Source organism: Tamandua tetradactyla, chromosome 9 (genome assembly GCF_023851605.1).
Source record: "Tamandua tetradactyla isolate mTamTet1 chromosome 9, mTamTet1.pri, whole genome shotgun sequence".
Taxonomy (NCBI): domain Eukaryota; kingdom Metazoa; phylum Chordata; class Mammalia; order Pilosa; family Myrmecophagidae; genus Tamandua; species Tamandua tetradactyla.
Window position 1 is genome coordinate 103,870,733 of NC_135335.1, and position 243,264 is coordinate 104,113,996.

At 36.9% G+C, this 243,264-nt stretch overlaps 1 protein-coding gene, 1 non-coding gene and 5 pseudogenes across 7 annotated transcripts; 2 read left to right on the top strand and 5 right to left on the bottom strand.

Moving 5' to 3' along the window:
• The first annotated feature begins 4,541 nt into the window (after positions 1-4,541).
• On the top strand, positions 4,542-5,163 carry LOC143646254 (protein tyrosine phosphatase type IVA 1-like; annotated as a pseudogene).
• A 34,949-nt stretch (positions 5,164-40,112) lies between these two features.
• Positions 40,113-165,840, top strand: GPBP1 (GC-rich promoter binding protein 1). 6 transcript variants are annotated; one of them, XM_077117200.1, is made up of 14 exons: positions 40,269-40,535; positions 40,910-40,990; positions 41,774-42,736; positions 90,421-90,540; positions 136,883-137,006; positions 137,143-137,366; positions 140,356-140,422; positions 141,460-141,519; positions 154,105-154,286; positions 154,912-155,052; positions 156,219-156,386; positions 157,828-158,015; positions 163,260-163,362; positions 165,346-165,840. In XM_077117200.1, exons 4-14 carry the CDS (start codon positions 90,478-90,480, stop codon positions 165,502-165,504), a joined length of 1,479 nt encoding a protein of 492 aa, XP_076973315.1. In that variant the 5' UTR covers positions 40,269-40,535; positions 40,910-40,990; positions 41,774-42,736; positions 90,421-90,477; the 3' UTR covers positions 165,505-165,840. The 6 variants fall into 6 exon arrangements, with proteins under 6 accessions (XP_076973314.1, XP_076973316.1, XP_076973315.1 ...); XM_077117199.1 differs by lacking the exons at positions 40,269-40,535; positions 40,910-40,990 and adding an exon at positions 40,113-40,244; XM_077117201.1 differs by lacking the exons at positions 40,269-40,535; positions 40,910-40,990 and adding an exon at positions 40,130-40,240.
• Positions 69,750-69,856, bottom strand: LOC143647449 (U6 spliceosomal RNA). The gene has a single exon (XR_013158077.1). It is a non-coding gene; the product is annotated as a U6 spliceosomal RNA (small nuclear RNA).
• On the bottom strand, positions 77,034-77,952 carry LOC143647334 (ferritin light chain pseudogene; annotated as a pseudogene).
• Positions 144,219-152,472, bottom strand: LOC143646379 (cyclic AMP-dependent transcription factor ATF-1 pseudogene; annotated as a pseudogene).
• A 22,831-nt stretch (positions 165,841-188,671) lies between the features above and the next one.
• On the bottom strand, positions 188,672-191,709 carry LOC143645775 (importin subunit alpha-1 pseudogene; annotated as a pseudogene).
• A 15,916-nt stretch (positions 191,710-207,625) lies between these two features.
• LOC143645776 (protein MAK16 homolog pseudogene) lies at positions 207,626-220,436 on the bottom strand (annotated as a pseudogene).
• Between the last annotated feature and the right edge of the window lie 22,828 nt (positions 220,437-243,264).

Below are 243,264 nucleotides of genomic sequence, written 5' to 3' on the forward strand. Positions count from 1 at the left end.
CATTATGTTGAGTTAAATAAGTGAGGCACAAAAGGACAAATCTTGAATGACCTTACCGTTATGAACTAATTGTAATAAACAAACTCAAAGAGTCAGAATCTAGAATATGGTTCCCAGGAGATAAATTGGGGTTAGGGAATGGTGAGTTGATGCCTAACTTGTATTGCATTTCTATATAGGTTGATGGTTAACGTGTGGAAATGGATGATCATGATGGTAGCATACTATTGTGAGTGAATTATAGAGATGAAGGTGGTTAAAAGGGTAAACTTTAGGATTTATTCATTACTATAATAAAAAGTAAAAGATAAAACATAGGAGTGCACAACACAGTGAACCCTATCGCAGACGATGGCCTATAGTTAGTGAATATAAGAATATTGTTTCATGAATTATAACAAATGTACAATACTAATATAAAGCATTAATGGTGTACTATACAGAAAAATACACAAAATATAAATTATGGGTCATCGATAATAGAACAATTTTACCAATTATAACAAATGTAGCTATTGTTAAAAAACAGTACAAATATTATAAAAATGCTATCATAAATTGTAAGAAATATTCCACATGAATGCAAGGGGTTGGGAATGGACTGGTGTATGGGAAGCCTGGATTTCCCAAGATTTATAATTGCTTATAAACCCAAAAATTCTCGAATTTTCTATATAGAAAATTTCTATATAGAAATGCAATACAAGTTAGGCATCAACTCACCATTCCCTAACCCCCCCAAAAAAGATTAGGTTTAAGCTTCATTTAGGGTTAGTGTTAGGGATATTCTTAAGATTAATTAATAAATGTTTTTAGGTTTAGATTAGGGTTAAGTTTTTGTTTGGCTTTTAAAAAGGTAAATTTAATAAGTTGCAAGAAACATGGAGTTTCTTTCCTGATAGTTTTCTCTCCTCATTTCAGAAGGCTTCCCTGAGGACATTTTCTCTCTGCTCCAAAAGTCTCTGGCTGTGTGAGCTCTGTTAGTTCTGGTGCTCCTAAAGCTTTTTCCAAATGGCTCCCTCTTAAAGGACTCCACCTTGAATGGGTGGAGACACATCTCCATGGAAACTATCTAATCAAAAGTTACCACCCACAATTGGGTGGGTCACATCTCCATGGACACAATCAGAAAGATCCCACTTAGCAATATTGAATGAGAATTAAAAGATATGGCTTTTCTCGGGTACATAATAGCTTCAAACCGGCACATCAACCTATACCAAAAACATTAGTGATTCCTTGTAATGTCATCAGCCTTTTTTATGAGTAAAAAGCATTAGGGTTAAGTTTTGAAGTTGGTGTTGGAATAGGATTGGGGTGAGGTTTAGGCTTATTTTTATCATTAAGATGAGGGATAGTGTTAGGTTTTGGTTAGGGTTGGTAGAATAAGGAAGGGTTAGCATTTGTGCTGGTTTGAAACTGTTGTGTACCCTAGAAAAGCCAAGCTATGTTCTTTAACCCTCATTCAATATTGCTATGTTATCTTTATTGTTTCCATGAAGATATGACCCACCCAAGTGTGGGTGGTACCTTTTGATTAAGTGATTTCCATGGTGTGTCTCCACCCATTCAAGGTGGGGTTGTGTAATAGAGTTCTTTACAATGGGACCAATTTGGAAAAAGCTTCAGAGCCCACACAGCCAGAGACATTTGGAGATGCAGAAGGAAAACACCCCCAGAGAATCCTTATGAAATGAAAAGCCAGAAGACAAAGTTAGCAGATGTCACCACGTGCCTTTTCAGCTGACAGAGGTGTTTCAGATGCATTAACCTTTCTTAAGTGAAGGTAACTTCTTGTTGGTGTCTGAATTTTTAAATTTTCATGGCCTTAGAAATGTAAACTTGCAATTTAATAAATTCCCTTTTAAAAAGCCGTTCTGTTTCTAGTATATTGCATTTTGGCAGCCTCAACAAACTAAAACAGCATTAAAGCTAGGTTTATGTATCAGGTTTGTTAAACATCACTATAGTACTAGGATTAAGATTAGGGTTAAGGTTACATTTGGGTTATGTCTAGAAATAGGTTTATAGACATAGGTTTATAATGACTAGGTTTATAGCTATATTAGGGTTAATTTTTGGACTAAAGTGATAGGGTTAGGGTTAAGATTAAGTTTGGGGTAGTGTTATGGTTAGGATTGGTTTATTGTTCAAGTTAGGGATAGGTTCAGGGGCCAAGTTTAGGTATAAAGTTAGATTTAAGGTTATGGTTAGGGTTGATTTAAAGTTAGTTTAAGGGATTGACTTAAGGGTACATGTAGGGAGAAAGTTTAGGTAAATTTTAAATTTAGGGTTTCCATTTTGGGTTAGGTTTACACTTGAATTAGGTCTTGAGGTTCAGGTTGTGCTAGGATTTAGTTTTGGGTTTAGGTTTAGTGTTGAAATTAGTTTGAGAGTTAGAATTAGAATCGGATTGGGGTTGGTTAGTTTAACTTGTGTTTAGCCTTTGGATTATGATTATGTATTATTTTAAGATTAAAGGTAGTTGTAGAATTAGGATTAAGAATAAGGCTAGAGTTAGTGTCATGGCCACAGTTAGGCTTAGATTTAGGTTTAGTTTTTTTTTTTAATTCATGTGTATACACATAAAAAATACATACAGACATACATGCGTACATTAAAAATTCTCAAACCCATCATCTCAGTAATTGTATTTCTAGGACATATCTAAGAAAATAAAGAATTATGTACAAAATTCATATGTAAGAATGCTCATCACAGTATTAACACTAATTAGGCAAAATTTGAAAACCTAATACGTCCATTGATATGGAATCAATTATTTAAATAAATCATGAAACAACTCTACTATGGGATGGTGCAATGGCTAAGTTCACAAGTCTATTTGGCAAGTCCTTCTGCTGGTTGTTTGGTCTGGTAAGCACTGGCCTACTTGTTACTGTGATGATATTTCATGGATTTAAATCATCAATAAATTGATTGCATCAATGGCTAAGTACAACTACAATCAACTGAGGAAATCGCCTTTGACCCTGAGAGAAGTCTTATCTAAACAGTTGAAGGTCTTAAAAGGAGAAGTGATGATCTCAGCAGTCAGAAGGGAAATTTTCCATCTCTGTTTCAGCCAGCCAGCTTCTCTTGGGGAATTCATCAAAAAATTTCACTGGAGTTCCCAACTTGTGGCCCACTCAACAGAATTTAGACTTGCCCAACTGCACAGTCACGTGAGCCAATTCCTCCTTAAAAATTTCATTTTGTATATATATACACACACACATATATATCATATTATATATATATCACATTACATATATCTCCTGTCAGTTCTGTTTCCCTAGAGAATCCTGACTAATAGAGATACCATGCAGCTGTTACAAATAATAATGCAGATCTCCAAACACTGGCCTAAAAAGATGGTAATAGTTGCTAAGTAATAAAAAAAAAGATTGAAATTATTAGAATATAATCCCAATTTTATAAGATATTATCCATCTATATCAGGGTTTCTCAGTCTCAACACTATTGATATTTGGGGGCAAATAATTCTTTGCTGTGCTGAACATTGTAGGACGTTTAGCAGCATCCCTAGTTTCTATTCACCAGCATCCACCCCATCAGGACAACCGAAAATGCCGCCAGGTATTGCTAAATGACCCCTGGGCAGCGAAATTGCCTGGATTGAGGCCACTAATCTAGATGGTTATGTTTGTTCAGAAAAAAAATCGCTGACTTAGATAACTCTCTAAGCAATTTCTCAGATTCCAGACTCAAGGTTTTTTCAATTCAACCTCCAATTTGGTTCCAGAACATTTTAATTAAATACAAATCTCATCATGACTCTCACATTTAAATAAACCAATGAATCTTTCTCTCCTACAGGCCAAAAAAAAAAAAAAAAGTAAAACCACTTAGAGGCCTCGGCGCTCGTATTGGCTCCCTCGGCTGCGAGCCGGCTCCGCGACGCGCTCTCCGCGGAGCTGCTCACTGCAAGGTAGAGCCTGGTGCCCCCGCCGCCGCCGGCTCTACCGCCGCCCCCTGTCCTGCAGCCGCGGCCGCCGCCGCCGCAGCCTGTTTCGCCGCTGCCTCGGGACCGGCTGTATGATTAGGCCACGCTCTTCGATGAGCAAACATATTCCTTTCTGTGGTGTTCTTGGTCACACATTTATGGAGCTGCTGACGGGCAGTGGAGATTACTGCCAGGCACAGCACGACCTCTGTGCTGACAATTGAACTGTAGAAACTCATTACTACTCCACCAAGAAACCTCCCTAAGAGTGGTTAGTTAACCTGGACACAGAAGTGTTGAATTGAAATCTGCAGAGCATTTTACAAGAGTTCTGATCTGGATGGGGTTAACCTCAGTGCACTACTTTATATTGTCTCAGTATTACTGGATTGAAGAATCGCTGCTTCTTGTTAGCAGGTCCATTTCATTTCCCATTACTCGCAACTGCAGACTCAAAGCACTGAGAATTTCAAGTGGAGTGTATTGAAGTAGACTTCCGTTTCTTTACATCATTTCTGTATTCAATTTTTAAAATTCTTTCATAGCCCTATTGAGTGTTTTTAACTAAATTAGCATGGCTTGAATGAATCACCCAGCTCCTGTGGAAGTCACATACAAGAACATGAGATCTCTTGTTACACACAGTCCGGTCAATGCAACCTTAAGCAAATTTGTAGAGGAACTTCGAAGTATGGCATTAGCACAACAGTGAGAGTATGTGAAGCAACTTATGACACTGCTCTTGTGGAGAAAGAGGGCATCCATGTTCTTTTCTTTGTTGTTGACTTGGGCAGGCACCGGGAATCGAACACGGGTCCTCAGGCATGGCGCAAGCATTCTTGCCTGCTGAGCCACCGTGGCCTGCCCTGCACCCATCTTCTTCATTGGCCTTTTGATGATAATGGTGCATCATTGTTGATGATTGGTTAAGTCTTGCAAAAATTAAGCTTTGTGAAGAACCTGGTGGCTGCATTGCTGTTCATTGTGTTGCAGGTCTTGGGAGAGCTCCAGTGCTTGTTGCCCTAGCATTGATTGAAGGTGGAATGATATACGAAGATGCAGTACAATTCATAAGACAAAAGTGGCATGGAGCCTTTAACAGCAAGCAACTTCTGTGTTTGGAGAAGTATCCTCCTAAAATGTGGCTGCTCTTCAAAGACTCCAATAGTCACAGAAACAACTGTTACATTCAATAAAACTGGGGTGCCTGATGCCATTGCCTTGGAAGTGGAACTTGAGAGTAGAAGGACCTAATTTGTCATACGTATTAGCCAACATGTTGGTGAATAAGTCCAGTGAAGCTTCCATAGGAGTATTGAAAAGCAGTTTTACCATGCTACAAGTTTGACAGAATTGTCAAACCTAGCCTCTGTGTTTAAGTTACAATCAGCTTGTTTGGACACCTAGCAAAAGATTTCTTGCTGGTCAGCATTTAAAATGGGCTTATCATTTGTAACAGTTGACCTTTCCTGAAATCATGCAGTATTGAGTTATAAATCCTCTTTAAAATCTTATCAATATATAAGAAATTTAGAGAGATTAGGTGCCAAAATATGCAGCACAATACTTGTATATTTTCAGTATCATTCAGAATTAAAAATCCCAGGAACCACGAACTCTCTAGACCTTATCTGGTTTATTCCTTCAGTCATTCAAACATTGAAAGTAGGTCTGTTTGGTTATCTGCCTGGTCACTTTATGTTTATATCTTCCACATTCATACCAGCATACATCAGGTTTGCACAGCTGTTGAATTTTGTTAGATTTTTACCAAGTCTCACGGTGATTATTTAATGTTTATAACTCATTTTGTGGTGTTAGGGAAAACCTCCATTTTGAAAATCGACATTGTACAGAAGCACAGGTCTTTAATGTCTCCAGACAAAAAAGCCTTACAGTTAATTTAATGTTTGCACTTTAGGGTTCAATTTAACCAGGAGGGCCTGACAAATAAATGGGAGGGGGCTATTAAATATTTTTAGTAAAGTGTTGCTTTTGTCTTGGGCAGAACATGTAGAACATGTTCTTTAATCTAGTAAATATTTTTTTAAAGGTAGAGATGCTTTGTGAGGGTAGCTACATTAATTCTTAATCATAATTTCTGAAATTCTTGTAATTTTTTCCTGTAACTATTGAAAGTTTTTTACCAACTATTTTTGTTTGAAGTGTGATTTTTTTTCTTTTTTCCCCAACCTCTCTTGCAAAACAAAAAGTAGGTTTCTGCTGATTCAGCAGACATCTAATATTTTATATGCCTTTTGAGATGTGTAACTTAATATTTGGATACTTGATAATTTGTTTTATTATGTAACTGATAAATGGTGATGTGTATTAATGTTAGCTCAACCATATATTAATATTGTCTGGGAATGTGTGGCTATAGTTCTGTGGGAGAAATAATTTGTCAGTGTTGTAAAAACTTAGTGCAAAAGCTTAAACATCTGAATAAATAATGAAATGCAAAAGAAAAAAAACCACTTAGAATTGCATAAATACCCATTAAGATCAAGACATCACCCACTCTGTTTTATCTTCCTATCTTTTTTTTTAATCGCCATCCATGTTATAAGCTATTATTGATTATGTCTCTCTTCCATTTTTTGTTTCCTTATCTCTTGACTCAGCCTTTCATTGCTCCCCTCTCTCTTAAATCTTTCCATTGTGTCTTTTGGGAGCCTTAGTTTTGTGGGTCATAACTAAGGGAGGACTCAACAATGTAACTTTTGTGGGCCAATGATCAACCATCAAAATCAGAATAAGGTTGTCTCAGAAGATTTCAACATGGATAGATGATTTGAAGTCCCCCCTTCCCTGATTTCCTAACACTAAATAAACCCCCACCCCCAATAGATGCAAAAAAAAGAAGAGGATGATGAAATTGACTGAACAATAAGTTAATACTTGAATATAGGGTTTATTAGGAAACTTAGCTGAGTTTTATTTCTTGTCCACTTGATTTTGCGGTCTAAGATTCGTTGCCTATTACATGTTCCAAACTAAACTCATGATTTCCAACTTCTACCTAATTTGCTTCTCTACTTTGGTTTCCTAACTCAAGGAATATTACCAGCACACACCCAAATGCCCAAATTAGAAATCAGGGTGCTTTATTTTTTCCTCTCTACTTTAAATTTTTATTTAATCATAGCATTCTCTGGATTCTACATCCTTCCCTTAAATCTGTTCATATCGCCCCATCCCTCCCTACATATTCCTTTATTCATCCATTCAATTCCTCATGATGCCTACAGTCCAATGGATGAGGCTGATACCAAAAAAATAACCATATTAATAATTGTTTAAGTTATAATTATGGTCAGTGCTTTAAAGCAGAGTCCAAGAGGACCTAGGAAGTCAGGAAAGGCTGCATAAGAAAGCACATTTAGTCTGAGATTTGAAAGCTGTAAGAGTTGGAGCAGAAAGTGAGAGAAACATCTTGTTTGATGTCCCTTCATCTGGGAGAATTGTGGTATGTAAGAGAAACTGAAAGGTGGTCTCTGATGCCATAATCTTTCATCGGGTTTCTGCAACAGCCTCTTAGCTTCTTTCTCTTCCTGGAGTCTCATTTTCCTAATCTCTTCTCCAGAGAGTCACCAGAAGTCTCTTTCTAAAGCATGAAAACAATCATATCTCTCTTCTTCTTAAAATAAGACTCTCAAAAGACTTCAGTGTAGAAATCCAATCTTCCAAGCACTGTGTTGAGGCCCTGGTAATGTGACCTCTGCGTTGCTCTTCAGCCCTCTCATGGTTTCCAACAGCCTAGGTGGTGGCAATCGCTTCTCTTTGCATATTTGGAAATGCCTTCTGCTGGCTTATTTTCATCTGTACACCTCTGGTTGTGCAACAGCTTCTTACTGGAAGCTGAAGGCCCTGCCCCTCTTTTCCGTCTGGAATCCTGTTCAACTTGTTGGACTCAGCTCTTAAGCCTTCTTAGAAAGTGATCTCATTGCACTCTGTGCATACGTCTAATGTAGTACTTGGCCCAAAGTCTTGAAATTCATTCACTCAGCATATACTTTTTGAGTGGCTACTATTTGCTAGGCACTGGAGGATGCAACAGTGAACAAAACAGTCATTACATCAGTCTTATTCCTCAAGATATAAAAATCTAGAGGACTGAAATATATCTTAATCATTTCTGTGTCCTCAACAAATAGCACTGCTCCCAATATAAAATAAATCTGATTTGAACTGAGCTAGGACAAGCTCAGGTCTGTCTAACTCCAAATCCCATGCTTTTCTCAATACTATGTGGAATCCAGGTTTATCCGAATCTATTAAAATAAAAATAGTAAGACTGTTACAGAAAATGGCAGCCTGGGACATTATCTAGTTAGGACCTGGTTCATAGTAGGTATTCAATAATCAACAATTTTGCAAGTTTCTTCTGTTAAACTACCGTCCCTGACTCAGTGATGCACCCACTGGTATATTACCATAATTTTTCCACTTCTTCCTCTCCTTTTCCACACATACATTGCATAAATTTAGAAATATATATTACCACCTTGTTTATAAAAGGAAAGATTAGATACAATCTAATGGTCATTCATAAGGCTCTGGTTAAATGAGATAAGGTAAATCCTTAAAGGACTATTACATAATTCTTAAAAAGAATGTTAGTGCTGAATTTACTGATATAGAAAGATCCACGTTATATTGCTAAATTGAAAAGCAAATAGCAGAATGTTACGTATAGGGTCATCTGATTTTGTTAAAAATATATGTGTGTGTGAGTGTTACATGTGTGCATGGAAAAAATCTAGAAGAATCACAACATAATTTAACTCTGGAGGTATCAGACTTTACTTCTAATTTATGCACCTCTCTGTATTGTTTGAATTTTTATAACAAGCTTATATTACTTTCATAATTAAAAGGAAGATAGAAGTGAAAATATAATAAAAATGCTCTCATAACCTAAACTGTTCTCATATTAATTCCTATGACTCTTAACAGAGGCCAGTTAGTGTGTGTGCACAGCTCCTACTCTCAGTAAAGTGGAAGTGATCATTCTAACTATGTAATTTAAAACATCAATATTTGGTACTACAAGGAGATATCTTAAGTTTTACTTTGGTGGCTGATTTCCTTTGACTGGCCTCTGATCACGCTATTGCCATTTAGCGTCTGTCTGTATTCTTTTACGTTCGTTAAACAATTGGATTCAATGTTATGAAAAGTATTAATTCATTCAGGTAGTTTGGCTGGGAGAGTTGCACTGAGATGCTACTGATTTAACAAAATTCCTAAAGTACATGATGGTTTCCTTTCCTAAAATAGGTAGCAGAGTCAAAAATAGAGGCCATTACCCAAAAATGAACTTGAAAACCTAAGAGAATAATTAGTAGGACAATTTTATCAGGTGGCTTTGACCTTCCTCTTTCCACGACAAATGCAGCACTCCTGGAGATCCCGGCATTTCCATGGACATGAGTTTTTCCTCCAGTTTTTAAGCTCCCATCAATAAATTCAATAGTCGGGGCGGGGGCAGGGGGGGGAGTATTATATTTGCGACTGGATAATCTGCAGTCTCCAAGACTAAATATCTAAACAATTGCTGAAAGTTTGGTTTAATAAAGTTTGCTTCACTATTTTGTCTTATGCATATTTTATGGGTTATTCCATGTTTCTGTAGTATAGATGGTCCAGAAAAGTTGGTTAATAAAGTTTCTTGGTCAACTTAACCTAAAGTTCATACCTTGCTTTCCATAGCAGAAGAATATGGACCTGAAGACAATCAGGGTAAAATTTCCTCGGCATCTCCGCGCTGTGGGAGCGTGGGGAACTCCAGCTTCACCCCTCCATGGTTCTGGCCCGCTGGCGGGTGGGTGGGTTGGAAGAGTGAGTTACCCCACCAGCCGACCCCCGAGAACCGGTGGCCCGGAATGCTGGTGGGCTTACAACTAACATACGCAATTTAAAGGACCTCGGTGGCCGCGGCAGCGAGAGACAGGAGGATTGGACTGCTCGGATTTGGCCGCCGTGCAGCCGCCACCTCCCACCCCCGGTACTCCGCACCCTCCCGGACACAACTATTTACGCACTCACAGTATTTCTAAGCAGTATCCGACCTGCTTATTGTACATAGTCTGGGGGTAGAAAAGTGACTCAGCTCTGGACTTAATTTCTCCTGGTGTCACCCAGTCTTTAGCAGGGTGGGGGTGGGCAATTACACCTCCGAAGCTGCTTTCCATTTCCAGAAATAAGATACAACACATGGAAATACCCTACAAATAATTTAAAATGCAACGAAATAATATACCCTTATCTACAACAATTGAGATGTTTACACACTTTCTGTAGTTTTTACATCATAAATACCAAGCTGAAAGAGAATGTGTTGGGGAGTCACATGCTCGTGGAAACAATAAAAAATTGTAGCTGATAATTTCGATCCTGCTAATGGTGTTCACCCATACTTGCTAGTGAAGATGAAGGAACAAGAGGTGGAAGTGCCAATTAGGGAAACTGAGCCACCCATAATGGAGCGTGGAGAAATATCTGCCAGCCCACATATTTATTAAATTTAAGAAACAAAATTCTCCAGCAGTTTCTTTTATGCACAGTTTGAAACTCATCAAAAGGGAGAAATGCTTGGTAAATTTAAATTCATAATCAAGGATTAAATTGAGCAAACTTTAAGGGGATTAGGAACCTTTCTACTTTGAAGACAGGAAAAGAGTTAAAAAATGGTATCCATCTTTATCATGTTAAAAAAAACTAATATAAAATGTTTTAAATTAAGAAATTAAAAGTATTAATCTTCAGAATGGAATATGCACAAGAAATTATGTTTATAATAATTTATAATAAACTTTTAAATTTGGAGAATTTTATAATACATAAAGTAAAAATGGATGTAAAGCCATATATAATACACAACATAATATTTATACATTGTGTATCCTGGCTACTAGACCTTTATCTGATATATCACTACCAAATATTGTCTCCCATTGTGTGGGGTGTCTTTTTACTCTCTCTCTTTTTTTTTTTTTATGTAATGTTTATTCATAAAATAGTCTACCTTTTAAGTTGGTAGTTTTAACCATACCAAATATTACTATCAAAGAAAGCAAAAAATCAGCATTTTTACTGCTGGAGCTTTCTTTTTCATTCAGAGTTGTTTTGTATTTTATCTTTGTTAGAGTGGTAATCGCCACAGCAAACTCGTACTATTCCTCTCACCAGATAAGTAATAGTCAAATGCTTGGCCATAATTTTCTTCCCTGTAGATTGGCAGGAATATTATGTCTAGCTCTTGCATTTTACTATAGCTCTCCAGAATGAATTTTTGAGAAAAACAAAACCTAATATATACCAAAGCAATGTGGTTTTTTTTATTAATTAAAAAAAAGAAAAGAAATTAACACAACATTTAGAAATCATTCCATTCTACATATGCACTCAGTAATTCTTAGTATCATCACATAGGTGTATGATCATCATTTCTTAGTACATTTGCATCGATTTAGGAAAAGAACTAGCTAAACAGCAGAAAAAGATATAGAATGTTAATATAGAGAAGAAAATTAAAATAATAATAATAATAAAATATATATATATATAAAGGAAAAAGAAAAAAACAAAAACAAAAGATACAAACAAACAAACAAAAAATTATAGTTCAGGTGCAGCTTCATTCAGTGTTTTAACATAGTTACATTACAATTAGGTATTATTGTGCTGTCCATTTTTGAGTTTTTGTATCTAGTCCTGTTGCACAATCTGTATCCCTTCAGCTCCAATTACCCATTATCTTACCCTGTTTCTAACTCCTGCTGGTCTCTGTTACCAATGATATATTCCAAGCTGATTCTCGAATGTCGGTTCACATCAGTGGGACCATACAGTATTTGTCCTTTAGTTTTTGGCTAGACTCACTCAACATAATGTTCTCTAGGTCCATCCATGTTATTACATGCTTTATAAGTTTAGTCTGTCTTAAAGCTGCATAATATTCCACCGTAGGTATATGCCACAGTTTGTTTAGCCACTCGTCTGTTGATGGACATTTTGGCTGTTTCCATCTCTTTGCAATTGTAGATAATGCTGCTATAAACACTGGTGTGCAGATGTCCATCTGTGTCTTTGCCCTTAAGTCCTTTGAGTAGATACCTAGCAGTGGTATTGCTGGGTCGTAATCCATTCTGCCAGTCTATGTCTTTTGATTGGGGAATTCAGTCCATTACCTTTTAGTGTTATTACTGTTTGGATAATATTTTCCTCTACAATGTTGGCTTTTGTATTATATATATCATATCTGATTTTCCTTCTTTCTACACTTTACTCCATACCTCTCTCTTTTGTCTTTTCATATCTGACTCTAGTGCTCCCTTTAGTATTTCTTGCAGAGCTGGTCTCTTGGTCACAAATTCTCTCAGTGACTTTTTGTCTATAAATGTTTTAATTTCTCCTTCATTTTTGAAGGACAATTTTGCTGGATATAGAAGTCTTGGTTGGCAGTTTTTCTCTTTTAGTAATTTAAATATATCATCCCACTGTCTTCTAGCTTCCATGGTTTCTGCTGAGAAATCTACACATAGTCTTATTGGGTTTCCCTTGTATGTGACAGATTGCTTTTCTCTTGCTGCTTTCAAGATCCTCTCTTTCTCTTTGACCTCTGACATTCTAACTAGTAAGTGTCTTGGAGAACGCCTATTTGGGTCTATTCTCTTTGGGGTGCGCTGCACTTCTTGGATCTGCAAATTTAGGTCTTTCATAAGAGTTGGGAAATTTTCAGTGATAATTTCTTCCATTAGTTTTTCTCCTCCTTTTCCCTTCTCTTCTCCTTCTGGGACACCCACAACACGTATATTTGGGCGCTTCATATTGTCATTCAGTTCCCTGATCCCCTGCTCAAGTTTTTCCATTCTTTTCCCTATAGTTTCTGTTTCTTTTTGGAATTCAGATGTTCCATCCTCCAGTTCACTAATTGTAGCTTCTGTCTCTTTAGATCTACCATTGTAGGTATCCATTGTTTTTTCCATCTTTTCTACTTTGTCCTTCACTCCCACAAGTTCTGTGATTTGTTTTTTCAGATTTTCTATTTCTTCTTTTTGTTCTGCCCATGTCTTCTTCATGTCCTCCCTCAATTTATTGATTTGGTTTTTGAAGAGTTTTTCCATTTCTGTTCGTATATTCAGCATTAGTTGTCTCAGCTCCTGTATCTCATTTGAACTATTGGTTTGTTTCTTTGACTGGGCCATATCTTCAATTTTACGAGCGTGATCCGTTATTTTCTGCTGGTGTCTGGGCATTTGATCAGATTTCCCTGGGTGTGGGACCCAACTGGTTGAAAGGTTTTTCTGTGTAATCTCTGGGCTCTGTTTTTCTTTTCCTGCCCAGTAGGTGGCGCTCGTGGCGCTTGTCTGTCTGCAGGTCCCACCAGTAAAATATGCTGTGGCTCCTTTAACTTGCCAATCCGAATCTCGCAGTCGTCCTGGGAAACCGCACGTGGAGGGGGGGTCACCGGCCACCGCGGCTTGGGGGAGTGCCGGTCCAAATTGCCCAGCTGGCCCGAGACACCAAGCATGGTGGGAGGGCCCCGCTATCCAACGTTCCCAGTCGGACCGGGAAGCCACGTGTGTGGAAGGGACCCCAGTCGCCAGCCGCCCCGGCCGGGAAAACACGCGCCCCTCGGGTATCTCACCGCAGCAGATTCTCCCTGCCCATTCAGCCGTCCAGAATGGGGTATGCTGTCTTTTTGGTCTCTGTCGTGGCTCCGGGAGCTGTTTCGTATTGTTTCTGTTTCTTTAGTTGCTGTTCTGGAGGAGGAACTAAGACCCGCGCGTCTTACTAAGCCGCCATCTTCTCCGGAAGTCCTCTTTTTACTCTCTTGATGAAGTTCTTTGATTCACAAAAGTGTTTAATTTTGAGGAGTTCCCATTTATCTATTTCTTTCTTCAATGTTCATGCTTTGGGTGTAAGGTCTAGGAAACTACCTCCTATTATAAGATTTATAAGATATTTCCCTACATTTTCTTCTAAAAATTTGTCATCATAGATCTAATGTTTAGGTCTTTGATCCATGTTGAGCTAATTTTTGTATAGGCTGTGAGATATGGATCCTCTTTCATTCTTTTGCATGTGGATATCCAGTTCTCTAGGCACCATTTATTGAAGAGACTGTTCTGTCCCAGGTGAGTTGGCTTGACTGCCTTATCAAAGATCAATTGTCCATAGATGAGAGGGCCTATATCTGAATACTCTATTTGATTCCATTGATCAGTATATCTACGTGATAGCTTTTTTTATGTGAAAATAACTTTCATTAAAAATATTTAACCAAAGCTATAGGCAGAGCCCCCAGTCTTGGGGTTTGTTCATATGAAACTTAACCCAGCAAAGGATAGGTCAGTCTACTTAAAATTTAGGCCTAAGAGTCACCCCCAAGAGAGCCTCTTTTGTTGCTCAGATGTGGCCCCTCTCTCCAGCCAACACAATGAGCAGTCTCACCACCCTACCCCTCTCTACATGGGACGTGACTCCCAGGGGTGTGGACCTTCCTGACGATGTGGGACAGAGATCTTGGAATGAACGGAGACTCAGCATCAAGGGATTGAGAAAAACCCTAGAATGAGCTGAGACTTAGCATCAAGGGATTGAGAAAACCTTCTCGACCAAAAGGGGGAAGAGGGAAATGAGACAAAGTGTCAATGGCTGAGAGATTCCAAACAGAATACAGAGGTTATCCTGGAGGTTATTCTTATGCATCAAGTAGATATCATCTTATTATTCAAGATGTAATGGAGAAGCTGGAGGGAACTGCATGAAAATGTAGAGCTGTGTTCCAGTAGCCATGTTTCTTGAGGATGATTGAATAATGATACAGCTGTCACAATGTGACTGTGTGATTGTGAAATAATAGGGGGAACAAATGCTAAAATAAATTTAGTTTAAGTGCTAGTGATCAATGAAAGCAAGGGGTAAGGGGTATGGTAGGTATAATCTTTTTTTTTTCTTTCCTGTGTTCGTTTTATTTCTTTTTCTATTGTCTTTTTATTTCTTTTTCTGAATTAATGCAAATGTTCTAAGAAATGATGAATATGCAACTAAGTGATGATATTGTGAATTACTGATTATGTATGTTGTTTTATTTTGTTGCTTTATTTTTTTAATTAATAAATAAATTAAAAAAAATATTTAGGGCAGTGCAATGGTGACTCAGTGGCAGAATTCTCCTCTGCTATGCTGGAGACCCAGGTTCGATTCCCAGTGCCTGCCCATGCAAAAATGTTTAAATTCCCTCAAAATCATTAATAAAATAACGTACAGTCCAAATTTTCAAATGGGCAATAGTCTTGAATAGATCCTATATAGAAGACACATGAATGAAAGGTGACCAATATCATTAGTCACATGGGAAATGTAAATTAAAATCCTTTGAGATATCCTTCCTATCTAACATAACGGCTTAAACTTAGAAAAATTGTCAACAACAAATGTTGGAAGAATATAGAACAATTGGAACTCTTATACACTGCTTATGAGAGTCTAAAGTGGCACAACTACTTTGAAAATCTGCCTAGCAATTTATCATAAAGTTAAACATAGCCCTGCCCTCTGATCCAGCAACCCTACTTCTGGTTATTTACCAAGATTACTGAAAACTTATGTCTGCAAAAAGACTTAGCAAGGATATTCACAAAAGACAAAAATTAGAAACAAACAAGTACCCATGAAGAAGTGGATGGATAAACAAATTGTAATATATTCATACAGAGGAATGCTAGGTTAGCATTAAAGAGGAATGAAGAGCTCATACAAGCAAAAGAAGAAAGACAGATGAGAGTAAATACCTCATGATTTCATTTACATGAAATTCTAGAACAGAGCAATCAATCTGTGATGATAGAAATCTTTTTTATTTAATTTTTTATTAATTAAAAAAATTACAAGAAAGAAACACAAATATTCTTAATATATGCTCATTCTGTTCTATGTATATAATCAGTAATTCACAATATCATCACATAGTTGCATATTCATCATCATAATCATTTCTTAGAACATTTGCATCAATTCAGAAAAAGAAATAAAAAGACAACAGAAAAATAAAATGAAAACAGAAAAAAAAATTATACATACCATACACCATACCCCTCCCTTTCATTGATCACTAGCATTTCAAACTAAATTTAACATTTGTTCCCCCTATTATTTATTTTTATTCCATACGTTCTACTCGTCTGTCGACAAGGTAGATAAAAGGAGCATCAGACGCAAGGTTTTCACAATCACACAGTCACATTGTGAAAGCTGTATCATTATACAATGTGATGATAGAAATCTTAACAGTAGTTGCCTTGTAGGGGAGGAGTGTTGAATGGGAAGTGGCACAAGAAATTTTCTGAGGTCCTGGAAATGTTCTCTATCTTGATTGCCATGGTGGATTCACTGGTGTATAAAATTATCAAAACTCTTTTAATTGTTCAAATAAAATTTCTGCATTTTATATGTTATTATACCTTTAATTAAAGAGTATTTTTAAAAAACTATCATTTCCTCACTGATTTGAGATGCTGCCTTCATCATATAGTACTTTTCCTGATATAGTACAGTCTATTTCTGGGTTTATTAAATTTTGTTCCATTAATCTTTCTGCTTACTAGTGACCAATAACCAAATGTTTTAATTATAAAAGCAGTATAATATATTCTAATAGCTTGTAAAAGTAAACCCTACCCCCACCATTGCTTTCCTTTTTTAAGGGTCTTTCTAAATATTTTTGCTACTCTGTTCTGCCAAATAAACTTTATTATCAATTATCTAGCTCCAGGGGGAAAAAGTAAATGGCATTTTTTTTACTGAAAATGCATTAAATTTATTAATTAATTTAGGAAGAACTGCCATCTTTATGAAGTTGAATTTTTCATCCAACAATTTGGTATGTCTTTCAAGTTTTTCAAACCCACTGTTTTGATTTCAGAATTATTTTGTAGTTTCCTCTTTGGACATCAGCTATTATTTTTATGCTTTGGTATCTGGGATATGTGCATGTGTGGGTGTGTTTATACTGTAATAAATGGGGTCTTCTTCTCTTCTTCTCCATCATATTTTTTTTGTTTTTGTTTTTGCTTTAAGGCCTTGTTTAAGATTTTTGCATTGCCATTTTTCTGTGAGAACGGTTTGATCTGTGCTTTCCTTTTTTTGATGTAGTCTTTGTTAGGGTGGGGGATTAAAAAATATTATATGTGCTTTCCAAAATGAAATGCTCTAAAATAGTTTAAATAACAATTGAATTATCTGATCCTTAAAGGTTATGCAGAATTCTTCAGTGAAACCATTTGGCTTTGTTTGCTTGTTTTTGTTGAACCCTTTAATCTTTTCTGTCTTCTACAGTAATAGGTTTGTTTAGACTAATTCATATGTTTTTTAACTTTTTTATTTTTATTGTGAAATATAACATATATACAAAATAAATTTCAAAGCACATCGCAACAAATAGTTATAGAACAGATTTAAGAGTTTGGTATGGGTTACAGATCTACAATTTCAAGTTTTTCCTTCTAGTTGCTCCAAGAAACTGGAGACTGAAAGGAAATATCAATAAAATGATTCAGCAGTCATACTCATTTGTTAAATCCTATCTTCTCTTTTATAATTCCTCCTTCTCCTTAGATCCTTCTCCCAGTCTTTCAGGATATTTGGGCTATGCCCATTAAAAGGGGTGTCAACAACAATAGGATAGGGGAATGAAACTAGTTGATGCTCTTGGAAAACCCAGCCCCTCTGTGTTTCAGGACTTATCTGGCCTAGGAACCCATCTGGAGGTTGTAGGTTTCTGGAAAGTAATCTCAGTGCATGAAACTTTTGTAGAATCTCAGATCCCTAGGTAGTCTTTAGGGTTCACAGGAGTGGTTTAGGTTGGGGTTGGCAAACCATGGTAAATAGCAATACCTAGCTGAAGCTTACATAAGAGTAACCTCCAGAATAGTTTCTTGACACTCTCAGCCACTGTTACCTTATCTTGTTACAATTCTTTCCCCCTTTTTGGTCAGGAAGGCATTGTTGATCCTATGGTGCCAAGATCAGGCTCATCCCTGGTAGTCTTATCTCATATTGCAAGAGTGACTTTCACCCCTGCATATTATGTTCCACGTACGGGAAGGGTGATGATTTTACTTGCAGAGGTCTTAGAGATAGACCACATCTAAGCAACAAAAGAAGTTTTCTGGAAGTAACTCTTAGGCATAACTATAGGTAGGTTTAGCTTCTCTGCTACAGAAATAAGTCTCACAAGAGCAAGTCTCAAGATCAAGGGCTGGCCTATTGACTTGGGAGTCCCTAGTGTTTGAGACAGTATCAGGAGATTTCCCAGTGGTAAAACTTGATAATTCCATATTTTTTCTCCTGTCACTCAGGGGACTTTGCCAATACTTTTTAATGATCTGCTCAACATAATCTAGGATGTATCCAGGTATTACATTAAGCTATACAGAATTACAAGCCCTCACCCCACTTCTGGGCTCCATGTGTTTAAGTTGTTTTAATGAGCTACCCAGACAAGTTGAGTTAGATTATGTGCTACAGAAAATTTAGGTTTTGGACAAAATAAACCTCTCTTTCTTTGGTTTCATATTGTAGGTGAAGCTCTAAAATAAAGAACATGTCATCCTTACCGTTGTATTCTAGTTTACCTTAATCCCAACCTGATCAGCTTCGTTCTTATCCCTAATTGAAGTCTGATATCTTTTTCAGTTTAACAGTTGTTGTATGTGTCAGTGCTGATTTTCAGAGCTGCAGAACTCCAATTTTGGGTCTTAGTTATCACGTAGGTACCTAAAGTTCCAGGGAAATACCAGGTTATACATATTTAGCACAGCATCTCAAAATCTAGAAATAACAATTACAGCTCCAGACTAAATATGACTGCTATAAGAGTTTATAATTTAGGTTCTAATTTTCTCATAAGTATTTTCTAAAGAAGATCATACAGTATTTGTTCTTTTGTTTCTGGCTTACTTTGTCTCATATAATGTCCTCCAGGTTCATTCACCTCGTTGCATACCTCACGACTTTGTCTCTTTCTGTAGGTGCAAAATATTCAACCATATGTATATACCTCAGTTCGCTATTCAATTTCTCAATGTATCTTTTTGGCACCTCCGTCCAGGGACATCATGTATAAGGTCCAAAGTCAAGATTCCATGGCTCACATTATCCTCACTTAATTGTACAATCATCAACACTCTAAATTTTAGACAATTTTAATTGCTCCCAAGAGAAAAATAACTGACAAACAAACCCTCACCAAACAGAAAATCCAAACCTCCCCTTAACTCTAGTCCTTCCCCTCCCAATTATTTATCCCTGGTATTGCCATAGTACTGTTGTTGTCTTCCTGTTAAATATAGACCATAGCGTTCTATAGTAGTTTTCCCTCTATACCCCTCTATTATTTACTCTTTGTACAAGATTCATACCTTTGAAATAGTTCATGCAAGAACGTGTTTATATTTGTAGTGTTAATCAGTGGGATACATGGCTCTATAAACCCCTTTCTATCATGTTCACCTTTAATATGGCAATATTACTTATAGACCCACTAATGAACTGCCCTCACTTCTAGCAATTCCCTTAGATTTAAGTTCAATCTCATTAGCTAACCATTCACCCATACTAACTTCTGTGTATCTCCAGGCCCCCTATATTCTATAATAATAGCCTCGAGCTTATCTTTACCAAGGTCATACTAGCAAAATCATACAGTATCCATCCTTCTGTGTCTGGCTTATTTCACTCAGCATTATGTCCTCACAATTCATCCATGTTGCCAAAATACTTCAGGACCTCATTTTGTCTCACTGCTGCATAATATTCCATCACATGTATATACCACCCCTCATTCATCCACTCATCTGTTGATATGCACTTGAATTATTTCCATACCTTGGCAATCACGAATAATGCTGCTATGAACATTGGTGTGCAAGTGTCTTTGTGTCACTGCTTTCATGTCTTCTGGGTATATACCAAACCGGGTCATAGGGAAACTCAGTAGTTAGCTTTTCATAGTGGCTGTACCACTATACATTCCTACCAGCAGTGAATAAGTGTTCAGTTTTCTACATCCTTTCCAAAATTTGTAGTTTCTTGTTTTTCTAATAGCAATCATTCTTATAGGTGTGAGGTAATATTTCATTGTAGTCTTGATCTGCATTTCTCTTATAGCTAATGAGAATGAGCATCTCTTTATATGCTTTTTAGCCATCTATATTTGCTCTTTGGAAAAACATCTGTTCATATCTTTAGCTCATTTTATAATTGGGTTATTTGTTCTTTTGTTGTTGAGTTGTATGATTTCTTTATGTATACAGGATATCCAACCTTTATCGGATATGTGATTTCCAAATATTTTCTCCCATTGAGTTAGCTGCTTCTTAATCTTTTTGACAAAGTCTTTTGAGATGCAGAAGCATTTGATTTTGAGGAGCTCCCATTTAGTATTTTTCTTTCATTGCTTGTGTTTTGGGTGTAAAGTTTAGGAAGCTACCTCCTAGTATAGGTCTGAAGATGCTTCCTTATATTTTCTTCCAGGAGTTTTATGGCACTGGCTCTTTTATTTAGGTCTTTGATCCACTTTGAGTTCATTTTTGTATATGATGTAAGGTAAGGGTTTTCTTTCATTCTTTTGGCTATTGATAACCAATTCTTCCATACCTATATGTTGAAAAGACTATTCTGCCCCAGCTCAGTGGATTTGGGAACCCTGTCAAAGACCAGTTGACCATAGATGGTGATCTATTTCTGCACTCTTGATTTGATTCTGTTGTTCAATACTCCCATCTTTGTGTGAGTTTCAAGCTGTTTTGACCACTTGGTTTTATAATAAGCTTTAAAATCAGGAAATGCTAGTTTCCCCCCACTTTGTTCTTTATTTTTAGGATTTTTTTTTTAGCTATTTGAGGTCTCTTTTTCTTTCAAATGAATTTGGTAACTAGCTTTCTTTTTTTTTTTTTAATTTTTTTATTAATCAAAAAAAAGAAAAGAAATTAACACAACATTTAGAAATCATTCCATTCTACACATGCACTCAGTAATTCTTAGTATCATCACATAGATGTATGATCATCATTTCTTAGTACATTTGCATCGATTTAGGAAAAGAACTAGCAAAACAGCAGAAAAAGATATAGAATGTTAATATAGAGAAGAGAATTAAAATAATAATACTAATAATATATATATATATATATATATATAAAGGAAAAAGAAAAAAACAAAAAAACAAAAGATACAAACACACAAACAAACAAACAAAAAACCATATTTCAGGTGCAGCTTCATTCAGTGTTCCAACCTAGTTACATTACACTTAGGTATTATTGTGCTGTCCATTTTTGAGTTTTTGTATCTAGTCCTGTTGCACAGTCTGTATCCCTTCAGCTCCAATTACCCATTATCTTACCCTGTTTCTAACTCCTGCTGGTCTCTGTTACCAATGATATATTCCAAGCTGATTCTCGAATGTCGGTTCACATCAGTGGGACCTTACAGTATTTGTCCTTTAGTTTTTGGCTAGACTCACTCAGCATAATGTTCTCTAGGTCCATCTATGTTATTACATGCTTCATAAGTTTAGTCTGTCTTAAAGCTGCATAATATTCCATCGTAGGTATACACCACAGTTTGTTTAGCCACTCGTCTGTTGATGGGCATTTTGGCTGTTTCCATCTCTTTGAAATTGTAGATAATGCTGCTATAAACACTGATGTGCAAATGTCCGTCTGTGTCTTTGCCCTTAAGTCCTTTGAGTAGATACCTAGCAGTGGTATTGCTGGGTCGTAATCCATTCTGCCATTCTATGTCTTTTGATTGGGAAATTCAGTCCATTAACTTTTAGTGTTATTACTGTTTGGATAATATTTTCCTCTACCATTTTGGCTTTTGTATTATATATATCATATCTGATTTTCCTTCTTTCTACACTTTACTCCATACCTCTCTCTTCTGTCTTTTCGTATCTGACTCTAGTGCTCCCTTTAGTATTTCTTGCAGAGCTGGTCTCTTGGTCACAAATTCTCTCAGTGACTTTTTGTCTATAAATGTTTTAATTTCTCCTTCATTTTTGAAGGACAATTTTGCTGGATATAGGAGTCTTGGTTGGCAGTTTTTCTCTTTTAGTGATTTAAATATATCATCCCACTGTCTTCTAGCTTCCATGGTTTCTGCTGAGAAATCTACACATAGTCTTATTGGGTTTCCCTTGTATGTGACAGATTGTTTTTCTCTTGCTGCTTTCAAGATCCTCTCTTTCTCTTTGACCTCTGACATTGTAACTAGTAAATGTCTTGGAGAACGCCTATTTGGGTCTATTCTCTTTGGGGTGCGCTGCACTTCTTGGATCTGTATATTTAGGTCTTTCATAAGAGTTGGGAAATTTTCAGTGATAATTTCTTCCATTAGTTTTTCTCCTCCTTTTCCCTTCTCTTCTCCTTCTGGGACACCCACAACACGTATATTTGTGCGCTTCATATTGTCATTCAGTTCCCTGATTCCCTGCTCAAGTTTTTCCATTCTTTTCCCTATAGTTTCTGTTTCTTTTTGGAATTCAGTTGTTCCATCCTCCAGTTCACTAATTGTAGCTTCTGTCTCTTTAGATCTACCATTGTAGTTATCCATTGTTTTTTCCATTTTTTCTTCTTTGTCCTTCACTCCCACAAGTTCTGTGATTTGTTTTTTCAGATTTTCTATTTCTTCTTTTTGTTCAGCCCATATCTTCTTCATGTCCTCCCTCAATTTATTGATTTGGTTTTTGAAGAATTTTTCCATTTCTGTTCGTATATTCAGCATTAGTTGTCTCAGCTCCTGTATCTCATTTGAACTATTGGTTTGTTCCTTTGATTGGGCCATATCTTCAATTTTCCGAGCGTCATCCATTATTTTCTGCTGGTGTCTGGGCATTTGATCAGATCTCCCTGGGTGTGGGACCCAGCTGGTTGAAAGGTTTTTCTGTGGAATCTCTGGGCTCTGTTTTTCTTTTCCTGCCCAGTAGGTGGCGCTCGTGGCGGTCGTCTGTCTGCGGGGCAGTCGGCCCGGGAAACCGCGCGTGGAGGCGGGGGTAGCTGGCTGCCGTGGCTTGGGAAAGTGCCGGTCCTAATTGCCCAGCTGGCCCGAGACGCCAAGCGTGACGGGAGGGCCCCGCTATCCAACGTTCCCAGTCAGACCGGGGAGCCACGTGCGTGGAGGGGACCCCAGACGCCAGCCACCCCAACCGGGAAAACGTGCACCCCTCGGGTATCTCACAGCAGCGGATTCTCCCTACCCGTTCAGCCGTTCCAGAATGGGGTACGCTGTCTTTTTTGGTCTCTGTCGTGACTCCGGGAGCTGTTTCGTATTGTTTCTGTTTCTTTAGTTGCTTTTCTGGAGGAGGAACTAAGACCCACGCGTCTTACTAAGCCGCCATCTTCTCCGGAAGTCCGGTAACTAGCTTTCTAAATCTTCAAAGTAGGTTGTGGGAATTTTGATTGATATTGCATTGAATCTGTAGATAAATTTCAGTAGAATTGACATCCTAACTACATTTAACTTTCTTAATCCACAAGCAAAGACTGTTTTTCTACCTATTTAAATCATCTTTGATTTCTTTCAGCAGCATATAGTTTTTTGTGTACAGGTTCTTTACATCCCTGGTCAAGTTTATTCCTAGATACCTGACTCTTTTAGTTGCTATTTTGAATGGAGTTTTTTCCTTAATTGTCTCCTCAGTTAGGTCATTGCTTGTGTGTGGAAACGTTACTGATTTTTGGACATTAATTTGTATCCTGACACTTTGCTGAATGTGTTTATTAGCTCAAGAAGCTTTGCCATAGATGTCTCAGGATTTTTCAAGTATAATATCATGTCATCTGCAAATAATGAAAGTTTTACTTCTTCTTTCTTATTTGGATGCTTTTTATTTCTTTTTCCTGTCTGATTGCTCTAGCTAGACCTTCTAGTACAATGTTGAGTAACAGTGGTGACAAAGAGCATCCTTGTCTCATTCCTGATCTTAGGGGGAAGGCTTTCAGTCTCTCACCATTGAGTATGATGCTTGCTATGGTGTTTCATATATGCCCTTTATCATACTGAGGAAGATTCCTTCAATTCATACCTTTTGAAGTGTTTGCATCAGAAAAGAATGCTAAAATTTGTTAAATGCTTTTTCAGCATCAGTTGAGATGATCATGCAATCTTTCCTTTTTGATTTGTTAATGTGCTGTATTACATTGTTTGATTTTCTTGTGCTGGACCACCCTTGCATTCCTGGTGAAACCCCACTTGGTCATGGTGTATCATTCTTTTAATGTGGTGTTGGATTTGATTTGCTAATAATTTTTGCATCTATATTCATTAGGGAAATTGGCCTATGGTTTTCCTTTCTTGTAGCATCTTTACCTCATTTTTGGCATTAAAGTGATGTTAGTTTCATGAGTTAGGTAGTGTTCCTTTTTGGAAGAGTCTGAACAGGATTTGTGTTAGTTCTTTTTAGAATGTTTGATGAAATTTCCCTGTGAAGCCACAGGCCTGGGCTTTTCTTTGTAGGAATATTTTTTATGCTGATTGAATCTCTTTAATTGTGATTGGTTTGTTGAGATCCTCCATTTCTTTTTTGTTAATTTCTTTTTATTTTTTTAAATACCAAAAAAAAACACCAAACAAATGCAAACATTTCTATTTTGATCATTCCGTTCTACATATATAATCAGTAATTCACAATATCATCACATAGTTGCATATTCATCATCATGATCATTTCTTGGAACATTTGCATCTATTCAGAAAAAGAAATAAAAAGACAAAAGAAAAAAATTTATGCATACCCCTTACTCCTCCCTGTCATTGATCACTAGCATTTCAAACTAAACTTATTTTAATATTTGTTCCCCCTATTATTTATTTTTATTCCATATGTTCTACTCATCTATTGACAAGGTAGATAAAAGAAGCATCAGACACAAGGTTTTCACAATCACACAGTCACACTGTGAAAGCTATATCATTATACAATCATCTTCAACAAACATGGCTACTGGAACACAGCTCTACATTTTCAGGCAGTTCCCTCCAGCCTCTCCATTACATCTTGAATAACAAGGTGATAATCTACTTAATGCGTAAAAATAACCTCCAGGATAACCTCTGGACTCTGTTTGGAATCTCTCAGCTGTTGACACTTTGCCTCATTTCACTCCTCCCCCTTTTGGTTGAGAAGGTTTTCTCAATCCCTTGATGCTGAGTCTCAGCTCATTCTAGGGAGATCTTCCATTTCATCTTGAATCAGTGTAAGTTGTTTGTGTGTTTCTAGGAATTTGTCCATTTCATCTAAGTTGACTAATTTGTTGGTGTTCAGTTTTCATAGTATCCTCTATGATTTTAAAAATTTCTTCAGGGTTTGTGGTAATGACCCCCCCTCTCAGTTTTTATTTTGTTTACATGCATCCTCTACTTTTTTCAGCTTGTCAGCCAAGCTAGGGGACCATTGATTTTACTGATTTTCTCAAAGAACCAACTTTTGGTTTTACTGATTCTTTTCTATTTTTTTTTTTTTTTTTGTTGTTGTTGTTGTTCTCCAAGTAATTTAATTCTGCTTAAATCTTTGTTATTTCTCTTCTTCTATTTGCTTTGGAGTTAGTTTTCTCTGATTCTTCCAGGCGAGCAGTTAAGTCCTCAATTTTTGCTCTTTCTGCTTTCTTAACATAGGCATTTAGGGCAATAAATTTCCCTCTCAGCACTGCCTTTATTGCATTCCATAAGTTGTGCTCTGTTGTATTTAATTCAAAGTCATCTCCAAATGTTTACCAATTTATCTCGCTATTTCTCCCTTGACTCACTGATTGTTTGAGAGTGTGTTGATTCTTTGTCTGGTTGTTCTATCTATAGATAAGAGTGGTATATTGAAGTCTCCCGCTATTATTTTTGAAATGTCAATTGCTCCTTTCAGTTTTGCCAATGTTTGCCTCAAGTACTTTGGAGCTCCCTGATTGGAAGCATAAACATTTATGATTGTTATTTATACTTGGTGAATTATACCTTTTATTAATATGTAGTGTCCTTCTTTGTCTCTTATGATGACTTTACATTTAAAGTGTGTTTTGTCTGATACTAGTATAGCTACCCCTGCTTTCTTTTGGTCACAGCTTACATGGAAAATCTGTTTCCACATTTTCACTTTCAATGTATTTGTATCCTTGGATCTAAGATGAGTCTCTTATAAGCAGCATATAGCATATTGCTTAATTCATTCTGTCAATCTGTATCTTTTAATTGGTGAGTTTAGTCTCTTAACATTTAAATTATTACTGTAAAGGCATTTATTGAATGAATGGGTAACCATCTTATGCTTTAGCTTTTATTTGTCAGATTTGTATATTCTTTTACTCTCTTTCTCTCTCTTTCTCTCTCTCTTTGGGAGGGGGGGGTGCATGGTCCAGGAATCAAACCCTGGTCTCCCACAAGGAAGGTGAGCATTCTGCCACTGAACCACTAGTTCACCCTCCCTCTTTCTCTTTTTATCCTTTAAGTTACACTTACTGGTACTCTTCAGTTCTGTTCCTTTCTCCAGACTCCCTCTCCTGTCTTTATTACAGCTGACAGAATTCCCTTTAGTCTTTCTTGTAGGGCCAGTTTTTCGTTGAAAAATTCTCGCAGACTTTGTCTATCTGTGAACACTTTTTATCTCTCCTTCAGTTTTGAAGGACACTTTGGCTGGATATAGAATTTCTTGGCTGGAAATCTTTCTCTTTCAGGATCTCAAACGTATCACACCACTGCCTTTTCGCCTCCAAGGTACCTGTTAGGTAGACCTAACTCAGTCTTATGTGGTTTCCCTTGTATGTGGTAAGTGCTTTTCTCTTGCACTTTCAGGATTTTCTGCTTCTTTCAACATTTGACAGACTGATTAATATGTGTCCTGGAATAGAGTTATTTGAGTTTATTCTATTTGGGGGTTGTTTGATTTGCATGTAAGTCTTTTTTTTTTTTTTTTTTTAACATGGGCAGGCACCGGGAATCGAACCCGGGTCCTCTGGCATGGCAGGCAAGCATTCTTGCCTGCTGAGCCACCGTGGCCCACACGCATATAAGTCTTTTATAGGGGTTGGGAAGTTTTCCCCCATAATCTCCTCAACTAATCTTCCTAGCCTTTTACTCTTTTCTCCTTCTGGAACACCAATGATTCTTATATTTGTGTGCTTCATGTTGTTCATCATTTTTCTGAGATCCAATTCAAATTCTCCCATACTTTTTGTCATTGTCCTTTTGTGCATTCAAATTCATTGTCCTGTCCTCTAGTTTGCTTATTCTTTCTAATGCCTCTTCAAATCTTCTGTTGTGTGTCCCTAGTATATTTGTCATTTGGTCTACAGTCTCTTTCATCTCTGTAATATGTTATTTTTCTACTTATTCTTTCAAATTTTTCTTTATGCTCTTCTTGATATCCTTTATGTCATTAGCCAACCAATTTAATTTATTTAGGAGAGTTGTATCAATATACTTGATAAGCTGTTCCAACATCCTCTAGTGTTTTAATTTGGTCATTTGGCTGGCCTATAGTTGCCTGCATCTTCATATGCTTTGTGATTTTCTGTTGGCTTTCAGGCATTTGATTATCTTAATAGGGTTATTTTGGAAGTTGTCTTCCCCCAGTCATCTAAGGTTTTGTATCTGTTTGGATTTGCATTGAAGGTCTTCTTTTGCACTTGGTTTGTCAGTAATTCTCCACAAAACCAAGACCTGGACCTCATGTAGGGGGTGCAACTCTACTGGAGGATCTTTCTGAGGCTTGATAGAGAGGCAGTTTGCCAGACTGCACTCTCTGTTTGTTCCCAGCAGATCCTCTTTCCCTCACACCTGCCTCTCCCAGATTGTGGCAGCTGGGTGAGCTGGATGAAGACCCAGAACAATTCCAGCCAGGTATGCTGTTCCCAGTGGGCACTGAAAGCCTCCAACCCTGCGGCTGGGGGGTGGGCAGTGAGAACCTCAGCAGAGATTCTGCTTGTGCATCTGATGGGGCTGGTGGCCCTCAGGTTCCCACTTGGAATGATCTTGGGTTGTGGAACTTAGTGTGCCAGCTACCTTGTCCACAGACCACCTGGAAATGCCTGTCAGCTAGGCATGGCATGGAGATCAGGGATGTGGGGTGATGCAGGGTGTAGCATGCATTGCCGGGCATGGGGGCAGGGCATGGAGCATGGGGTGAGGTGCGGAGGGAGGGAGTGGTATAGGGCAGGACAGAGGGCTAGGTGCATTGTGGTGATGTTGGAAGGGTGCAATGTGCAGATGTGGGGTGCAGTGTGAGGGGCTCAGGGGCAGGGTGTGGCATGGGGTTGTGTGCGGGGCATGTAGAGTGGGGCTAGGGACATGGTGTGGCACGTGGTGGGTCATGGGGAGGTGGGATATGTGTGCAGGTGTGCAGGTCACAAGAAGGTAAGGTGCAAGGTGCATGGGGGCAGGGCACAGGGTGTGGGGGGAGAGACATGAAGTGCATGGGGTGCAGATGCATGGGAGGGTGGAGCACAGTGGTCAGGGGGGTCAGGGCATGTGTGTGCAGGTGTGTGTGGGGTGGGGGTGTGCATGTGCTGGGTGTGTGTGGGCAGGGTGTAGGTGCAAAGGGCATGGGGGTCCATGCATGGGTGCACAAGGGTCTGGGCATGGGCACACATGGTGTAGGTTTGTGGATGCACATGGCACACAGGGGTCGGGTTGCAGAGGTTGTGGCACAGGTGGGCATGTGAGTATGGGGTGGATTTGTGATGTGGGTGCAGCATTGCTTGTTTCCTTGTTCCTGCGTCCTTGTCCATACCCTACTGATGGCTTTCAGGTTACCAAGGTTTCTCCAGGTTGAGGAACTGATGGGGCTGCCATCCCAAGCTAGCTACTGGAGCAGGCACTTTCCACGGTGCAGCTTCTTGCCCTCAGTGGAGTCCTGATGGAACTCACTCACCTGCTTCTTTGTGTTCCAATTCTTCAGCTTTTTCATCAAGGACCTCCCTATATAGTGTAGAAGACCCTCTCAGGTCACTCACACCTTGAAACTGCTGGCCCTAGCACTTTTCTGTCACTTCTCCAGTTATTCCTTAGAGCAGAGTTGAACTCAGCCTATCCTGTCCCACTTCTTCCTAGAAGTCTAGTCTGACGGCTTTTTTGGTGGATTCTTTAGGACTTCCTATTTATAAGATCATGCCCCTGGGAATAGAGATAGATTTACTTCAACCTTTCCATTGTGTATGCCTTTTATTTCATCTTCTAACCTAGTTGCTCTGGCTAGAACTTCCAGTACAGTGTTAAATAGAAGTGGCAAAAAAGGGCATCCTTGTGTTGTTCTTTGTCTTAAGGAAAAAACTTGTATTTCGCCATTAACTATGGTGTCAACTGAAGTTTTTCATAGAAGTTCCCTTCTATTCTTAGTTTTTTGGGAGCTTTTATTATGAAAGGGGGTTCGATTTAATCAAATGTTTTGCATCAGTTGAGATGATCATGTGTTTTTCCCCCCTTCATCCTATTAATGTGCTGTATAACATTTGGTTGATTTCATACATTGACCCACCATGGCATTTCTGGGAAAAATCCCATTTCTAGTATACTGCTGGATTCCATTGGCTAATGTTGCTCAACAACTTTTCCATCTGTACTTATAACAGCTTTTGGTCTATACTTTTCTATTTTTATGACGTCTTTTTATGTCTTTGGTATCAGGGTAATGTTGGCCTCATAGAATGAGTCAGGAAATATTTCCTCCTATTTATTTTTTAGATGAATTTGAGAAATATTGTTAATTCCTCTTTAAATATTTGGCAGAATTCACTACTGAAGACAACTGGTCCTGGGATTTTTTGTTTTGGAGAGGTTTAGATTCAATCTCTTTACTTGCTATAGGCCTGTTCAAATTTTTTATTTCTCCTTGGTTTAGTTTTGGTAACGTGTGTTTCTAGGAATTTGTCCATTTCATCTAGGTTATCTAATTTGTTCATATATGATTGTTCATAGAATTCTCTAATAATCCTTTTCATTTCTTCAAAGTTAATAATAATATTCCCTTTATTTCTAAATCTGAGATACTGAGCTGTTGTATATCATCTGCTCATTCCCTGAGACTTTGGGTGCTTCTATAACACCTGAGACTCAGAGTTAGCGGTCCGAAGCTATGAAAGTCAGCACTACTCGGTACAGGGACTGATTAAAAAGTTGAAAAGAGATCAGACTTCTACTAGAGATATGAATGAAACTGATCTGGATAAGGCTGGGGTAGATCAGAATATAGGGTAAAAGATAATATCCGTATTTAAAAATTTCAACTTCTGTGTGAGACCAAAGGGAGAGATGTCTACTTGATGCAAAATTTATGTTTTGGGTAGCACATTACCTAATTTAACTTCTATGGTCAGTTTAGTTGAACACCATAAGTACATGGAATGTTGAATAGGGTGTGAGATCTCATTGGTTTGTACAGGTTAGTGTGATGCCCCAGTATAGTCCAGAGTAATTTGGGCAGTGAACAGAGAAGTACTGGCAAAATCCTCTTAGGGAACTGGGGAGAAAGGAGCAAATATTCAACTTTTCCCGTTTGGAGAATTTCTGATATTCTCAAAAGCAGTTGGTATAACCAAATCAATAGGCTTAACCCTTGATCTTGGGGGTTTTCCCCTATGAAACTTACTCCTGCAAAGGATAGGCTAAGCCTACTTATAATTCAGCCTAAGCGTAACACCTGTAGAACATCTTTTGTTGCTGTGATGTGGTCTCTCTCTCTCTAAGCCAATTTGGCAGGTGAACTCACTGTCCTCCCCCCAGTGTGGGATATGAATCCCAGGAGTGTAACTCTCCCTGACAATGTGTGACAGAACTCCTGGGATGAGCTGGAACTTGGCATCAAGCGATTGAGAAAGCCTTCTTGACCAAAAGGGGGAAGAGAGAAACGAGACAAAATAAAGTTTCAGTGGCTAAAACATTTCAAAGAGAGGCAAGAGGTTATCCTGGAGGTTATTCTTATGCATTATATAGATAGCCCTTTGCAGTTTATGGTGCATTAGAGTGGCTGGAGGGAAGTACCTGATGTTAAGCTGTGTCCCAATAGCCTTGACTCTTGAAGACAACTGTATAATGATATAACTTTTACAATGTGACTGTGTGATTGTGAAAACCTTCTGTCTGATGCTCCTCTTCTCCAGGTATGGACAGATGTGTAAAAAAATGTGCATAAAAAACAAATAAATAATAGGGGCAACAAGAGATAAAATAAATTGGGTAGATTGAAATACTAGAGGTCAATGAGAGGGAGGGGTATGTGGTACGTGATGTATGAGCTTTTCCTTTTTATTTCTTTTTCTGGAGTGATTTAAATATGTTCTAAAAATGATCATGGTGATGAATACACAACTATGTGATGACATTGTGAGCCACTGATTGAACACAATGCATGGACTGTTTGTGTGTGAGAATTTGTCAATAAAAATATTTTTAAAAATAGTCACGTCCCTACTTTCATTCTTCATTTCAGTAATTTAGCCTCCTCTCTCTCTCTTTTTAATTCTTAATTGAGAGTCTAGCTAAAGGATTGTCAAAATAAAAGTTTTTTTTTTTTCAAAGACTCAACTTTTGGTTTCACTGATTCTATTGTTTTTCTATTCTCTATTTTGTTTCTCTCTGCTCTAATCTTAACATTTCCTCCCTTTTGCCTGTTTTAGGTTTAGTTCGCTCTTATTTTCCAGTTCATTAAGGCATACACAATATAACTTTCCCAGTAAGCAATGTTTTTCACTGTCTCCCATAAGTTTTGGGATGTTTGTTTTGCCTTAATTCATTCCAAACTGTTTTCTAATTTCACTTGCGATTTTTTTTCTTTGACCTATTTGTTGTTTGACTGTGTTCCTTAATTTCTGCATATTTGTGAATTTTCCGTATTTACTTTTGTTACTGATTTGTAATTTCATTCCATTGTAGTTGGAGAAGACAATTTGTTTGATTTCAAACTTTTAAAGCTTATTGAGACTTATTTTGTGGCCTAAGATTACGTTTTATTCCGCAGAATATGCCATGTACACTTCAGAAGAATGTGCATTTTGTTGTTTTGGGGTGGAATGTTCTATAAGTATTTGCTAGGTCTCACTGGTGTGTAATGTTGTTCATGTCTTCTATTTCTGCATTTATCCTTTGTTTAGTTCTATCCATTATTGTTGAACTAGTTCTCCCTTCAATTCTGTCATTTTTCCTTCGTATGTTTTGGGGCTCTGTTATTAGGTATATGTTTGTAATTGCTATATCTTCTTAATGGATTGACTCTTCCACCATTATACAATGTCTTTTGTCTATTGTAACAATATTTGTCTTAAGGTCATATTTCCTTTTGTTATTGATTTGTAATTTCAAATCCTTTCTACCTCTGTCTTCTTGATGATGTTATTTTCACAAATTACATTTGTATACCTATTTGTTCATCAACATAGATTCACAATTACTGTTTTTGTAGTTGTCTCATTTAATATATAAAAAAAAGAGGAGCTACAGAACAAAATTACATTAATACTTTCATATTTACCTATGTAGTTACCTTTACCAGTGCTATTTATTTCTTCATGTGGATTCAAGTTACTGACTAGTGTTCTTTTATTTCAGCTGAAGTACTCCTTTCAGCATTTATTTTCGGGCAGGCTTACTAGCCACAAACACTGTGAGTTTTTTGTGATCTTGAAATGCCTTAATTTCTCCTTCATTTTTCTTTTTTGCATGGGCAGGTGCCAGGAATCGAACCTGGGTCTCCGGAACCACAGGTGAGAATTCTGCCACTGAGCCACCGTCGCACCGCCCTCTCTCCTTCATTTTTGAAGGACAGTATTGCAGGTATAGAATTTTTGTTTGACAGTGTTTTTCTTTCTCTCTTTTTTTTGTAGCACTTGGAATGTGTCATCTCACTGCGCTCTGCCCTCCACAGTTTCTAATTTCTGCTTTCAATAGTCTCTTTGGTGCTTGATTATAATGGGCATTGCTGTGTACCTCTTTGAGTTTGTTCTAATATGAGATCATTGAGCTTCTTGGATGTGTAGATTCATGCCTTTCATCAAATTTGGAAATTGTCAGTGATAATTTCTTCAAATATTCTTTTTGCCTTTTTTCTCTTTCCTCTTTGTGTGACTCCCATAACATGTTTGTTAGCACACTAGATGGCATTCTACAGGTTTCTTAGGTTATGTTCATTTTCTCCATTCTTTTTTCTGTTCTTCAGGTTGGGTAATCTCAATTGAGTTGTCTTTAAGTGTGCTGCAGCTGACTCCTTCTACCAAAATTTTCATTTTGGCTATCGTACATTTTACCTTAAGAATTTCTATTTTGTTCCTTTAAAATTTTCTAATTTTTAATTAATGTTCTCTACTTTGTGAGACATTATGCTCCAATTTTCCTTTCCATCTATGTTCATGGTTTACTTTGGCTTTTTTTTTTAAATTGTGAAATATAACATATATACAAAAGAGCAATACATTTCCAAGTACATTTTAACAAGTAGTTATAGAACAGATTTTAAAGTTTGGTATGGGTTACAGTTCCACGATTTTTCATTTTTTCTTCTAGCTGCTCCAAGACACTGGAGACCAACAGAAATATCAAAATAATGATTCAGCAGTCAAACTCATTTGTTAAATCCTATCTCCTCTATGATATTCCTCCACCTCTTTACGACACATATACATAAAAGCAATAAATTTCAAAGTACATCGCAACAATTAGTTGTAGGACAGATTTCATAGTTTAGTATGGGTTACAATCCCACAATTTTAGCTTTTTATTTTATTTTTAGCTGCTATAAGGTATGGGAAGCTAAAAGAAATATCAGTATAATGATTCAGCACTTATAATCATTTGTTAAACCTGACCTTCTCTGTATAATTCCACCGTCACCTTTGATATTTCTCCCACTCTTTAGGGGTATTTGGGCTATACCCATTCTGACTTTTTCATGTTGGAAGAGATGGTTGATAACATGGGATAGGGGGATAGAAATAGTTGATGTTCTGGAATGGCTGTCCCCTCTGCTTTTCTTTCTTTCTTTTTTCTTTTTTTTTTTTTTTACCATATACCATATTTAAAATTATTGATTTAAATAGTCTTTGTTTAGTATGTTTAATATCTGCATCACCTTAGGGACAGTTTTGATTAATTTTTTTTCCTGGTATGTTCCTTATTTATTTGCATGCCACATAATTTTGACTTTTAACAGGACATTTGGAATATTAAAAAGTGAATAGTATACACATAATATATATGTGTAATGTTCTACACATATGTAATAGTCTACACACATATATATGTGTAGAATTATTCTACATATTCTGGAAATCAGATTCTACCGCCTCTTCAGAGTTCATGCTGATACCTGTTGTAGTTGTTGTTTAGTGACTTCTTTGAACTAATTTTGTAAAGTCTGGGTTCATGTAGTAAGAATCTTTTAAGGTCTCTGTTTTTCAGCTTAGCAGTCAGCAGTGATTCGACAGAACATTCCTTAAACAAACAAACAAACCATCAAAACCCAAAATAAAAAATTCCCAGTCCTTGAAGTTGAGTTTTGTATGTGTGTTGGGGAACACCTTCAGCACTCAGCCAGGCAGTTTACAACTGTGCCTTAGCCTTTACCTCGTGCCCGTACAGGGCCTGAAGGTCAGGCAGAGGTGAAAGTTTAGGACCTTCTCAGGTCATCTCTGAGCATGCTCACAGCCCAGGGCATTTACATGACCTGGTAGATTCCCAGGAATTTGTAGGAGCTTTTCAAAGCCCTTATTACCCAAGGAATCACATTCCCCATTTTGGTTTGCCCAGTGTTTGCCCCAACAATTATCCCTGCCTCAGGCAGCTGTGACTGACACAATTGCCTTTAAATGTTCTTGCCAGATACTCTCCAGCAGGTCCTTGCGCTAGTTCCTTAGCTCTGGGAGAGTTACAAGGTAGACAAACTAAAGGCAAGCCCTTTGAAGGGGTCCTATAGCCACCAGACAGGTCAAAATAACCACAATCCTTTGAGAATAACCTCCAGTACTAGAAATCTATATAGGAAATGCACACTGTCATCTTCAAGGCCACCGCTGATCAGGGGATGGTGTGGGGATAGTGCCATGGTAACTTAAAAGGACCAAAAACTATCTTGCTGAGATTCAGTTGCTGTTTTTTCTCATTTGCATTCGCTCGGTTGCTGAAAACATTTGATTAGTTTCCAGAGTTCTGATAAAGTTGGTTCTGACAGCTTTTTTTTTTTCATGTTGCTGCTGGAGCTGCTTCTGCTGCTGCTGCTGCTGCTGCTCCTTCTTCTTTCCCTCGGCTTTTCTTTTTTAGGCTATAGACCCTGTTTTCAAGTAAGTTACACTCTAATGCCAGATTTAGAATGTAAATAAAAATGGGCTTTCCACAGGTCCTTTCTTGGTTGTTCTCTGAAATCAAACCTCAGAGAAACACAGTTTGAAATTAACATAAAAATTATTAGGCATTCAGTACAATATTGTGAATACAGTAGAATAAAACTAAAGCCCAGTTTAGCTATCCTACTTAAAACAGACTCTATGATATGATATTAAAAGAGATCCTTTCAACACACAGGGAACTTATTTAGAGAAGGAGAAAAAAAGCACCGAGGTGAATGTGAAAACAAAAGAAAGCAAAACAAATAAAACCAGATTCCAGTATTGGCTTTACCATTTCTGTGATGTTGGACACTGATCACAGCAATTCCTTTGAAAATGGAGTTAATATTCAGCTTGTTCACTTCACAGGGATGATGTAAGCAGCAGTTGATATAATGCATGTAAAAGCCTTGTAAAGCATTATATTACTAATAGTCTCTCATGGGAAAGTGTTTTTGTGGATGGCAGGACTGGGGTGGGGAGCTGTGGAACGTGTGGTTGTCCTGCAAACATTTCTCTCCTAAATGCTTTCATTTGCACTAACGATTCCTTCATCTAGGTAGTATTTATGGAGTGCCTACTCTGCCCCATATTGTGCCAAGTGTTGGGAATACAGCAGTAGAACAAAACAGGCATGGACTCTCCTCTTAGGAAATTAATAGAGGAGCACGATCTATTAAATGGATCAGTATAAATTTGTGATACATGTCAGGAAGAAGAAGCGTAAAATATTCCCACATATACCAAGGAGAAAGCCTCTGTGAGCGTGGTTTTCTGTAAGCAAGATATTTTCATCTCAATTTAGATTGTCTGAGGATGATCAGAGTGCCATAAGCAGGACCACGATGGGCAGCGAACAGAAAAAAAGAGGGAATCTCTGGGCCCTGGCAGCACATCAGAGACTGGTCATGTTGGGCTGGTACATGGGAACAGACAATGAACGGGTTCTGGAAGCTTTAGTCATCTAGTCAGTCATTTATTTAGGACCGATTTTGGGGCTGAGCATTAGTTTAGGGGCAGGTGATGAACACAAGTGTCCCTGACCAGGGTCTCACCATCATTGAAAAGGGGGACACAAAGGAGAACAAACAGATAAAACGACGATAAAAGTGAGGCTAAATCTACACTGAGAGTGCAGAGAAGTAAGTTCTTAGCTTTACCTGATGGAGTGTTATTTGAATAGGGTCACAGGGATAAGAAATAAGAATTTGCAAAGTAGGCAGAGAGGAAGGGAAAAGCAATCTCGTTAAAGGGAACAATATTTTACAGTATGTTGAAAAACAAGGGAAATTCTGAGGACTGCAGGTAGTAAATGGCTAAAACAATGATGTGGAAATGCCATTCATGTAACAGACATTACTGGAGAATTTACAATGTGCCTGATATTGTACTAGTTGCTACTGATAAACATGAATAGGACACAGTCACTGCTTTCAAGGATTTTTGAGCCCAGTGTTAGAGTCAGGTAAGAAAATCAGTGATAACAGTTCAGTGTAAAAGTGTAGAACTCTAGGGTGATAAGGAAGGCTTTGGAAAATTTTTCAGGATCAAGGTAGAGGATGAAATGAATATATAATTAATCTTCCAGGTAAGCACAAGGTTGCACAATGGGAAAAGAGGGAAAGGACCCTGGATTCAATTTTGAAGGATTCAATAACGCTTCCTGTATGAATATTTTATTCTGCTTCTCAATTGTCATATAATTTTAGACAATTAAGTTTAAATAATAAGCAATTACAAAGTGGCATATTTAGATAGTACAGCACTATATAAAGTAAAAAGTCCTGGATTGATGAATATTAAAGTTATTCCTAGGCTTTGTTTGTCTATTCTTACACAAATACACATGCTTTTAAAAATTAACACAAAGGTGATCATGTTATACATATTGTTCCATCCCACACTTGAACAAAACGTAGTGAATGTCTTTCCATGTCAGTATAAATTGGTCTACTTTACTTTTTTTAATCAGCTACGTAGTATTCTATTAAATGAATGTGCCTTAATTTAACTAGTCCTCAGTTTGTGGATATTTAGGATTTCCAATTTTCACTACTATAAATAAGGTGGAAATGAATACCTTTGTACATCATTGCGGTTTGTACATCATTGGTTAATATAACTTTAGGGCAAATTAATCTCTTTGTGGCTGATACCTATTAAATTGTTGAGAGAATTAAGCAAACAAAATTATTTAAAATTCCTAGCATAGAGCTTGGTTAAAGGAATGTTTTCTCCCCTAAACTATTATAATATGTTCATTAACTCAATTAAGATAATATATTATGTGATAAGTCCTTTGCTGTGTGACAAGTATTTAGAGTTCACTATTCGAATAAAGAAAAATAATGGGAAGTATTACTGGTTGGAGGTAGGTCCTTGTATTTTTTTAAAGAGCTTCTTTTTATGATTAAAAAAGTAACATATGCCCTCAACAAAAAAAGTCAGAAAATATGGGACAGTATAAAAAATAAATTCATCATTTTGCCATCTAGAAATAAACATTGTTGACATTTTTGGGTCTATCCCATCAGACGTTGTCCTTTGAACATACTTTATGTTTGACAATAAGAGGGTATAAAGATATATCTTTACTTTTCTTGATGGTTTGTTGTGAACAACCTTTCTTGTAACCATCTTTTAACAAAAAGGTACATCCTCATTTTTAACTGCTTCATATTCCATTTTATGGATACACTAAAATTTGGTCTCTTTAATCATAGGCATTTACTTCCCAATTTTTTAGTTGTTATAAACAATTTACCAATGAATATCTCTGTTTGTAAATTGTTGGACACCTTTCCTATCATACTGTTAAAATAAATTCCAAGATGTAAACTTGTTGGGCAAAGGATATCTTTTTTAAAGACTTAAAAAAAAATGAAAGTCAAACTGTCTTCCAGAAAGGCCATGCAGATTTTCATTCCTGACATGATTACTGCAAATGCTAGTTCCTTGTATTTTCAACTAAATTAGGTTTTATTCTTTTTAATCTTTGCCAATCTGCTAGGTGAAAAGCACTAGCTAATTACTCGCTTTTCTTGTTTATTTCTTGTGAGGCAGAGCATCTTTCAAAATAATTACTGAATATATAAATTCAGTATATAAACATATATCTTGGGAGAGGGACAAAGATACACACTATGTTGTTCATGTCCTTTGGCTTTCTAGAAAGAACTTTTGATATATTTACTATGTAAATCAAACTGTTAGATATTGAGGATAGTACCTGCATATACACTTAAATATCAACCTTTGTCTATACATAACTATTTCTTCATTTCCCTACTCCTTTTTCAATCTTATAGTGTCTTTCTTGCCACAGGGAAATCACAGATACAATTTCTCATTTTAACACCATGCTTAGAAATCGATGCAAAAGCAAATAGCCTCTGAATAAATTAGTTCTACGGACGCACTGTGGTTTGGTGGAAATTCTGTGAATTAAGACCCAAACTGTCTTGAATTTGAGTCTGATACACCAAGTTGTGGCGCCCAATTCCATGTTGCATAACCTTAGGCACCTTACTTAACCAGAACCAATTTAATCATCTGCAAAATGAAAATAACCACCACCCGTCAGAGGTTGATACAAGGATTAAAGTGCCTGGTGCAGACAAGGCATCTAGGAAGTGTTAATTCCCTCTCCTTGGCACCCAGCGAAGCATAAATTGCCAAGCCTGTCCATCTCCCCGGTGAAAGCTAAAATAAAAGGTTGGGAGGTGTACTTTTTGGTGAGTTTACATTCAAACATTCTCTCAGGGAGCCTTTAAAAGCAGTCCATTAAACTACAAACGCCGTAATACATATAAAAGGACCATAAAGTTTGTGTTATGAAGCCCTTGTGGCTTGGTGGAAGGCGAAGAGCCAAATAAGTTTTATTTTCTGGATTTTCTCTCATTAAGATACCCTCCTCTCCACTTTGCCTCTAAGAATACGTGGTTATTTTCTTCTTTCCGGAAGGCTAATCGCACAAGTTTCAAATTGAGCTTTCAGTATAAGGTGAAAAGCCTTCATAATCAGCCAAACAACGGTGAATACCATAAAACTCACTAAATAAATACCAGATGAACTACGTGGGGCACTGATATCTCTGTTGAAATAATTTACCTGCTGTAGACATAATCGAAAGAAAAACGGTAATTAGCATGATTATATTTCGAACGATTTTCATCCTTGCAGAATCCTGGCTTAGTTCCCAGCGAATCTCGTTTCATCTGCCCCCGACTTCCCATAAATATTAATTCTGTTGGACACAATCTCGTATCTGCACAGGATGGTATATCTACTGTTCCCAGGCGCGCAATTCGTCCTGCGCCAGAACTGCCGGAGTCCGGCCATACGGCCACGCAGGGCTGTATTTAAGCGAACATGTGATCTCGGATTCCGCCCAGACCCCAGGGCGGTCCCTAGCGAGTGGCGCGCGCCTCAGCGTCTTCCTCCGCTGGAAGGCGACGGAGCCACGGCGCGCGCCTCGCGCTCCAGCCAGCGAGTCCTCCTCCCGGCACCTCGCACTCGAGCCAGCAAGTCTTCGCCCCTTCCACCTCCCCACCACCTCAGCTCCGAAGCGGCCCCGGGCGGGTGGGGAGTGGGGGGCGGGGCTCCTCAGGGAACGGCGGGGAATTCCCCTTTCCACCGAACCTTCCCGATTGTTCACCGTCTGCACGTCAGCAGCAGGGGGTAATCCCCGTCTCCAGCTGCTCCTGACGTCACCTCGCAGAGCCACCGCCCCCCGCGCGCCCTTGCCTGTGGGACCGCCTAGAAGCCTCGCCCCCAAGAAACCACGCCCACTTCCCCTCCCCCTAGCCGACCGACGTAGAGGGTGGAGCCTCTTTGGCCGGGGCGTGAGCGGTTGCTTGGGCCAGAAGGTTCTCTCGTGAAGGCGCTCCTCCTGCTGCCCCGCCCAGTAGGTTCGTTCGCACCGCTTCTTCCACACCCTTTCTCCTTCCTCCTCCTCCTCGTCCCGCCTCTCTCCCCTCCTCCCCAACCTCTCTAGTTCCTTCTCCGCCTCGCCACCTTCTACGATCTCGCGAGACTTAGCCCAGAACATTGCGGATCGGGTCGGCGCCATTTTGGGACTGAGGCTGGTTGTGGGGGAGGGAAAAGCGGCAAAAGGGGATTATTCAAAGTACCGAAAACCTCCTCCCGGGATCGAGAGCAGCGTCACCCCCAGGCCGGGGGCACCTGTGGTGGGGCAGAAGGTAACACCGTCTACAGAGCTCCGCGCTAGAGTTCGGGGAAAGAAGGGGGTACCGTGTCGGCGTTGGGGTTTGAGGGGTCGGGAGCGGCGTTGGCGGCGCGAGGTGTGAGTCTTCCCGAGTACGCGGGGAGGGGGGAGGAGTGGGGGAGGAGCGGGCGGCAAGGAGAGACGCGGGAGGCGCGGGGAGAGCCCCCCCCAAGGTATTGATTCAGCCCCAGTGGGGCGGAGGTGACGGTTGTGGAGAGGGGGTGGGTGGTTTAGTCTTGGTGGCTGGGGGCGGGGGGTGTTTGGCGGGGACAGGGGAACGGGTTGGACACCCTCCGTCCTGGGTCTTCTGTCCGCGGGCCTGTCGCACACGCCTGCCTTCTTTTGCAGTCCTACCCCTCTCCGAGGGCTGAGCGAGGCGAGGCTGAATTGTGGCCTTCGGTTTCTTCAGCAGCGCGCCTTCTCTCCCAGGTCGGTGGCACTTCCCGTGGACTGGGCGAGTGTTACCTTATCTCTAAGTCCTGTGCAGCGAGGAGGACTTTTTTTTTTTTTGATGAGAGAGTCATTCTTTCCGTGGTTTTTGAGAAGGACTCGATACCTTTCATCCTCTCAATGTTGTAAGAAACCTGTTTTCTTAATTCAAGAAAATGGGAACCTACACCTTTATTCCATTGCTGCCCTCAGAAGCGGGGAATTCTCAACCTCTGGGGAATTTTAAAACACTCTTGCCTCAATTCTCATGTAGCTTTCTACCTTCAGAGGGGAAAATATACCTCTTTCAGGCATTGCAATTTGAAGGGAGTGTCTTTGTCTTTAGAACTCTCATTCCCTAAATTTACATTTACCAGTGGTCGGTGGCAACACACCTGTCTATCCTTTTTCCTTTGGTACGTTGAATAGGTGCCAGAGAAGATTTTTTTTGGGTTGTGTGCCACTTCCATAGTTTTAATATTTACTCAAAAAGTATAAGAAGATTTGCTTATGTAATCCCCAAATATTACATATCCGCACCTGCTTCCCAGCTCAAATCAACACTTGTCCTACATAACAACATCACCCACTTTCCCTGTACTCCGAAAGTAGACTTTTATTGGTGCTAGCTGAGGCAAAACCCTTTTCCAGGTTCCGGTAGTCATATACAGCAGCGAATTTCTTTCCAGAGATGACTATACGGTGCGGATTGATAATCCAATTTTTATAATTCCAAATAAAAATCAGCGTGTAATTAAAAAAATTTTTTTATAACTTTTACAGGTGATCGAATTTCTCAGATGTGAAGATCATCTAGGTTTTGTTAAAGGCCTGGATGGTTGAAGTGGCCATTTTGGAATTACAATGGTTTTGGATAATTTTGCTCCAGAAGTTTGTTAAAATTGGCAAGGATCATCTCTGAAGTGAATCGATAATAGTGAACAATTCTACTTAAAAAGAGACTCAGACATTTCTTCAGTATTCTGGTTCAAACGGATTATATAACTGGTTAAAGTATTTCAGCTGGTGGAATTTTTCCAACTCCCCCTCTTCCCATTCCCTGTTGGTGTTCTTCACCCAAAACTGTAAGATATGTTTGATCTGTATATTGAGTAGTTTCAGCAGTTTCAAATTGCTGTTTAAATATTGCTGAATGTTCATGACAGTTTTTTATTACATTTGCTAAAAGTTTTAGGAATTTTTGATCTCAAACCTTTTCCTATTGCAATGGGACAGTTTTTCTAAATGAAGACAGTGAAAGAGTAGAGTTTTTTTCCTTTTATCTTTTATTTACGTGGAAATTTAAAATGTTGCCGTTTCCCAGCAGCGTGGTAGTATTGAGATAGCTATGTGTCTCCCTGTATATGCTGAAGTTTAGGAATGCTTTTCAGATGTGAAATTTTCTTTTTGTTTTTGCTTTTTGGCTCATAAATTGGATATTTCATCTGGAGTTGGATAAGTACAACAGTGACAACTACATGGAATAATAAAGAAGACAGGCTTCAGAAGACTTATAAATCTTAAATTCAAGGAATTTGGCTAATTCTGGAGATAGCCATATGAAAACTTTAAAACTGAAGTATGGGTAGCTGACTTGAAGTAACTCTATGTCAAATAGTTTTAGGTTAAGATTCTTCAAAGAACTTGGATATTATTACAGAGGATACAAAATAAAAAAACAAACTGGAAAACATAAAGATTACAGGAAAAGAACTAACACCTTCCTGTGCAGTCCTGTTGGAATTTGTAAGTATTATTTGGTGAGCAAATCAAATGTTCATCTGTAAACTTGTTGAGAGCCAAGTTTTGTGCTGTTATACTTGGAAGCCTTTCAGCTTCCTGGATTGTCTGAAAACAACTATTAACAGCCATTGAGTAAATTAAAATGCAGAAAAAAAGATGTAAGAATATTTCAGATTTAGACACGCCAAAATTATACATTTTTCTGATCTTGAAGTGAAAAACTAAGTTCATGTAACAACTTAGTTGTTGTTGGAGTTGGATAAGTACAACAGTATCTTAACCTTTATGGGCTAATAGATCAGTAGAAAAGTAGTAAAAATCAAACATGTTTGATTTACCTTGATAGCCAGGTTTACATTTTAAACATCAGACCTTATCAGTTTAGTTTTCCAGTTTTGAGTTACATAGTGTAAGACAGCTTACAGTATAGATCTTAATGTTTACTCTTTCATGAAGTACCTTGTTTTAAGACAGAACCTTTCTTAACGTTTTAATCATTTATAGAAATTAAGTTTTTGCAGAAATTGGTTGAAATAGTTTTGTTTTTCAAATTATTGCTAAAGGTTTTAATTCGAAAAGGAAAAAAAATATTACCAGAAACAGAAAGGAGAACTAAACAAGCGTCATTAATTACCTTTAAAATAACCTAAGAAGAAAATGAGTATACATTTTTACTTCTAGGAAGGTTTAAATTTAAAAAGTGGATTTTCTAATAGAAATTCTTTAGACAAATGGGAGAATTTTTTTAATATTAGAGTTTTTCAGGATTGGATGGTATTTTTAGTTACCATTTGTTAACATATTTATTCAGTGAATCATAGGCATTCAGTGAGTGTTTTGATATTAGACTCATTAAAATTTATTTTGTAAGCTAATTGATATTAGTGAATGCATTAATATAGCTAAAATTAATCTGAGCTTAAGTTCATTTAATTACGATTCTGAGATAAAAGAATGTAGTTTTTGAATGCTTTACCATGATTGCCTAATAACTTGTCAGTTGCTCTTTTATTTCGAAACAACTTTTTTTGCTGAGCTGTTCGATCCTGTTGGCTCACTTAGATGAAAACAGGTAGTTAGGAGTCTAAAAGAATGTAGGTATTCAGGTGTTCATATACAGAATTTATATGATCTAAAATTGAGGTCAAATAATCTGTCAGGGTAGGTTATGTGCTTTTGCTTTGAGAGCTGTATGTCTTATTTCTGAGTTTCTACTTTGATTTATGTAAAAACGTGGTGAGAACATTCTCCCTCACTTGGGAGAGAGCTGTATTTTGATGTATTCCTCTATTTAGTGGCTTTTCAAGTTTCTTGTTTAAGAATATGCATCTTAATTGTGACTAAGAAATGGAATTGGGAATGAATGACTTCTATTCATAGAAAATAACCATGGAACATTTATTATTTCTGATTGTTTTTTCTTTAAATTGCTCCTATTGATGTTATCCCAGGCAGTAGAATCAAGGTAAAGATTATTCCAGAGATGGGGTATTTTTTTCTTTTTTTTTAAAATTCTTCATCATGATCATTTCTTAGAACGAGACCAGGGTATTTAACAATTAATTTTAATCCTTGAATTACAATACAATTGCAATACAGGAATCACATTGTAAGGACAGACATACCTGAACGTTTTGATAAATATTTTCAATATTTTTATTTTCTGGGGACTGAAATATATAGTACTGCTAGTTAATCGTGGGAGCATTGCTTTTTTTTCCACTTAAGTACCCCTTTTTTGTTCTCTCTAACTCCCCTGCTTACATTTTTTTCTTTTAATCTCCCACACCCAAACTATAGGTCTAAAAATAATGATCATAATAACTAACAATTATAGGTGATGATTGTCATGTGTTTTGCTGTGTACTTAATATGGTATATCTTAATTATTACAGTAACTATTAATAAGTACTATTAAGTTTACACTGGAATAGGTGAGAAAATGAACACTTATAAGAGGCTAAACTTGGATAAAGTTACTTGGTTAGTTTGTACTGGAGTCTCGACCAACCCTATAAGCATCCTGACTCCAGATCCCAATACTTGTACTGCCTTCTTGTGGATTTTACTTCACTAAACTCATACTATTTGAGCACTATTCGTTGTATTTTTTCTTTTCATATATACTGCTTCTCTTTAGTTAATATTGATTACTAACTACTAGTAGAACTTGAAGACAAGCAAAAAGAGAAAAGAGACACTACTGTTTTGCTATTAGTAAACTATTAGGGTGATAATCTTGGTTGATAATTGAAAACAAATGTGGTTTTGGGTTATATTTGGATCTCATTCATCCATAGCCTCTTTGCACAGTTAAAGTTTTGTTTTACTCTTTCTCTGTTTTTGAAGTGAAAATAGCATGTGAATTTTTATGCTTAAGGCTGCTGAAGCTATAAAATTGTGGAAAGGAGAAATAATAGATACACAGCAGACATGAACAGAAAAATAAAATGCAATTTGGGAGAGTTATGGGAAAAAGGAATAAGGATGGGAACCTATAGTCTGAAGGTAAAACAGGCATGTGAAGATGTAGAACTTAAACCCTGACCAAATTATCTAATTCTTTGACCCATCAACTTTTCTCTTTCATTTTTAATTCAAATATTTAGGTAAGTACTTAGAACCAGGTAAGGTAGTGATGTAGAAAAATATTAATGGCTGAAAGTTAGAAAGGAAAGTTTTTGTTAGGATATGGAATATCTAGAAAAGGACCTGTATGACCTTGTATGTTCACCTAAGCTCTTTTAGCCCTAGTTTCTTCACTAAACTGATTAAGAAATAATGTATGTGAAGGTTCTTTGTTAATTGTGAGGTGAGATATAAATGTAAAGTAAACTATTTCTTTTACCTCTTGTTTCTGTTGACATTACCTGAAAATTGTAGCTTTGATTTCTCGTGTTTACGATACTACAGCTTGGACTCCCCATTTTCAGTTTTATTTACTATCCTAGTTTGGGTCTTTTCTACTAATGTACCTCTCTGCCTAAGATGTGCTCTTGATTTTCTTTCTTCAACAGCCCTTAGAGTACTGTATTTGGCATATTTAGGGGAGAACAGGTTGGAAAGAGTCATATTCTTCTCTACCTCCCCTTTTTTTTTAAAAAACCCGATTCATTTTTTTTTTAGGAGGAGTTGTAGGTTTACAGAAAAATCATGCATAAAATAAGGGTTCCCATATACCACCCTATTATTAACAGTAGTTTGGTACATTTGTTACAGCTGATGAAAGAACATTTTGTAATTATACTGTTTACTCCATGGTTTACATTAGGGTTCATGTTTGTGTTGTACAGTCCTACCTATTTTAATCATTTTTAAGTGTACAATTCAGTGGCATTAATTACATTCACAATGTAATTCACTATCAAGACTTTTCCGTCACCCCAAATGAAAACCCTTTTCCCATTAAACACTCCCCATTCCTGCCTCCCTCTGCCTGGTAATCTCTACTTTACTTGCTGTCTCTATGAATTTGCCTATTGTAGATATTTTATATAAGTGGAATAATATAATATTTGTCCTTTTGTGTCTGTTTTCTTTCACTTACACGATGTTTTTGAGGTTTATCCATGATGTAACATGTATCAGAACTTCATTTCTTTTTATGGCTGATTGGTATTGCATTGCATGTTGTCTTAGTTTTCCAAGCTGCTTATGACAGATCCCAAAGGGTTCTCTGCCTCCCCTTTAAAAAAAATTTTTATGACATTCTTAACATGATTTTTTTGGGGCGTACCAGGAGGGGTCTGGGAATCTGTGGTTTCTTCGAATTCTTTGGAATGAGTGGTTAAGTAGTTTTCAACTGTACCCTGCTAGAAACAAAATTTTAAGAATTATTGCTAAATGTTTTGTGGTTGGGTCTCTTCTCTTTTTTCAATTTTACTTGCTTGTTTTTCCTACTATTGTCAGCTGCCCCACTCATCGGAATAGCTACAGGCTTTTGCCCTGGATCCTTCCAGTATTTACTAGGTTCTGTTTCTTTTTATACGAGATATCCCACTTGGTTTTTTGTTTTTAAATAATCTGTTCATAGCTTGGTACAGTGTTTCTGGGCTTATGTTTTCAGATTTTATACTTTTTAAAACCATATTTTTAAAAAACGTTATTCATACATTTTCTTTTTCCTTTTTTTAAGGAAGTGTAAGAGTTTTAAACACCTATTTAAATATGTTATGTTTCTGTTGAAACAGAGTTTGAAGATACTTTTTAAAAAATTTTTAAACTGAAAAATTGTCAGAAATAATCGTCTTTACCAGATATGTACACAAGTTACAAAAGAAACAACTTTGCTTTAATTTTTGCTATACATAATATACATCCTTTTTTTTTTGAAACAATATTTATTATGCACAATTTCTGTGAGTCAGAAATTTGAAAGCGGCATAGCTGAGTGGTTCTGGCTTCTTTGCGGGGGCAGGGGGGGTCTTTCATAAAGTTTCAGTGACTATGTTGGCCAGAGCTCGGCATTTACCTGAATGCTTTTACTGAGATTGGAGAATCTGCTTCCAAAGATGGCATTCTTAGGACTGGCAGGTTGATGCTGACCAGTGAGGCCCAGTTCCTCACTACTTGTCTTTAGTACTGTAGTATCTTTATAACTTGGAGGCTGCATTTTCCCAGAGCGAGTTAACAGACAGCAGAGTGGAAGCACAGTGCCTTTTATGACTTAGTCTCAGAAATCACTTCTGCCACATTATATTCATTAGAAGCAAATCACTAAGTGTAGCCCACAATTGGAGTGGAAAGTGGAAGTGGGAATTTAAACTTTGCCTCTTATCGTTGGTGGACCATAATAGGAGTTGATCCTTCACTATCAGTAGTTGTCCACATAATTAGCTAACTTCTTCACATGACGTGAGGTTGGGCTATAGTAAGTATAGGAAGGAAAGAGCAGTCTAAATTTTTAGAGACCTAGATGCTTTAAACCTTTTCTACCTTTGTATTTTTTAACTACTGTATGAGATGTGAAGGTAAAGATTTTTTCCTTCTAATTTTTTCCCTTCTGGTGTAATGAGTAGATTCTAGTAATGAATAGCTATCTATGCTTATCACGTACCTGGTAGTGTTTTTAAATCTTTTAAGCATACTGACCCAATTAATTCTCTTAGACACTCTTAAGGAAGATCCTGTTGTCCTTATTTTACAATGAGAAAATGAAAGTATGGTTTTTAAGCAGCTTGCCGAGGTCATACAACCAGTAATTAGTATTTCTGAACCCATACATTTGTATCCAGAACCTGCACTTCTAACCATATGGAACATAGTTACAGTTTTTGAAGTGATAAAATTTGAGTGTCTTAGTGTTTCAGCTGCTAAAACAAATACACCATATCTAGGTGGGCCTAACAATAGGAATTTATTGGTTCATGATTTCAGAGGCTAGAAGACTTGACTTCCTCCTAGGGTTGGTATTTTCTGGCTGGCTGTTATCATGGGGTTCCTTGGATTTTTATCAGGTGGCAGTGTACTTGGTGGTGGTTTCTCCTTTCTCTTCTGGGTTCTGTTGAAGTCCAGCTTCTATATACTTCCTGTGGCTTCTTTCTTGTTTAATTTCCTTTGCTTATAAAGGACTTCAGCCATATGGGATTAAGGCCCACCCATATTCAGTTTGAGCATACTTAACTGAAACATCTTCGAAAATCCTTTTTGCAAATGGTCTCACACCCACATTGGACCTGAGCATGCTCCAGTCATAATTACAGTATTGAGAAGAGTAAAATACGTTCTGCTTCAGAAATTTAGAAGGTATTTATTTTCTTTTCTGCTTGACTAGCATAAGTTTTAATTTTGTTAATGTATGTGATACCACAGTGACTTGATTATAATATACTCTTCACATGATTTGTTCTCATTGAAGAATATTTTCCTTTTGTATCACACACTTCATAACTAATATTTGTATAGTGTTTTAGTTTATGAAGTGTTTTCCCTAATTACTAATTGTGAAATAAGTGCTATTTTCATTTCATTGTTTAAAAAGAGATAGTTTGCCCAAGATATTTAGAAAGTGGCAGAACCAGAATTTGAATTCTTTTAATTTATATTCATCTGTTACAGGTAACTTTCTTAGTGGTCTGCGTAGTGTTTTTATCCTAGAGCAGTGCTGTCCAGTAGAACTTGCTGAAATGATGGAAATGTTCTGTGTCTATACTGTACAGTATAGTAGTCATTAACCATAGATATGTATAATTTTTTCTTTGGCATGGGCAGACTCCAGAAATCTAACCATATGCTCTTATTGAGCATTTGAAATGTGATGTGGTTTGTGCAAAGGAGGACCTGAAATTTTAATTTTATTTATTTTAAATTTAAGTAATAGTATGTGACTACTGGCTGCCATATCTCATAGTATAGCTGTAGAGCAATGGTATAGAATCCAGTCTAGAAATCAGATCCTTACACCTTTTGTGGCAAGTATTTTTTATAGTCCCTTTTATTATTCTGAAATAAAATATTACCCAAGCACACAGTAAGATCAGCATATAATGCACAATTAAAATACAAAAGTAAATAAGAGAGATTGATCATAAACTAAAGTAGTGCAATATGTAGTGCTACAAATATGACCAGTCTAGAAGTCACATACTCCCCATACGTTTTAAAACATTCTTACACATCATTGGCCCCTCTTAAAGGCACAAAACAGCAAAATAATGTTATTGAGTATTTTTTTCTCTTAAGGAAGACAAATGCTGGAAGACTGAATAATAACGCAGTAATAGAGTATGTTCTTTTTTTTAATCTTAATATTTATTGTCAGTATAGTTGAATGGGTAGTTAGCCGACATAAGTAAATCCATCCTGTGGTTTAGTGACATGACATCCTGTGGTTTAGTGAAAAAAAGGAGATGATTGTCATTTTCCATCTACCATAAATTGAAGATGAAAATTAACATGCATATATATTAGTCAAATTGATCTTGAGTAGAGGAAAATTGTAAGATTAATTTACAGATTAATTTATAAATCCTCAGGCTAGAAAATGTAAGTGTAGGGTCAAAGTAATATACCCACTGTTAATCCAAAGTTTTTATATTAAAATTTAACATTTTAAAAGTTGGCCTTATAAAACAAATAGCTGCTTGCTAATTTTAAGAAATTGCGTATGAATCCATTTTTAGGTTAGGTTTATTGAAATAGAATTTACATGCAGTAAAATTCATTCTAAGTGTACAGTTTAGAAGATTTTTGGCAAATGCATAGTTATGTGAACCCATCACAATCAAAATATAGTAGACTGGCACCCCAAAAAGTTTCTTCTCTTTGTTATTCTTCCCTCACCCCTACCCCCTGGCAACCACAAATCTATTTCCAGTCTTTTACTATTGTGCTTTTTAGAATGTCATATAAATGTAATCATACAGTATGCCGCTTTTGTTTCTGGCTTCTTTTTTTTCTTCTTTTTTTTGCAGCATTAAAAAAAGTTTTGTTGATAAATATTCACATATGTAATTATCCAAGGTGTACAGTCACACAGTATCGTCATGTAGCTGTGCATTTATGATCACAATCGACTTTTTTTCTTCTTTGTGAAAAATAAAATATATACAAAACAATGAATTTCAAAGCATATTGCAACAATTAGTTATAGAACAGATTTCAGAGTTTGGTATGAGTTACAGTTCCATAATTTTAGTTTAAGACTAAAAGAAATATCAATATGATTTAGTAATCGTAACTCATTTGTTAAGCCCTACCTTCTCTGTATAACTCCACCATCACCTTTGATCTTTCTCCCACTCTGTAAGGGTATTGGGCTATGCCCATTCTAATTTTTTCATGTTGGTGGAAGAGACTGTCGATAATATGGGAGAGGGGGTTGAAACTAGTTGATATTTTGGAGAGGCTGGCCCCTCTGCATTTCAAGACTTTTCTGATCCAGGGACCCATCTGGAGGTTGTAGGTTTTGAAAAGTTACCCAGTCCGTGGAACCTTTGTAGAATCTTATATAGTGCCCTAGGTGTTCTTTGGGATTGGCTGGAATGGTTTTGATTAGGGTTTATCAACTTTTGGTGGGTAGCAATGTCTAACTGAAGCTTGCATAAGAGTGACCTCCAGAATAGCCTCTCGACTCTATTTGATCTCTCTCAGCCACTGATACCTTATTTGTCACACTTCTTTTCCTTCTTTTGGTCAGGATGGCATTGTTAATCCCACGGTGGCAGTGCCAGGCTCATCCCTGGGAGTCATCTCCCATGCCGTCAGGGAGAAGTTCACCCCTTGATGTTATATCCCATGTAGCAGGGGAGAGTAGTGGTTTACTCGCGGAGTTGGGTATAGAGAGAGAGAGAGGCCACAACTGAGCACAGAAGAAGTCCTCCAGAAGTAACTCTAACCTGTAGGTAGGCTAAGTTTCTCCACTACATACATAAGCTTAGCAAGAGCAGGCCTCAAGATCAAGGGCTTAGCATATTAATTTGGGTGTTCCTAATGTTGGACACAGTATCAGGGGTTTCCCCGTTGGTAAAGTTTAATAGTTCAGTATTTTTCTCCCATCCTCACGGGACTTTGCCAGTATTTTTTGAGTATCTGCTTAAAATACTCTGGAAAGTATCCAAGCATTACATTAAGCTATCCAGAATTAAAGGCCTTCATTCTTATTCTGGACTCCCTGTGTTTGGATTGTTTAAATGATCTATCCAGACAGGTTGAGTTAGATTATGTGCTACAGAAAATTTAGGTTCTGGACAAAATAAACCTTTCTTCCTGTGGTCTCAAAGAGTAGACGAGGATCTTAAGTGTCTTCCTTACCCTTTTATTCTGAACTACCTTAATTCTGACCTGATTGGCTTTGTTCTTATCTCTAAATACCAAGTTACACATGTATGAAACAGCCCCTCAAAGTCCAGGAATAATGGTTACCACTCTGGACTAAATGTGACTGCTCTATGAGTTTACAATCTAGACCCGTTTTCTTCTAAGTATTTTCTAAATGATACCATACAGTATTCGCTCTTTTGTTTCTGGCTTATTTTTCCTCACCAAATGTCCCACAGGTTCGTTCACAATATTGCCTACCTCAAAAATTGGCTTCTTTTTGTAGCCGCACAATATTTGAGCATATGTGTATACCATTGTTCTCCAATCTACTTCTCAGTCAGTGCATGTTTCAGTGTTTCTGGCTTTTATGCATTTTGTTGCATGTATTGTGTTTCATCCTTTTTAATCACTAAGAGCTAAGAGTTATTATACCACAGACATTTGTATTGTTTTCAGTTTTTGGCTATTGTAAGCAAAAGTAAGAATGTTTGCACACAGGACTTGATATTGACACATTTTCATTTTTCTTTAAGTATCCCTAGGAGTGGGATTGCTGGATTATAGGACTTGTGTGTATTTAGCTCTGTTAAAAATCTGCCAAACTGTTTTCCAAAGTGCCTGTACCATTTATCATACCCACCAGCAATGTGAGTTCCAGTTCTCTGTTCTTTTCACCACTTGTTGTTGTCAGTCTTAAATTTTCCAGTTCTCTGTTCTTTTCACCACTTGTTGTCAGTCTTAAATTTTAACCATTCCAGTGGGTGTATGGTTTGAATTTTAATTGTAGTTTTAATTTGCATTTCCCTAATAATTATGTAAAACAAATTTCCGTATGCTTAATTAATAATCCATCAGTGTATCTTTGAAGTGTCTGTTCAAATCTTTTGCTTGCTTAAAAAAAAAAAGGTTAGCTTATCAAGCTGTAAGACTTCTTTATGTATTTTGGCTACAAGTGTGTAAGGAAACTTTTTGTGAACAGCTTCTCCCAGACTGTGAGTTGTCTTCATTTACTAAATAGTGTCTTTTGAAGAGTGGACTTTTTTTTTTTATAGTTTTGAAGTAAGATGTATGAATTTGTGTCCTTTCTAGGAAAACTTTGCAACTTATGATAATGGAATTGTCTCCTGTTTCCTTCTGTAAATTTTGTAGTTTTAATTAGTATATTTTAGCTCCATGATTCGTTTTGATTTTTTTTTTTTTTTGATACGGTGTGAGGAAAAGGTTGAGGCTTGATTTTTTTTTTTTTGGGGGGGGGTATATGATTGTCCAATTGTCCAAGTATAGTTTGTTGAACAGGCTTTGTTTCCTGTTGAATCATCTTGATACTTTGGTTGAAAATCAGTTGACTATATATATATGTGGAATGACTTCTGGACTCTGTTCATTGTTATAGTTATGCTGATTTCTCTATGTCCTTAAATACAAATAACATTTGCCTTTTTCTTTTTATTTTAATTTAAAATTTGATTGATTGCCGATGTTTTCTAAAATCCTTTATAGGAAATTTGGAGTACGAGGGAAAATTGTTTCTGTAGGCATGTAAAATAAGATCTGTTGCAAAATAATGCAACTTGAATTCATATAGCAATCTTCTTTTAGATAGCTTGAGATGTTAGCTATAATCTAATTTACAATTGAGTGAACTTGGAAAATAAATGACAACATTTCTATACTGGAAATGAAAAATAACCATAAAAGTAACAATTACTATAATATGTGATCAGTGGATCTGGGATTCTTTGGAGTGTCAATCATGAGCAAATGTTTTTTTTTTTTAAATTTATTTATTAATTAAAAAATTAAGAAACCAAATAAAACATCAATGTATATAATCAGTAATTCACAATATCATCACTTAGTTTCATATTCATCATTTCTTAGAACATTTGTATTAATTCAGAAAAAGAAATAAAAAGACAATAGAAAAAGAAATAAAATGAACACAGGAAAGAAAAAAAAAATTATACCTACCATACCCCTTACCCCTCGCTTTCATTGATCACTAGCATTTCAAACTAAATTTATTTTAGCATTTGTTCCCCCTATTATTTATTCTTATTTCATATGTTCTACTCCTTTGTTGACAAGGTAGATAAAAGGAGCATCAGACACAAGGTTTTCACAATCACACAGTCACATTGTGACAGCTATATCATTATTCAATCATCCTCAAGAAACATGGCTACTGGAACACAGCTCTACATTTTCAGGCAGTTCCCTCCAGTCTCTCCATTACATCTTGAATAACAAGGTGATATTTACTTGATGCGTAAGAATAACCTCCAGGACAACCTCTCGACTCTGGAATCTCTCAGCCGTTGATGCTTTGTCTTATTTTCCTCTTCCTCCTTTTGGTCGAGAAGGTTTTCTCAATCCCTTGATGCTAAGTCTCAGAGGCTCATTCTAGGGTTTTTCTCAGTCCCTTGATGCTGACTGAGTCTCAGCTTATTCCAGGATCTCTGTCCCGCGTTGCCTAGAAGGTCCGTACCCATAGGAGTCATGTCCCACATAGAGAGGGGTAGGGTGGTGAGACTGCTCGTCGTGTTGGCTGTAGAGAGAGGCCACATCTGAGCAACAAAAGAGGCTCTCTTGGGGGTGACTCTTAGGCCTAAATTTTAAGTAGACTTGACCCCTATCCTTTGTTGGGTTAAATTTCATATGAACAAACCCCAAGACTGGTGATGAGCAAATATTTTGAGTGTTTACTATGGCCTACACTAACATGGGTGCTGGGCATGTAGTAGAAATTAAGGCAGAAATTTAAGATTCTTGCGCTCATGGAGCTTGTCTCTTCTGAAGTTTTGTGGATACAGTATAAAAAGAGACTTTGAATTTGAATTGTGGTTTCATCCCATCTCATAAGTAGAAGCTATTTGATGCTGACCAACCTTTATAAAACTTTTCTGCTCCATCAAACAGTGATTCTTTTCCTGCCTCACAAGATTACCTTAAGAATGTAAAATACAATGTAATTATTGTATAATTTAAGTAATGAATGCTAAGTGCTTTGAAATTGTAAAATGACATTATTAGTAGCATTATTACGGCTGGGTCACATAGATGGTTGTGATTGAGAATCGTGATTAACTAGGAGGAGAGATTGTGGTTTGGGGAACATAGGTAAATGTAAATTGAAGGGACAGACTGAGCCGAAAGCAGGTTTATTTAAATTGGAGTTTATGACACACTTAAAATAATTGAAACATGTTCATTAGATATTTTTGAGATAATTAATACTTGTGCAATAATCTCTTAGGGTACCATGGGTTTAAATGGCATCTGTGTGCAAAAGATCTCAAATGATTTTCAGTCCAGGTTTTGTGCCCACATCCTACGCTTATATCATAACTGCTGCCTCCTCCACTCAGCTGTCAAATTTAACATTAAAATTGAACTCTTGATCATTTTCTAGCCTGTTTTTTAAATATCTCAATTGAATGGCTCCACTGTGCCCAACTTGTTCAAAATCTAGGTATTATTTTTGCTCCTATTCCTTCATACAGTCCATTAGCAAAATTTACTTTCTCTACTCCCCACACACATATCTATCTATAAAACTATATATACTTTTTTTATACAAATAATAACATGATACCCACCACCTTTCTCTATAGCCTTTTTTACTTAATGAAATGTCTTATTAATACATCTAAAGTTACCTCATTCTTTTAGCTGCAGAATAGATTGATTTAACTGGTTCTCTATTGATGTACATTAGGTTAATTCTTTTTTTTTTGGCTGTCATGAAGAATGCTCGTGAATATCCTTGTAAGTGAATGCAGTTTCTGTAAGTGGAATTTCTAAGTATGATTTTAGATATGCCAAATTGCTCTATTATGCCAAGTGACTCTCTGTAGATAGTGTACTAGCTTACACTTGCTACACTAGTGGGATATCAAATTTTGGGATATCAAAATTCCTTTGGCATTTGATCTTTTTTGAAAATGAAGAATTTCCAATAAGAGTCTTTTTTGTGAACATTGTTTATATGTTTACCAGTTTTTCTATTGGGTTATTTTTGTTTCTAATGATTTGTTAGGAGCATTTTATGTATGAAGGAGTCAGCCCTTTATCTGTGTTATAGTGATGAGTATTTTTCCCCCAGTTGTTTCTTTTGATGTTGATCGTGGTAAGTTTTGTTATCTGGAATGGTTTCATTTTTATGTTTTCTATGCATATACTTGAAAACAATACTTCTTTTTCATAGCTGGGTTTTGTATCATACTTAGAAAGGCCTTTGTTCCCCTTACTGATGTCATAAGCTATTCCCCCACTTTTTCCGTAGTGATTTTGCTTTTAGTTTTCCTTCTTTAAATCCTTATCCATTTGATTATTTTGAGTGAGCTTCAGAGTAGGAAAGTTTTCTCAATTTTTCTCACAATAGTAAATTTTAGCATGTGTTTGGGAATGTGAACATGGACTTTCTTTTTTCTTCCACAGGTGTGTGTTTCTATTCATGTGCTAATACTAAGGTGCTTTAATCACTATAGCTTTTAAAACTGAGTCCTATAAGCTCAAAGGGTGTTAAACAGTCTTTAATCTGAGGAATTCAGGAAATTGTATTCTTAATATTTAATTTGGAATGGTGCAATGGTGTTTCAGTGGCAGAATTCTCGCCTGCCATGCCAGAGACCTGGGATCGACTCCTGGAGCCTGCCCATATAAAGAAAAATTAATTAATTTTTAATTCTAACACTTAAGAAACTTGATAGCCTTGGATATGCAGGTATCAGTCACATTGTTTTGTTGTAAGAAGTTAGGAAACTCATTTTCTAAAAAGAAAAAAGAAGTATATTCTATATCAGAATATAGATGAAAAGTCTAGAATAAGACCTTAGGCACAACACCGTCTTTATGACAAGGTTTTTCTTTTTTAATAAAATGGGGATTAAAATACCTTTTCCTTTTTATGAGGGATTAACTGAGATATGTGAAGTATTATGATACCTGCACATAGATGTTAATTTGGTATTCCCTTTCTCTTCTACACGATGTTTCCTCTTGTCAGTAATTTCCGTTTCTACCTCTTTCAACTAGTATGCAAATGTTTTTCCTTTTCTTTGGTAATAAATGTATTAATGTGGAGTTCAATACAAAGTAATAAATTATAGAATAAATTTGATGTCAGATTCATAGTAGAGCAGTTTAGTTGGGTATTTAACATTTTAGTAGTTTGAGGATAAGTGTGATTATCATCAGTGCATCTTTGTTTTCTACATGTAATCGCCACTCCTGGTTTAGGAGGAATAAGCCTTTTCTTTTCATTATTGTTTTTTCCTATAGGAACATAGGAAGTACTAGTATAAGCGTTCTTGTGGAGAATATTGTTTAATGTGCTGGTTTGGAGTTGAGGCTCCATAAGTATTTTGAATGACATGAATTATGTCATTAAAAAAAATACCAGAAATGTTAATGGGAAGCCTTGCATTTAATGGAATAGTATACACACATGGCCTGAGTCTTTTGATAGGTAATTTGTGAGACTGGTTGAAAATTTTTAAAGGATGATCATTATTGTCACATTGAATTCAAGTCTGAATGCTTGGTAGTTGATGTAGAATTTAAGAATGAAACAAATCTTAATGCATGTTTTGTCTTATAATACAGAATAAATTCGTATTGATACTTCCAATTCAAATTCAGGACTACAGGTTTTTTTTTCATTAATTAAAAAAATTAACAAACAAAATAAGATATCATTCCATTCTACATATATAATCAGTAATTCTTAATATCATCACATAGTTGCATATTCATCATTTCTTAGAATATTTGCATCGATTTAGAAAAAGAAATAAAAAGACAACCAAAAAAGAAATAAAACAATAAGAGAAAAAAAAGTTATACATACCATACCCCTTACCCCTTGCTTTCATTTACCACTAGCATTTCAAACTAAATTTATTTTAACATTTGTTCCCCCTATTATTTATTTTTATTCCATATGTTCTACTCTTTTGTTGATATGGTAGATAAAAGTAGCATCAGACACAAGGTTTTCACATTCACAGAGTCACATTGTGAAAGCTCTATCATTGTTCAGTCATCATCAAGAAACATGGCTACTGGAACACAGTTCTACATTTTCAGGCAGTTCCCTCTAGCCTCCTCCACTACATCTTGAACAACAAGGTGATATCTACTTAATGCATAAGAATAACCTCCAGGATAACCTCTCGACTCTGTTTGGAATCTCTCAGCCATTGACACTTAGTCTCATTTCACTCTTCCCCCTTTTGGTCGAGAAGGTTCTCTCAATCCCTTGATGTTAATTCTCAGCTCATTCTAGGGTTTTTCTCAGTCCCTTGATGCTAAGTGTCAACTCATTCCAGGATCTCTGTCCCACGTTGCCAGGAAGATTCACACCCCTGGGAATCATGTCCCACGCAAAGAGGGGGAGGGTGGTGAGACTACTTGTCATGTTGGCTGGAGGGAGAGGCCACATCTGAGCAACAAAAGAGCCTCTCTTGGGGGTGACTCTTAGGCCTAAATTTTAAGTAGACTTGACGTATCCTTTGTTGGGTTAAGTTTCATATGAACAAACCCCAAGACTGGGGGCTCAGCCTATAGCTTTGGTTGTCCACACTGCTTGTGAGAATATCAAGAATTCGACTTGGGGAAGTTGAATTTCTCCCCGCTCTGACCATTTCCTGAAGGGGGCTTGCAAATACTTTTCCACTCACTGATCAAATCACTCTGGGATTCAGTGGCATCACTCTGGACAAACCAACAAAGTCGCGTGTCCTACCAGAGATTCCAAGTACTTATGACATTCAATCAAACTATCTACATAAGTTATATTAGGAAATGTAGAGGCTCCATTTATATTATTACTTTCATAGAATATGCTTTATCCTGTCTTTCCTTTTTTTTTACTGTGAGCAATATTGAAATTAGCTTGGAGCACCTCTGCCTTCTGCTTTTTCTTCTCCTGTTACAGAACCTCAGATTTGAAGAAATATCCTTTTCTTGAGTTAATAAGTGTAAAACAGTAATCAAGTTTATTCTGTTTTACTTGTATTCTTCCAGTTTCCCTCAACATTTTGTTTTTAAATAATTTCAAATCAAAGCAAAGTTACAAGAATATTATGACTATCAACTCCTTATCCCTCCCAAAGATTGACTGTTACTACATTTTTCATAGTTCCTCAACCTCTCTCTCTCAGACACACACTCCACACCCAAACGTACATATTCATATTTGAATATACTTTTTTTTTGCATGTGGATATCTGATTGTTCCAGCACCATTGGTTATAAAGGCTCTATTTTCTCCATTGAATTACTTTAGTACTTTTGTTAGAAATTATTTGATATACATATATATATGTATGTGGGTCGCTTTCATTCTCAGCTGTATTCTGGTCTTTTGAGTTATATGTCGATCCTTATATCAGTATCACACTGAATTACTGTAGACTTTACAGGAAGTCTTGACACCCTTTGGAATTTGTTTTCTTCTAGTTTCTTAATGCAAAAGCTTAGAACATTTAGGCACAACTAAATCAAATTAAATCAAAGCATTTGATCCTTTACATTTCCTTTTACGCCCTTCTTTAGTTGCATCCCACAAATTTTGACTTGTGTCAGAGTATTTTCTTAATCCATTTTGATTCCTGTGACCCCACAGTTTATTTGGTAGTGTTGCTAAATTTTAAAAAATTTGAGTTTTATGTATTTCTCTTAGAAATTTTTAGTTCTTTTGTGGCCGCTGAAGAAACGTATGATTTAATTATGAATATGTTTTTGTTTAAATATTTTTATTGACACATCTTCACACACATTCCATAAATGGTGCACAATCAGTGGCTCACAATATAATCACAGTTGTGTATTCATCACCATTATCATTTTTTAGAACATTTACATCACACCAGAAAAAGAAATAAAAAGAAAAAAGAGAAAATTCATGCATCCCTTACCTCTCCCTCTCATTGACTACTAGTATTTCCATCTACTCTATTTATTTTACCCCTTTTATCCCCCCTATTATTTATTTTTTATCCACTTTTAAAAGTCATCTGTCTATACTGTGGATAAAAGGAGCATCAGACACAGAGTTCTCAGAATCACACAGTTACATTGTAAAAGTTATATCATTATACAATCATCTTCAAGAATCAAGGCTACTGGGGCGGGCCGCGGTGGCTCAGCGGGCAAAGTGCTTGCCTGCTATGCCGGAGGACCTCGGTTCGATTCCCGGCCCCAGCCCATGTAACGAAAACGGAGAAACAAAATACAATAAAACAAGAAAATGTTTAAAAGATGTTTCCCTTTCTTCCTCTCTTCCTTCCTTCTATCCTTCCTTCCTTCTCTCTGTCTTTCCTTTAAAAAGAAAAAAAAAAAAAAAAAAAAAAAAAAAAAAAAAAAAGAATCAAGGCTACTGGAACATAGCAGTTTCAGGTACTTCCCTTGAGCCATTCTAGTATACCATAAACTCAAAAGGGGTATCTGTATAATGCATAAGAATAACCTCTAGGATAACCTTTTAATTCTGTTTGAAATGTCTCAGCCACTGAAACTTTATTTTATCTCATTTCTCTCCTCCCTCTTTTGGTCAAGAAGGCTTTCTCCTTCCCTCGATGCCACGTCCCAGCTCATCTGGGAGTTCTGTCCCATGTTGCCAGGGAGAGTTGCATCCCTGGAAGTCATGTCCCGTGTCGGGGGGAAAGGGCAGGGAATTCACCTGCTGAGTTGGCTTAGAGAGAGAAGCCACATCTGAACAACGAAAGAGGTTCTCTCTAGGTGACTCTTAGGCCTAAATTTTAAGTAAGTGTTGCCTATCCTTTTCAGGAATAAATAGAAATGTATTCTAAAAAATGTATTGACTTGTTTCATGATTCAGAATGTGTTTTAAGTAAATGCTTCATATACACTTATAAGGAATCTGTAGTCTCTTGTTTTTGTGGGAAGGGTTCTATCAATGCTGGTTAGGTTAATTTGATTGAAAATCTTTTTTTTTTTATTTTTTATTTTTTAAATTTTTTTATTAATTAAAAAAATTACAAGAAACAAACATTCCCAACACATACACTCAGCAATTCACAATATCATCACATAGTTGCATATTCATCATCATGATCATTTACCAGAACATTAGCATCAATTCAGAAAAAGAGATAAAAAGACAACAGAAAAATATAAACAGAAAAAAAAAATTTTACAGGCCATACCCCTTACTGATCCCTTTCATTGATCACTAGCATTTCAAACTAAATCTGTTTTAACATTTGTTCCCCCTATTATTTATTTTTATTCCATATGTTCCTCTCGTCTTTTGACAAGGTAGATAAAGGAGCATCAGACACAAGGCTTTCACAATCACACAGTCACATTGTGAAAGCTGTATCATTATACAATCATCATCAAGAAACATGGCTACTGGAACACAGCTCTGCATTTTCAGGCAGTTCCCTCCAGCCTCCATTACATCTTGGATAACAAGATGATATCTACTTAATGCAGGAGAATAACCTCCAGGATAACCTCTAGACTCTGTTTGGAATCTCTCAGCCATTGACACTTTGTCTCATTTCACTCTTCCCCCTTTTTGTCGAGAAGGTTTTCTCAATCCCTTGATGCTGGGTCTCAGCTCATTCTAGAGTTTTTCTCAATGCCTTGATGCTGAATCTCAGCTCATTCTGGGATTTCTGTCCCGCGCTGCCAGGAAGATCCACACCCCTGGTAGTCATGTCCCACGTAGACAGGGGGAGGGTGGTGAGTCTGCTTGCTGTGTTGGCTGGAGAGAGAGGCCACATCTGAGCAACAAAAGAGGTTCTCTTAGGGGTGACTCTGAGGCTTAATTTTAAGTAGGCTTGACCTATCCCCTGTGAGGTTAAGTTTCATATGAACAAGCCCCAAGACTGGAGGCTCAGCCTATAGCTTTGGTTGTCCACACTGCTTGTGAGAATATCAAGAATTCAACTTGGGGAAGTTGAGTTTTCCCCCGTTCTCACCATTCCCCAAAGGGGACTTTGCAAATACTTTTCCACTCACTGATCAAGTCACTCTGGGATTCATCAGGACATCACCTGGACAAACCAACAAAATCTCATGTCCTATACAAAGTTCCATGTACCTAAGGTGTTCAATCAACTATCTAGATAAGTTATATTAGGAGATGCACTAGTCAAAGTATAGATTTGTACCAAATAAACATTTTTTGCTTTAGTCTCACACATTAGTTGAAATTTTAAAATATTAATTACCATCTATTTTCAGCACACTGCAGGAATGACATTCTTTTGTTCTTCCTCATGCAAAAACATTTTTTAAATGTGTACATTTAGTCAGTATCATTATATACTCTAGGCATTCCTAGATTACACCATCTCAATCTTTATCATCTTTGTGATTTCATTTATGCCCCAGCCCTCCTCCCTCTATCATTCTCATATGCAGCTTCATTCAGTGTTTTAACATAATTGTATTACAGTTAGGTAATACTGTGCTGTCCATTTCTGAGTTTTTATATTCAGTCCTGTTGTGCAATCTGTATCCCTTCAACTCCAGTTACCCAGTATCTTACCCTATTTCTATCTCCTGATGGTCTCTGTTACCAAGGAAATATTCCAAGTTTATTCACTAATGTCAGTTCATATCAGTGAGACCATACAGTATTTGTCCTTTTTTTTCTGGCTAATCACACTCAGCATAATGTCCTTAAGGTCCATTCATGTTGTTACATACTTCATAACTTTATTCTATCTTACAGCTGCATAATATTCCATCTTATGTAAATGTCACAGTTTGTTTAGCCAACTCTCTGTTGATGGACATTTTGGCTGTTTCCATCTCTTGGTAATTGTTAATAATGCTGCTATAAACATTGGTGTGTAAATGTCCATTTGTGTCCTTGACCTCATGTCCTTTGAGTAGAGACAGCATATAGATGGGTCCTGTTTTTTAATCCATTGTGCCAGACTATGTCTTTTGATTGGAGAGTTTAATCCATTAACATTCAGTGTTATTACTGCATGGGTAGTACTTTCTTCTACTATTTTGCCTTCTGGATTTTATATGTCATATCTAATTTTCCTTCTTTTTACCTTTACTCATAGTCTTCCTTTCTACACTCTTCTCCACACCTCTCTCTTCTGTCTTATCTGTCTCTAGTGCTCCCTCTAGCTGGTCTCTTGATCACAAATTCTCTCAGTGATTTTTTGTCTGAAAATGTTTTAATTTCTCCCTCATTTTTTTTTATTAATTAAATAAAAAAAAGAAATTAACACAACATTTAGAAATCATTCCATTTCTCCCTCATTTTTGAAGGACAGTTTTGCTGGATATAGAATTCTTGGTTGGCAGTTTTTCTCTTTTAGTAATTTAAATATATTATCCCACTGTCTTCTCACCTTCATGGTTTCTGCTGAAATATCTGCGCATAGTCTTATTGGGCTTCCCTTGTATGTAATGGATTGCTTTTCTCTTGCTGCTTTCAAGATCCTCTCTTTCTCTTTGACCTCTGACATTCTGATTATTAAATGTCTTGGAGTATGTCTATTTGGATCTGTTCTCTTTGGGGTACCCGGCACTTCTTGGATGTGTAATTTTAAGTCTTTCATAAGAGTTGGGAAATTTTTGGTGATAATTTCCTCCATTAGTTTTTCTCCTCCCTTTCCCTTCTCTTCTCTTTCTGGGACACCCACAACACGTATATTCGTGCGCTTCATATTGTCTTTCAATTCCCTGAGTCCCTGCTCATATTTTTCCATTTTTTTCCCTATAGTTTCTGTTTCTTGTCGGATTTCAGATGTTCCGTCCTCCAGTTTTGAAATCCTATGTTGTGTCTTTCGAAATCTACCGTTGTAGGTTTCCATTGTTTTTTCATCTCTTTTACTGTGTCTTTTATTCCCGTAAGTTCTGTGATTTGTTTTTTCAGACTTTCAGTTTCTTCTTTTTGTTCTTTCCTTGCCTTCTTTATATCCTCCCTCAATTCATTGATTTGGTTTTTGATGAGGTTTTCCATGTCTGCTCCTACATTTTGAATGAATTGTTTCAGCTCCTGTATGTCATTTGAATTGTTGGTTTGTTCCTTTGACTTGGCCGTATCTTCAATTTCCTAGTATGATTTGTTATTTTTTTTGCTGGCGTCTAGGCATATAATTACCTTAATTAGTTTATTCTGGAGATTGCTTTGACTTCTTTCATCTAGGGTTTTCTTGCTGGATGAATTTGTTGTCTATCTGTTCTTTGACATTCCGTTCAGCTTTATCTGGACCTTTAGCTTAAGTTTTGTTTAACAGAGGAGAATTTTTCAGTTCTTGTTTTCTTGTTTCTTGCCCTGCTTGTGTGGTGCCTTCCCCACACACACACACTTAGGAGGGTCTACTTAGATATTATAGACCGCAGCCAGATTTTCCCAGACCAAACTGGCCTCCTGTTAGGAGGAAAGAGTCACCTGCATCGGTTTTCCCTGAGGGTGGGACCCAGCAGTTGAAAGACTTTCCTGTGAAGTCTCTGGATTCTGTTTTTCTTATCCTGCCCAGTATGTGGCATTGTCTGCCTGCAGGTCCCACCAGCATAAGATGATGTGGTACCTTTAACTTTGGCAGACTCTTCTTGCTGGGGGCGTGGTGGAGACAGAGGAGAGGTTGTAGGCTGGTTTTAATGGCTTCAAATTACCAAGCCCTGGTGTCTGAATTCCTTGATGGAGGGATTCCACCTGGCTGGGGCTTCACCCCTCCCCTAGGGAAGGCACAAGCTCCAGATCAGCCCCCAAAAGAGCTCACTTCTGCCTATGCCTGGGGCAGTTGCAGCCTGAAAAGTCCTGCCGCTGTATCCAGAGGCAGTCAAGCCTTTGTAGATACACAGCCACAAAAACCTCTGTTTCCTTCTTTTTTTCCCCCCTTTTTCTGTCAGTCCTGCCCCCTTGGTGCCAGGGCAAAAATGAGCAACCTCCGCTTTGATCAGGTTCACCTAATCTGGGGGCCTATTTTTAGTAGTCAGAATTTGTTAATTAGTTCCACAATTGGCGTTTGATTGTGCCCAGTCCCTGCTGCTGATGAAGTCCTTTGCTTTCCCCTCTGGGAAGCGGCCTGTGGGGGAGGGGTACTGGCCACCGCAGCTCTGGGAACTCACGGTTCTGGGGGGTGCTCGCAGCAGGTCCAGCTGGTCCAGACTGGGGTACGCTGTGTGTCTGGTCACTATCGTGGCTCTGAGAGCTGTTCTGTACTGTTTCTGGTTATTTAGTAGTTGTTCTGGAGGACGTACTAAAATGCGCATGTTTTTAATCGCCATGTTGACCCAGAAGTCCTGGTTGAAAATCTTGTTCAGATTTTCTGTATCCTTATTTTGTGTCTGCTTATCTTAGCAGTTAATGAGAGTGTTACTTATTTTTCCTTTTAGTTTTAGTGTCATGAAATTAGGAGTTTTACAGATTTAGGATTCTTTTGTTGTTTTTTTTTAATGTCTCCCTATATTTATATAGTTCTATATCTATACATAGACACAGACGTAGGATCATTTCTTTTTGATGAATTGACCTCTTTATTGTTATGAAATGTCTCATTATTTTTGATAGTATTCCTTGCTTTGAAGTGTGTTTTGTTACATGTTAATATAGCTACTTCAGCTTTCTTTTGATTAGTGTTTATATGGCTTATCTTTTTTTCCATCTTCTAGTTTTAACCTTTTGAATACATTTGTTTAAGGTAGGTTTTTTGGTAGACAGTGTGTATGTGCCTTTTGTTTTTTTTCAAAAATCTGATTGTCTCTGCCTTTTAATTGAAGTGTTTTGACTAGATTTAATTTAAACTGAATATTGGGGATTAAAATCTGCCATCTTGCCATTTTCTTTTTGTTTTGTATGACTGTATGATCTCATTTATATGCAATATGTATAATAAGCAAACTCCTTGAAGACAAATAGATTACAGGTTACCAGTGGCCATGGTGGTGGGGAGAGAGTAGTGAATGGTGGCAGAGGGGGAGTTATTGCTTAATGGGTGCATATTTTCTGTTTGAGGTGATGAAAAAGTTGAGTTATAGATGTTAGTGATTGTAGCACAATATTGTGAATAGAACTAATGCCACTGAATTGTATAATTTAAAGTGGTTTAAATGAGAAATTTTGAATTGTATATTTGGTACTACCAGAAAAACTATAAAAAAAAGGTTAAATTGAAAAAAAAGTTCTACAGAAATTTTCTCTCTTCCCAAGAAGTAACTAATGTGAGAGAAAGGAGATGTAACTGAGAAATTAGGATTTTGACAAATGACTGTGACTACTGCCTCATTATACAGATATTTCCTTTTAGTGTCTAGTATTTTAGAATAGTCAGAAAGAAATACCTGAAGCTACTGAACTATAATCATTAGCCCCACTCCCTGATAATTATATAACTACATTGAAAAAAAATTCATTTGCACATGTTTATATGGATCTACTTATGGATATTTTGTTCTGTTCCACTGATACATGTATTTATCTCTGACAGTACTACACTGTCTTAGTTAACCTGCTTCTATTGTAAGTTTTAAAATTGGGTACAGTGGTCAATAAGAGAGAGGGACAAGGGGCATGGAATGGGATGTCTGGGGTTTTCTTCTTTCTTTTTATCTCCCCTTCTGGAGCAATGCCAATGTCCCAAAAATGATTGTGGTGATGAACAACACACAATCATGCGACAGTGTTGTGAGCCATTGATTGTATACTCCAGATGGACTGTATCGTGTGTGAATAAAGCTCAATAAAATTAGAGTTATGAAAAAAAGAGATAAATAGTAGTACCAATTTCTTGAGCATCTTTGGAGAGAATTTATAGGCATAAACAAGTCTCTATTTGTGTATTCCCCACATAATTGGTAGCACATCCTACATATAGAATCTAACTCTTCGGGAGACTTCCTGAAAGCATCCTCTCTCTCCATCTTTAAGGCAGTTATTCAGTCCGTTGTTGAAAAGTGAAGATACTTTATAGAATGTCACTCAGTTTTGCTTGCCCGGTGTTTCTTTATGATTCAGTTAAGCATGCACGCTTTTGGCAGTAATACCACAGAAAAGATAGTATGTCTTAGATGCTTCGTATCAGGAGGGACTTCATGTCTGTCTGTGTTATTCTTGGTTAAGCATATTTCGAGAACTCGGTTAAGGTGGAGTCTGTCAAATTTCTCCTATACAAATTTACCAGTTTTATGTATTTATTTTTTTGGTGCATGGTCCGGGAATTGAACCATGTCTCCCTCATGAAAGGCGAGCATTCTACCACTGAACCACCCCATGTACCCCATCAGTTTTCTTTTTGTGATTAATAAGTAATTCATGGGTAGATTCTTTGAGACAGTACATATCTTGTTCTTCATAAAACATTACTTTGAAAGGGTTTACATATATTGATGATTTTTACCTGAATCACTTAGTACTGTGATGATTAAAAATGATACCTATTAGTTTACCCCCTTTTTTTTTTTTTTGCATAGGCAGGTACAAGGAATTGAACCTGGGTCTCTGGCATGGCATGTGAGAACTCTGCCTGCTGAGCCATCGTGACCCGCCCCCTATTAGTTTTCTTTTCACTGTCCTCAAACTCTCCTGAACTTTAGATATCCAGGTTGGGTGAGTAGCGCTATGGAGTGCCACTTGGACCTGTCTCTGCCTCCTGAAGTTTCCAGAATGCTGAGTTGCAGTCTCAGAGGAAGCGTACATTTCCAGGAAGAGTGACGAAAATTTGGGGCTCATTTGATGGTATCATAAACTGAACTTGTTTCAATGCCCCCTCTTTTTGGCTCCAGAGAAATAAAACGGTTGCTAGTGAGGTCATATTTTGTGTAGCTTCTATGTCTTGGACTCTCTTATCTCAGAGATCTTGTGCTTTGTCTTGTATTTGTTCTAAGGTCTCAGCAGATTCTCTCTTTTTTTAACATGGACAGGCACCGGGAATTGAACCCGGGACCTCTGACATCACAGGTAAGGATTCCTGCCTGCTGAGCCACCGTGGCCCACCCCAGATTCTCTTTTTCTCTGGACTTGTAATCTAGAATCTTTAGTCTTGAAACCAAATTTGGACTCAACTCTGAAACTCCAGTTTCTTTAGGAAGTCATTCTTTGGAACCAGTCCCAGGGTAAGGAATTTTCTTGAATGCCCCGATGAGGTTGCATAATTGGGAAAAGGTATAGAAGGTATGGCACTGTCTGGCAGTGCAGATGGTGAATCTGCAGGGAGATCGTGCCTGTGGGCTTGGCTTGATTCTAAGGTCTGCTCACATTCTCTTCTCTGCAATGAGTGTCTTGCTTTTTGATTCAGAAACCAAATCTGGATTCTAGACTCTTTTAATTTCAGTGTTAATTTCTAAAAGAAGTTTTTGTTTGGTAGCATAACCCTGGTAGGGTTTTTGGTTGGAAGCGTCAGTGAGGATTTTCAACTGGTCTGCTGTGAATTTGGTGCTACTGCGCCTTTGATGTGTAGTGATGATGGTGTTTGCAGAGTATTTCTGAGCCATGTTGAAAGAGATTCCTGGTGTTGCAGATGTGATATGTGACTAGGAGTCTTGTTTTCTATTTGTATTATTCTCTTAGTTCCTTTTTTGTTTGTTTTTGCTTTTTAAAAATTAATTGAATGCTTATTTAAGGTAAATCCATTTATCTCCATTATTGGCCCTATTACTTCTTTGTTTTCTTCTTATTAGTTTCTCTAGGGACAAATCTAGGGAAGATGAACAACATACATCTCTAACATTGTCATAGTCTCTCTCCACATAATACTTTAAATAATATAGTGCATCACATATAATATGAACTTATCAACAGTGTACTTTGATTTCCCTGTTCCTGGCTTTTTTCTTTTGTTGTCATATATTTGACATCTGTATATTTTAGCTACCTCATGATATTTTACTTTTTTTTAATCATTAACTATCTTTTAAAGATACTCTAAATATGAGTAAAAAACAGTTTCTACATTTACTTATGTATTGCTCTTCATATAGATTCAAATTACTATCTGGTATAATTTTCTTGTTGCCTGAGGAACTTCCTTTATATAGTACTGTTCTGCTGGTGGTGAATTCTTTTCAGCGTCTGTATTTCTGAAAAAGGTTTTATTAAATATTTTTATTGACAGATCTTCACACACCATACAGTTCACACACCATACAGTCCAAACATGGCGTACAACCATTGTCTCACTTTATCATCACATAGTTGTGTACTCATCACCATGATCATTTTTAAAACATTTGCATCACTCCAGAAAAAGAAATAAAAAGAAGAAAAACCCTCATACATTCCATACCCCTTATCCCACCCTCTCACTGACCACTAGTATTTCAATCTACCCAATTTATTTTACCCCGTATCCCCCTTATTATTTTTTTTATCTATATAAAGGATAATACTAAAGGTAGTACTAAGAGATGTGCTAGAGAATCTTCTGTATTCCAGGAAAATTCTTCTTTACCTCCATCATATAGTTGCAGTCCTATTTCCCCTTGATAATCAGGGTCAATCACCCCAGCCAGGACAGTACCCTCATTCCTTACCTGATAATTCAGAGGCATAAGAAGCCCAAAGTGGCCAGGTGGTAGTCTTAACTTCCAGTTCAGTGGAATCATTGTTGTGTCTGGTAGGTACATCCCTTCTTTTGAAACTAAGCATGTAGACCAACAGAGCTTAAAGGTTGGAGGGACAAGAAGCAAACATTTTTCTAGTGGATCACTAGGGGTGATAGTGAGTGATGCCACTCCCATTTCTACCCCTTGATTCCTGGACCTGTCAATCCTGCCTATGGGAGAAACAGCACCATAGAGTGGACTCTGATTCAGGGCATACACAGTGTCCTGCAGAACATTACCTGAGCTCTGCAATGAATTGCCACCTAGTTGGTGCCATGATTGGGTTTACTCGCTAATCATTTTCTTCTGCACTGTATAATTTGCAGTTAATCCTATCTAGTATAATTTTCATTTCAGATACTGTATATTTTATCTCTAGAAGTTTCACTTGGATCTTTTATGTATTTCATTTTTCTCCTTACGCTCATGTTTTCCCTATCTTGAAAATATGTAAAATTTTTAATAGGGTTTTTTTTTTTAATATTTTTATTGCGGTATGTTCACACACCATATAGTCCATTCAAAGTATGCAATTAGTGACTCACAGTGCCATCACATAGTTGTATATTCATCACCATGATCATTTTCAGAACATTTGCATCATTCCAGAAAAAGAATAAAAAGAAAAAACCCATATGACCCATTCCCCATACCCTTCCCTTTCATTGACCACTAGTATTTCACTGTCCCCCAGTTTTGTTTTTTTTTTAATATGGAACACTTCATGAATTTGCATTTCATCTTTGCGCAGGGGTAGTGCTAATCTTCTCCGTATTGTTCCAATTTTAGTATATGTGCTGCTGAAGCAAACACTTGCCCAATTTTTTTTTTAACCCCTTATCCCCTTCCACCTATTATTTATTTTTTGTCCTGATTTTTTTTACACATTTGTCCATATCCTGAATAAAGGAAGTGTCGGCCATAAGGTTTCCACAATCATGTGGTCACATTGTAAAAGCTATGCAGTTACACAGTTGTCTTCAGGAATCAAGACCACTGGAACACAGTGTGACAGTTTCAGGTACTTCCCTCCAGCCACTCCAGTACACCATAAACTAAAAAGAGATGTCTATATAATGCATAAGAATAACCTCCAGAATAACCTGTCAGCTCTGAAATCACTCAGCCACTTAAACTTTATTTTGTCTCACTTTTCTCTTCCCCCTTTTGGTCAGGAAGCCTTTCTCAGTCACACAATGTTGGATCCTGGCTCATCCTCAAAAGTCATGTCTCACATTGCCAGGGTGACTTACACCCCTGGGAATCATGTCCCACGTGGGGGGGGGGGGGTGGCGGCAGTAAGTTCACCTGTTGAGTTGGCTTAGAGAGAGAGGCCATGTCTGAGCAACCGAAGATGTTATTTGAAGGTGACTCTTAGACATAATTATAAGTAGACATAGTTTTTCCTTTGCAGGATTATGTGTCATAGGGACAAGCTCCAAGATCAAAGGCTCAGCCTATTAAATCTTGGCCTCACTGCGTGTAAGAATATCAGGAATTCCCCAAATGGGGAAGTTGAATATTTCCTTCTTTCTCCCCAGTCCCCCAAGAGGACTTTGCAAATACATCTTTATTCTCTGCTCAGTTTAATCTGGAATGTATTGGGGCATCACACTAACTATATAGTCCAACAAGATCTCATACCCTATTCAAGATTTCATGTAATTACGGTGTTCTTAGAAACTAATTGTACAAGTGAAGTTAGGTTATGTGCTACCAAAAATAGAAATTTTGCATGGAATAAACATCTCTTCTCTTGGCCTCACATAGAAGCTGAAGTTTTAAAATATGAACCGTATCATCTTGTTACCCTGTATTCTGATTTACCTTAGTCCTTTCCATATCAGCTTCTAAATAGGTTTTTTAGTATTTCCATGTGCTAATTCCATTGTATTTATTATTTTTGTTATAATGTAACCTGACCTTGTCATGGGTTGTGTTTTCATGTTCCCCACCCCCCCCTTTTGTAGCATACCTGATAATATTTGACTGGGTGCTGACGATTTTAATTTCCTTTTGTTGAGTGTTAGATTTTGTGGTTTGGCTTTGTTTGGGGAACCAATTAAGTTTTGTGGAGTCAGTTGGAATCTTTGTAGTAAAAGTTCAATATTGGGAAAACCCTGTTATGTTAAAACTGAATTGGCACATAGACTTCAACTTCTGCTATGATAACAGGGGACCAGATTTGCTTTCTCACCTTAAACATCTAACATACAGACGAAATATGTCAGGCATTGGATAGAAGGAGGAAGTGAATCTTGTGAGTGTGCCTGTTCACTGGCTGAAGAGAATCTAATAGGTTACTAGACTGCAGGAGGGTGTGTTTATATGTGTGTGAATTTTTGTGTGTGTGTGTGTGTGTGTGTGTGTGTGGACAGGCTCCGGATATTGAACCCAGGCTTCCGGCATGGCAGGCAAGAGTTCTGCCACTGAATTCTGCCCTGTGTGTGTGAATTTGAACAGCCTTGGTGGTCTTGCTAAAAGTTGAGAACATATAGTTCAAAATTAAGAAGTGAAAAACAGGCAGAATTTGTGGAACAAAATGCTAGTGAAAAAAGTTGACTAGAAAGTTCAGGAGGGCCCATTTAAGTCTGTGAGTGGTTTATATATGGGTGTAAATGGATTTACCAAGGTCAGGAATAGAATCACCAAAAAGGAATAGGTGAAATAATTTCTAAACTTCTCAGTAGGGCCAGGGAAAAGTTCATGGTTCCACCAGCCAGTGTGCAAAGACCTCCTCATACATGGAGTCTGGCTTAGTTGCATCTTCAAAAGGATTTTTCCTGCAGTAGTGAAGCAGAAATTAGCCCTAGACTACAAAATATCCTGGAGCCATCCTAACAAAGATTTTTGTAAGTGTGGTAGAGGAGAGGTAGTTTCAATATTTTAATTTGTGTATCTCTTGTTAAAATTAGGGCCAAGCATTTTTTCCTATGTTTGAGTCATTTTTATTTCTTTGGTGAATTGCCTATTTATTTTGTTGATTAAAAAAGAAAAAAATTGGTCTTTTTCTTTCCCCTTGGCTATTAGGGACTACCTGCCTAAAAGTATGTTTATCTGCCTCACGCTTGGCTGATATTTTGGGTATTTAATTCAAGATCCAAAACAATTTTCCTAAGAACTTTGATTTTTTTTTACATTGTGTTGGAGTATGAGATGCTTAGAAAGCTTGATGCAATCTAATTTTTCTTTCATTTGTAGGCATAAGCTCTTTTTTTCTCTCTCTAGAAATTCTTGTATTCTTGGGATTCTGAAAATTTCATTGATTTTGCTGGATAATTCTTGAATTATGTTTGTTTTCTTTGTGTTCATGATTTATAGTAGTCTCTCATGTTACTTCCTACATTCAAATGTTGATGATTATTAGTTTATATTTAAGAATGAGGCAGTAAAAAGCTGTTTGGGTTGGGTTGAGCAGTGCTTACTGAATGTTAGATGTAGCTTTTTATTGTGTGCTTGAAGAGAGTAGGTCATTATGTTGTAGGATCCTGAAAAGCAAAGTATCTTTGTAGTGCCGTTGCCCATGTTAGCTCCTTATTTATCTTTTTGAGAGAAATCCCCCCCCAAGTTGTAGATATTTTTTATGCATGTGTGTTTGTTTACATTCACACAGACTATTTTACATGCAGATTTTCAGTTACTTTGTCCCTTTTTTCAATCCTGTGTCCTGTTCTGCCCTCTTTTGTATCTGCGGTACCCTCAGTTTCATAGTCCTAAATCATTTCAGTGTTTGACAGAGCATATCAACTTCCTTTTTGGCTCTAGGCTGCTTTTGTCTTGTTTCATCAGTTGGTGTACCTCCATTTACTTCATTCCAAAAATGTCATGAAATGGCCCTTGGCCCCCTTCTTTGCATTGTCAGAGTTTTATTCTTTTATTGTTTTACTTTTAATTTAGGAGACTGTGTTTTAGAGCAGTTTATAAGTTTACTGAAACATTGAAGAGAAGTTCCAGAAATTTCCCATATTCCCCCCTCAATCCACCAACTTCCCTCTATTTTTAACATCTTGTATTAGTGCAGTACATTTATTTCAATTGGTGAGTTAATATTGAGACATTATTATTAAAGACCATAGTTTATATTGAGGCTAACTCTGTGTTTCCCAGTTATATGGTTTTTTGACAAATGCTTAATGTCATGTATTAGTCTTCACAGCATCATAGAAGATAAGTTTCATTGTCATACAGATTTCCTGTGCTCCACTTATTCAACGCTCCTTCCCCCTGCATCCCTGGAAATAACCAATCTTCTTCCTGTCTCTAAAGTTTTGCTTTTCCAGAATGTCATAGAGTTGGAATTATAGAAATGGTAGTTTTTTGAAATTGACTTCTTTTACTTTGCAGTATGAACTTAAGTTTCACCATTTTTTATGTGTGTAGGTGGCTTGATTGTTTATATTATTGCTAAATAATATTCCATTGTATAGATACACCAATTTGTTTATCCAGTTCACATATTGAAGGGGATCTTTTTTGTTACTTTGAAGTTTTGCTAATTATGAGTAAGCCTCTAAAGGTTCTTGCCTGTTTTTTTGTGGATATAAATTCTCAACTCAGGTAAATACTTAGGAAAGTGATTGCTGGATTTTACAGTAAGCTTGTGTTTAGCTTTGTAAGAAGCTTCTGCACTGTCTTCCAAAGTGATGCCATTTTGTATTTCCACTATCATTGAATGATAGTTCCTATTGCTGTACATCCTCACCAGAATTTGCTGTTGTCAGTGTTTTGGATTTTAGTGATTCTAATAGATATATAATGATATTATACATCTTATTGTTTTAATTTGCAGTTCCCTAATGACATGATATTGAACATCTTTTCATATGCTTATTTGCCACCTGGGTATCTTCTTTGGTGAGGTGTTTGTTCCAACCCTTTGACCACTTTTTAATTGGGTGGTCTATCTTATGTTAAATTTTTAAGAATTTGTATGTTTCGGAGACAAGTCTGTTATCAGATATGCATTTTACATATATTTTTTCACAGTCTTTGGTTTTCCCTTTCCTTGTTTTTAACTTTAAAAAGTATATATTTTTATTGCAAACAACAAACATACAAACAATCTATACATAGTGTACAGTCAGTGACTCACAATATCATCACATAAGTTGTGTATTCACTACCATGATCATTTTTTGAACATTTGCATCTCTCCAGTAAAAGAAACCAAAAGGAAAAATCTCATACATGCCATACCTTACCTCTCATACATTACCCCTCCATCTCATTGAACACTGGTATTTCAGTCTGTTCAATTTATTTTAACCTTTGTTCCCCCTTTTGTTTTTTATGCACATTTTTTACTCATCTGTCCATACCATTGATAAAAGGAGCATCAGACACAAGGTTTTCACAATCACAGTCACATTGTAAAATTGATATCATTATACAATCATCTTCAAGAAACATGACTACTGGAACACATTCCTACAGTTTCAGTACTTCCCTCTATCTACTCTAATACACCATAAACTAAAAAAGTGGCTATTTATATAATGTGTAAGAATAACCTCCAGGATAACCACTTGACTCTGTTTGAAATCTCTTAGTCACTGACACTTTATTTTGTCTCATTTCTCTTTTTCCCCTTTTGGTTGAGAAGGTTTTCTCAGTCCCTTGATGCCTAGACTTACTAGATTTTCCTTTCAACTGTTTCAAGCATTTCCTTCTAGTTACTCAAATGTGCTAAAACCTGAAAAGGAATAGCTATATAATGCATAAGAATATCCTCCAGAAAGATCTCTTGTCTCTGTTTGAATTCTCTTAGCCACTGAAACTTAATTTTGTTTTGTTTTTCTTCCCCCTTTTCGTGGAGTCTTTCTCAATCCCAAGATGCCAGGGCCAGGTTCATCCCTGACAATGTCCCATGTTGAAGGAGGGCAGTGAGTTCACTGGCAGAGTTGGCTTAGAGAGAGAGAGTCCACATTTGAGCAACAAAAGAGATTCTCTGGAGGTGGCGGGTGTGTGTGTGTATGTGTGTGTGTGTGTGTGTGTGTGTGTGACTCTTAGGCATAATCAAAGTAGGCTTGGCTTCTCCTCTGCAGAAATAAGTTTCATAAGGGCAGGTCCCAAGATGAAAGGACTGGCCCATCAAATTGACAGTCCCAATGCTTGCAAGGATATTAGATCTTCCCCATGTGGGGAAATTTTATATTTCCACCTTTTCCCCCAGTCCCTCTTGGGCACTTTTGAGTACTTCTTAATCTTCTGCTCCTGTTGCTCTGGGATGTATCAGGGTATCACACTGACCTGTATCTCACTATCTATTCAAGGTTCCTTGTAATTATGATGTTTGAATAAGCTGACCATGGTTAAATTAGGTAGTGTGCTACCAAAAATAAAAATTTTGTACCAAAGAATTCTTCCTTTGGTCTCACACAGAAATTGAAGTTTTAAAATGGTAATGTCCTTTACTCTTTTTAGTTTGATTTACTGTAGTCCTACCTAGATCAGCATCATTTGTATCTCTAATTGAAATCTCTTATCTTTTTCAGCTTTTATAAACAGTGTTGTATGGGGTAATGCTGACTTGCATAGTTGCAAAACTCTCGCTCTGAGTGTCAGGTGTCACATAGATACCTGAAATTTCAGGGAATGACCAGGTTGTACACAAAGAACTCAGCATCTCAGAATTTGGGAATAATGGTTACAACTCAGGAATGGATATGAGTGCTGTAAGAGCTTTCAGTCTGGAAATGGCTTTCACCTGATAACCTGTGCGCTCCGATTCATTCTCAGAGTTTGCTTATTGTAGTTAGTCCTTATTAGCGAGGCCTATAATCTTTTTGTTGTTGTTGTTTTCCTGCTTTATTTCCCTCAACATACTGTCCTTTAGTTTCATGGCTCACAGCTTTGTTCCTCCTTGTAGCTGCTCAGTTCCATTATATGTATGTAGCACAGTTTGTTTGCCTTTCTGTTTATCAGTTGCTGTACCCTGTGGCCACCTCCATCCATTGCAAATTGTGAATACTGCCACTATAAACACCAGTGTAAAAATGTCCATTCGTGTCCCTGCTTTCAGTTTTTCTAAGTATATGCCTAATAACGGTTGCAGGATCATATGGCAACTATATACTTAGCCTCTTGTGGAACTACCATACTGCCCTCCAGAGGGATTGCACTATTCTACTTCCCTACCAACAGTGAATAGAAACATCTCTCTGTCTACATTTTGTCCAGCATTTGTATCTTTCTGTTCATTTTTAAACAGTTTTATTCACACACCGTTCTAAACAGTCTATGGTTCCTGGTATAATCACATAGTTATGTATTCACCACCACAATCTATATGAGAACATTTCTATTTCTTCTACAAAGAAAGAAGAGAGGAAAAAAAAGAGTAAAAAATAGAAAAGAATAAAAAGGAGAAATCACCAGGAATCCCACATACCCCTTCCTAATATCCCCTTATTGATATTTAGCTGTGGTATATTCCATCTCCATGGAAACAATCTAATCAAAACAATAGGTTTACCCCTGTAAGATTGGATTGGGGTGAAAGAACATGGCTTTTCTGGGGTACACAGCTGTTTCAAACCAGCACAAGTTTCATTATTGTGGTTGGAAAAGACAACTTGAATGATTTCACTGAAAATTGAGCTTACTTTGTGACTTAACATAATCTGCCCTGTAGAATGCTCATTTGTGGTGGACTGTTCTATATATGTCTGTTAGATACAGTTGATTTGTAGTATTCTGGTCTTCTGTTTACTTGCTGATTATCAATCTTGTTCTGGTTATTCAAAATGTGGTATGTTGTAGAAGTATTTCTCCTTTCAGTTCTGTCGATCTGTACTTCATATAAATATATAGTTGTTTTATTTTAACAGATTAACCCTTTTATCAGCAAATAGTGAGTGTCCTTTGTTTTTTGTCTTAAAGTCTTAAAGTCTCTTTTGTCTGATAGTGGTATAGCCATTCCAGATCTCTTTTGGTTTCTGTTCGCATGGAATATCTGTTTTTCTATCTTTTCATTTTCAACCTATTTGTGTTTTTTTTTTTTTGCTGCAAAAAGCTTTATTGTTCACACTTAGTTCAAGGCTTGTTAGAGGGTGGCAGGGCAGCTGGTTAAAGAGAACCTCCTGGCTGGAGGGAGGGGCTCAGGCAGAAGCCTGGATGCCAGGGGAATGCAGAGGGGCGCCCCATAAAGGCCTCTGGGCTCTGGAGGCTCCTAGTCGTCATGCTTGAGGGTGAGCCTTTCAAAGAGATACTCGCCCAGCCCGGCCTGCGGGCTGGCCAGCCTGCGGAGGTTGGTCAGGTGGTCGCCCATCTTCTTGATGAGTTTCACCTCCTCATCTAGAAAATGGTTCTCCAGAAAGTCACAGAGATGAGGGTCTGAGTTGGCAGAACCCAGGGCATGCAGTTCCAAAAGGGCCTGGTTTAGGCTCTTCTCGAGAACCAGGGCAGCTTCCATGGCATCCAGGGTCGTGCCCCACTCATCTTGGGACGGCTTTTGCACGTCCTGGAAAAGCGCGTGGCCGCCGCGCTGGTTTTGCATCTTCAAAAGATGCTCGGCCCCCTCGCGCTTTTCCTTAGCCAACTCGCGGAAGAAGTGGTCCACGCCCTTCAGGGCCACATCGTCACGGTCAAAATAGAAGCCCAGAGAGAGGTAGGTGTAGGAGGCCCACAGATACCGGTTGACCAGGCGGTTTACAGAGGCCTCCACATCGGCGGTATAATTCTGGCGGATCTGGGAGCTCATGGTTGGTCGACAATGAGGAGCTAACCACAAAAAACCTGTTAGCTGGTCCCGGAGGCAGGGGCTGGCCCAGAAGTTGGTCCCAGAGGTTGCAGTGGGAGAGGCAGTTGAAGGGTGGTCGAGGCCAGAAAGGTGGGGGGGGAGAGAGTCCCCGGGTCTGTTCCGTTCAAACACTGTTGAAGCAAGAGACAGATCCGCGGGACCGCCAGGTGTGCTGTCTATTTGTGTTTTTTAATCTAAAGTGAGTCCCTTTTAGACAGCTGGTTTATGTTTTATTTAAATCCATTCTGCCAGTCTCTGCTTTTTACCTGCGGGGTTTAATTCATTTACATTTAAAGTAATTATTGATATGTAAGGATTTACTTTTGCCATTTGTTTTATATATGGCATAAAGTTTCTGTTACTCATTTCCTCCATTACTGCCATCTTGTATTTAATTGATTTTGCGTGTGTGTGTGTGCACGCCATTTTGAGTCTAGCCTCCTTTTTCTGAATATTTTGATATTTTTTTAGTGATTACCTTGGGTGTTACAATTAATTCCTTAAAATTCTAACAGTCTATTTTGAATTAATACCACCTGACCTTTAAAAAAGAAAGTCTCTGCTCCTGTATAGCTCTATCTCTCCCCCTTTTGATGATATCACAAATTACATCTTATACATTATGTTCATTAATAAAGATTTATAGCTATTATTTTATGCATTTGTCTTCTAATTGTATGAACAAAGAAGAGATGTTACAAACTCAAAACACAAGAATACTGTTTTTGTTATTTACTTGGGTTACCTTTACCCCAGTGTTGTTTATTTTTTCAAATACCCTTGGTTTACACCTTCTTATGGCTTCAGGTTATCATGTTATGTAATTTTATTTCAGCTTCAGTGACTTTAGAAAAGGTTTCTTAGCCACAAACTCTGTTTTTATTTTTTTCTTTTTCTAGGATTACGTTCTCCTTCATTTGCTTTTTTTACATTGCAGTTTTATTGAGATTATTCATATACTGTACAGTCCATCCATGGTATGCAGTCAGTGGCTCACAGTATCATCAGATAGTTGTTGCATTCATCACCATGATCAATTTTAGGACATTTTTATTACTCTAGAAAAAGAAATAGAACTAAAAAAAAACCAAAAACAAAAAATGAAATTATCCCGTACCCCATTATTAACCCCTAGTATTGGTGTGGTATATTTGTTACTGTTGATTAAATAAATATTAGGATATTACTGTTCACTGTTGTCCATAGTTTGTAATAGGTAATTTTTTTTCCATATGCACTTGTATTAACTCCTTATAATAGTATCATACAAACTTGTTTTAGTGCATGAAAGAACTTTTTTATATTTTTGCAGTTTATCACAGCCATCATCTGCCACAAGATTCACTATGTTATGCATTCACATATTTTAACCTCCACCTTGCCTTCTGGTGACATGCATGGACTCTAAACTTCCCCTTGCTACCACTTTGGCCCACGATTAAGAACTGTTTGTTATGTTCACAGTAATGTGCTACCATCACCTCTGTCCATTTCCAGACATTTATAAGTTTGACCAGATTAAACATTCTGCACATACTGAACAGCTGTCTTCAGCTTCATTTTGTGTTCTGGTAACCTCTATTCTAGATTTTATATCTACGACTTTACATATTAATATTAATTCATATTAGTGAGATCATACAGTATTTGTCCTTTTTTTGTGTCTTATTTCACTTAACAGTGTTCTCAAGGTTCTTATATGTTGTTGCATGCTTCAGGACTTCATTCCTTCTAACTGCTGAATAATATCCCATCATACGTATATACCACATTTTGTTTATCCATTCATCTGTTGATGTACACTTGGGCTGTCTGTATCTTTTGGCAGTTGTGAATAGTGCCACTATGAACATCAGTGTGCACATGTCTCAGTATGCAAGTATTGTATCCCTGCTTTCAGATCATCTGATGATATATTGAGTAGCAAGATTGTTGGATTGTAAGGCAACACTATACTTAGCTTCCTGAGAAACCACCAAACCACCCTCCACAGCGGCTGTTCCACTTTACATTCCCACCAGCAGTCAGTAATCGTTTGTATTTCTCCACATCCTCTCCAACACTTGTAGTTTCCTGTTTGTTTAAAAACGGCCATTCTAGTGGAAATAAAATGATATCTCACTGTGGTGCCCCCCTCCTCCCAGAGTCCATGCTTTTTTTTTTAATAGCACCATTTAAAAATTTTAATTCATGTCATCATGAAATTTGCCCTTTTAAAATGTATAATTCATGGCTTTTGTTATGTTCACAGTTATGCAACTATCACTATTATCCAATTCCATAATGTTTTTTGTCCCCCCCCCCCAAAGTAATCCCATCTCCGTTAGCAGTTCACATTCATCCCTTCCAGCAGCTCCGGGCGACCGCTAATCTACTATCTCACTTTATGGATATAGCTATTCTGCATAGTCATATTAATGGCCTTTTGTGCCTTCTTTCACTCAGCATAATTTCAGGGTTCATCCATGTTGCATCATGTATTGATACATTTGAGTTTCCATTTTCTGGCCATTATAAATAACGCTATTATGAGCATTTGTATAAAAAGTTTTGAGCGTATATGTTTTCATTTGTCTTGGGGCTGTTTCTAGGAGTAGAATTGCTGGGTTGCATGATAACACTATGTGTAACTTTTTGAGGAATTGCCAAATTTTTTCTCCGCAGCCACTCCATTTTACATTCCCATCAGCCATATCTAAGAATTCCAACTCTTCCACATTCTTGCCAACACCTGTTATATTCTTTTCTTTAATTGCTTTTTTATTGTTGTTGTTGACTTGTAAGAGGTCTCTATATATTCTTGATTGCAGAGCTTCATCAGAATTTTAAATGCTTTCTTTTCTCTTTCTTGATAATGTCCTTTGATTCACAAAAGGTTTTATTTTTGATGAAATTCAATTTATTCTATTTTTTCTGTTGCTGCTTTTGGTGTCATACCTAAAACCATAGCAAAATCTGAAGCCATGGAGATTTGCTTCCTTGTTTTCTTCAGAGTTTCATAGTTTTAACTCTTATGTTTAGATCTTTGACCTTTTTTTTTTGGAATGGGCAGGCTCCAGGAATTGAACCTGGGTTTCTGGCATGGCGTGTGAGAATTCTGCCACTGTGCTACCGTTGTACCACCCAATCTTTGATCCATTTTGAGTTAACTTTTGCATATGGTGTGAGGTAGGAATCCACTGCTGTTATTTTGAATTTGATACCCAATTTTTGCAGTACCGTTTGTTAAAGAGACTATTCTGTCCCCATTTAATGGTCTTTGTTGCCTTGATGAAAATGGATTAACCATAGATGTAAGGGTTTATCACTGGACTCTGAACTATTAATCTGTATGTCTATCCTTAGATCAGTTACATGCTATTTTTTTATTACTGTAGCTTTGTAAAAAGTATTGAAATTGGGATGTGTGCGTTTTCTGACTTTATTCTTTTTCAACCTTGTGTTGGCTAGTCTAGGTCCCTAACAATTCTGTATGAATTTTAGCATCAGTTTTTCTGTTGCTGCGTAACTAAATAAATAAAGCCCAATGGGATTTTGATAGGGATTGCATTGAATCTGTAGATTGCTATGGGGAGTTGTTCTGGTTTGAAGCTGTTATGTACCTCAGAAAAGCCATTTTCCTTCAATCCTGATCCAGTCTTGTGGGGCCAGACCTATTGTTTAGACTGGAACCTTTGATTAAATTGTTCCCATGGGGATTGACCTACTCAGATGTGGGTGTGAGCTTTTTTACGAGATGGAAATGTGACTCCACCCATTCGTTTTTGGTCTTGATTAGTTTACTGGAGTCCTTTAAAAGGGATACATTCTGGAGAATACATAGTTGCTTCAGAGCCGACTGTCCAGGTGCAAACATTTGGAGGTACAGAAAATGCAGACTCCAGCAGATGTCACTCACTGTGGTTTTGACTTGTATTTCCCTGACAGCTGGCGAAGCTGAGCATCTTTTCATTTTTTTTTAGCAATTTGTATTTCCTCTTTGAAAGAATGTTTTTTCATGTCTGTTTTGGTTAGCTAAATGTTGCTGGAATGCAATATACCAGAAATAGAATGACTTTTACAAAGGGAATTTATTTAAGTTACCAGCTTACAGTTCTAACGCCATATAAATGTCCAAATTAAGGCATCCAAAGGGATAACCTTGAGTCAGGAAAGGCTGATGTCTCTCACATGGGAAGGCATGTGGCTGGTGTCTGTCCATCCTTCTTCCTGGTTTCATTGCTTCCGGCTTCTGACGGCAGAGGTTTCCTCTCTAAGTGTGTGGGCCTTCACTTAGCTCCTTTGAGACACAGCTCTGAGTTCTGGCATTCTTAGGAAAGGCACATGGCGATGTCTCCTGGTCTCTGCATCTCCACACATCTGTGTCTAGGCATTTGCTCACTCTTTTGGCACCCTAAGCATCTCCAAATGTCTGCGTCTCTGTCAGCTCTGAAGCATATGTTCTCCAAGATTCTCTGTTGCTTCTGAGCATTCTCCAAAGTATTTCTTTTTTCCTTTTCTTTTGTTTTTACATGGATAGGCACCGGAAATCAAACCCAGGTCCTCTGGCATTACAGGCAAGCATTCTTGCCTGCTGAGCCACTATGGCCTGCCCAGTATTTCTTTTTTTTAAAGGACTCCAGGAAACTAATCAAGACCCACCTGGAATTGGGCAGAGTCACAATTCCATCTACTCAAGCGTTATACCCACATCTCCATGGAAACAATCCAATCAAAATTTCCACCTCCCACCACCCACAATATTGAATCAGGATTAAAAGAAACATGGCTGCCCCAAGATTGGATGACATGTCTTTGCCCACTTTGACTGCTAAGAAACATTATTTCTGTTGAGAACATTACGTTTTATGAATTTTTGTGAAAATATAGAAAAGTACCTGAGAAAATGGAATTTCCTATACAATTTTTTTGTTTTTTGATATTTTACATCTGTGAACATGTATTGTGCTTGCTTTGCCCTTTTATTTTTTATTTATGTAAATTATATATTTACATACTATGTAATCATCCAAAGTGTACAGTGATTCCCAATATCATACAGCTGTGAATTTATCATCATAGTTGACTTTTTCTCTTCTTTTTGAAAAGTAACATGCAAAAAGCAATAAATTTTAAAGTATATTCTGAGTTTCAAACCCTTATCAGATATGTGGTTTCTGAATTTTTTTTCCCATTGGGTCAGGCCTTTTCATTCTTTTGGCAAAGTCCTTTGAAGAACAGAAGTGTTCAGTTTCTGTTTATCTGTGAATATTTTAAACTCTTCCTCATTTTTGAAGGGTTAGCTTTGCTGGATTGAGAATTCTCGACTGGCAGTTTTTCACTTTCAGTATCTGTGCTGGTTTGAAACTGTTATATACCCCAGAAAAGCCATGTTCTTTAATCTTTACTCAATATTGTTGGGTGGGATCTTTTTGTTTCCATGAAGATGTGATTCCACCCATTCAAGGTAGGGTTGCTTACTGGTGTCCTTTAAAAGGGAACCATTTTGGAAAAAGCTTCAGAGCAGGCACAGAGAGAAACTTTTGGAGATGCAGAAGGAAAATGCACCCAGAAAAGCCATTTTGAGAGAGAAAGCTAGCAGATATCGCTATATGCCTTCCTAGCTGACAGAGAAACCCCTGAAGGTCACTGGCCTTCAAAAAGGTACCTTTCCCTGGGTATCTTAGTTTGCACATTTTTTGGTAATCTTAGAAGGGTAACTTGCAACTCAATAATTTCCCTTTTTAAAAGCCTTTTTCCATTTCTGGTACATTGCATTCCGGCAGTATTTAACAAACTAAAACATGTCTTAAAAATATGGTACCATTTCCTTCTTGCCTCCATGGTGTCTGAAGAGAAATCAGCATTTAGTTTCATTTGGCTTCCTTTGTATGTGGTGAATTGCTTTTCTCTTGCTGTTTTGATAATTTTTTCCTATTCTTTTTCCTTTAACAGTCTGATTAGTATGTTTCTTGGAATGGTTCTGTTCATATTTATTCTGTTTTGAGTCTGTTGAGCTTCTTGAATTTACATATTTATATCTTTTATAAGAGTTGGGAAATTTTTAGCCATTATTTCCTTGATTATTCTTCCTGGCCCTTTTGCCGCTTCTCTTCTCCTTCTGGAATACACATAATACCTCTATTTGTATGCTTTACGCTGTCAGTCATTTCCTTGAGACCCTGCTCAAATATTTCTATTTTTTCTCTTATTCTTACTCTTTTTTTCCCCCAAATTTGGTTGCTCTGTCCTAGCTGCCTGACCTTTTCTTCTGCCTCTTCAAATCTGCTGTTGTACATCTCTAGTATATTTTTAATTTCAAGTGCAGTTTTTCATTTCCATAATGTTTATTTTTATGTACATTCTATCGAATTACTTATGCTTTCTTAGTGTCTTCTTAATATACTTTTCCCCTATGCATATTTTTCCTCATTTCTTTTCATTGATGCTACATTTTTTTAAACATCTTTGATTAGTTATTCTAGATCCTGTGTCTTATTCGACTTTCTGATTTGTTTCTCTGACTGGGCCATTTTTTCTGGTGACTTTTTGCTTTTATCTGGTCTTCTCATGATCTTGATGGATCTGTTCTGAAGGTTGGCTTCACTCTTTTACCTAGGATTTAGCTGTTGCTTGGGTTTTTATTAGGGCACTGCTTTGACAATTGGGTCGTCAGGATTTCCTAAAGAAAACAGTACTGGTTACTGGTGCAGGGGGTGTAGACCAGTTCTGATGGGCCTGGAATAGGTTCTCCAGAGGCTCTAAAAAGCCCTGCTTCTATCCCCTACACTTTCCAACCTACCCACCAGATGGCTCTCTTTGTTAGCAAGTTAGTTCTCAGAAGCTGTGTAACTCATGGTGCCTCTCAGCATTTGACTGGGCAAAGATGAAACTGGGAATCTCACTTCTGTGGTCAGTGTCTGCTTCAGTGTTGGGTATGGGTATTGAAGTGTTGTCCCATGTCCCTTGGGTCTCCGCATAGTTGATCTGGACAGTTTCTACCTAGCTACTTGTTGATTTTGGGAAATTAATAGGTCCTGCCCATTCCCTCTAATTTGTCATTTTGGAATCTTCTCCTTGATGCTTTTTTGTATAACACACTCCCCAGCAGCTTGAGTTCTGCCATGAGTATTGAAATGTCCTCCCGTGTCCCCCAGGTCTCCACACAGGTGATTTGGACAGTTTTCTTGGTTTGACTTTTTCTTTCTGCTTTTTAAATGTTTAAAATTGGGTACTCCTTGTATGTGATGAGTTGCTTTTGTGGGTGGGAACCTGGGCTGAGGTCTTCAAGATTATTCCTGAGCTGGGAAGGAGGGTAAGGCACTGGTACATAAAATCTCTGCAGAATTTTCCTCTTTTTTATTTTATTTATTTATTCATTTATTTTCTTGCATGAGCAGGCACTGGGAACCAAACCTAGGTCTCCAGCATGGTAGGCAAGAACTCTTCCTGTTGAGCCACTGTGGCCCGCCCTCCTCTTGTTTTTAAGTTGCCTTTTTCTTGATTCTGTTTGTTAACTTGTTTTCTAAACTTTCATCTGTTTTTCAGATTCTGACAGTGTTTGCTCAGTTTCTTGGTGTTTCTCTAGAGGACTAGACCCTTGGAAATACGTATCTGTTCCACCTTTTCTCTTATGTCTGTCATGTTTTTTTTTTGTTAGTTAATTTTAATGATCAATTACCACAAATTTGGCCTTTGGGAATCTTTTTCCCCTACATTATTTGGATAGTATTTTACTTTTTGGTATAAGAAGATAATCCAGGCTTATTCTGTTGTCTTCTTTCTCCAGTTCTGGAATAGATTATTTCTCCAAGAAGCAAGTTTCTTTTATTGAGAAATGGTTTTTGGAAGCCAAGTTGTTAAGATGTTCATTGCTACTGAGGTGGTCACTGTTCTCAGGCCCTCTTGTTAGCAAGACTGGGGAGAATATATGTATAGATGTACATATATATTATATACATATTCAGGCCTTGATGCGTAATATGCTTAATATATGAGCTTAATTCATGTTACCATAATACAGTGCTGTGAAATGAACAGGGTTCGTTTTAGTTTTCTCCCTTTCAATTATTAGTAGCTCTCTTCTTTGACATATGAAACATGGCTTTTGTTACTCTGATAATATTTAACTTATTTCATTAATTCCCATATATATAGCTAGTCTCCCGTTGCTGCCACTGCCCCCATGGGGACATTCCCCCTCTCCATACTTCAGATTCTGAATCTCCTTTTTCACCCCATGTGGATTCCCTCTTTACTCTTCTTGGGCTCTGTGTTCCATACAGTCTGTGCCTCTGTTTGGAAGCCTTCCTCATCCTGGTTTGGCTCTGACATCCTGTGTTGGATGGCAAGAATGTGGATTCTTGCTTATCTTTACTCTGGCACTAACCACCTAGGTCCTGTGGCGCCTTTCCTCTGTGTCAAATAAGAACTTTAGGCCTGAATTGGAAAGAGAAAGAGAAACACCCACTATTTGACTAAAAACTATTGCTCTATTTAACTAGGCTTACATGGTTATTGTTCCACAACTTTTACCATAAAATGAACCAAGGATGAATTTGAATAGTTGTCATTTCTGGTTCTTGCCACCTTAATGAAGGAATGTTAGTTGTTTTACTAAGTGGTTGAAATGTTTAACCCAATTTAAGAGTGATGTGTAGATAGCTAGTTGTCAGTAAAGATTAGCTTTTTGTGGCATTGTTAACAGTTTTCAGGCTGAATTTGCAAATTGAGAAGTAGTATACCAATTTGAATGAGAATAAATTGAGATCGATACAAATTTGCCAAGATCATCCACCCTAATAGCTGACTAAGCAAAGATTTGAATCCAGGACGGTTTGAGAAATCAGTGTTCTTTCTTTAACTCTGTACTCTGCCTCTGTAGGTAGAATGCATTAGTTATTGGTTGATTTGGGATTTTTTTTAATTCTTTTTTTTCTTAATGGGCTTTTTGATTTCTAAAGTTATCTGAAATATAAATTATTTGTAAGTTATCTGAAATATAAACTACTGTAAAGACAGTGTTCATTCTGATGAAATAATTTTGAGTTTTCTTTGAAAACCTGACAGTAATTCGTTGGGTTCATCTGTGAAATATTTCAGGAAATAGGTGATGACCCATTTATTTATATACTTTTTGTTAAAGTACTACTTTTCAGTATGAACAATAATATTTAGGAATTGATATTTTTAATTAGTTACCTGTTTTTGAAGTTGGACATAGTATACTTCAAAGCGTACAGTTGTCAAGTGAGGGTTTTTTCAGAACTACTTTTCTTGTGGGGAAATATTCAAACTTTAGGCTTAGATCCATGAACACATTGCAGATTGGGTGATGGAAGAAATTAGGATTGTTTTTATACTAGTAGTACTTAAAAATCTTAAATTCTTTATGTCCACAGATGCCCTTCAAAGTTGGAGTCTGGTAGAAGATTCCTGTAATCCTGGCCACTGGGGACTGCTGATTTGCTAGTTTTTGTAGAAGTTTCCTGTGTGCAGCAGTTGACATATATATATATGCACACATACACACACACATACATACATACATACATACATACATATATATATATATATATATATAGGAAATATATAAACATTTTTAGTTAGTGCCTTTCAAATGGAAAAGGAAGATGGAATGTAAATCAGATAGGACCAAAACATAGTTGGTTAAGATACTAATTAAACTTGTTTTGTCAGTTTACTTTAACAACCATGGGTAGATGAAATCTTGAATAGCCATGAGATTTTTGTTGGTTTGTCTAGGTCAGTGTGATACTCTGATATATCCTGGAGTAATTTGGGCGGTGACTTAAGAAGTATTTGTAAAGTCTGCTTGGGAAACTGGGGAGAAAGGGAGTATTCAATTTCCCCATTTGGAGAAATTTCTGATATTCTTGCAAACAGTGAAGGCAACCAGATCAATGGGCCAAGCCCTTGATCTTGGAGTTCAGCCCTGTGAAACTTATTTCTGCAAAGGATAGGCTAAGCCTACTTAAAATTAGGCCTAAGAGTCACCCCCAGAGAACCTCTTTTGTTGCTCAGATGTGGCCTCTCTCTCTAAGCCAGCTTGGCAGGTGAACTCAATGCCCTCCCCACTATGTGGGACGTGACTCCCGAGGGGTGTAAATCTCCCTGGTAACGTGGGACAGAACTCCTGGGATGAACTGGGACCTGGCATCATGGGATTGAGATCAAAAGGGGAAAGAGAGAAATGAGACAAAATAAAGTTTCAGTGGCTGAGAGATTTCAAACAGAGTTGCTAGGTTATCCTAGAGGTTATTTTTACTCATTATATATATATATATATATATCTTTTTAGTTTATGGTGTATTGGAGTGGCTGGAGGGAGGTACCTGAAACGGTTGAGCTGTATTCTAGTAGCTTTGATTCTTCAAGATGACTGTATAAAGATAGAACTTTTAGAATGTGATTGTGTGATTGTGAAAATCTTGTGTCTGATGCTCCTTTTATCCAGGGTGTGGACAGGTGAGTAAAAAAATATGGATTAAAAATGAATAAGTAATGGGGAGATAGGGGGTAAAATAAATTGGGTAGATGGGGTCAATGAGAGTGTGGGGTAAGGGATATGGGATGTATGAGTTTTTTCTTTATGTTTCTTTTTCTGGAGTGATGCAAATGTTTTAAAAAATGATCATGGTGATGAATATACAACTATGTGATTGTGCGCCATTCATTGTAGACCATATTTGGACTTTGTGTAAAGATTTGTCGATAAAAATATTTAAGAATAAGTAAAATAAGGAAAAAAACCCTAGTTGGTTAAAATAAATGAGTAGGATAGAGTTTTTGAAACTTTAATTTGCCTTACACACTTGCTCTATAAGTGCCATAATATTAACTAGTATTGCTGTCTTTTTTTAGAATGTGAATTATTTTTTGCAATTAGCTATTTATATTGTATATAGATTTAGCTTAAAAATTCATAAAGACATGACAGAAACGAGTAGGTGATTTTAGTGGTTTGCTTTCAAGGGATGACTTTTAGTGACTTTTCATTTAACCATTGTTTTGAACTTTTTGTAGGTAATTTTTCACTTAACCATTTCTTTGCATGAGACTGTAAAAATAAGCTTTTAAATTATTACTTTAAATTATCTTAAGTTTTCTTGCAAGTTTTATAGAACACCCTTGCTAAAAAACAATTTTTTATTCCCACTGAGTTGTCATTGGCACTATAATTTTATGTGTTCTTAATAAAAAGTTGTTGGAAAAGTACGAATCACAGAAATACTGTTTAATGTTCATCTTCATGTCAGAAGAGATAATGTAAAAAAATCCTTTACAAACTCAGACAGACCCAGGTTCAATTCCTGGTGCCTGCCCATGCAAAAAAAAAGAAAATGAGGCCAGTTTCCCAGTTGACCTTTATTTATATGAATTTGCTGTGTTTAGGTTGGGCTATTGGCGTCAAACTTATATCGAGGCAATTGAAATAAGCATCCCCCCAAATTAAATTTAGAATGCTTAAGAATAATAGTTTCTAAAATATTTAAGATAAGACCACACATTGTGATTATTATAATTTTAAAAAGTCCCGTTATAGGAATTTTCAAACATACTTGTTAGTACAGAGAATCGTATTATAAACCTCCAAGTACTGACATAAAGCTTTGACATTTACAGACATAGGAAGAACCTTGATTCATCTACCACCCCCATCCAGCATTCTCTGGTTTATTTTGAAACAAAACCTGGATGTATCAGTTCAGTTGTAAAAACTTCCATATGTGTCTTTCTTTTAAAATATGACCACTATCACATGTATAGTAATTAGTAATTCCTTAATGTCATTTAATATCTGGTTCATATTTAAATTTCCTTGTTTTTTTCATAATTTTCTACATAGTTTGTTCAAGTAAGGATTCATATAAGGTCCACACATTGTATTTTGACTTACTTGTCTAAGCCATTTATTTGTTGAAGAATTCAGATCGTTTGACCTGTAGAACATCCCAGCCAGGATTTGGATTTGGCAGATACCTTCCTCACATGTCCTTTATCTTGTCTCTCTAACTTACTTGTATTTCTTGCAAATTGGTTGTTAGAACAGATTACAGATTTGATTGTGGGGTGGGTGGTTATATCATTCTGTTTGCTTCCTATTGCATCACATAGGGAGATGCTTTATGTTTGGCCTGCTTGTAATAAGGCCATTGTAATTTTTGAAAATAAGTGTTATTGAAACATAGTAAATTTATTCATAGTAAAAGTCACCAGTTGCTGTAAGTATACAATTTGATGTGTTTTGACAAATATGTACAGTTGTACAACCATCATTACAATCAAAATAATAGAACATTTCATTATCCCTAAAGGTCCCTCCTGACCCCCCCCCCCCATCATTCCCATTACTCCACCCCCTGGCAATCTCTGACTTGCTTTCTGTCACTACAGTTTTCCTTTTTTAAAATTTCACTATGGGGCGGGCCATGGTGGCTCAGCAGGTAAGAATGCTTGCTTGCCAAGCCCTAGGACCTGGGTTCGATTCCCGGTGCCTGCCCATGTAAAAAAAAAAAAGAATTTCACTATGTATGGAATCTTACAGTAGTAACATTATTGTAATCTAAGGGAGAAGCATAAGAAGGTAATTTTGGCTAGAGTTGCAGGTCTAATTCCTTCCATTTTTGTATGACAGGGACTTGCCATGAGGTGTTGAAGCCTTGTTTCACTGAGTTGGAGAGACTGGACCTAAATGGCGCAGCATGACTTTGCTCCAGCCTGGCTTAATTTTCCTACTCCACCATCATCAACAAAGGTACTGTTTTCTGCATCTCTCTCTTTTTTGGCTTACTGTCTACCTCTCTTTCTCATGTTCTGTGCAAATGTAGTTAAAACACAGAGGCTTAATACCTTTTCAGAGCAATACTTTTGTATTATCCTCTTATGTCAAATGTAATTGTTGTTATTACTAAGTCGTTTTTTAGTGTGCCATGAGCATACCATTTACTTTCAACATTGTATTTTGTTGTAATCAAAGTTCCAAAAATTTTAGTTTAAGCCAATTATATACTTTGAACATTGCTTTTGCATCTTTCTTATCTACCTTTTTTGGTGTTACCCTTCTCACAGGTCACTTTTGCTTATATAAAAGCTTTTTCTTAAATCTAGTTAAAATTGAAGACAATGAATAAAATTTTTATAAACTTTAAAATTTTCATTTTGACTTGCCTTACACGTCCTTGTTTCACATTCTACACACATACAAAAGCCCCAGTTATGTTACTTTAGGACAAAACTGTACTCTTAAACAGGCTTACTGAATTTTAGTTAGCATTGACCATGACAAACAAAATTCACTTTATAAATTTTCTACAACTTTCTCGATTTATTTAAATTTTCTCTTATATGTTTCTGATTTTCATTCTGTGAAAGCCAGTTATTCTACTTCAGGACAAAACTACATCTCTCTTTTTTTAAATAACAAAACAGACCTTGTATACTTTGCGTATTTGCATATTTTAAGTTATTAAGAAGATTTTTGGAACTGTCTTGAAACAACTTACAAAGTATAGTTATTTTTTTAAAAAAGTTTGTCAGTAATAACAATTTCGTTAAACAACGACTTATAGTTTTCACCACCTTAAAGATATAATAGATATAATGCTAGCTTATTTTGTCAGTAAACGTGCATAAATTTACAGAGAACATACCCAAATAGAATAAAATTGCATTGGTTTGGTTGAAAAGTCATCATAAAAACATAGGAATAGGACTAGATTTTTTTTTTCTTTTTTAAAAATCTTTTTATTTTGTTTAGGCTCACATACAAGTTGCAAAAACTGTACAGTGTTCCTGTGTACCCAGAATTTGATCACACGTAAAAATTTGTATATCCACCACCACGATCAGGATATAGAACTGTTTCATCATCCCCAAAGATCCCTTGTGTTTTCCCTTTAGTCGTAACTCACTATCCCCACCACTAGCCCCTGGCAGTGACTTACCTGTACTCCATCACTATAATTGCATCATTTTGAGAATGTAATATAAATGGAACCATACCATATGTAATCAATTTTTTTTTAACTTTTTTTATTGTAAAACATAAGATATATACAGAGCAAAGAAATAAAAAAGCCATAGTTTTCAAAGCACCCTTCAAAAAGTGGTTACAGGATAGAACTATCTAACTTAACTTGTATGGTTAGTTTGTTCAAACACCATAAATACATGGAACCTTGAATAGGAAGTGAGACCTTATTGGTTTAAGCAGGTTAGTGTGATGCCTCAATACACTCCAGAATAATTTGGGTAGAAAATAAAAAAGAATTTGCAAAACCCCTGTGCCAGTAAAGCATTACATACCCCAGAAAAGGCATGTTTTAATCCTGATTCAATATTGTAGGTGAAAACTTTTGATTAGATTATCTCCACAGAGACGTGGAAGCATCAACATCCATGATTGTTATATATTCTTGGTGAATTGACTGACTCTTTAATTAGTATGTAGCGTCCTTCTTTGTGTCTTATAATGTCTTTGCACTTAACTCTATTTTGTCCAGTATTAGTACAGGTACCGCTGGTTTCTTTTGGTTACAGCTTGCATAGAAAATCTTCCTTCATCCTTTCACTTTCAATCTATTTGATTCCTTATGTCTAAGATAAGTCTCCTGTAAGCAGTATATAGCTGGATTATGTTTCTTAATCCATTTTGCTGATCTGTATCTTTTAATGGTGTTGATCCCTTTAACATTCAAATTTATTACTGAAAAGGCGTTTCTTGATTCTACCATCTTATCTTTTTAATTTTATTTGTTAGATCTATATATTCTTTTCCTTCCTTCTTTTTGTGTTCTTTAAATCACCTTTAGTTGTATTCTTCATTTCTGTGCCCTCCTCCAACCTCCCTCTCCTGTCTTTTTTTTTCAGCCGGTAGAACTCCTTTTAGTATTTCTTGTAGGGCTGGTCTCTTGTTGACAAATTCTTTCAGGACTTCATTGTCTATGAAAACTTTAATCTCTCCCTCAGTTTTGATGAACAATTTGGTTGGGTACAGAGTTCTTGGCTGGAAGTCTTTCTCTTTGAGGATCTTGAATATGTCATACCACTGCCTTCTCACCCCCAGAGTGCTAGTTACGTAGTCTCAACTCAATCTTATTTGGTTTCCCTTGTATGTAGTAGATTGTTCTCTTGCCCTTTCAGAATTTTCTGCTTCACTTCAACATTTGACAGAATGATTAGTATGTGCCTTAGGGAAGGCCTATTTGGATTTATTTTGTTTGAAGTTCGTTGGGCTTCTTTGACTTTTGTATTTATGTCCTTTATGAAGGTTGGGAAGTTTCCCCCCATTATATCCTCAAGTACTCTTCCTAGCCCTTTACTCTTATCTTCTGGGACACCAGTGGTTTATATATTTGTATGCTTTGTTTTGTCTATCATTTTCCTGAGTTCCAATTCAGTTTATTCCTTTTTTTTTTTTTTTTTTTTGCCCTTTGCTCTTTTGAGTCTGCAGAGTCAATTATCTTGTCCTCCTCCTGTATATTACTTATTCTTTCTTCTCTCTCTTCAGATCTGGTGTTGTATGCTTCTAGTATGTTTTTAATTTGGTCAGCAGAGTCTTTAATCTCTGTGGTATCCACTATTTTTCTATTTATTCCTTTAAATTCTTCTTTGTGCTCTTCTACTGTCTTCTTGATCTCCTTTATGTGATTTGCCATCCCATTTTATTAAGTAGAGTTGTATGAACATCTTTGATTAGTTGTTCCAACATCTGTCTTTGGTGTTTTAATTTGGTCATTAGGCAGGGCTATATCTGTCTGCATTGTGATATGTTTCGTGTTCTGCTGCCTTCATGGCATGCAAATATCTTGATTGATTTACATTGGGAGTTGAATTCTTTTAGTAGTCTAAGGCCTTGTTTTTGTGGGATGGTTGTACAGCAGGGAGCAGGGCATGGGGTGGGGCACTCCATGCAGTGATTTGTTTCAGGGCATGTTGGCGCAGATTGGGGATATTACACAGATGCTTCTGAATGTGGGTGCGCCAGGGAGAATGTAGCTGTTCAACATAACCCTGGTGTATGCTGGTCTAAGGCACGGGGCCCTTTGTGTGCATGCGTAGAATTGTGGCAGGCAGCCATTACGCCTTTGTGAATTAGCGGGAGATGTGACCTGGCTGCGCAGCTTGGCACTTTCTCAGAGCTGGAAAGTGAGGCTGAAGGCCATGTGCATGCGCAGTTTTAGGACTGCTATAAAGTTCAGTTACCAGAGCTTAATGACATGATTGCGGGCCCGTGTGAATGCGTGGACGTGGGAGTGCTCTTACTGGGTGTAGATCAGGGGTTGCGGAGTGAGGCTGTGTGACACTGTGGGCGGGGGGCCAGGGGTAGCCTAGGTATGGAGGTTAGTGCCCACAGCTTTTATGCCCTGATAACAGCCTGCAGGGAACAGGGAGTGGGAGATAGTGCTCAGGAGGGGTGCAGGAGAGGTGGGTTGGGCTGCACTTGGGATGTGGGTGTGGTGCGCATACGTGCACTGGGTGCTGGTGGGGTCAGGGCACCTGGAGCATGGGAAATGGAAGCAGGTGACGAGGAGGCCTAGGGGTTCGGGTGCGTGGGTGTGGGGTGAGTCCCCCGTTATGGGGCTGCTCTGGTGAGGGTATCGTGTCCAGGAAACACAACCTGGCTTACTTCCTAGCCCTGGGCTCCTGTCTGTGCACTTCTGCGTGCTCTGTGCTTCCACGCCAGGCCCCAGCTTTCTGTCTATAATTCCTCGGCCTCTGCAAACCAGGCTGCCCTATGTGATGCAGAAGGCTCTCCCAGGTCAGCCACACTCCCAAATTGCCGACTTAAAGACGCACTTGTCCCTGTTTAACTGTTCCATGGAGCAGGACTGATCTCAGGTTACTTTATTCGGCCCTCTTCCCGGAAGTCCTCACTTTTCTTTTTAAGGTGGAGGTTTTTGAAATTTTTCCATTTAAACAAAAAACTTTCATTGCACATAAATAAGACTTTCAGTGCCACATTATTAAAATTTGGGAAATGATGTGAGCATCCCAATGTTGTTATGTATTAGGCCTTACTAACATAACATGTTTTCCTTACAAGAGAACTAAGTAGAAGAGTGTTTTCAAGTGTATTTACAAATATCCAGGACTGATGCAAGTTGTTGAAACTGTTAGCAAGTTTCAAAATGTGCTAAGAGGGCTGTTTTCCAGAGAGAGTACTAGGACTGGGGTTTTGAGCCTAGAATACATGCTACCAAACAAATAGTAGTCTAATAGTTTGAATGCACAACAAGAAGACACCATTATTATTTTCTTCTTGTTAAATGAATGTCATGGCATCACAATATTTTTGGTCAGTTACTGTATTAGCAAGGAGAAATGTGGATAGGCTTTTCTCTCCTAGACCATAAGCCCTGTCAAAGCAGTGATCGGTTCTAATTTTGTTTTCTATAGCATTTTGTACTCTAATACGTTTGTTGAGTAGAAAGGACCACACAGAGTTCATTAGGATATCTCTCTACTTAAAATTACTCTAAAGAAAGTCATAAGTGGCCCTCTTTTAGGTATCACTGTGGAAGAAAGAAAAACATTGCCAGTTAAGTTAAACTATGTCAATTTCAGAAGCAATTCTGGTTTTAGAAAAGATAAAATGTATAAAACTGTCCACATTATAATTAGATTAGTGGCAAAGGAATTAAGCAGGGACTTGATAATCTTATTAATCAAGGTGTACTGTTTTGAGGTATTCCCCTAGGACTTCCTTTGGAGTAAGAGTATAGGCAGTTCTTAAAATACAGTTTATTAAAGTGGTGCTTATGGAAACAATTTCATAATTTGAAAATTTACCCTCTAACAAGCACTTGTTGTCAGGCCATAATAACTTTATCCTAAAATATGTTGAAAAATCTGCATGGAATCAACAGTTCTTAGACAATAGAATTTTAGATATAGAAAATTGCTCTTAATGAGTTTCTAAACTTACCTTCTTATTTTGCAGTTGGAGTTTCTGGAAGGTTAACTGATTAGGTTTTCATATAGCTAATTAATGTGAGTCTAGATTAAAATCTAGCATATATCTCCTATTTGTACTCTTTCCGTAGGACACATTTTAGAATACTGTAAAATGACTAAGCATTCCATTTAATAGATTCCAAGTTGTTAGGGAATGACGACTGTAATGATTACTACTGAAATTACTTCTTAGTTACTCTCTCCCCCTTTTCCCCTCACGTAGGTGTCTGGAATTTGCCCCCTTGTTTCTTTTCCAACTGCTCCCATTTATCCTTTTAATAGGTTCATTTTTTTCTAGGCCTACCTCATCACCTTGTTGAATTTGTGTTTCCTGCCTCTCTCCCTTTATTTCCTTTTTCTTTTTTTGTTAATTTCCTCTGAAATAAATACAAAGCTTGTTTTCATTTTTAGAGAATTTCACTGCTAAATTAAAGTAGGTAATAAAAATTACCAGCATCTGCAAAATTGGTTACAGAACATTAAAAAAATGTAAGTGATTCTTGTCTTCTAAGTACTAACTTGAGGTTAAAATAGACATTTGTTGTGTACATGGTGAAATCCTTACTACTTTCTGGAACCTGACTTTTGACAGTATCACCAATGATGGTGATACTGATTTTTACTCTGAGAGTTAGAATTGCCTAGTTAGAGAAATCTAAATTATTTTCAAGAAGCTATCAGTTTCGACTCTTAACTAGCAGTATTTGAAAATTAACCAGTGTTTAGGTCAAGTTTTGAGAAAACAGTTTTCACACACCTAGCTTTATACTTTTTAGTGATGCCTTTTTATATCTTCTTTCTTAGCCTTTCACCTCTCAAGGTCACTATTCAAATTGTAATTTGTAGTCTTCTTCTCTGGCAGAGCCTTTTGTTTGTCATTATCGTTGCCCGCTGTTTAATCTTGTCCTGAATAAATGGAACAGACATTAATTACTGTTGGGTTCTCTGAACTTGTTGCAAGTTCTGTTTGTTTGAAAGGATGATGTGAGGAGTTGAAGGATAAAAATATTTCAGAACTGCATTTTAGTAGTTTTCTGAGGTGTGTAGAGTTTTAGCTCCATCATGTGGTAAAATTTTAAACTGCATGTTGTTGATTTTGTGCTAGGGGCTTAAGGCAGGGGCTTTTGAATTGTTTTGATTGTAACACAGAGGAAGAAGTAAATTTTACACATATACTTCTGGTGCCCCTATTTTTTATGTGCTCTTTTTGTAAATTCACTAAAAATGCTGGTTTTGACCAATTAATTTGATTTTTGTGACTCACCATTACTTTTGTTTGTTTGTCTGTTTGTTTGTTTGTGTCTTTTTTTACCATTACTTTTTATTTGAAAAGTAAAATTTTTATTATTGAAGGACTATTGAATTGAAATGTTTGTAGATACTGAAAAGTTTAGATAGTTAAGAGTATCCCCTTTATTTAGAACCTTTTCCTTTTCATCATTTTGCCCACGATAAAATAATCCCTATAAATACGCTGATGTATCACTTGTTTTTCTTTTCGTTGTAGTCATTGTTTAAAGAAAGAAAATCCAAAGAGTGAGAAATTAACAGGGTAGATGAATGGTAGAAAATGGAAACAGTAGGAGAATTTTATTCTTTATAAACAAAACAAACAAAAAAACCCTGCTGTGTACTTCTACAGCAAATGCATTTTCGTTTTCAAAATCAATAAAGTTAGTTTTATGGTTGGGTAGCTACATTGTAGTAATAGTGCTTTATTGATGATTCTTTTATGGCAACTTAAAAAAAAGATTAATATTCTATCAAAACTGCCCTTGGACAGTGTAGTGTCAGCTTGCGTTGAAAAATGTGTGCTCTTTATACTTAAGGCTAAGCCAATCAGAAGATTCAATCATACTGGTAGTTGAGTTCATTGGAACTTTTTGTTGATTCATGTGGGCTTTCTGTTAATTAACTGTTTTAGGTAGTTGAGTAATCAGAGAGAAAAAATTGGTCTAATTTCTTAAACTATTTTTCATAACAACCTAGAAAAGGATTTACAGTGCTCGAAAAGGAAACAGATGGATGGAGACAGTCTGACTTTTTTTTTCTCATTCTAATAGCTAATGTTTCTGGAGTCACTTCTATATATCAGTTACAGTCTAAAGCTCTTTCTAAGAAGCCTTACAAAAATCTTATGGTAGATACACTTTTTTTTTTTTCATTTTAAAGATTGAGGGAACTGAGGTTGAAAGATATTAAGTAACTGAAATTGAGATAGAACCTATTCATGGCTGGCTTTTAAAACTGATTAGCTGAATACTTTTCTTGATTAAGGGCAGGCTAATTTTCAAAAGTGAAATGCCAGAATAAACTTACACGATTTTTTTTGTGTGTGTGGTGACGTGTATGACACAAACTTTTCATTTTAAATATGTGTACAATTTATTAGTCAGTTACATTCGTAGCATTGTGCTACCATCACCACCATCCATTACCAAAACTTTTCCATTGCCCAAACAGAAACTTTGTACCCATTTATTAGTCAGAAGGAGAGACACCTAACAAGATTTCTCTAATATAGGTATTGGGGTCATCAGCAAAAGCACTTCTCTCACAGGCTCTGAGGAGAGAACACATTTTACTGACATAGAGAAGAGACAGCAAGGTCGTAGTGGGCATAGGTTCCCCATAGCCGGTGGATCTCAATTCATGGCCAATGCATGAAGGGATTCTATGCACAGCACCTCCCTCTTGTGTCCATGTGCTGCTGCAGCGGAGGAACCCTGTTTCCTCCCTGACAGAGACAGATACACCATCAGGGCCGTAAGCTGGATGTTGTGAAACACGCCTACCAGAGTCAGACTGTCTCTGCTGAATGTTTACATGTGACTTGGGATAATAGGGGAAAGAATGTACAGGCAGTTTCCTTATCTACTAAGGGGATTGTGTTTTATGTTGCCACGTCTGGTCCTGAGCACAGGGATGTATTTGTAAGTCCCGGGGAAAGATGACAGGCCTCACCAGGACTGCTCCCCCACCCGCATCACAACATTAAACATTAGCTCCCCATTTACTTCATATTTTAGCATCTGTTGGAACGCATTCCTTTTCACAGATAGGTTATATTCTGCCTTATGTATTATTTATTGTGAGCAGTGCTGCTATGAACATTGGTGTAAAACCAGGATGTTTTTATCCTGTTCGGATGAACAAATGAAGTTGCCTTTTTTTTTCTTTTTATTCAAGGATGGCATTTCTAGTACTTTTCAGTGTCAGTATAATAGGATATTACCTCTTTTTAATGGCTACTTAATCTTTCATTGAGTGGATCTATGTGGATTATTTAGTTACCTATTTATGGACTAAGCTGCAGAAGTATCTGGGCATCTTTTGAATATATATTTATAGGATAAAATTCCCAAGAATTCTGTTAGATCAAAGTTTTTGTACATTTTGGTATATAAGGTTTAGTTACTTGCCAAAATGTTCCAATTCACAATCCCATAAAATGTTCAGTTTTTGCAATACTGGATGTTTTTGTATGTATTTTTTAAAATCTTTGTAAAATTAGATGAAAAATGGAACTTCATTGTTTTTATTTGCATTAATTAAGACTTACTTGTTATAAACTGCTCTTTTTTTTTAGGAACTGTTTACCTCTGTAATTATTGCTTAGTGATTTGTAGTAGTTCTTTTCGTATTTAGAGAGTTGTTTGCCATGGTATTGCAAATATTTTCCTCCAACTTATTGTGCAGTTCTTTAAGAGAAAACTGTAGATTTTACTGAAATAGTCAAATGTACGAAGAAATGTAGGGAATGATAAACACACCACCCAACATAGTCACATCTTAACATTTTGCCATTATGCTTTGTATCTCTTGGAAATAAAATATTTGACACTGAAGTGTACTGAGGCCCATAGTTTACTATTTCACATGTCCTGCGTGTCCCTTTTCCTGTCTTCATTTTTCTCCCAGAGATATTCTCCATGCATATTCTTATGTTATTACTATATATGTGAATATCAAATAGTATTGTTTATATGTTTTAAAATTTATATAAATGATTATAATAACATAAATGTACCTGCATGTTATATCTGAGGGTTTTTTCCCAGATAGTTATCTGTAGATTTAGTGTAATTATCTTAAACTCTGAACAGTATTTCATTTTGTGCCTATATATCACATTTTATTAGTCCATTTAAGTTTAGGTTGCTTATAACTTTTGGCTAGAAATGAGAGTACTGCATTAAATATTTTTGTAATGTCTCCTTGTACACATATTCAAGAAGTTTTCTAGGCCAGTGCTTCTCAAACTTAAATGGATATGAAATAACCTAGGATTTTTGTTAAAATGCAAATTGAGTAGATTTCAGGTAGGGTCCCAGATTATGCATTTTTAATTAATTTCGGTATGATGCAGGGTGGTCTGTGGACCGCTTTTCTCTTTTCTTTTTTTTTTTTGTGTGTGTGTTAAATAGCAAGGCTCTAAGCTAGAAGTAAAATTGCTGGGAGTCTATGAGACATTGACACATTCGTCTCCCATGTGGTTATATACTAACATTTATACTCTTGTATGGTGTGTATAACTTAGTCTCTTTTTACTTTTGGCAAAACCTTGTCAGAATGTCAGAATTAATCTTTTTTTTCCCCAGTCTTAGGTTGAGAAACGTGTTTTCACTGAGTCTTGAGTATTATTGGATTTACATTTCTATGAATTGCTTGTTCATGTCCTTTGTTTAGTTTTTATTTTGGGTTGCTTGTCTTTTAATGGTTTTCAAGATATCACAAATTCATGCATATACACACACATGTACATTTTGGTACATGCATATATTTAAGTCTTCTTTAATGTCTTTAAATAAAGATAATTTTTTTCAAAGTCTGCATGTATTTTATTAGATGTATTCAAGTATCTGAATAGTACTTGTTTCTGTTTTAAATGCTGTTTTTAAAAATAGTCTTATTAATTTTTTGTTGCAGGTGTATTGTATCTCAAGTTAGTTTTGTATCTAGCAACTTGAATTCTTATTAGCTCTGTTTGTAATGTCTGAAATTTTTTTTTGTATGGACAGTCATATTCAAATAATATCAGTCTCATTCTTTGTATTTCTTATTCATATTCACTTTGCTGTCCACATGTCAGAGTTTGTGAAAGCTCTGGAATTTTGTCCCTCTTGCAAGCTAACAAACTAGTCTATTATGGTTTCATGGATGCTGGTGAGGACATGAGATTCCTCAGTCAAACAAAGACAAAGAACTTAACCACTTTTTGGCACGTACAGAGGCATGATGTCACTGTTCTTAATGTCCCCCAAGGCCTTTGGGGGTGTGATATGGAGGGGCCCAGGTAGATGATATTGGTGTGTGGAAGGAGTTACAACACAAACACAACCCAGGGAAACAGCTTGGGCAGAGAATGGTTAGAGCCCTCAGTTCATGTCATACCCAGCAAAAATGTCCAGAGACTATTGGGATCCATTGCAGCCTGCCTCTCCCAGCAGCTAGAATTCATAGTGTTTTGGTAAATAGAATTGGTAGTTGTAAACATACTTGGCTTTAAAGTGAATGCCCTTGATGTTTTGCCGTTAGTTTTTAGAGTATTTTGGTAGATACTCGTATGAGATTAAAGTCCCTCCTCATCCTAATTTGCTTTTTTTTTTTAACCATGAGGGGATATGGGATTTTATCAAATTCTTTTTCCATAGAATATGTGGACATGATTGTGTTTTATTTTTCTTTAATTCAGAAAATACTTGAGGGACAACTGTTCAAGGTGTTAGATACAAAACAGATGCAGATGTATTCTTTAAAGCGTATATACTTCAGTGGACTTTAATCCATTAACATGAATAAATTATTAAATTTTAAATTTATCCTTCCATTCCTTGGATAAATGTTGGCTTTGTCAAATTGTGTTTGGTTTGCTAATGCTTTTTTAGAATTTTTACATCCAATATCAGTGAGTGGTTTTTGAATTTTCTTTTTCATACTGTCCTTATCTGGTTTTGTGTACCAAGTTTGCCGGCTTAATAAAGTTATTTGGGAAATAATCTGTTCTTCCTATGTCATGTACCAAATTATAATTGACTGAGATTATCTGTTTTTGAAATGTTTGATAGAATTCTTCTGTAAGATAGTCTTGATCAGTTTATTTGGAGAAAATGCAGGTTTTTGGTGTCTAATACAGTAATCACTTGCCATATGTGCATGTTTAAGTTGAGTTACTTTAAGAAAGAACTTGCTTCTTCAGTCATACAAGCTCTTATTTCAAATGCTTAATAGCGACTGGTATCTCAAAAGCTGTATTGGATAGAGCAAGTTTCCACCGTGGCAGAAATTTCTGTTGGAGTGTCCTAATGTCAATTTTCTTCAATATTTTGTGAGTTGAATTAGGTGTCCTGTTTCTTCACTCATTTTTTTTCCTTAAGAAAAACTTAATAGCTTTTTGTGAGTTTAGAAACAGACACAAACATATATGCAAAATATTCTTTTGTTGATTAAAAAAAAATGTCTCTGCTATACTTCAGTTGTTTCTTTTATTATTCCTAATGTATACTTCTGTGAACTCTTGGTTTAACATGTCTTTCCAGTTTTGATCATTTTGTTAATTTTTTCAAAGGACCAGGTTTTGTATTTCTTATCCTCCTCAGTTATATCTTACTTTCTTTTAGATTAATTTCTATTCTAATTTTTTTCCTTTTGCTTTTTATAGTGTACTATTTTTAACCTGGTATTTTAAGCTTTTTAATTATTGGGCTTTTATAATGTAGAAAATTTATATAGTGATATAAAATTCACTATCCAAGTTTTAGATTTTTATGTAAATATACCAGTTATCTATCATACAGAATTTAGATGAGTTATGAGACATTGCTCATTTCAGGGTTGTATAAGGCAGTTTACTACCTGTTGTATTGTAATTCTTAATAATTTCACTTCTCAGTTGAAATTTTGGTTTTGTCAGGAATTTATTTTGGTATAAATTAATTTTACTTTTGAATGGGAGTCAGTTAATAATAATGGTGATAACATACACTAAATTATATAGTGAGGTGTTCATTGCAGTGTACCAGGCACTGTGCTAAGTTTGCCACATGGCTACCTTATTAAATCCTTCAGCAGCTCTGAAGAGAAACCTATAGGTACTTACATAAAAATAGGAAAAACTGAGTATTACAAAGATTTAATCACTTGTGAAAAGCTGTTCTGTTAGCCACTTGTGGTGTCAGGACTTTGAACTTTGATAATCTGATTCCAAATCCTTCTCTCTTTAACCATGACAACTTTACAATCTCAACACTTAGTGATCATTTCCTCCCCTCCACCCTATTTGAATGCCAGAAATCCAGATAGCACTGAAAAGGGAGTATTTCATAATTCATTTCGCATTAGGAGTTGACATGAACTATTGTGAGATTGTGTGCAGTGTCCTTTTTTTTTTACTTTTTAAATACCCCGCCTGGTGTTGAATGTTAATGTTTCATTGTAAAAAGGTACATGTTTAATTATGAGGTGTTTTACCATAGTACCTTTCTAAAATCTGTAAAATTTTGAAATTCAAGCATATATGGTCTGAAGGGTTTCCGGTAAAGAATTCTGGACCTATACTCAATTTCTAGCTATATTTACGTCTGATTTTTTGAGCTCTTATACTTTTTTATTTTTTTACTTCTTTGTCTGAGCTAACAGTGATATGATTGTTATGATTTTTTTTGGTATTGAGTATGACTTGAGCCCACTTTACTCTATTTTTCACATTTAAAAAAAATAACCCTCCCCATATTTGTATTTCTAGATGAACTTCAGTTTACGTTATCAAATTGAGAGGGTGGTAACTTTTTTTTGTATTTTGATGGGGCCACATTGACTTTGTAGTTAAATTTAGGGGCAAATTGATATCTTTATGTAATGACATCAAGCTTTCTGTATAGTAGTAGGATTCAAATTTTCAAAACTTGTCAAGAGTTGTAAAGTTTTTTTATGTTTTGCTTCTGCTCGTTAGTTGATACATCAGTTTTATCTTTGTTGCCGTTATGAAAAGCAGCCTTTTTTCCATAATATTCTTGAACTGGTTACTTTTAGTATATGGCAGAGTTTTTGAGGAAACCTTTTTTAAAATATAAACAGTTCTAATAAGGTATTATTTAATTTACCTATTGTAAGTGTAGAGTTTGATTTTTAGTAAAATTTGTACCATAGTTGAACAACTGTAATCCGGTTTAAGAACAACATGTCACTACAATATGAAAGAAATTGAGAAGAAAAAGGTAATGTTTTATATATATATGTATAGTGTTATGTATATATGAATATATATCACACATACATAGTCTTGTATATTTATACACATAATTCACTATTTCTGATGTACTTCATTTCTTCCTGTGTATTTGTGTTTACCTTCTGGCATTACTTCCTTTCAGCCTAAAGGTCTTCCTTTGGTATTTCTTATGGGGCAGGTCTAACTTGTGGCTATTGTTCATCTAGAACTGCTTTTACTTTGCTTTCACTTTTTTTTTTTCTGCATGGGCAGAGAATTGAACCCTGGTCTCTGGCACGGCAGGTGAGGACTCTGCCGCTGAGCCGACATTGCCCACGCTGTTTTCAGTTTTGAGGAGTTTTTCTTCTTCTTCTGAATATAGAATTCTTGTTAAAGATTTTTTCTTTCAGCATTTTGAATTTGTAGTTCCATTTCCTTTTGGCCTGTGTGTTTCTGATGAAGAAATTAGCCATTAATCATATTCTCCAACACATGCTGAGTCATTTTTCTCTTGCTCCTTTCAGGATTTTTCATTTTGTCTTTGGCTTTTAACAGTTTGACTATTGTGTTACTAATTGTGGATCTCTCTGTGCTTATCTTGCTTGAGATTCATTTAACTTACCTGTAGATGAATGTTTTTCATCAAATTTAGGATGTTTGGGGCCATTATTTCTTTATCCTTTCTTCCCCCTACTTTCCTTCTCCTTTGACAACTCCCATTGCATATATGATGGTACTCTTGCATTGTCCCCCAGGGTTGCTTTTGAATTGATTGATCATGAAATTATAGGCAGAAGCTTGAGATATATATATATGGATGAGTGTTCAGAAGAATGGAGAGCTATTGACCATCTGTGTTCCTGAAAATCATGGATACCTAGTGTGCATTTACATGAACCTTAGCTGTATAATATCTGAAATTTATTGGTTACTTTTGTCATTGAGGTCTAAGGGTGAGAAATAGTAATGCTTTAATTATGCAGGTTAATGCCTAGGGCGTAGAATTCTTATTATTTTCCCTCTTAAAGAACTAACAACCTCATTATCCCAATCCTTTTCAATTTTGTCCAAAGATGTGTGGTAATGGAAAAATGAGCCTGCTTTAGTAATTTAATTATCCATGTATCTGTCTATCCATCATTGATCTATCTATCTGTCTGTCTGTCTGTCTATCTATCTATTTTTTGTGTGGTCAGGCTCCAGGAGTCAAACTCAGGTCTCCAGCATTGCAGGTGAGTGTTCTGCCACTGAGCCACTGTTGCACCGCCCTAATTAACTTTTTTTTAATTAATAAAACAAGCAATGCATTTAGAACCACCAAAAATGGATATCTTAGTAAGCTTAGCCAGAGGCATATTTAAATAAAGTATCCATATAATCATTGTAAATCTTGTGATTGCACTGCAAGTTTCATAAACCAATTTAAAATTAAGGAAAAAAAAATTGGCAAATTCACATAGCAAAGTTTTTAAATTCTAAATATTAAACACTAACTTAGATACCATTTGATCAGCTGTCAAAACTGTGAATGTTCTCAAAATATTAAGTATACTTCCGGAGAAGATGGCAGCTTAGTAAGACGTGCGGGTCTTAGTTCCTCCTCCAGAAAAGCAACTAAAGAAACAGAAACAATACGAAACAGCTCCCGGAGTCACGACAGAGACCAAAAAAGACAGCGTACCCCATTCTGGAACGGCTGAACGGGTAGGGAGAATCCACTGCTGTGAGATACCCGAGGGGTGCACGTTTTCCCGGCTGGGGTGGCTGGCGTCTGGGGTCCCCTCCACGCACGTGGCTCCCCGGTCTGACTGGGAACATTGGATAGCGGGGCCCTCCCATCACGCTTGGCATCTCGGGCCAGCTGGGCAATTTGGACCAGCACTCCCCCAAGCCACGGCCAGCGACCCCCGCCTCCACGCGCGGTTTCCCTGGCCGACTGCCCCGCAGACAAACGACCGCCACGAGCGCCACCTACTGGGCAGGAAAAGAAAAACAGAGCCCAGAGATTCCACAGAAAAACCTTTCAACCAGCTGGGTCCCACACCCAGGGAGATCTGATCAAATGCCCAGACACCAGCAGAAAATAATGGATGACGCTCGGAAAATTGAAGATATGGCCCAATCAAAGGAACAAACCAATAGTTCAAATGAGATACAGGAGCTGAGACAACTAATGCTGAATATACGAACAGAAATGGAAAAACTCTTCAAAAACCAAATCAATAAATTGAGGGAGGACATGAAGAAGATATGGGCTGAACAAAAAGAAGAAATAGAAAATCTGAAAAAACAAATCACAGAACTTATGGGAGTGAAGGACAAAGAAGAAAAAATGGAAAAAACAATGGATACCTACAATGGTAGATCTAAAGAGACAGAAGCTACAATTAGTGAACTGGAGGATGGAACAACTGAATTCCAAAAAGAAACAGAAACTATAGGGAAAAGAATGGAAAAACTTGAGCAGGGAATCAGGGAACTGAATGACAATATGAAGCGCACAAATATACGTGTTGTGGGTGTCCCAGAAGGAGAAGAGAAGGGAAAAGGAGGAGAAAAACTAATGGAAGAAATTATCACTGAAAATTTCCCAACTCTTATGAAAGACCTAAATATACAGATCCAAGAAGTGCAGCGCACCCCAAAGAGAATAGACCCAAATAGGCGTTCTCCAAGACATTTACTAGTTAGAATGTCAGAGGTCAAAGAGAAAGAGAGGATCTTGAAAACAGCAAGAGAAAAACAATCTGTCACATACAAGGGAAACCCAATAAGACTATGTGTAGATTTCTCAGCAGAAACCATGGAAGCTAGAAGACAGTGGGATGATATATTTAAATTACTAAAAGAGAAAAACTGCCAACCAAGACTCCTATATCCAGCAAAATTGTCCTTCAAAAATGAAGGAGAAATTAAAACATTTATAGACAAAAAGTCACTGAGAGAATTTGTGACCAAGAGACCAGCTCTGCAAGAAATACTAAAGGGAGCACTAGAGTCAGATCAGAAGAGAGAGGTATGGAGTAAAGTGTAGAAAGAAGGAAAATCAGATATGATATATATAATACAAAAGCCAAAATGGTAGAGGAAAATATTATCCAAACAGTAATAACACTTAAAGTTAATGGACTGAATTTCCCAATCAAAAGACATAGAATGGCAGAATGGATTACGACCCAGCAATACCACTGCTAGGTATCTACTCAAAGGACTTAAGGGCAAAGACACAGACGGACATTTGCACACCAGTGTTTATAGCAGCATTATCTACAACTTCAAAGAGATGGAAACAGCCAAAATGCCCATCAACAGACGAGTGGCTAAACAAACTGTGGCGTATACCTACGATGGAATATTATGCAGCTTTAAGACAGACTAAACTTATGAAGCATGTAATAACATGGATGGACCTAGAGAACATTATGCTGAGTGAGTCTAGCCAAAAACTAAAGGACAAATACTGTATGGTCCCACTGATGTGAACCGACATTCGAGAATCAGCTTGGACTATATCATTGGTAACAGAGACCAGCAGGAGTTAGAAACAGGGTAAGATAATGGGTAATTGGAGCTGAAGGGATACAGACCGTGCAACAGGACTAGATACAAAAACTCAAAAATGGACAGCACAATAATACCTAAGTGTAATGTAACTAGGTTGGAACACTGAATGAAGCTGCACCTGAAATATGGTTTTTTGTTTGTTTGTTTGTGTGTTTGTATCTTTTGTTTTTGTTTTTTTCTTTTTCCTTTTTATATATATATATATTAGTAGTATTATTATTTTTATTCTCTTCTCTATATTAACATTCTATATCTTTTTCTGCTGTTTTGCTAGTTCTTTTCCTAAATCGATGCAAATGTACTAAGAAATGATGATCATACATCTATGTGATGATACTAAGAATTACTGAGTGCATGTGTAGAATGGAATGATTTCTAAATGTTGTGTTAATTTCTTTTCTTTTTTTTGATTAATAAAAAAATTAAAATAAATAAATAAAGTCTCAATGAGATGAAGAGGTAAAGAGTATGGTATGTATGAATTTTTTCTTCTTTCTTTTTAGCTCATTTTCTGGAGTGATGTAAATGTTCTAAAAAATGATCATGGTGATGAATATACTCCTATGTGATGGTATCATGAGCCATTGATTGTATACCATGTATGGAATATTTGCATGTTAAAAATGTTCATAGGTTGTTTTGACTTGTCAATTAAAAAAATAAATAAAAATTTAAAAAAAAAAATTAAGTATAAAGTTGTTACAGATATCTGCATTGCTAAAGTAATGACCTATGTTACCAAGTATTTTCCTGATTTCAGGAAAATTTGAATATGCAGATATTTTTACAATTAATATATGGAAATTCTAACCACCCAAAATGGATATCTTAGTTTATCTATAGGCATATTTAAAAAATAATTTCTAAATAATCATCGTAAAGCCTATTTGTACAATATGTTTCATAAACCAATTTAAAATTAAAGCAAGGAAGGAAAAAATCTATGCAGATACCAGAGTTTCTTAAATTCTAAATATTAAACACTGTCATAAATACCATTTGATAAACTGTCAAAACCATGTGCGTTCTTAAAATATCAAGTGAAAAGTTATTACAGATATTAACCTTGCTATAGTAGTGAACTGTGTTACTAAATATTTTTAAATTTTTTATTTCAGGAATTTACTTTATCTAATATTATTGTAATTGCCCACAGTTTTTTTAAAACCATTTTTTGTTGTTGTAAAATATAACTTATTATACAAAGAGAAGAAAGGAGAAAAGTAATAATTTTCAAGGCGCACTTCAAAGCAGCTACAGAACAGTTCCCAGAGTTTGTCATGGGTTACCATGCCCTCATCTCAGATTTTTCTTTCTAGCTGCTCCGAAACACTGGCGGTTTTATCAAGAGTTGTGGTAATGGAATCATACAGTATCTGTCCTTTTTCTGACTTATTTCACTCAGCATTATGTCCTCAAAGTTCATCCATGTTGTCATATGTTTCAGGACATCATTTTATCTAAATACTGCTTATATTAAGTGTAGGCCACCTTTTGTTTATCCACTCGTCTGTTGATGGGCATCTGGATTTTTTCCATCTCTTAGCAATTGTAAATAATGCTGCTGTGAACATCATTGTGTAGATGTCAGTTCATGTCACTGCCCTCAACTCTTGTGGGTATATACCGAGTATTGGTATTGCCGGGTCATAGGGCAACTCAATATTTAGTTTTCTGAGGAATCACCAAACTGATTTCCAAGACAGCTGAACCATTTTACATTCCCACCAACAGCAAATAAGTGTTCCAATTTCTCCCCATCCTCTTCAGTATTAATAGTTTCCTATTTGTTTTATAGCTCCCATTCTTACAGATGTGAGACGATATTTCATTGTCGTCTTAATTTGCATTTCCCTTATAGCCAGTAAAGATGAGCAGCTCTTCATGTGCTTTTTAGCCATCTGTATTTCCTCTTCCCAAAAATGCCTGTTCATTTCTTCCACCCATTTTATAATTGGGTTGTTTGTTCTTTTGTTGTTGAGCTGTATAATTTCTTTATTTACATGAGATATCAGGCCTTTATCCGATACGTAGTTTCCGAATGCTTCTCCCATTGAGTTGGCTGCCTCTTCACCTTTTTTTTTTTTTGTATGCTGTAGTGCAGGGGTCACATTTCATTCTTTTTCCATTTGAGTATTCCCTTATTGTAGCACCATTTGCTGAATATTTGTTTGGTTTGTTTGCTTGCTTGTTTGGAAAGTGCATGGGCTCAGAATCGAACCCGGGTCTCTTGCATGGCAGGTGAGAATTCTACCACTGAACTACCCTTAAACCACCACCCCACACACACACCTTTTTAACAAAGTCCTTTAAGGCACAGGAGCTCTTGATCTTAAGGAGTCTGTTCTTTCACAGCTTGTACTTTAGGTGCAAAGTTTGAGAAGTTCCCTCCTATTATTAAATCTTGAAATGCTTCCCTACATTTCCTTCTAGAAGTTTTATGGTACTGGCTCTTATGTTTAGGTTTTTGATCCATTTTGAATTAATTTTTGGATAGGGTGTAAGGTAGGGGTCCTCTTTCATTCTTTTGGCTATTGAAATCCAGTTCTCCCATGCCCAATTATTGGAAAACTATTCTGTCCCAGTTCATTGGAATTGGGGGCCTTATTGAAGATCAAATGCCCATAAATTTGGTGGTCAATCTCTGTACTCTTGATTCGATTCCACTGGTCAGTCCTGTCTTTGTGCCAGTCCCATGCTGTTTTGACCACTGTGGCTTTATAGTAAGCTTTAAAGTCAGGAAACGATAGACCTCTGTTCTAGTTTGCTAGCTGCCAGAGTGCAACATACCAGAAATGAAATGGCCCCTAAAAGGGGAAATCTAATGAGTTGTTAGTTTACAGCTCTAAGGCTGAGAAAATGTCCCAACCAAAATAAGTCTATAGAAATGTCCAATTTAAGGCATCCAGGGAAAGACATCTTGGTTCAAGAAGGCTGACAAGGTTCAACGCTACTCTCTCAGCTGGAAGGGCACATGGCGAACATGGCAGCATCTGCTGGTTTTCACATGGCTCTACCAAAACGGACTCTCTCCAGAATGTTTCCTCTTTTAAAGGATTCCAGTAAGCAACTCCACCTTCAGTGGGTGGAGACACACCTCCGTGGAAATCATCTAATCAAAAGTTACCACCCACAGTTGGGTGGGTCACCTCTCCATGGAAACAATCAAAATGCTGCCACCTAGCAATATTGAATGAGGATCAAAGGACATGGCTTTTCTGGGGTCCACCACAGATACAGACCGACACAACCTCCTAGTTTGCTCTTCCTTTTTAGCATATTTTTAGCTATTTGAGGTCTCTTTCTCGTCCATATTTGATAACCAGTTTTTCCAAATCTGCCTATCCATGAGCATGGAATATCTTTCCATCTGTTTAGGTCATTTTTATTTCTTTAAGCAATTTTTTGTAATTTTGTGTATATGTCCTTGACATCCCTGATTAGGCTTATTCCTAGATACCTAATTCTTCTGGTTGCTATGCTGAATGGAAGTTTTTCCTTAGGTGTCACCTCAGATAGGTTATTGCTTGTGTATAGAAACATTACTGATTTTTGTACATTAATTTTGTATCCTGCCACTTTGCTAAATCTGTTTATTAGCTCAGGTAGTTTTGCTGTAGATTTCTCAGGGTTTTCTAAGTCTAGGATCATGTCAATGCAAATATGACATGCAAATATTTAAGTTTTACTTCTTTTTGTATTTGGATGCCTTTTATTTCTTTCTCCTGTCTGCTCTAGCTAGTACTTCTAATGCAGTGTTAAATAATAGTGATTACAGTGGGCATCCTTGTCTCATCCCTGATCTCAAGGGGAAAGTTTTCAGTTTCTCACCATTAAGTATGATTCTAGCTGTGAGTTTTTCGTATGTGTCCCTTATGATATTGAGAAAGTTTCTTTCAATTCCTAACTTCTGAAGTGTTTTTATCAGGAAAGAAAGCTGGGTTTTCTCAAATGCTTTTTCAGCATCAATCGATATGATCATGTGATTTTTCCCTTTCGATTTGTTAATGTGCTGTATAATGTATTTGTTATGTTGAACCACCCTTGCATTCCTCTTATGTATCCCACTTCATCATGATGTATAATTCTTTTAATGTGACATCGGGCATGATTTGCTAGTATTTTGTTAAGAATTTTCACGTCTGTGTTCATTAGGGAGATTGGTCTGTAATTTTCTTTTCTTGTATCATCTTTATCCTATTTTGGTATTAGAGTGATGTTAGCTTCAGAAAATGAGTTAAGTAGCATTCCTTTATTTTCAACATTTTGGAGGAGTTTGAGTAGGATTGGTGTCAGTTCTTTTTGAAATGTTTGGTAAAATTCTCCTGTGTAGCCATCTGGTCCTGGGCTTTTTTTGGTGGGAAGAGTTTTGATGACTGATTGGATCTCTTTGTTTGTAATTGGCATGTTGAGATTTTCTGTTTCTTCTTGAGTCAGTATAGGTAATTCGTTGTGTTTCTAGGAATCTGTCCATTTCATCTGAGTTGTCTAGTTTGTTGGCATATAGTTCAAAATATTCTCTGACAATTTTTAAAATTTCTCCATGGTGTGTAGTAACAATGCCCCTCTCATTCCTCATTTTGTTTATTTGTGTCCTCTTTCTTAGTCTGGCTAGAGAAACATCATATTTATTTTTCTCAAAAAAAAAAAAACAAAAAAAAACATGCAACTTTTCACTTTGTTGATTCTTTCTATTCTTTTATTGTTCTCCAGTTGGTTTATTTCTGCTTTAGTCTATTAAAATTTTCTCTTCTTTTATTTGCTTTGGGATTAGTTAGCTACTCTTTCTCTAAATTCATCAAGTTTTGCATGTTCTTTTTTTTTTAATATCGGCATTTAGGACAAGTTTCCCCCTTAGTACTACCTTTGCTGCATCCCATAAGTTTTGATATGTTGTATTCTTCATATTATTATTCATCTCCTGTTCTAGTTTGCTAGCTGCCAAAATGCAATATACCAGAAATGGAACGGCTTTTAAAAAGGGGAATTTAATAAGTTGCTAGTTTACAGTTCTAAGGCTGAGAAAATGTCCCAATTAAAACAAGTCTATAGAAATGTCACATCAAAGGCATCTATCCAGGGAAAGATACCTTAGTTCAAGAACGCTGATGATGTTCAGGGTTTTTCTCTCTTAAGTGAGAAGGCACATGGTAAACACAGGGCTTCTCTCTCAGGTGGAAGAGCACATGGCGAACACGTCATCTGCTAGCTTTCTCTCCTGGCTTCCAGTTTCATGAAGCTCCCTGGGAGGCGTTTTCCTTCTTCATCTCCAAAGGTGACTGGTTGGTGGACTCTCTGCTTCGTGCTACTGCAGCATTCTCTGCTCTCTCTGAATCTCTTATTGTCCAAAATGTTTTCCTCTTTTATAGGACTTAAGAAACTAGTCAAGACCCACCCGAATGGGTGGAGACATGTCGTCACCTAATCAAGTTTAACAACCACTCTTGATTATATCACATATCCAGGGAGATGATCTGATTACAGTTTCAAACATACAGTACTGAATAGGGATTATTCTGTCTTTATGAAACGGGATTTAGATGAAAACATGGCTTTTCTAGGGGACATAAATCCTTTCAAACCAGCAAATCTCCAGATATTTACCAATTTCTTTAGTAATTTCTTCATTGACCCACTAATAATTTAAGAGGGTGTTGTTTAATCTCCATATACTTGTGAAAGATCTGGTTCTTTGGTGATTAATTAATTTCTGACTTTATTGTGATCAGAGAAAGTGCTTTGAATAATTTCAGTCTTACTAAGTTTATAGAGAATCAGTTTATGTCCCAGTATATGACCTATCCTGGAGAATGTTCCATGTGTGCTAAAGAAGAATGTGTATCTTAGTGTTTTGGGAAGTAATGATCAATATATGTCTATTAGTTCGAATTCATTTATCTTATTGTTTAGGTTTTCTGTTTCCTTATTGATCCTCTGTGTGGTTGTTCTATCTGTAGTGGAGAGTGGTGTATTGAAGTCTCCCACTATTACTGTTGATATGTCTATAGCTCCCTTCAATTTTTCTAATATGTGACTCATGTGCTTTTGTACTCATTGATTGGGAACTTAGACATTTATGCTTATTTCTTCCTGGTGAATTGTCCCTTTTACTAATATATACTGTCCTTTGTCTCTTATGATGTCTTTACATTTAAAGTCTATTTTGTCTGCTATTAGTATAACTACTACTCCTTTCTTTTGGTTACAGCTTGCATAGAAGATCTTTTTCCGTCTTTTCACTTCCATTCTAACTGTGTCCTTGAGTTTAAGATGCATCTCTTCTAAACAGCATATAGATGGATTATGTTTTTTTTTTTTTTTTTAGAATGACATAACTTTATTGTCTTACAGTTCTAGAGACTAGAAGTCTGAAACCAAGGTATTGGCAGGGTCATTCTCCCACTGAAACCGATAGGGGAAGTTCCTTCCTGTGACTTGTAGCTTCTGGTGTTTGCCAACAATCCCTGGAGTTCCTTGGCTTGTGGATGCAGAACTCCAACTCTGCCTCCATCTTTACATGGCCTTCTCCTGTGTGTCACCATATTCACATGATGTTCTCTCTGTGCCCACCAATCAAGGCTCTCCTACAGCCCCTGCCATGGGTCCCAGCAGATAAGGCAAAGGGAGGAGCAGCAGCAGCCTGTAGTTCAGATTCACAAAGGCTCTTGGTATACCATGACCCGCAGCACCCAGCACATACTCTCCCCATCACCAAGACACCCAAAACAAAGGTCAGCTCAGTGGAAGGGGTAGTAAAGGGAGGAGCTGAAGAAGAGATTAGCGAGGTTGTCAGCTAAAACCACTCCTGCAAAAGTGGAAATGAAGCCAAAAAAAGGCAGTAGGAAAGGATAAATCTTCAGATCAAAAAATACAACCAAAAGGAAAAGAAGGAATAAAGGAAAAATAGGTAGAAGTAGCTAAACAAGAAACTAAAGAAGATTTACCTGCCAGAAATGGAGAAACTAAAAATGGGGAGAGTCCAGCCTCTGATGAAGTGGGAAAGAAAGAAGCCAGGTCTGATCAATATCATATACCATGTTTTATCACTGGTCCCTGATTCTCCCTTTTTATAGAAAGATTATGTTTTTTGATCCATTTTGTCAGTCTTTATCTTTTAATTGGTAAGTTTAGTCTAGTAACATTCAAAATAATTATTGTAAAAGCAATTCTTGACTCTGTCATCTTGACCTTTAGTTTTTGTTTGTCAGATCTGTATATTTTCCTTCTCTCTCTCTTTTCCTTTAAATTATCTTTACTCATATTCTTCAGTTCTGTGCCCTTCTTCAGACCTCCCTCTCCTGTATTTTTTTATCAGCTGACAGAGCTCCCTTTAGTATTTCTTGTAGGGCTAGTCTCTTGTTGACTAGTTCACTCCATCTTTCTTTGTGTTTGAAGATTTAAACTCTCCCTCAGTTTTGAAGGATAACTTGGCTGGTTAACTTGGTTAAAACCTTTCTTGTTCAGGATCTTAAAACTATACCACTGCCTACGTGCTTCCATGGTGCCTGTTGAGGCAGGCTAGTCTGAAGTCAGTCTTATGTGTTTTCTCTTATTTGTAGTAGATTGTCTTTCTCGTGCTGCTTTCAGGACTTTCTGTTTCTCTTCAGCACTTGACAGTCTGATTATTATGTGTCTTGGAGTGGAGCTGTTTGGTTTTATTCTGTTTGGCATTTGCTGGGCCTCTGATTTGCATGCTCATTTCTTTTATAAGGGTTGGTAAGTTTTCTCCAATTATATCTTCAACTTACTTTCCCAACCCTTTTCTCTTCTCCTTCTGGGACACGAATAATTCTTATATTTGGTTACCTCTTGTCCATTATTTCCCTAAGATCCAATTGCATTTTTTCCATCTTTCTTGCCATTTGTTCTTTTGTGCAGTCTAGTTCTATTGTTCTATCTTCTAGCTCACTTATTCTTCCTCCTTCTTCTTTGAATCTGCTATTGTTTGTCTCCAGTATATTTTTACTTGGTCTACTGTCTCTTTAATTTCTATGAGAGCTGCCATTTTTCTATTTAACCTCATGAATTATTCTTTATTTTAGTGTCTTCCTGATACCCTTTATTTCTTTATAAATATCCTTGAGTAGTTCCATATTTTGTGTCTCCTCTGGAATTTTGTTTTGATCGTCTAGCTGGACCATTTCTGCTTGAATTTTCATATGCTTTGTGATTTTCTGTTGTGTTTGGGCATTTGATTGTCTTGATATGGTTATTTTGCAAGTTGGTTTCCTTCATTCTTCTGAAGTTTTGTATTTACTTAGTTTTTGTTGAATGTTTCCTTTTGCACTTTGTTGGTTATTTTCCACTAAATCAAGGTCCAAACCTTATGTAGGGGATACAGTGCAACTTAAGGGTCTATTAGAAGCAAGACTGGGGTGCACAGGTACTCCAGTGGCAGAATGGTTGCCCAACACACAGGAGACCCAGGCTCAACTCCCATCCGCATCTGACCAGCATATGGCATGCTTGATTTCCTCCTCCCTAAGCCCTGCCCCTCCTGGCTGGAGCTACTCGAGGTTGGCATTATCAGCAGGGGGGCTGCTCCACCAGGGCTGCTAGCCAACAGGTCTCTGCTGGGGGTTGTGGGGAGCCAACCAGTGTGTGGAGGACCTGCCAGACAGTGTGGCAGTGGGCTGGCTTTTCCCACACTTGATTGGGTGATCACTGCCCCCCTGAAGCCCACCCTGCGGTGGACAATTACTGACCTCTGGGCTCCCTCAGAGACGCTGTCCACCGCCAGTAATTTGATTTTTAAAGAGTCTCTCATTAGATGTCCAAGTCATACTAAAAAGTGGGATGTTGTGTTTCCTGGGATCCAGACAATAGAAAAAAAGTTTACATTTTTTTTTTTTTTAACTTCTTTTTCCTCTCTCAGTTTCTCCTAACAGCGTGAAAGGAAGCAGAAGGATATTTTTGTTATAATTCCTAATTATCTTTCAACTTTCATCTCCTACTCTGTAGTATTTACCTAGAAATCAATGTGTTCTTCCATTTTGGAGACCTGTTAATTTGTCAGTGATATGTCAGGTTGAAACTGGGTGATAAGTATATTGGAGGACTTGGCAGAATTGGGAGAATATGGTCATGTGGCCTTCCAAAGTAATTTGCCAAGGAGTTAAATTACATAGAACAAGAGTATTGTTTGGTAGTCTGAAGGCTGCACATCGTCCACTAACCACTTCACTTTTGCAAGTATAAGTTTCTTTTACATGATTCATTTTCATGGCTAGCTATGAGAAAAGTTAATGAATAGCCAGTTTTTATTTTTAATAGCTTAGAAGCTTTATAACTAGGTCAAACTGTATAATTTGTCAAAACCATTTTGCTTGTGAGAGTGAAAGCTAATACTATAATTTTATAAATATAATGTAATTTAACTGGGACAGTTAGGATGTATGAATGTGTGTTCTACTGACTTAAAACTTTTTCCAGTTTGGGGTTTATGTAAATAGCAAGAAATTCTGGTTGACAGCTCATGAACATTTTAAATATAAATACCATTCTAATTATGATTTTTTTGTCTTAGAAACCATATTTATATTATTCAGATAATTACTTTTCATTTTTAGTTATTTTTTGTAAACAAACATTTATTTATCCAGCATTTAAGTATTTGGGGACTATACTAGTTACTAGTATGAAGGTTTGCCTAATGAAAAAAAGCTACACAGTCTCTGCCTTCTAAGAAATAAAAAATTAATGGGGAAGTCAGCAAAGTAGGCTCACCCTTGTGTATGTATATTATGTATTTGGGTGGGAAGGACAGCTAACTAAGAGATTTGAAGCATTTATTGCTTAGAAACTCTCAAACTTGGTGGGCATAAACTTAAGAAATTGGAGGACAATTTAAGATCTATCAAAATGGAAAATATCCTTTGGTTTTACTTTTAGAAATTTATTCTACGGGTAAACTTAAAGGTACAAAGATAAGGATGTTTACTGCAGCTTTGTTTGTAATACTGAAAAAGTAGATTAGTCTGCCTATTTATAGGGAGCAATTACAGTCCAACAATAGAATACTTTCTCTTAAAAATGAAGCTAATTTTTTAAGTGTGATAATAGAGCAAAATTCATGATTTTTACGTTTTAGGATTTTTTTAATTGTGAAATATATAGAGAAAAAAGCAATGAATTTCCAAGTGCATTTTTTTTTTGGCTTTTAAAAGGAGAATTTAGTAAGTTGCTAGTTTACAGTTCTAAGGCCATAGAAATGTCCAAAAGTAAGTCTAAAGAAATGTCTGATCTAAGGCATCCATGGAAAAATACCTTGGTTCAAGAAGTCCGATGAATTTCAGGGTTTCTCTCTCTACTGGAAAGGCACGTGGGGAATAGGGCGACATCTGCTGACTTCCTCTCCAGACCTCTTGCTTCATGAATCTCCCTGGGAGGCCTACTCCTTCTAAATCTCCGAAGGTCACTGGCTGGTGGACTCTGGTTTTCTCATCATTCTGTTATGATTCTGTCTCTCCTCATTCTCAAAAGGAACTCTGTCCAAATATCTCCTCTTTTATAGGATTCCAGTAAACTGGTCAAGGCCCATGTAAAATGGGTGGAGACATGTATCCATCTAATCGAATTTGATACCCAGAATTGATTGACCCATGTCGCTGTGGAAATAACCTAATCAAGTCTCCAAACTATAGTACTGAATAGGAATTAGAAGAAACTGTTGCTCTCACAAGATTGATTAGAATTAAAACATGGCTTTTCTAGGATACATAGAACCTATGTCTTGGAACCCTTTACAATCTTAAAAGTTATTTAGAACTCCGAAGAACTTTTGTTTCTGAAGGTTATATCACTTACTATACTTAAATTAAAACCGATAAGTTTTAAAAATATTTACTGATACATTTTTACCCATTACATGATAACATTAATAATTTTATTAGACCATAACTATTTTCCAACAATAATTGTTAGTGAGTGAGTGACATTGTTTTACAGTTTTTGCAGATCTCTTGTCTGAGAACAGCTGGATTTTCACATCTGCTTCTGCGTTCAATGTATTGCCATATGTTCTAGTTTAAGCATATGAAGAAGATTCAATTTAGTTGAAAGAGGTATCACGTCAGCACTAAATAGAAAACTGTGGCTATTTCAGCTTGCAAGTCAAACAGTTGCATGAATGCTTATCCTGGAGATGAGCATTTACTTAAAAGTGCTTTATATGTACTAATTTTGTCACACAGAGTACTAGAAAGTACTCAAGGGTCAAAATTTAATTTTTTCATCTTCATTGACATTCGTAGGTAAAACTGACTTTTAAAAACTGTTGATATGTGGTGATGAAGAGCACAATGAGTACTAGTATAGCTTTGTGGCACAGCCTTGATTCCTGCTAAGGCATCATCAGTTTCACTGACCATTGCTTTTTTCACCATCAGTGCAAAGGTCAACACAGTAAAAAATAAATAAATAAATTAATTAATTAATTAAAAATAAAATTTAAAAATCTAAGTATTACTATGAAAGTTTTTACCTCATGGACCCACAAAACTGTCTCAGGGACCCAAGGTGTCTGCAGTCCACACTTTGAGAACTGCTGCTCTGAACCTGTTTTCTGTTTCTCATCTTAAAATATGGGTAATAAGAACAGTGTTTTACAGTTGCTATGAGAATAAACAGTATCTGAGAAACCACCTGCATGAAAAGTTCCATAAATGCTCTGCCAAATTTACCTAATATTTATTTGCTTAATAAAGAAGCAAATTTATTTTTTAATTTTGGTTAAAATTAAAGATACATATTATATGCATCTTTACATGTAGATCCAACGTTACTCATGTAATGTGTATCTTAAGGATTTTGCCTACTTATTTACATTTAGTGTTTTTTTCTTTTTTAGTTTTAGTCAATTCACCTAGCACTTCCCTCCGTCTCATGCATTTATCAGATATTTATTTCACACGTGACAGGGCAGATCCCATTCCTTGTGAGATTACCTTTCTCTGCATGTTTTTTCCTATTCCAAAGGCTTTTTCACCAGCTTATAAAATAACATATCTGCCATACTTGGCAAACTAGCGAAGTAAACCACCTATCTGTTGTAGGGCCAGGCAACAAACCTTTAAACCTCAGTTTTTATAACTAACATTGCTGGGGTGGCACTGTGCGAAGGGGCTACCATTGCATATGGCTCTGAGTACATTTTAACAAGTAGTTACAGAACAGATTTAAAGTTTGGTATGGGTTACAGTTCCACGATTTTTCGTTTTTTCTTCTAGTTGTTCCAAGACACTGGAGACCCAACAGAAATATCAATATAATGATTCAGCAGTCATACTCAATTGTTAAATTCTGTCTTCTCTGTTATATTCCTTCTTCTCTTTAAATAACATGTACACATAAAAGCAATAAATTTCAAAGTACATCACAGTAATTAGTTGTAGAACAGATTTCAGAGTTTGGTATGGGTTATAATTCCACAATTTTAGGTTTTTATTTCTAGCAGCTCTCAGGTACTGGAGGCTAAAGGGAATACCGGTATAATGATTCAGTACTCAGTACTCATTTGTTAAACCTGGCCTTCTCTGTATAACTCCACCAGTCACCTTTGATCTTTCTCCCTGCCGTATGCTTGTTTTGTTTTGTTTTTTTATTGTATAGTATAACATATATACAAAGCAAAGAAAGAAAACAGCAATAGTTTTTAAAGCACTCTTCAAAAGGTATCTACAGGACAGATCCTAGAGTTTGTCATGGCCTACCATATGATCCTCTTAGATTTTTCCTTCCAGCTGCTCCAGAATATAGGAGGCTAAAAATTCACGATATTGTAAGGTGAGAAAAGTAAGCTTCATCGCACTATCATCTCTCATGTTTGTGATTAAAGCCTGTACATAGCATTGACAATTTTTGAAAAGATATATTAAAAACTTTACAGTGGTGTCCTTTGGGAAAGTGGTATTGGGAAACGACTTTTACGTTTTATTTTACACTTCTCTGTGCAATTAGAATTAAAAATTTTTTTCTTCTTTATTGTTTCTTTTTTTATTAATAAAAAAATTAACAAAACATTTAGAAATCATTCCATTCTACATATACAATCAGTAATTCTTAATATCATCACATAGTTGCATATTCATCATTTCTTAGTACATTTGCATCGATTTAGAAAAAGAAATAAAAGGACAACAGAAAAAGAAATAAAACGATAATAGAGAGAAAAAATAAAAAACTATACGTACCATACCCCTTACCCCTTGCCTTTACCTACCACTATTTCAAACTGAATTTATTTTAACATCTGTTCCCCCTGTTATTTATTTTTATTCCATATGTTCTACCCTTCTGTTGATATAGTAGCTAAAAGGAACATCAGACATAAGGTTTTCACATTCACAGAGTCTCATTGTGAAAGCTGTATCATTGTTCAGTCATCATCAGGAAACATGGCTACTGGAACACAGCACTACATTTTCAGGCAATTCCCTCCAGCCTCTCCACTACATCTTGAACAACAAGGTGATATCTACTTAATGCGTAAGAATAACCTCCAGGATAACCTCTCGACTCTGTTTGGAATCTCTCAACCATTGACACTTTGCCTCATCTTACTCTTCCCCGTTTTGGTCGAGAAGATTCTCTCAGTCTCTTGATCTTAATTCTCAGCTCATTCTAAGGTTTTTCTCAGTCCTTTGATGCTGAGTCTCAGCTCATTCCAGGATCTTTGTCTTCACGTTGCCAGGAAGGTCCACACCCCTGGGAGTCATGTCCCACGCAGAGAGGGGGAGGGTGGTGAGAATGCTCATCATATTGGCTGGAGAGAGAGGCCACATCTGAGCAACAAAAGAGGCTCTCTTGGGGGTGACTCTTAGGCCTAAATTTTAAGTAGACTTGACCTATCTTTTGTGGGTTTAAGTTTCATGTGAACAAGCCCCAAGACTGGGTGCTCAGCCTATAGCTTTGGTTGTCCACACTGCTTGTGAGAATATCAAGAATTCAACTTGGGGAGGTTGAATTTCTCCCCACTCTCACCATTCCCCAAAGGGGGCTTGCAAATACTTTTCCAGTCACTGATCAAATCATTCTGGGATTCATCGGGGGATCACTCTGGACAAACCAACAAAAACTCATATGCTGTCTGAGATTCCCAGTACTTATGACATTCAATCAAACTATCTACATGAGTTATATTAGGAAATGCTCTAGTCAAAATCTAAATTTTGTAACAAACATTTTTTGCTTTAGTCTCACACATAATGTGACATTTTAAAGTATTAGATATCATCTGTTTTCAGCACCCTGCAATAATGACAATCCTCTGTTCTTCCTCATGCAAAAATATTTTTAAAATTTGTACATTGTACATTTCACTATTATTATACACTCTAGGCATTCCTAGATTATACCATCTCGATCTTTAACATCTATCTATCTTTCTGATTACATTTATGTCCTCAGCCCTCCTCCCTCTATCATTCTCACATGCAGCTTCATTCAGTGTTTTAACATAATTACATTACAGTTAGGTAGTATTGTGCTGTCCATTTCTGAGTTTTTGTATCCAGTCCTGTTGCACAGTCCGTATCCCTTCAGCTCCGTTACCCACTATCTTACCTTATTTCTATCTCCTGATGGTCTCTGTTACCAGTGACATATTCCAAGTTTATTCACTAATGTCTCCAAGTTTATTCACTAATGTCTCTTTATTGTTTGTTATTGCCTCTGTAGTAGGTACTCAATAACTTGAATAAATGGGTGTTATGTTTGTCATTGAAAATAATTGTAATTATTTTTCTTGATATAATTGTAACATTTTTGGCAACCAAAAGACTTGCTAGCATTTTTTTTTCCTGTTTTCTCCCCTTTATTAGAGAAGTTGTGAGTTTATAGAACAATCATCCATAAAATACAGGATTCCTGTATACCACCCTAGTATTAACACCTTGTATTGGTGTGGAACATTTGTTAACATTGATGTTAGTATATTTTAATGATTGTACTATTATTATAGTTCATTGTTTAATTTAGGATTAACAGTGTAGTGTACTTCCATGGATTTAGAAAAAATTATTCTGTAATTATATATACAATCTAACATTTCCCCCTTTTAATCACATTCAGATATATATTGTCATGCTGTTAATTATGTTCACTATGTTGTGGTACCAACACCACCGTCCATTGCCAAAACATTTCCATCCTTCCAAATAGGAACTCTGTACATTTTAAGCCGTAACTTCTCATTCTGTATATCCACCCTGTCCCCTGATAACCTTTATTATAGATTCTGACTCTGTGAGTTTGCTTATTCTAATTGTTTCAAATCAGTGAGAACATAACAATATTTGTCCTTTTGTGTCAGGCTTATTTGGCTCAGCTTATCTTTAAGGTTTATCCATATCGTCTCCTGTATCAGGACTTCATTCCTTTTTATGGCTGAAAGATTTTCCATTGTATGTATATATACCACATTTTATTTATCTGTTCATTGGTTGATGAACACTTGGATTGCTTCCATCTTTTGACAGTTATGAATAATGCTGCTATGAATATGGGTGTGTAAATAATCTTTTTGGGTTCCTGGCTTTACTGCTTTTGGGTATATGCCTAATAGTGATATTGCTGAATCATATGGTAGCTTTCTGAGGAACTGCCAAACTGTCTTCCACAGAAGCTGCAGCATTTTACATTGCCATCAGCAATGAATGATTTCTATTTCTCCTATTTCTCCACATCCTCTCTGATGCCTGTGATTTTCCATTATTTTTAATACCAGCCATTCTAATGGGTGTGAAATGGTATCTCATGGTTTTGATTTGCATTTCCCTAATGGCTAATAATGTTGAGCATCTTTTCTTGGCTATTTGTATTTTTTCTTTGAAGAGCTGTCATATTTAAGTCTTTTGGCTTTCTGTTATTGGTTTTTTGTTGTTGTTGTTAAGTTGAAAGATTTCTTTATGTACTCTGAATATTAAACCTTTATTGGATATGTGGTTTCCAAATAATTTTTTCCCTTTGTGTAGGTTGTTGTCTTACTTTTACAATAAAGTCCTATAAGGTGCAAAAGTTTTAAATTTTGAAAAGGCCTCATGTTCTAGTTTGCTAGCTGCCAGAATGCAATATACCAGAAAAGAATGGCTTTTAAAAAGGGGAGTTTAATGAGTTGCTAGTTTACAGTTCTAAGGCCAAGATATGTCCCAGTTACAACAAATCTATAGAAATGTCCAACCAAAGGTATCCAGGAAAAGATACCTTGGTTCAAGAAGGCTGATGAAGTTCAGGGTCTCTCTCACATCTGAGAAGGCACATGATGGACACAGTCACAGTTTCTCTCTCGGCTGGAAGGGCATATGGCGAGCAAGGCATCATCTGCTAGCTTTCTCTCCTGGCTTCTTGTTTCATGAAGCTCCCCGGGAGGCATTTTCCTTCCTCATCTCCAAAGGTTGCTGGCTTGTGGACGCTCTGCTTCTTGTGCCTATGTCATTCTTCTCTGCTCTCTCTGAATCTCTTATTCTCCAGAATGTTTCCTGTTTTATAGGACTCCAGAAACTTGTCAAGACCCACCCCAATGGGTGGAGGAGACATGTCGTCACTTAATCCAGTTTAACAACCACTCTTGACTAAATCACATCTCCAGGGAGATGATCTGATTGCAGTTTCAAACATATGGTATTGAATAGGGATTATTCTACGTTTAAGATATGGACTTTTGGTTAAAACATGGCTTTTCTAGGGTCCCTATATCCATTCAAACCAGCACACCTCATTTATCTATTTTTTGTTGTTGCTGCTTATGCTTTTTTTGTAAAGTCTGAAAAAACATCACATTACACAAGGTTCGAAAGATGCTTCCCTCTGTTTTTTTTCTAGAACTTTGATAGTTCTGGCTCTTTTGTTTAGGCCTTTGATCCATTTTGGCTTGAGTTTTCTGATATGGTGTGGTATGGTTTTTTTTTTGTTTTTGGGCAAATGAATGCCCAGTATTCCCAACACCATTTGTTGAAGAGACTATTCTTTCTCAATTAAGTGGTCTTTCCCCCTTGTCAAAAATTAGTTGGCCATAAAAATGAGGAATGATTTCTCAGCTCTCAGTTTGATTCCATTGGTCTATGTATTTGTCCTTTTGCCAATGCGCCATGGTATCTAGATTGCTGTAGCTTTGTGGTAAGTTTTGACATTAGGAGGTATGCATCTTCCAACTTCATTCTTCCTTTTCAAGACAGCTTTACTTGTTTGGGACCCCTTGTCCTTAAATATAAATTTGATGGTTGGCTTTTCCGTTTTTGCAAAGAAGGCTGCTGAAATTTAGATTAGGATTGTGTTTAATCTATAAATTGTTTTGGGTAGGATTGAGAATTTAAGAATATTTGGTCTTCTAGTCCATGAACATGGACTGTCCCTCTATTTATTTAGGGCTTTGATTTCTTTTAGCAATATTTTGTAATATCCTGTGTACAAGTCCTTTGTGTCCTTGGTTAAATATATTCCTATATAATTCATTGTTTTAGTTGCTATTGTGAATGGATTTCTTTTCCAATTGCTCATTGCTTAGGTATAGAACACTACTGATTTTTGGGTGTTGATTTTATACCCTAACACTTTGGGTGTTGATTTTATACCCTACCACTTTGATGAATTCATTAATTAACTCAATTCACTTATTAGCCCAGAAAATCCTTTTGTGAGTTTTTCAGGATTTTCTGTTAATACAATCACGTCATCTGCAAACAGAGTAAATTTTACTTCTTCCTTTCCAATATGGATGCTCTTTATTTATTTTTCTTACCAAATTGCTCTGGCAAGAACTTACAGTACCATGATGACAGTGGGCATCCCTGTCTTGTCCCTGATTATTGAGGGAAAGCTTTCAGTCATTTTCCATTAAGTAGGATATTAGCAGCGGGCTTTTCATATGTACTCTTTAATTTTTTATTTTTTATTTTTATTTCTTTTTAAATTTATTCAAAAATTAAGAACAAACAAAAACATTAAACATTATCATATAATTCTGTTCTACATATATATTCAGTAATTCTCAATATCATTGCATAGTTGCATATTCATCATTTCTTAGAACATATGCGTCAATTCAGAAAAAGAATTAAAAAGACAACAGAAAAAGAAATAAAACAATAAAAGAAAAAAAAGGTTATATATACTATATCCCTTACCCCTCACTTTCATTTATCACTAGCATTTCACACTAAATTTATTTTAAAATTTATTCCCCCTATTTATTTATTTATTTTAAAATTCATTTATTAATTTAAAAAATTAAGAACAAACAAAAACATTAACATATAATTCCATTCTATATGTATATTCAGTAATTCTCAATAGCATCACATAGTTGAATATTCATCATTTCTTAGAACATTTTGCATCAATCCAGAAAAAAATAAAAAGACAACAGAAAAACAAAACAAGAATAGAAAAAAAAGATTATACATACCATATCCTATCTTTCACCCCTTACCCCCATCTATCACTAACATTTCAAACTAAATTTATTTTAACATTTGTTCCCCCTTTTATTTTTATTCCATATGTTATACTCGTTTCTTTTTTCTTTTTTCTTTTTTTTAAAATTTTTTTCTCTCTATTATCGTTTTATTTCTTTTTCTGTTGTCTTTCTATTTCTTTTTCTAAATCGATGCAAATGTACTAAGAAACGATGAATGTGCATCTGCTCGTTTCTTGACAAGGTAGATAAAAGGAGCATCAGACACAAGGTTTTCACAATCACACAGTCACATTGTGACAGCTGTATCATTATTCAATCATCCTCGAGAAACATGGCTACTGGAACACAGCTCTACATTTTCAGGCATTTCCGTCCAGCCTCTCCATTACATCTTGAATAACAAGATGATATCTACTTGATGCATAATAATAACCTCCAGGAACAACCTCTCAACTCTGTTTGGAATTTCTCAGCCATTGACACTTTGTGAAATTTCACTCTTCCCCCATTTGGTCGAGAAGGTTTTCTCAATTCCTTGATACTAAGTCTCAGCTCATTCTAGGGTTTTTCTCAATCCCTTGATGCTGAGTCTCAGCTCATTCCAGGAATTCTGTTCCACGTTGCCAGGAAGGTCCACACTCCTGGGAGTCATGTCCCACATAGACAGAGGGAGGGTGGTGAGACTGCTCGTCATGTTGGCTGGAGAGAGGGGCCACATCTGAGCAACAAAAGAGGCTCTCTTGGGGGTGACTCTTAGGCCTAAATTTTAAGTAGAATTGACCTATCCTTTGTGGATTAAGTTTCATATGAACAAATCCCAAGACTGGGGGCTCAGCCTGTAGCTTTGGTTGTCCACGCTGCTTGTGAAAATATCAAGAATTCAACTGGGAAGGGTTGAATTTTCCCCTGTTCTCACCATTCCCTGAAGGGGGCTTTGCAAATACTTTTCCACTCACTGATCAAATTACTGGGATTCATTGGGACATCACTCAGGACAAACCAAAAAAATCTCATGTCCTACCTGAGATTCCACGTACTTATGGCGTTCAATCAAACTATCTACATAAGTTATATTAGGAAATGCACTAGTCAAAATATAAATTTTGTAACAAACATTTTTTGCTTTAGTCTCACACATGCAGTGACATTTTAAAATATTAATTACCATCTATTTTCAGCACCCTGCAATAATAACTTCCTTTGTTCTTCCTTATGCAGAAACATTTTTAAAATTTGTGCATTTAGTCATTATTATTATACACTCTAGGCATTCCTAGATTATAACATCTAAATCTTTAACACCTATCTTTCTTTCTGATTTCATTTATGTCCCCAGCCCTCCTCCCTCTATCATTCTCACATGCAGCTTCATTCAGTGTTTTCACATAATTGTATTACAGTTAGGTAGTATTGTGCTGTCCATTTCTGAGTTTTTGTATCCAGTCCTGTTGCACAGTCCGTATCCCTTCAGCTCTGATTACCCAGTAACGTACCCTATTTGTATCTCCTGATGGTCTCTGTTACCAATGAAATATTCCAAGTTTATTCACTAATGTCAGTTCATATCAGTGAGACGATACAGTATTTGTCCTTTTGCTTTGGACTAGTCTCACTCAGCATAATGTTCTCATGGTCCATCCATGTTGTTACATACTTCATAAGTTTATTCTGTCTTAGAGCTGCATAATATTCCATCATATGTATATACCACAGTTTGTTTAGCTCATCTCTTGATGGACATTTTGGCTGTTTCCATCTCTTTGCAATTGTTAATAATGCTGCTATAAACATTGGTGTGCAAATGTCCGTTTGTGTCATTGCCCTTAAGTCCTCTGAGTAGATACCTAGCAATGGTATTGCTGGGTCATATGGCAATTCTATATTCAGTTTTTTGAGGAACCACCAAACTGCCTTCCACAGTGGTTGCACCATTTGGCATTCCCACCAACAGTGAATAAGTGTGCCTCTTTCTCCACATCCTCTCCAGCAGTTGTCATTTTCTGTTTTGTTGATAATGACCATTCTGGTGGGTGTGAGATGATATCTCATTGTGGTTTTGATTTGCATTTCTCTAATGGCCAGGGACGTTGCGCATCTCTTCACGTGCCTTTTGGCTATTTGTATTTCCTCTTCTGAGAGGTGTCTGTTCAAGTCTTTTTCCCATTTTGTAATTGGATTGGCTGACTTTTTGTTGTTGAGTTGAACAATCTCTTTATAAATTCTGGATACTAGACCTTTATCTGATATGTCATTTCCAAATATTGTCTCCCATTGTGTAGGCTGTCTTTTTACTTTCTTGATGAAGTTCTTTGATGCACAAAAGTGTTTAATTTTGAGGAGCTCCCATTTATTTATTTCTTTTTTCAGTGCTCTTGCTTTGGGTGTAAGGTGTATAATACTGCCTCCAATTTTAAGATTTATAAGATGTTTCCATACATTTTCCTCTTAACTATTTTATGGTCTTAGACCTAATGTTTAGATCTCTAATCCATTTTGACTTAACTTTTGTATAGGGTGTGAGATACAGGTCCTCTTTCATTCTTTTGCATATGGATATCCAGTTCTCCAGGCACTATTTGTTGAAGAGATTGTTCTGTCCCAGGTGAGTTGGCTTGACTTCCTTATCAAAGATCAAATGTCCATAGGTGAGAGGGTCTATATCTGAACACTCTGTTTGATTCCATTCGCCCATATATCTTTATGCCAGTACCATGCTGTTTTGACCAGTGTGGCTTCATAATATGCCTTAAAGTCAGGCAGCGTGAGACCTCCAGCTTCGTTTTTTTTCCTCAAGATACTTTTAGCAGTTCGGGGCACCCTGCCCTTCCAGATAATTTTGCTTATTAGTTTTTCTATTTCTGAAAAGTAAATTGTTAGGATTTTGATTGGTATTGTGTTGAATCTGTTAATCAGCTTAGGTAGAATTGACATTTTAACTATGTTTAGTCTTCCAGTCCATGAACATGGTATGCCCTTCCATCTATTTAGGTCTTCTGTGATTTCTTTTGACAGTTTCTTGTAGTTTTCTTTGTATAGGTCTTTTGTCTCTTTAGTTAATTTATTCCTAAGTATTTTATTCTCTTAGTTGCAATTTTAAATGGAATTCGTTTCTTGATATCCCCCTCAGATTGTTCATTACTAGTGTATAGAAACACTGCAGATTTTGAATGTTGATTGTAGCCTGCCACTTTGCTACTCGTTTATTAGCTCTAGTAGTTTTGCTGTGGATTTTTCAGGGTTTTCGGCACACAGTATCATATCATCTTCAAACAGTGATAGTTTTACTTCTTCCTTTCCAATTTTGATGCCTTGTATTTCTTTTTCTTGTGTAATTGCTATGGCTAGTACTTTCAACACAATGTTGAATAACAGTGGTGATAGTGAACATCCTTGTCTTGTTCCTTATGTTGGGAAAGTTTTCAGATTTTCCCCATTGAGGATGATATTAGCTGTGGGTTTTTCATATATTCCCTTTATCATTTTAAGGAAGTCCCCTTGTATTCCTATCGTTTGAAGTGTTTTCAACAGGAAAGGACGTTGAATTTTGTCAAATGCCTTCTCTGCATCAATTGAGATGATCATATGGTTTTTCTGCTTTGATTTGTTGATATGGTGTATTACATTAATTGATTTTCTTATGTTGAACCATCCTTGCATACCTGAAATGAATCCTACTTGGTCAAGTTGTGTAATTCTTTTAATGTGTTGTTGGATTTGATTTGCTAGAATTTTGTTGAGGATTTTTGCATCTAGATTCATTACAGAGATTTGGTCTGTAGTTTTTTTTTTTTGTTTGTTTGTAATATCTTTGTCTGGTTTTGGTATGAGGGTGATGTTGGCTTCATAGAATGAATTAGGTAGCTTTCCCTCCACTTCAATTTTTTTGAGGAGTTTGAGCAGGATTGGTACTAATTCTTTCTGGAATGTTTGGTAGAATTCACATGTGAAGCCATCTGGTCCTGGACTTTTCTTTTTGGGAAGCTTTTGAATGACTGATTCAATTTCTTTACTTGTGATTGGTTTGTTGAGGTCATCTATTTCATCTTGAGTCAAAGTTGGTTGTTCATGCCTTTCTAGGAACTTGTTCATTTCTTCTACATTGTTGTATTTATCAGCATAAAGTTGTTCATAGTATCCTGTTATTACCTCCTTTATTTCTGTGGGGTCAGTGGTTTTGTCTCCTCTTCCATTTTTGATTTATTTATTTGCATCCTCTCTCTTTTTCTTTTTGTCAGTCTTCCTAAGGGCCCATCAATCTTACTGATTTTCTCATAGAACCAGCTTCTGGTTTTATTGATTTTCTCAATTATTTTCATGTTCTCAATTTCATTTATTTCTGCTCTAATCTTTGTTATTTCTTTCCTTCTGTTTGCTTTGGGGCTGGTTTGTTGTTCTTTCTGCAGTTCTTCCAAGTGGTCAGTTAATTCCTGAATTTTTGCCCTTTCTTCTTTTTTGATATAGGCATTTAGGGCAATAAATTTTCCTCTTAGCACTGCCTTTGCTGCGTCCGATAAGTTTTGATATGTTGTCTTTTCATTTTCATTTGCCTCAAGATATTTACTGATTTCTCTTGTAATTTCTTCCTTGACCCACTGGTTGTTTAAGAGTGTGTTGTTGAGCCTCCACATATTTGTGAATTTTCTGGCGCTCTGCCTATTATTGATTTCCAACTTCATTCCTTTATGATCTGAGAAAGTGTTTTATATGATCGCAATCTTTTTAAACTTGTTGAGACTTACTTTGTGACCCAGCATATGGTCTATCTTCGAGAATGATCCATGAGCACTTGAGAAAAAGGTTTATCCTGCCGTTGTGGGGTGCAGTGTCCTATAAATGTCTGTTAAGTCTAGCTCATTTATTGTAATATTCAAATTCTCTGTTTCTTTATTGATCCTCTGTCTAGATGTTCTGTCTATTGATGAGAGTGGGGAATTGAAGTCTCCAACTGTTATGGTAGATGTGTCTATTTCCCTTTTCAGTGTTTGCCTCAGGTATTTTGGAGCATTCTAGTTCAGTGCATAAATATTTATGATTGTTATGTCTTCATGCTGAATTGTTCCTTTTATTAGTAGATAGTATCCTTCTTTGTCTCTTTTAACTGTTTTACATTTGAAGTCTAGTTTGTTGGATATTAGTATAGCTACTCCTCCTCTTTTCTGGTTGTTATTTGCGTGATATACCTTTTCCCAACCTTTCACTTTCAACCTGTGTTTGTTTATCTTTGGGTCTAAGATGTGTTTCCTGTAGACAGCATATAGAAGGATTCTGTTTTTTAATCCATTCTGACAGTCTATGTCTTTTGGTTGGTGAGTTCAATCCGTTAACATTTACTGTTACTACTATACGGGTAGTACTTTCTTCTACCATTTTGCCTTTTGGATTTTATATGTCATATCTAATTTTCCTTTTTTCTACACTCTTCTCCAGACCTCTTTCTTTTGTGTTTTTGTATTTGTCTCTAGTGCTCCCTTTAGTATTTCTTGCAGAGCTGGTCTTTTGGTCACAAATTTCTTCAGTGATTTTTTGTCTGAGAATGTTTTAATTTCTCCCTCATTTTTGAAGGACAATTTTGCTGGGTATAGAATTCTTTGTTGGCAGTTTTTCTCTTTTAGTAATTTAAATATGTCATCCCACTGTCTTCTCCCCTCCATGGCTTCTACTGAGAAATCTATGCATAGTCTTACTGAGCTTACCTTGTATGTGATGGATTGCTTTTCTCTTGCTGCTTTCAAGATCCTCTCTTTCTCTTTGACCTCTTACATTCTGATTAGTAAGTGTCTTGGAGACCGTCTGTTTGGATCTGTTCTCTTTGGGGTACGCTGCAGTTCTTGGATCTGTAATTTTAGGTCTTTCATAAGAGTTGGGAAATTTTCAGTGATATTTTCTTCCATTAGTTTTTCTCCTCCTTTTCCCTTCTCTTCTCCTTCTGGGACACCCACAACACGTATATTTGTGCGCTTCAAATTATTATTCAGTTCCCTGAGTCCCTGCTTATATTTTCCCTTTTTCTCCTGTTTCTTGTCGGATTTCAGATGATCCATCCTCCAGTTCACTAATCCTTTCCTCTGTCTCTCGAAATTTACCATTGTAGGTGAATTTTCCGGCTTGGGGAACTCACGGTTCTGGGGAGGCTTGCAGGCTGTCCAGCTGGTCCAGACTGGGGTACGGTGTGTGTGTTTGGTCACTGACGTGGCTCCGGGAGCTGTTCTGTACTGTTTCTGATTATTCAGTAGTTGTTCTGGAGGACGAACTAAAACGTGCACATTGCTAAGCCACCATCTTGGCCACACCCTCCTCATATGTACTCTTTTTTGTGTTAAAGAAGGTTTCCTTCTCTTCCTATTGTTCTATGTGTTTTTGTCAGGAATGGGTCTGGATTTTGTCACCATCAATTGAAATGAGGTGATTGTGTGTTTAGTGTACAAAATGTAGTTAATGCATTAACATTGATTTTCTTTTCTTGAACCTTCCTTGCATACCAGGGATAAATCCCATGATTCTTTTATTATGCTTTATAATTTCATTTGTTAGTTTTTTTTTTGAGGGTTTTTGTGTCTATATTCATAAGAGATAATTGTCTCGTTTTCTTGCAATATCTTTATCAGCTTTTTGTATGAGGGTGATGTTGGTCTCATAGAATGAGTCGAGGATTGTTTTCTCCTGTTTAATTTTAGAATAGTTTGAGCAAAATTGAAGTTATTCTTCTTGGAACATTTGGTAGAATTCCCTTGTGAAGCAACATCTGGTCCTGGGCTTTTCTTTTTTAGAAGTTTTTTTTTTCCCCGAAGAATACTTTTGATTACTCATTCTCTTTACTAGTAATTGATTTGTTGGAATCTCCCATTTCTCCCCATTTGCTGCATTTTCAATTTTTTTTGGCAGTTTTTATATATTTTTCCTTTTCAGATGACCTTCCTGAATCCATTTGTTAAAATCACATTTTTTTTAAGTTAGGGTTTTGTTAGATTAATGGATTAATATTCCAAAAATAAATTTTGGGATGTTTTGTGTTTTCTAAATGTTGTGATTTTTTTGTTGTTGCAGGGGTGGGATTCATGGTCTAGGAATCAAACCCAGGTTTCCCACTTGGAAGGCAAGCATTGTACTGCTGAACCACCTCTGCACCCCTAAATTATGTTTTTTAAAATACATTTTGCACCATCAGTTTTAGATAAAGTTTTGTTTACATTTGCTTTGGGGAAATAGCTTGGAAATAAATCTTAGAGAAATTAAAATAAAACTGAATGTTTAATTTGACATTTTCTGATGTAGAAGAAAACCTTTTAAGCTATAGTAAAAATGTTTAAATCAAGTAGAGTATGACATAGGATATTAATTTTTTTTTCTTTTTTAATTGTTGAAAATAACATGCATACAAAAAAGCAATAAATTTCAAAGCACTCTTCAACAATTAGTTATAGATCAGAGTTCAGAGTTTGGTAATGTTCACACTTCCATAATTTTAGGTTTTTTCTTCCAGCTGTTCTAAGATACTGGAAAATAAAAGAAAGAAATATCACTATAATGATTCAGCAGTCATACTCATTTATTAAATCCTACATTCTCTCTTATAACTCCTCCCCCTCCTTTGATCTTTTCCCCACCCACAGAAAGGGCTATTTATAATATTGGATGGGGGATGAAAATAGTTAATCGAGATGTGGCCCCACAGGATTTCAGGACTTATCTGGTCTAGGAGCCCATCTGGAGGTTGTAAGTTTTTGGAAAGTATTCAAGTGCTTGAAACCTTATTAGAATCTCAGACAGAGCCCTAGGTGTTCTTTACAGTTGTCAGGAATGGTTTTGGTTGGGCTTCAGCAATCCATGGTAAATAGCAATAACTAGCTGAAGCTTACATAAGAGTAGCCTCCAGAATAGCCTCTTGACTCTGTTTGAATTCTTTTAGCCACCGATTGTTTATTTTGTTATAATTTTCCCCCCTTTTGTTCAGGAAGGCGTTGTTGATCCCATGGTGCTAGGGCCAGGCTCATCCCTGGGAGTCCTATTCCACATTGCCAAGTGGACTTTCATCCCTAGATGTCATGTCCCTTGTAGGGGAAGGGTAATGATTTCATTTGCAGAATTGGTCTTAGAGGGAGAGAGGCCACATCTGAGCAACCAAAGAGGTCCTCTGTAAGTAACTCTTAGGCATAACTATAGGTAGGCTTAGCTTCTCTGCTGCATAAATAAGCCTCATAAGAGCAAGCCTCAAGATTAAGGCCTTGGCCTATTGTCTTGGGAGTCCCTAATGTTTGAGACAGTATCATGGTTTCCTGGTGATAAAGTTCAGTATTTTTTCTCCCATCCCTTAAGGGATTTTGCCAATACTTTTAGTTAACTATTCAGCATATTCTGAAATGTGTCTGGGGTATTACATTAAACTGTACGAAATTACAAGCCCTTCTTCCTATTCTGGGCTCCGTGTATTTGGGTTGTTTAAATGATATATCCAGAAAAGCTGAGTTAGATTATACACTATAGAAAATTTAGATTTTGGACAAAATATACCTCCCTTACTTTGGTTTCATACTGTAGGTGAAGTTCTAAAAATACAAGGTGTCCTCCTTACCCCTGTATCCTAATTTACCTTAGTCCCAACAGGTTGGGCTTTGTTCTTAACTCTAATTGAAACCTGATCTCTTTTTTTAGTTCTTTAACAGTGAAATGCGGCTGTGCTGCCTTTCAGACCTGCAGAACCCCTACTCTGAGTCTTAGGTGTCACACTGGTATCCAAAGTTCCAGGAAAATGCCAGAAAATACATATATAGCATAGCCTCTCAAAATCTAGAAATAACAATTATGGGTCTGGACTAAATGTGACTGCTATAAGAACTTACAATTTAAGTCCCAGTTTTCTTACAGATATTTTCTAAATGTGACCATACAATATTTGCTCATTTATTCTTGGCTTATTTTACATCACATAATGTCCCCCAGGTACACTAACATCGTTGCATAACTCACGGCTTCATTCCTCTCTGTAGCAGCACAATATTTGATCATATGTAGACACCACAGCTTGCAATTCTGTTTCTCAGTCCATCTTTCAGCCAACTCCATCCATTGGACATCATGCATAATGTCCAAAGTCAAGAGTCCATGACTTACGCCATCCTCACTTAGTTGTATAATCATCAACACTCTTAATTTTAGACAATTTTCATTGCTTCCAACAGAAAAATAACTGATGAACACACCTTCACCAAATAGACAATTGAAACCTCCCTTAACTCTTATCCTTCTCCCCCAACCATGTACTCCTGGTATTGCTGTCATACTGTTGCAGTCTTCCTGTTAAACATAACCCATAACAAACAATAGTAGTTTTTCCCCTAGACCCTGATAATCTGTACTTTTTAAATAAGATGCATACCTTTGAAGTAGTTCATGCAGTTAATTATATTTGTAGTGTTAATCAGTGGGATACATGGCTTTAGACAATACCTATTAATCATGTTCACCTTCAGTATCACCATATTACTTATAGATCTGCTAGTGAACTGCCTTCACTTCTGCCCATTCTCTTCCATTTAAGTTCAACCTCATTAGCTAGCCATTCAGCCAGCTCTAGCTTCTGTGTATCTCTAGGTCCCCTATATTCTATATTATAAGCCTCTGAATTTACCTTTACTGAGGTCATAAAAGCAAAACAATACAGTATCTGCCGTTTTGTGTTTGGCTTATTTCACTTGGCGTCTTGTCCTCAGGGTTCATCCATGTTGTCATATGCTTCAGAGCATCATTTTGTCTTACTGCTACGTAATTTTGGATTGAATGTCTATACCACATTTTGTTTATCCACTTGTCTGTTGATGGGCACTTGGATTGTTTCTAAGTTTTGGCAGTCGTGAATAATGCTGCTGTGAATATCAGTGTGCAAATGTCTATTTTTTTCACTGCTTTCAACTCTTTTGGGCATGTACCAAGTAGTGGTACTGTTGGGACATAGGGCGACTTGATAGATAATTCCAAGCTATCTTCCATAGCAGCTGTACCATTGTACATTCCTACCAGCAGTGCATAAGTGTCCCAGTTTCTCCACGTCTTCTCCAACATTTATAGTTGGTGTCTAATAGCAATGTCTTATAGATGTGAAGTGATAACTCTTTGTAGTCTTGATCTGCATTTCCGTTACAGCTAATGAAAATGAGCATCTTTTCATTTGCTTTTTTGCCATCTGTATTTGCCCTTCAAAAAATGCCTATTCATATCTTTAGCCCATTTTATAACTGGGTTGTTTGTTCTTTTGAGGCCGAGTTGTATAATTTCTTCATGTAAAAAGGATCTCAAACCCTTATCCAATATGTGATTTCCAAATATTTTCTCCCATTGAGTTGGCTGCTTCTTCAGCTTTTTGACAGTCTTTTGAGACACAGAAGCATTTGATTTTGAGGAGTTCCCATTAATCTAAATTTTGTTTTGTTGCTTGTGCTTTGGGTGTAAAGTTTAGGAAGCTACCTCCCATTACTCGGTCTCGGAGATGTTTCCGTATATTTTCTTCTAGGAATTTTATGGTACTGGTTCTTTATAGGTCTTTAATCCAATTGGAGTTAATTTTTGTATAGGGTGTAAGGTAAGGGTCCTCTTTCATTCTTCTGGTTATTGCTATCCAGTTCTCCTTTGCCCATTTATTGAAAAGACTGTTTTTTTCCAGTTCAGTGGATGTGGGAGCCTTGTCAGTTGGTGGTCTGTTACCTAGATTTTATTTTAAGAAGAGTGCACCATATTTTACCTTGTTTCCCTTAGAATGGAATTTTACCTTAAAAGTTTTTTTGATGAGTAGATGTAATTGGTGAACTGTCAGAAAGATGCCCTTGTTTCCATACACCTTGAAAATAGTTAGAAACATTCCTCTTAATCATTTAAAATTCCTGAAAATAAATTAAGCAGGAATGTTAATAGTTTTTAGAATTTTATTGTTTTTTTATTTATGTATATGTTTATAATTTGTTTCAGTCATCACTGAATTTTGAAAAGCATCCTGAAAACTTTTCATGGACAGAAAATCGTTATGATGTGAATCGTCGACGCCACAACTCTTCAGATGGCTTTGATTCTGGTATTGGGCGTCCTAATGGAGGTAAAATTTACTAAAGAGTGCTAGAACTTAAGGATACTTTTTGTCCTGTTCTTTTAAGAATGTTTTGATTGTGACAGTCTTTAAGATAGGATTCATCTTCTTTGAGTTTATAATACTTTACTGTTATCAAATAAAGGTAACTTTGGAAGGAAAGAAAAAAATGGATGGCGTACACATGGAAGAAATGGTACTGAAAACATAAATCATCGAGGGGGATACCATGGTGGAAGTTCCCGTTCTCGTAGCAGTATTTTCCATTCTGGAAAAAGCCAAGGGCTGCATGAAAACAGCATACCTGACAATGAAACTGGGAGGAAAGAAGATAAGAGAGAACGCAAACAGTTTGAGGCTGAGGATTTTGTAAGTTTCTTTTAATTTTTAATACAAATGAGGTTTCTGCAAGTGCTATTTAAGCATCAAAGCTCTCTAACGGGATTTTATCAGTTCAGTTTATTTTCTTAAGAAATCACATTTTTACAGGTTATTGTCAAATCATTTTTAATCCTTTTATTTTTAAGGGCTTTTTGTTTATAATCCCCTTCCGTTTTCCTTTTTTTCTCCCTTTGGTTTCTTTTTTTATCCCCAAGCTTTATTGACCTTTTTATTCTGCATCTCTTGTGGCCTTTTAAAACTTTCAGTGTATTTATGTGAACTTTTATTCTTTACGGAAATTTAAACAGGAATTTATTTACAGAAATTTTAAAACTTTCAGTGTATTTATGTGAACTTTTATTCTTTAAAGAAAATTAAACTGTTCTAAGGAACAGTAGTTCCCTTAGAACTCCTGGCTAAGCTTAGTGACTTATTTTCACATGTATCATAATGTCTAGAAAGTTCTCAATCCTTTAGAAGGAATATTTAATGAATACATTTTACTTAGATTCTCTTTTAAATAATGCCTGACTGTTCATATATGACTTTTAGATTATTCCCAGTCAGCTTTCTTGATTGTTCAGCTATACTGTACTAAAATATTTCATTGTGGTCAGAGAAGGCAAATTAATTGCTAACCTGAGTCAGATGTAGTTAAGCATGTTAACTCAACCACTACAAATAAATATGAACTCACTAAAAACAATTTTCTCAATGCTTTTCCCCATTTGAAAAATCTTACCCTTAGGCCTGTCTGTGTCTCATATCAATAGAAAAATTAGTCTAGTATGCAATCCTGTTTATCTAGTTCCTATTAGGATTTGTTTTTAGTAATTTAAAATCTCTCTACCTTAAGGAGAGAGAATTGTACTTCATTTCTATCTTTTCATTGTTCAGTCTTGATTCAGCATAGTTGAGTGGCTCTGAGTCAATCACCGTTAAGCACTCAGAGTGAATAAATAGACAAGTCCCTCCTCTCATTGAGTTTGTATTCCTGTTACCGGCAGTCAGAACAAAAAAAAAAAAGTAATCAATATTTTGCAGAGAATTAAGACAGGAAATTACTGGGTGTCTACTTTGGGAGGTCATATGAGGCATCTTTAGAGAATTGGCATTTAAACTAAAATGTACTTGATAAAGATCTAGCTTTGTTAAGTATGGGAGAAAGAAGGGAAGAGTTAGTGCAAAGGTCCTAAGGTGGGAGCAAACTTATGTTTAAGGGATAAAAGGCCATTATAGGTGAAGAACAGTTTCAGACTAGGGTAGAGATGGAGGAAAGGGTTTAAATTGAGTAGGAATTTTGCAGGCCAAGGTAAAGAGTTTTAATTTCAAATGTAGCGGGAAAGTCTCTCTGGAAGGAAGTGATATGATCTTACTTTAGTTTTTAAAAGATTATTCCAGTTATTGGACTTGAATGGATTATGGTAGGGGCAAGGAGACAGCAATGACAATTGTTTGTAAGAAAATGATGCGTGGACTGGGTAGCAGCTGATTGAAGAGAAATGGTCTTTGGATATGATTTAGTAGTAGTTTGAATGAAGATCGGGGTAAAAAAGAATTTGATAGGTTGGATTTACGTCAAGAGGAGTTGTGAGGGGAAAAGAAAGAATAAAAAATTATTCTTAGGGCCTATAATCAAGTAACTTTGGTAGCTCCATGTCTTTCCATTTTCAGTGATCTCTTTTGATCCACTTGCTGGTTACATAGAATGGAATTTTTGCTACATAGACAAACCAGTGATGATATAGTAGTTTCTTATAGTGTTGTGAGAGTTAGGTGAGTGATACAAGTTGATCACTTGAAACAGTGCCTAAGATAAAAAGCACTCAATAAAAGTTAGGTTGCTGCTACTGTTATAATTATTGTACCCTATCCCCATTCCGAGATGGTGGGCATCAGCCATTACCATCCTAGTCCTGGAGTATAGACCCAGACTATATATCTAATAATATATATTTTTAAATGCACATTTAACCCCTACCAAAATCCTAGTAACTCAGTTTAATTTGTATCTGTCAAGGGATCAGACTGGTATGCATGCATACTTTTGGGGGCATTAAGGTATAGTGTTAATAATTGACTTTTGTGGGTGATGAAAATATCACTTGGATTAGGATTCATTTTATTCAGCATTTATTAAGTAAGGTGGGCAGTCTGTTGCCCAACTATAAGGAAACTACTTGATAAAATGTCAGAAACCTTTGGATTCTATTAGGTAAATGTATCTACTAAATTGTCTTTATAATATACATTCAGTGCCCAGCTCGCCTTCCTTCCTTCCTTCCTACCTTCCTTCCTTCCTTCCTTCCTTCTTCCCTCCCTCCCTCCCTCCCTCTCTTTTCTTTCTTTCTTTTTTTTTTTTTTTAACATGGGCAGGCACCGGGAATTGAACCTGGGTCACCAGCATGGCAGGCAAGAATTCTGCCACTGAGCCACCGTCGCACCACCCCCTTTATTTCTCTTTTAATATTCTGAGTACCACTTGTTGAAATAAAGTTTTGTACTTTCTTTTGAAAATGTGTGTGTTGATTGAAGCAACCAATGTTGAAAACAACAAGAAGAGTTGGGAAACTGATTTTCCTCATCTCTGCTCTTGACTTTATTCTAAGAAGGGGATCATTTCTCTGGCTGGTGCAAAGACTACATCCTCTTGCATTTGCTCTAGTTTATTCACACTTTCCCCTCAGATAGTCAGGGATGAGGAGAATGTTAGAGACTTTCCCTGTCTTCTCTAGTTAGCAGTGAGTGTAGATAGTAACCATTTTAATGGTTAGCAGAGTAAGCTAAAAAGGCAGTTTATGAGTAATTAGTCTCATATCATTGTATGTTATATATAATTATATCATAATCAGAATTGAGTATACTACTTTCTTTAGTTGTAGTATGTATAGTTTAGAAATTGCTTTTAAATGATTTATTCTTACAATTTAGCATTTAGAACACTTGTTTTAATTTCTTTATTCCAACTTTCTTCCAGCCGTCTTTAAATCCTGAATATGAGAGAGAACCAAATCAGAATAAATCTTTAGCTACAGGTGTATGGGGTAAGTAATTTTTTTATCAGAATGTAAGGGGTATAAAATGTTGATATTTATAGGTTTGACGTTTTTATGTTTTTTAACTTAAAAGGCCAGAATAAGACTTTCTTTTTAAAATATCTATTTGGAATATGCTAAACCTCAAAAAAGATAACATTGATCTTTAATAAAAATATTTGGGGTAGAAGAGTTTGGTTGCTTTGCACATGCTAGTTGCATTAATTATATTCAGTTATAAATATGGTTTATTTGAAAATGGTAGTAAGTTAATGAATTGATGTCATTTTCAGAGCAATCTGATAAAACAAAAAACTTAGTTTAAATTACTTTTTGTTTTTCAAAGTTGAAAACTTAGTTAACTGGAAGGATAAATACTTCTGATAATAGTGTGACATGAAATTAGTCCTTTAACATGTGAGAATGCTTATACATAAAAACTGTTAAAATAGTTTTATATACCTTTGGCAATGGAGATAGTCTATATATGAAATTATTTGTGTTTTTGTGATTGTTGAAGCATAATATGAGTCTTTCTGGAAATAACTCCCGTTTCTTTAAAACTATTGAGAGTTTATTCAATAGCACCATAAAGAAATCACACTCATACAAATTAGACAGCTTTTTAAAGATTCAAGTGAAGTTTAAAATAATGGAAAATCTTATAATATGTGGAGATTTGACCTCTGAAAAATAAAATTAATTATTTGAGGCCAAATTCTAAGGTGCTTTATTCACTTTGAAACTTGTACACATGTACATTTGTATTTTCCTATGGAAAATCAAACGACAGAAGCATTGTAGCTTATGACAGCATACTAGTACCGATATTAAAGGCATTATTTTAAATTTGCCACTTCCTGTGCTGTAATTTATTGTATTTATGGGATGATACTCTGGAGAATTATTTTGTTTTCCTTTTATCTCCTTCTTTATTAAGGGCTTTTGAGGGTGGGGGTTGGGGGGTGGTCAGACACTTGTTAGAACCATGTGAATGGCATTGTTTTTTCTGTATTGCAAATTAGTATTTCTACCACTCTCCCCAGGCCTACACGCCCAGACACACACATACCCAACCAAAAAAATCTCCCAAGCTCCTCTCTTAGGTATGTTTCCTTATTGTTCAGTTTTTCTGGGAACAGCTGATTGCATAAGATATAGAACTGCCTGGAAGGTGTTAAATAGAATCTCTAAAAAATTAGGAATAATTTGGATTTTATGAGAATGCAAGTAAATAACAAAATAAAAAATATCAGTGAGCAGTTTTCCTAAAAAACTACCTATAGATACTGTTGGTATTGATCCTTGGTTGGTTTAATAATAGAAATGATTTAAAGACAAGACGTCTTTGAAAACAATGAGACTAAAATGTATTAATATGAAGATTTTGGTTCTGCTGTTACAGGGTTGGTCTAAGGATTTTGAACATTAATTGAAAAGATGTTTAAAAGGAAGATATACTCATATATTAGGTAAACTAAGAAGTTTTGTGCATTAGAAAAAGAAAATGGTTCATTGTGGTTTGGTTAATTAAATTCCCACTACTTCCCATAGTGATACAATGAAGCTTTCATTGTATCACACTTTACTATTCCTCTTTTACCCCCCTGGGTTTCCAAATATTATTTTCGCCATTGCAACGGTTAAAGTAGCATGCTCCTGAGGAAGACATGAGAGAATTTTAGGAAACACTTCAGTAGAACTTTTCTAGGCTACTTCCTTCCAGGTAAGTCAAAATTTAATAATGAAAAAAGAGAAATATGTATTTTTATAAAAAGAGAAATGTATAATATGTATAAAATATGAATTAAAAGAGAAAGAAGAAGTTTGTTCCTGAAGGTATAATTTTGTAATCAAAATTGGAAGAGTCTAATAATAATATCCCCTTAAAAAATACCTTGAGAAGAAGTAATTAAGTCATATAAAATATAATTACTTAAATTAAGTTCTACTTGGAACTTCATTAGCTTTATTGGAAACCCTTTCATACATCTTATATATATCTGTGACTTGCATTTTTTATTTTAACCGTGTTTGTGACTATTCAGTGTGTAAGATTAAGGTTTATTAAATAATCTATGTTTCCTCATGTCCTTAATAATTTGAAACAAATTCAACGTACTTCATTGTGCCTGGAATAATTTAAAAATAATTCAGTGATATGGATTGATTTATTGGGGAACAGGGGAGGATGATATGTGTTGAGATCCTAGTTAGTGGCTGTTGAACTGTGTGTTTTCGGAGGTCCTTTGGCCCTTTTCCTGTCAATGACCCAGTTTGTCAGCAATATATTATAGCCATATTATAGACATATGTAGTGCTTAAAATATTAAATAATGGTAATTTTCAGTCACTTTTAATTTACTTAAGCTAGACTTGTTTCAACTCAGCATTTGTTTTTTGTCTCTTCCTTGATGACTTGATGGACTTTTCTGATTTTTGCTTGTATTAGATGTACTAATTAAGAGTATCGACTCATTTTTAAGATTGTTTTTAAAGTTTAGTCTTCTAAGTCAAAGGAAAATGTTGATTAGTTCTTTTTTAATTCAGTTTTTACTAAACAAACTATATAAATATTTTAAGTAGTCATTCAAATTTCAACATAAGAATTTATAAAGATTAGCTTTAAAAAATATATTGGGGGTGGGCCATGGTGGCTCAGCAGGCAGAGTTCTCGCCTGCCATGATGGAGACTCGGGTTCAATTCCTGGTGCCGGCCCATGCAAAAAAAAAAAAAATACATATATATATATATATATATATATATATATATTTAGGCAGTTGCTTTTCTTATGAAGGTACATTTGCTGCATTACAAAATAGTCTCTAACATGAAGTTGCCCTAATAACTGCACTATTTTAGAATTTGATAAACCCTACATTAAATTGCTTATAAAATCCTTTTGAAACAACTTTGGTAAGTATCTGCAGAGGGTTTAAAAACATCCTTTAATATTATATTAGGGTTTGTAAACATTGTATTCTACTGAAGCAAAACAGAATAAGTAATGTACCTTAAACTGTTTATAGAATGTGTGATCAGAACAATTTATATATTTGTAGAAAAATCACCATTCCCAGAGAAACCATAAATAAATGATTTAAAAGTGTCAAATTTATAAACAGCTCTCTTCCAATCTAATAAAAATGTTAGTTACAAAGTTATGTACCTTAGATGTCTTTTAGGATAAGGCTTCAAAAATAATTAACTTAGTCCTCAAAAAAGCCTTTTAAATCCAATAAACAAACCTTTAAAATCCCATTTGAAAAACTTGTCAGTAGAACAAGTATATATGATCAGGGCACATAATTTATATATTTGGTTATGTATTAGGTTTTCTTTTACATTGTAATTTATAGAGTCTATTGGCAGAAATATGCACACACATACACACTTAATTAAAAAGGTAAATTTCAGGAAACAGCAAGAAATGCAAACCTATAGGGTAAAAACCTAAAGATTTTTTTGTTATAGCAAAAGAATCATTTTACCAAATTTTTATTTTATTTGCCATTTTTGGATTATGGCAACTACTGTTACTTAGAAGATTCAAATTGTTGAAAGTTCACTTCCTGCTTATAAATATGTTTAATTTTTAAGTCTTCCAGTTGTGCCAGTAGCTTCCTCAAAGTCATTTCCCACTTTATCCTCTTTTACCAGATCTCTTGCATGAGATATTAATTTCTGAGTTGTAAAAACCTAAATAAAAGCTTCGTTTTTTTACCTTTTAATTTACAAAACTCCATTAAAAAAAAATCCATCTAACTTTTTAGCAAGCCCACAAAAATATTTCTTTCCTAAGAATCAAACACTTTTATGAGAATAAAGATCTTTCAAAGTCTTAAATTTTCTAGTAAAGTTTTATTTTGATTTTCCAGGACTACAACGTGATTTTCCAGGCATTTTACACATTCTTTCTTTCTGTGATATTCTCAAGTAGACTTTCTGTTTTTTATTAACCTTATTTCTCTTTTCAACTGGGTGTCGTCTGTTTTAGGTGTCTGAGATGTAAGATTCACAGGTGATGTCATTACCACAGTTTGTGGCAGTTAAGTAGCAATAGGTATGGTACGGATCTAGCTGTCTGCATATATCCTGCTGCAGTTGTTACAGCCTAGTTGCTGGGCACAAGTATTTGCTGTCAGGCGGAGATTAATCAGAGGTCTGTGCATCCTGGAGAGTAGTTGCACCTTGCTGAGTACTGCCTGAATTTGTTGCAGTTAATGTCTGAAGCCCCTGTACCTGATCTGTGCCTGGACTGGCAAGCTGTAAGGCTCCATTTAGGGTAATGGCATTGTACTGTTTGGTTCTAGTCTAATAGCTGGGAGTTGTAACAGACTTGGAAGTGACAGTAGAGCCTCCAGAGTTTTTTCCGTCTCCTTTTCTGCCCTGTATATCCTCAGGAGATAGGATGTATGTTCAAAATGTTTCTGTAAGATGGGCGCCATGCTCAAATCCCGTAGGTTTTCTGTGAAAAGCCTATGCTGTCAGATGAGTCCTGAGATTCCTTACTTTCTGATAAAGATGATGCTGTTTGCACATGTGGTGAGTGAATTACAGAAGACAGTTGTCTGGATGATTCCTGAACCTGTACTTGTTCTCCAGGCAGTACAGTTGTCACTGATGCATATACTCTTAGGGACATCTGTTGAGCAGTATGAAAGATAGGAGTTCCCTGAACTGCTCAAACTTGGTTCAGGTGCTGTCTCTGAAGAGTAAACTCTTGTGGGAAACTTCTGTAATCAGCTGTGGCTGCTGCCTTGCCACTGCCTGGAGCGGGAACTTCCACTCCTCCCCTCTCAGGGTGAGTCTGAGTTCACTAGCTCCTTCCCCAAACCCTCACGCTACAGGGGACGTGTCTCTTTCTCAGGGGTGGGATGGATAGGAGACGATCAGTGTCACTTAAGGCCACCTGTCCTAGACGACCATTCCCTCTAGGCTGGGGACAGGGAAGGGGTGAGAACTGATGAGTTTTTTTTTTTTTTTTAATATAGTTTTATTAATGAGTTCTTAAAGATTTTCTGTAGACTCTCAGTGACGTTAGCTGCAATCTGTATTAATTAGATGATGTAATTACATTAATGAGTGGTGATGATAAAAACCAATGAGTTTGTTTTTAGGAACTTTATTTGGCAGAATTAAGGGAAGTGAATAATCTTCATTGAATTTCTTTGTAAATGTTGTCAGTGGGTAGCCTTGTAGATATTGAAATGAATACCCTTTCCTTTAATGTCTTACAGGAAATCAATTTTTAAAATTATTTTACAGACGAGAAGGGTTCATGGTTGAGAAGAGAAAATAATAGGAGTTACACTAGACAACTTGTGAGAAGTAAATTTTATTTAGTCAGAATTAGAATTATTATTAGAATTATCGTTAGAATTAGTCAGAATTAAAATTATTACTTATTCAACTTATTCAGTTTATATTTGTGAAGTATACCCTTTTTAAGCCTGTTCTTCTTTATATGAGTAATGTAGGGCATTCCATTAAAATAGACCATTATGTCCTGCTGTTGACATAAATAGTAACAGTAAAGTAATCATGCTCATATTACTATAAAGCTAAAATGGATTTAAAAATTAAATAAAAAGACTCAAAACCAACGAAATGTTAAAAAAATATCTATATTAGAATAATTAGATTGTTTTTCTGAATTAAAATTCATGTTCACAGTAGGAATTTACTTGCTGTGGTATAGATTCTTTGAGTTTGGTATGTGTATATAATTGTCTTACGTGACTTTTTAGTTTCCTTTTCAAATTAATGTGAAAATTTGGCTAATTCAAATACTATTTACCCTTTACTTGACTATATAAGTATACATGTTAAGTTTGCCCCCTTGTCCTGTATCAAGGTAATGAAGAAACTATATTTATAATCTACATCACTGTAATGATGAAGGAAAGGGTGGACCCTGACTTATCTTGGTAGTGTATACTTAACGAGACTCTTATCCTGACCATTTAATATAGGCTTTATTATTAGTATTTTTAATTGGGGATGGAAAACTTTTTGAAATAGTTGATCGTATCTGCTCTAGTTTCCATATTTTGTGTTACTATAATATAGTGGTTAAGAGCACTGACCTTGAAATCAGATAGATCTGGGCTCTTTTGCTTAATACTTTGAGCATCTCACTTATCTCTTAATCTCTCTCAGTAAATTTCCTGATCTATGAGATGGGAATGATCACAGTAATCCTAATGAGAAAGGTATTGTTGATTAAATCATCTATTATATGAAATCCATTAGTATATCACAAATTTAATAAATATTAGCTAATTATATTCAAATTCAGTAGGTGAAGAAGATTCTGGTTGTAGATTTAATAAAAGTCAGGAAAGAAATTTTTAGGTGGTAGATTAAAGAATGAAATAATTTATGTAGTGACTGAATCAGAAAATATATGCATGTAGAAGGGGGTACTATATGGAGATATGTAGAAAGACTGAAAGTAGTATTAGGAATAAATGTCGGCTGTGAATTATATGTGTGGCCAATTTATATGTGGTGGTGTTTTAATTCTGATTTCTCTTCTGAAGTGTTGGGCCACTTCCCCTCCCTGTTGACTTTGTATTTAAAGAATAAAATGAATTCAAATGATTAAACAGCTTTAGGTTTACCAGTTAACAAAGTAAATGGAAAAGTTTTATATTTTAGCGAAGTAGACACTGGATAAATTAGGTACTGTTTGAATCTATCAGTTTTCATGTGTAATTTGAAAGCTTGTCCCATCGAAGTTGGAAAGATGATTTATGAACAAATTAACCAGATTAAAAAAATTTTTTTATTAATTTTAAATTAAAAATATATGACAAAGGAACACAAACATTCTTAATATATAATCATTCTGTTCTACATATATAATCATTAATTCACAATATTATCACATAGTTGCATATTCATCATCAGGATCATTTCTTAGAACATTTGCATCGATTTAGAAAAAGAAATAAAAAGACAACATAAAAAGAAATAAAATGAAAACAGAAAAAAAAATTATACATACCATACCCCTTACCCCTCCCTTTCATTGATCACTAGCATTTCAAACTAAATTTGTTTTAACGTATGTTCCCCTTATTATTTAATTTTATTCCATATGTTCTACTTATGTGTTGGCAAGGTAGATAAAAGGAGCATCAGACACAAGGTTTTCACAATCACACAGTCACATTGTGAAAGCTATATTATTATACAGTCATCATCAAGAAGCATGGCTACTGGAACACAGCTCTACATTTTCAGGCAGTTCCCTCCAGCTGCTCCATTACATCTTAACAAGATGATATCTACTTGATACTTAAGAATAACCTCCAGGATAGCCTATCGACTCTGTTTGGAATCTCTCAGCCATTGACACTTGGGCTCATTTCACTCTTTCCCCTTTTGGTCAAGAAGGTTTTCTCAGTCCCTTGATGCTGAGTCTCAGCTCATTCTAGGATTTCTGTCCCATGTTGCCAGGAAGGTCCACACTCCTGGGAGTCATGTCCCATATAGACAGGGGAGGGTGGTGAGTTTGCTTGTTGTCTTGGCTGGAGAGAGAGAGGCCACAACTGAGCAACAAAAGAGACTATCTTGGGGGTGACTCCTAGGCCTAATTTTAAGTGGGCTTGACCTATTCTTTGTGGGGTTAAGTTTCATATGAACAAACCCCAAGACTGGGGCCTCAGCCTATAGCTTTGGTTGTCCACACTGCTTGTGAGAATATCAAGAATTCAACTGGGGGGGGGGGGTTGAATTTTCCCCTGTTCTCACCATTCCCTGAAGGGGACTTTGCAAATACTTTTCTACTCACTGATCAAATCACTCTGGGATTCATTGGGGCATCACTCTGGACAAACCAAAAAAATCTCATGTCCTACTCAAGGCTCCATGTACTTATGTTGTTCAACCAACTATCTACATAAGTTATATTAGGACATGCACTAGTCAAAATATAAATTTTGTACCAAATAAACATTCTTTGCTTTAGTCTCATAAGTTGAAATTTTAAAATATTAATTACCATCTGTTTTCAGTGCCCTGCAGTAATTATATTCCTTTGTTCTTCCTCATGCAAAAACATCTTTTAAATTTGTACATTTAGTCACTATCATTATACACTGTAGGCATTCCTAGATTATACAATCTCAGTCTTTATCGTCTATTTTTCTTTGTGATTTCATTTATGCCTCCAGCCCTCCTCCCTCTATCATTCTCATATTCAGCTTCATTCAGTGTTTTAACATAATTGTATTACAGTTAGGTAATATTATGCTGTCCATTTCTGAGTTTTTATATTCAGTCCTGTTGCACATACTGTATCCCTTCAGCTCCAATTACCTAATATCTTACCCTATTTCTATCTCCTGATGGTCTCTGTCATCAACGAAATATTCCAAGTTTGTTCACTAATGTCAGTTCATATCAGTGAGACCATGCAGTGTTTGTCCTTTTGTTTTTGGCAAATCTCACTCAGTATAATGTCCTTAAGGTCCATCCATGTTGTTACATACTTCATAACTTTATTCTGTCGTACAGCTGCATAATATTCCATCGTATATATATGCCACCGTTTGTTTAGCCACCTGTCTGTTGAGGGACATTTTGGCTGTTTCCATCTCTTGGTAATTGTAAATAATGCTGCTATAAACATTGGTATGCAAATGTCCATTTGTGTCCTTGCCCTCATGTCCTTTGAGTAGAGACAGCATATAGATGGGTCCTGGTTTTTAATCCGTTCTGCCAGTCTATGTCTTTTGATTGGGGAGTTTAATCCATTAACATTTAGTGTTATTACTGCACGGGTAGTACTTTCTTCTCCTATTTTGCCTTCTGGATTTTATATGTAATGTCTAGTTTTCCTTCGTTTTACCTTTACTCATAGTCTTCCTTTCTACACTGTTCTCCACACCTCTCTCTTCTGTCTTTTTGTATCTGTCTCTAGCGCTCCCTTTAGTATTTCTTGCAGAGCTAGTCTGTTGGTCACAAATTCTCTCAGTGATTTTTTGTCTGAGACTGTTTTAATTTCTCCCTCATTTTTGAAGGACAGTTTTGCTGGATATAGAATTCTTGGTTGGCAGTTTTTCTCTTTTAATAATTTGAATATATCATCCCACTCTCTTCTCGCCTCCATGGTTTCTGCTGAGAAATCTATGCATAGTCTTACTGGGCTTCCCTTGTATGTGATGGATTACTCTTCTCTTGCTGCTTTCAAGATTCTCTCTTTCTCTTTGACCTCTGACATATTGTTTAGTAAATGTCGTGGAGTACTTCTATTTGAATCTGTTCTCTTTGGGGTACGCTGCACTTCTTGGATCTGTAATTTTAAGTCTTTCATAAGAGTTGGGTAATTTTCAGTGATAATTTCCTCCATTAGTTTTTCTCCTCCTTTGCCCTTCTCTTCTCCTTCCAGGACACCCACAACACGTATATTTGTGTGCTTCATATTGTCCTTCAATTCCCTGAATCCCTGCTCATATTTTCTCATTTTTTTCCCTATAGTTTCTGTTTCTTGTCGAATTTCAGATATTCTGTCCTCCAGTTTTGAAATCCTATGTTCTGTTCTGTCTCTTGAAATCTACCATTGTAGGTTTCCATTGTTTTTTTCACCTCCTCTACCGTGCCTTTCATTCCCGTGAGTTCTGTGATTTGTTTTTTCAGACTTTCAATTTCTTCTTTTTGTTCATTCCTTGCCTTCTTTATATCCTCCCTCAATTCATTGATTTGGTTTTTGATGAGGTTTTCGATATCTGTTCATATATTCTGAATTAATTGTTTCAGCTCCTGTCATTCATTTGAATTGTTGGTTTGTTCCTTTGACTTGGCCATATCTTCAATTTTCCTAATGTGATTTGTTATTTTTTGCTGGTGTTTAGGCATTTAATTACCTTAATTAGTTTATTCTGGAGCTTGCTTTCACCTCTTTTACCTAGGGTTTTCTTGCTGGATGAATTTGTTATCTGTTCTTTGACATTCAGTTCATCTTTACCTGGACCTCTAGCTTAGGTTTTGTTTAACAAAGGAGAATTTTTCAGTTCTTGTTTTCTTGTTTCTTGCCCTGCTTGTACGGTTCCCCCCCCCCCCCCCCCCACTTAGGAGGGTCTACTTAGGTAGACCCTAAGTCTAGATTTAGCCAGATTTTCCCAGATCAAACTGGCCTCCTATCAGGAGGAAAGAGTCACCTGCATCGGTTTTCCCTGAGGGTGAGACCCAGCAGGTTGAAAGACTTTCCTGTGAAGTCTCTGGACTCTGTTTTTCTTACCCTGCCCTGCCCAGTATGTGGTGCTTGTCTGCTTGCAGGTCCCACCAGCATAAGATGATGCGGCACCTTCAGCTTTGGCAGAGTCTCCCTGCTGGGAACGTGGTGGAGATGGAGGAGAGGTTGTAGACTGGTTTTAATGGCTTCAAATTACCAAGCCCTGGTGTCTGAATTCCTTGAGGGAGGGAGTTGGGCTTCACCCCTCTCCTGGGGAATGCACAGGCTCCAGACAGGCTCTCAAACAACCTTGTTTCTACCTATGTCTGAGGCAGTTGCAGCCTGAGAAGTCCTCTGCTGAATCCAGAGGCAGTCAAGCCTTTGTAGAAACACAGCCACAAAAACCTCTGTTTTCCTTTTTTTTTTTTCTTTTTCTGTCAGCCCTGCCCCCTCAGCTCTGGGGCAAAAATCAGCAACCTCGGCTTTGACCAGGTTCACCTGAGCTGGGGGCCTATTTTTAGTAGTCAGTACTTGTTAATTAATTCCACAATTGGCATTTAGTTGGGCTCAGCCCCTGCTGCTGGTAAAATCCCTTTCCTGTCCCCCTCTGGGAAGCAGTCTGTGGGGAGGGGCGCCGGCCACCATGGCTTCGGGAACTCACACTTCTGGGGAGGCTCACAGCTGGTCCAGCTGGTCCAGACTGGGATACGCTGTGTGTCTGGTCACTGACGTGGCCCAGGAGCTGTTCTGTACTGTTTCTGGTTGTTTAGTAGTTTTTCTGGAGGACGAAGTAAAATGTGCACATTGTTAAGCTGCCATCTTGGCCCAGAACTCCTTAACCAGTTTTTAAATAATACAAAATGGAAATAAATGACACAAATTAAGTTTTGACTGTTAGTGCTTTCTCTCCCCTTTCTGTAACTTATAGATAATTATTACATTAAGAATACTTTTTCTGAAATGGTCAGACTTCTCTGGTTTATTCAGCATAGTTTTACAGGACAGAGGTTGGTTTTTTTGCGTTTTATAGTTTTTCTCATCTTCTTTACCCTTGTGAATCAGCCTAACTTGAAAAAAGACATCTGTAAATTGAATTGCGTTTGGAAGCAAAAATAGTATATGACCTTTTTTTGGTAATTTTTTCTAGTAATTATCTTTAAAATATTTCACAATAACTCTTGGACAGGAGTTATTATTTTCTAGTTCATAGTGAGAGATTAAGTAACTTGTTCAGGGTTATATAACTGGTAAATTTGAGCTGGTATACAAATTCTGATAAATTCTCGTACTAAAGCACCTACCTATTCTTAACCTCTATCCTAAAATATTTGATTATCAATGCTTAATAAATACAGTGGCCCTACTATGTGTTCTTCTGGTCCCAATCCTATTATCTCACTTCTGGTACCTTTATCACCTCATTTTTTGCATTGAAGGCTTGGGGAAACAGCCAGAATATGTGTTGCTGCTGGGTACCTAGAAATCCATTTTTAGAAAATGTGAATTTTGTAGTCAGGAACTATATTGAGGCTTAAAGATAATTTAGCTGTTTGTTTAGCTACCCGTTCCCTCTCTTCTGCCTTCTAATTTTTTTTCTTTTCTTTTTTTCCCTGCCTTCTAAGTTTAATCAAAGATCAACTATGTATAAGCATTTTTATTTCTTTCCTTCTTCTACCTCCAGTTTCCCATTTCCTTTTCCTTGAAGTTTATTTAGTATTTACTTTAGTAATGATCTTTTCTTAGTTATTTGATTTTAATTATCCGATATTCATTTCTGTCCTCACCTGTATCTGCATTTCCAAATCCCAATCTCTCCAAGTTTCTAGAGGTTAGATTAGCTCCCTTCTCAGAAACTGTTACATCCTGTTTGTGCATTCTCTAGAGACTGAAGCTTTTTCTTTTATTTTATATAAAAGAAAAATATAAAATTTTATTTTTTTTTCTGGAAATTTGTGTTGTGATTGCTCTGTTACTGATAACTCTTCTGTTCTTTACTATTGTATTTGGTTTCTTCCCCATTATGGTAATTTTAATGTAAGTATCTAGAAGGAAGAGAAACCAACCTTGTGTACTGGGTACTTCTTGACCATATTGAACGGGAATTCTTTTCTTTTTTTTTTTTTGCGTGGGCAGGCACTGGGGAACGAATGAATTGGAATTCTTTGTGTCAGTTATATTTAGATTATTTAATTTTAGTGTACTGATAAAACTGCCCTGTGCCCCAACACCTAGATTCCCCTGAGAAAAGACCTTGTAAACAGTTTTGCGTTTTCCAATTTTATTCACCCTTCAGATTCCTGGATTTTGTTCAATTTAGATTTTGAGTTTCAGGCTAAGCTTTTCTCTTATATTTTGTTATTACATAATTCCAGTAATCTTTTAATAACTTAATCCTGTTGTCATCTATTTACCAAAACTAATAGTTACAAAATTATATTATTTAGTACTATTTCTAGTGTTTTTTATTGATCTCTGAGATCTTTATTCAAATTTTTCATTTTGTTGACTTCATTGTGTAATTTGTTAGGTTTATATTGGTGATATACTTTCTGGGTCCTTGTGTTCCTGAAGAGGTATATCTTAGCCCCATATCCTGGACCTTTTTAGGTAGCCAAGAACTTGAAATGTTTGCCCAACAGGTGTTTAATTTTTTAAAGTATGACCCTTTTCTTAGTTTGCACTACGTCTTTTTTCTTTTATTGTGATAAAGCACCGTACCGGCTTTATCAGCTGGTGAGTTTGCAGCCTCAGACAACCTCAGAGTCCCTCCAGGCTCCGCTTGGAATCCTGTTTAGTTCTAGTTTTTGAGATGATCCAGTAGATGGTCTCATTTAGATTGTTTGGGTTGGGCAGCATCACAAACACCTACTGAGCTCACCATCTCACAGGATCATGTTTTATTTAATATGTAGAGCTAATTTAAATTTAGATTTTCTAGGATTTTCTTCATTTTGAGATAATAATTTTATTCTAAACTCTTTACAACTATCAAACTGGTATTTTTCATTAGTTATAACTTAATTAGAAATTTAAAAATAAAGGGGCTAGTTTCCTTGCTTGCTGGTGGTAACTTTATAAGTGGGGTAAAAAAAAGAAATTAGGAAAATTGAATTATCTTTTCAAAGTGGAGAAGTGAAAATATGTTTTATATTCTGAGTGTTAGCAGCTGGTATGGAATATGTACATTTTTAAAAGGAAAAGTAAATAAAATGTAGTTTATCTTGTTTTTGCCTAACTAACATTCTGGGCCCTTGTGTCTAGTAGGAATTCATCTGTATTACTTCACATTGCTCGGTTCTTACTATATATTCTGTTGGATATTATGCTTTAACTTTATTTCTTAAGAAGGAATATAGTTAGTACATACTTAGTTTAATTATTTTACCCAGGAAGCAATTGCCTTTTTCCCCATAAATGTAACCAAGGTTTGGAATATGCTATTCTTTTTGTGATTCAAATGCTAAAATACAAACGTGTGTAACTCTTGCTCGTGCTTTATTTATGCAGAATATCCTCCAAATCCTAAATCTAGACCTCCAAGAATGCTGGTCATTAAGAAAGGTAATACAAAAGACTTACAGCTATCTGGATTCCCAGTAGTAGGAAATCTTCAGTCACAGCCAGTTAAGAACGGGACTGGTCCAAGTGTTTATAAAGGCTTAGTCCCTAAACCTGCTCCACCTACAAAAGTGAGTTCTAAAAAAAATTTTTTTAAAGCATGTCTTGAGTTATTATCACACTTTGGAAAAGAATGTTAAAATTTTTGTGCCAAAATGTGGGGATTTTGGTGAAATACTGGATACTAAGTAGAAGGAGTTGGCTGATTGTATGCTGTTAATTGTAGTTATCTATTAAGTATTATGTGTTTTTTAATTGTTTTAGTAGTAGTAATAAATACTGTTTATATAATTTTTGTTTTGCTAAATGCATTCATGAAGTATGTGCTTAATGATGATACATAATGCTGTTTACTTGGAGTTCAGTTATAGGATTTTGAAACTCCCACCTGTGTTTTCTTAATATCAGAGGAAAGAAATCTAATTTTAAGCTTCTAAAGCCTTAAGAAAATAGCAGTATAAAAAAAAAAAGAAAAGAAAAGAAAATAGCAGTATAGTCAAAAGTTTTTGTCTGAATATGAAGCTTTGACTTTATTTGTAGGAAAAGAGAACCATGTAGGAATATTAAAAAAGTATTATAGGAATAATTGTTTTTATCAGCCAAATGTGATCATCTTTATTTTATAGTGTTCACTTTTTTTCTCTCTTTCCTTAATCTGTTTTTGATAGCCATTAATGTTTGCATATTTATCTTTAGCCTACACAATGGAAAAGCCAAACTAAAGAAAATAAAGTTGGGACTTCTTTCCCTCATGAGTCTACATATGGTGTTGGCAACTTTAATGCTTTCAAATCAGCTGCCAAGAATTTTAGTTCATCAACAAATTCAGTGAAAGAGGTATGCATTAAAAATGATTTCTGAGGAATGTAAAACATATTTTAATCATGATAATTTAGTTAAAAGTGAATAAAAGGCATACACATTCCTTACATGGAAATGAGATATTGTAGTTCTTTCAGAAAACTCAAATTCTTCCCTCTATTTGCTAACCATTTTTGCTCTTTGGGGAAATAGGAATAATTTTTAAAATTTTTAATGAAAATTACCAGACATCCTAAAAAAGTAGAGAAATTAGTACAGTGAACCCTCATATACCCATAAGTCAGAAAAATAATTTTTAAGGAAATGTGAAAATTACAGTTTTATTTTGCATTTGTGAAAGAGTTATGCTATAGTATCGAACCTTATCTGCTAACAAGAAGTAGTGTTATATAATCCAAAGTGGGTGATAGAAATTTATTAATGTTAACATTGAGGGTAGGGAGAGAGGAGGAAGAGGAGGAGGGATAGGTGTGTATTGTAATGGTACCTGCTGTGAACACCTGGTAGTTCACGTATTTCTTTGTCATCTGACCAAGTTTTTGAAACTCCCTAACCAGTCAAGGGACACATGTACTATAACTCTGCTAAAAAAAACTCTGTGGCAAAGAGTTCTAACATTCTGCTTTATGTTATATTCCACTGTCAAAACACTAAACAATGAAAAACTAAAACAAAACAACAAATTTACAAAATTGACAAAAGTAAAATTTTCCCTTCCCTAACACTGACACCCCCCGCCCCCAACTCCCAAATTTTCCCTGGTAGAATCCTACCTGATAAGCCCTATGTGTGTAAATAATTATAAAGTAAATCTTATCAGACTGTTGTTTGAGCCCTAAAATTCTGTGGAGCATAATTTGAAGCTGTTCTTCTTTGTTTTATAAAAATATTTAAACAAACTCCCTAATTTAGAATCATAGTTCTTAGTATTATCAGGCTTTCATTGCCTCTAGATGTTTCTATGAGAGTGGGAAATCAGGCGGTTAAGAAAGTTCTTTCTTTTGCTTAGAGTTCGAAAGAAAAAAACATAAGGAGAGAGAGAAATAGATTTTGAAATACACCTTAAAATCAGTTTTGTGTTGTGTGTAAAGGTAAGATAGGAAGTTGTGATAGTTGTGAATTTTATATTGGCATTAGTTCTCTGGCTACATATTTATCAATATTTCTGAATTTTGTCTTAGTGTAATCGCTCAAATTCTTCTTCACCTGTTGACAAACTTAATCAGCAGCCTCGGCTAACCAAACTTACACGAATGCGCACAGATAAGAAAAGTGAATTTTTGAAAGCATTGAAAAGGGACAGAGTGGAAGAGGAACAAGAAGATGAAAGCCATGCTGGCTCAGAGAAGGTAATTAAACTTTCATTAACTCTTGATTTGATATTAACATGTCATTGGAATATTTTGGCAAATATCATTAGGACCTTTAAATAAACTAATCAGAATTCCTCTCCCTGAAAAGAAGGGTATCTAACCATTTGCATAGATTATGACTTCCTTTCTAAAGCAGGTTTTTCTCATTCTGTAGTAACTATGCAAAAATAATTTTTAAAATTTTTCTGTTCTTAATCTCTTTATCCTTTGTTTCCTCTATCATGCCTGATAAACCTGATAGTTATAATCATTAAATTTAGGAGGTATTTTCATAAGAATGGTAAGCTAAACCGGCAAGTTACCTACAGTTTTTTTTTCAGACACATAAACCAGAAGACTAATTTTTAAAGAAATCATTGTGAAAATTGGAGTATTATTTTGTAACTTTAACTTACTAATGAGAATTTGTAATATTTAATCCATTCAAAGTGGGTGATGGACATTTTATTATCATTAATGCTGAGGTGGGGAGAGAGAAGGGAGAGGTGTGTATTGTTTGTTACTGTACTGACTGTGAACACCTGGTAGCTCACATATTTCTTTTTAAGTTTATGGCATAGTTTTGAGTACATAGCTCAGAAACAAAGTTATGGGTATCCTTACCAGCCTAGTTTTACATTCTTATGAAAATATCTCCATTATTAGAGTTATATATTCTCAGCGAAAATCTAGTAAGACTATAAAGATTTTCAGGTTCTAATTTATTAACTGCTAAAGTGCGATATACTAGAAATGGAATGGATTTTTAAAAAGGGGAATTTAATAAGTTACAAGTTAACAGTTCTAAGGCCATGAAAATGTCCCAGTTAAAGCAAGTCTATAGAAATATCCAATCTTAGGCATCTGAGGAAAGATACCTTGATTCAAGAAGTCCGATGAAGATCAGGGTTTCTCTCTGAAGTGGAAAAGCACATGACAAACATGGCATCATCTGCTAGCTTCCTGGAACTCCATCTCCCTTGGAGGCATTTCCTTCTTCATCTCTAAAAAGTCACTGACTGGTGGACTGTCTGCTTCATGGTTCTGCAGCATTCTGCCATGGCTTTCTTGTGGCTCTAAAAAGGGACTCTCAGAATCCGTGGCTTCTCTCTTGTTGGCCTCTAGCTTTTTCCAAAGTGCTTCTTTTAAAGGATTCCAGTAAAGCCAATCAAGACCCACCTGGAATGGGTGGCGGCACTTCTCCACTTAAGTTTAATACCCACACTTGATTGAGTCGCATCTCCATGGAGATAAGCTAATTAAAGTTTCCAGCATACAGTACTGAATAGGGATTAGAAGAAATGGCTGTCTTTATAGAATGGGATTAGGATTAAAACATGGCTTTTCTAGAGTACATAAACCTTTTCAAACTGGCACACATATATTCTTTAGAACTCAAATTTTTTTTTGTCTGTTTGCTTGTTTTCCTAAAAATCAGGATGACGACTCATTTAATTTGCATAACAGCAATAGTACTCATCAAGAGAGGGATATAAACAGAAACTTTGATGAAAGTGAAATTCCACAAGAGAATGGTAATGCTTCAGTGATTTCCCAGCAGATCATTCGGTCTTCAACCTTTCCACAGACTGATGTTCTTTCAAGTTCACTTGAGGCAGAGCACAGGTAAGTATTTATTTTTACTTTTTTCTTTTTCTGTATTCAGGATTTTGATATCATTAAAGAGATTTTGGTGATTTTTTTAAACAACTCTAAGATATAATTTATATGCCCTCAATTTCACCCATTTAAGCATACAATTCAATGATATTTAGTATATTCACACTTGTGTGACTTTCAGTATGATCTAATTTTAGAATTGCCATCACCCCAAAAAGAAATCCCAGACTCTTTTTCAGTCACTCCCCATTTCCACATTCTGTCCCAGGCAACTACTCATGTGTCTCTTTAGATTTGCCTCTTCTGGACCATTTCATATGTATGGAACCATGCAAAGCGTGGTTCTTTGTGTCTTGCTTTTTTCACTTAGCATAATGCTTTTTTTTGGTTCATGGTCTGGGAATTGAACCTGGGTCTCCCACATGAAAGGTGAGCATTCTACCACTGAACCACCTGTGCACCCAGCATAGTGCTTTTCATGTTCATCCACATCATGCCATGTATCAATACTTTGTTCCTTTTTAGCATCAAAAGTATTCATTCCTCTGTATGGCTGCACATTTTTCTCATCAGTTGATGGATATTGGTTTATTTTAACTTTTTTACTCTTATGGATAATGCTGCTATGAACATTTGTGTACAAGTTTATGTATGGATATGTGTTTTTCATTTCTCTTGGGTAAATATCTAGAAGTAGAATTGTTGAGACCCTTAGTCACTCCATGTTTAAAATCATAAAAAACTATCAGTTTTCAAAAGTGATCATACCATTTTACATTTTGATCAGCAATGTATAAAGGGTCCAGTTTCTCCCTGTCTTTTCCTTATAGCCTTTCAAGTGGGTATGAAGTGATATCTAATGTGAATTTTCATATGCATTTCCTTAATGACTAATAGTGCCGCATATTTTCATGTGCTCATTTGCCATTTGTGTGTCTTCCTTGGAGAAATGTCTGTTTAAATACTTCGCTGCATTTTTAAATGGAGTTGTTTTCTTATTGAGTTGTGTAAGAGTTTGTATGTGTACTGGGTACAAGTCCCTTATATAATGATTTGCAGATATTTTCTCTCATTCTGTGGGTTGTCTTTTTCACTGAGTGGTGTCTTTTGAAGTAAAAAAAATTTTGATTTTGATGAAGTCTGGTACATTGCATTTTTTCTTTCATGCTCGTTTCATATCTAAGAAATCTTGCCTAATTCAAGGTAATAAGGATTTATTTCTGTGTTTTCTTCTAAAGAGTTTTATTGTTTTTGCTTTTACATTTAAGTCTGTGAGCCATTTGGAGTTGTGTCTTTTTGTTTTTTAATTTCCAAATGCACTTTTACAAGTAGTTATAGAACAAATTTCAAAGTTTGGTATAGGTTACACTTCTACAATTTCAGGTTTTTCCTTCTAGCTGCCCAAAACAGTAGAGATTAAAAAAAAAGATCAGTGTAATGATTCAGCAGTCATACTTATTTGTTAAATCCTTCCTTCTCTGTTATAACTCCTCCTCCTTCCTTGATTCTTCCAATTTTTAGAGATATTTGGGCTTTGCCCATTCTAACTTTTTCATACTGAAAAGGAGTGTCGACAATAGAGGATAAGGGAGATAAAACTAGCTGATATTCTTAGAGAGGCTGGCCCCTCTAGGTTTCAGGACTTATGTGGCCTAGGAACCACCTGGAGGTTATAGGTTTCTGGAGAGTAAACTCATTACATGAAACTTCTGTAGAATCAGAGCCCTGTGTGTTCTTGAGGGTTAACAGAAATGATGTTGGTTGGGGTTTGGCAAACCGAGGCAATTAATAATATCTAGCTGAAACTTACATAAGAGTAGCCTCCAGAATAGTCTCTTGACTCTATTTGAACTCTCTTACCCGCTGATACCTTATTTTGTTACAGCTTTCCCCTGTTTGGTCAGGAAGGTGGTATCGCTCCCATGCCAGGGCCAGGCTCATCCCTGGAAGCCATGTTTTACATTGCCAGGGAGACCTAGCCACTGATACCTTATTTTGTTAGATTTCTTTTCCCCTTTTTGGTCAGGAAGGCATTATTGATACCACAGGGCCCGGCTCATCCCTGGATATCATGTCTCATGTAGGAGGGGAGGGAAATGATTTTACTTGCAGAGTTGAGCTTAGAGAATGAGAGAGGCCACATCTGAGCAACAAAAGAAGTTTTCTGGAAGTAACTCTTAGGCAAATTATAGCAAGCGTCAAGATGAAAGTATCAGAGTTTTCCTAGGTGGGAAAGTTTAATAGTTCCACATTTTTTCTCCTGTTCCTCAAGGGACTTTGCCAGTACTTTTTAATAATCTGCCCAACATATTCTGGGATGATGAACTCTTAAATGATTTAGTATTTAAATCTAAAGTGGTGCTCTAGTTTGCTAGCTGCTGGAGTGCAATATACCAGAAATGGAACAACTTTTTAAAGGGGGGAATTTAATAAGCTACAAGTTTACAGTTTTAAGGCCAAGAAAATTTCCCAATTAAAATAAGTCTATAGAAATGTCCAATCTAAGGCTTCCAGGGAAAGATACATGGTTCAAGAAGACTGATGATGTTCAGGGTTTCTCTCTAGGCTAGAAGGGCACGTGGCTAAGTTGCTCAACTTTCTCTCCCAGCTTTTTGTTTCATGCAGCTACCCCTGGAGGTGTTTTCCTTCTTTATCTCCAAATATCTCTGGCGGGGGCGCTGCTTAACTGTGCTGTAGCTTTCTCATGGTTCTAAAAAGCGGCTCTCTCCTAAATGTTTCTTCTTTTAAAGGATTAATAGGTCGAGTCACAAGTCCATGGAAGCTATCTGATCAAAAGTTACCACCCACATTTGGGTGGGTCACATCTCCATGGGAACAATCAAAATGCTCCCAGCCAGCAATGTTGCATGAGGATTAGAGAATATGACTTTTGTGGGGTCCACCACAGATTCAAACTGACACAAGTGAATTTTAATTTTCTTTTTTCCCTTGATTTTATATTTAAGAGCAAGCATTAAGCAGAAATGATTTAACCCTTATGTTAGTCTTAAAACAACAAACTACATGAGTTGAGCATCAGTACATAGAATTTGTGGGACTCTGCTCAATTCCATTTTAGTAACAAAAAGTTTATAACTGTGTTTATTTTGCAAAGAAAAATGTTACTGTCCTTACATTGTCATGTATTACCCTATAATTGCTTTGTGTATACTACATTGTCCAACTAAAAATTTCATACATCCTATAGGACCAGATTCAGTGCTGAGTAACGTTCAGTTAATTGACTTGACTTTTTTGGGGGGTGAGGGGAGCAAGGAGTTAATGCCAGTTCTTCTAGCTAGAAGTTAATTTAATTCTAGAACAGTGGGGAACTGGGTAACGCCTACTATGGAATAAACATTTTGAATTTATTTATAGTTTCAGCATTTAGTTTTTCTGGAATCTAAGTTCCACAAGGAGAAATTTTACCACTGTATGGCACCTAGGATATCTGGCGGTTTTTACTGTGTGCTTAGATTTGTGGAATGAGTGAGTGAAGTTTAAGAATTCCAAGTGTTTTCTACCTACTTTATAAAACTGTATTCATAATTTAACTATTTTACCTGCAGTTTGTATTTCTTCTACCCATGAGACTTTAAAACCTTTAATGATCCCTTTAGCAGGCTTTTGTCTTTCTGCCTGATTGTACATTATTCTTTATTTTATCTCTATGATCCTTTTTAGTTCCTCTTCTCCAAAATAGGTCTGCAATGCAGTTTTAGGTGTAGATGTAATTACTGTATGTAAAAGTATAGGTATTTGTTTTAATTGTGTCATCTTCCTGTTCTAACTTGAACTTACCTTTTGCCTAATAATAGTATATTTGGCTTATGATAAATGTGAATGTCTATTTGATGAGTTAATTTAACTAGATTAATTTAGAGCTAACTAGATGATATCTGTTAATTGACTTTGAGCAAACAAACTCCAGCTCATCACTACATTTAACATGAATTGGCAAATAAGTGATTACACTATTTTATTCCTTTTCAAGTTGTGAAACTACCTCTTAATATAGTTTGTGACTTCTGACTTTGATCTGCAGGCTTAGATCAGATGATAATGGCTGCAATGTCAAACCATATAGCAACTGGTAATAGAAGTTAATTCTTTTTTTAAACTGTAAACATAAATAAAAATTCCAGTGTCCTATCATCTTGTTATCTTCCCTTGAGGCCACAATTTTGTAGTTTGTATATAATTTATGAAACCATTTCCCCATTGGTGAAGGTTTAGGTTTTCTCCTTTTTCTTTCTTTTTTTTCCTGTTGTAAATAACGCTGACATGAGCATTTAAAATTAATTACTGGCATTAGACATTAGTACTTCTAATCCGTCCTTGACAGTAATTCTCTAATTAGAGACCAGGGACTCTTTTAAGCCTCTGAGACCCTTTCAGGGTTGGTTGAGGTCAAAACTGTTTTCATTATAATATTAATATGTTGTTTGCTATTTTCACTTTTATTCTTTCATGCTTGCACCATGGAATTTTCCAGAATCTATGAAAAATTTCATTACTTTGTTGGCATTGTTTATATCGTGGTGTTTGTTTTTTTATTTTTTATTCCTAAGGTAATAGGTTTTTTAGAAATTAACTTAGTTTGTTCTTAGTTCTTCTATTGGACTCTTACTGGCTGTTTCCAGTCATGCCTGATATGGTCTCTGAAGCCCTAACTTTCAGTAAATTATTATTTTGAAGCTCTGTTTACAATGGGAATAAATAGTCTTTTCAAAAAGTCAGCTTTCTGTTAGTTATGAAGTTATGCTTCTTTCAGATTGAATTAGGTGTTGAGCATGGTGATTGGGATCCACATAAGAAGTGATACTAATAAAGTATTATAAAATACAAGATAGAGTATCTTGTCTTTTCAAAATAGAAAACATAATGGGTAACAACAACTATAGTGGATTGTGCTGGTATTGAAAGAAAGGGAGTGAGTGGTAGTATTGCTATTACTTTTATAAGAATTTAGCAAATATTCTTCAGTTTTCATGTTTTGCAAATTTGTAGCCCCAGAACTGTTAACACTAAGATAAAGCAATAAAGCAGTTCATTCTTAATCTTATTATAAGAAAAGTTTATCGGGCTTAATCTTAATATGTTTATTCATTCTCACTTTGAGAGAAGTATTCAGAACATTCAAAAATCCTTTATGTGTAATGGATCATCTTTTCTTGTACATGATATAAATGGAATTATCCTACTCAGTTCAAGCTCTAAATTAAACAATATTTTCCTCCTTTTTTTCAGGTTGTTAAAGGAGATGGGCTGGCAGGAAGATAGTGAAAATGATGAAACATGTGCTCCCTTAACTGAAGATGAAATGAGAGAATTCCAAGTTATTAGTGAACAGGTAAGAAAACCTGAATTCTAAAGTTCACTTTTAAATTGCCTTTCCTTATCAAAACAACATAATTGTAAGTAAGCCTCCTTCCCTCACCCCCTACCCCCTTTTTAAAGATACATTTTTATTTAGGAATTTATTAGATATCACTTTGCAGGTCAGAGTTGTCTTTGTTTTAAAACAAGTCTGCAGTGATGACTCCTTTAAACCTATGGGTATGCAATAATTAGCAATTAGTAGGTTAACAATGTCTGTGATTTGTCACTCTCCGGAAAAATTTTTTTTTAAACCGTGCTGATAAGAAGTAGAGAGCATCAATAACTTCCCAAATATCTTAACATTATATCCTTTTTCATGTTTTAGAACATCATATTTTATTTCCCTATAGCTTCCTTTTTGAAAGTGTTTGTAAATGTTTAATACAGCATTAAAAAGAGTAGGTGTTTTTCCACATCCAGTATAGTTTTGTTTTGGTTTTTTGGTTATGCTGTATGGCGGGGGTCATATTTCATTCTTTCTCCATGCCAGTATTCCATTATTGCAGCACAATTTGTTGAATTTTTGTTTGTTTGTTCTTTCTTTCTTTGCTTTGTTTGTTTTTCAGGAAGGGCATGGGCCAGGAATTGAGCCTGAGTATCCCACATAGCAGGGGAGAATTCTGAACTACCCTTTAACTACCCTTGCACCCCAGTACAATTTTTTAATAGTTCTATTCATGCAGAACTTATTTTCTTTACAAAGATGTTGTAATTGATTCTGAGGAAATTAGTTATCTTAACGTAATAATACAATTGATTCAATCATCCTATTTTTAATTTTTTATTCATAAGTTCTTTGTGAACCTGACAGTAGACAATGGTTTTGTAGATTTTTTGGTGTTTTTTTTTTTTTTTTTGTATCATATAATTTACATACAATTTATGTTCAGTAAAATTGACTTTTAAAGTGTACAGTTTTGATGAGTTTTGACAAATGTTGTATATGTTTTTGTAGCTGCCACCATAATCAAGATGTAGAATATTTCCACTGTCCCAGAATGTTTCCTCATTACCCTTTGCTTTCAGTCCTTTCACCCCCTCGCTTTCAGCCCTTTACAACTGCTGATGTGCTTTTCTGTCTATATGTGTTTGCCTGTGTGTTTTATAAATGAAACCAACTCTTGTGTATTTTTTGGGTCTGACTTTTTTCATGCTTTTGAGACTCATCCTTGTTGCTGAGTACCATTCCAGTGTACAGATTTACCACTTTGTGTGTCTGCCTGAAGGATTTTTTTGAAACCGAAAAAAGACATGAAAAATCTACTCTGTACCATAGGGTAGTCATGCCAAGGAAAGCAAAATACTGTCTGCCCAAAATAATTGGCTTTAAAATTAAAACCTTGTGATGACTTGGGCAGGTAGATAAAACACTATTGGTTTATAATAATTAACTGATACCAATTAGGTCATTTTGTACATTTTGTGGGTTAGAGATCAAGGGAATATAAGTATAATGTCCATGTTTTCTGAACTAATAATAAAACATGGATATATTTATGTTAGTAATGACAGACTATTTTGACATTTAGATGTTTGGGAAATCATTAAGGGCTGATGTTGTTTATGAAAGGTTTTATACTGAAAGGTGGGAAACATTAAAAGAAGGAGGAGGAGGAGAAGTGTTAAAGTCGCAGTGACTGAGGATTATCTGAGTGAGGTAGCTTGTGTTTTCTTAGTAAGGATGGTGAGGTCATTCGTTTGAAGTGAAGGGTGGTATAACATTGGCGAGTTTTGAGATTTAAGCAGGATAGAGAAAAACTGCTGTGGAAAATAGGAAATTAAGTAGGAGAAAAAAAAAGAAATTTAAAGCTTAGACTCTAGACTTGTTATTTTTCATCATCACAACTACCAGAGTGAAGACCACTCAATATTAGCCATAATGAAAGTGGTTCTTCCAATTTGGACCTTATCCAAGTCATCTGTTTATTTAATCTATTTATTTTTGACTTTTCAGTTACAGAAGAATGGTCTGAGAAAAAATGGTATTTTGAAAAATGGCCTGATCTGTGACTTCAAGTTTGGACCCTGGAAAAACAGCACTTTCAAACCCACAATTGAGAATGAGGACACAGAGACAAGTAGCAGTGACACATCAGATGATGATGATGTGTGAAGGATTTCCTAACAGCTTTAGAAAATTTAGTGTGATACATCTCTCATATGTATGGGGGTGAATTGTAAAAATGAAGAACTATAATTTATGTAGTAAAATTCCCCCATTAGAAGATGATTTTTGGGGGGGGACTTCAATATGAAGAAAACCAAGAATGTTGTGTTGGGCTGTGTTGAACATTATTTCTTTGTAAATGAATGTTGTAGAAATGAGGACTTTGGTTGATCCAACATTGACTTTCTTCATCACTGCAGCATTTCTCTGACTAGCAATGTGACGATGTAACAAATGAGATTTTCTCATTTAATAATAAAAAATTGTGTAATGTTTTGCAAAGCTTTGTCTTAAAATGTCCAGGTCTTAAGAAAAAAGGCAGCTTAAACTGTTTTGCTTGCAGAGTCATATCTTTTTCGTACAGTGGAAATCCTCAAGTCCACTTTGTGCGCCCTCCCCCTCCCTCCCAAAGGACAATGTAGCATGTTGGCTAAAACTGGAGCACAGTGCACTAAAATATTAAATTTCCTGATCTCAACTGTTGTACTAGTCACCTATAAATTGCTCTTTAGCCATTTGTAGTGCAGTAATGTTACAGGAAAGACTTGCCACACTTTCTTCCAAATTTGAGAGTTGATTTTCAAGAGCTTTATTTGGGTATGTTGTCAGACCAGGATTTTCAGAGTTGATGGAAAAGAGTCTTGTGGGAAAACTTATTTTGATAAATTACACATGCAGAAAAACTGATCACACTGACTGGATCTGTCCACAACATGGAAATAAACTGGATTTTCAGAACATTGTCTTTCTTTATAGTGTTCAAGGTATCGGTCTTTAAACCCAACCTGCTTTACTCACTTATTAAAACAAAGTATACTTTCTTCATTAGAGATGATGATTACTGTCTAAGTTTTGTAAAAGAAAGCTATGGATAACAGCCTTTTCATTATTAATGGTTTAACAACCATATTTAATGCATGAGTGTTAAACAGCCACTTTATTTTGATTTGCACATTACTTTTAGAATCATTTCTCTTTTACTGCTAACTAGAAGAGTGTTTTTGGCCCTGTGTATTTGTATTTTTAGTTTTCTAGCTTTGTCTCCCCCCATTTGCTTTTCGCTTCCCCCATCTCATCCCCATGTTTAAATATGTTCTAGTTGTAAATTATAGAGTATAATGAAAGCAAAAGTACTTTTAGGTTTTTATGTCAGGTTGTTCTAATCTTAAAAAGGTTTTGTTTGTTTTTTAACAGTGTGTTTTCTCTAATTGCTTCAGTGTTTTTGCTGTTTCCAGTTCTCCAGCTTTCACCAGAAACCAGAATTTTTTGTTTCCACTGAGACTGGTAGTGGTGAGGATATTACTCAAAAAGAGCACCCCCCCCCCCCCACACACACAACTTTTGAGGAAGAGTTAGTGTTAACAGAGTATTAAATGTATCTTGGTAGATTATCTTTTAAAATAGGTATTTTATTATGTACTATGTCACAATTCAGTCTAATCATCTAAAGTTAAATGTAGCCGCAAGAGAACCTAAAACACCGTTCTTTGATTAAGCTGTCAGTAACACTTAATTTGAATATTTTTTAGAACTCTTATGTTAACACTTTTCGTTAATTGATTAATGAAGTCTATCACATGCAAACTATTTGTCCCTCCCCCCCCCCCACAGGTACATTTAAAGTTTTCTAAATTGCTTTCAGAAAAGATTCTTTACTTTTGTCATCTTCCTCATATTCAGATGATTCTTTCTGCCTTAATTCCCATTTAGCAACATTTAATATTTATTGTGCTTTCATGCATTGTGATGTGGGGCATGTTTAGTAGTTTGAGAACTTTTAAAGCTAAGTAAGCGTAATTTTAACTTACTGTGTAAATTATGGGCAGCTAGTAAAGAATCTGGACCACATTGTTTGAAAAGGAGCTCATATACAGTACAGAGACTAGTGTGGAAATGTTGAGCTCAGAATTAGGCCACTGGGATTGGAAGTCTGGAAAAGAAATACTGTTTTGGCTGATTCAAACTCAGTTTCTCTGCAGCAAGTTTTTTTTTTTTTTAAACCACTTCACTGAGATATAAATTGACTTACATATATTCATGTTTAAACTACATGTTTAAAGTATATAATTTGATAAGTTTTGACTTACGCCCATGAAACCACCACAAAGTAGTGCACATATCACCCCCAAATTTCTTGGTGTCTTTTGTAATCCCTCTCTCTCACTACTCCCCCATTTTGTAGCAATTCTTTGTGTGTAAAAAATGTAACTAATGAGCAAAAATCTTACAGCAATGGATTTTAAATAGTACTGGAATATTGTATCTTATTTGTTTGAATTTAAGATAAAGATTAGAATAATTTTAATTTCCGTAAATATATTTCTATTAAAGTTGAAATAAATATAGAAGTGTTAACCTAAAAATAACCAGATTGATTTATAACATCAGATTTATAGAAAAATTAAAGTTCAGTATATTGGAGGACCTGCTGCCTAGAAAAATATCTGTAGAACTTTTGTGCTGCGAAATTGTTTATATGTACTGTTAGAATTATTCTTTGGTTATATAGACATTCATATTTTAAGTATTTTTAGGGATATGTCATAAATGAGTTGTTTTTGAACAAAGAACCATAATTTTTCTTTGTCCCTATTCTAATCACAAACTTTATAAATATTATTTTATTATGATGCGCTTTTATTAAATATAGTGTGGTCTGGAAAATAATTTACAGATATCCTACATTAGAAAAGGCACACAATGTTGAAATTTTTCTGTAATGTGAGGTTTTTATTTTGACTTATACAATAAATTTAAGGATGCATTGCTAGGGCTCTTAATTATTAGAATATAATTAATTGAGAGCTGGGTATTGTGCCTTTTTTGGAGGGGAGGGCAGTTGTGTGTCCTTTATGTGCTTAAGATTATAATGCTTACTTGGTTGAGGAGGGGCAAGACATTTCAAACAATAACAAAATCCCTAAAAGCCCCCAGTGCTGCAGAGAAGTTTCATTTATTTTGCAACTAAGTGTTGTCTTAGAAAGCTTGGGTTTATAAAAATGATGGGGTTCCAAGGAGAGCTGTGATTGTTTGAATAAATAATTATGGGTATCATGGGACACCTGGACCTGAGAATTCTGTGACTCAGGGTTTGGGAATGCGTACTTCAGTGATCACCTACTTTTGGAGGTTTTGTTATTGTGAGTTTTTCTTGTTTGTGAAAAATGCCTGTGTTGTTAGTCATTTGCTGCCAGTTTATCCTGTAAATTCATTTTACCTACTCTTAAGTAGTGTTTGTTTTGTAGAAACTTCAGCTGGCTCAGTGAAAGTTTAGAATGTGTCAAGCCATTAGGTCTGTAACTCCTGTGGCATGTTCAGTGCAGCAGTGTATTGACTAGTTATTTACAGTAGTTATCAAACTACTGTGCAGATTGGAATCCTTTGTGAGCTTCACAAAAATACTGATGATTGTACCCCCACCCCTGGAGGTTATGGATTAATTGGACTGGGAATGTAGCCTGGTCTTTAGAATATATAAAAATCACCATATGATCCTAATGTTTATGCTATAGTGGAAATAATCCCAACCTGGGCTTAAAACCAAGCTCAGGCCTTTATTACCTGTGACCTTCATCTAGATATTTTAATCTCTTCTGACATTGTTTACTTTAAAGAGTTTTTGTGAGCATGAAAAATAATTACAAAAAGCACCTGGAGCAAATTTTAGGCACATAGGTGTTCCATAAGTTTTAACATTTTCTGTTGTTAACACCATGGTATTCAGTCCTCCCCCAGTAATATATAGACTCAATTTTTTTAAACCACATATTAGCAGGTGAAAGAGGCAGGTGCTATTCTAAATAGTTGTAAACAGTGTGAAACATCTGATCGAGTTCTTATAGTGAACTAAAATGGAACTATTTCACCTCTGCTTCATTTATTTGGTGTTATCCTCAGTTACTAATTAAGCGAGTTCTTTGCTGATTTGATTTTACTAACCTTTAAAATGACGTTTTGCAGTTTCCTGAATTTTAATCATTGAACTTTTATGGTATTTCATGTTCTTGTGAATTGGTTACCAAAGATAGGCTTCAGTGCTTCAAATTATAAAAATAGCAGTTCCTCCAAAAGTAACAAATTCATACTGTTTGTGGAAATGAGATAAGCACCATCATTCTAAGTTGGAGTTTGAATTGCTACCTCCACCCATTTCTGAAGGTTTTCTATAATTTTCTGGGATGCTAATGATGAGCAAAGATAATGGACTGGAGAATTGTGATGAGAGGGTGGTAACTTTTGTCTTTCCTCAGCTGTTTTTCTTTTCTGAATGAATACGCTCTCCATCATAAAACAAGTTCACTAGCTCTTGGTGACACTTGGGAAAATTAGGTTGTAAGTGTAAGGTTTATGATATTTGTAATGCCATTTTTACTTTGATACAAAAGTTAGTGTTTTCTCAATAGAGAATATCCTTTTTTCAGGTTGATGCTGTTTAAAGATTTCTTCAAAGATGAGAAAAATGAAAATCAGCAATTGATTAATCCAATGATAACCCAATTAATTGCCCCTCAACTTGTCAATTAGGTATAATTGCTTCATGAGTTGACTTGGTGAGGTGAATAAGTATTAAAATTTTTTGGAGTGAATATTTTCTTTCTCAAAGGTAGACTTAATGCCCTGACAGGTTTTTCCTTCTTTGGTGAGTTGAACTATTTGGCAGAATAGATAAAATCTGGGCACTGATAAGTAAGGTATATAAAGCAAGGCTACTATCCCCAAATAATTTGCATATCACCAGTTAAGATGTCAGCAATTTTCTTTTTGGAGATTGTTTTCTAAATCAGAGTTTGGCAAACTTTCCCTGGAAAGGGCCAGACAGAAAATATTTTAGGACACAATCTATGCTGCAGCTACTGAACTCTGCTGTTCTAGGAGGAAACCATCTGAAGATTATGTGAACAAATGGTTGTGTCTCTTCAATAAAACTGACTGGCCTGCGGCCTTAATATATTGATTCCTGATCTAAATCTTGAAGAATAGTTATCTGGAAGTTTGATAAGTAAAGTGATAGTTGTATTCTGGTATTTGGTCTTTGCACTATTACCTGATGATTTTTCAATCTTGCAAAAAATGCTTAAGAAAATGCTTTTTCCCAGTTTCTGAAACAATGATACTGTATCCACACTAGCATAAATATATTGCATTTGAAATCACAGTGAAAGAAGTGTGATTTATCAATGCAATACGAATACTGAAAATGGGAAAACGAAGACACAGATTGTGTGTAGTAAATTCTTTACTGACTTGTTCTGTTAGCATTCTCTGCTTTGAATGTTTATAAAGGTGAAAACTTATTTTCATTCTCAGTTTGATTGTGGCAATAGTATGGACTATTTATTTTAAAGGAAGGGAATTTGCTTGACTTTGGTGGATTATTATTAGTGCCAAAGTGGTGGTGAGGGGAGTTCTTGGCAATGAGTACATTATCTCTCTCTGAATCCGAATTGGGAACCAAAAGCATTCCTACCAGCATCAGGAAATAATCCAGTGGGACAAGAACTTTGCAGCAAGAAGTGAGGGTCCAAGGTTTGGTATTGGAAGCTATTATAAGGCAACAGGTTCCTAGAATTTTGGTGCCTGCATTTAGTCAGGTGTTAAGAAACAAGACTCAGATAATGGCACAGATAGCAGTAGGTAATGAAAGTAGAGTTCACCTCAATCTGTAGTGCTTGCTTCTTGAAGACAGAACAAGGCACAGAGAAGAGGGTAATTCTGTAATTCTTACTGGGGTGGGGTTAGGGGAAAGATGTTTTTGATGGGAGAATGAAGTAAAACCAGGCTAGATGGATTTGAAATGTAGGAACTAGACCTAGGGGTCATCTTACTGAGCCAGGGAAGCTGCGGAAATAATGCTGCTTAGCTTCTCTAGAGGTACTTCATGAGATCTAAATTCATAGAAGAAAATAAGGAACACATTGATGTGGTAAGCACTGAGAACCCTACCCAGACCTAGCTAGAGGCAGGGTAAACAATTTAACTGGTTCCAAAGTTAAAGTAGCCTACAAGGAACTTAAGATACAGGATGAATGGGGAGAGAGAAAGCCTCTGCTTATTTACATTTAAATGTGATAAGTGACTTCTTTAGTAGTAAACATTTCTTGTATTTACAACTTCCCAAATTAAAACAAGCAGGGAAGTCAGTAAAATGAAGGCCCATTGTGTGCCAGGCCCTGTGCTGAGGGTACGAAAAATAAAGGTGACAGCCCCTGTGCTGAAATTGAGCACAGATTTCTAGGATAGATGGACTGTAAATGAGTTTTCAAGTATGGCTAGGGTTAAGGGCTCAGGGAAGGCTTTCCAGAGGATGGCATTGCTAAGTTTTGATGAATGAATAGTAGTAGCGGTGTGACTATCCTGAAGGGAGCAGCAGTCAGTTGGATGGCGCAGTACCAGTGTGTCTTTTAAAATACAAAGTTTGTTTATCTTGATTTTACGAAATGTGACTTTAGGGGAAAATAATTCTGAAGCAGTAATAGTGATTTGCCTTGGGTTTTAGCTATTGATTTTTTCCTGCAGAAATTGCAGTTGCTAACTGATAATTTTTCAAGCTATTCTTTTTGACTTGGAGGTACTTATATAGAGATGTTAGATTCTCCTAATATATCCCACTCACTGCAGGCTGAGTAGTTTTTTTTTTTTTCTTTTGTAATTTTTTTGAGGCGTATTAACACCCCACACATATCGTGAAGAATACATCACTGGTTACATTATTATCACATAGTTTGGGTGTTTTTTTTAATTTTTTATTGTATAGTATAGCATATACAAAGCAAAGAAGTAAAAAGACAATAGTTTTCAAAGTACCCTTCAGCAAGTAGTTACAGGACAGATCCCACAGTTTGTTACGGGCTACTATACAATCTCTCGTATTTTTCCTTCTAGGTGCTCCAGAATATAGGAGGCTAGAGGGCTTAAATATATATATTTTTATCATCACAATCGACCTTTTTTCCTTTTTTTGTGAAAAAATAACATACAAAACTATAAATTTCAAAGCACAGCACCACAGTTAGATGTAAAACATTTCACCAGTTTAACATGGGTTACAGCATCACAATTTTAGGTTTTTACTTATAGCTGCTCTAAAATATTGGAGACTAAAAGAGACATCAATTTAATGATTTCAGCATCCATATTCATTTGTTAAATCATATCTTCTCTGTATAACTCCACCATCACCTTTGATCTTTCCATCCCTCTCTTTAGGGGTGTTTGGGCTATGGTGATTCTAAATTTTTCATATTGGAAGGGTCTGTCACTAATGTGGGGTAGGGAGATAGAACTATCTGATGTTCTGGAGAGACGAGTAGTTCTTACTTTAGGGATGTCTGTCTTGCTGAACCTGTTTAGCACAGGCATTCTTGGATGAGTCATCGTTTTGGCTCCAGAATTCAGGATAAGTTTTCTGGCCAAGCTATTCTGTACAAAAGAAGGATGTGAATGTAGGGGTCCCCAAAATATAAGACAAGTAGAGGGCAGGTAGGAAAGCTGTCATTTGAAGGGCTGTTAGGAAAAGAGGGATTAATTAGGTAGTGACTTTACGTAAGCTACCCAGCTTGCATGTATCTTAATTTCCTTATGGGTAAAATGGAATGCTGTTTGAGGTTATGTCTTAAAATTGTTGGAAAGACTAAAATAGCTAATACGTGTGGAGTCCTTAAGAGAACTTGGCACATAGTCAGTGTTTATCAATATTAGCTTTTGCTATTTTTATTTTGTGTAACAATGGGGAGAAATTAGTAAGATGTCTTTCTAAACAAATGTCTGTTCCGTGGATTGAACTGTATGGTTATCAAAAACTTACACACGTTGTCCACTGATGCCTGCACCAATTGCTGGAGTGTGATTAAAAGGATTATTACTCTTTCCATTTTTTATAAACTGAAGCTTAAAGCAGTTAATAATTTGTCCAAAATTATCCTCCTGGAATGTGGGTGCACCAAAACTTAAATGGAGTCTCTTAATTTCCTAATTCAATGTTCTTTCCACTGTAACAGTCCCCCTTAATTGAAGCAACTAGGTAGGCCAATCTGAGAATGTGGAATGCAGATTTCAGCTTACTGAGTGAAGACTCTTTATGCCAGAGTGGTTACAAAATAGTTTGGCTTTAGAGGAAGGAGGAGTAGCAGTATTCAAGCAGGAATTGTGACCAGTTTTCATGGATACTGTGAAGGACTTCATACCTTTGGGAAAAACTTGACCTAGATGACCCTAAGGGCCCTTTAGATTTGGTTTTATAACCTTAAGGAGATGAATGAAGTCTATCAACTCATATTTTTTAAATTGTTATTTTTCATTATAGCTCATCAAAAAGTCATAAGTAACTTTAGGTGCTTCTCCCTTAGATATTCTGGTGTAGCTTATTTGCCTTGTGCTTTTTAAAGAGCAAAATACAAGTAATATGACCTGGAATATTTAGCCTTATGTATTTGTCTTGTTTCATTACTCAAAATAGTAAAATATGTAATCAAGGAGTCAAAATTTAATAAAATTAATTTTTTTTTTTTACTGTTTTATCACAGGATGTTCTTAAATGAAACTGGCATTACCCCCTTTACTACAAGTACTTGGAAGTGAAGAATACACTGATTAATACCGTGTGGTGCCACTACTTTGATTCATGCTAAAGCACCAGCAGTTTTACCCATCATTTTGCAAACCAAGTGATTAAAAAGTTATTCAACACTTTAACTATTTGAACACCACTTGTGTTTATTGGCAACTATTCACATAGAGATATTCTTTGTTAATTAATTGGTGCAAATACTGGATGAATGCAAGCAAAACAGCAACTCAAGACATTTGCAGATTTGTTCATCTGTAAGGAAAAGTACAATATTGCAGATGAACTGTTAATTCAGTCTTCAGGTTTGCAATGGAATATTTAATACGATGAAACTGTATAAGGACTTTGTCTCAGCTAATGTGTGGATTTTTCCAGTTGATGCAATACAATAGATTATAAGATATTTAGTGCTTGTTTTGTTCTTAGTTTGGAAAAGCTGTGACAGTTTTTGGCTTTTAAAGAGCATAACAACTGAGTTTATAATACTTCCCCCTTTTCTTTTGTTAAATAAAAGTAAAATGGCCACCTACATCGGAAAATGTCAGGAGAGGCCTACTTTTGGAGACATAGCAGGGACTTTTTCCCAAGATAAAATCTGGCCAAGGACAGAACTTGGAGAGCAGTCCCAACAAGGTTGCAATTTTTGCAACATTTAGTGATTGGGTGGCCCTGTCTGGTAGGGATAGCCTGTTGAAATTGACAAGCATGCCATGCTAAACAAGGATATCTGTTCTTGCTTTGTTAGACCCTCCTATGTAAGGAAGAACGTTAAGTGGCAATCAATTATTGTAACTTCCTACCTGGAAAGTCCCTAATTGTCTTTATAAGCTGCTAGTAATCTGCTGGCTATCTTGAAATTCTCACTCTGTCTTCCCCTGTTTGAGATCTCCCTGCTGGAGCAGTCTTTAAATAAACTGTATCCTTGATTGTGCTGGTTACTTTGTTTCTTTTGACACTTTAAACTCTGATCTCAAAATGCTGCTGCAACTTAATTAGTACCTTGAAACTAGTTTTAAAACTATGCCCTGCTGCTTCAGACACAATAAAGTTAGTTATTGACATCTATAAAGCCAAGGTAACTCATCACACTTTTATTTATATTTTTCCCCAGCATCTTTGGAGTAGATTCCTCTCCTCCATGATTAAGAAAACACTGAGGGTGGTGTGATGGTGGCTCAGTGGCAGAATTCTTGCCTGCCATGCTGGGTTCGATTCGTGATGCCTGCCCATGTAAAAAAAAAAAAAGAAAAAGAGAGGAAAGAAAACACTATGATGTCAGTTCCATCCTTTCTCAACAACTTTAGATGTAAATGATGCACCTGTGGATTGAGACAACCAGTCTTCCAATCCTATTGTAAGCCAACTAAATAGTTAATTTTAGTATAAAATATGAATTATAAAATACTTTAGAGAAAATTAAATTTTTAAAGTTACAAGAAGTTAAAAATAGAAAGCAAGACGTCAAAATATATTTAGTAGGTGTGTTAGTTTGAAGCTGTATGTAACCCAGAAAATCACGTTCTTAGATCTAATCCATTCCTGTGGGTGTGCACTCATTGTAAGGTTTTTTTCTATGTTTATTGTGATATATTCACATATCACATATATTTACATACAATCCATCTAGAGTGTACAATCAGTGGCTCACAATATCATCACATGGTTGTGCATTTCTGACCACAATTAATTTTGTAACATTTTCATTCTCAAAAGACAAAAAACAGAAAAAACACCCAACACATCTCTTATCCCTTACCCACCCCCCATTATCGACCCTTAGCATTGGTGCAGTACATTTGATACTGTTGTTGAAAGAATATTAAAATTTTACTGTTAACCATAGCCCATAGTTTGCACTAAGTGAAATTTTATATATTTGTTCTAGTTTGCGAAAGAATATTTTTGTACTTGTACTATTAATCACAGTCTTCATCCGCCACAGACTTTATCCTGTAGCTTTCTTTCTAGTGACATATTCTACCCTAAACCTCCCCTTTTAACAAAATCACACACATAATTCAGTGCTGTTAATTATAATCATATTGTGCTACCATCATCTCTATCCATTTCCAAATATTTGAATTCAATCTAGACAAAAATTCTGCACACATTAAGTATCTGCTCTCCATTCTCTAACCACATTGTATTTCCTGGTAACCTATATCCTAGATTTTAACTCTGTTTCTTATAATTAGCTCATATTAGTGAGATCATACAATATGTGTCTTTTTGTGCCTGGCTTATTTCCCGCAACATGATGTCTTCAGGGTTCATCCATGTTGTTGCATGCTTCAGGACTTCATTCCTTCTTACTGCTGAATAATATTCCATTGCATATTTATACCATGTGTACCATGGTATAAATCGTGTATTTATACAATGTGTACACCACGTTTTGTTTATTCATTGGTTGATGGACACTTGGGTTGTTTTTTGTCTTTTGGCAATTGTGAATAATGTTACTATGAACATCAGTATGCAGATGTCTGTTTTCATTTCTGCTTTCAGATCTAAGTATATACCTAGTAATGGATTGCCAGATCATATGGCAGTTTCTATGCTTAGTTTCCTGAGGAACTGCCAAACTGTCTTCCAAAGCAGCTGCACCATTCTTCATTCCCATGAGCAGTGAATAAGTGTTCAAATTTCTCCATATCCTCTCTGAACACTTGTTGTTTTCTGTTTTTTCTTTTTTTATATATAATGTCTGTATTAGTTAGGGTTCTCTAGAGAAACAGAACCAACAGGGAACACTTGCAAATATAAAATTTATGAAAGTGTCTCACGTGACCGTAGGAACGCAGAGTCCAAAATCCACAGGGCAGGCTGCGAAGCCGACGACTCCAATGGATGGCCTGGATGAACTCCACAGGAGAGGCTCACCAGCCAAAGCAGGAATGGGACCTGTCTCCTCTGAGTCCTCCTTAAAAGGCTTCCCATGATTGGATTTAGCATCACTAATTGCAGGAGACACTCCCCTTTGGCTGATTACAAATGGAATCAGCTGTGGATGTAGCTGACGTGATCATGACCTAATCCTATGAAATGTCCTCATTGCAACAGACAGGCCAGCGCTTGCCCAATCATATGAACAGGTACCACAACTTGGCCAAGTTGACACCTGTCCCTAACCATGACAATGTCCTTTCTAATAGATGGGAAATGATGTCTCATTGTAGTTTTGATTTGCATTTCGTTGATACCTAGTGATGTTGAGCATTTTTCATGACCTTTATAGCCATTTGTATTTCGTCTTTGAAAAATGTCTATTCAAGTCTCTTGCCCATTTTTTAAACTTTTAAAATTGTGTAATATAACATATATACAAAGCAAAGAAAGAAAAAAGCAATAATTTTCAATGCACTCTTCACCTATTTACAGGACAGCTCTCAGAGTTTGTCATGGGCTACCATTCCATCATCTCAGATTTTTCTTTCTAGCTGCTCCAGAATATTGGCTGCTAGAAGGAATATATATATATATTTATCATCACAATTGACTTTCTTCTTTTTCTTTTTTATGAAAAATAACATATATACAAAACAATAGATTTTGAAGCACAGCGCAATAATTAATTGTAGAACAGATTTCAGAATTTGGTATGGGTTATAATTCCACAATTTTAGGTTTCCTAGCTGCTCTAAGATACTGGATACTAAAACAAGTATCAATAGAATGATTCAACAATCATGCTCATTTCTTAAACTCTGCCTTCTTTGTATAACTCCACCATCACCTCTGATCTTTCTCCTACTCTTTAGGGCCATTTAGGCTATGCCCATTCTAACTTTTTCATATTGGAAGGGGCTGTCAATAATGTGGGGTAGGGAACTAACTGATACTCTGGAAAGGCTGGCCCTGTATTTCAGGACTTATCTGGTCCAGGGTCCCATCTGGAAGTTGTGGGTTTCCGGAAAGTTACCCTAGTGCATGGAACCTTTGTAGAATCTTATATATTGCCCTAGGTGTTCTTTAGAATTGGCTGGAATGGTTTTGTTTGGGGTTTGGCAAGTTATGATAGGTGGTAATGTCTAACTTGAAGCTTGTATAAAAGTGACCTCCAGAGTAGCCTCTCAACTCCATTTGAACTCTCTCAGCCACTGATTCCTTATTTGTTATACTTCTTTTCCCCTTTTTGGTCAAGATGGAATTGTTGATCCCATGGTTCCAGGGCCTGACTCATCCCTGGAAGTCATCTCCCATGCTGGCAGGGAGACGTTCACCCCTGGATATAATGTCCCACGTAGTGGGAAGTCAAATGATTGCATTTTCAGTTAGGCTTAGAGAGAGTGAGTCTTGCCCATTTTAAAATTGGGCTCTTTCTCTTTTTATTGTAGAGTTGCAGGATTTCTTTATATATGCTGAATGTTATACCTGTATCAAATACATGGCTCCCAAATAGTTTCTCCTCTTGAGTAGGCTGCTTTTTCACTTCCTGACAAAGTTAGGACCTTTTGATGGGGTTACTTCAGTTAAGATGTGGCCCATTCCAATCAGGATGGGTCTTAATCCTATTACTAGAGTCCTTTATACACAGAAAGAAATTCAGAAAGAATGAGAGAAAAGCACAGGAAACAAGAAAATAAACATCAACAGACCTGGAGGAGAGAGGAGGGACCAGAAGACACTGCCATATGGCCTTGCCATATGACAGAAAAGGTAAGGACCACTGGTCACCAGCAGCCAGCCCCAGCCTTCAGGAAGAAGCATCACCTTGATTTGGAATTTTCCTAGCTTCAAACCATGAGTGAATAAAATCCCATTTTTAAACCTGACCCATTTCACAATATTTGCTTGAGCAGCCTGGGAAATTAAAAACAGTAGTGTGCAAGGAAAAATTCTGGGCTTCAAAATAGTGACTTAGTGGATAGCGAAGTTGCAGAGATCATAACAGGTATAACTGAAGATAACCAATACAAGTCCAGGAGAAGTACTAAGAACAAACTGAGTTAATATCTGAAAATGCACAAACTTATACCCTAAACCTACTACCTTAGAAACAAAACAAAACAAAACAAAACCCTACACTATACAAACACGGTCAACAGAACAATGACATTATCATTATCACAGCGTCTCTGGAAAAGTCCACTGTACATACGTGAGAGAATGAAAGTGAAAAAAAGCAAATAACATATTAGTATTATAATGAAAATAGTTTTGACCTCAATCAAACTTGGAAGGGTCTCAGAAGATCACAGGAGACGTTAGTCCCTACTTAGAGAGCCACTGTCAAGGATGGATTGGATGTGCTTATGCCTCATGCCGGTAATGAATTTAAAACATGGCATTCTCCTCTTCTTCCCTAAAAGCAGCCTTACTGGAACTTTTCATTCATTCTTCCAGGGCTGGGTTCATGCTTTGTTCATCTTTGTACTCTCATTACAGCTCCTCATCCATAAAACATACAACAATGTGCAATCAACATTCATTGAAAGAATTTGAAGAGCTGTTTATGCCAACAAAACTGATGGTGAGAAAATTTTTAATGTTTTGGTGCCCTCAGGTGGCATAATAATTGCAAAGCAACTTACAATACTGTTTTTTTTGTTGTTGTTTTATTAAGTTTTGAGCCCAATTTAGCTTTAGGTTGACCCTTCTATGCATTAGTAAAACTTTTCCTTACTTCAAACTATCTTGGACATGTCTAATAAATTCTTTATAGACTTGTTCAATTAATTGTTTATTAGATGTGGAAGATAATTTGAAGTAAGGGAAAGTCTTACTAATTTTTGCCATTTCATACTGATAGAGGTTGATTGATCCTAATTCTTTTATGAGTAGTTTCTCACTAGATGTACTGAGCTGACCAGTTATCATACCACATCATTTCGTCCTCTCCTGTTACCAAGAAAGGTTGAATAGTTCTCTTTGTTGCAGGTAGTTTTTTGATCAGAGATGAAGTATATACTTCACAGGGTCCTGAAAACACCTCAGGTTTTGGGCTCAAGACTTTATCAATTCACCTCCCTGTGAACCTACTCTTTGGAAGCAGACATTTGTTTCATATTTGGAAAATCAGGGTATTTTTGAATTTTCCTCTATTATAATGTTTTTCTTGTTATGTCTCTTCCAAAATAAGCTTTTTTGGGGGGGGGGGGTGTGCATGGTCAGGGAATCGAACCCAGGTCTCCCACGTGGAAGGTGAGTATTCTACCACTGAACCACCCATACACCCCAAAATAAACTTTTTATTTTGGAAATTTGTAGGTTCAAAACCAAAAGAGTCAATGTGACCATATTTTTTGCAAAGTATTCTTAGATATATGGAGAATGTGGGTGCCTTTCCAAGTTATTATTAAAGAATTTGGCACATCTGGTGACATGCCTTAATATTGAGTTCCTTTTACTCCTTAAATTAAAAAAAGACTTTTGGATCTGTATTAGTTTGCAAGCTGCCAGAATGTAATACACCAGAATTGGAATGACTTTTAAAAAGGGGAATTTAATAAGTTAAAGTTTACAGTTCTAAGCCTATAAAATTGTCCAAACTAAGGTACCAAAAAGAGGTTACCTGCACTCAAGAAAGGTGGATGGGTCATAACCACCTCTGTCAGCTGGGTAGTCACGTGGCTGGCATCTGCTGGTCCCTTGCTCCTTGGCTCTGTTGCCTTTAGGCTCTGTTCATGTGGAGTTCCTCACTTTACTTCTCCAGGGCTGGCTTTCATCTCTTGGCTTCCCTTAGCTCTCTCCAGGTTCTGGCTCACTTAACATCTCATGGTGATGTCTGCTGGGCTCCAAGCATCTCCAAACCTCTGTGTCTTTGTTCTCTTTTTTTTTTTTTTTTTTTTTTTAAAGAGAGAGGGAGGAAAGGAAGGAAAGAAGGATGGAAGGAAGGAAGGGAGGAAGAAAGGGAAACATTTTTAAACATTTTCTTGTTTTATTATATTTTGTTTGTTTTTTACATGGGCTGGGGCCGGGAATCGAACCGGGGTCCTCCGGCACGGCAGGCAAGCACTCTTGCCCGCTGAGCCACCGCGGCCCGCCTGTGTCTTTGTTCTCTTAAGCAACTCTTCTCCAAGCATCTACATCTGGTCTCTGTTGATTCTGAGGCTTCTGTCATTTCTGGCTCTCTTCAAAATGTTTCCTCTTTTAAAGGATTCCAGTAAACTAATCAAGACCCACCTGGAATCGGTGGAGTTACATTTCCATCTAGTCAAAAGTTCATATCAACAATTGGGCGTGTCACATCTTCATGGAGATAATCTAAATTGAACTTTTTCAGCCTACAGTATTGAATCAGCATTAAAAGAAATGGCTTTTTCTGGGGTACATAATACTTTCAAACTGGTACAGGATTACTCAGTTATCTTGATGTCCAGCAGAGAGGAAAGGACCGGAAGGGAGATACTTGCTTTAGGGATGCCCAACCTAGTCATTCCTGAGCTGGTCCAGAGCAGTTTGAAGAATCTGGAGAGATATATTGTGGAGATTTGCTAAAGTGATTAAAGAGAAAGTTTGGAAGGACTAAAATTATGTAACTAGGGAAAATTCTAGGGTAAAGATATCAACAATCCACATTTACAATATGAATTCTAGTTTCCAGTTCACTTATTGAGGTTGCTGTGTTATTTAGGATAACCTCTCTAGGTTTTAGCTTCCCCACCTGTAAAACAAGGATATAATGAGTGAACTTGCTTAGACCCTCTCCCAAATCATGTATTTGGTAATAGATTGTCAGCATCCAAACAGGTGAGTGTGTGGTGAAATGGAGACCCTCATACATTGCTGGTCTGAGTGTGAATCTTTTGGGAAAAGAAACTTCATTATCAGTTAAAATTATAAATTTGAATGCCCTTTGAGTCAGCACTCCTAGGAAGAAAGTGCCAGGATGCAATGATAAATATTTCTAATTTCTAGGTTTTTAAAAAATCTTGTATAATAACATGCAATATATTATTTAATAAATGTATATTTCCATGTATATACAGCTGTACTTTTTGCCATAATATTGCATAAATGATGCAACTATATTTATATAATATATGCAGATATATGGTAGCAAAAAAAACCCAGAAACAATTAAAATGCTCATAAATAAGGGGATTTTGATTAAATTATGATATATCCATACTATGGATTACTGTGAACCTATTAAAAATAATGAGATATTTCTACATATTATATGAAGAGTTTTTAAAAATTTTTTAGAGAAATTGTGAGTTTACAGAACAATCGTCATAAAATACAGGATTCTCATGTACCATCCCACTACCAACACTTGCATTGATGCAGAAAATTTGTTACAATTTATGATAATACTTTTTGCAATTCTACTAGTTTTTAAACAGTAGTTACTTTTATTACAATTGCTGAAAGATTATTAAAGTAGTACGGTAAAGTTGCAAAAGGGGGCAGACTTCAACTAGAGATATGAATGAAGCTGATCTGGATAGGACTAAGGTATAGTAGAAGACTGGGTAAAAGATATCATCCATATTTTAAAACCTCAATTTCTGGGTGAGACTAAAGGAGGAGATGTTTATTAGATGCAAAATTAATATTTTGGGTAGTGCATTTCCTAATTTAACTTTAATGGTCAGTTTAGTTAAACACCGTTAAGTACATGGAATCCTGAATAGGGAGTAAGATTTTGTTGGTTTGTCCATGTTAGTGTGATGCCCTGATAAATCCCAGAGCAATTTGGGCAGTGAATAGAAGTATTTGCAAAGTCCTCTTGGGTGGATGGGGAGAAAGGTGGAAATATTCAACTTCCCCATTGAGAGAATTCTATTTTTGCAAGCAGTGGGGACAACCAAATCAATAGGCCGAGCCCTCGATCTTGAAGTTTGCTCCTATGAAACTTATTCCTGCAGAGGATAGGCTAAGCCTACTTAACATTAGGCCTAAGAGTCACCCCCAGAGAACCTCTTTTTGCTGAGGTGTGGCCTCTCTTTCTAAGTCAGCTCAGCATGTAAACTTACTGCCTTCCCTCCCACGTGGCACATGACTCCCAGAGGTGTAAATCTCCCTGACAATGTGGAAACTGATTCCCAGGGATGAGCCAGGACCTGGCATCATAGGATTAAAAAAGCCCTCTTGATCAAAAGGGGGAAGAGAGAAATGAGACAAAATAAAATGTCAGTGGCTGAGATTTCAAACAGAGTAGAGATATTATCCTGGAGGTTATTCTTATGTATTATATGGATATCCCTTTTTAGTTTATGGTGTACTGGAGTGGCTAGAGTATTCCAGTAGCCTAGATTCTTGAAGGCAATTGTATAGAGATATAACATTTACAATGTGGCTGTGTGGTTGTGAGAACCTTGGGTCTGATGCTCTTTATATCCAGGGTATGGACAGATGAGTAAAAAATATGGATATAAATAAATAAAAAATAGTAGTGGGACAAGGGGTAAAATAAATTGGGTAGATGAAAACACCAGTGGTCAAGGAAAGGGAGGGGTAACGTGTATGGTACGTATCAGTTTTTTCTTTTTTCTTTTTCTTTTTTTTCTGGAGTGATACAAATGTTCTAAAAAATAATCATGGTGATGAATACACAACTATATGATGATATTGTGAGCCATTGATTGTTGCACTATGTATAGAAAATATGTGTGTGAAGATTTCTCAATTGAAAGAAAAAGTATTGCTATAACTATTGACCATAGTTTAGGGAGAGGTTTTGTCCCCATATTCTTGACCTGTTTTTTTTTTTTTTTTTAATGCATGTCTTTATTTTATTACTCATCGACCCATTCATTGGATAAAGAGAGTATCAGTCACAAGGTTTTACAATCACACAGTCACATGATAGAAGCTGAATAATTGCACAATAATTATCAAAGATCAAGGCTACTGGGATCACAGTGCAAAAATTTCAGGTATTTCCTTCTGTTTATTCTGATTCACTAGAAACTAAAAAAAAATATCTGTGTAATGATTCAATAGTCATAATGATTTGTTATATCTGATTTCTCAGTTACACCTCCTCTCTTTCATTTCATTATTCTATCAACCTTCAGGAATATCTGGGCAATGACCAGTTAGCCTCTTCATGCTGGAAAGGGATATCGACCTTATGGGGTACAGGAATGAAACTGATTGATATTCTTGGAGAGACTGGTACCTGTGGGTTTCAGGGCTTATCTGGCATAGGAACAATCTGGAGGGCTTAAGTTTCTGAAAAAATAAACTTACTAAGTAAAACATTTATATAGTCTTAGGTAGACCCCAGAGTATTCCTTAAGGTTTTTAGGAATACTGTTGGTTGGGGGTTTGCATACTGTGGCGAGGTGCAAAATCTGGCTGAACCTTGCATAACAGTAACCTCCAGAATGATCTCTAGACTCTATTTGAAATCTCTTAGCCAATGAAATTTTATTTTGTTTCATTTCTCTTCCCCCAATGGTCAACATGATGTCTGGGCCAGGCTCATCCCTGGCAACATCCCCTGGTATAAGTTGCCAGGGAGACTTATACCTCTGGCAGTCATATCCCACACAGTGGGGAAGGTAATAAGTTTATTTGCAGAGTTTGGCTTAGAGACAGAGGCCATATCTGAGCGAGAAAAAAAAAGAGGTTCTCTGGGGGTGACTCTTAGGCTTAATTATAAGTAGGCTTAGTTTCATCACTGCAGAAATAAGTTTCATACGGGCAAGCTTCTAGATTGAGGACTTGGCCTATTAAATTGGGAGTTTCTAATACCTGAGAGAATATTAGGAATTCCCCAAGTGGGGAGATTTAATAGTTCCACATTTTTTTCTTCAGTCCCACAACAGACTTTGCAAATACTTTTTTAATATCTGCACCCAATACTCTAGAATATGTAAGGGTATTACATTAGCCTGTACAGAGTAACAAGATCTCATTCCTTATTGTAGGTTCCATGAAATTAGGTTATTTAGGTATACTGACTGGAGAGGTTAAATTAGATAGTATGCAACAGAAAGTTTTAATTTTGGACCAAATAAACCTGTCTTCCTTTGGTCTCACACAGAAATTGGAGTTTTAAAATACAGACGATATCATCCTTTACCCTGTATTCTGATTTGTCTTATTCCTAGCCGGATCAGCATCATTCATATCTCTTATTGAAGTCTAATCTCTTTTTCATCTTTTTAAACAGTTGCTGCATGGAGTAATGCCGACTTTCAGAGCTTTAGAACTTTAACTCTGTCTCAAGTATAACACAGATAACTAAAGTTCCAGGGAACTACCAGGTTATACCCAAAGAGCACAGAATATCAAAATTTAGAAAAAAGAGTTAAAACTCAGAAATAACTGTGACTGCTCTAAGAGCTTACAATCTAGGAACCTTTACAATGAGCCTTATTGAATGTTCTGTGCTCCTTAATCATCAACTGCCCAGGCCTTGCCCACTTTCTATCTCCTGATAACCTATGCTCTTGAATTAAATTCTCAGGGTTTGCTCATTATAGTTAGTTTATGTTAGTGAGACCATAAAATATTTGGACTTTTGCTTCTGGCTTATTTCACTCAACACATTGTTTTAAAGTTCATTCACCTAGTTTTGTGCCTCATGTCTGAAGAGTTTTAAAATAGATTTTGCAGAATTGCCCTTAAAAGAAGCTGTGTCAATTTACATTCCATAATCTTAAGAGACTCATTATTATCATTGGCTAACTTTTAAAGCAAGCATTTATTACTTAGGTAATAATAATAATAAAAAAAAAAACAAGGAAAATCCATGTAGGTATTCTCTAACTCATTTTGTCTTCCAGAAATGTGGGTGAGACTAGGGGGAATTTTATCAGTCTGGGCTTTCCCAAAGAGGACTTCCTTGGCTGATGGAGGAGGTGAGAAAGTTGGCTCAAACAGCATCTTCTGATAAAGGCTAAGAAAGTCTTCATAGAGCTTAATTCTGATCCATGCTGCCCTGGGAACTAGCTGAGCAGGAAAAAAAATAATTCACTTGCTGGCATTCTGGTTACAATTCTAGCATGAGAGATGCATTGCTGAGTACCAGAAACTATTTTATTCATGATTATGTGAATGTACTGGCTCAGGAATAAAGTAGTAACAGAAATGTACGAAATGGAATTATTTTCTTCTCTGACACTGTCAGTGAATGTAGAACAAACATTCTTTAGAACCAGAGAGAGGTTAAGGTGATTTTTAATAGAAATGAAACTACTCAACTAATGAATTTGCTGGCTTAAACAAGGTTTTTAGCCAAGACATCAGAGTATTTTAATACTCTTTTATAAGTGTATCACTACAAGTAGAGGGCGCCAAAGAGCTCCCCATAATTTAGAGACTGGCTATCGGGAGATCATGCCACCTTTGCCTGTCTGACGGTACAGCATAGATGATAATGTTCAGACTGCCATTCAACAAGCGATACCATAGCTTTCAAATTAAATTAAATTAAATTGATAGTTAGAATAACATGCAAATTGTTAAAAATAAAGTAATATCAACAATCTTATAATACAAAAAAATAAGAAGAAAATCTGTACTCTCTTTACCCCTTTATCCTCTCCAATCCTCTCCCATTATACTGAAGAGTATATCCTCTTCAATATACTGCCAGAGAGAGATTCTATGTGCTGAATTTTAATGATAAAAATGCATTGCTTTCACATGGGTCCAAATTCAAAAGCTTCCTCTAGCAATTCCAAGACAGGTACCTCTCCTACCTCTGTCCTTCAGAGGTGATATATTATATTATGAGGTATTGGCCTCTGGCTTTACATGATGATAGATGAAGGTTTGACTCTTATACTGTCTGTGATGGTTAGGTTCATGTGTTGACTTAGCTCAGTGATGGTGTCCAGTTGCATTTTCAAGCAAGCACTGGCTTATCTGTTTCTATGAGGACATATCATGGACTTAAATCATCAGCATGTTGATTGCATCTATGGAAGATTACATCTGCAGTTGGCTGGAGGGGGGGTGCCTTCACAATGAGTGTCATTTAATCTAATCAGTTGAAGACTTTAAAGGAGATGTCAGAAGAGAGAAACTCCCTCTCCATTTGAGCTAACCAGCCACCCTCTCCTGGGGAATTCATCAAAGACCTTCACCATTGTTGCCAACTCACAGCCTGCCCTACAGAATTTGGACTCATGCATCCCTACAGTTGTGCGAGACACTTTTATAAAATCCCATATTTACAGATATCTCCTGTTGCTCCTGTTTGTCTAGAGAACCCTAATACTAAATTCCCCATCCTCAATTTTCTTCTCCAAACTTCTGATACAGTTAAACATTTTTGGTCAATTTACTATTCGGGCTTTACATTATTTTGGTAGCTAATATTCCTCACTGCTGAGCTAAATACTGAAATAATGTTTTCCTTTTTTTATATGGGTTTAGGTTTTCCTGGAGTTAATTACCTTAGTTTTTCCATTGGTTTAGCTTTTTAATGTTCTTGTCACTTACTTTCCACATACATCATCAGAACTGTCCAATGCCCATTATGTTTTCCAATTGACCAATTATATCATGTATTTGTTTCCATTGTCTGTCCTCTGGCCTCCAGCTGAACTGGTTATGTTCTAAGCCTTTACAGAGCTCTCTGCCACCCACATCCATTTGCCACTTTCCTGTGTAGGGTCTCCTTTTGCTTGGGTCCCATGTGTTCATTTCCTTGGTTTATTTCCTCATTTGTTCTAGCTCAGCCTCCAGGAATTTCCCAAAGGAAAGTACCTAAAAGAGAGTTCCCAAAAGAGGGTTAATATTTTGAGGTCCTTGCAAGTCTGAATGTGTCTTTATTTTTTTAATTGTCAGTTTAAAAATTGTGGTGAAATTCACATAACATAAAATTAACCATCCTAAAGTGAAAGATTTAAGTAGCATTTAGTACATGCAACCACCACCTCTATCTAGTGCCAGAAGATTTTCATCATTCCAGAAGGAAACCTCATACTCATTAAGCAGTCACTCTCATTCTTCCCTCCCATCAGTCCCTGGCAACACGAATCTACTTTCTGTCTCTGTGGATTTATCTATTCTGGATATTTCATATAAATATGTGTCCTTTGGTTTCTGGTTTATTTCACTTGGCATAATGTTTCTGAGTTTCATCCATGCTGCGGAATGTATTAGTACTTGATCTCTTTTTATGGCTGAATAATATTCCACTGTATGCCTACACTACAATTTCTTTGTCCATTCATCAGTTGATGGGCATTTGGTTTGTTTCCACCTTTTGGTTATTGTGAACAGACTGCTATGAACATTCATGTACAAGCATTTGTTTGAGTTTGTATTTTCAGTTCTTTGGGGGTATATAACCAGGAGTGGAATTCCTGGGTCATAGAGTATTTCTATGTTTAACTTTATGAGGAACCACCATACTATTCTCAACAGCAACTGCGCCATTTTACATTCTCACCAGCAATGTATAAGGGTTCCAATTTCTAATTCTGAATATGATGTACATTTCAAGGTTGATTAATCCTTTTTTTTTTTTAAGAAAAGCGTGCAATTTAATCTTTATTTACAGGACACTGCGAGATATGAAATTCCCCATAAAAATAAGAAGCACATTGAAAGGAGAGGCTTCATACAGTATGTACAGTTTGGAACTGTTCAAGTATAGTTTTGTTGTAAAAAGTGCGACACAACAAATCACATTTAAAGAATTCTTAGTAGAGAAACAGCCAGACAAACTCATTTCAAACATAGACACAAACAACTTTAAACCTCAGCTGTACAATCTAAAAGTTAAAAGTCCCAGGAGTACCATCCTGAACTTGGAACGCATAGCCTTCAGAGGTAGTTTCTGGCACAACATTCTGATCTTCTTCTTCCTCTCCAGAGAAATACTTCTCAATCAAGCTTAATGAAACTTTGCACACAGACTCATTTTCATGGTTTTGTAGAGCTCCAGTTTTGTCCAAGCCTCCACATTCTTCAATCATGATACTAAGTTTCTCAGTTTTACCTAGTTTCTCAGCAGCTGAAAGATATTTGAAATGGCATCCAGAATAATTTTGGTATCTTTCACAGTTAAAGAGTTCATCAACAGTTCTATTATGCCACAATGGACAAGGTATACAATCTGTTCAACTGTCTCACCACTTGTATAGTTGGTCACAGCCCATACAGGTTTCTTTTGTGTTTTAAAGTCTGCCTTGAAAAGAATGCTAATGAGGAATGGGACTAATCCCTGATTCACTACTTGCTGTATCTGGGCCTGATGGCCAGTTGTGATGTTTGACATTGTCCATGTAGCTTCCTTCTGAATATAGTTTGGGGATTAGTTAGCAGGTTGGGAGAGATGGCAAGTGCTCCTGCATCTGTTACAACATGAGTCTGTTCATCTTTCCTAGTTACAATATTTCCTATAGTTCTTAGTGCAGGAGTCACAACTAGCAATTCAGTAGCCCTTAGAAGCTTCACAAGTTGGGGCACAACTCCAGTTTTCACAACCATTTTAATCTGTTCATTTGGACCATCAGTAAGATAGGAAATGGCCCAGCAGGTATCTGTTAATACTTCTGGATCATCATGATGTAGGAGATGCACTAAAATAGGAAGAATTTGCTCAACGGCATCTGATGGGAGTACAGGATTCTTGTTTGACAAAGGTTGGAAAGTGTCCAGGTAAGATTACATAAGAAACCACATGCTAAAGAGGACATGTCAGGAACTGCAAGTAGAGCCAACAGAGGATTGACAGCACCATATTTGATAACCAAGTCTCAGAAGGATGAGCCGTCACCTGCAATGTTTCCTAGGGCCCATACAGCTTGTTCATTGACATGAGCATGTAAGATGCCAATAGAGAAATCAATGCTGGGATAGCACCTCCATCTACCACAGCCTTGGTCTGCTCTGCTGTCCCAGAAGCAATGTAGTGAGTGCTCAAGCAGATTCAAATTGAATGAGCATACGATCAGTTCTGCCCAAGAAGGATACAAATTTTGGAATCAAACCAGCCTGGATTATGTTGTCCATGGGGGGCTGTTTTTCCCTAGAAAGCAGTTTCCTAGCAGCTTGAGTAACTTGGAGATGGTTTTCCAAATGTTGCTATTTATGCTTTTGATATCAACAAGTCAATTTATAGTGCCCTGGTTATTAACATTTTCCTGTAGCGGAGAAGTGGCATCATCAGGAAAAGAGCTGATATTTCTCCTTTTCAGCATCTTGTCATCCTTCTTAGCTTTCCTCAGCTCCATATTAACTTCTATACACCACCGCCTAATTTCTGGTCTTCCCCCTTGTTCTTGAATCTGTTAAGGTGGGCAGCTGGTGAATTAGCAGTCTCACTGGGGGACGTGGTTGTGAGTCAAAGGGAGAAATCTCAGGAGCAGGCTCAGGATTTCACCAGAGGAGATACAGGCCTCACACTGTGGTTCTACTGCACTTGAAACGCCCACCACGTCTCATCCTGAAGACTGTGTGTTGGGTTAATCTCTTTTTAAAACTTTTTTTATTGACGCAGATTATATGTTCACATACCGTATAAACATCAAAAGTGTACAATGAATGATTCACAGTATTATCATAGTTATGCATTCATCATTGCAACCAATTTTTGGACCTTTTCATTACTCCAAAAAAAATAAAATTAAAAAAATGAACACTCAAAGCATGCCTACCCCCATCGTTTATTTATTTTTTTATCTTTTTTTTCCTACTCATCTGTCCATATACTGGATAAACGTAGTGTGAGTCACAAAGTTTTCACAATTACATGGACATAAATTTGGTCAATCTTTTCTGCAGAATTTCTCCAATGACTTTTGGCTCCTTGAATTGCAATTGAGAGTATGATGGCGTTCTGACTCCTGGTTCTTTGTATGTGATCTGCTTTTCTCTTTCCAGAAGTTTTGTTTATCTATGCAGATGTGGAATTTTGTGATGATTTTACTTAGCCTTATGAAAATACCACTGTCTTAGGTATTGAAGGGGCCCTTTCAGTACGTAGGAATTATCTTGTACTTAGTTAATTTCTTCCCTTCAGCAGGACATCTGTTGTGCCCTTCCCTGTAACTTTGACCTTGTGGGGTTATGCTTCTCATGTTCCTTTACTGTTTCTTTAGTGGGTTGCAAGAGGAAAGGAGACAAATATGTGTCCTCAGCTAGCCAAGTTTAACCTGGTATCTCTGTCCCATCACTGTTAGAAGGTTTACTGAAAGAGAAACTCAATGTGAATTTGTGGCCAGTGACTTTGGAAACACCAAAAACAGAAAATTAGAATACCTTTAAATAAATGACCTTATAAGAGTAACATTTCAGGAAAAGCCATCTCTTCTTTTGAGCAATCTCCTGCTTTGAAACAAGAATTAAAGTGGTAACTGTGGACACCAGAAAAAAGGTCAAGTTCAAGAGAGACTGACAGTGACATCATCAACATGACAACATAATATATTCCGTGGAAAAACATCTCCCCACAGCTAATAAAAAGGATAGATAGATCCCACTTACTTAGAAGTCCGGAGGATGATAGAGACTGGAGGACTCTACAAATGCTGAACTGAAGAAAAAGAATCTCCAATAACAGGTAGGAAATTTCTGTTCCAGACCAGCCAATTCATAGCCCCTCATTCAGTCTCCTGTAGCTTGGAAATTATTCAGAGGCATGTGGCCAAGTTCCCTTCAGCCACAGATGCAGACCATAGAGCCACTCACAGCAGCAAGTTAGAACCCCATGAATATCCAGGCATGCTGACCCAAGTACACAGAGACCCAGGGTAGGACACAAGCTGCTAAATTGTGCTCTGTTCTGCTTACAAAAGGTCCCCCAGGGGAAAAAGAGAAAAAGCAAGAGAGACTGCAGCAGAACTGCTGGCAAAAGGTATGCTCACTCAGTTGGGTTTCTGTTGACTGACTCAACTAAATGCAAAATGGACTTTTCTGGATTGATCTGCCTTTATGGATTGGCCCCATCTAATATCCCAAAGCAGGATACCCTAATTGAGAAGAAACTGGAGGCAGAAAAGCCTCTTAGAATAAAAAGGGTTGGTGGACTGGAACTGCTATAAAATGGATACGTCCTAGAACAGAAAAGTGTAAGGAAAAGGGGGCACTGAGTGAAGGAGAGAATTTAAGGAAATCACAGGAACTGAGGAGAAAATTTTGCACACACACAAAAAACCCAGAACAAATCTATATCTCCAGAGAAAGAAGCTTTCTCCTGGAGGTGAAACAATTGCACAAAAAGTGCAATCTTAAAAATTGTGCCACATATCCAAGGCAAGAATCAGAAAAAGAAGAGAAAATCTGAACAGTTAAACACGGGCTATTCTAAGGTCCAAAATAAGTTGGACCTACCACCCCAGAAGACCCTTAACACAAAACCAATCAAGAATAAAACCCTAGGCAAGAGGGAGAAACTGATCTTCAGCAAAAAATTACAAGCCATATTAAGAAACAGGAAGATATGGCTCAGTAAAGGGAACAAATTAAAACTTCAGATGAGACATAGAATTTAGAACAACTAATCAAAGAAGTTCAAACAAGTCCTCTAAATCAATTCAAGAAGATGAAGGAAAATATGTACAAAGAACTAAATGATTTAGGAAGACAATGTGTGAACATAAAGAAGAATCTGAAAGTATAAAAAGAAACATAACAGGGCAGGCCACAGTGGCTCAGCAGGCAGAATTCTCACCTGCCATGCTGGAAACCCAGGTTTGATTCCCGGTGCCTGCTCATACCAAAAAAAAAAAAAAAAAAAAATAAGAAGATCATAACAAATTATGGGGATGAAAGTCACAATAGAAGAGATTTAAATACCCTAGAGACCTACAGCTGCAGATCTGAACAAAGAATTAATGAACTAGAAGACAAGAGAAATGAAATCATATAGTCAGAAGAACAGATAGAGAAAAGAACTGAAAAAATTGAGTAGTGTCTCACGGACTTAAATGACAGCACAAAGCACACAAACATATCTCATGGGTGTCCCAGAAGGAGAAAAGAAGGGAAAAGGGGCATAAAGAATATTTTAGGAAATAATGGCTAAAAATATCCTAACTCTTATGAAAGACATAAATATACATGTCCAAGAAGCACAGTGTATTCCAAACAGAATAAATCATAGTAGACATACTTTGAGACACATACTAATCAGAATGTGAAAGATGAAGAGAGAATTCTGAAAGCACAAGAAAAAAGTGGCTCATCAAATACAAGGAATTCTCAGTAAGACTAAATTCTGATTTCTTGTCAGAAACCATGGAGGTGAGAAGGTAATGGTGTGATGTATTTAAGGTACTGTAAGAGAAAAACTGCATGTCACCAATTCTTTATCTTCCAAAACTGTCCTTAAAAAATGAGGGAGAATTTAAAATATTCACAGAGAATCAAAAATTAAGAGGGTTTCTCAACAAAAGCTCTGCCCTACAAGAATTACTAAAGTGAGTTCTGCAAGTGAAAAGAAAAAAAGGAGAGAGATACTTGGATTAGTGTGAAGAAATTAGGATGTTCAGTAAGGGTACCTAAAAGGATAAATACCCAATAATACTGTATCTTCAATGTACAACTCTAATCTTTAATTCTACAAAAATCAGAATACAACCTAAAAAGAAAAGGCATACTTCTTGATAATGGACGTGGAATATATAAAGAGTTAAAGAGGGACAAAAACAACACAAAGAGGATAAACAGAGGGATATAGGAGCAGAGAATGTGTATATATTGAAGCTAAGCTGGTATCTTTTAAAATTTGTAGGTTATAGATGTAAGTTGTGTAATATAAACCCTAGGGTAACATACATAGAAAGTATTTTAAAAATATACAGAAACAGAATTGAGAAAGAGATCAGTCAGACACGTCACAAAAGATCAAGTATATAGAAAAGGAGGTTGCAATAAAGGAAAAGAGAGACAAAAAAAATTTTTTTAGTTTGTTAAAGCTGCCAGAATAAATATACCAGAAACAGAACAGCTTTTAAAAAGGGAATTTATTAAGTTGCAAGTTTGCAGTTCTAAGACCATGAAAATGTCCAAATTAAGGCACTAACAAGAGATTATCTTTACTCAAGAAGGGCTGATTGTGTCTGGAAACTCTGTCAGCTGGGAAGGCACCTGGTGAAGTCTGCTAGCTTTCCTCATCTCATAAGACCTTCTTGGGGACATTTTCCTTCTGCACCTCCCAAGTTCTCTGATTGTGTGGGCTCTGTAGGCACTGAAGCTTTTTCCAGAATGGTTCCTTCTTAAAGGGCTTCAGTAACTGACTCACCTTGAATGGATGGAGACACATCTCCATGGAAACCACCTAATCAAAAGTTCTCATCCACAATTGAGGGGGTCACATTTCCATAGAAACAACTTAATAAAAAAGATCCCACCCAACAATGTTGATAAGGAATAAAGAACATGGCTTTTCTGGGGGTACATGACAGTTTCAAACCAGCACAACATAGAAAAACCACAGGACAAAATGGCTGAAGTAAGTGCTGCCTTTAACATAATAAAACTGAATGTTAATAGATTAAACACCCCAATCAAAAGACATACATTGGAAGAATGGATAAAAAAGCATGTTGTTTATAAGAGACTCACCTTGGACCCAAAGACAAAAAAAAGGCTAAAAGTGGAAGGTTGGGAAAAGATATTCCATGCAAATAGTAACCAAACAGTGCTAGGGCAGTTACAGTAACATCAGACAAAATAGAGTTTAAAAGTCAAAAGCAATTAAAAGAGACAAAGAAAGATTCTATACATTAAGAAAAGGGGCAATCAACCAACAAGAAATAGCAATCATAAATATTTTTGCACCTAAACATGGTGCCCCAAAATACAGGAGGCAAACACTGGAGAAACTGAAGGGAGAAATAGACACCTCTACAATAATAGTTAGAGGTTTCGATACACCACTCTGACCAATCGCTAGGACATTTAGACAGAAGATCAATAGGGAAAGAGAGTAACTAAACCCAACAGATACATAAAGAACATTACACACCAAAACGGCAGGATATACATTTTTCTCAAGTGCACATGGATACGAACATTCTCCAGGATAGTCCACATGTTTGATTATAAAATAAGTCTCAATAAATTTTAAAATATTGAATTTATACAAAGCAAAGTCTCTGATCATAATGGAATGAAGTTGGAAACCAGTAATAGGTGTAGAACTTGAAAACCCACAAATAGATGAAAGTTAAATAACATACTCTAAAACAATCACTGGGTCAAAGAAATTGCAAAAGAAATCAGTAAATATCTTGAGATGAGTGAAAACGAGAACACAATATAGCAAAACTTATGGTATGTAGTGAAGACAGTGCTGAGAGGGAAATTTATAGCCCTAACCATTTACATTAAAAAAGTAGAAAGAACTAAAATTAAAGACCTAATTACATACCTGGAGGAACTAGAAAAGAAACTAATTCCAGAGTGAACAGAAGGAAAAAAATATATAACAGAGATTAGGGCAGAAATAAATGAAATTGAGAATAGGAAAAACAATGGAGAGAATTAACAAAAGTTGGTTCTGTGAAAAGGTCAATAATATTGATAAATTTTTAGCTAGATTAACAAAGAAGAAAGAGAAAAGACACAAGTAAACAAAATCAGAAATGAGAAGAGAGACATTACTATAGACCTCACAGAAGGAAAAAGGATCATAGGAGGATACTATGAAAAACTGAATGCCAACAAATTAGACATACTAAATTAAATGGGAAAATTCCTAGAAACATGCTAATAACCTACACTGACTCTAGAAGAGATAGACCTCAGCAGACCAGTTACAAGTAAAGAGATTGAATCAGTCAACATAAAACTCTGAACCAAAACAAAAAACACAAAAAAAGCCAGGACCAGGATGGCTTCACAGGTGATTTCTAGCAGTCATTACAAGAAGAATTAATACCAAACCTGCTCAAATGTTTTCTTCCAAGAAATTGAACAACAGGGAACACTACACGTTGCTAATGCAACTGCCAGAAATGGAATAAATAAAGGGAATTTATTAAGTTACAAGCCTACAGTTCCAAGGTCATATTGATGTCCAAACCAAGGCATCCAGAGAAAGATACCTTGATCAAGAAAGGTCAATGGTGGCAGGAACAACTCTGTCAGCTGAGAAGGCATGCGACTGGTATTTGCTGTCCTTTGGCTTCTGGTTGCAGACAGCTTCACTGAATGTGCTCTCTTTCTGCATTTCCAAACGTCTGGGTTTCTTGTTGGCTCTGTCACTTCTGTCAGCTCTGTTGGCTCTGAACTTTCTCTAAAATGTTTCCCCTTTTAAAGGATTCCAGTAAATGAATCAAGACCCACCTTGACAGGATGCAGTCACATCTCCATCTAATCAAAAGTTCATACCCATAAGTGGGTGGGTAAATTTCCACGGAAACAATCCAATCAAAGATTTCCATTCTAAACACTAAGTCTGCCCCCACAAAATTGGATCAGGATTAAAACAGGGCTTTTCTAGGGTACATAAGAGTTTCCAACCAGCACTACTTAACTAATTCTATGAGGCCTAATACCAAACAACAACCTCATAATGCCAGAAAAAAATGCTACAAGAAAAGAAAAATACACACCAATTTCTCTCATGAATATAGATGCAAAAATCCTCAACCAAACACTTGCAAATTGAATCCAGCAGCACAGGGCAAGAATTATACACATGGTCACATAGGTTTTATCCCAGGTATGCAAGGGTGCTCCAAAATAAGAAAATTAATTAAAAAAAACCCCACTACATTAACAAAATGGAGGGAAGAAAACATGTTCATCTAAATTGATGCAAAAAAGCATTTGATAAAATCTAGCATCCTTTCTTGGTAAAAACAGATATAGAAGACAACTTCCTCAATATGTTATAGAGCATCTATGAAAAATCCACAGGTAACATCATAGTCAATGGTGAAAGACTGATAGTTTTCCCTCTAAGACCTAAAATAAGGATGCCCATTGTCACCACTGTTATTCAACATTGTGCTGAAAGTTCCTGCCAGAGGAGTTATGCAAGAAAAATAAATAGATAAAAGGCACCCAAATTGGAAAGGAAGAATTAAGACTTTCACTATTTGTAGATGACATGATCCTATACATATAGAAAGTCCCAAAACGCTATACCAAAGCTAGTAGAGCTAACAAACCAATTTGGCAAAATGGTGTGGTTTTGTGTCAAAGCACAAAAATCAATAGTGTTTCTAAACACTAGTAATGAGCTGTCTGAGGAGGAAATCAAGAAAAAAATTCCATTTACAATGGCAACTGAAAGAATCAAACATCCAGGAAGAAATTTAATCAAAGATATAAAGGACTTGCACACAGAAAACTATAAAACATGGCTAAAGGAAATAAATGAACACATAAATAAAAGGAAAGGCATTCTGTCTTCATGGATTGGAAGACTACGTATTGTTAAGAAGTGAATCTACCCAAATTGACTTCAGATTCAATGAAATCTTAATTAAAAAGTCCATCAGCCTACTTGGCATAATGGAAAAACCAATTATCAAATTTATTTGGAAGAGTAAGGGGGCTCCTAATAGCAAGGACATCTTGAAAAAGAAGAACAAAATTGGAAAACTCATACTTTCTGATTTTAAAGCTCATTACAAACCTACAGTGTTCAAAACAACATGCTACTAACATAAAGATAGATATATTGACCTATGGAACTGAAGTGAGAGTTCAGAAATAGATTTCACCTCTATGGACAATTGATTAAAAAATTTTATTAATAAAACCAATCAACGTACAGTATGAACATTCTTTTTTTATCACATGGTTGTATATTCATTATCATGATCATTTCTTAGAACATTTGCATCAATTCAGAAAATGAAATAAAAAGAATACAGAAAAAAATTCATACATACCATACTCCTTACCTCTCCCTTTCATTGATCACTAGCATTTCAATCTACTAAATTTATTTTAACATTTGTTCCCCCTATTATTTATTTTTAATCCATATGTTTTACTCATCTGTCCATAAGGTAGATAAAAGAAGCATCAGGGTGGGCCACAGTGGCTCAGCAGGCAGGAACACTTGCCTGCGATGCCAGAGGACCCGGGTTCGGTTCCCGGTGCCTGCCCATGTTAAAAAAAAAAACACACACACACATAAAAAAAAGTATATATATATATAAAAAAAGAAGCATCAGACACAAGTTTTTTTTTCTTTTCTTTGTTTCTTTTTTTTTTTTTTTTACATGGACAGGCACCGGGAATCAAACCCAGGTCCTCTGGCATGGCAGGCAAACATTCTTGCCTGCTGAGTCACCATGGTCCACCCAAGACACAAGGTTTTTACAATCACACAGTCATATTGTGAAGGCTATATCATTATACAATCATCTTCAAGAAACATGGCTACTGGAACACAGCTCTACATTTTTAGGCAGTTCCCTCCAGCCTCTCTGTTATGCCTTAGCTAAATAGGTGATATCTATTTAATGCATAAGAATAACCTCCAGCATAACCTCTTGACACTGTTTGGAATCTCTCAACCATTGACACTTTTTTTGTCTCATTTCTCTCTTCACGCTTTCGGCAAGAAGGTTTTCTCAATCCCTTGGTGCCAAGTCCCAGCTCATTCTAGGATTTCTGTCCCACATTGCCAGGAAGGTCCACATCCCTGGGAGTCATGTCCCATGTAGAGAGGGGGAGGGCAGTGAGTTTGCTTGTCATGTTGGCTGAGAGAGAGAGACCACATTTGAGCAACAGAAGAGGCTGTCTTGGGGGTGACTCTTAGGTCTAATTTTCAGTAGGTTTAGCCTATCCTTTGTGGGGTTAAGTTTCATATGAACAAACCCCAAGGTTGGGGGCTCAGCTTACTGCTTTGGTTGTCCCCACTGCTAGTGAGAAGATCAAGAATTCTCTACTTGGGGAAGTTGAATTTTCCCCCTTTCTCACCATTCCCCCAAGGGGACTTTGCAAATACTTTTTTATTCACTGTTCAAATCCTTCTGGGATTTATTGAGACATTATTCTGGACAAACCTTTGGCCTTTTGGCCATTTGTAGTTCCTCTTCTGAGGAGTGTCTGTTCAAGTCTTTTGCCCATTTTGTAATTGGGTTGTCTGTCTTTTTGTTGTTGAGTTGAACAATCTCTTTATATATTCTGAGTATTAGACCTTTATCTGATACATTGTTCCAAATATTGTCTCCCATTGTGTAGGCTGTCTTTTTACTTTCTTGATGAAGATCTTTGTTGCACAAAAGTGTTTAATTTTGAAGAGTTCCCATTTATTTCTTTATTTCTTCAATGCTTGTGCTTTGGGTGTAAGGTCTAGGAAGCCACCTCCTATTATAAGATTTATAAGATATTTCCCTATATTTTCTTTTAACAGTTTTATGGTCTTAGATCTAATGTTTAGGTCTTTGATCCATTTTGAGTTAATTTTTATATAGGGTGTGAGATATGGATCCTCTTTCATTCTTTTGCATGTGGATATCCAGTTCTCTAGGCACCATTTATTGAAGAGAATGTTCTGTCCCAGGTGAGTTGGGTTGACTGTCTTAACAAAGATCAATTGTTCATAGATGATAGAATCTATATCTGAACACTCTATTTGATTCCATTGGTCAGTATATCTATCTCTGTGCCAGTACCATGCCGTTTTGATCACTGTACCTTCATAATATGCCTTAAAGTCAGGTAGCGTGAGACCTCCGACTTCGTTTTTCTTTCTCAGGATACTTTTAGCTATTTGGGGCACCCTGCCCTTCCAGATATTTTTGGTTACTGCTTTTTCTATTTCTGAAAAGTAATTTTTTGGGATTTTAATTGGTATTGCATTGAATCATAAATCAATTTAGGTAGAATTGACATATTAACTATATTTAGTCTGCCTATCATCCAATCTACGAACACGGTATGCCCTTCCATTTATATAGGTCTTCTATGATTTCTTTTAACAATTTCTTATAGTTTTCTCTGTATAGATCTTTTGCCTCTTTAGTTAAATTTATTCCTAAAAATTTTGTTCGTTTGGTTGCAATTGTAAACGAATTATTTTTCATGATTTTCCCCTCAGATTGTTCATTACTAGTGTATAGAAACACTACAGGTTTTTGAGGGTTGATTTTGTAACCTGTCACTTTGCTGTACTCATTTATTATCTCTAGTAGTTTTGCTGTGGAATTTCAGGGTTTTCAACATACAGTATCATATCTTCTGCAAACAGTGAGAGTTTTACTTCTTTCTTTCCAATTTTGATGCCCTGTATTTCTTTTTCTTGTCTAGTTGCTCTGGCTAGAACTTCCAACACAATGTTGAATAACAGTGGTGATAGTGGACATCTTTGTCTTGTTCCTAATCTTAGGGGAAAGTTTTCAGTTTTTCCCCAATGAGGATAATGTTAGCTGTGGGTTTTTCATATATTCCCTTTATCATGTTTGAGGAAGTTCCCTTCTATTCCTATCCATTGAAGTGTTTTCAACAGGAAAGATGTTGAATTTTGTCGAATGCCTTTTTTGTATCAATTGAGATGGTCATTTGGTTTTTCTGCTTTGATTTGTTGATATGGTGTATTACATTAATTGATTTTCTTATGTTGAACCATCCTTGCATACCTGGGATGACTCCTACTTGGTCATGGTGTATGAATTCTTTTAATATGCTATTGGATTCAATTTGCAAGAATTTTGTTGAGGATTTTTGCATCTACATTAGTGAGAGATTGGTCAGTAGTTTTCTTTTTTTTGTAATATCTTTGTCTGGCTTTGGTATGAGGGGGATGTTGGCTTCATAGAATGAGTTAGGTAGCTTTCTCTCCTCTTCAATTTTTTTTGAGAAATTTCAGCAGGATTGGTAATAATTCTTTCTTGAATGTTTGGTAGAGTTCACATATGGAGCCATCTGGTACTGGACTTTTTTGGGGCGAGCTTCTTAATGACTGATTCAATTTCTTTACTTGTGATTGGTTTGTTGAGGTCATCTATTCCTTCTCGAGTCAATGTTTGTTGTTCATGCCTTTCTAGATGAAAGTTGTCCGTTTCATCTATATTGTTGAGTTTATTAGCATAAAGCTGTTCATAGTATCCTCTCATTACTTCCTTTATTTCTGTGGGGTCAGTGCTTATGTCTCTTCTTCCATTTCTGATTTCATTTATTTGCATCCTCTCTCTTCTTCTTTTTGTCAACCTTGCTAAGGGTACATCAATCTTATTGATTTTCTTATAGAACCAACTTCTGATTTTGTTGATTTTCTCAATTGTTTTCATGTTCTCAATTTCATTTATTTATGTTCTAATCTTTGTTATTTCTTTCCTTTTGCTTGCTTTGGGGCTAGTTTGCTGTTCTTTCTCTAATTCTTCCAAGTAGACAGTTAATTCCTTGATTTTTGCTCTTTCTTGTTTTTTAATATAGGCATTTAAAGCAACAAATTTCCCTCTTAGCACTGCCTTTGCTGCATCCCATAAATTTTGATATGTTGTGTTTTCATTTTCATTTGCCTCAAGATATTTACTGATTTATCTTGTAATTTCTTCCTTGACCCACTGATTGTTTAAGAGTGTGCTGTTGAGCCTCCATGTATTTGTGAATTTTCTGGTGCTCTGCTTATTATTGATTTCCAACTTCATTCCTTTATAATCTGAGAAAGTGTTTTGTATGATTTCAATCTTTTTAAATTTATTGAGGCTTGCTTTGTGACCAGCATATGGTCTATCCTTGAGAATGATCCATGAGCACTTGAGAAAAAGGTTTATCCTGCTGTTGTGGGGTGTAATGTCCTATAAATGTCTGTTAAGTCTAGCTCATTTATTGTATTATTCAAATTCTCTGTTTTTTTTAATGATCCTCTGTCTAGATGTTCTGTCCATTAATGAGAGTGGGGAATTGAAGTCTCCAACTATTATGGTAGATGTATCTATTTCTCTTTTCAGTGTTTTAGTGTTTGCCACATGTATTTTGGAGCATTCTAGCTCAGTGCACAAATATTTATGATTGCTATGTCTTCTTGTTGAATTGCTCCTTTTAGTAATACATAGAGTCCTTCTTTGTCTCTTTTAACTGTTTTACATTTGAAGTCTAATTTGTTGGATATTAGTATAGTTACTCCTGCTCTTTTCTGATTGTTATTTGCATGAAATATCCTTTCCCAACCTTTCACTTTCAACCTATGTTTATCCTTGTGTCTAAGACGCGTTTCCTGTGGACAGCATATAGATGGGTCCTGTTTTTTAATGCATTCTGCCAGTCTATGTCTTTTGATTGGGAAGTTTAATCCATTAACTTTTAGTGTTATTACTGTATGGGCAGTACTTTCTTCTACCATTTTGCCTTTTGGATTTTGTATGTCATATCTAATTTTTCTTCTTTTTAACTTTACTCATAGTCTTCAATTCTCCACTCTTCTCTTTCCTGTCTTTTCTCATCTATGTCTAGTGCTCCCTTTAGTATTTCTTGCAGAGCCGGTCTCTTGGTTAAAAATTCAGTGATTTTTTTTGTCTGAAAATGTTTTAATTTCTCCCTCATTTTTGAAGGACAATTTTGCTGGATATAGAATTCTTGGTTGGCAGTTTTTTTCCTTTAGTAATTTAAATATATCATCCCACTGTCTTCTCTCCTGCATGGTTTTTGCTGAGAAATCTATGCATAGTCTCATTAGGCTTCCCTTGTATGTGATGGATTATTCTTGCTGCTTTCAAGATTCTCTCTTTCTCTTTGACATCTGACATTCTGATTAGAAAGTATCTTGGAGTACATCTATTTTGATCTATTCTGCTTTGGGTATGCTGCACTTCTTGGATCTGTAATTTTAAGTCTTTCATAAGAGTTGGGAAATTTTCAGTGATAATTTCCTCCATTAGTTTTTCTCCTCCTTTTCCCTTCTGTTCTCCTTCTGAGACATCCACAATATGTATATTCATGCACTTCATGTTGTTAGTCAATTCCCTGAGTCCCTGCACATATTTTTCCATTCTTTTCCCTAGTTTTTCTTTTGCTTGTTGGATTTCAGTTGTTCCATCCTTCAGTTCACTAATCCTATCTTCTGCCTCTTGAAATTTGACATTGTAGGTTTTCGTTGTTTTTTTTTTTTAAATCTCTTCTACTGTGCCTTTCATTCCCATAAGTTCTGTTCTTTGTTTTTGCAGTCTTTCTATTTCTACTTTTTGTTCATTTCTTTCCTTCTTTATATCCTCTTTCAATTCATTGATTTGATTTTTGATGAGATTTTCCATGTCTGTTTTGAACATTCTGAATTAACTGTCTCAACTTCTGTATCTCATTTGAATTTCTGGTTTGTTTCTTTGACTGGGCCATCTCTTCAATTTTCCTAGTTGATTAATTATTTTTTGCTAGAATCTAGGCTTTTAATTACCTTGATTAGTTTATTCTGGAGATTATTTTCACTTTTCTTACCTAGGATTTTCTTGCTGGATGACTTTGTTGTCTATCTGTTCTTCAACATTCAGTTCAATTTATTCTGGACCTCTAGCTTAGGTTTTGTTTAACAGATCAGCATTTTTCAGTTCTTGGTTTCTTTTCTCTTGTCCTGCCTGTATGGTGCCTTCCCCCCTCCCCCCACTTAGGAGATTCTACCTAGGTATTATATACCCCAGCCATATTTTCCCAGACCAAACTGGCCTCCTGTCAGGAGGAAAGAGTCACCTGCATCAGTGTTCCCTGAGAGTGAGACACAGAAGATCAAAAGACTTTCCTATGAAGCCTCTGGCTCTCTGTTTATCCTATCCTGCCCAGTATGTGGTGCTTGTCTGCCTGCAGGTCCCACCAGCATAAGGGGATGTGGTACCTTTAACTTCAGCAGACTGTTCTTGATGGGGACATGGTGGAGACAGAGGAGAAGTTGTAGTCTGGTTTTAATTGCTTCACTTTTCCAGACCCTGGGTCTGAACTCCTTGAGGGAGGGAGTCCACCTGAGCTGGGCCCCATCCCTCTCCTGGGGATGGTACAGCCTCCAGACAAACCTCAAGCAAGCTGAATTCTGCCTATGCCTGGGGCAATAGAGCCTGAGAAGCCTTGCAGCTGTATCCAAAGAGCAGTCAAGCCGTAGAAACACGGCCACCAAAACGAAAGAGAAAAATACTTTTTTCAGAGCAGGATCCCCATTCCTTGGGTTTGCCAATCAAGAGCTTAAGTTGGTACGTTCCTCTGTGTATCTCCAGGTCCTATGTGCCCCCGCCTTTCCTTCAGGGCCCAGACTTTTTCAAATCCAAAAAAAACTCTGTTTTTTTCTATTTTATTTTTCTGTCAGCCCTGCCCCCTCTGTGCTAGGGCAAAAACCAGCGACCTCCGCTTTTACTAGAGGTTCAGCTGAGTTGGGGGCCTATTTTTAGTAGTCACAATTGGCGTTTGGTTGTGCTCAGCCCCTGCCACTGGTAAAGTCTCTTTCCTTTCCCCTCTGGGAAGCAGCCTGTGGGGGAGGGGCGCCGGCTGCCATGGCTTGGGGAACTCACAGTTCTGGAGGGGCTCGTAGCTGGTCCAGACTGGGGTACACTGGGTGTCCGGTCACTGATGTGGCCCCAGCAGTTTTTCTGTACTGTTCCTGGCTATTTATTAGCTGCTCTGGAGGACGAACTAAATCCCAAACCTCACTAAGCCACCATCTTGGCCCTCCTCTCTGGATAATTGATTTTTGATAAGATGGCCAAGCCCACTTAACTGGGAAAAAAATAGTTTCATCAGCAAATGGTGTTGAGAGAATTGGGTATCTTTAAGCAAAAGCATGTAAGAGGACTCCTATGTCACACTATATACAAAAATCAACTAAAAATGGATCAAAGACCTAAATATAAGAAATAAGACCATATAACTCCTAGAAGAAAATATAGGGAAGCATCTTCAGGATCTTGTGTTAGGCAACGGTTTCTTAGGTTTCACACACAAAGCACAAGCAATGAAAGAAAAAATTAGATAAATGGGATCTTTTCAAAATTAGAAACTTTTGCACATCAAGGGACTTTGTCATGAAAGTGAAAAGAACATGTACTCAACAGGAGAAAATATTTCAAAACCACGTATCTGAGAAAAGTTTAATATCCATTCACAAAAATATGACAATCCAATTAACAACTGGGCAAAAGACTTAGTAGACAGTTCTCCAAGGAAGATATTCAAATAGCTAAAAAGCACATGAAAAGATGCTCAACATCACTAGTCATTAGGGAAATGCAAATCAAAACCACAGTGAGATAGCATTTCATAGATTCTGGAATGGCTGTTAAAAAAAGATCAGAAAATTACAAGTGTTGAGAGGACACAGAGAAAGAGGAACACTTATTCATTACTAGTGGCATGTAAAAAGGTGCAGCCATTGTGGAAGACAAATATAAATAAAATTTATATTTTTATATATTAAAAATATATAAATTTAATATAATTTAAATTAAAATTATAATTTCAGTATAATTACTAAAAGGTAAATATAGAATTACCATATGATCTCACAATCCTGCTACTACAAATATACCCAGAAGAATTGAAGCAGGGCCTCAAACAGAAGTTTCACTTCTGTTCTAGTTTGTTAGCTGCCAGAATGCAATATAACAGAAACAGAATGGCTTTTAAAAGGGGGAATTTAATAAGTTGCTAGTTTACAGTTCTAAGGCTGAGAAAATGTTCCAATTTAAACAAGTCTATAGAAATGTCCAATTTATGGCATCCAGGGAAAGATACTTTGGTTCAAGAAGGCCGATGAAGTTCAATGTTTCCCTCTTAGCTGGAAGAGCACATGGCGAACATGACAGCATCTGCTGGCTTTCTCATGGCTCTACAAAAGGGATTCTCTCCAAAATGTTTCCTCTTTTAAAGGATTCCAGGAAACATTTCTACCTTCAATGGGTGGAGACACACCTCCACGGAAATCATCTAATCAGAAGTTACCATCCATAATTGGGTGGGTCACATCTCCATGAGATCAAAATGCTCCCACCCAGCAATATTGAATGAAGATGATAGGACATGGCTTTTCTGGGGTCCACCACATGCACCATTGTTCATATTGGCATTAGTCACAATTGCCAAAAAATGGAACCAACCCAAGTGCCCATCAACTGCTAAATCAATAAACAAAATGTGATATTTACACACAATGGAATGTTATGCAGTCATGAAAAGAAATGAAGTTCTGATAAATGCAACAACATGGATAAACCTTGAAGATGTTATGATGAGTGAAGTAAGCCAGACACCAAAGTACAAATATAGTATGATCTCACGGGTATGAAATAATTAGAATAAGCATCCTCATAAAGGGGCTGAGTTGGAGGTAGAGAATTGGGAGTTAATCCTTAATTCATACAGAATTTCTACTTGGGTTGATTGTAAAGTTTGAAAATGGATGGTGGTGGTATAGTATTATAGCACAATACTTTGTATATAATGGCACTGAATTATATATGTGAGTGTGGTTAGGAGGGAGAAATATTAGGGTATATATATATGAAACTAGAATAAAAATTAAAAGTTAAAACATAGGACTTGTTGAAAACACAGTGAACCCTATTGTACAATTATAAAAATAGTACAAATATAAAAATGTTCCTTCATGAGTCATAACAAATGTACCTCACTGATACAAGGTATTGATAATACAGTGTTATATGGGGAAAATACACTTAATACAAGGTATGGACTGTAGTTAATAGTACAACATTCTTTTCTGTTGTTGTTTTATCAGTTTATTCAAATTATTTCTTATCAATTAATTAATCTCAGGCAGTTAGCAAGCCTTAGATCCATCCTAATTTGCCTCAAGTGATACTAGGTGGCTGTTTCTTGAGCTAGCAGGGCATTTCCGAGCATGTCAGTACAGACTTAAAAGTAATGCCTGGGGTGGTGCGATGGTGGCTCAGTGGCAGGATTCTTGTCTGCCTCGCTGGAGGCCCGGGTTCAATTCCCGGTGCCTGCAAGAAAATAGAAAAAGTAACGTCTGTTCTGACCATTCCGTGAGCCATCCCCTAGTGTCACTCCACAACGACAATAAAATCGAAGTTTATTCGGTTTCATGTTTCAGGGACTCTAGGCAAAAAGTTTGCAAAGCTGCTAAGACAGCTAGGTGGGAAACTATCAGAAAAGTGCAGCAGGTTTCTGAAGGTGTTCCCTATGATGTAACCTAACATCTTATTACTTTCCCAAAGAGATGATTTTCTTTCTATCCCAGGTTGTATTAATGGAGTTGTTTAAGAAAAAAGATATTTTTATACTAAACATATTAGATCTTCTTTTTCCTTCCTTTTACCTCTGTGGGAGTAGAGAAAGGAGGACAGGAACAATTTTAAGGCATGCCATTTCTAAATAAATGTTTAGGGGGCAAAAGGAAGACACCAAGGAAACATTTAAACCTTAGAAATATTTACAACCACAGTCTCATCCCAGTCTGAGGAACTTGTCCGTTAGGTTTCTTGGGTTCATGCTGTTACTGTAATATATATGTCAATGCTATAAAAATGCTCTACCCAAAACTTTAAGGCTTTCTTCTACTCTCTCCTAGATTTCTTGCCCACAGAAGTTGCATAAATATTGAAAACACAAACCTTGTGTTAAATATGATATGAAAGGGCAAAATTTCAAGGCGTGCGTATGTGTTTAAGATAAAAGAAAGGAAGATGTTCAAAATGTTCAGTGCACTCTGATTGAGGAAGAATTGCGTGGTTTTGGCCTTGGCCACATGCTCTCTCCTACTCATATTCTTTCTCGCTAGAGGCCAGTTTTCTCGGCAAACTTTCTTTCAAAGGGGCTTAGCCCCCGTCTGGCGCTCAGGGCCTCGTCTGCCTCCTCACCGGAGGACTCGGACCCTGCTGACATCCAGGTCACTCGTGTCCTCAGAGTCACTCATGTCACTCTCCTCCACCTCATCCTCTTCCTCAGACTCTCTTTTTCTCACATATTCTTCATCCTCCTCTTCATCATCTCTTTCCTCAGCATCTGAAGAATGACTCTCTGCCTCCTGCTGTCCCAGGGCCTTGCTGAAGGCAGGAAGGGCAGTTGTAGGTGTGGCATGCGTATCTTGTTTCAGTCTTTCCAGTAATTCCTTTCCAGTGATGTCCCGCTGAGCAGCTATCGATTCCTTCTCCTCTCTCCTTTTCCCTTCCCTTTTACCTTTCACTCAAAGGATTAAGCTTCCTTTCCAAGCGGTAGTGGAAGTTTTCAAATTCGAATGAGGTACTGGGTAATCTTGATGAATCTCGCTTACAATTATGTTGCATCAAGTGGGGCCAGTAAATGAGGTTTTCATCTCTTTGCTCCCGGTGCTTTCTCATAGTTTTTATGGAGCGGGACCCATCCCCAGGGACACCTAGAAGAGCCTACTGCTCTATAACCTTCATTTACAAGGAACACTTTTTCTTCTTTGATAGTGGCGTACTGACCATTTGACGGGGGAATAAGATGACTGATTGCATAACCCAATGAGGCTGTATTTATTTCTGCAAAAGCTCTGAGTCTTAGCTCTTATTTTGCAGGAAAAAAATTGTTTCCTAGTATATCCCAGATGATGTCATCTGACTGCACAGTGTCAGCCCAAGTTTAATATTCTTGTATCAATTGTAACAAAGGTACCACACTAACGCCAAGTGTAAACCATAGGGTGTCTTATGGGAATGCTGTATTTTTTTTTACATAGTTTTTCTGTAAATTGACAGTTTCTATAATTAAAAAAATTAAAAAGAACAAGTGACTTACAAGGAAAAGCTAACAGGATATGGTGACTCTCTGGCTCTGGAGGGAAAGAAGATCAAAAAGCAAAAGAAGCCGAAGGTAAGGGGTGCAAGCCTTTGGGGAAAACTGGCTTGAGGTAGACGAGCAGCAGAATCCACTTTTCTTCAGAACCTTCACCCCTCTCTTACACAGTCCTCTGACCTAGAGTTTCAACTCCCAACCCAAGTATTACCTGTAGTCATTCCTTCTTGGCTCTGAACCAAATCCCATGCTCTGGCAGGCTTCCTTGCTCTGCTCTTCCATCAAAACCTGATTCTCATATGATTTCCAAAATTATTTTGATCCTTTCTCATAGGCCTGTTGTATACCAACCAGCCCTTGATCATGAAGTTCCCAAACGTGAAAGTGCAGTGGAATTACTTGGAGGCATTTACAAGTTTACAATCATCTCAGCTCTACTTATTCCAGTGCTCTGTGTACTGTATTTTAACCAGGGCCCCCCAGATGCCAAGCCTGGTCCGGGAACCTGGACCAGGGACCCATCTGGAGGTTGTAGGTTTCTGGAAAGTTAGTTTAGTGCATGGAATCCTCGTGTAATCTAATATAGTGCCCTAAAGGTGTTCTTTAGGATTAGCTGGAATGGTCCTGGTTGCGGAGCTAAAGGCTTCTCTCACGTAGAGAATTGCTCTCTCCGTAAGCAGACCCCGTCACGATGCAGTGCTGTGAGTGGCGACTGTTGGAGTTCTGGCTTTGTGAGGGGGTCTTTGGGAGCCCCCACACCTCATTGATGACAGCCAGGTTCGCCAAGTGATGCCTGGAGAGGCAGAAAGAGCATGTTTCTGTTTGAGCAACTGTCAGGTAAGTTTTATGCGTTGATAAGAAGGTCCTTGTCTTTAATTTCACGTAAGTACTGATTTAGTACCGAGGCATGATTTTCTGTGGAAAGATTGGGAGGGAAAGGAAAGGGATTTACCTAAGTGGGATTTAGTAAACTTTTTTATAAAAAATGAACACGAGGGGGCAGCAAATCACCGTTCAAAGACGGGTCCTGTAGCCGCGTTAAATATCTTCTGAAAGGGTCCCGATTTCAATCATTGATGCTGCCCTTACTTTTAAAAAAAATGTTTTTCTTCGCATTATCCATTTTAAAGGACAATGCCATTATCCTTGCATCGTGTCATGAAGCACATTCAATCACTATACCGAATTACACCCTTGCCTTTTACAGGGAACCCTCCTGGTTCCTTCAAAAGAATTGCATTTTTCCTCAAAGGACAAGTCAACCTGTTTGGGGAGAGGCACTGGGGCAGTTCATTTCCTGCATCTTGAGGGTCGTGGAGCTGGAATCCTCTGCTCACCGGGTACTCTGGGTTAGTACAGAGTCTGCTGAGACCCACACAGGTGATAGAAGGAGCCTAACTCGGAATGAGGGGTGTGTATTTATGGATGGCTGGGAGACCCTATGTCTCAAATTTTTTTTTTTTAGCGTGGGCTGGTAATAGGAATTGAACCCGGGTCTCTGGCATGGCACGCGAGAACTCTGCCTGCTAAGCCACCGTGGCCAGCTCCTGGGTGCTGGTTTTTTTTTTTTCAGGTGCGTGGTTCGGGAATCGAACCCGGGTCTCCTGCATGGAAGGCGGGCCTGGGTGTAGGTTTTTATTTGTCTTTCTGAGAGTGTGACGTCAGAAGAGTTCACTTATACTCATGCCACTACAGTGATTAGAATTGGTAATTTTTTTTGGATGATAAAAAGGAAAATACTCAATCGACATAAAAATGGTCAACAGTTTCTTTTACCACAGGTCAATTTTTTTTCCAAAATAAAGATACGAAATGAACATAAAATTGGGATGGTAACTCTGTTGGACTTTCCAAGTCATCCAGTCACTTGTCCCCCGTATAGGGGAGGGGAGCAGGCATTATGTTTTGTTAGCAGTGCTATAATATTAACCAGATGTGTTAATGGCAGCTTATAAGAGGTCCATTAGTCCTTTGAATACATGTAGGAAAGTACGTCTGTAGTTCTCTGACTGCCCACTACTGTCTTCTTAATCAGAACTTTTCATAGCCCATCCATGCTAGGGGTGGGGGTGGGGGGAGAAGACATGCTGCATTTTTATTGTGTAACATGGCCAAATATGTTGTGGGCAGCAAAATGGAGCATTTCACCTGGGACTGAAAGCCTGATACCATGTGATGTTTTCTGGTATATGCTTTTCTAGTGCAGGTGCGGCCAGAAGTTGGGAAGCTGCAATTGCAGTATTCTCCTATGAGCTGTGTGACCTTGAACGAGTCATATAATATCTAAATTCTCATCCGTAAAGTGAAGGATTTGGCTTAGACAGTGGCTTTTAATCAGAAGTATACATCTGAATTTGATTTGAAACTTAAAAGTTTATTAATCCCCAGGTCCCATCTTCTCCGATGGGGTCATAATCTCCTACAGTGGATTGCCGTCATGTTTATTTGGGTGGCATAGGTGAGAAGGGATTCAATCAGCTCCACATGATTCTGGTTTGTTCCCAAGGATAGAACATTGCTAATACTCCTTCTAACTCTGATAGTCACCCACCTATCCATCCGTCCATCCGTCCGTCCATCCGTCCATCCATCCATCCATGCATTCATTTATCCAATCATCCATCCTTTCATCCATACATTTATTCACCACATTTTTTATAGAAAACATACCTTTGCAAAGGCCTTAGGAGTCCATTTCAAATTCTGATCTAGTAAAAAATTTGTCAAGAAGATTATGAGAACTATGCAAACACACACAAACACATACACAAACACATTTTTAGTGTGTTTCAATTACCAATTAGTAATAGCCACTTGGGTAGGAGATTACATTATTTATATATTTTCTAAATCTCAGTGACCTGATAGTAGTTGACAAAATGAAATTCCTTCAGACACGTAAGCCAAGAGATGAGTGGCATTGCTTCAAGTAGCTGACACATAAATAACTCTGCAAATAGAATCTGAAGTCATAGCACCTGTCCTAGTTTTGCCCCCTCCTGGAGATAAAGAGTGAATTGGTAAAATGTTTTAAGTTTCTTCATTTGTACTAATCATTACTTTCCAAAGGAAATTATAATAAACTCCATTGCTTATGGTCCAGGATAATGACTAGGATTAAATGAGACAATGTGTGCAAAAGCACTTTGAAAACGGTAAAGAGCCATAACCTCACTAATATTAATTATTTCCATTATTGCCATCACTTCTCTATCAAGCAGACATAGTGGGATTTTTCCTCTCAGGCTGTAACACTTCAAGGTAGCAATAGACCGGGTTGGTTTTAGTTTGTACATGGTGAATGATCTCTCTGGGTTTTCTCTCTTTCACTTTCCATGAACCATCACAACCCATGTCTTCACATTCTCGGCCTCAGAAAACTTCTCTCCAAAGCTCCCTTCACTCAACATCCATCTCATCCACCAAAAAATGTACCCTGTGGTCTAGAGAACCTCAGCTGAAGCCTTCTCTGTTACCTTTGTTTGCTTTTTCTGTAAATGTTAGGTTTTGTGGTGAACTGTGACCTCAGAGATGCAAAAGCACCATCTTGGTTTATTCAGAGGAGGCTTTCTAAGAAAACACAGCAGAGAGAGCCTGAGAAATTCTGACTTGTGTATCCTTGCATTGTCTTCTCATGCCTTCCCTGAGAGGCAGGGGAATTTCACATACATGTCTTGTGCTTCAGGTTAAATCCTTCCCATTTCAGATATCAAGGTTCTTTCTCATGCTCCCTTTTTCCTTCCTAGAATGGTTCCTAGAGCATCTGTCTCCTCTTTTACAAGGTAAGATGGGATATAAACACATATTTCTTGAGACCTTTGGGATCAGATGGACCAGTGGAATGGGCCAGAGCTCATCTGCAGCGAACTGTCTGGTTCTATGGTGCTCTGGACTCTTATATTTATTTTCCTAGTGGAAAGGGGAGGCATTAGATGAAATTATTCAGCGTCATTTTAGTGTTAACATTCTAATGAAACCTCTGTGTGAAGGTGAAGCACAATTTCTTCTTAATTTTACATGCCTGTTACTTTCCAGGGGAAAAGATCTGGATCATGGAAAGAGAATTTAGGACCAGGTTAGCCAAACCCATATCCCTGAGCCATGTGCTCCCATGGTTCCTATGTCTTGAATGGTCATTCTAAGATGGCAGGTGGGCCTCTAGTAAGACACATGCTCTGCCATCAGCACTGATTCCCTCCTGGAGATGGAATGGAAGTCAGGGTCTCTGAGCTTGGCGGGGGAAGCACTCCTCACACTCTTTGTGGTGGACAACCTGCTTTGTGAAAATGTCTAATTTATTACAGATTGATACTTAAGTAAAAATGAATTTTTATACCTGCATTAGTCAGGGTTCTCTAGGGAAACAGAATCAACAGGAGATATCTCTAAATACTATGAGATTTTATAAAAGTGTCCCATGCAACTATGGGAATGCACGAGTCCAAATTTCATAGGGCAGGTTGGGAACTCCAGTGAAGGCTTTTGATGAATTCTCTGGGAGAAGCTGGCTGGCTGAAGTAGAGATGAAAGTTCTCTCTTCTAACTGCTGAAGTCATCATTTCTCCTTTTAAAGCCTTCAACTGATTGGATAAAACTTCTCTCATTGCTGAACACAGTCTCCTCGGCTGACTGTAGATATAATCAACCATAGATGCAATCAACTTACTGATGATTTAAATCCACCAAAAGTCCATGTACTAACAAGCCAGTGCTTACCTGACCAGACGACCGGGCACCATTACCTGACCAAGTTGACACATGAAACCAACCATTACAATATCATTGTAAAAAGTGAAATAAAAAAGTGAAATAAAAAGCCCAATAAAAGCCCATTAAAAATTATTCAATTTTAATGTAAATAAATAGTTCTGTCAAATTATTATAAAAGTTTCAAAACACTTTCTTTTTTCATTTATTTTTATTTTTTTAACTTTTTTATTAATTAAAGAAAATTAAACAAAACATTAAGATATCATTCCATTCTACATATACAATCAGTAATTCTTAATATCATCACATAGTTGCATATTCATCATTTCTTAGAACATTAGCATCGATTTAGAAAAAGAAATAAAAAGACAACAGAAAAAGAAATAAAATGATAACAGAAAAAAAAAAAAGATTATACATACCATACCCCTTACCCCTTGCTTTCATTTACCACTAGCATTTCAAACTAAATTTATTTTAACATTTGTTCCCCCTATTATTTATTTTTATTCCATATGTTCTACTCTTCTGTTGATATGGTAGCTAAAAGGAGCATCAGACACAAGGTTTTCACATTCACAGAGTCTCATTGTGAAAGCAAAACACTTACTTTCAATTACTAGGTGAAATGGTCCAGTAGGAAACAGTTCTCAGATGGTGACAGGTGTGTGGACCCCACTTTGAGAAGCAATCTCTGTAGGACAGAGCTACAGCTTCGGGGCCTGGGCCCACCAGTATGTGGCAGGTGGCTAATCTCTCTGTGCCTCAGTTTCCATAACTGTAGAAAAGGGTCAATGACAGTGCCTACCTCATAGAGTTGTTGTGAAGATTCAGCGGGTTAATACATGTAAACCTCTTAGTTTAATAATAAAAGTTATTATTATTATTAAAGTGTGAGCCAAATATGGGAAGTCCCAATCTACAGCTTCTTACACTGGATACTGTTCGTGTCTCAGGGATAATGGGGGAGCCAGGAACAAGGGCAGGACTTCAAGCCACCTGTTTTGTGCTTTTATTTCATTTGATAGCAATACTTCCTTTTCTAACAAATGCTCTTTTAGGTGAGTTGGATTGCTGGAACTGAAAACATTTCAGGCCTTTTGCTTTTTCTGCTTTTCACGGTTGCTGGCAATTTTGTTTCGAAAATGAGAATCTATTGAGCCAACTGTTTACCTTCTTTATTTCTGGTTAGTTTCTCTTTCTAGTTAAAAACAAAAAACAAAGAACAAAAAACCAGAAAATTTTAGGCTTACAGTACAGCAAGGGGATGTTTGGATTTAAAGTAAACTGTTTCATGAAGACTAAAAAACAGAAAAGACTCATTTAATCCATGTTCCTTTACTTCTAGAAATCCCATATTTTCTTAGGTCATCTTATTTCTGTTAACATTTTAGGTTTGGACATGTTCTAAAGATGGAACATTTTAGTGAGATGTTTTAAACAACTGAATCATTCCTATCAAGACACCAACATAAAGTCGAAATTGGTATAGCATAAACTTGCTAAATATGACAACTATACTATACTCCACCAGAACTTGGTCTCATATTTATATTGGATTTTCCCTAAAATAACAAAAACTGGGTTAGGAATTTCTATTTACACTGTGAATCCTATTGCTCCACCAGCTTCTGTTATAGCTTAGGAGTTGCATTTTCATGGGAGGTATTTTGATTTAAGCTCAAAATAGACTGTGTAGTATTTCTGTATTTAAATGTCCTATTCTGTCCCTGTGGGGTGTTCTAGTTTGCCAGCTGCCGGAATGCAATATACCAGAAACGGAATGGCCTTTAAAAGGGGAAATTTAATAAGTTGCTAGTTTACAGTTCTAAGGTGGAGAAAATGTCCCAGTTAAAACGAATCTATAGAAATGTCCAATCAAAACCATCCAGGGAAAGACCTTGGTTCAAGAAAGCTGATAAAGTTCAGAATTTCTCTCTCAAATGGAAGGGCACATGTTAAACACAGTCAGAGTTTCTCTCTCATTTGGAAAGGAACATGGCGAACATGGTCAGGGTTCCTCTCATCTGGAAGGGCACATGGCAAACACAGCGTCATCTGCTAGCTTCTTCTCCTGGCTTCCTATTTTATGAAGCTCCTCGGGAGACATTTTCCTTCTTCATCTCCAAAGGTCACTGGCTGGTGGACTCTGCTTCTTGTGGCTATGTTGTTCTGATCTGCTCTCTCTGAATCTCCAAAATGTTTCCTCTTTTATAGGACTCCGGAAACTAATCAAGACCCACCCAAATGGGTGAAGACATGTTGTCACCTAATCCAGTTTAACAACCACTCTTGATTAAATCACATCTCCAGGGAGATCTAGTTACAGTTCCAAATTTACAGTACTGAATAGGGATTAGAAGAAATGGCTGCCTTTACAAAATGGGATTAGGATTAAAACATGACTTTTCTAAGGTCCATACATCATTTCAAACCACACACGGGGTAAAGTTGGTCAGATGAACAATTGATTTTTGTCTCTCTGTACAGCTGTGGACTAAACAAACCACAACAAGATAATTCTTGAAGATTTCATTTTTCTGTGGTGGTTCCTGAGTATGTCACTGGTGAGTTGTTGTCATCACCTGTCCACGAGTTGTAAAGGAGCCAAATGAATGGCAAGAATTCACAATTGACTGGGTGTGGTGCCCACTGCAAATGCAGGGCCTTAGCCCCCTGCTTCTTAATTGCCTCTGCCACATTCCCCTCTTTTAGGGAAGTATATCTTTACCCAGGGCTCTTGTGGGTCGTTCCTGAGTTGCCGACTAATTGCTCCATTCCTTGCAGTACTGACTAAGCAAATGTCAAACTCTGTTCCTTGATGATTTGGAGGACTCTCCCACTTCCAACCCTGATCTATCTCCTGTCCCATGTATACTAAAGCCATGCCCTTCATGAATGCAGTTCCTTCAGCTCCTCTCTAAAGTCCTTTTCAAACTGGGGTTCTGCCCTGAGTCCTAGGTACCTGGGGGGACAGTGGTCTGACTGTAGGCTGTGCTATTGACTCCTCCTCTTTCTTACCCCTCAGGCACAGTCACCTAAAATGCCTCAGTCAGCTGATAACCCCATTCAAATAAACTCCTGCAGAACCTGCCTCCCCATTTTCCAGATTTGACACGTTCCGTATTAATGTGTATAATAAACTTAATTATATACAGAGTGCTTCTTTTTGGATAATGTGGTAATTAACCACTGGCTTTAAATTTATTACTTGATGTGGCATGAGGAGATGATTTAAATACTGGAGGCATTTGAATTGCATTATTTATATGAAATAGATAAGTGTGATTGGTTCCCTCTATTGCACAACATCTGGCACCAAGTGGTAAGGTGAAGGATCACTTCCAAGAATCCCGCTGAACGTGTCCATTGCCTAACAGAATGGGGTAGTCAGCTGGGGCCTTTGTACTTCTCATTCTCTCTTCTTTTCGGGGTCTTCAATTAAATGTATTTGTCTCACTGTATCCGTTGTCTCTTTCCCTTTCCTTTCTGTATTCCATTCCTTTTTCTCTCTGTGTTTTATTCTATTTCTTCTGACTTATTTTCCTGTTAACCAGTTCATTCTTTATTCAACTGTCTCTCTAACTTGTTGGTAAACCAGTATATTGTTTTTAATTATGGTTATTGTATTTTTCAGTTCCAGGATTTCTACTTTTTCCTTTTCAAATCTGCAACATCCCTTTTGACAGTTTCCAGTTTTTGGTTGAAATTGTTTAGTTTCACTTTTTTCTCATTGAGCCTAATATTCATAGTAGCTCTATAGTTTATGTCTAGTAATTTCATTGTCTGAGCGACCTGTGCATATACTTCTGTTGTCATTTGGGCTGGTGGTTGTTCATGGTGTTCTGTCTCCTGGGCCTGGATGTCTTTGATCTATTTGAAAAAAATTACTTGTAGAAATAATTTGAGGCCTAGAATAATAGCTTCCTATGGAGATGATTTTCTTTTGCTTCCGTTAGGAGCCTGAAGGCACCTGGCAGTGCAATCCAGGATCATATTAAAATAATTTCAGGGTTTGAGACTTTGTGAGCCTCCAAAATGACTTGCAGCCTGGCTGCAGGTAAGAGCAGTGAGGGTGGGTCGAATTATTTCTAGGGTGTATCCCTCAGGACAATAACCCCAAGCACTGAGTGGCCACTGGAGCCCCACTCTTGGCAGGCTCCAGATTCTAGATCTGCTCTTCTATCCATGTGTGCTGTCAAGTGTATAGTTTGTCTTTCTTCTGCTGTTACAAGGCAAAGGCAGCCCCAGATGTTGTGCCTACTCTATAAATCCTTTCTTTCCTTTTTTAAATAGACCATGGCCATGTTATTCCTTACTCTGCTGTTAGCTGTTTGATCCTTATAAGATAATATTTTTGTATATTTCTTCTAGCTTTTTTATTTGTCTTCAGCAGAATGGTTGGTTTGAATTACCTAGTCTGATATTAATGGAAATAGAATTTGGGAGCAGATCTGTAATGGTTGGATAGTGCTTGTTTCCAAAGAGAAAAACTTCCTATTGCTCGTTTTCTGCTCCTCAGCCTGTCAAAAGTCAGCTCTAAGTCTACCAGAGCCCTCCAACTGGCCAGACCCTCACTGCAACAAAGGAAGCACAGTACTTGAACACCTGTGGTCTTATCATCCTGCATCACATATCCAGGTGGGTTGGGGAGCTAAGGGATAAGTAAAATTTGCATAAGTATAAGGCAGTGTTAGATACTGTCACTCTTGTGCCAAAATTCTGAGTCTGTGAAATGTGAGAAAGGATGTGGTAGCTAAAAGAAGGCAAAAAATCTCCCTGTATAGACCTGAGCTGAAGCACAGGCAAAGCAAGTACTTATGTTCACACTTGTGGCAGGGAATGTACATTTACATTGACTGTTTTCAAAATTCGTGCATGTATCTGTTCCATTGGCTTTCAAATGTTAGCATGCATCAGAATTATAGGAGAGCTTGTTAGGACACAGTTTGCTGGCCTCAGAGTTTCTGATTCAGTGGATCTGGGGTAGAGCCTGAGAATTTGAACTTCTTGTAAATTTTCAGGTGGTGCTGTTGGGTTAAAGGACACATTTTGAAAACTCCCAGTCTACTTTATTCTTTACCTAGATTGTAAGTCTCTAGAAGGTGTCACCTTAAACTCATTCTTCTTGTTCTATCTCACCACCTAGCTCAGTGCTATGGTCCACATAGGACATGCTTACCTAATATTCATTTAGAGAATAAATTTAGGTTTTTTTTTGTATGTTGGAATTTCTTAAAGTGTACTAAGGGGTTCATGGTTAGGTCTGCTGTCAATGTCAAAAATCACCAGGATACTTGGTTGTAAGTTTGCTCTACCCCAGTGGTGGAGAGAGATGGCGTCAGGACCAATGACTACCATTGAAGCATTGTCCTCTTGAGGGAAATTCTCGAATTTTGCTATGAGAAATGAGCATGCCCCCATTGCTAGCAAATATTGGTTGTGGCAGGTTATGATTGCTAGAAATCAAAGATGATTAAGTTTAATCTAATCATGGAGACAAAGGAGCATGAATCCAGGAAGGGATGTAAAATAAATGGGAAATTAAACAGTCTAAAAAAGAGAGGGAGAAAGAAACTTCAGAGCCTGACACAGGTGCCCACTTTTGACCTTTGGTTACAGCCTGAATGTGTCTGAGATAACAATCTTGGCAGGTGTGTTTATCATTCCCCAGATGGGGGGAGGGGAAAGAGTGCTCAGGTAGGGTAGGGCAGTGAAATAAGCACAGTCTGTTCTCCTTCGTGGGCTCTTCTCCCCACGGTGGCCCAGTGTTCTCCTGACATTTTGTGTGTGTACGTGCGCATGCATGTTGGAGTAGGATTCCAAAATGCTCCTCAATGGAGATGACGCTTGAGTTGAGGCTTGAAGCCAAGACTTTTGCATTTTAAAGTAGGACCCCAAGGAAATGAATGTCTTCTCTCAAACGACTCTACAGGTAATATTTAAGGTGTTATAACCCCTGGGAGTACACAAGGATGAATCTTCCAAATCATACTACTTTGGGTGACCACCTAGAGGTCTCCTTTGCTTAATAAGCATTTATTTTTTGTAGTGATAGCTATTCTTCATTTAAGAAAAATAAAAGGCCAGTTAATTCACTCAAAACTCTAAAAAAAGAGAAACAACAAATTTTTTTCTCCTCTTTTTTTTTTTTTTAAGTAAAAAGTAAGTAAAACTGATCCTTGAGCCAAGGTTTAACGTAGGCCAGACCTAGCCTAGGAGATGACTAATCTCATCACATAGCTCTCAATATTTAGGCAAAGCCAGATTCTTTGCATTAGAATCATACTGTGTCTACTTGAAGTCTGCATTCCCTCATCTGATCTGAACCCTAGGTCTTTCCTTCATTGCTAGGTTTCTTTCCTCATTACCTTTCCTGGGCTTACTTTCTCACCTGCTAAGAGCACATTCTCATAGTAACATAATTGCATAACTGTGACTTATATTGTGCTATTGTCTGGAATACAGATTTCTGCAAATAAAGACACTTATGATCCTTGGGAGATGTGGAAACAGTGCCAAAATAGTAGACATGCAAATGCTTTGCCTGATTAGCTGTTATTTATTAAAACATGCAGTATAAGACTGAGCTGCCAATTTAATGTTCCCATAATGTACTGTATGGCTTTATATAATGAGGAAAATTACAGAATTCTGATGTTTGTGGAACAGTCAAATCCATGGAATTTGGAGACACAGACCATGAATTCTAAGTTGGAAGTTCATATTACTATAAACTTTTGACATTATGTTCTCTAAGTTCTTTATCTCTGTAAGGGCTGAGCTATACTTGTTTCCTTTGCTGGATTATACTTCAGCATACACTTTTTGACCTTGTAGGAAGAAATGTTCTTGGATATACCCAAGGTAGGAAAGACTTCAGGTTTTGCTCTAAAAGCCCAGCATCTGGCTAAGAAAATGGTTTTGTCTGGGCTTGTGGGACCCACCCCTGGACAGGTCTAGAAATGACCTGGATGTTGTAAGATGGTGATAGAAAGAGGGCTGGACAGAAAGTGAGACACCCATCCTTTACGCGTGCAGTTTCCTCTGCCTGAAATGTTTTTAAATCTTCTTGGAGTGGTGTCAGTTCTTCATGGGAGAGAATGCTCCTTGTCCCCATTGCACTGCTAAGCTGGGAGCTTTTGTTTCTGAAGTGAAGAAGGCCTGCTTGGAGGGAGCAAGCCCCTGAAATCCCGTGTCTCTAAATCCCTGGGTCTAACCCCCAGACCCCCTAATTCCTGTAGTTCTGACCTCCATCTTATGAGCTATCCAGGATCCTTCTCAGCTACAGGATTTGATGTGTTCCATTTCTGCTCAAGATAGTTAGAATTCCTTCTTGTCATGTATAACTATCCTGCCCCAACTGCACATGTTTCCTGATTCCTCCTTCTCTACCTCTTCCCAGGCAAAGTCTTCATTCCCTTGTGCTTCCATTTTACCTTATTGTTTCCTCTATTAGAGAACTGGGCAGTAATTTTTGGTTTGTATGTTTTTGGGGCCCATTAAACCTTGAGTTTCTTGTGAACAGAGATTGTGTCTTGTTCATATTTTGGGGGATGGGAGGACTTTAGACCTTTTATTTTGAAATACTTTCAAATGTACAGAACAGTTACAAAAATGATACAAACCACATACAGAGAATTCCAAAATATCCCTATTCCCCCCAGATACCTGGACCCACCAATTTTAACATTTTGCCGTAATTGTCATATCTTCCCATTTATCTATGAGCCTATTAGTCTGTCTATCCATTAACCTGTCAATCTATCTTTCAATCCATTTTCTGAATGCTTGCATGCTCTTTGAACACTTAATACTGCTGCGATATTCATTTGTGTGCTCACCTTAAGTGCAATTATCAAGTTCAAGAAATTTAGCATTGATATAAAACTTACAGACTACATTTCAGTTTTTCATATATCCCAATAATGTCCTTTTGAGCCTTCTCTTTTCCCTTTTTAGATGCCACCCAGGATCATGCATTGCTTTTAATTGTCATTATTTCTTCAGCTGCTCTCTTTATTCATTTTCATTCTCAGCACTTTGCCTGGATTATATTTGGAATCCCCAATTATTTTTGATCGGGGTTTTTGACTTACTAAGTGATAAATGAATCATGAACCAGATCTATTTGGATCATAGAATGTTTAAGCTGAAGGAAATCTAAAGCTGTTCCTAGTCTATTGGTTTTCAGATTTTAGACACAGAATTCTTTGTTCAAGTGAAATCTTATTTAGAAGCCCATACGTAAAGCACGTAGGAGTAGAGTGGCTCTGATTGAAGGTAGGGTGGGTGGCCCAGGATGCTGTCCCCTCATCCTTTCCTTGGACCGTCCCCTCACCCCAGGTGGCTTCTATGGAACCACTCAGCAGACCACAGGTAGATCTCATTTACCTTGTTGAACTTCAGCTTCCTCACCTGACTTCCTTATAAAGCAGGTGTGAGAAATCGTAAGTTGATGCTGTTGTATTACTACTTTCCTAACATGTATATGTGCACACACACACACACACACACACACACACACACACACACACCACACTGGGCTCCTGGTAAAAATACTGACGAAGATGATTTGTAAGGCTCAAAGACTCATAGGATGATCTAAGGATTTCACAATTACCTATTGGGCTTCAGGAAATAGGTCCAGCTCAAAGGATTCAGTTTTGACCAAGATGTACATGGGAGAATCACTTTTCCAAACAATAACACCTTTTCCAAAACTTTCCTAATTCAACTCTCTTACCTATGACCTATCGTCATCAGAGCACTTCTTATTCTGTCATGAATCACCGTTCTTTTCATGAAAGACTGAAGAATAACAAGCTAATATGACCTTTCCCTTCAATTAAAAAATCTTTTCTGCCAGGGTCCCCATTTACCTTCCCTTTTTAGGTTTCTTGGTATCTGGTATCATACAGCTTCTAACTGTTAGCACCACTAAAGTCCTCAAATAGATATGAAAACTTCCAACATCTTGACACCAAGCTGATCCTTTATCATGCCCAATGTTAGCAAATAACTGTAAATCCTGAGGCTGCCTGTCTATCAAAAGGAGAGTTTACAGCTCATTAAGGTGTGGTTTCCCAACTCATTTGACCACAGAATGCTCTGCAAATTATAATGCGTTGAAAAAGTACTGAAAGGTACTTAGGAAATAAAATGTACATGTAACTTACGGAAGACAGCAAATATGGAATCAAATATGAATTAATTGCTGCAAGAAATAATCAAATTTTATTTAACATTTTTGACAGTATAATGGGACAAAATTAAGTAAATGAAAATTTCGTTAAGAATAAAAAACAAACTATGTAAAGAGAAAAGGAAAATTTATTTTGCATTCATTGCTGAGATCATCAATTTTTTTTGCATACTGTGTGGTGGGGGTCACATTTCATTTTTTTTCCATGTGAGTATCCCATTATTGTAGCACCATTTTTGATTTTTTTTTTTTTGGATGGGCATGGGCCAGGAATTGAACCGAGTGCATGGCAGGTGAAAATTTTACCACTGAACTACCCTTCTACCCTCAAGATCATCATTTTTGATGATTTCCCATGTGGGCTAAATATTATAATTATATTGCCAGGTCAGATTTTCATATCAAATTTTATTTTCATATCAAAGCAGTATATTCTTATACATACACCCCTGGGAGTCATGTTTCATGTAGTAGGGGGAGGGCAATGAGTTCACTTGTTGTGTGGGCTTAGAGAGAGAGAGAGGCCACATCTAAGCAACAAAAGAGGCTCTTTGGGGGTGGCTCTTGGGCCTAATTTTAAGTAAGCTTAGCCTATCCTTTGCAGGGATAAGTTTCTTAAGGGTGAACCCCAAGATCGAGGGTTCTGCCTGTTGATCTGGTTGTCCCCACTGCTTGCGAGAATATCAGAAATTCTCCAAAAGGGAAAGTTGAATATTGCCCCATTTCTCCCCATTCCCCCAAGGTGACTTTGCAAACCAACAAAATCTCATGCCCTATTCAAGATTCCATTTGTTTATAGTGTTCAATTAAACTGACCATACAAGTTAAATTAGGAAATGTATTACCCAAAATATAAATTTTGCACCAAATAAACATTTCTCCCTTTAATCTCACATAGCAAATGAAGTTATAAAATATGGATGGGAGACTTCTGGGAAGATGGCCTACTAGAGTGGTTCAAGATTAGCCCTGCTTCACCAGAAGGTTGGTGAGGGGACAGGAGGGTGACTGAAGCAGCGATTTGGGAGTGCAGCTGACCTGGGAGAGCCTTCTGCATTATATGCAGCAGCCCTGGTTGGGGAGGCCGAGGAACTGAGAGGCAGAAAGCTGGAGCCTGACATGGAGGCATGAAGCCATAGGGCCCATGAGAGTGTATGGACTGGAGTGTAGGACTAGGAAGTAAGCCAGGCTGTGTTCCTTGGGCGCACTACCTTCACCAGCACAGCCCAGTGACAGGCAACTCACCCCACACCCCATGCACCTGAACCTCATCACCATTTCCCGTTCTCCATGCTCCAGGTGTCCCCACTCCACCAGCCTCCAGTGTACGTACCTGTCCCATACCCACACCCAAGTGCAGCCCAACCCACCTCTCCTGCACACCTCCTGAGTACTACCTCCCCCTCCCTGTTCCCTGCAGGCTGTTACCAGCACATAAAGGTTGCAGGCACTAACCTCCATACCTAGGCTACCCCCACCCCCTGCCCATAATGTCGCACAGCCTCACCCCACCCTCCCTGAGCTCAGCAGATCCCTTTATGGCACATCCAGGCCCACGCATGTGCACGGTCCCCCAATCACGTCATTTAGCTCTGGAAATGGCATTTTACAACAGTCCTAGAACTGTGCATCCCCACAGGCCTCAGCCTCACTTTCCAGCTCTGAGAAAGTGCCAACCTGCACAACCAGGTCACATCTGCCCCTAATCCATAAAGGCATAATGCTGATTGCTCCCACAGCTCTACGCATGCATACAAAGGGCCCCATGTCTTAGACCAGTGCACACCAGGGTTATGCCCCCCAGACCAGTGCACCTGCGCGGTTACATCCTCGCTGGCTGCTGGGTGCCCACGTTCACAAGCATCAGCATAATATCCCCAACCTGTGCCCATACCTTCCCTGAAACAAAACACTGAACTGAGCGCTCCACCCTTTGCCCAGTTCCTTGCTGTACAACCATCCCACAAACACAAGGCCTTACACTACTGAAAGAAGTCAACTCACAAAGTAAATCAATCAAGATATGTACATGCCATGAAGATAGGAGATCACCAAGCATATCACAGTGCAGACAGATATAGCCCTGCCTAATGACCAAATTAAAACACCAGAGGAGACACAGACATTGGAAAAACTAATCAAAGATGTTCATACAACTCTACTTAATAAAATAAGTGGGATAGCAAATGCCATAAAGGAGATCGAGAAGACAGCAGAAGAGCACAAAGAAGAATTTGAAAGAATAAATAGTAAAATAGCAGAAATCACGGAGATTAAAGACTCTATTGACTAAATGAAAAACATACTAGAGGCACACAACACCAAATTTGAAGAGACAGAAGAAAGAATAAGTGATATAGAGGACAGGATAATTCAAAGACTTAAAAATGATGGAAAAAATTGAATGGAAACTCAGGGAAATGACAGACAAAACAAAGTGCACAAATATAAGAATCATTGGTGTCCCAGGAGAAGAAAACAGAAGTAAAGGGCTAGAAAGAGTAGTTGAGGATATAATGGGGGAAAACTTCCCAGCCCTTATAAAGGACATAAATATACAGGTCAAAGAAGTCTAAAGAACTCCAAACAGAATGAATCCAAATAGGCCTTTCCCAATGCACATGCTAATCAGTCTGTCAAATGTTGAAGAGAAGCAGAAAATCCTGAAAGCAGCAACAGAAAAACAATCTACTCCATACAAGGGAAATCAAATAAGGCTGAGTTCAGACTACTCAACTAGCACCCTGGAGGTGAGAAGGCAGTGGTATGATATGTTCAAGATCCTGAAAGAGAAATACTTCCAGCCAAGAATTCTATACCCAGCCTAATTGTCCTAAAATTGAGGGAGAGATTAAAGTTTTCACAGACAAAGAAGTGCTGAAAGAATTTGTCAACAAGAGACTGGCCCTACAAGAAATACTAAAAGGAGTTTTGCCTGCTGAAAAAAAAAAGACAGGAGAGGGACATCTGCAGGAGGGCATAGGTATGAAGAGTACCACTAAGGGAAATTTAAAGAATACAAAAAGGAAGAGGGAAAAGAATATATAGATCTGACAAATAAAATAAAAAAGATAAGGTAGTGGATCAAGAAATGCCTTTTCAGTAATAACTTTGAATGTTAATGGGCTCAATTTACCAGTTAAAAGATACAGGTTGGCAGAATGGATTAAGAAACGTAACCCAGCTATATGCTGCTTACAAGAGACTTATCTTAGACACAAGGATACAAATAGATTGAAAGTGCAAGGATGGAAAAGATTTTCCATGCAAGTTGTAATTAAAAAAAAAGCAGGAGTAGCATAATAATATCGGACAAAATAGACTTTAAATGTCAAGACATGATAAGAAACAAAGAAGGACACTATATACTAACTAAAGGGTCAATTCACCAAGAAAATATAACAACCATAAATATTTAGGCTCCCAATCAAGGAGCTCCAAAGTACATGAGACAGACATTGGCAGAAATGAAGGGAGTGATAGATGTTTCAACAATAATAGTAGGAGACTTCAATACATCACTCTCCTCTATAGATAGAACAACCAGACAGAAGATCAACAAGGAAAAAGACAAGTTTAATAACTTGATAAATGAATTAGACCTAATAGATATATATATAGGTCATTGCACCCCAAAGCATGAGGTTATACAGTCTTCTCAGGTGCTCAAGAACATTCTCCAGGATAGAGCACATGCTGGGGCACAAAACAGGTCTTTATAAATTTTAAAATATTGAAATTATTCAAAGCACTTTCTCTGATCATAATGGGATGAACCTGGATCTCAATAACCACCAAAGAATGAGAACATTCACAAATATATGGAGATAAATAGTACACTCTTAAACAACCAGTGGGTCAAATAAAAAATTGCTAGAGAAATCACTGGCTATCTGGAGATGAATGAAAATAAGAATACAACTTATCAGAACTTATGGGATGCGGCAAAGTCTGTGTTGGAGGGAAATTTATTTTAATTGTTTATTGATTTTCTTGTGTTGAACCATCCTTGCATTCCTGGTATAAAACATCATGGTACTGGCACAAAGACAGAAGCTTTGACCAATGGAATAGAATTAAGAGTGCAGAAATAGATCACCAAATCTATGGTCAACTGATTTTTGACAAGACCCCCAAATCCTCTGAACTGGATGCCCAAATTTCAATAATTGGGCGTGAAAGAACTGGATATCTTACACCCTGTATTAACTCAAAGTGGATCAAACACCTAAATATAAGAACTGGCACCATAAAGCTTCTGTAAGAAAATGTAGGGAAACATCTTCAAAACCTAGTAACAGGAGGTAGCTTCCTAAACTTTACACCCAAAGTACAAGCAACAAAAGAAAGAATAGATAAATGGGAACTCCTCAAAATCAAATGCCTCTGCACTCCAAAAGACTGTCAAAAAGGTGAAGAGACAGCCAATTCAATGGGAGAAAATATTTGGAAATATCATATCAGGCAAGGGTTTGATTTCCTATATATACAAAGAAATCATACAACTCAACAACAAAAGAACAAAACAATCCAATTATAAAATGGGCTAAAGATATGAATAGGCATTTTTCTGAAGAGCAAATACAGATTGCTCAAAAGCACATGATGAGATGCTCATTTTTACTGGCTATAAGGGAAATGCACATCAAGACTACAATGTGATATCATATCACACCTATAAGAATGGCTGCTATTAAACAAACAGGAAACTATAAATGTTGGAGAGGATGTAGAGAAACTGGGACACTTATGCACTGTGGGTGGGAATGTATAATGGTGCAACCACTATGGAAGACTTTTTGGTGGTTCCTTAGGAAACTACATATCAAGTTGCCCTATGACCCAGCAATAGTGCTACTTGGTATATACCCAGAAGAGCTAAAAGCAACAACACAAACAGACATTTGCACATTGATGTTCATAGCAACATTATTCACAATCACCAAAAGATGGAAACAAACCAGATGCTCATCAACAGACGAGTGGATCAACAAAATGTGTTATATACATGCGATGGAATGTTATGCAGCAGTAAGACAAAATGACATCCTGAAGGACATGACAAGATGGATGAAACTTGAGGACATAATGCTGAGCAAAGTTAGCCAGACAAAAAAAAGGATAGATATTGCATGAGTTCATTTTTATGACCAGAATAAAAATATAATCAGAGGCTTATAATACGGAAGATAGGGGATTTAGATATACATAGAAGCTAGAGATGGGTGAACTGTTAGCTAATGAGGTTGAACTCCAATGTAAGAGAATAGATAGGAGTGAAGGTGATTCTCTAGTGGGTCTGTAAGTAATATTACCATATTGAAGATGAACAAGATTGAAAGGGGTTGTACAGACCTACATGTCCCACTGACTCACACAAGAAATATGAATGGGCTCTCATAAGAATTACTTCAAAGATATGATTCTTGTATAAAGAAAATTTAAAACCAGGGTACAAGGGGAAAACTGCTATTGCATGCTATGAGCTATGTTCAAAAGGAAACAATCAGCACTACTACAGCAACAGCAGAAGTAAATGAATAGGTGAGGGACAAGAGTTAAGAGGAGGTTTAGATTTCCTACTTGGCGAGGGTGTGTTTATTGATTTTCTGTCTCTGGGGAATAATGAAATTATCTAAAATTGAGAATGTTGATGGACTGTGGACTTTGGACTCTGTACATGATGCCTGATAAATGCAGGTGGGTGAAGGATGCACTGACAGAGAAGTAGATTGGCGAACGATGTTGTATACTATGAATGAAGGTTGTGCTGCTACATAAAGGAACAATGTCGTGAGGCATGCAACAAAGTGAATGAACATGTGGGACATTTCATGAGACAAAATAAGCCAGAAAGAAAAACAACAATGGTATGGTCACCTTTAGGAAATGCTTATAAGAAAACAGGGGCCTAGATTGTAAGCTTTTAGAGCAGACACACTAAGTCCAGAGTGGTGATTATTGTTTCTGGGGTTTTAAAGGTTGTTATATACATATATAACTTAATATTTAGAGATAAGAACAAAGCTGAACAGGTTGGGGTTAAAGTAATTCAGAACATAGGGGTAAGGAAGACAGTGTCTATATTTTAGAACCACACATACTCTTTGAGACCAATGGAAGAAAGGTTAATTTGATCTGGAACTGAAATTTTCTGTAGTGCATAATCTAATTCAACTGATCTGTATAGCTCATTTGAACAACTGAAACACAGGAAGCACAGAATAAGAAAGAGGTCCCCTAATCCTGTACAGATTATTGTTATGCCTGGAAACATCTTAGAGTATATTAAGCAGATAATCAAAAAGTATTGGCAAAGTCCCCTGAGGGAGGGGAGAAAGAATATGGAACTACCTAACCTTACCATCAGGGAATCCCCTGATACTGTGTCAAACTTTAGGGATACCCAAATTAATAGGCCATACTGCCGATCATGAGGCTTATTCCTGTGAAGCTTATGTAGGTAGCGAAAAGTTTAGACTACCTATAGGCATGCCTAAGAGTTACTTCTGGAGGACATCTGTTGTTGCTCAGAGTGGCCTCAGTCTCTCTAAGCCCAATGCTGCAAGTGAAATCATTGCCCTCCCACTGTGTGGGACATGACCTCTACGGATGAAAGTCTCCCTGGTGAGAGGACTCCCAGGGATGAATCCAGACCTGGCACCATGGATTACATCCTGAGCAAAAGGGGGGAAAGAAGTATAATTAATAAAGTATCAGAAGCAGAGAGAGTTCAAATAGAGTTGAGAGTCTACTCTGGACGTTGCTTTTCTGCAAGCTTCAGGTAGACCTTGCTACCGATCATAACCCAACCAGGGTTCCAGGCACCAGAAACCTACAACCTCCAAGTGGGTCCCTGGTCCAGATAAGTCCTGAAACCTAGCCCAGCCTCTCCAGAACATCATATAGTTCCATCTCCCTACCCCATATTAGTGACAGACCCTTCCAATATAAAAAATTTAGAATTGCCATAGTCCAAACAACCCCAAAGAGAGGTATGGAAAGATCAAAGGTGACAGCAGAATTATACATAGAAGACAGGACTTGACAAATGAATATGAATGCTAAATCATTAAACTGATATCTTTTTTTAGTCCACAGTATTTTAGAGCAGCTAGAAGTAACACCCTAAAATTGTGAAACTGTAATCCATATCAAAATCTGAAATATGTTCTACAACTAATTGTGGTGCTGTGCTTTGAAATTTATAGATTTTTTGTATATATGTTATTGCTCACAAAAAAAGAAGGAAAAAAAGCTGATTGTGATGATAAAAAAGTTTTTAAGACCTCTAGCCTCCTATATTCTGTAGCAGCTAGAAGGAAAAATATGAGATGATTGTATGGTAGCCCATGACACACTCTGGGATCTGTCCTGTAACCACTTGTTGAAGAGTGCTTTGAAAACTATTGCTTTTTTACTTCTTTACTTTGTATATATGTTATACTATACAATAAAAAAAGTTAAAAAAAAGTGTATGTAATCCAGTGGGCTTGCCTTGAAACAGCCTACCAAGCTCTCCTGCCATTTTAATGACAACAGTATAGAACTATTTGTAGTGGTTGATGATAAGAGCTTGTCACATTACATACCTGCAGTCTGGTTAAATATAAGTATAGGATCAGTGCAGAACATCACAACAGCCCACAGCACACTCCATAAGCCAGCAGTCAGTTTTTAATATCAATCAGGTGAAACTTGCCACAAATGGGTGCTGAAGGGGGAACTTGCAAAGCTCTAAGGGACTAGCATAACCCCCATTCCCCTTCTCAGGAAATGCTCTAAGAGATTCTTTCTGCAAATAACCGTGGCTCATGCCATGTGCACTGAATACAGGCAAGGCAAAAACAACCATGACTAAGTTGGATGTGTGGGAATCCATCAGTTTCTGAGGCCACTTGGCATGAAGCTCTATGTCCAGCAGGAGAGGTCCAATTACGCAGTGACAAACAGACCTAGTTAGTGTCTCTCTCTCTCAAAGTAAACATTAGATGAACAAAGAAAGGGTGGATGGCTCCAACTCAAGTGAGCGCCAGGGCCAGGTCTCCAGGAGACTGCTCAACATCCCGTCTTAGAAGACTTGGGAGGCTCAGACTGTATAGTGACCCCCTGGAGAGCTCAGTCTTTACATTGAATTAAATATTTCCCTCAAAAGTGTTATTTTTGAAACTTAATACATGGTCTCCTCCTGAAATTTTATACTTATAGTTACCCTTTGCAGTACTCAGATTAACAACTAAAAAACTTCTCAAAGCTTATTTGCAAACAACATATACCTCAATCATTAGAATCTACTGTCTATTTAAGCCTTATTTTTTTTTTCCTTCATTTATTCTCCATCCATCAGGTGCATTGTGCAAGAAGTTATAGAGTAGGGTCCTTTCCCCAATCAGGAATTGGGTTTTCTCCTCACCTTAAATCTTCCTTTGATTCTAGAACTTATCTAATTTGTAATGTACATGCCAAGCTTAGGTTTACTCATTAAATGCTAAACTTTTTACAGGCTGACCTCTTACACTATCACTCTCTTTCAAGAGCATAATGGATTTTTTTTCCCACATAACTTAATTGTCAAAACCTTGAAATGTGGAAGAGTTTAAAGCTGAGATATAGAGTGATTTCTCCAAATCTTGTTATTTAAAATGTTAAAATATTTATGGGTAGCACTCATATGTACATTGAATAAAATATTAAAATATGCCTCAGAAAATAAAAAAATATGGATGATATCATCCTTTACCTAGTCTTCTGATATACCTTAGTCCTATCCAGATCAGCTTCATTCATATCTCTACTCGATGTGTGATCACTTTTTCAACTTTTTAAACAGTTCCTGTATGGGGTACTGCTGATCTTCCTAGCTTCAGAGCTCTAACTCTGAGTCTCGGGTGCTGCATAAATACCCAACGTTTTTGGAAAAGACCGTGTAATATACAAACAACTCATTATCTGAGAATTTAGAATTAATAGTTACACTTCCTGAATGTATGTGACTGCTGTAAGAGCTTACAATCTAGGACCCTTTACAATATGCCACAACCTGATATCCCATGCCCACAACTTTAGTTCACTGAATTTTTATATTGTAGTTAGTCCATATGATTGAGGCATGATAATATTTGTCTTTTTGTTCCTGACATTCAACATACAGTCCTTAAGGTTAATTCACCTAGTTGTATGCCTCTTGACTTCATTCCTTCTTGCGGCTGCTCAGTAGTCTGTTGTATGTATACACCATAGTTCCCCCTTCTATTCCTCAGTCATTGTACCCTTAGGTGAGCTCCCTTCGTTGTGGATTGAGAACACTGCTGCCAGAGACACACCAGTGTGTAAATGTCCATTCGTGTCCCACATTCAGCTCCTCCAGGTATATACTGAGCAATAGGTTTCAGTTAGTCCATATGATTGAGGCATGATAATATTTGTCTTTTTGTTCCTGACATTCAACATACAGTCCTTAAGGTTAATTCACCTAGTTGTATGCCTCTTGACTTCATTCCTTCTTGCGGCTGCTCAGTAGTCTGTTTCAGGATTGTATGGTAACCCACCCCTAGCCTCCTGTGGAACCACCACACTGCCCTCCAAGGGGTGCACCTCTCATTTCCCTACCAATAGTAAATAAGCACTTCTCTCTCTCCACATTTTCTCTAACACTTGTTTCTCTCTGTTCATTTTTAAATAGTTTTATTCACACATTGTACAATCCAGCCTAAGTGTATAGACATGCTTTCACCACCTTACTCTATCTGAAGACATTTCCTTTTCTTCCGCAAAGAATCCATACCCTTTTCCCAATCCCTCAGCCTATTGACATTACAATGCCTTTGTTACATTCATTGGAAGCATATTACGTTACTGTTGACTATAGACCCTAGCTTGCATTGATTGTACTTTTTCCTATATACCATCTATTTTCAACTCCCTGCAATACTGACATTCCTTTGTCCTTCTTCATGCCAAAACATTTTTAAATCCGTACATCCCCATCATTGTATACTTTAGGCATTCCGTAGCTTCATGAATTGTTTTGCCTTAGCTTGCTTCCTGATTTTTTGGAAACCAAGGATGATGTTCTCATTTTAACTTTGGAGAATTCTGAGATCTTGCTTCATAGATTTAGACGCAGAGAGTCACAAACTTCTTTTTATGCAAACATCCGTCTTCAGAAGTAGCACCACGGGAAAATGAATGTGTGCAGTATACAGATTTAGTATACAATAAAATAAAAAACATCTCTTGATATTTTACAATCAAATCTATTCACCAGAGTAGTCATTATTTAGAAGACAAATGTTGGTGGGATAATCTGCCTTCGAGATATAGTTTTCCCTATCTTGGACCACCGTGGAGTGCCTGGTAAGCTCACCATTTGCCTGTACACAGGCTTCTGCCATCCTATCTGCCTGATGGAATATCGTAGGTCAGGCATCTGGTGACTGCTCATGTTACATAACACTTTATTTCCTTGCTTTGAGACACCAAGGGTTGTACTGCTGATTTAACAATAGCTTTTCAGGAAAAAAATGCCACACACCAATTGCTAAGATCATTTTGATTTCAGAAACATCAAAAATTCATCTTAGGCTAAAAAAAGAAGGTAAAGCTATACAAATGTGTTTAGCTTTTTAAAATTCTTATATATTTAAAAATATTGCATTGTTCTAGTTTGTTAGTTGCTGGAATACAATATGCCAGAGATGGAATGGCTTTTTTTTTTTTTTTTTTGGATGGGGAATCAAACCCAGGTTTCAGACATGGCAGGTGAGAACACTGCCTGCTGCTGAGCCACCATGACTCACCCTGGAATGACTTTCAAAAAGGGGAATTTAATAAGTTGCTAGTTTACAGTACTAAGGCCAAGAAAATGTACCAATTAATGCAAGTCTATAGAAATGTCCAATCTAAGGCATCCAGGGCAAGATACTTTGATTCAAGAAGGCCGATGAAGTTCAGGGTTTCTCTCTCAAGTGAGAAGGCACATGGCAAACCCAGTCAGGGCTTCTCTCTCATCTGGAAAGGCATGTTGTGAACATGGGGTCATCTGCTAGTTTCTCTCCTGGCTTCCTGTTTCATGAAGCTCCCTGGGAGGCATTTTCCTTCTTTATCTCCAAAGGTTGCTGGCTGGTGGACTTTCTGCTTCTCATGACTATGTTGTTCTGCTCTCTTAGCTCTCTCTTCAAAATGTTTCCTCTTTTTATCGGATTTGAATAAAGTAATCAAGACTCACCCGAATGGGTGGAGACACCTAATCCAGCTTAACAACCACTATTGATTGAGTCACATCACCAGTGAGATGATCTAATTAAAATTTCAAACATACAGTGCCAAATTGGGGTTAGAAGAAATGGCTGCCTTTACAAAATGGGATCAGGATTAAAACACGGCTTTTCTAGGGGACACACATCCTTTTAAACTGGAACATGCATATATACATTTAAAATATTGCACATATAGTTTTATTCTATTTCATCTCATTCTATCCTGTTTGTTCAGACCATAGTTTGGAGACAGTGTAGTAAGTCACTGCTCAGATTTTCACTGAGCAGCAAAATAACCCTCATAAAAGAGATAATAGCTAAGGAGAGCCAAATTGGCAAGGAAGGCAGGCCAAGGCAGGTTTGAAACATTCGCAAACAGTAAGTCTGAGACCCTTAACGCATGCTGGAAGCACAGCTCACTCTGCTACCATGGTGTGTCGCTACAAAGAGAACATAGTATGAAACATGGGTAATTGTTCTGAAAACCAAAAAAGAACATCTGTTTCTTTCCTCCCCATGTTTCTTTTCCCCAGCTAAGCTGAGAACCAGAAGTTGCAGATGACTATCTGTCACATGAGTTTTCAGGTTTGGGAGCCATTTCTTGGCTCCTGGGAAAACTTCTGGGAAGGGCTAGACTCTTTTTTTTTTTTTTTTTATTAATTAAAAAAATTAACTAACACAACATTTAGAAATCATTCCATTCTACATATACAATCAGTAATTCTTAATATCATCACATAGATGTATGATCATCATTTCTTAGTACCTTTGCATCGATTTAGAAAAAGAAATAGCAAGACAACAGAAAAAAAATAAAATGATAATATAGAGAAAAAATAAAAATAAAACAAACAAACAAACAAACAAAAAACTATAGCTCAGATGCAGCTTCATTCAGTGTTTTAACATAATTACATTACAATTAGGTAGTATTGTGCTGTCCATTTTTGAGTTTTTGTATCTAGTCCTGTTGCACAGTCTGTATCCCTTCAGCTCCAGTTACCCATTATCTTACTCTATTTCTAACTCCTGATGGTCTCTGTTACCAATGACATATTCCAAGTTTATTCTCTAATATCGGTTCACATCAGTGGGACCATACAGTATTTGTCCTTTAGTTTTTGGCTAGTCTCACTCAGCATAATGTTCTCTAGGTCCATCCATGTTATCACATGCTTCATAAGTTTATTCTGTCTTAAAGCTGCATAATATTCCACCGTATGTATATACCACAGTTTGTTTAGCCACTTGTCTGTTGATGGACATTTTGGCTGTTTCCATCTCTTTGCAATTGTAAATAATGCTGCTATAAACATTGGTGTGCAAATGTCCTTTTGTGTCTTTGCCCTTAAGTCCTTTGAGTAGATTCCCAGCAATGGTATTGCTGGGTCATATGGCAATTCTATATTCAGCTTTTTGAGGAACTGCCAAACTGCCTTCCACAGTGGTTGCAGCATTTGACATTCCCACCAACAGTGAATAAGTGTGCCTCTTTCTCCACATCCTCTCCAGCACTTGTCATTTTTTGTTTTGTTGATAATGGCCATTCTGGTGGGTGTGAGATGATATCTCATTGTGGTTTTGATTTGCATTTCTCTAATGGCCAGGGACATTGAGCATCTCTTCATGTGCCTTTTGGCCATTTGTATTTTCCCTTCTGAGAGGTGTCTGTTCAAGTCTTTTTCCCATTTTGTAATTGGGTTGGCTGTCTTTTTGTTGTTGAGTTGAACAATCTCTTTATAAATTCTGGATACTAGACCTTTATCTGATATGTCATTTCCAAATATTGTCTCCCATTGTGTAGGCCGTCTTTCTACTTTCTTGATGAAGTTCTTTGATGCACAAAAGAGTTTAATTTTGAGGAGCTTCCATTTATTTATTTCTTTCTTCAGTGCTCTTGCTTTAGGTTTAAGGTCCATAAAACCACCTCCAATTGTAAGATTCATAAGATATCTCCCTACATTTTCCTCTAACTGTTTTATGGTCTTAGACCTAATGTTTAGATCTTTGATCCATTTTGAGTTAACTTTTGTATAGGGTGTGAGATACGGGTCCTCTTTCATTCTTTTGCATATGGATATCCAGTTCTCTAGGCACCATTTATTGAAGAGACTGTTCTGTCCCAGGTGAGCTGGCTTGACTGCCTTATGAAAGATCAAATGTCTGTAGATGAGAGGGTCTATATCTGAGCACTCTATTCTATTCCATTGGTCGCTATATCTATCTTTATGCCAGTACCATGCTGTTTTGACCACTGTGGCTTCATAATATGCTTTAAAGTCAGGCAGTGTGAGACCTCCAGCTTCATTTTTTTTCCTCAAGATACTTTTAACAATTTGGGGCACCCTGCCCTTCCAGATAAATTTGCTTATTGGTTTTTCTATTTCTGAAAAATAAGTTGTTGGGATTTTGATTGGTATTGCATTGAATCTGTAAATCAATTTAGGTAGAATTGACGTCTTAACTATATTTAGTCTTCCAATCCATGAACATGGTATGCCCTTCCATCTATTTAGGTCTGCTGTGATTTATTTTAACAGTTTTTTGTAGTTTTCTTTGTATAGGTCTTTTGCCTCTTTAGTTAAATTTATTCCTAGGTATTTTATTCTTTTAGTTGCAATCGTAAATGGAATTCATTTCTTGATTTTCCCCTCAGCTTGTTCATTGCTAGTGTATAGAAACACTACAGATTTTTGAATGTTGATCTTGTAACCTGTTACTTTGCTGTACTCATTTATTAGCTCTAGTAGTTTTGTTGTGGATTTTTCCGGGTTTTTGATGTATAGTATCATATCATCTGCAAACAGTGATAGTTTTACTTCTTCCTTTCCAATTTTGATGCTTTGTATTTCTTTTTCTTGTCTAATTGCTCTGGCTTGAACCTCCAACATGATGTTGAATAACAGTGGTGATAATGGACATCCTTGTCTTGTTCCTGATCTTAGGGGGAAAGTTTTCAATTTTTCCCCATTGAGGATGATATTAGCTGTGGGTTTTTCATATATTCCCTCTATCATTTTAAGGAAGTTCCCTTGTATTCCTATCCTTTGAAGTGTTTTCAACAGGAAAGGATGTTGAATCTTGTCAAATGCCTTCTCTGCATCAATTGAGATGATCATGTGATTTTTCTGCTTTGATTTGTTGATATGGTGTATTACATTAATTGATTTTCTTATGTTGAACCATCCTTGCATACCTGGGATGAATCCTACTTGGTCATGATGTATAATTCTTTTATGCATTGTTGGATATGATTTGCTAGAATTTTATTGAGGATTTTTGAATCTATATTCATTAAAGAGACTGGTCTATAGTTTTCTTTTTTTGTAATATCTTTGCCTGATTTTGGTATGAGGGTGATGTTGGCTTCATAGAATGAGTTAGGTAGCTTTCCCTCCTCTTCAGTTTTTTTGAAGAGTTTGAGCAGGGTTGGTACTAATTTTTTCTGGAATGTTTGGTAGAATTCACATGTGAAGCCATCTGGTCCTGGACTTTTCTTTTTGGGAAGCTTTTGAATGACTGATTCAATTTCTTTACTTGTGATTGGTTTGTTGAGGTCATCTATTTCTTCTTGAATCAAAGTTGGTCGTTCATGCCTTTCTAGGAACTTGTCCATTTCATCTACATTGTTGTATTTATTAGCATAAAGTTGTTCATAGTATCCTGTTATTACCTCCTTTATTTCTGTGAGGTCAGTGGTTATGTCTCCTCTTCCATTTCTGATCCTATTTATTTGCGTCCTCTCTCTTCTTCTTTTTGTCAGTCTTGCTAAGGGCCCATCAATCTTGTTGATTTTCTCATAGAACCAACTTCTGGTCTTATTGATTTTCTCTATTGTTTTCATGTTCTCAATTTCATTTATTTCTGCTCAATCTTTGTTATTTCTTTCCTTTTGCTTGCTTTGGGGTTAGTTTGCTGTTCTTTCTCCAGTTCTTCCAAGTGGACAGTTAATTCCCGAATTTTTGTCTTTTCCTCTTTTCTGATATAGGCATTTAGGGCAGTAAATTTCCCTCTTAGCACTGCCTTTGCTGCGTCCCATAGGTTTTGATATGTTGTGTTTTCATTTTCACTCACCTTGAGATATTTACTAATTTCTCTTGTAATTTCTTCCTTGACCCACTGGTTGTTTAAGAGTGTGTTGTTGAGCCTCCATGTATTTGTGAGTTTTCTGGCACTTGCCTATTATTGATTTCCAACTTCATTCCTTTATGATCCGAGAAAGTGTTGTGTATGATTTCAATCTTTTTAAATTTGTTGAGACTTGCTTTGTGACCCAGCATATGGTCTATCTTTGAGAATGATCCATGAGCTCTTGAGAAAAAGTGTATCCTGCTGTTGTGGGGTGTAATGTTCTATAAATGTCTGTTAAGTCTAACTCATTTATTGTAATATTCACATTCTCTGTTTCTTTGTTGATCCTCTGTCTAGATGTTCTGTCCATTGATGAGAGTGGGAAATTGAAGTCTCCAACTATTATGGTAGATGTGTCTATTTCCTTTTTCAGTTATGGCAGTGTATTCCTCACGTATTTTGGGACATTCTGATTCGGTGCATAAATATTTATGATTGTTATGTCTTCTTGTTTAATTGTTCCTTTTATTAGTAGATAGTATCCTTCTTTGTCTCTTTTAACTGTTTTACATTTGAAGTCTAATTTGTTGGCTATTAGTATAGCTACTCCTGCTCTTTTCTGGTTGTTATTTGCATGAAATATCTTTTCCCAACCTTTCACTTTCAACCTATGTTTATCTTTGGGTCTAAGATGTGTTTCCTGTAGACAGCATATAGAAGGATCCTATTTTTTAATCCATTCTGCCAGTCTATGTCTTTTGATTGGGGAATTCAGTCCATTAACATTTAGTGTTATTACTGTTTGGGTAATAATTTCCTCTACCATTTTGCCTTTTGTATGATATATATCATATCTGATTTTCCTTCTTTCTACACTCTTCTCCTCACCTCTCTCTTCTGTCTTTTTGTATCTGACTCTAGTGCTCCCTTTAATATTACTTGCGGAGCTGGTCTCTTGGTCACAAATTCTCTCAGTGACTTTTTGTCTGAAAATGTTTTAATTTCTCCCTCATTTTTGAAGGACAATTTTGCTGGATATAGAAGTCTTGGTTGGCAGTTTTTCTCTTTTAGTAATTTAAATATATCATCCCACTGTCTTCTTGCCTCCATGGTTTCTGCTGAGAAATCTACATATAGTCTTATTGGGTTTCCCTTGTATGCAATGGATTGTTTTTCTCTTGCTCCTTTCAAGATCCTCTCTTTCTCTTTGACCTCTGACATTCTAACTAGTAAGTGTCTTGGAGAACGCCTATTTGGGTCTAATCTCTTTGGGGTGCGCTGCATTTCTTGGATCTGTAATTTTAGGTCTTTCATAAGAGTTGGGAAATTTTCAGTGATAATTTCTTCCACTAGTTTTTCTCCTCCTTTTCCCTTCTCTTCTCCTCTGGAACACCCACAACACATATATTTGTGCGCTTCATATTATCATTCAATTCCCTGAGCCTCTGCTCAAATTTTTCCATTCTTTTCCCTATAGTTTCTGTTTCTTTTTGGATTTCAGATGTTCCATCCTCCAGTTCACTAATTCTAACCTCTGTCTCTTGAAATCTACCATTGTAGATTTCCATTTTTTGTCTTCTCTTCTACTGTATCTTTCATTCCCATAAGTTCTGTGATTTGTTTTTTCAGACTTTCCATTTCTTCTTTTTGTTCATCTCATGCATTCTTCATGTCCTTCCTCAATTTATTGATTTGGTTTTTGAAGAGGTTTTCCATTTCTGTTTGTATATTCAGAATTAGTTGTCTCAGCTCCTGTATCTCATTTGAGCTATTGGTTTGTTCCTTTGACTGGGCCATATCTTCAATTTTCCTGGTGTGATTTATTATTTTTTGCTGGCATCTGGGCATTTAATCAGATTTCCCTGAGTGTGGGACCCAGCAGGTTGAAAGACTTTCCTGTGAAGTCTCTGGGCTCTGTTTTTCTTATCCTGCCTAGTATGTGGTGCTTGTCTGTCTGTGGGTCCCACCAGCAAAAGATGTTGTGGCTCCTTTAACTTTGGAAGACTCTCGCTGCTGGGTGTGTGGTGGAGACAGAGGAAAGGTTGTAGGTTGGTTTTAATGACTTCAAATTGTGAAGTCCTGGAATCTGAATTCCTTGAGAGAGGGATTCCACCTGAGTTGCATTTCACCCCTCCTGCGGGGAAGGTTCAGGTGGTAGAGAGCCCTGAAAGCAGCCTGTTTCTGGGTTCAGGGCAGTTGCAATCTGTGTAATCCCAGTCCTGAGCCCAGAGGCAACCAAGCCTCCATAGAAACAGCCGCAGAAGGCTCTGTTTTGCCCCCTTTCCTCTTTTTCAGTTAGCCCAATAGGCGACTTCTGCCTTGATCAGTTTCGCCTGAGCTGAGGGCCTATTTTTAGTAGTCAGAAGTTGTTCATTAATGCCACTATTGGTGTTAGGTTGGACTCAGTTTCTACTACTGTTTGAGACTCTTTCCTTTCCCTCCAGGAAGTTGCCTGTGGGAGAGGGGTGCCAGCTGCCGCACCTTGGGGAACCGCTGATCCTAGGCTCCCAGCCGGCCTGGGAAGCCGCGTGTGTGGGACGGGCTCTGGTCACCGGTTGCCATGGCTTGGGGAACCGCCGATCCGAGGCTCCCAGCCGGCCAGGGAAGCCGCGCATGGGGGAGCGGCGCCGGCCACCGCGACTTGGGGAACCGCTGATCCGAAGCTCCCAGCCGGCCCGGGAAGTCACCTGTGAGGGAAGGGCACTGGCCGCCAGCTGCCGCGGCTTGGGGAACTCCCCTCTCCGAGTCTCTCAGCTGGACCAGGAAGGAGGGAGGGAGGGGCACCAGCCGCCAGCCACTGTGGCCCAGGGAAGTGCACGCCACTCGGGGACCTCACCGCAGGGGAGTCTCGTAGCCGGTCCAGCCGGTCCAGACTGGGGTGCACTGTGTGTCTGGTCTCTGTTGTGGCTCTGGGAGCTGTTCTGTATTGTTTCTAGTTATTTAGTAGTTGTTCTGGAGGAGAAACTAAGACACGCACACCTTACTAAGCCGCCATCTTCTCCGGATTCAGGGCTAGACTTTTTTTTTTTTTTTTTTTTTTTAAGGAAAGACAGAGAGAAGGAAGGAAGGATAGAAGGAAGGAAGAGAGGAAGAAAGGGAAACATCTTTTAAGCATTTTCTTGTTTTATTGTATTTTGTTTCTCCGTTTTCGTTACATGGGCTGGGGCCGGGAATCGAACCGAGGTCCTCCGGCATAGCAGGCAAGCACTTTGCCCGCTGAGCCACCGCGGCCCGCCCCCAGGGCTAGACTTTTGATGGGATAAAATTTGGTCATTGTCCTCTTTCCCTCTTGTCTCTTGCCTCATCCCACTCAACCCAGGATGAACTTACTACTCTGTTACAATGTTCAAATATATTTTGGGTAGGAATTTTTCAGTGTATCATGAGACTTCTTCAACATCAGATTCTTTGTGGCCTGATTAGGCACTTGGAAAAATTTTGATCTTCATACTCTAATCTTTTACGTCTTTTAGCTTTCTCTAGAGGTTCCTACAAAAGTTAGACAAAAAGAGGGAGAAGGGATGGTTTTAAATGTACATATCTTAAAATATTTGATTGGGGAAGCAAGTTAAAATTGATGAATAGGAGTTTGGTGGTCATACATTAGAATGGGCTGAATTCTGGCAATTATAAAGACTCAGAGGGAGCGGGGAATATGTGGAATGCGAAGCATGTGTGCTCTGTGTCTCTATAATTCTACTGCATCTGTTTGGCCCATTAGAAGGCAAAGACAGTTAGGGACAGAATTTTGTTTTTAAGGAATGCTAGAGAGCAGGCCATGTTGGCTGGGTCCATAGCAGGCGCTTAATGAATATTCATGGAATGATTTCTATTTTTCTGGTAATGCCTCTGAAAATCTTTTAAGTGTTTGGTTTCCAAGTTTCAGAAAGCAAGACTTGTCTGAATTCCCTGTGGACACTGACGAAGCTGGAGACCAGTCTGAGGATGTTATAAAAGTGCTTAAGTGTTCTACAAATGGTCTCTTTTCATGCTGGGCTTTCTAGAGAGAACTTTCTTTTTATGTTAGAAGAGTGATTCTCAATTGGGAGTGTTTTCGTTCCCCAAGAGACATTTGGCAATGCCTGGAGGCATTTTTGAATGTCATAATTGGGGCATGGAAGGGGGTTGGCTTTGCTACTGGCATCTGGTGGTGAAGATCAGGGATATTGGTAATTATCTTACAGTGTGCAGGACAGTCCCTTATAGCAAAGAATCATTGAGTCCACAGACAGAAACTCCAGAAGGCCACACTGTATAGGGTTAGCCAATAGGGAATTCTCAATTGCTACGCACATTGGCACATTTGCTCTTTCAGAAGAACTGGCGTATACTGAAATAGAACAACCTCCATCTACGTCAAAGTCTCAACATTGATATAAAAGATCATGTCAACAGTAGCTTTCTTACTAAACACCATTTGTTTAAATGTAAAACCCTTTAACCAGCTGACATTCAGGGAGCACAGTATTTGCCCTGCTCTGGGAACCCCCAGCCTGGAATATTTCATGCTAATATAAACAGGATAAGCCTTTTCAGCTGCAGAGCTGTTTACCAGGAACCTGCTAGAATAAACTAGACCACGTTTAATTTAGCGAACAGCAGTAATCATCATGGTTTTCTCATTTGTTGAAAAGCAACAAATGTGGGGGACACATCTGACAGATGCCACAATCTAGATTTGCCAAATGTCGAGGAAGACTTTGGAGTGTTTTCCAAGTGAATGATGAATTTCCCTCCCTGACAGGAAAGAGCCCACATAAAAGTGAAAGAAGCAAGATTCGTGGCTTTCCTTGCTTTGAGGGTGGGGAATGGAAAAAAACAAACAAACCCAAAATGGCCTCTAGAGGTCCATGTTAGAGCTGTGAATCTGTGAGTCAATAATTGAATTCAGGAGAAAATGAGATATGGAAAATTTGATCTTATTTTTTCTCCCCCGAGGTGGAGAAAATATCCAAATTAGAATTCCCATCTAAAGACTGGAAGGAAAAAAGAGTAAAAACTCTCATTAGTGAGAGGAAAATATAGTCTAGACCAGCATCCCTCAGAGGTTGAGTCTGCCCTAATTAAGAGTCGACATCCCTTTTTTGATACTTGTAACTATTCTTCAGTGCCAAAATTGATTGCATTTTGTCTAATCTCTAATCAGTCTGGTGGACTCAAGAGAAAGTTTGCTTGATGTGCGGTGAATGCCCCACAGAGAAACGCAAGTGAGTTCATGTCCAGGGCGTCACATTTCAGCTACCAGTTTCCAATTACTTCCTTCTGTGTTTTGCTCCATTAAAAATATTCGAGTTATAAGGTGGGCCACGGTGGCTCAGCAGGCGAGAATGCTCGCCTGCCATGCCAGAGGACCTGGGTTCGATTCCCGGTGCCTGCCTATGTTAAAAAAAAAAAAAAAAAAAGTATAAAAATAT

Bases quoted from the DNA above. Each gene is read 5' to 3' on its own strand.
- GPBP1 (XM_077117199.1), top strand. From the start codon at position 90,478: ATGGCGCAGCATGACTTTGCTCCAGCCTGGCTTAATTTTCCTACTCCA. The intron at 140,423-141,459 runs GTAAGTAATTTT...CACTCTCCCCAG, and splicing joins TTTAGCTACAGGTGTATGGG to GCCTACACGCCCAGACACAC. The intron at 155,053-156,218 runs GTATGCATTAAA...ATTTTGTCTTAG, and splicing joins CAACAAATTCAGTGAAAGAG to TGTAATCGCTCAAATTCTTC.